The sequence below is a fragment of the Pempheris klunzingeri genome, chromosome 12 (assembly GCF_042242105.1).
Source record: "Pempheris klunzingeri isolate RE-2024b chromosome 12, fPemKlu1.hap1, whole genome shotgun sequence".
Taxonomy (NCBI): domain Eukaryota; kingdom Metazoa; phylum Chordata; class Actinopteri; order Acropomatiformes; family Pempheridae; genus Pempheris; species Pempheris klunzingeri.
Window position 1 is genome coordinate 19,340,046 of NC_092023.1, and position 239,908 is coordinate 19,579,953.

The 239,908-nt window shown below is 42.6% G+C and overlaps 6 protein-coding genes across 6 annotated transcripts; 3 read left to right on the forward strand and 3 right to left on the reverse strand.

Moving 5' to 3' along the window:
* The first annotated feature begins 21,202 nt into the window (after nucleotides 1–21,202).
* Nucleotides 21,203–167,211, forward strand: cdh23 (cadherin-related 23). The gene is made up of 68 exons (XM_070840982.1): nucleotides 21,203–21,287; nucleotides 25,684–25,758; nucleotides 49,650–49,792; nucleotides 50,116–50,163; nucleotides 50,560–50,652; nucleotides 77,319–77,513; nucleotides 77,613–77,741; nucleotides 80,921–80,999; nucleotides 95,172–95,284; nucleotides 97,082–97,270; nucleotides 101,322–101,471; nucleotides 102,355–102,513; nucleotides 113,712–113,776; nucleotides 114,700–114,937; nucleotides 116,881–116,986; nucleotides 117,142–117,269; nucleotides 120,943–121,015; nucleotides 121,946–122,062; nucleotides 122,532–122,644; nucleotides 122,866–122,973; nucleotides 124,838–125,027; nucleotides 125,322–125,467; nucleotides 125,824–126,043; nucleotides 126,525–126,677; nucleotides 126,917–127,030; nucleotides 127,566–127,714; nucleotides 131,854–131,914; nucleotides 132,474–132,622; nucleotides 132,829–132,964; nucleotides 133,596–133,984; nucleotides 134,287–134,388; nucleotides 134,537–134,539; nucleotides 134,694–134,843; nucleotides 135,818–135,946; nucleotides 136,296–136,424; nucleotides 136,687–136,914; nucleotides 151,349–151,570; nucleotides 151,688–151,807; nucleotides 152,144–152,324; nucleotides 152,414–152,547; nucleotides 152,886–153,095; nucleotides 153,765–153,872; nucleotides 154,604–154,706; nucleotides 155,214–155,339; nucleotides 155,426–155,629; nucleotides 155,804–156,262; nucleotides 156,406–156,522; nucleotides 156,634–156,858; nucleotides 157,109–157,278; nucleotides 157,546–157,683; nucleotides 157,946–158,065; nucleotides 158,655–158,832; nucleotides 158,976–159,187; nucleotides 159,446–159,640; nucleotides 159,753–159,866; nucleotides 159,962–160,091; nucleotides 160,408–160,671; nucleotides 160,753–160,914; nucleotides 161,586–161,842; nucleotides 161,931–162,028; nucleotides 162,385–162,505; nucleotides 162,601–162,680; nucleotides 162,860–162,900; nucleotides 163,044–163,104; nucleotides 163,558–163,687; nucleotides 164,526–164,645; nucleotides 164,980–165,090; nucleotides 165,453–167,211. Exons 1-68 carry the CDS (start codon nucleotides 21,203–21,205, stop codon nucleotides 165,792–165,794), a joined length of 10,107 nt encoding a protein of 3,368 aa, XP_070697083.1. The 3' UTR covers nucleotides 165,795–167,211.
* LOC139210478 (uncharacterized protein C10orf105-like) lies at nucleotides 128,423–128,917 on the reverse strand. Its single transcript, XM_070840462.1, has one exon. The coding sequence runs from the start codon at nucleotides 128,915–128,917 to the stop codon at nucleotides 128,423–128,425; it is 495 nt and encodes a 164-aa protein (XP_070696563.1).
* On the reverse strand, nucleotides 137,809–149,634 carry vsir (V-set immunoregulatory receptor). The gene is made up of 7 exons (XM_070841442.1): nucleotides 149,521–149,634; nucleotides 143,517–143,921; nucleotides 143,207–143,257; nucleotides 143,007–143,117; nucleotides 142,740–142,767; nucleotides 141,695–141,870; nucleotides 137,809–139,880 (listed from the first exon to the last, which is right to left on the reverse strand). The coding sequence occupies exons 1-7, from the start codon at nucleotides 149,606–149,608 to the stop codon at nucleotides 139,843–139,845; spliced, it is 897 nt and encodes a 298-aa protein (XP_070697543.1). The 5' UTR covers nucleotides 149,609–149,634; the 3' UTR covers nucleotides 137,809–139,842.
* Nucleotides 167,212–167,740: 529 nt separating the features above from the next.
* Nucleotides 167,741–172,979, reverse strand: eif3s6ip (eukaryotic translation initiation factor 3, subunit 6 interacting protein). Its single transcript, XM_070841391.1, has 15 exons — nucleotides 172,845–172,979; nucleotides 172,513–172,555; nucleotides 172,112–172,322; nucleotides 171,955–172,034; nucleotides 171,534–171,595; nucleotides 171,359–171,428; nucleotides 171,175–171,248; nucleotides 170,847–171,018; nucleotides 170,383–170,537; nucleotides 170,030–170,200; nucleotides 169,678–169,811; nucleotides 169,157–169,330; nucleotides 168,373–168,562; nucleotides 168,187–168,267; nucleotides 167,741–167,956 (listed from the first exon to the last, which is right to left on the reverse strand). The coding sequence occupies exons 1-15, from the start codon at nucleotides 172,875–172,877 to the stop codon at nucleotides 167,879–167,881; spliced, it is 1,728 nt and encodes a 575-aa protein (XP_070697492.1). The 5' UTR covers nucleotides 172,878–172,979; the 3' UTR covers nucleotides 167,741–167,878.
* Nucleotides 172,980–174,305: 1,326 nt separating this feature from the next.
* smoc2 (SPARC related modular calcium binding 2) lies at nucleotides 174,306–195,079 on the forward strand. Its single transcript, XM_070841165.1, has 13 exons — nucleotides 174,306–174,597; nucleotides 180,055–180,217; nucleotides 182,333–182,439; nucleotides 182,668–182,767; nucleotides 183,582–183,626; nucleotides 185,866–185,913; nucleotides 186,935–187,009; nucleotides 188,559–188,745; nucleotides 189,730–189,812; nucleotides 193,735–193,834; nucleotides 194,013–194,260; nucleotides 194,435–194,472; nucleotides 194,607–195,079. The coding sequence occupies exons 1-13, from the start codon at nucleotides 174,523–174,525 to the stop codon at nucleotides 194,628–194,630; spliced, it is 1,293 nt and encodes a 430-aa protein (XP_070697266.1). The 5' UTR covers nucleotides 174,306–174,522; the 3' UTR covers nucleotides 194,631–195,079.
* A 24,581-nt stretch (nucleotides 195,080–219,660) lies between these two features.
* On the forward strand, nucleotides 219,661–224,076 carry dact2 (dishevelled-binding antagonist of beta-catenin 2). The gene is made up of 4 exons (XM_070841339.1): nucleotides 219,661–219,933; nucleotides 221,291–221,423; nucleotides 221,566–221,859; nucleotides 222,000–224,076. The coding sequence occupies exons 1-4, from the start codon at nucleotides 219,661–219,663 to the stop codon at nucleotides 223,883–223,885; spliced, it is 2,586 nt and encodes an 861-aa protein (XP_070697440.1). The 3' UTR covers nucleotides 223,886–224,076.
* The last annotated feature ends 15,832 nt before the right edge of the window (nucleotides 224,077–239,908 follow it).

Genomic DNA, 239,908 nt, shown 5'->3' on the forward strand with positions numbered 1-239,908 from the left:
CCAAAAATCTATTAAAATTGATCAACAAATGAACACATATGGACGGAGAAGAAAAATCAAATAGTAAGCAAAAAGCAAGTAAAAACAGCACCATGTTTGTAGCTGTCCAATGAAAGTTGTTACAAAAGCGTGTGTATATAATATAAAATGTGTGTGTGATATGAACGTCATGGTGAAGGTGAGACGTGCCTAAGCGTGTGTAATTAACTAAAAGAGGAAGAGAAAGAGGATGAGTATCAAACACTCACGACTATCCTGCAGGTGCATCTTCTCTCCTCTGAGCAAATGAGGCTTTCTCCTTTCATGCCAAACTCTTCCCTTTAATTTCAATTTAATATGAGTCTAAGAGAAACAGGGCAGGATCTACTGTGCTCCTTGTTATTCATGAGAGCTCCACCTGCCATCTGTTATCGCAGCTAAGTCTGTCAAAAACCAACCTAGATGTATTACTCTCCCCGCTGCATGGTGACAGGCACCTCTGTTTCAAAGACGCACTCAATGCAAACAGTATCATCTTGCTGCCCTTTAAGCTTTATAAAGTGATTTATATTCTGCTTACTCACACGCTTCATCAGTATATAAATATATATATATATATATATATATATATATATATATATATATATACACACACACACACACACACACACACACACAATAGATACCTAAAAATCTGAATTGCTTTACAAGAGGCGTAACATCAGACAGTACTAGTACAACTAACACTGATATCCAAGAGGTCTTTTGATCATTATAAGCCCTTTGATGCCAGAAATGAGTTGTCCATACTCTGATGTAGATTACATATAAACCAGTTTACATATAAAAGTTTAATGGACACATTTGCACATTCATGCCATACCATTCTGCAAGTTCTACAGGAAGAATCAAAATCAGATGTAAGAGTGTTTGAGGTAGCATCATTAAAGTAGCTCTGTTGACGTGAGAACATGAGAGGTTGTCACAGCAACAAAGGCTGATGAATTTTGCACATTAAAGAGTGCTTTGGTTTTGCCTTTGGATAAATCCTTGTCCACTATGTAAATGCTGCACACACGTGGAAGGAGAAGTATAAATATAGGTGCAGCTCATTATTACATGAGGTCTTTACCATCCATGATGGTGTTGTGCTTCACTATACCGTGAATAGCACATGGTGAAGACCGCATGTTTCTTTGTCTGTGGAACTACGGACTCCATTCCCCAGTGTTCCCCAGTTTCACAAATAGGTGTGAAATCACCCCCGCACCCAGCTCCACATTCACCATTGGCCGCAATGGTGCAGAGGAGAGACCAGCTCTCTTTCCCCTTGTCTTCTCCTGGAGTAGAGACAACTCTCTCCTGAAGAGGAGAGAAGCTCAACTCAGCTAAGCTCTGCCTCAGTGTGGCCTGTACCAGAGCAGCCACCTCCTTCATGGTAGCGACACAAGGTCCTGCCTGAAGTAAGCAGATCAGCGCCAGCAGGCACGACCCAGAGTCTGCCAGCTGATAACCAGAACCAACAACAGGAGCACACCAGCAAGTTAGCACAGAGCTGCTAACTAACAGGAACAAAGGAGCGACCGGATTCCTCCAGCCTGCAACCACACAGCAACAGACAAGAACCACACCTTTCCTCCAGCAACAGGCTGAGAAAGCAGCATCCTCAGGGACACTTCTTCTCCCCTTTAAGGACTGGTAACAAACTCTAACTGGGCATAATTAGCATAGCATTACTGCATACATGGTTTACCCCTGTTAATGTATTGATTTGCTTTAATGTTCATTGAGTTTGATTATTGTGATGTGTTGTAGTTACTGTGCAGCCATTAAGTTTAGTTGATGTTAGTTTGTTCACACAGACACAGGGTCTACATGCAACTAACCATCCTGTCTTAACCTGGCACCTTTATCTCACACAGTTTTCAACAGGCCACTGAGGGACTAAGCTAAGCTAACAGCACTTAGCTTCCTGTGTCTCCTTTGCCCCACACCCCAGGGGGTCTGGCCATCACCATTTGGCCTCTCTCCCCCACCTTTGTGGGCCCATCTCACATTCCTCAGCCTTATCACACACACACACACACACACACACTCACACACTCTTCCTATTATTTGTTACTTTAGTCATAGAGACTTAGTTAGATTGTTTGATTGATTTTGTTTCTGTAACAGCAGATGTCTTTAATACCTTCTCTGCTTCAGCTGTACTTGCAACCAAAGTACAAGTCCTTCACCTTAATGCATAACAAATGATGTCCCTGTGCTTTGTTCTGTTTTAATAAACGTTTTAATACCTGCTGTCTCCTTTAATGTTGTACAGGGGTGAACACTGCCAACCTCTACACTGTCAAGAACTCCAAAATCCTTCAGCTGGCTATCAATGTGATAATTTTGGTAGTAATTATTAAATTAATTATAAAACATAATTCCAAATTGATAGTTTAGTACTTTTACGAGACTAAATCAATTAAAACGGCTATCTTTTCCTCATTTTTCGAGGTGGTGCCCCAATCGAGGTGGACTTTATTCAAAGTTCCATTCATTTTAATAATTATTAATTATCTTTGATAATTATTAATTATTTCTGATAGCCAAATTGAACATTACCACTTGTTAAAGCACAACAATGATGTCTCTCTCTCTCTCTCACTTCTGGCTTTCTGAAAAAGTGTAAAGTTCAGTATAACTTTGTGAAATCCCAGTCTCCCCAGCCTCAGCCACGCTACATGGAACACATCCATCGTGACACTGTGTATCGGGGATGTTTGCACGGGTCACTCTCATGGTTCATTGCCAAAGCTGTCTTTGAGACAATGTGTTTTCCAGCTCCATCTGACTGCCCAGCCCGGTCTGCCCGGCCACTCATTGTGAGACTCAGACGCAGCCACTTCTCTGTCTTCTTCCCACAATCACTTATTCCATCGGCTAGTTAATAGCTAGCTAGTTAAGCCATTTAGTCTCATTTTACAACCACTTTAACATTGGGAGAGAAAACATAGTAATACAATAGTGGTGGGTTGCTTTTCTGGTGAAAATTTTACAAACCTAATTTAATATTTTTATTCCACTTTATGCTATTCTGTGATGTTCTTTCTCTGAAAATAAATGGCCATGATCCACATCTCACTATGCCTACCTACTCGACAAGGTAGGGCTCTTATAAAAGGTCTTTTTAATGACAATTTGACCCATCACAGGAAAAGCACAGGCATTACTAATAACATTAATAATGGTTCTGTTCTAATTGAGTGTCCCAGTGAGTAACAACAAGCCCAGCATGAAATACACCAGGACCCTGAGAGTGGAGCAGCTAAATGGATTTCAGCCATTATTATTTTTATTGGTTACTCCTGTGCGTTTCTTACTATGGCATCAAAAAGTCTTCAATGAAAAAGAAATGAAATCATCATTTCATCCATATTATTTTATCCATACTCACTGAGCACAGAGTCCGTCTTTCTTCCCTTTTTCATCATCATTCTGGATAACACAGCGGAGTTCACTCTTCGTCAACACAGAAGTCACCCCACTATTCTTTCCTGCTGTTTTTTTTCATGCCTTGTATCATCTCTTGCCTTCAGGAAATACTTTCACTGTCTCTCACCGATAACCCTTCATCCTATCCATAGCAGTGGCCTGAAAAGAGCACGGCAGCACCTCTGATGTGCATGAGCAGCTCTGCAGAGCAGACAGAAGACGTGCCCTCAGCAGAGAAGAATAATGGGACTGTGGGAGCATAGTGGAACCCCAGTGCCGCTTGGCACGGTCCTGCGGTGAGTCCTTCCAAAGGTGTTAGGTAAGTGTCACTAATAGGGGGTGCACATTAACCTAGGCCAGCAATTGTCTAGGTATTCATGACTGCCAGGGGAAGCAGCCGTGGCAGTGCCAGTGTAATAGGCTAAGCTTTCTTCATCCGCCTGCCCATTTTGGCACCACCTTCTTCCAGATGACAGCTGGGAAGTCATTAGCAAACTACCACATTGCTCAAAACACAGAAGGACCTCTCTCACTCGGTGTGTAGAGATGCAACAGCTCGATGTCGAAGCGGTTTCAGGGGACAAATACTTGCCTCTAAACAATATGGAAAATTAAGAGGTATTTCTATTTGTCCAGTCTAATCCAAAGAGGAATGCTAATCAATTTAAAGGCTAATGCAGCAGCTGCGGCACATGTTGAATCATAATATTTGTGGCCTAAAGCTGTTTCACAAAGCCAAAAATGTAAAAAAAAAACAAAACAACTCACACGCTAAAGTATAGTGAAGCCAGAGAGTCTTCTTAACAGTCATAACACCTAATCACCGTCCCCCAGATATACACTGGTATTTAGTACAAATCTTCCATTGTGGCTTGTGTGGGTCCTGCCAAGCAGCATCACACAAAGGTTTCTGGCAATGCCATTCACTTTCATAAAACAGTACTGCAGACATGGGAGCCAGAGGCCTTAAAGCAGATGAGCGCTGCTTATCCACAATGCAAGTGCACTAATATGATGCGGACACAGGGCTACTTTCACACTCATATTAAAATGTTGCGCTTTCACATTAGACATTTGTGCTTTTTCAGATGAGTCAGACTTTTAAAGGTATTCAGATGCTGCAGGACTGCCTATAAGTCAGAAGTGTAACTTACACCTCTTGGACATTTCATCAGTGCTCCAGGCTTTTTCCCAGCAGACTTGTTGACATGTCAGGGCAGTGGAATAAACAAGGTGCAGCTGATTAGTAACATTTACAAAGGCTGTGTTACCTTCAGGGCCTTGGCACTGAGAGCACATTAATCACATCTGTGCTGTTCCTGCTATGACTGGTCAAAATGGCTGCCAAGGAAAAGGTGAGTTGTCCGGGACTGTTAAACTTACACTGCAGGCTTAGAAACCAACTGTAGAAAATGTTACGTACCTTATGATGCTGGTGAGGATGAATGAAAGCAAAGCTGCAAGCTAACAGGCTCGGTTAGCTTACATGACGTGGCTAGCTTGCCACGTTACATTAATGCTAGCTATGCTAGCTAAACTTAATGTTACCATAAAAAGTCAGTACTGTTCACAAGACTCCAGTGTTTATTCCTTCGGTTTACACTTTAAACTGGATACGTGCTATATTATGTGATAACTGTGCTTTAGCTTAATAAACATTTAGTTACAAACTAAGTTAGCTAACTGTAGTTACATTGAAGTTTGGGTGAAATTAGCCACCACACAGTGGACTAACACTTAAATTTACATATATTAAAAGTAGCTACTTCATGAGGTCGTTGTGATTTTACAGTGCCATCAAATGCTACTCGATCGATTTATCGATCTATCGATCTATCCGGCCTGGGGTTTTCTGTCTTTTAAAATTTCCAGACTTTGAACAAGTGCTGTTGACTTCTACTAGAAATTTGTGTAGGAGGAAAAAAAAGATCACTACTGGCCGCCAAGCAAAAGAAAGATCAGCAAGGCCAAAGATTGATTAAAATACATCATTTAGGTTCGAAAGTAAAAAAAATATAAATATACACTACTCACAAAAAGTTAGGGATATTCGACTTTCAGGTGAAATATATGGAAAATGTAAAAAGTGAATGCTACAGTGATATTATATCATGAAAGTAGGGCATTTAAGTAGAAGCATGCAATGGTAATTTTATTCATCTTAAACAATTTATTGAAAGAAAATCTAACAACAGTGGTGGGTATACCACAACAAAACATTTTCAGTGTCTCAATAAATTGGGATGTGGCCAAAGGACGTCCACTCCTCTCCTTTCTGTGACTCTTCCAGTCTCTGTATCACTGTTACAACCTCCTGATGACACTCTGTGACCCTCTAAGCTCAGTGAACACCTCCGTCTGAGGACTTCCTGTTTGAAGCCTCACAATGGCGAGGTGCTGCTGATCAATAGTTAGGTGTCGTCTTGGTCTCATGATGAGTAGTGTGTATATATACACTACTCACTACTGTATATATACACTACTCACAAAAAGTTAGGGATATTCGGCTTTCAGGTGAAATTTCAGGATGAGCCTAAAATGCATTCTAACCTTTCCAGGTGAACTTAATGTGACCTTCTCTAAACTTTTGAATGCACATGTCCAACTGTTCAGTGTTTCAGTACTTTTTGCACCAGTTGCTGTTCTCTAACAAGAAGCTTAACAGCAAAATTCACAACAGGTTTGATCCATGAATCGACCAATACATTTCCTGGTTCAGTTAGAATTGGTATTTAAACAGTCCTCCTCATCATGCTGTTCACATTCTGACATCATGAGACCAAGACAACACCTAACAATTGATCAGCAGCACCTCGCCATTGTGAGGCTTCAAACAGGAAGTCCTCAGACGGAGGTGTTCACTGAGCTTAGAGGGTCACAGAGTGTCATCAGGAGGTTGTAACAGTGATACAGAGAGACTGGAAGAGTCACAGAAAGGAGAGGAGTGGACGTCCTTTGGCCACATCCCAATTTATTGAGACACTGAAAATGTTTTGTTGTGGTATACCCACCACTGTTGTTAGATTTTCTTTCAATAAATTGTTTAGATGAATAAAATTACCATTGCATGCTTCTACTTAAATGCCCTACTTTCATGATATAATATCACTGTAGCATTCGCTTTTTACATTTTCCATATATTTCACCTGAAAGTCGAATATCCCTAACTTTTTGTGAGTATTGTATGTATAAAGAAATACCAGCTCTTGTTAACAATGTAAAATACACAAGGAACTAATCTATGAGTTTTCCAAGTGTTGGTGCAAAGCAGTGGGGCAAAAGTCATGTAATTGAAATGGTGTGTCTCTGTGAATCTTTTCCTTTTCAACAAAACACTTTCAAACCTTTATGTCATTTGAGAAGCTCCTCAATGCAGAACACTTCTAAAGTGCAGTTGAGTGAAATATCCACCAGAGAGCAGCAAAATATCACTTTGGATCATCACCATCAGATGATGATAGAGTGGTGGTCACAGGGAGGAACTTGGCTTTACGTTGGTTTTAATGCCAGTCAACTTAAGTGACTGAAAGTAACCAGATTTGAATGAGCTTTCTATAACTTATATACTAAAATATATAACATTCTGCAGTATATTGCTGTTCCTCAAATTTCAGTATGTTGGTCTCAGTAAACCTTAGTAATACTCCTTAGTAAATACCTTAAGTAAAAGAAAGAAAAAAGCCTATGCCCTCTATGAGGGCATGACTGCCGAAGTTTTTGTAACAAAGTGGTCAGAAGTTTTCTGAAAGCTGCTTCTGTAGCCATGACACATCGCTGTTTGTGCTTTTAGCTGCACCCCGCTTACATCCTGGAAGAGAGAAATCAGCAGAAGAGCAGCGTTGTGAGTCTGATATTTTTTCTCTGTTTACCCGTAAACAAAAGAAAATCCAAGGCAGTCATACTTCAAATTGGTTTTCATTTGACAGCACGTCTGCTAGCACGATCCACCACAGGGCTGCAGTTGGTTCCATATGTCTCCCTTCAGTAAGTGTCTCTCTCAGTGAGGGAATTTGTAACACGCCAGAAGTGAAGGGATCAGTGGCGCGGGATCGATTAAGTGAACGTCCTGCACCACCAATAAAAGAACGTGTTGCCGGAACAATCTTTCCCTAATGAAATGAATAAGCTGCTTAAGGTTGTTTGACATGAACCTGGCGACTGTGGAGCATTGCAAGTGAAACAAACAGCAGAATCAGATTCACTAACTTTTTATTCCAAATTTAAATGTCAGCTTACATATTTATGTAGGGGCTGCTTGCCGTAGAACTTAGGCAATGTTGTGTTGCAGTGAATTGGATACAGCATCATGCTTGAAAGAATATGGAAAGGAAGGGCAAAAAGGCAGGATATTACTTCCCTTGGCTTGTGCATATTAGAACTAACTTCACTTTGTTTGGCTGCCATCTGTCACCCTGGCATAACTGAACCAGATGAAGTTGATAGATATTGTCCATCTGTCACAATTTGAGTTGGTGGCTGGGCCAAGAAAGGGGCTGTGTGAGTTTTAAGGAGCAGGCAGAATGTTCCTCAGAAACGGGTTGCGTTTTCAAAACTCACCAAAGGTGGATGTTGCGTTTCAGACCATCGGCAAAGGAAGGAGGATCCTTTATACGGAATGAAAACCGAGGGCGAGTGTTATCAAGGCTTGGAAGCGAATGTGGATGCAAGGCCATGAAGGTGTGATTTGTGTGGAAAGAAGCAGCTTTGCTGCACTGCAGAAACTGATTTCACAGAATAAGATACAGTTTGGAGCTCTTGGTCGTGTCAAAAAGAGGGTCCAAAACATGTTGAGCTTACATATAGATGAGTGCTCTTACTCACATCCATACGTGCATAGCTTTCTGGGTCACAGATTTACAAAATTCATTCCTCACTCAGCTGAAAAATGTACACATTTATGACATTTATTGTGAAACAGTGACGTGACACCACTTGCAGATATTGAATATGAATATCTGCATGTACAAAAGCAATGAATTTGCTGTCACAAAAACCTCAGAAAGAAACTAAAGTTCTCACAAGCAACCATGTTAAAAGAGGCAAAGACTGATTATTAACTGACTGAGAGGGAAATCCACATGTTTTTATATCTGGAGAAAAATGTTAACACTGTTATCCAACCCGGTCAAGATTCTGAAGTAGTTTAGAGTTTAAAGTTGTGTAAATTAGAGCTGAAATAAGGGCATTCATTTCTCCATGTCTTTAAAAAGTTGTCTCCTTTGGGAGCCGTTGCGTTTATGCGTAATTCTGACTTTGTGCACTAGGTGGGGCTGTCACACTGACCATTGCGCTTCAGATCTATGACCTCTGTGGTTTAGTAATGGGTTTCAAATTTAATCTGAGTCGTATATTAGCTCATAAGCTTATTTAGTTGGTTCATAAATAGATCTGTTTAATCTCAGCGAATTCGGGCCAGTGATTTGTGAACACATCTAAGCGTAATTACTGTACATGTTTCTCTGCCTTAACGCAGCAGGGCCGTGCCTTACGTTTGCCACCCCCAAGAACAGCTATAACAACTTCAGCCTACATCGCATGAAAACTAACGAAATAATTTAGATTACAGTAACGGGCACTGTGTGAGATTTTTAACCGAGAAGAATAGCATCTTGACGCCTGGGGCCAACATTTAGCACCTGTACGTGGAAGTGCTGTAATTGCTGGAGTGAAACCCTGGTTCAGGATGAGTGGGTATAATATGGGACATTAAGTAGGAGCTCCACACACGTGAAGGTTTATTTTGCTTCTTGGGGTTGGTGGTGATAGAGTAAAGCGAGCAGGAGGAATAGAGAGGGAGAGAGAGAGAGAGAGAGAGAGAGAGGAGGAGGAGGCAGGGAGAGAGAGAGAGAGAGGGAGGGAGGGAGAGAGGGGGTAGCAGGTACTTGGTAACGCATCACAGCAGGACAGGCAATCGAATCTAAAGGCGCTCAGCCAGCGACGGATCCGGACGAGGAAGGTAGGACAATATGATAATGACATGGTCATCCTGCTGGAGTTAGAAGCGTGACTGCGGCAGAGAGGTTTTCACTTAAAGGATAATGTGTTCCATTATTAGTGGAACAGTTCCTTCACGCTGTAGTTGTGCGTAATGGAAATTCCCGACTTTTACGCTCACTAATAGTTCCCTTACTCCGACTAGGCTCTGACTATTTAATCTGCATACAGGAGAAGAGTTTTAGAAGTAAGTTGGTTAATAGTGGAAATGCTGTTTAGATGAGGTATCAGTCCAGTGGGAGGATGGGTGGATCACCGGCGGTATAATTACGCATCTGCGGCCACTTCATTCAAGTTATGTTATCTTCTGAAGTGGTCCAACTGTTGCTGTCGTTTCATCACGTGTTGTTTTACGGGAACAGGCTAATCCAGGAGTCCGTAAACGTGAGGTGATGTGCATGCTTATGCAGCGGTGTCAGGTGCTCGGTGTTATCTCAGGTAGCCCTGGCGACTCCGGAGGTGCCTGCTGGGAAGCGCTTTGGTACCCACTTATTTATTCATGTGTCACCTGAACGCAGCAGCGACGCAACGCCAGGTTAAAGGGGAACACCACTCAGTTTGACAGTAGCTATTAATCCTGCCCTTGGGTCAGTAACTTTTATAAATCTGCAATTCTGCCTATATCATTTATTGTAACTGTAGATGGAGATATAGCAGTGAATGCTTTATTTGATTTTAATTTATGGTGCTTTAATTGCTTCATAGACAGCTGATGCAACAGGGAGTTTGCAGACTAATGCAATGTAGATTTTTGTCCTTTTGCACCCGTACTTCCTTTTTAAGCCATTTACAGATTTTGCTTAAGCAAATTTCACAATTTAATGCAAAGTAGGTTTATTATCTAAAGTGCTGTATCAATAAGTCTGTGTGATATTATGTGGCTCGTGATGTCTGTGGCATTTTTCTCCGCAGAGCAGGTTTACTGCAGTACGACCACTGCTGATTTACTCAGCAAAAAGCTTCTACATCACAACTTTAACATGCAAGTGAACATTATATCATCATAGCCATTCTGTAATTTAAAGTCATAAACCCCCCCCCTTTATACACTTCTAGTTTCAGCTTTACTCTTCAGTAATGCAATGCTGTATATGAAACTCCTTATGAGGAAGCAACTCAGCATTCATTAAATTTGAACAGAATTATTATCCCTGAATTGATTTTTTTTACCCTCATTTTCACTGTGGTCCACCAGTGTCTAAGTGCTAAGGCAAAGTCAAAATGTGCACCATGAAAATGTGCATATCTTGCACAAGTATTTTACATGATTGTTACTATATCCTGTATGTGATAAGACGTAGAGAAACTGCTGCTGCTCTCCATGCATTATGTGATGAAAGCTTGCCACCGACAGCTCCCTTTTCCGAGTATGTGTCACTCCCCCTGAATTCATTCAGAATACGAGAAGGAAGAGGAAAAAAAGCTAACTGGAGAATCCATATCTGACAGACACCTTGACTGACAGGCTCAAATGAAACCCAATATGAGGGACAGAGGAATGAATTGCAGATACAGTGACTGTACCGAACTATCCTATGAGGTCTCAGACAGGGAGCAGAGCAAGGCATGAGGACAAGAACGGATGGTTTATTCTAAAGATGAAGAATGGTAAACTTGTGGAAAAGGGAGAAAAGGCAATGATGAGTATGGAAAAGTGGTTGGTATTGAAATGAACCATCACATTTCCCCCATGGTGTCGATATATTCATGTAGCTTAGCCAATCTGCGGAAATTGGGAGGGAAACTATTGGGAAAGGTCTGGCAATGATTACCAGGTGTGAAAGCACCTGACTAGTCGATTCTATTAGGCGACAACTCATGAGTGTCATTTTTCAGGTTATTTATTCTTGTTTTGTTATCCATTTATATGCTTTCTTGCATACCTTCAAGATGTCAGTTTGCTTTGGCACAATAAGCTCATAGGTTTGCAGTTGGCAGAAACAGTTTTTTTTATTGCCAGCCTTTTTATACAGTGGTGCATTTCTGCTGACAGAATAGTGCAGTGTTGTAGTTTGAACTCAGTGGTCTCTATATGACAGCTTTTGACACAGCTCACAGACCTTTGAAATGTCAGTTTTCTGTCTTTAACCAGCTGTTTTCAGTGTCTACACAACATTCCTGGTTCTTGCGATTATAATTATTGTACCCTTCCCAATTTTCCCATTTCTACATCCTCCTCTCCCTTGGTCCAGCTGTGTGTGGTCATTAAATCAGCCAAGGCAGTCGGGCAGAACTGAAGAAAACAGGTTGGAGGAGGCTGAGAAGATGGTTTTTCTCAGCCAGTTGCATTACGGGTGAACCGTCAGTTTCTGCATGATGCCATCCTTATGGATGTGAGGCTGTGCTTTTCTAAAATTGTAGTAGTGGGGGAAAAAGACTCATGGTAGATCCAACCATTGACAGTGCCTTTCCATAGAGAATGATTGCTTAAATAGTTGGTTGTAAACCCAGCCATCCACTATAATCTTGCAGTCTATTGGGACTAATCCCTGTATTGATTCATTATTGTGTAAGTGCGAAACCATTATGAAAGAATTTGGAAATTGAAATTTTCTGAAGGAAGAGACGGAGGCTTTTCATTTCACACAGTTAAAACATTAGGGATTTATATCCAAGCCAGTAGCATTTACCACATCAAGTCATATTCTCCCCTGAAAATAAACCATGCCATGTAAAACAAACAAAACAGCAATTTAATGGCAGCTTTGTTGTGTGACAAATCCTTGTTGTTAGTATTTACACATGGAATACTGCCCTGAAGTGAGGCTGAAATGGCACAGAGAGAGGCAGGATGGGAGGAGAGACAATGAGGGTGAAGTGAGATGGAAGTCAGGGCTGAATGAGGAGAGAGGTGAAGTGTTGAGATGCAAAGGTCATCTGTGCTGGAGAGGAGCTACTAAATGGTGTGTTTTGATCTTTCAACCGGGATAGAAACAGTCAGTTGTTGGCAGGGTGGAATGACTGTGCTCTAACAAAGAGAGAGACAAAAGGAGATGAATGAGTCTCTACAGGCTATCGGCTGCCCTCTGACACAGCTGTCTGTGTTTATGTTGTCTGATATACACACAGGCCTCTGCTGGGACAGCTCTGCCAAGCTCATTGCAGCGGATAATAGCCAAGTGAAAAGAGAGCCCGGCTAAGAAACAGGCATTTTAAGACTGACATCAAAATTTTGGGATGAGGCAATCCATTCACATTATGGAGGCTTTGAACTTGTTTATGTATGGAAGAAAGAACAATCACAGGGGCAAATATACATTGAGATTATTAGTGTGCTAATGGCGTGATGACAGAATAAAACGAGGGAAACTCAATAACAGTACATCTCATTGTCTCATAGCAACTGTTGTAGTCCGTCTACTTGGTGAAAACATTATGTGTAAGTTGAATCAAAGTAGAGCGGAGGATAAGAGGGCCATGACAGCATAGTGAACGGTGCTTTTTTTTTTTTTTGTTGGTAGATGGATGAGAGGAAAAAGTGTATCATTAACTTCTCACTACAATTTGTCCACAAACACTAAAAGCCTAAAATCAGAGAGCTAAGATTATTATGTCAGTCTGTACTCAGGCAAACAGGAGCTGGCAGCAGCAGACATGGTTGCTTGCCTCCTGCAAACCTTTTTGTAGCACGTGTCTTTGGATTGTGAATGTCATATCTTCTGAGACAGGTGGCTGTACCTTTTTCACAGAAGTCCATTTATGAGTTGTTACTGTACACCATTCTACATATAGTATTTATTTGATGAATGAACAAACATAGCTGTATTAATCTGTTCTCTCGGCAAATGTATATAAAACACTTGGTCAGAGGCATTCTCATCACAGTTTACTATCATAGCAAGTTCTGGTTTCATTAACATCGCACCTGCTCTGTCAAAATCTCGAATTGAACAGGTCAAAAAGCAGAATGCAGGAACACTGCATGGAGACAAACAGGAGGTGAGCAGTTCTAGTAACATCAGAAATGAAGCCATTGTTTCTCCGTATAGTTCACAACCCTGAAATTTAGATATCATGGTCCTCAATTCTCACCTCTAAACGAATACCAGCACCTGTCACATAATTAGGAATAAATGATTGAGAATTAGATTTTTGTTGATACACAAGTATCATTTGAACCAGTGCGATGAAAGCAGGTGTTTCTTATGTGATTGTGCACTTAAGTGAATTCTGCAACACACTACTGCTATTACTCTTAGACTACTGCTATTAAGAGCAAATCTGTAATGAGCACCACATTCATCTTGTTCGTATTGCAGAATGAAGGGACATATATACCTGAATATCCCCCCTGAGGATCAAAAAAGGCTCATCTTACCTTATCTTATAGTTGCTCTTTGTAGTGTAGAGGGACATCAAGTGAACATCATCTATGGATAGAGCAAACTATGTTAAGGCTTAGACTGAACCTACATTATCACATTGTTTTAAAAACGTATTCTGCACGTAGTCGAAGTATTGAGTGTCTGAATAGGGTTTGTCACCGGAGCAGTAAGCACAGACACTGCCATAGAACACAGTAGCAGGACTTGGCAACAAGATAGCGTGTCACCAACATGTAACCTCCATCACTGCACACTGCATCAGTGTAGCTGCCATCAGAGGCAGGTATGCAATTTAAGTTCATGACTTAAACATAAGAATAATTTACATTTTCAAGAGAATATTTTTGATCAATTAACATAAATACAATTAAGAAATGCATGTATGAATACATGTTGAAAAGGCACCTGTTGTTCCGTGCTAAACCAGTGTATTGTTGCACTGAGTTCAGGCCATTAAGAGATGCACTTCACACCTGCCAGGCTAAATGGAGTATTAATCTAGTTCTCAGGGCGTGTTGATAGCAAGGATGTATGAATAAATGCCCGTAATGAAGAGTGTTTGTGTCTTTTAACTGGAGGGAGCAATAATCAGTCTTTAATCAGTTGTCATTGTTCCTATTGCAGACACAATTCCTCAGCATTCAATTGACAAATGCAGTACACTCTCTCACCCAGCTGTGTCTCAGTGTGCAGCACAGGAGGAGGCTTCGCCCCCATTATTTACTCCAAGTGAACACTAATCTACCCCTTCCTCAGGCCCTATGTCACTCAGTCACACACACACACACACACACACACACACATCATGGTGTTGGTCAACACAGCACAGGGTTTGTCTGAGTTGTGCCTGTTCAAGCGTTTTGTGACAGGGCGTTGTAATGCGGCGCCTTGCAGCGCTCCCATCCTGTTCCTGATAATTACCATCTCCCAAGGTCCTGTGTAAGCTTCCTCTGTCTCTCCCGCAGTCTTTAGCTTTACTGTCAGTCCATACAGAATCAAAGAAGTTGCAGGCAGCCTCTCTAGTGGAAGAACAGACTTCGGCTTGGCATGTGTCCTGCAGCCCCCTATCTTATGGTTTGCCTGGCATGGAGTCACTGATCTTTTATTGACAGGAGGCTCCAGTCAAGTCAAGCCAATTTTATTTATATAGCCCAGAATCACAAGGGGGTTTACAATCTGCACAGCATACAACACCCTTCATCCTTGATTCCAATAAAGCAAAACTCACCCCAAAATTCTCTGAATTCTCCCTTTTCCTGGATAAACAGACACGCAGGACATGTTGTGCGTACAGAATAGTTCAGCAGAGCCAATGAGCAGAGAGCCGCTTCAATTTTGCTGCCATGGAAGTTGTTCATGGCATGTTTTAAACTTCATTAACATCTGACTTGTATTGTGAGTTTTGGTAGGTTTCCAAAACATGTCAAAAGGTGGAGGACGACTGAAATGGTTATTGGAAAGTTGAGGTTTGATCTCTGAAGATAAAGCTCCAGTAGTGGTTATACTCATACAATATACAGTGTTATGTGCCATGTAGTCCTCTGTCTGGAAAAGGTTGGTCTGAAATAAAGTGTTAACCACAATGGTTGTTGTCCAGATATCACTGTTTACATGTTGTCCTGAACTTATTTTCCAAAGACCTTGGCCACTAATTTGTTAAGGAAATGGAACAGTAACTTAATTTCATATGACCTGACCAAAGTGAGCAGTTTACTCAGCATCAGTGTGCCGTGTCAGTTCGATTATCATTTCTACTCAAGAAGCACTGCATGCTCTGCAGTCCAAATGTCTTCCTGTTTACATTGCACTCTTGTCATGTGAGTGAGATTTGCTGAGTAAGGCTTTCAGAAAGTCACTTCATGTTGAAGATGAAGAGATCAGGGGGGCGGGAAGGAAGACATTACTCAGCTCATCAGAGCACTGCCGTCCCTCCCTCCTCCCTGACAAGGCCAAATGTCTGCTAATCTGTCTATGATCACTGTGCTAATGAGTAATGGCTTTTTCATGAGGACCGAGGGCGGGCAGAAATCTGCTATTGATTTGCTGTGATAATCCAGATTTGGCTGCCAGCTGAGGCCCACCTCTCCCTCTGAGCAGAGTGCCTTTGAGGTTAAGGCAAGTCAGACACAATTGCCATGTAATCAATAATATCGAGTGCTGTAAGCTAGGAGATACAGCCATGTGTGCAAGCAGGCCTCTCTGGAGAGAGCATAGCTGGTTCAGATATGACTCTTCACTTTACACTGCCTTAATCACACATTACTGTCAGATAAGCTATAGGACCACAATGTATTAAATAGACCTGGATCTCAGCCACCATAAGCTTTGCCAAGTGAGAGTTGTCTGTGTTTCTAATAGTCGTTCTAGGCTTTAAAATAGTCTGCCTTGGAAAGTATTACAGGTGTAAACATTGGACCTACTGTAACTTAATGGACTCAAAATAGTTTCTGCTTTCAAATGCCCGCAGCATAACTGAGAAATTGATGATTCATTTATCACAGATGAACAATAACTCTTGTAACCAAAACAAAAAAATCTCCAGAGGAGGTAAAAGGTTATCGCACCCTTTTTAAAAAAAATAGTTTAGATGGTAAGATATGCTTTTTATTACTCTGAGTAAAGAGAAACTTGCTTGGGACCCACACTTAACATGACAACACAAAAAATACATGGCCCACAGAAGATGTGAATTTATTGTGTTGACATTTTACATCACGGCACAGCGCACATAATTATCAGCCAAAGACAAACTTGAAATGACCACAGACTACATATATAATTGGACAAGAGCTGTGTGGTAAATCATAAAAGGAAGAGACACAAGTCCATGTAGAGTAGACCAAAAAGAGAAAATAGAAAGAGAGTGAGAGAGATGACGAGAGGCTGAAAAACAAAGTGAGAGACTTCTAGGATATGTTGTTATGGGGGGGGCAGAAGTTGAGCAGTGACTCTGACAGGAAAGGAGGGAGTGATGAAAGTGAGGGATTGATAGATGGCGACAGTATGGCCAATGGAGTGGGACAGTGCCGCAGCAAGGCCCAGCTTGCATCAAGGACCTCCTCCCTGCTCAGCCCCGTCCTCTGCAGTTAAATTGGTTCATGCATAACTGACTAATTGGAACGTCTCATTCTCTCCAACTGGTACTCGGCTCAATGTAAAGCTAGATCATACCTTTTGAAATAATTACTAACGTACCTCCACCTGAAGTCTCAGAGCTTTCATTCAATCATTCATATGCTCTGTGCTCGATGGATTTAAAAAAGGGTCAGTCTATGACCTAAATGTCTGACTTAGAATGCTAACACTCTAAAATTGGTCTTTTTATTTATGGACTAACACTAGATGAAATTTAAATGGTAATTGATTTTTATTGATGGCTAAAAAAGGTTTCTGAAGTTGGTAAAACAGTTTGTATTTTCAATTATGATCATTTGAACAACAAATAAAATGCTTATATTTAATCATTGGGTCGTCAGTTATATGTTGGGTCTTACCTTGAATGTATGTGATCAAAAATGACTTGAATATTCAGAGAAATTTTAGTTTAAGTATGTTTCAATTTGTTTTGCTGCGATTCTGACATAGAATATGTGAAGTAGTGACTTCTGCCACCATACACTAAGACCAGTGAGTTAAATGGAATTTGGTTTGTGGTGCTGCAAATATTGAGAAATTACATTTAGACTCTTATCAGTAACGTAATATGTAAAAGCGTAATAATGTTCACTATTTTGTAAGCTGCAGACAAAATAGTTATGTGCAGTCTTTCTTGAACGATATGTTGCTGTTTCAGTTTCTGTTGTTGATGTTGGCAGAAAACTCAGCAGCAGATATCTCAAAACCTGAGCCAAACTTAATTTATCTCCATGGTGAAATACCCAGATGTAAGTTGGAAAATTACTGTTTGTGTGATTTGTGTATGCTGACCCTTAAAGGTAGGTACACTTTAGTGTTTCTCTCCAACAACAAAAACAACTGGTCAGCAGTTTCAAGTCCCCAGAATAGCAAAGAAAGATCCAAAGGAAGACAACAAAGACAATGACTTAAACTGGTACAAATGAAGTTACATAGTACAGTCTCTTGGCACTGAGTAGAAATAATAAAACGATACAAAAATGCATTACATTTTAATGACATTAATACTGAAGTTATTGTCAATAACCTTGACGTGTAGTTTACTCTGAGCAGTCTTCTTTGCAGCTTCTATGCAAAGGTGATGTCAGAAACAGAGTAATACACACAATCCAGTTACACATACTGACAAGACAAAAGATACTGTGGGTACGTCGGTATGAACAGGTAGCGGTGCAGTTATAGTACAGTACAGTTATAGCACAGTGTAGTTATTGTACAGTGTAGTTATTGTACAGTGCAGTTATTGTACAGTGCAGTTATAGTACAGTGCAGTTATTGTACAGTGCAGTTATTGTACAGTGTAGTTATTGTACAGTGCAGTTGTAGTACAGTGTAGTTATTGTACAGTGCAGTTATAGTACAGTGTAGTTATTGTACAGTGCAGTTGTAGTACAGTGTAGTTATTGTACAGTGTAGTTATTGTACAGTGCAGTTATAGTACAGTGTAGTTATTGTACAGTGTAGTTATTGTACAGTGCAGTTATAGTACAGTACAGTTATAGTACAGTACAGTTATTGTACAGTACAGTTATAGTACAGTGCAGTTATAGTACAGTGTACTTATTGTACAGTGCAGTTATAGTACAGTGTAGTTATTGTACAGTGCAGTTATAGTACAGTGTAGTTATTTTACAGTTTAGTTATTGTACAGTACAGTTATAGTACAGTGTAGTTATAGTACAGTGTACTTATTGTACAGTGCAGTTATAGTACAGTGTAGTTATTTTACAGTGTAGTTATTGTACAGTATAGTTATAGTACAGTGCAGTTATTGTACAGTGCAGTTATAGTACAGTAGTTATTTTACAGTGTAGTTATAGTACAGTGTAGTTATTGTACAGTGTAGTTATAGTACAGTGTAGTTATTGTACAGTGCAGTTATAGTACAGTAGTTATTTTACAGTGTAGTTATTGTACAGTGCAGTTATAGTACAGTGTAGTTATTTTACAGTGCAGTTATAGTACAGTGTAGTTATTTTACAGTGTAGTTATTGTACAGTGCATCAGTAACTTTGTGGGGGTGCTCTCCTTGTGAGAATGATTAATATTGAATCCTCCTGCATCCTGGTGAGAGCAGAGAGCCCGATGCCGCTGCAGTAAGACTGCTCGTATTTTCCATGGCTGCCTCAGCTCTCAAACCCAACATGTCTGTCTCGACCAGTATCCATCACTCATATTCACCCATTCATCATCTCAGAAATGTCCTTTAGCATTTGAAGGAGGGATTAGAGAAGAGGCTGGATGAGGTGTGTGGGGGAGATGTAGTGGAGAGAAAGATCACTTGTGTGGCTGAAACAAAGTAAGGACCATGCATACATCAGCCTTTCCTGTATTAGATATTAGAGTAGGGAAATTAAAAATGATAGTATAGTATGCGACACAGTTTTGGTACAACTAGCAATTTAAAGACACCATAATGTACCAGATCATTCATATGGTGGATTTTTACAATAACATTTAAACCAGTTTGTGGGTTTCTGTTTCTACTAAGAAAACCAATAGATTATGGTCTGCTTCTATTTAAAAGCAGGTAACATGTAGAAATGCTGCAGAGAAAACGGCTAAAAGGCTTCTTCAGTGTGTTTAATTCAACAAATGGGGTTTTAAAAAAAAAAACAACAGGACAGTGCGACTCAGAGCTTGTTTGCTGCTCTGTGTTCATTTTTTTTTTCAGACTGGAGAACTGGGAATGGGCTTTATTGATTGTCCTCATCCAGGCTGATCAACCCTAACCAAGCATCAAAGAGGAAGACAGGAAACACTGAGATTTTTCCCTTAGGTCTTGTAACTTGCTGTGTTGTACTTACTGCGTTTGATAAACTGCGGATGTCAGTACAGCTAGCTACTTGGAGTGCTCCAGGGTGTCCAAATGATACTTCAGGTACGTTTAGAACACCAGACAATAATATTAGAGAACAGTGAATTTTTGTTCATGAAAGAACAAGTTGTGGAAACGTGTAAGCCGTTGTAGTAGGCTTTTTTATTGGGGAATCAGACTGAGTCGCGTTAAAGCCGTCTACTAGAGGACCACAATGGTATCAATGAGGACAAGGAGAGGATATGCGTGGGGAGAGGAGGTCTTCAGGGCCCAGCTAGAGAGACAAAATAATGTGTATAAGCAAAGAAGGTAGGCACAGTTAATACAAGCATGCACATAAACACATCTTATACTCTATACTATATATATCTTTGATAATATATACAATAAGCAGTAACAACCTTTTGTTTACCTTGTGTCTTGCCTTGTCTTTTTCACTCACCTGTAAATTTTAGCTGCTTTGTCTGAATTGAGTCCCACCACATGCTGTATATCTCTATCAACACCTCAACAAAATGTATTACCTCTCACGCTGATTTCCGTAGTTTATTTAACCTTATTTTGGCGTCAAATACCTGAAGGACGAGCGGCGCTGTGCCTGAAACATGAGCTCTGCCATGAGCCGAAACACAGTGGGCTTTAGGGAGAAGGAGAATTTAGAAAGATAACCCTTCAAAATGAAATTGTCACTGAATGAGTTTGCCAACCAGTGAGGCCTTGCTGGGACAAGTGACGACAGTATAAAGAGAAGGAGTAAATGAGAAGGAAGGCAAAGTGAGGCAGATGAGGAGGTGGAGGGAGAAGACACAAGGGCGTCTACATTGCCTAAGGCTGCTGCCCGACGGGAGGCCTTGCGCCAAAGAGGAACAATACACTATTTCCAGCATGTTGGCTCAGAGGAGGCTTATTCATCATAATGTCTGTATGTTAAGGTATAGACAGTCAACGATAAAGCTGTGCAGCAAGTTAGGCTGCAGTTAATTGGTGGCATGTCTTTGTTCCTTCAGGCAACAGTGAAACTTAAACAATCCTCCTGACCATGAATACATTATAAAAAGGTGTGCCCTCCACATTTTAAGTTTCATTATTTGTCATCCATTTTGACCTCACAGTCGGTCCAGTGAAGCTGCGCCACCTTGAAAAAGCAATTTACGCTATTCCCTGTCGCACAAGACCGCGTTTTGTTCTTTATCAGACAATTAATGGTGCAAGGTATTAATTATGGCTGTTAAACTGCGAGTACTGTAAATGAGCTGTTGCTGTGAATTTGCCTTCATCAACATGCAACCTCTCAAGCACGTACACTCTCTCGCTGTCTGTCTCTCTCGCATATGTGTACACGCACACACACACACACACACACACACCTGCTTGAATCGTGAATTTTGCTTTGAATTTGAACGATCAGCTAACCAAATAATTGTGACCCTCCAGTATTTTGTGTTTGTGTGTGCCTCATCAGGTGCAGGTGATGTCGTGGAGTGTGGGTTTAGGCGGCAGGATGACATTTGCCAAGCTCCTCCTTCCCTTCCTCATTCTCCACTCTTTCTGCGAAGGTGAGTACTTATCACAATGACAAATGGATATTTGTGTATTTCTGCAAAGACTACACTTTTTTTTTCATGTGGGGATTGTGAGTGAAAGGCATTTATGCTGCATCATTTATACAATGACCATACATCCTGGCGCAGTGCATACATTTCAGTTTAATCGACACAAGTTTAGCCTCTCCGTGACAAATAGTCGAGACACTGGTTTTTACTTGGCAGCTATTTTTGTGGATATGGGCAACAGCAATAATTTGAAGCTGAATAATTGAAAAGGCGTAAATGTTCCGTCAGGCAGTCTGCCTGTGAAAGGAATGAAAGTTCAGAAATCATTGTGCCATCAACATGTAACTATAAATCTACCTTTTGTTAGCCAAGTACAGGATTATGAATAAAAAGTGACTTTTTTAAATGTCTTGGTAGAATAATAAGTAAGAAAAGATTTTAAATCGAAATTTTACAGTACAGCTCAGTTCTAATTAACCTGCCTCAAAGGTTTGTCTGTCACTTACCTCCAGCATATTCCCTCACCTTTTCTGGACTTGTACACCCTTTCTTTTCAGCCCACTCCATGGTTTATTTATTCTTTTTTTTATTTATTTATTTTTTACATTTTATCCATGTCATTGCCCTCCTGTTTTGCCCCCACCTCCGCTTGTCTGACTTGCATAATGTCTGATATCATTGTTCAGCCTAAGAACTACTGCGTCCTCGCTGAGTGTGTGTCAGTGAGAACAGGAGAGTGAGACAGATGTAGAGAGAAAGAGCTTCGATGTTGTGGAATGTCACAGTAACTGTCTCACAGTGACAGACAGGAGACACCTCCAATCACACACAGTGCTGAGGCAGCGGGGAAAGTTATTAAGTCAATGCCACAATCTCTTTCCATCAAGCACAATGAGTTTATCAAGGCTTTTCAAGTTTTTTTTTTTTTTTTTTAATCTCTGCAGTCCTCCAGCTTCCTGCCTTTCACCCTCACCTCACACCCTGTGTTTCCCCCCAGTGTTACCTCTCTTTTCTCTCTCCTTTCTCCCTCCGTCTCCCTTGCTTCCTCTAACCAACCCATTAGCACACTGACCCTGTGCTCCTCTTGAGCATTACCTCCCTGATCCAACAAATTGGATTGATGATCATTGCTGTGATTATTTTGTAGCTGTAATTTATCTGCATTCCACTATCCAAGCCTAACGCAGTGCCTCGCAGTAATTAAGCCACAGGTGTGGACGGAGCTTGTTAACCCTCCTCCCCATCACCTCCCAACACTATGAAGCGCGCTCCATGTTCTTGGCACCCTATAAGAGCCATGCTTGCAAGCCAGGGAGGAGCATCTTCTTCCACTCAGGCGGGCACATGACTGAACGGAAAGCTCCCACTTTCAAAGCCCCGATTCAGTCTATCAAGCGCTCTCACTTCAAACAGGCTGGCCTCCCCTTCTTTCACTTCAGTGTCTCTGTGGTCTGCCGCCCAACTCGGCTGATCAAAGACCAACAGCTTTGTTCCCTGATCTTCCCAACAAAACAGCTTGTATCACACTGCCTTCTGACACCACAGAACTCTGCCCAAACACTGCAGACTGTTAACCCTTAAACAGGCCGCCAAATGTATAATGAAAGGATATTTCCTCCTGTGCACAGAAACCAATGTGAGGTGCACTTTGGCCTGAATACACTATGTACACAGTAACATGTGCATACATGTACATACACCCATGCTTTAAACATATGCAGGCAATGAGTAGCCAACGTTTTTTTAGAGTTGCTTTTATTACAGCATTCAAATATAAAGTGTTGATTTGTGAAAATGATCTTTTCACAAATAAAAATGAAAAACATGAACATTCATTTTTAGACTGATGGCCATGAACTGTTAAAAACTGACAATGGTGTTGAATGTTTTTCATTCATGCCTCCCGGGTCCATTTTCATTTTCATTCACTGAATGAAAGTAATGACCAAAACTGACAGCAGTATAATGCCCCATGTGTAATTGATGATTTCTGCTTACACTTTGACTGGCACATGCTTTTGAAAGTGATTATCTGTAGAAACCTTTTTTAATTTATGAATATGATGCACTGTGTAAGATTTTTACTGTACTGTAGCTGAATTCAACCAGAATATACCTGGTCACCTGAGGGCAGTTAGGGTTGTTGTTCAAGGCCAAGTTTATGTACTTGTCCCTCTCCTGAGTCACTGGTGTGCTGCAGTGTGTCATACACATTTAGTAGTGATCAGCCAAAAATCTAAATTGGATAGATGACATCTAGAGTAGGAACAAGAGAAACGGTTACAGAATAGAAGAACAGCAAAAGACACTAGCCTACAAAGTGTTAAATAAGGGCTAAAAGGCTAAATGTTTTCAGTAAATGGTAGAGAACTTCAAAAACCTGTAACAGAGGCAGTCATTTAACCTTGAGGGTACACAGGATGATCCCTATCGTCACCACCTGATGTGAATAGATGTATATTTGACAGGCTGCTCTGCTTGATCCTATAATCTTGCTTCTCATGTTGATGGTTTTTCCCATTTGATCCATTTTTATATTTGACACTAAGGCTTCCAAACCAAGAGATTAAAGGGAAAGTCAGGATGGATTTTATACAGTATAGGACTTATAGAAGAGAACAATCAGCAGCTTCTTAACCCAGGATTTAACCAGTATTTTAAGGCAAAGACAACCATTGACCCATTTTACATTACAATAGCAGCATTACATTCAGAGGTACACAGACTGTACAAGGCACTCACCAGCTTGAACAGCTGACAATAGTGGGTTGCCTCCACCTCCAAAAGGACAAGACCAGTGGTACAAAGCTGTAACATTTACAAAGCTAGGTATTAGATAAAGTTTGGCGACACGTCTTACATTAGCTGCTTTAGCCTGATTTTATCTCCTGATCAGACCAACCATACAGCTCTGACCAGTATGGTACACACTGCTCCATGATAGAAATATCTGGGAAGCTATGCAGCACTGAAAGTAAACAGGATTAACGCTCCACCATAAAAGGATAAACAAATAGTAGATTTTTTTGTAGCATAATGGGACTGTAACTTGCATTTTATTGTGCAATGCTGTGTTGTCAGTGTCTTTTTGTGAACCCCTGTCATTACTTAAGCTATTTCTGCCTTTGAAAACTTCCAAACATGCAGCTTACTTTTAACAGAAACAGCTATGGGCTCCTGAAAATGTCAGTGAAAGTCCCCAGGCGTCATACTCTGTCGTACACTGAATACATTTTCTCCAGCCACTTATACATTGTCATACATAGAGTATATTTGCTATGGCCCCCTTGTGGAGGCAGTGGTCATGCTTTGTTTGGGAAGCAGTGTGAAGACAGTCTGTATGAATTAAACAGTAGCACAAGGGTGTGTGCACTGGCATCAGTGGCACCAATTTGATGCCAAATTTGTCAGTTCAAGCAGAGTCGGATTACATGGATAGATTACATCGGGCAGACTGTGTTTCTCAGGGCCTCCCCGCACACACATTTTGATATTTGGTAAACAAACAAAATGACTTAGCTGCCTCATCACTTTATTGCTCTGTAATTTATGTGGGAATATATTTCATGTATTTGCTATTCAGACGCAATTTGCAAGTCATTTCCTTACAGTGGTAAGTATAGCACTATATCATACATTTGTCAGACTCGTATGAAGGCAAATGTTCATGTTAGGGAACACATTCCTCAGGCCCACTGCTGCTCTACTGCTAATGTAATGTTGGGACTAAAAACGCCTGCCTCTGCTGTCAAGGAGCCTCTGCCATTCTCCCCAGGGAGGGGCTTGCAGTTGCAACTGGGAATTTAGGCTGGTTTGTGGGCTTCGAAGGGTCCGAGAGAAACTTGTGTCAAGCCCCTCTCTGTCATTTAGTGATATTTCACTACTGCTAGCATATGAGCATGATCTCTACTGAGCAGGAAATACCGACATCCTACACAGTGGTGCTAATGTTGTGTATGTTTAGAAAAAAGGAATAAATAAAGAGAAGAAAAAGACATGTGCCTAGAATGTCTGAGTGTAGATCCAGTCCAGAGTTCAAGTACTCTTGCAGTGGTGTTTTTGCACCTGTATTTCATAAAGATCGATTGACAAATGCTTCCTAAGTACCACAGCTCTGTGTCTGTATTGTTTTTCAAATTATTGCTGCCGCTGCTCAGAATGTTAATTGCTTTACTTCCTGTGCACAAAAGGGGGTGAAAGGCCTGCCAGAAACCAAGAACAACATTTGTGAAAAAACTTAAGTAGTGAGTAAGCTGGTAGAAAGATATCTGGCCGTATTTTAAATAGCATAATGGAGATCATTTATTTGAAATTTTAACAGTTTATCACTTAAAAAACATACTCAAAGCACTAATCTCAATTATTTGAATTGCCATTCTTCCATCTCTCTTTGTCACAGGCTCTAACCAGCCACCACGGTTCCTGAACTACTTCTTCTCGACCTACCTTCTCATCTATGAAGATATGCCCGTTGGTGAGTCTCTGTGGAGTGCCAGCATGTTGTATTCGGTGTATCTATATTGTCTAAAGAAGTTACAGTGAAGCTGTCTCTGTGGATTGCTTTGTCAACTTGTTTACTGCACAGAAATGGTGTGTCCTCTGTACAGCTTAAATATAAACCGAGAAAGAGAAAACAAGTAAAGAGAGATGTCATAAAAGACATTGACAGTTATAGCAATAGATGTCCTCTATCAGGACGTGTGTGTGTGTGTGTGTGTGTTTCTATGCTGTGTGTTTGTGTGTGATGAGAAGGAAACTCCAGAGCCTGGTCGTTTGAGTGATTCTCCCCTATAATAATTTTTCGATATTTCATGTAGTGTTGATGTCTGGATGAATGAGTTTGTTCAGATTTGATATCTCCATGTTATTATAAGCTTGCTTATGAGTAGTGTCCCACTGCTTTCGGGGGCTGTATGGGGTTATGGTATGAACACCAGGCATGGTTATGTCTGGTTTCTCCTGGATCTATTATTCCCCCTCTTCTTTATTTTTTTGTCATTTTTTTGTTGGTTGCTATGATTGACAAGGCAATTTGGAGATGTCTGGCTTTTCATCATCTCTGAGGGTGTCAGTGGCTTGGAATTAAAATCCTTTATATTGGTTTGATTTTCTAGAAGTTTGATTTTTTTTTTTTTTATCACATGACCTTTACACTCTGCCAGTCTGTCAACACTCCTGGTCTGAGTCATGGAGTATTCGCTTATCCCTGTCTACAACCTGAGAGGTGGTGAGACGGTTACAGACAATCTATAATTGTTTTCCTTTCATGGAATTTCAGATACTATACTGAGCCGTCAATATCATCACTTTCCTGGTCACTATCGCTTTCAGCATCACATCCATCATCATCATCTTAGATGCGTGTTTTGCACTGCAGCCAGGAAAGGTTACAGTATCCTACTGAGCCTACAGTAAATCATCATCACCATGACCCCAAACACCATCGCCCTCATAGTTGCCTGGTTTGTCCAACAGCAATAAGCACTTTCTGGCAGAAAGCCATCTCTTCATTCAGCCACTTTGTGTTCTAACCAGTGAAGGGCATGGATGTGTTGGTGGGTGGCGTCGCTTATTTCCCTAACCACTATGTCCAGGTTGCCCTCTGGCCATGAATCATTGTGTCCTCTCCTCAGGCAGCCGGGCTTCAGTCCAGCAGCGCCTGCCACTGGTCCAGAGAGCTGTCAGTCATGTCCCTGGCTCGCCCTGTGATGGCTTCTTCAGTGGTGTGATTATGAGGGCGGGCTGAGTGATCAGACAGTGACAATTTGTCAAGATTATTGTTTATTAGCTCAGCAGATGTCCTCGCCTAGGAGGCCTTCCAATTCATAAACACATGAACACATGGACACACACGTACACACACACAGTGTGTGTGTGTGTGTGATGTATAAGATAGTAGAGCATAGCAGAAGATCCTTTTCAACACAAACACCCACATGTTTCTTCACACACAACTCAACATTACTTATCATCCAGTGCACTGGCTCAATAGAGTAGCCCTGCAGCAATTTCAATGCTGGCATCGCTTGATTTGAATAAAGGCTAGATTGAAAATACATATTTTCTCATCTCAAGGTTCAGTGCAAGGATTGTGCAAAGAATAAAGAATTGTTAAATTGGACTTTCAGGGCACAATGGAGGCAGTATTATGCTATTCAGAACTTCCTTCTTTCCTCCATACTTCATTAAGCCATTATTTTACCACATATTTTATGAGCATAAATTGAGCACCTGTCTGACAGAAGCCAAACTGCATGGCTGGAGCCCAGTGATCAGGTTTCCACAGCTCCTCTGATTAGTCGCATTCAGTTACCATGGAGGTTGTCAGGCTCAGTTTCTGTAATGATGTAGCAGCCTACAGCAAGGACCAGTCTGTTTAAGAACCAACTAACTGACACATGCACAATAGGACCATTGATACTGTATTGTAGAGATGAGCAAAGCACTACACCACACTACCTGGCCTTCAGTGGCTTTAGCTCACGGCCTCTGAGCCAGTAGCTTCAGCTCCATATGGCAGGCAGGAGATCATGATTATTTATCAGAGAGATGAGTGAACACATCCAAACACCATAGATATTTGATCTGAGACTCCATCCGCGCCTCTCCTCCTCTCACCAGCAAGGGGTTTGGTTCAGGAACCAGCTTAAGGTGTTTGAAAGATGCTGCACAGATATGTATAATAGAGGCACATGACAGTGGGTGAAGGCCTTCCCTCTGTGTGAACTCACAGCTCTGACATCTACACTGTCCCGTACGGCTGAGTCCAGTACAGCTTTCATTGCCTTTTCAATGGCCTCAGTTTGATAAATGGGGGAGACTGAACTCAAGAGAAGTTTTTAGTCCTCATGGGTATGAATGATGTCTGTGATGTGTGATTAGGCTGCAGTAGTGCTCTGCTTTACACCGCAGTGATATGATGCCTCAGATGATTTATTTAAATATTTACAAGCGGAATATTTCATGGTGTTCAGAACAAAATCCTCCCTCTCTTCATTTTCATTTTCTGCACGTCTGTGTGTTGTGTGCATGTGTGTATGACCATTAAGTGAGAGTGTGCATGCATGTGTTTACATTACATGCATTTTTGTCACATCCAGGCACTGGGATCATTCACTCTTGGGGGTGGGGGGGGCAGCTAAACAGTGGAGCTGATGTTTAAATGCAGTGGCAGATAACAGTGTGTGTTGTGTCAGGAAATGGGATGTGTAATTAGACTGAGAGAACACTTTGATTAAACGCTCTCATCTCCTAATCCACTTTGCCCTGATTCGGCAGATTAAGCTCTCTACTGAGTAATTAACTTGTGGAAAGAACACAACATTTGTTCAAAATAAGAAACTTCCACACTCTACTGGGATGGTTTGTGCATGTCTTGTAGTTTATCCAATTGAGCACAAGGCTTCAAATTTGGTTTAGACAGACATTAGTGAAATACGTGTTCATTTATACAGGAAGTTATTGTATACTCTCAAATTCAATTATTTTTACTGAGTGAGTAAGAAGCCTCAGGGCAGGGAGTACAACAGGAGAGAAGCTTCTTTATTGATAAGTGAATGAGTTGAATTGAAGGGCCAATAGAAAAGGACTGTAAAATGGTACTCCGTTTTCTGTTTTCCCTGTGTCACACAGTGGACAAGTTAGACATCCAAAGCAGGACACCTACCTGCTTCAGCATGAGGAGGATATTTTCTCTTATTTTAGCATGAATAGATCTTTTTTTTTTTCTTACAGTATATCTTCAGGGTTTTTTTTTTCTTCTTTTTTCTGGGTATACCAGCACAGCAATGCCCTTTAGCCAAGGTTTTTAGGTTTAGTCTTGTGCATCAAAAATGTATAATGTTATCTGTATGTACCACTTCTGGAACACAGTTAAAAGTAAACTTAATAACTAACTTAATAAAACTATTTGAACATTCACCCTCTGAACTTCTTCGATCTCCTTTTCTTTTCCACTTGCTCTCCTCTGCTCCCTTACATTCTTCTACCGCCACAGTAAATACCTTGCACTTTTAATTAGCTCCATGGCATTCCTAATTCAATAATAATTAAGGAGCAGGAAGTAGCCTCAAGGAATGACTTATTAAAGCCTTCCCCTAAACGTGTTGATAATGTCTGTGTACTCTCTCCCCAGCCAATTCCCCACTGTCAGCTGCCTAACGCACTCTACATTAACTATGGCTTGTCAACACCCCCCCCCTGCACACACTGTCTCTTTCGCAGGTTTCTGATTCAAAGCAGCATTCATATCTCTTACTGGCTGCTGTAGGTTAATGGTGCTCTGGTGTGGATGCGCCTTGGTCTTGTAAACCTTCCTGATATTGAAGCTTTATCTAACATGGGAAAGCAGGATTGTCAATTTACATCATAATATAGTTTGCACAATTAAACATTTATACTTCATCCATAACACACTCATATAGCAACACATAATATCTATAATCTGAAAGACTGCAGGAAGAACATAAATGTGGTTTTGAGGCTCATGCTTTTTTCCTTCTCAACAGGCTTTTGTGTTTGGTTGCGGGAAATCTATATTTGACTCCTTGTTAGTGAAATGAAAGGCACTTGGCTCTATTCTTTCTGCTGCTAATGAAATGATTGGCCAGACCATTACCTGGTCGGAGAAAGCTGCCTCCTTACTGTACCTGCATGTAAGCTTATACACACCCCTGCTCTGTCTTAAAGTCTGGGCTGCTACATCAAAGAGCCCTGTAACACATTTCAGATAAAAACCCATCTTTGTCTCTCTCAGCTAATATCAATAGATTTTGCCTCATTGCACCCCCTTACAAAATGAAGAACTGTAATTTTGTAATTTTTAACTGTGCACTGAGATCAAGTGTGTGAAATGAATGTGTAATAAATCTAGATTCGAAAACTATCACAACAGCGCTCAGACTAAACAACTGTCCCAATATCCACTTTGGATGTCTTGAATGCGTGTTCACATGCCATCAGGTAAGTGATGGTTGGACTTAAGCTCCATTTGCTGCAGTGGTGCTGCCCAGTGACCAACAGATCAGACTTGTATTGGGTTTCCAGGTGTGAACATGTGCAACTGTGTGAGTGTGAAGCCCTGAATAAATTAGGTTTTTGAAAAAGCATTCAGAATAGTATTCAGAGCCAAATGTATCCGGCAATTCACAGCTGTCCAGTCCATCACACCAGTGTTTGATAGAAACCATAAGATTACCAACCAACTTAATCAACCAACATGACGCCAATGTCCACAAGTTCTTGACGTGAAGAGTATGAATTAAAATGCTCAGTGCAAATTGTTCTTTTGTAGATACTAAAAATTTTTGTATCTTTTGCGAAGGCACTCATAGGCAGGGTTAGGAAATATCATGGTTGGTATTTTTGGAAAAGCAACAAATGTGATCAACAGTGTATGATGTAGTAAGAGAGAATAAAGTTAATCCAATTGAATATATGAACTTAAACAACATTCTGTCCAACTGCCCAATTGTTGTACTAGTCTTTATTTATTCTTATAAAAACAGATATCCAACATGTGTAATATAATTTGGTATTTCTCCATAAGAAATGAATAAACATAATTAAATAAGGCTGAACACAAGAATATGTCACTTTACAGGAGACAGTTTAGAGAAAAAAATCAGTTTCATTTGCATTTTCAAGGTTGTGCTCTGAATTATTTGGTCAACCAAAGCAAACAATGTCCATCAAAAAAGTAAGACAGCCTCCTCACCCATCTAATCTAACCTAAGAAAAACACACAAAACGGAGGAGGAGGAGGAGGAGGAGGCTTACTGTATGCTTCCACAGGCTTAAAACTGAAGCATCTCTGTGCTTTCCTTAAATGTTTTAGGTTTTCTTCATTAGGAAACGTAGTCTAAAGTATTCTGAGTACAGTATGTGGGAATTTAATTAATTTCTTTTTTTGACATATCTGCAACACTGGCAGTTTGTTTTGCAGAAGACTAAAAGAAGAATAAGAATATTTTGCCCATCCGTTGCCTCTACAGACCTGATGATCTAAAGCAGAAGCTCAAAAGAAGAAATAAAGAAAGACGTGCAGTGGTAAAATGAAAGGGTAATCAGGGGAAGAACAGAGGGGCAGTTCCTCTGAGAGTTGATTCTGTGGTTTTAGGATGTTGGCTGGTATCCTGGTCTGTGTGTACTTGCAGGATATGTGCTCTAGATATTTGTTACTGTCTAACTGCGAGCAGAGCAGCGTAGAGGTCTGTTTATGCTCCCACTTTCAGCCCTCATTTAGCCAAATTGGAATGCAATATGTGCATCCCTGGCAACTGCCGTTGTATCCGTCACTGTTTGAGTTGGTGGATACGCTCCTGTATGTGCTTGGGAGTGACTGTGTCTCTGTTTGTGCATGTGTGTCTTAGTTTTATAAATCCTATCTACCAGCTGCAGATGTGAAGTATTCCTCCCTGCAGAGGTTTGAACCACCTGGTCTCAGTGGGAGATGAGTCCCAACATGTCCAGGAGATATTCTTAATGAGTGGAAGTTTTTCCCTCTCCATGAAGAGCCCCCCCTCCCCACCGGATACAGTTGATCTTCTTACCCTCTGTGACAGCTCTCTGCTGTCAATGAGCTGTTGCATTGACTCCCACAATGGCTCCCTAATAATGCCAGCACACTGCCATCCGTGAGGGACCTCTGTTTTGGTTTAGTCAATCATCCCTTATCTCTCCCCTGTGGTGCATTGCGTCCCCCTTCCTCCCCCAGGAAATAATGGGGTCCACGGTTCAGTGGTGTCTGCAAACACACCATCCATCATGACGCTGTGCTGCGCTATATTGTCTGCACTTACCCAGCACGTGATGTGTTAGTGTTATTATGGCCCATGCAAACACTCGAAATTCTCTGGTCTCTCCTTGCAACATTGCTTCTGAGTTTCCATGAATCCTAAGCATCCCACTCATACTCATACATCATTTTAATTTCCTCACTTTTCCCTGATGTTGCTTTTTTTTCTGTCTTTTCAGTGTTGCTTCACTTTTATGTTAACAAATAATTCTGTTCCATTTGCTGTTCTAATTTATACACGATTTTGGCAGTCGTGTAAGATTTGGTGGAATTACACATAATTCCAGTGCAGCTTCACATGTTTCATGAACTCTCTAAACAGAAGAGAAGCCTCAAACATTACTGCTGTTACCAATGGCTCACACATACATTTTCAGGACAGGGTGAAAATAAGGAAGGGTTACCCATGTAGAAAGGTGCACTAGGGACAGAGAGACCCATGACTGGGACCATGGTACATGGGGAAGAGTAGGGCAAAATATTTTAAAACTAAGTGAATATGTCTATATATTTTTCTTTATCTGACAGAAGGGGGTTTAACCCTAGAACACTAACCTAACAGTTAGTAACACCATCACTAACGTTGGGTATGTTTTACCTGATATAATATACCCGATAAAGTACAACAATACATGGCAAATTGAAGTACTCTTCATTTATTTCCTCCCCTATACAACGTCTCATAAAACGAAAAAAAAAGGTATCATGGGGGGATCCTATAAAAAGGCTCTAAAATTAGTGAAAAATTAGGGAATCATTAACGAAAAATTCCTTAAAAAAAAAGACACAATGTAACAATGAAAATCACGTGACCACAATTGCATGGGTGAAAATCACCCGACGTTAGTGTTGTAGCGTTAACCATGAATCAACGTAAAGCAAAGTATTCATTCCAGCAGCAATTACCTCACATTTCATGACAAGAAGACAGCATGACAGCAAAAAATGTCCAAATATTCTTTCAGATCAAAATTCAACCTAAGCAAACTAAATTGTTTATGTATACTTTGCACACACCAGTAGTTTTGGTCTTTTCAGTTTGGCCAGCTGCTGCTGATGGGACATCTTTTTAGCACCTCAGGAGGTGAAAGGTGATGGCTGCGACAGAGATCTGGTCTGGCATGGGCTGCACAAATGGACACTTAAGTAGTGCTTACATGCCTCTGACTCTGACAGTCACCTGGTGTCAATTGCAGACAAAAGACAAAAAAGGGCAGGGCACATCCAACCCCGACCTTGCATCTTCACTTCTGACTGACTTATCAACTAACAGCATACAATTGTTATTTTGGAGTGCTAGTAGTTAACATGGGTCCACCTTTAAAACGGCTCCTAAATCCATCTCCTGTAAAAAGACATACTGCCGCTGCGCTGTGGCCTATTCTATTCAAGTTTCCCTGTGTTGTGAGCCGACAGAGTGAGAATACAGAGAGACAGACAAAGATGGGGGGGAAGTGTGTTGAATAGCTGCAGGCTGTGTGTGTGATATTTCTCTGGCTTGTAAAAGTTAATTGAAATTGTCTGTGGGAATGTGGCGCGACATCAGGTTGAGCAGTGCAGCCAGGGCGCACAGCACTGAGGTGACAGGCGTCACTGTGATGATGGCAGTGGTTAGATTACCTCACCAGCCAAGGCTGAGCTCTCACACACTATCTGTAGTGTGCAGCATTTAGACATACTATCCTGTGTCACTGGGCAGGACGCTTAACCATAATTGCGTGTGTGTGTGTGTTTGAGAGAGAGAGAGATCAGACAGGCAGAATCATCAAAGAGACCACAATATACGTGATGGCAATTCTAGCTATCCTTTTTTTTTATTTCCCCAAATTATTAGCATCGTCATAGAATTCAGTCTGTTTACATGTTTCTGTGTATTTGTGCGTTGGATTCCTATCTGGAACGCCTCAGGTTTAAAGCCAGTTTAATCCCAGCAGTCCCAGCAAGTCAAACGATCAAAGTATCAAGAGGGTGAACCCTTGTATATGTATGTGTTCATGCAGTGCAGTGTATAGTCCCCCCCCCTCGCTTGTATAAATCAGTGATTTTCAAACCCCACAGAATTTATTTTCTAGCAAAGTTATATGGACGTTTTTGTACTGCTGTTTTCTGTTTTCCCTCATATTTAATTCCCTGTTTCAGGTTTTGGTATTTGTTTGCTAATGTTTACGTGTGTGTGTGTGTGTGTGTGTGTGTGCATTATTGAGGCTCTATTCTCCAGTACTGAGAGGTGCATTGCTGGGTGGCAGATCAGCTTCTTGCAGCTGCTTATCTGGCCCAGGTGGGTCACGGCTGATACCTGCCTGAGCCACGCAGAGCAGCTAACCTGGAAATTGATGTTTCACATCAGCGACCACCTCTCCCTGCTCCATTGCAGGGAAGCTGTAGGAGTGAGGAGGGGAAATGTTTGCGTGTGTGTGTGTGTCTGTCTGTCTGCCTGTCTATGTTGCTTGCATGTGTGTTGGTGTGAATGTATCTGTTGTTTTGTTTATTCTTTCTATTTCTCTCTGCCCATTTGAAGATGCACACGCATGCAGCGGTTGGTGCCCTGAGTCAAGTGCAAGTGTATATATATATGTAGTTGCTGTTTGCATGTGCACAAGGTCTCGATTCCTCACTGCTCTTATGCTTCAGAAAACTCACTTTTCCAATTACAGAGAAGATGTCAGAAAAACAGAGAAGATGAAATGTCATGGAAAACTCATAATGTTCGAAAACTAGATGGTTACAGGTATCAGAGAGCACTAGAGAAGACTTTAAAGCTAATAAAAAAGAATCTCTTACTGGCGCGTGCATAATCCTCTGGATATTACTCAGAAAATAAGTTAAGTGGCTGAGAGAAAGAACCTGTATTTAGAGCCCTTTAATGACCATATTTCGCACAGCTTCATTGTAGTCAGCCATTACTGCTTCACATGCAACTCATTATCTGATTTTGTGTAAGACCATTGGCCAGACTAGCGGAATAACTTCCTCTTGTCAAAGCAAGTCCTGTGGTGTAACTTGTGGCAGTAATAGAACAGCGTTTCTAAACCTTCGTGTGTTTGTTACCACAAAGCCTGATCTGTTCCACAACAGCAAATCGGCTAAACCCTTTAAATTATTGTTCAGATGACATGCTGGATCGGCTTATATTAGACGCCTGCAGTGTAATATCAGCGTTGGTCGTCTGAGGCTGGTGTGCGTTCTATGAAGAAAGGTTATATCGTCCTTGTCTTGAAAGCTGACATTTGTTCTAATAAAGGCCAGCGTGCTGGTGCCAGATAGGATTAATTGACAAGTGGGGTGCCTGCACTCTATGTCCCCCCTTTATAGACCAGTTTCTGGCTCAAATCTTGCTTTTGTTTACTGATGTCCTGATCTCTTTGTCTTTTCTACGAGTGGAGAATGTTCTCCCTCACTTATTGCCTCTCTCTCACTGGTGTTACACACTCATTATTCCCTCAGTATGTTGCCATTCACTGCAAGGTGACGTACTTCCAGCCTTTTCGGTGCACATACAGATGTTGTCAAAATGGTGTGCGCACTTATCATCTTTTGATACCAAAGTATGTGTTAGTCTTCTAAATCTGTACATGTGAGCTGAAGGTGCAGGGTCAGGCCAAGAAGGCATGTGTGTCTGTGTGTACATTCATTTGTGTTTTGTTTGTGGCTTTGGACACTGGTAGGATGTAGAGAGTGCAATATAATTGAACTTCTGTCTCTTATCTCACAGCCGAGAAGGTGTTTGACATTTAACAGACCTCCTTAGAAGCACAGATCCTTCTTTTTTTAAAAGGAAAAAGGCAGGCTCATCTGTCGTCTCTGCTTCTCTCTCTCTCTCTCTCTCTCCCTCTGCTCAGCACACGCTCTCGTTCTTTGTCTTTCTCTCGTATTTGTTTGTCTGTGCTGTAGTTTGTCTCCAGTGAGAGGTTCCAGTCACTAACAAATCCAGCTTTTCTGCTGTCAGCCATTGTGAGATACTGTGACTTTTCTAGCTGTTCATTTTCCACTGAATCCTGCATTCTCACCCACACAATCGCACACACTTCACTTACAAAATACCTGCTTGCTCTTCTTGCACCGAGACTGTTTGTTCCTAAACCAAATCTATGATGGTTCCTTGGCAATGGTAATGCAGCATGTCTACTTAAGGAGCTGCTTTTTGGTGGGAGGAGAGAGTGAGCTTGTGCAGGACAGTGCAAAAGAGGGTAGGGGAGGGCGGGAGTCATGAGTCCAAAACTGATCAACTAGAGCAGCTGTCATTGCCCAGCTCTTCTACTCACTCCCCTGTTTTTTTATGCCTCCCCCATCACTCTGTCCCTCTCTCCACATTGACCAACGAGGTCAATTGCCAATTTGCCATCGCCAATGTCTTTGTCAGGAAACAATATTAATTTTGGCTAATTAGGACCTGAAGCTAATGAGCGCTACAGATAATGAGTTCATTTATAATCCATAAAACAAGTGTTGCGTATTATGGGATGAAAAAAGCTGTAATGGCGGTAGCCGGACATCAGATTTAGGCACAAGCGTAGCAAACAATCTGGACACACACATTTAGACAAGCACACACCATCCACTTTACCGCACTCACCCTCTGTCTCTCTCTCTCTCTCTCTCTCTTTCTCAGTCTCTCTGTCTCTGTCTCTCTCTCTCTCTCTGTCTCAGTCTCTCTGTCTGTCTCTCTCTCTGTCTGTCTCAGTCTCTCTCTCTCTCTCACACACACACACACAGACACACACACTTTAGACTCTGGCATGTCTGCATTGCAGTCCTCTGCTGGTCAGCTTGAGCACATGAGCAGAGTTTTTTCGGACAGTGACGATCCAACCCCCGCTTCTTAATGTAGCTGTCTGTCCTGTCTTTTTCTCTCCCTCTGTCTCTCTTTACCCATGTGTCTCGTTCTGTCTCTCTCTCTCTCTCTCTCTCCGTCGCGATCCATCTGTCTCATGGGAAACAGTGGATCACCTCTTATAACGGCAGAAGAAAGAGAGTAGTAGCAAGAATGCAAAAGAAAATGGGAGGGGATGGGACAAGGAATGAGAAGAGTGAGAAAGAGCAAGGGAAAGAGAGGGTAGAAAAGGGAGACAGGTGGATGCATGGAAAGAAGCGGGATAAACGGATGGAGAGCTGGCAGAAACTGTGGGTGTGTACGCAGAAGGGATACACACACGGAGAGATGGGAATAGATATTGGCAGAGGAGGAGATGAGGGTAAGAGGGGCTTCGCAGCAGATGGACATAAGAGAGCAAGAGAGAGATGAGGAAGATAGAGATGCACTAGTGACTCTGCCCATATAGATAAAGTCCAGCTGGCCTTGGCCTGGCCTGGCCAGTCAGTCAGTCAGCTACACTGAGCTGAGCTGGACCAGACCAGGATCAGACTGGCTAGTATGGCGTCTGGAGCACAGTGCAATTCTACAACTGTTACACCATATGGACTGGTTAGAAAACACTATTGCAGATACATTCCAGTGGTGATTACCAAGCCTGTATGCCACCACTAAGTTATTTATAAAAAGGGAACGGGAAATAGAGGAGCAGCGACTGCTTGATGCTTGTCCACATCCACCTGTCAGTGCTTGCTGCTGGACTCCTGAAATTGCCTCTCGCTCGGCCAGTGTGGCCAGTCAATTTTAATGCTCACTCCTATTTCACAAAACTTAACACCGTATAAAGATTTCAGATTTTGCCACAGAAATTCAGTGAGTATGAGCCATTCGTGTGCCGGGCTGAAGTTGCAGCATCGGCTACTTTTAACCTGGCTGCTGCAACAACTGGTTTTTCTCCTGTCAATTCAAATAAATCAGTTTTCTCGCTTTTCTGAAACGCAGAGTTTAAAAAACAAATCTGAGTATAAACATCACAAGAACAATGTTCTGCTGAAGAGTGAGAGTGAAAAAAAAAAACATGGTAATGCAAATTCAGTCCAGGCTGTAGCTGCTTGCCATTACTTTTTGAACCATTTCTGCTGCAGAAATGGTTCCAGAACAAGGGAACAAGGTAGACAAAATCAGTCCACTCATGCCTCATCTCAACAAGTATAGAAAGGAACACAAGTGTCCAAGTCTCCATCAAACAAGAAGAAAAAAAATCTGAAAAAAATGTAACTGAGAAGCCAAAGAACACTCAGTGAATTCTCGTAGTACTTCAGTATTTCAAGACATTTCAGATAAACTCATTATATGTTCTGAAATAATTTTTATAACTATAAATGTTAGATTGAAGATTTATGTTATGGTTAATTATTCCCCTTCCATCCTAATTATTAGTTGGCTTCACACTTCCTAGTGTGAGTTTTGACAGCTCCGCTACTACCATTAGGCATGTAGCGCTGAGAATCTGTGGTTGTAAATTATTATGACAGTGTGGTATGATTTCAGTAAAGGTTTAGGTGTGAAAAGGTCCCACAGAGCGTTGACCTTTTTGCCTTTTCAAACACACCTGGAACTGATAACATCAGTAATGGCTGCATTCAGTCTACCACTGTGCCAGTAGCAGGGCCGTGAGTTTGCACCTGCTGGCTTGCAGCTAAACAGACTGGAACACACCGTGAATGTTGGTAGGTCAGTAGGCTAGTAGCTACCTCATACATCATTTCATCTCTTGCTCTCATATTTTATTACTTTTGAAATGCAAAATATTATAAAATAGGTTTATTAAAATGTAGAAGCAATGGCCTTCTAGCTATAATCCTTGGCTGATAAACTGTATGTTTGTATCTTCTGTCAGATATTATCACTGAAAATGAAATTGTACTGTACATATAGCTTCATTCAGATTCATTGCTTGAGTGATGTGCTAAACATTTTCAGAATTTTCAAAGCGCATGTGTTATGAGCACTTTATGGGCTATTGAATTTGTGGATGTAATCAAACTGTCCCACTGGTAGCTGATAACAGGTTTGTCTGACACAAGACATGAGACGTGATGATGTGGTGAAAAACATAAATCATTGCCAGCCATTAAATAGAACCGAAATTGGTGCTTTTCATAACACACCCAACAAACAGTTAAATACAAGGTAAAGCGGAAGGTACAGTCATTTAAAGGCACAGGGGCATATTATATATCATATGCCTTGAAGATACATCCCTGCCCTTTTCTTCCTAATGGATTTCTCGTCCAAAATGGGGAAACTACATCTGATTCGCTGAGGTTTCAAGTATTTGTTACAGCAGAATTTGCCAAGAAAAGGAGCCTTTGTTTTTTGAGGCAATACCGAACACACTCCTTCCAGTGACAGCCAGGGCAACAGGTCAACTCTGAGTTGCCACAGCCTCATTCTTGACCCCGGGTCCTGCCTTTCCCCAAAATCCACATCTACATCCGCAGGGCTAACAGAACAACATCAGCCCTATATTTCAGTAACACACAGGCCAAATGATAAACATGTAAACAGGAGAGAAAAGGGGAAAGGCCAAAAGGGAGAGGCTTTTGTTTCAGTGTGAGTGTGTTTATTTGTGCGTGTGTGTGTGTGTGGCTTCTCAGTGAAAATGGCATGTTCCATTACCTGACCATGATTTAGCTCACTCTCCAGTAATAGTCAGCCCTGGTGAGGTCAGTAGAGGGCCAGTGTAGGAGAGAGGGAGTGTAGGGAAGGTGAAAAGAGAGGCAAATAACAGAATAAGAACAGAATCAAAATCTGAGGTGAGCAGCGAAACTGGATGAAAAGAGCAAGACAGAGAGGCGGTAAGAAAAGGAAAGAATTGGGCAGGCGTTACGAAGTGCCAGTGTTGATGGACATTTTGGCATGTTGGCAGGAGTGGTGCGGTTTTGGGTGGATGGGTGTGTGTTGGGGCCGGTGTTTGCTTTTGTGACAACGACAGGGCAGACTGGCTCAGCCGTCACTCCAGAAGCCTCAGTAGCACATAGCCACCTGTCCACTCCTATCAGCGCTGCCTGTGTCCCTCTGTCTGGCCTCCGCGAGCAGGACGGAGCGTGACGAGAGGATGACAAAAACAAAAGAGAGAGACAGAGAGGGGCAACTGCAAGACGACGGGATGGAAAAGAAAATAGCAAGAGCAAAGAGCGTTCCTGTGTGATCGGAAAGTGAATGGAGCTGCGTGTGAATTTGCAGTGACAGGTCTTCCTCTCCTCACCAATGCGTGGGATGACTGTCCACTAATGTCCTTCACTGTCCTCCGACGTTCGCAATTTGATTAGTTAGTCACAGCCTTGTCACTCAGTGTTTTCATCATTTCACCATTTGGCTGTAATAGAAAGCCAATCCTGAACATCCAATCGCTCTTCGCCTCATCCTGCTCAGTTTCACTTTCGACTAAACTCAATCATCCTCTTTGTATGCTGGTCAAACAAATGATATCTGGTGCCTTTAATTTCTTTAATTCCCCTTGTGTTTAACAATGTGTGTATTTTTATGTTTGCATGGTTTTTACTGCAAAACACGGTGCAACTGTGTTTTGAAAGGTGCTATATAAAGTGTATTATTGTTATTATTATTAATATTATTTGTTCAAATATCTCTGATAACCTTACTGATATTAGTTTTTGCACTGTATGAAATACATTTATTCTGCGATATTTGCTTTGGTGCGTAATAGTCTTACTCTTAATGTGAATTGTTTTACTTGCCTTTAAGATATACCTTTTAAGATATTCATAGAATAGTTTCTGATGACATACATCATTGTAGAAATCCCTTGATGTCTCCTTTCTGCAAGCTTAGGGGAACAAAACAAAACAGACTGCTATCTGCGCTTTGTTCTTTTTTTCCACAAGGTTAAACCACACTGAGGTTTCTGATTTTTGGCTACACATACAGTACTGTGCAAAAGTGTGAAGAAATGCTGTAAAGTAAGAATGCTTTTCAAAATAAAAAATGGAATTGTTTATTTTAATCTATTTACAAAATGCAAAGTGAGCAAACAGAAGAAAATTCTAAATCAAATCAGTATTTGGTGTGACCACCCTTTGCCTTCAAAACAGCATCACTTCTTCTTACTTACTGACTACTTGCACACAGTTTTTGAAGGAACTCGGCACGAAGGTTGTTCCAAACATTTTGGAGAACTAACCATAGATCTTCTGTGGATGTGGGCTGCCTCAGATCCCTTCATGTGATCCCAGACACACTGGATGATGTTGACATCAGGGCTCTGTGGGGGCCACACCATCACTTCCAGCACTACTTGTTCTTCTAAAGGCTGAAATTGGTTCCTAATGACATTGGCTGTGTGTTTGGGGTCGTTGTCCTGCTGCAGAATAAATTTGGGGCCAATCAGTCGCCTCCCTGATGGTGTTGCATGATGGATAAGTGCATTTCTCAGCACTGAGGACACCATTAATCCTGACCAAATCCCCAACTCCATTTGCAGAAATGCTGCCCCAAACTTTCAAGAACCTCTACCAGCTTCACTGTTGCCTAGAGATATTCATTACTCTCCTGCTCTCCAGCCCTTTGGCAAACAAGGAGGCTTGGCTTTTTAGCTGCAATCCTTCCATGAAGACCATTTCTGGCCAGACTTCTTCGGACAGTAGATGGGTGTACCTGGTCCCACTGGTTTCTGCTAGTTCTGCGTTGATGGCTCTGCTGGACATCTTCCGATTTCGAAGGGAAGTAAGAATAATGTGTCTTTCATTTGCGAGTTTCCTTGGCCAACCACTGCGTCTACGGTCCTCAGCATTGCCGATTTCTTCTGCTTCTTCAAAAGAGTTTGAACAGCACATCTCAAAACCACAGTCTGCTCTGAAATCTTTGCCTAGCAGAGACCTTGCTGATGCAGTATAACTATCTTGTGTCTTGTTGCTGTGCTCAGTCTTGCAGTGGTGTTTGACCTGTGACATGAAACTGTCTTCCACAGCCTCACTTTGGTAGGAGAGTTTGGCTGTTCCTCACCCAGTTTTAAGCCTCCTACACAGCTGTTTGTGTTTCAGTTACTGAAACACTAAAGTTTTTCAACCTTCATATGAAATTGATGATCATTAGCACCAGCTTGGTATAATTGGTTAATCATACGCCTGATTTTATGCAAGTGTATCTAAATTTAGAAGAATTGATGCTGTTTTGAAGGCAAAGGGTGGTCACACCAAGTATTCTTGCTTAAAAAAAAATAAAAATGACTTAATTACAATAATCTAACAAAGCTTCACTCTCCAGCAACAAAGTGAACACAGCCACAGCCAGTGTTTGCTGAAAGAGGAAGACACTGGACACAAAATATTGGTAACTTGCAGCATGCAATCCTTCAGTAACTGAACTTCGGTGGAGGGTTTCCCTGCATTTTGGCAATTCATTCACTCACCATGTCACTGAACTTCCAAGGCAGCGTCTGCATCCTCTTCGGCTCTGCAGAGACAGGAGTCCTCTCTGCAGAGACAGGAGTCCTCTCTGCAGCTGTGGCCTCTCCTCTCCCTGCTACTTCTCATGTTGATCTCCGTGTGTAGTCCAGTGATGCAGCTTAAGCTTATATTCCTTTAAAACTGCGACTTTTTCCTTGCATATCAGGCAGGCTGCATGTCCACTGAACTCCACAAACACTGAAATGTCTGTGTTCTTCAGCCACTTTTATTTTTGCCTTGGAAAGCGACACTTTTACCGCTCACAGCCAAACAGTGACGCATCGGCGCCACCTGCTCTCCGTCATGGAGAACCTGTGAGGTCCTGAGCACCACCTTTGCCCTTTGACTTTTGCTACCTCGTCAACATACGTTATTGTAGAATGATTTATTTTTTAAATTTGATATGAACGGGTAGTGAACAATGGATTAAGCATCATTAAAAAAAATAATTAAATTAAAAAATATTTCGTGGGCCGGATTGCATTGTGTTTTTGACATCTGGGGCGGGCCGGAGGGTGGGGGCCAGCGGGCCGCAAGTGGCCCGCGGGCCAGCAGTTTGAGACCTCTGCTTTACAGCATTTCTTCACACCTGCCTAAGACTTTTGCACAGTACTGTACATAAAATTTTTTTGGTTCTACCATGAGCCCCAGCTTAGTTTCAATTGAAGACAGCCACGCACACGTACAGTACACATACTATCCAATGCTCACGCCTACATTAACAAAAGCTGACTGAAGATGCTTGAACTTAACATTTATACCAGATTGCCTTCAGAATATCTTTAGTATTCTCATGTGGTTACATCTTAGTGTGTGTTTGTCTGCATGGATCATTTTTCACACCTTTTTATAAATGCGTATTATGAGTATATACAGTCTGTTCACTTAAAAGCTGTGTAAACACACACACACACATTTAGGATGTGTGGTCAGGGGGGTGTGTATTTCTCTCAGGAATGGCTAAAGGAATGGCAGAGGGTGTTCTCCTCCCATCCGTGACAGATTTAGTCATAAATCTACTGGATTAATACACAGCCTCCCAAGGACTCTCGCAGTGTGTTGTTGAAACATAGGAGTCACTTAAAGCCAGACTCCAGGCACTATTTGTCTTCAGCTCTCTTCCCCATCACGGTTATTGATGTCAGAAATACACACACACGTGTACACACACACACACACACAAAGGAGAGAAGGCCGGTGAAAAATAGAGAGCAAGTAAATGAGAGTAAAATGAGAGAGGATTTGGTAAATGTCTTGTTTCAAAGGAGCTATTCAAATGTAAAGATTTCTGTCCAGTGGACAAATATCAGCTTCTTTTGACAAACTCCAGGTGTAGTTCAGACCCATTATTTAATAGGTAAATTGTTCTCATCTTCAGCAGTTGTTTCAATTTGAGCATGTGTTGCATTTGTTTATTTGTGGCAGAAAAGGCTCGCAAACATAATCAGTAAGCCTTTTCTTTCTTTCAATCATTTTTTATTAGTAGCTCTCTAATTGACCTCCCCGGGGAAAAAGCTTTACTGTCCCTTTCCATGGCTGTCTTCATCCTACAGGGAAATTAACTATATGCATGCATCCTCTTTTCTGCTATTAAAGATGCCCCCTAAACACACACTGCAAAACCTGTATTTCTAAGTAAGTGAGATATTTAGATTTTAACTCCTCTTAGACTAGTTGTAAATATGGATTGGATCATGTAGTGCTACGACTACTCAAGGCTGACTATAAGTAAATGTCACTTGCTGTGTCTTTATTAGCAAATTTATCTTGTTTATTTGGTTACAAGGGGCACACGTGCTACAGATTGTCAGTATGTCTTGACAGTTATGAGAAAAACATCTTAGTTCAAGTTTTAGTATTTTTGCTAATGTGCTTATATTTTCAGCTTTGAATAAATATCTAATTTGAAGGTATTTTCAAGGGACACTTGTTTGCATGAGCTAATTTGTTTTCAACATGACATTCCATCTATAAAATCAGTGCCTCACATGTTTTACTTCCTATTCAATACAAGACAAACCTGCAGTCTCAGAATAACCATTGGACATAACATCCTACTCTGATGATGGAAATGATCTCTACTAGAATAGCACATATAATGCAACAGAGGTGGATGAATAACGGATCTAAATCTGTCTGATAGACACTTTATGAAAACGGACAAACTTTGAAGTAAATTTATCATTGTTGGTTAAGTGTCATTGAAGGTGACATTTTCACAATATATATATATATATATGAAGACTAATAGTTTACAACCATGCTAGCAGGCCCTTGAGGCTGTAGAAACAGCAGGTCCAGCCTGTTTAGTTAACCAAAATATTGGCCAGGTTGAAATTTTGACCTGATGATGCTGTTAGATGAGAAGTCACAGGATCACCAGAGTCAATGAGTCTCATCCTCTGGGGACCACGAATACCCAGCCAGATTTTGTCCTATTCCATCAAGTAGATGTTGAAATATTTCATTAGATAAATGAAAACTTTTACCATCTGGTGGTGCAAGGGGAAAAGTCAGAGGGTCACTAAAGCCATTTAGATTTGTCCTCTGGGAGCTATGAATTTGTGTACCATATTTTGTCCCTGTCCCTGAAAACTTTGACCTGCGTGTGGTGCTTAAAGAAGAGTCAGATGTTCATTTAAGTCTAATTGATCTTGTTTGAGGACTACTGGTAGTTGGGCATCCTGACTTATTTTTAGAAATTTTATCAAGTGAAATTTGGCAGCCACATTTGCTTGTTTTAAAAACAAGGGTAGTCATATCTAGAAAGTTTAGGTTTACATTTGACAGGGTATTTTTGCAGTGCCTACATCTCTGTTTGTATGGAAATAGAGGTCAAAGCACTCATCTTCTGGCCACCACTCTATTGTCATTCCAGGTAGATCTGCTTAGTTTATTTCCACATCCACATGGAGCTTGAATCTCCAGACATTAACGTAGCACGCAGCACCGTGGGCAGAGAAAGCGGTGATGAGTTGATTTCGACTCATTTCCATCTTATTTCTGAAGAAAAAGAAGCGACTTTAATTTATCGTGTGTTTGACTGAAGATGACCATGCAAGTTAATGCATGTGCCCCCAAGACGCCTCTTAAAAGTATGAGCCTGAAACAGCGACGTGAATACCCTCATGGAATCAGACTTATAAATTACCCTCAAGTTACTTCATATGAGCCAGATTGAGTGAAACAGTTGAGGTCATACACTGGTATGAGGTGTATTTTGCCTGATCAACACACACGTGCAGCATATAGTTCCACTCTTCAGTCATTAACAGCTGTGAGCTCCTTGTGTCCTAAGTGTGATCAGCACAAACACTGAATGAGCACTGCTTAAACTCATAACAGCTATATTCCTGTTTCTCATTATTTCTATTTTCTGCATGAGTGTGCCTCATTCTCTAGCACTTCATAGCTGCGTGGATCTGTCAGTGCAGGGATTCAAACAGATACCAACACACACTAACTTTCTGTTACAGTGGTGTGCAAGAAACAGAGCCATTTTGAAGTAATGGCCCCCGGTCAATTAGCACGACGTGGATTTGCTCCCTCTTTAGCGCTCATGCTGGTATCCCAGACCTGATGGATCTGAAGTTGAGTGTGTACAACATAGGCTTTTTTCACATCATGGGTGGATGGATGGACATTTTGTCTTGTTATTGTAGGATAAGCACAGGTGTTACTAACAACATTAATGATGGCTCCATTCTCACTAAGGCATGATAGTGTGACAGAGCCAGCATGCACAATAGCAGAACGCGAAACTAAAGTAGTGAAGCTAAATGGAATTTGAACATCATTATCCTTATGGTTTAGGCCCGTGTTTTTCCTACTGTGACATGTCAAATATGCAAAAAGCCTATTGTTGCTTAGCATCACAATCTCATAATCACAATTCATCTATGTGACAGATGTAAAGCCTTTCCATTACTGCGTCTCCACAGAGTATACTGTTCAATTTCACTTCATTCGATATTCCATAAAATGACAAATGCTGCCCTATAATGTAGGGAAGAAAATACCGACACTGTGCTCCATGAGCTCATGCTGCCAGTTAGCTGAAGACAGTATCTCCCTGTGCGAATTTTTGATGAGAGTGATTGATGTCAGGCAGCGTGGCTTCAACTTGGTGTTGCTGATGTGTTTGAAGGCTCTCTTTGTCAGTGGATAGACAGTGTGGTAACATGAGTGGCATCATACTGACTCATCATCCTACTGATTGTATGACTTCAACCCTGAGGCTCACTCGCCCTGCCTCAAGACAATTCATCAAGTATTTATACAAAGCGGGTAAAGATCAAGATTCTCTCTGCTCTGTCCTCCGCAGTCAGTCAGTCAGTCATCTTTCCACTTTGTCTTGAGTTGGTTTCATCTTCTTTTTTGTTTGCCGCTGCTTTGGTGGATAGCGTACTGAACATTTCCCATATACCCATTAAGCCTTTGTGCACCATAAAATTCAAAGCGATAATTCACAACATGCCTGAAATTGCAGTCCTGACAGTGCCTGTCCTACTGAATCAGCGCTCAGATGAACGAGAGGTCTAGAGATGTCACCAACATAATAAACAGGGCTTTGGCCTATAGCTCCTTTTCTTTCTCAAGCCTGAGGCCCCAGGGCAGGGCTGAGCCCAGTCCCAGTATAACACGTGCGACTCCTATTGATCCAGCAGGGATTGATGTCCTCCAGCAGCTGATTTAGTGTCCCCACTGGCCCCCTTGCCTTTCCTAAAATGTTGGGCTGAGTAAAACATGCGGCTGCTGCTGCGTACGGGTTAGTAAGTCTTCCTACTTTTCTTCTTCTCTTTCCCCTCTCCTGACTTTCAATCTTCTGCCTCTTCAAGCTTTGTCATTTTGTATGTTTTATGGCGGGGAGTTTTTCAGCCCCGCCACAGTGAAGCAACAATGCTTTGTCTTAATGGAGAAGTCCCACTCTAACTTTGGAGAAGTATGGTGTATTTGTACCTTCTTAATAAATAAGTCTCGCCTCCTCTGTACTTTCTTGTTTTCCTGTTTGTTTGTTTTTTTACTCTCATTCGGCTTTGCTTCCTTTATTGTGAACCTTTCACACTTCTGGCTCACCTCTTTCTACCCATAACCATTGAAAACTAAAAGCTTCTAACATTTTCTTAAAATGTCCTCTGAAGTAGCTTCAGAGCCATGCTATGTTGATAAATCCATATATGTTTATGATGTTTTTTATTATTAATAACCAACACAACTTGCGTCTGGTGTAAGTGGGTTTTCTCTCCCTTTTGCATTAACCCACATAATTCTTAATCTATCTGTCCAGTATGGTTGGCAAGTGTAACGGTTTGGACCCCAGATGTCTTGAGCATACCTTGGTTTGTTGCCTGTAGCTCTGCTGTGACCCTACTGTTATGAATAAAATTTGTTATTCACTATTTGAGTTTGCAGAGAGAGCAAGAGGTTCAGGGGACAATGGTACCGAGGAAGGTGAGTTAGAGAGATGATTCCTCCAGCCCATCGCTCTTGTCATGAGAGCAGTGTTGCAGAGTAGAGGAGAAGGGGAGGGGCAATGTTAATGTTCACTGTATCATTCATAACAGTAATACTGGCATCACTTGCTGCTAAATAGCATCATTTGTCAGGGAAAGGGCTCGGTGCCAGTGTTACAGATAAGCACTAAAAGGATACCTAAACTATAAACACACACACACAGAATACCTGTAAGGAATGTTTACTGCAACATTCTAACTAAACTTTGACCCTCAAGACTTTTGCCCTTACATTTATTCTAATCCTAAATTTTCCCTGAAACCTCAACCCAAATTGAGGGGTGCAATGTATGTTACTTGGGGCAAGCTTAAAAAGTACAACAAAACCCGATCTGAGAAAATAACACTGAATTCCGTACCAAACGTATTCATATTCATATATTCTAGGACATATTCTGGCTTCAGGTTCAGCATATGTGCCAGCTCACCAGTTCGCCTCTTTTTTACCAGAGCAGAAGTTAATCTTCCATAAGACCGTGGCTCTTGTACATAGTCTTAGACTCAAATGATTTGTTATCATTCATTTGTTATCCTTCACTTGAGTGTATGTCTACCCACATGGAGCAGACAATTCCTCCACAGTTGAGAGGGCTGGAAGGGTGAGGAAAAAAAAATCTGTTATTATTGATGACTATGAGGTAAAATGCTTAATTTGCACCGTCTTCAACCAAATTATAACTCATATTGAAAGCAGCTGAATTTGCATAAATCTCATTAGACGCAATGAGAGGGGTTCATAAATCGTTATATTAATTAGTCATTTTTGCCACCCTTTCATAGGAAAATGGGGTGTATTAATAAAACGAGAGGGGTGTGTGATTGTGAAGCCTAATTGGTCGTTGTGTTAAGCATTTTGGTGCGGAAGTGACAGCTTTGATTTAGTTTGGCTTCACCTCTATTGTGTTACTGAGATACTCTGTGTGTGTGTGTGTGTGTGTGTGTGTGTGCGTGTGCGTGCGTGCGTGTGCGGGTGTGTGTGTCTCCATGCACTCATTGCATGTGTGTATGATGTGTGTATTTGCTCTCCCATTCATGCTCTCATATTCAATACGCTCTTATTTTGTTTTGTCTTATTACGTTTAGGGTGAAAGGTGCACGTTAAGCTTATCCCAGCATGCATCGTGTGAACTACAGTTCATCTCTGCGTGAATGCACTTGCAAATACATTTCAGCCGTGTGTGTTGTTAGTGAATGTTTGTATTCTGTGAATGGAAAGAGAATACGATACATTTTCTTCACCACTGGGGTCCATTGAGTGTGACTGATACCAGCATACCCTCCCCCTCAGGTCATCACAGTACCCTGCTCATGCAGTTTTAACCTGGACTGTAATGAGCCTTTTCCATCTGGGTCGAGGGGTCTCGTTGCTGTCCTCCATGCCCTCCTAACTTCAGCCTTGCGCTTCTTTGCACTTCTGTCCAGCAAGGTGGATTAGCCAGCCTGATGATGAATGAAGCCTGTGAACCAGCACAGCTCCAATTAAAAACTCTTTGCCTTTCTACCCTAACACATGCGAGCGTGTTGCTATGCCCTCTTTTTCCTAACATGACAATGCAGCGTGCTGTACCCACACGACTTTAGCTCTATTTGGAGGAGCAAATTGTAAATCATCTACATCATCGATCTTTCTCCTGACGGTCAAGTTATTCCCCTCTTTTCTCGTGTGTATTTAGTGAGTAGTTTTCAGACAGAAAAGCTATTTGGTTGCACAAACAAGCTCACAGTGACATTCAGCCTCTATGGGACCTCTGACCTGTGACTCTCTCTCTCTGGCAGGTTCATCAGTGGCCCAGCTGAAGGCAAATGATCCTGAGGGGGAACCCCTCATCTATGGTGTTTCAGGAGAAGAGGCCATGAGGTATTTCTCTGTGAACAAAGACACTGGTGTGGTCTGGCTTCGACAGCAGCTCGATCGAGAGGTATGAATGGCAAACAAACACACATATTGGCTAACTGCTGCCCGCTGCTGTGCTGCTGCACATTACCAAAGCAAAGCAAATCCTCTTTGTACCAGAAAAGACACTCTGGAAAATTTGGAAAAATGAGATGGAATGTAAATAATCAAATGATGAAAGAGCAGTGAAAAGTGCAATAATCTTCAGCGGCGAAGGATATAAAAGAAAGACTTTGAGTTCAGAGTGGCATTTCTATGTTTTGTTATGCTTTTCTGCACTGTTATTTTGCACTACATGTCCATGCAAAGTGATGCCTGTCTCTCTCTCTCTCTCTCTTTCTCCACCAGACCAAGTCAGAGATGCAGGTCGAATTCTACGTGAGTGACATTCAAGAGGTAAGAGACGGACTTGGACTGTGATCACAGTTATGACACCTCCCGTCACACGCTGACACCTGGATATAGCCTGACCACATGTCACACAGAGACCCCCTCTCTCAATCCATCTCCCTTTCAGTCTCTCGCTTTCTTTCTCACCCTTATTTCTCCCCTTTCTCACATGTAATCATTCTGACACCTGTCTCACTCTATGCACTTTGGTTGCTGAAACATACTGACGTTCAACCTACTCTCCCCCGCGGGTAATCTATCACACACTTGTCCTATTTTCTTTCATTCTGAATCTTGGCTTGGTGTAGCTAATACACACTTTCAGAGACTACAGTTCTCTGACAAGCACCGTGTGGAGGTGGAGGCTTTGGAACAGTTTTACCAAGGTGTTTCCTCCCTCAGGTGGTCAAAGACACAGTAAACATCCAGATTGGAGACGTGAACGATAATTCACCGATCTTCCACGGGCAGCCTTACACCGTCCACATCCCAGAGGTAAGGCTGACAGAAAGATGTTTACATTGAATCCAAGGCAGTAGTAAAATAACACATGAATCAGAGATTGTGCTGCAGGAAAAGGTTGCGCCCATTTTCTAAAAGTGCATAAGAGTTAAATAAAATGAAAAGGATCACGTGCAGAACAATTGCCACGTAATTTGTTGTCTTATGAACATCAAAACAATGGTGCAAGCAGAAAACACTTGTGTCTATCACAAATATCTACTACAAAGTGCTTTGGCCAAGAATGGTTTCCTCTTGAATTTAAGAGAAGGTAAGTAATCATTCATGGAACCTCAGTACTACGACTATTGCAACTGCACGTTGTTCCATCTAGCTTGTAGTGATCATCAACTATTCATGGTGATTTTTGGTGTCTGCCACCCTGGAAATAGCTGTGTTTTGCTGCACCTGTGATCTTCCCACGATTTGAGGAGTTGTCCTCCAGCTCATGTTTAAAGAGTGCACACAGCCTCCTTTATAGGGAAGAAAAACACTCACTGCAGTGGAGACCTCAATCTCTTTTCTCCTCTCCGTTTCTCTCACTTCTCTGTCCTCTCCCCGAATCTGCTACCTCCCTCCTCAGCCCTCACTTCTTTCCATCTTTCTCTCTCCTCTTTGCCCTCTCCCTCATCTAATCCTTGATAGAAGTAATTGCCAGAGTGGAGTGGAGGACTTCAAACAGCGGCTGAAATCCACACACACAAACACACACATTCACATATCTTGTTGTGTTGATATTGAACACATACCCCTTTCTGAGTCTCCACCAAATCTTCAAAGCCACTGGCTTTTTCTCTCTCCAATCCATAAAGTCAGGCAAATAAATGGGAGAAAGGAGGACTGTTTAGACGAGGCTGCTTAGACCACCCACCAGGGAAGGTTCTCTCAGGCCAATGCAGCCGCTGCTCAGTTGTGTGGGACTCACTTATACTCCACATACAGACTTTCCAAGCTCTGCAAACAATAGGCTTCAGTTTAGCCTCTGGAAAGCCATTAAACAGAGCTGTATTTGACCATCAGTTGCTCACATATTGTTAGTTCCCTTGCATCACTCAATGAGTTACTGCTTATGTCACTCCTACCCTCCCAGTGCTTACAAAATTTAAGCTTTTTATTTGAGGCAGTGGGATGTGGTAATAGATCAGATTCCTTGAAACACTAGACACAGCAGTGAGTCTAATTCACTGGTATCTGAAAGTAGCTGAAGCCTGTAACAACATAATGTCGTCCAAATGAAATATGCCAACCTTGTGTGCGTGAACACAGTGTGAGGCTAATGCAGGTAGAATGTGTTTTGTCACAAATCTCAATGAACTTTGCTTGTGTTCCTAGCTTCACAAATGAGACACGGCAAATGTATTCACATTTTTATGACTGCGTGTGGCAATAACAATGCAGCACACAGTCCAATCTGTACAGAAAGAGCTCTTCATTAAAACCTTCCACCTCTTCCACCTGGAAGTGGGAGTTTTGGTGGCGGTGTTCATTCAGGAGTGAGTTTCCTCCTCATTGTACCCTGTTTCCTCTTCCTTTGCCCTGTCCTCCATCTTATCTTGTTTTCCCCCAACTTCCGTTACCTGCATTTTTATGGCCTCATTACCTCTGTGACCCCAAGTGGCCTCTAGTGGGTGAAGCAAACATGCTGCAACATCACTCCATCATGCTGTCATTCACTGGACATCCCAGAGTAACAGGGGATTAGAGTGCCATCAGGACTGCTAGGTAGTGCTGCACAACTGTAGAACACGTACAAAAGGATGGGAAAGGGTGATAGATGTGATGACTGAGTAGTAAAAGTAAAAGGAATGATGAGATTTAACATAAGCAAAGGGATATGAATATGAAACAGACTGACAGAAACCTGTTTTAGAAACAGAAGAATAGTTAAAGGAGGAGGCACATTGAGGTAGACCTTTTGCAGCTTATCTGCGAGCAGAGGAAGCAATGTGAATGGCAAGGTGAGCAGTGCAGTATGGAGAGCGGGGGAGAGTGTGTGTAAATGTCGTTTTAATTTGTAGAGCCATAAAGAGGGTGAAGGGGAGCAGGTGGGCTGCTAGCATTCCCTCTGTCAGTGCTAATGAGCTTGCCAGATTTATAGCATCCACACACTCAGGCAACCAGCAGCAGAGACTGGATACAAGGAGCGCCTATCACCAGAAATAATGTTTTGATAGAACAGCAGATGGGCCACAACCCAAATCCATTATTGGATGAGATGATAGAGTGAGCTCACAACAGACTGAGAAGTGCTTTTCACATTCCCTAAACGCGACAGGTAGCAAGCCCTCTATTGACAGACTCAAAATATTTTGCCAAGTTGTGCATCTGTGGAGTACAGAGCTGTGGGACCATCCATGACTTAAAGAACAGCCCTCCCCAAAAAACACTCACACACACCTTCCCCCCAGCTGCCTGACCCCCACTGGGAGTCGGTCTCTCTGTCACTGCCACAGTGATAATATCAAATGCCAACACTAACAACTTCTCTAGCTGTGCCCAGTGTGTGCCATCTCCCGCAGTTCCATAAGCGGCCCCTGACCACAAGCACAGTTTTCTGTTGTTCTTTTAGACTTTTGCATTCTTCTGCTTCTGCTCCTCTCCTGTTAATCAGACTCCCTTCTATCCTTTACACATAAATATGCACAGAACGCATTTTCTTTCTGCCATTATTGGATCACATACATTCACCTCACATGTATTTATTCATAGTTTATAGATATCACCCATACTTAGTTTCTCATGACCTTGTTTTTTTTTTTTTTCCACTGAGCCCCTCCACTTGTAGCATTTCAGCATTTAAATACCATCTCTTTTTCATCCTCTTGCCAATACTCACATTCAGTAGATACACAGTGCAGTGGAATCCTGCCTTCGATAACGCAGTAATGATGCACATGAGATTGTATAGCCGACTTCAGAGCAGCGCTGCGAGGTGGCACATAGATGGATTAAATGTATTGGCAGACAGGCAAGAAGCTCCAGGTGATAGATATCCAAACCTTATCTGTTTACTGTCTCTCAGGTATGTCAGGCAGGTGAGCAAATCCCTCCTCAGCCTCTATTTTCTATCAGCCATATCTCAGTGTCCCTCTCTAACCTACAGTAAGCTCTGATGAACTACGGGTGATGTTATAGAACGGGGCTGTTCAATGTGGAAACCCCTCAGGTGAAAGTCAGACATCTGGATTTGGTTTGTTTTTAAGAGAATTCCTCAATAGAGGCGTAGTAACACAATTCTTCATCAGACACCTGAGGTTATTTATTCCTGAAACAATTATATGTAAGTAAATACGTATTCAGCAACATTAGTTTTGTGTCATACTGCATTAGAATTTGGCTCTTAGCCTCTGTTCATTATATTTCTAATTAAACAATGGATAATTGTATGCTTGGGAGCAGGTCCACTGCTCAAAGGCACTATGATAACAGATGTGTAGAATTCAGACCAGCATAATTTTAGCCCCCAATTTTTGGCTAATACGTCCTCCAAACAATTTTGAGTTGAATAGCGTGACAACACTAAACACACAAACACACACAAATGCACTCATATTTTACATAATATTGGCGGAGTGTGTTTGAGAGCTCCTATTACGCCTGTGAATGAGCTGTTTAGTGCTTGATGTGGGCTTTGGCAGCGAAACAGAGGCACCTGCTATTTGATGTGCCCTCTGTCGCTGTCAGGTAGAACATAGATGAATCTGTTATATTCCTTTCTTCTTTGCCTTTGTTCACGTCTAAAAGCTGCAATTCAATCCCCATCTTTTATCGCCTTCTGCCCTGTATCTCAGCAGGTTACAGCATCCAAAGGTAATTTGTTTACCAGGTTACAAATGAATATTTCAGAAAGCAGTACCTACAATATATAGATGACTAATGTCTTTGCAGTTGCAAGGTTCTCTTGGAACTTAAGAAAAACATGTCTTATTTGTAGTGGGATACATTCATTTTGAAATTAATCATAACATTTTTTTTCCTACTTCTACACAGTGCTCCTGCACATACAATGCACACACAAGCCAACAAACACTCACCCTTTTTATGAATCACAACACACACAAACACACACACACTGCCTCCTAGAAGTTGGATTTAGCCCAAAATGATTTCAGTATCATCGCTCCTGGTCTCTCCTGTAGTGTAATTGAATCTAGTGGTTACTGAGCTGAGTGGTGGCTGGTTGACAGGCGCAGGCCTCAAAGAGAATTCTGCCTGACACTAAGACCCTGAGCCCCGTAGGGAGGGATGGAGGGATTTAGGGAAAAAGAGAGAAAAAATGGATAAAGTGAGAAGGTTAAATGGGAAGCAGTCAATATTTTACTCACCTCAGGCTCCATTTATAACTTTCTCTGACATGGATTTGGTGCGTAGGAGCCATTTCTAAGTGAAAGTTGTGGTTTCTTAAAAAAGTGTCCTAAGTTCAAGTTTTTGATGGCATACGAGAAGCTGTTCCTTGGCATCATATCTTGTATATTAAGTAATGAAATTATAAATACGGTTAAAAACAGTACTTTTGGAAAGTGTTGAAACAGTTAACTGTTGGTGGTTCTGTTAAATGTAGCATCTTTTTCTAGATCTTTCTCCATCTGTCCGCATGATTATGTCTGACAGCGCTGATAAGACCATAGCGCGTGATCATCCTCTACAAACTAATCTAAGTACTACTCCTCCATTTTTTATACTGCACAAATACAGAACATATGGCAAGTTTATTTACAAGCCCAGGATTTTTTTACCAACTGTTTGTTCACATATTTCAGTCTCCTAATTTCAGTTTCTGCTTTTCACTGATGGGGTTTGCTTTGGGGGGGAGGGGCACGATTTTCCATCTGCGGATATTCACCATATATATACGCATATTTGTAGACTTCAGTAAGCCTTTCAGGGCAAATGCTCGCTTAAGTGAGTTGTCAGACAGACTGTCGTGTAGAACAAATTTCCACGCATCCTTTCCAGTCCAGGGGTCAACACAACAAATACTGCCTGGGCATCACATACGCTGCCACTCGTGAAGGTAAATCACCTCCTCTTCCTCTCTTTATCTTTCTGTCATTTACTTTATCCCGCTGAGCATGAAGAGCACCTTGATTTGCGTGCTACGCAGAGATGCGAGCAGATTTGTCTGTCAAAAAAAGGGAAGGCTCGTGTTTGTGAGTGACCATCAAAAAGTGTATTTCTGAGAGACCGAGAGGGGGGGGGCAGGGTAGAGAGAGAAGTAAGGGAAGTAAGGTGGGTGCACACAAGAAAAGACTGAGTGAGAGGGGCAAGATTGAAGGGGGCGGGAGGAACGGCTTGCTCTCCCAAAAGCCATTAAAGTTTGATTCACTCACTCCTCATTCTTTGAATAAATCAACCTGTCGTCCTCTCTCTCCCTTTCTTTCAAGTGTGCTGGTCCCACCCCTCCATCCGCACTCCCACCCCGCCTTTGGCGCTCCCCTTCCCTCTAACACTCACTTGGCAGAAATGTGAATTCCAACAAGGTTTTGCTAACATGGAAGACAGTTGTGCATCTTGTCAGTCCTTCCATGTTTTGCAGCTGTGTGTCTGTGCTTATGTTTGCGTGTGTGAATGAGAGTGTGTGTGATACCATGGCTATGATGCAGTACGGCTATTAGGCATTCTGTATTGCTTTCAAATATTTATTCTCCTGCTGATCAGCTTTCCTCATTTAATGTTCTCCCTGCTGAGTTAACACACATGCAAGCATGATGTACTCTTCTGTCGTCTGTTGTCTCTTTTGTTTGGGGATTTAACCTTTTTAAATGTGTATATGGCACCTATTTACATCAAGGATGAATTCATTTTTTCAAAGTCATTTTGATTACTTTAAAGCCCCAGAAGACATATACTGTAAGGAAGCACTACCAGTGCAATAAAGATGTGACCCTATAAGCGCTATAGCACCTGTATGATGGCATTAACAGCCGTAGATTATGCATGATGTGAGAGAGACACAGAGCGTCCCTGTAACCATACTGACTCACACTCACATGTCTGCGTGAGCACAGTGCGAGACGAGAGGGAGGGGACACTGTGCTGCTGCTAACTGAGCTCATTCTGAGCACCATGCATTGGAATAAATTAACATAATAGGTTTGTGTATATTTTTCACTTTCTCCATGATGGTCTGAATAACTCACAAAATTTATTGCTAGTCACTTAATAGAAAAAAAAGTGGCTTAGAGGCTCTGAAAAGTCATGAAGTCTAGCAAGAAAGTCCTCAAGTTAGCTACATTGTGCGTGTATATGTGTATGTGTGTATGGCGGGGATGGCTACATTTGCCACAAAAGATTCAGTTGTTGTATGAGCTCAGAGTTCATATTGGTATTAAATACTTTGGCAGTGGGAACAACAATACTGAAAGAGCGAAGAAATTAATGTGTGGAAAAAAATTGTTCAGCTACAAGTCGTGGCTTCAACCTCACCAGGGCTCCAATTGGCATTATGCAAATTCCTCAGCGATTCTTTCCCTCCCTGTCTTCTTCGTCTGTGTCTCAAAATGCACCTCCCTCCCCATCCGTCTGTTTTTTCTCTTCACTGTTCCTCCGACCGTGACTAGATTTTCCTTAATAGAGCTTTATAGCCTTTTCAATTTGCTCAAATCTGTTTTGGCTGTCACTTCCACAATTGAGGTGGTAGGAAGAGGCATTAAAGAAAAATGATGCATTTTAGAGAAATATGACCGAAAGGTGAAGAGAAAAGAAACACTTGCTATCTACAGTTTTCCTCTTGGTTGCAGTTTTTTTTTCTTACCATGTAACATCAAAATGTTTGCTCTCTTGACCTGTACTCATCTACTGTGTTAGAACATGTGGAAGTCCATAATTTTATTTGGTGAGGGTAACATTAACGATTTTTTATATTATCCAAGGTAAAGAAAAAAAGTGGTCTATGGACTAAACATAGTATTAAACTGTACTAGAAAGAGATGTAGGAAATGTGTTACTTCTATGTTAATAGACATAGGAGTCAGCTATTTGATAGAAGATTTGAAAGTTTGTGATGAGTGATAGTAGCTGGATAACATAATTTCATCACAAAGTTGAGTCAAATGTGTCCAGGGTTAGTCATTTAGTAAAACATACGATAAGACGTGCATTTATAGCATGTGTGTAGTATGCATAGTGTGTTTTTTTGCACACTTATGGACCCTCTATTGTGACTAAGCCAAATGTCAACTAACACCATAAATTCCCTATATGGTCCTACACCAGTGGCTGAACGTGTACTTTCAACTTTCAGTACAGTTTTCTCTTTAGGACTTTCTGACTGAATATTTGAATAGATGGCGCAATGCACAGAAGCAATGTGTGTACAAGAATCTCGTTTCATTTCAAGGAGTTGGAGATTTGATTCTCTGCCTTCCTGGAAGAAGGAATACATGAAGTATTTATAAAATGTATTGATATTTTCTTATTTTTACAACACAATAACATTTAATTATTTATGTATCATTATGAAATATGGTACATTTAAGTTCAGTATAATCAAGTATCCAAAAAACTATGTGATCTTTTTTTTTTGTGTTAAAGAAAAAGTTCAATCCTTTGGCTTGGTCCATATTTCTCCTCAATTCTTTTTCTTAAGTGAGCAAGGTCTGCTTTCCCTGTAGTCACAGACTAACCAGTAACCGTCACCAAGGTCCCTCCTCGTTCAAGCGACACCATTTTTGTCCTCAGTCATCTTCCTTACCGCCTCCTTCTTGGCCCTCCTTTCGGTTGTGTCCCCAACATAAATGCTTTGATGTATAATTGAGTTGTGCACCCGACCGCTTGTCTCTCGCTTTCTTCCACTCTTTCCTCTGTGCCACCCACCCCCACCCCCCAGCTTATAGAAAAGGTAGGTTAAAAGGGGAGAGGAAAAAAAAATAAGAAAGCAAGTGAGGAAAAAAAAAACGTAGACAGTCCTTAATAAGAGAGATTTTTTGCAGGAGAGAGGCTATTGGATTGTAATACAACTACTTTATAAGAAAATTGTGAGGCAGCTAAGAGCCACTGCTATTACAAACCTTAGGCATTGCTACAAATGAATCAATACAATTGTATTGAGAAATGCAGCTGCATGGGCTAAGGGCAGTGAGACAGTCGAAGATACAGACAGTCCTCGACACTGTTGAGAGCTCCATAACTGGTGTCATGTCTCATCAACAAGATGTAATTTAATTTGACAACGTCACATTCTACTAATTGAGATAAAGAGAGAGGTGAAAGGGAAATGAAACGATGGAAACAGGTTGGGATATTTGCTTTGTTGTGGGAAGCACCAATTGCCATGTAATGATCACTTTATACAGCGGATGATTATACACATTGCCATTCAACATTAGAGTCATTAATGCTGCCTGTGTTTTTTTTTTCTGTCATCTTACAATATACAACAAGTTTAAACCTTGTAAAGCTTGGGTACATTTTACTCCAATAAAAGAATGGTGCAAGTGTTTTTGGCTTGTTCACGCCGATCTTCTTCCCAAATGCAGCACTTCTCTTTGCTTGCTTATCTCTCTGTCCCCAATCTTTGCTGCAGAGCTACATGAAGTGATTGCAAACGGACCCCACTAGTGCCATGCTTTCTCTGTACAGGCTCTCAGTCTGTTCGGATCTGTTTGTCTTTCTGTGTGTGTCTGTATTTAGTTCATTTCAGATCAGTTCATTTCCACTCCATTCAGTTTGGGGCTTTGTATATTTTGCGGCATACTACATGATATATGACAGTGCTTCTTTCTTTTTCTTCATATTCACCAGAACCACACTAGAAAACATACTGTAGCCAAGTGCTAAATATGCATACCATTTCTCAATTTAAGACAAAATGCATGCACAGAGAAACACAAACTTATAAATATGTCTTTTTACACCCTTTACACGGATAAAACGGTCAACAGTTTTTTTTTCTTAGGTTCACCATTTCCCAGATTGGCATCGCTACTTTTGACCTAGTTGTAAAGCTGAGACTAATGAGGAGATTTTCTTGCATTAGTGTTTGACAGTTATTTGCTTATGACATTGTGTCATGAAATGAAAAATATTCTTTTTTATTAAGTTCAGCATAGTGCAGAAAAGGCAAATTAGTTACAGAAATATGCTTTACTGGCCTGAGAAAATGTTTCTCAGACCAGAACAGGTGGCTTGTAAAGGCTTAAATGCTGTAATGCTTCCTGAAGAGTAGAGTCAAACATTTTTGGCAGATTGCTATGTGGATATTGAAATAAATTATTTTTGTTCTAATTGCTCATAATTTCTACCAGGCTGATCTGTCTGCATATCACCTCTCCATCTCTCTCTCACACACTTAGTTACAGTTATAAAAAAAACTTGCATACTAATGCATATCTCAGCGATGTTATTTTGCCCATCAAATATCCCAGTTCTATTACAGTCCCTTAGCTGGTGAGCAGACAGAGGCATTTTAAAGCTCTGGTTGTGTGGTCCCTAATAAAAGTGGGAGATAGGAGAGATGGGTTTACCACATACACACACAAGTACTGTCCTTTTTGGGAATAACCACTGGCATTCCACAAAGTGCTGGAATGATGCATGGGCAATTAAAGGCACCGAGGGTCATAGGGCAGGAGAAAGGTGGTGTGGATATATGTATCCAGATATCTGCAATTGCTTAAAGTCTGTGAATTACGCACTGGATGGGAAGCATGTTTCTTCTTGTGTCTGTGTGAATATGTGTGTGTGTCTCTGCGGAGGGACGTCTGAGACATTAAGACTCATGGTGTAGAGCCCCAGCTGCCCTCACAATACCTCACGCCTGAGGCTACAGATAGAAAGAGATGTTGGTGTAAGGTGCAGAGTACCTGTATAGGACCAGACTGCAGAATGGAGAGATTCTGGGGTACATAGTTCACAGTGAAGTGAAAACACACAAAAGGCCCTAAAGGGGGGAGAGGAGAGAAAGGCAGTGCAAGACCGAGCAGGGTATCTATTGAAAGACAGCAGAGTGCACTGAATCCCATGTGATGTTGCTGAGACGAGATGACCTCAACAACAACTTCGGCAGCTTAGTTTGTTTAAGAATGTGCCATGTAAAGTGCAGCTCTTGGTCATTGCCCCCAAACACTTTGTGCTGTTACTTAAGTGCCATTTAGCACAGTGAAATCAAGTCATGTTTGTTTAGATATTGCTTTAAAACCAACATGTTTCCTCTCAAGTGGAAGCAGAACGACTACACAGTGTCGACTGGAGAGTCTCTTAGGGTCATGGGTGTGGGTGGGGCTTGGCTCTTTCTATTCACAACCATTTCCACTGTCTTTACAGCATTGAGCTTCAAGTTGTTCTGACTGCGCCAGGTCACCAGATGGGTGACCATCGAGGATGGTGGTGTCATCCACAAACTTAAGCAACTTGACTAACTGGTGACTAGAGGTGCAACTGTTGGTGTACAAGGAGAAGAGGTAGAGGGCAACTAACACAACCTTAAGGGAGACCAGTGCTGATGGTGCCGGAGTCAGAGATATACTTTCCCAGCTTCACATGCTCCCTCCTGTCAGACAGGAAGTCTACCTGCACGTGGAGTCAGCACACTCAGCTTGGAGAGCTTGTCCTCTAGAAGAGCTGGGATGATCGTATTGAAGCCAGGGCCTATAGCGAGTTCCTGAGGAGTTCAGGTGCTGGAGAAGGAAGTGCAGGGCCATGTTGACAGAGTCATCTACATTCCTGTTGGTTCTATAGTCGAACTACAGGGTGTCTAGCAGAGGATCAGTGATGGTTTTCAGGTGGGACAGGACACAGCGATCAAATGACTTCTTCACCAGAGAGGTCAGGGCGATGAGTCTGTAGTCATTTAGTCCTGTGGTCCTGAGCGTTTTGGGGACTGGGATGATGGTGTTTGATTTGAAACAGGCTGGTACAAATTTATAGACAACCCAGCTGCAATAAATTGTTGGAGAAAATGTGGAATGGTTGGTGATCACTCGCACATATTTTGGGATTGCCCAATGATGCTTCCTTTTTGGAAGGGGGTAAAGAGAGAGATAGATAAAGTTATGGGAACTGATTTACTATTCACCCCAAGTCAATTTCTTTTAGATCCAACTCCTGAAGACATGTACACCAGAGAACAAAAGTGCCTATTACATATACTCTTGATGACTGCTAGGAAAATGGTGACAATAAATTGGATGAATCCACAGCCACCTACACTGGCACAGTGGAGACAGAAGTTGAGGGAGGTGTATGAAATGGAGGCCTTAACTGCTCAATTACAATTGAAGGCTGATGTCTTTGTGAGGAGGTGGCTACTTATAGCAAGATACCTCTATAACTGAGGGGAACCCCACACTATGTTGTAATGTCTTAACTGTCCATTAATTTATTTTTCACTTATTGATCTTAAGCTTTCTGGGCCCCAAAAGGGTTTTATTTTGGGCTCTGTTTATACATTGTCATATATAGTCTGTGATGTTGTCAAGGAGTGTTCTGTTCTGTATTATGTCTTTCTATGTTTAATAAAAATAAAGTTAAGGAAAAAAAGGCATGCACAAGGCATGTCTCCAGGGAGGTATTGAAAATCAAGTGAGACAGCTGATTAGCGCAGTACTTCAGGGTGGATGGTGAGAGACAGAGTCTGCCCCAGCTGTTTTGCGGAGGCTCTCTTGAACAGTCTGTTCGCTGGCCAGGATGGAGAGAGTCGTAGGGGAGGAGGGGGACCTTTGAGGTTGGCAAATGTGAAGAGACCCCAGCCCCAGCTTTGGTGGGGGAGATGGAGCTGGCGGGTGGAGCTCGTGGATTTCATGGGTGATGGTATCAGGACTATCCCATTGTCTTTCAAAGCATCAGTAAAAGCTCGTTGGCAGGTCTTTGGCAGAGTTGGGGGGCTCTGGGTTTGTAGTTTGTCCCTGCCAGACACAAGCAGGGTCAATGACTGAAAAAATTGGCAAGAGTAGATGAGATCAACAATTTTGATGCAGCAAACACGTGGATTCAGGCAGACAGTAGACAACAACACCTTCTGGATAGCAATACCATCTACCATTGCCAGTATTCTCTGCTGGCCTCACCTAATTTTACCGTCCTGCTCTCATCCACTAAAATGATATCTGGTTTGCCATCTAGTGTCTGACAGAATCCATGTAAATGCAGTATTAAACTTAAATTGAAAAAAAATTTACATTTACAAAAATAAACACGTTTCCAGCCTTCTTGCTATGAGGCCATTGTATGAGTTTAGACATCATGCGACCCCATACAATACTCATGAGTACCAAAAATGTAACTGAATATGATTGGATGGCTTTTTTGACTGTTTAAAAGGCACCAAAAAAGGAGCAATATGTTCTCCTTTTGGATCTGGGGAGTCTGGCCCCTGCATTAGGGGTGACCTGTTCTATGACATTGCAGATTTGAGTTGTTGAGTACATTGGTGAAAGAAAAGAGTATATCAATGACCATGTCAACGGACAGAAAAGCCCATCTGTCAAAACCTGTTTGTGTCAGGTCAACCTCAAAGTACTGCCAAAAGTCACATTTTGAGGAGTTTTTTGGCATAGACTAGCTACTTTGGCTACAGTGACTTTTTATCTATTAAATGTCCACCTTTCACAGGCAAACAACAAATAATCAAGCCTTCACTCAAATATTGGCATCAAACACAAACGGCCCTCTTGGAAGTAAATCTTCACTCCTGCTGTTGATTTTCTTGTATGCTCTATGATGCTTTGACTCTCTACCTTGTTTTTGTCCATCTGTCTCACCACCAAAGCACTTCATCTTTCACCTCCATGTTAGTTCCGGGTAATTTCCCAAACAATGTTTCCCTCACTCCCGATGAATTCAAATCAGACCACTTGTACTGGTGTAAAACATAATCCAGCTACTATAAAAACCCTCCCCACCGCAGCGTAAAGTTACCACTCAGTGTTGGATTATTGAGCTTTACAACGCTATTCCAGATGTGTACCTTTACAGGCAATTGACCTCAGTCTCAATAATAAAAGATTATGAACATGAAACAACAATAGCATGCGGCACCAGGCTTATTGAACCATGTACAGCTACATAGGTCCATGGATGCTGCAGGTTGATCTCTCTGCTTCTTGTCCTGCTCCTGGTCATGTAAATCTATTATGCACACACTCAAATACAAATACAAGCTGCCCACATACACAAACACAAGCATCGCTTCAACTGGTCCCTGATTCCCCTATGTCTTTAAAAGAAAGTGTGGACTGATTAAAGTCAGAGTTTTATGGTGAACTGTGAAAAATATGACTAAATAAATAAATAAAGCTGGAGTGTCTCGCACCTTTAGGCAACAGCCGTTTATATGATAATCAGCTCTCCTCTAATTTGCATTTAATTCTATTTTAAAAATGACTTTTTAAGAAATAGAAGTGGCGAAGAACAGGAAAAAAGATTATGTATGAGAACAAAATATTCTGTAGAAGAGAAAGCAAACAGGTTTTATTATCTTTTACCTTCCACTGTGTCTCATCAGGTAGTCAATTTTCTTTGGTTGATGACGGTTTGACTTTTCCTTGAGTGCCGCTCAGTTCGTAATAAGAACATACATGGACATTATATGTTTATGTATGTTTATGCGGATTTACAAATAAAAACTTAAATTCAACTTGGAGGTCTGGCATTTTATCAGTTCATTATTTAATCTGTTTATTTAATCAGAATAATTTGAAACCTCTTAGTGAACCTGTTGTTTTGTTTTTCCACTTTTGAAAGTTATTCAAATTACAAATAACTCAAACTTAAAACACAACCTGTTGCTAAAATCTAAAAAATTATATATTAAATATTGGCACCCCAAGGAAAAAGCAACTTTCTCCAAATACTGAAGGTTCTTATTCAAAACTAAAAGTTGGTCTGGTTAATTTATTGATATGAATTGATATGTATTCCTGAAACAATATGACCAGCTGAACTTACCTTACCCTAACCAGTATTCTCTATGACACCAAGCCTTAACCAACCATATCCAACCAATTGAATTTGCTACATCAGTTTCATGACATATGTACATACACGTGTGTGTGTGTGTGTGTGTGTGTGTGTGTGTGTGTGTGTGTGTGTGTGTGTATCTCCTCAGTATTAGCGATTGAGATGCATAACTTTCCACAACAGGTAGAAAACAGGTGGAGATGTGGCCCGTCCTTGTACCCTTCCACTGGGATCAACCCATCTGCCTCTCTCTGTCTCTCTCTGGCCCTGTGGATCCCTGCAGCTTGCCGGACCTGATTACCTTTACATTTAAACAAACAGTCTCAGCTCTTTGGAGGCACTCAACCATGAGCTGTGACAGGGAGGTTGGGGTTAGTCAGTCGTGGAAGGGGGGAACTGATCTGGAGATAAAGATGTTATTTGTTTCTTTTCTCTACTGATAAAATGCCCTGTCCATAAAAACACACATACACACACACACCCTTATACTTGCCCTCATGAGCACCCTCCATTGACTACACTGATCCCCTATCTCCTAACCCCTTACTTAAACCATCACTACTACCTCAAATTTTACCCTGACCTAAATTCTAATTGTAGCCTAAGTAATCCTAAAGGTTAAACCTTAAACCAAACTCCAAGCCTTCAGTGCAAAACACACTGCCACTAAGGCACCTTACTGTGTCCAACGTGCATCAAGTGCAGCACAAATAAGAAGCATCCTGTCAACAGGACAATGACGGGATTGTGGGTTGTATAGCTCAGAATATTTCTCGACTTGAACAAGTAGCTTCACCTCGTCTATTGTTCAACACATACAAGAGACAGCGACTGCAAATAAAGAAAGTCTCAAGTCTCAAGTCTGCAAGAGGTGAAGACGAGGTGTCACAGAAGCAGAGGAGAAACTGCTTAAGGTTGTAATATTATTGTGTTGTTAATAAAGTTAAAAAAAATTAGCCATGGGGATGTACAACCACAGAAGGAGAGAGAGTGACATAGTTAAAACTTGAAAAGTAAGCAACAAACTATTAAATAATGGGCCAACATTCTATTGAAATACTTAACCGATCTTTCTCTGGAGAATATGTTTTTTTTTAGGGATGGTAAGGCACAAGTGGCAAGTGGCACAAAGCTTGCTGCCAGCAGTGTGTGGATTGTACATGGAAAATAATAGGGGTGGCTGGTTTGATGCCTGCTGTTCAGCGGTGCTTTGGCGTTTAAGTGGTGTTTTAGCCTTTAAGGCCTTTAAAGAAGTTGATACCGGACAAAATGGCTGCTTTTAACAAAAAGTTCTAGATCTGAGGAGCTAAAACTAACATTATAGGAACACATTACATCATGAATACATGCCACCACCCCCCATACATGCACACACACACAAATTCATTCATTGAGGCTGTCCTTGGCTCTCAAAAGTGGCTCCTCTCGCTGGCTGTTGGTGTGGAATCATTTTGTTCGGCTGAGTGCTTCTCCAGAAAATTGCCCATCGCTCAGCCAGGCCACAGTGTGAACAGAGAGGAAAGCAATGCAAGAACAAGATGGAATGCAAGGAGGTTATAATGTGAGACATTTTTTGTCAGCAGTTTTTGTACAGTACACAAAGTACACAGTACACAAAGTACCAGATTATTTGTTGAATTATCCCCCCTGACTAGTTTAACAGAAATTCATTGGTTATGGGAGGTCACGTGAACTGGCAGGGAAAGACTAACCACTGATAGAAAAGGAAAAAGAAAATGAATGGCTTGTATGTCAGACGTGCATTCCAGCAATCCAGTCTGTGGAGCAATTGATTTTCTCACAAGACCAATCATAATCCAATAAAAAAAAGATTCTGAGGATAAAACACACAGACATACACACATCAGATTAGATATAATAATGGGTCTAACCTCTTACTTACTGTCATTTGTAAGCGCTTTTCTGTTAGTCTCTTTAAAGAACGGGTGTAACTCATGCACTTCATCTTCTCATTCCTCAAGATGGGGGAAGAAAGAAAAAAGCAAAATCTCAGTTTGGAGAACTGGGTGGCTTTTTGCGATTGATGCCCCTGCTGCATCACAGCTGAATCTGCTTTTACCAAGAATGTCTCAGACAGAGACTCAAGAATGTTACAAATCCCCTGGGGAAAAATCACACCGAAAGAAAATCCTTGTCGACTTGTGGAGATATGTCCTGTGCCCATATTGTATTTACCCGGTATTTGTGCTAAGTTAGTCAGAATCAGCAACAAAAGTTACTGCTCAGTGTAAATAAGAGGAGCTATGCATAAGCTCCACTGTTTGTCTTTGTATATGTATATGTCCAGCTATTAATGGTATACAATAATAAACAGAGGATAAATGGATAGATTATCAGTTGACTTGGTATACTTTTGTCAGCTGTCTATCATGTGCTGAATGTAAACCTATCAGTGGTATTAAAATGTGGTATCAGTGGCATTGTTGTCATCCATTTTAGGAGGAAACAGTTTACAAGTAGCCGTGTCTTTCATTGCAATGGTTTGCACAGGTTCAGTGACTGGATTCTTGCATAGTTTCATTGTCTTCATCTCAAATTATGCTCATTTTGTGGGTTGACTGATTGAATATGGGCACTTAGACCAGCAGGGACCAAAACAATAAGTGGTATCTTCACTTATGATATACTTAGTCCTTCACGTTTGCCAGCTCTATCTTCCTTTACTATCTAGCTTTAAGTTTGATTAATTGACCCCAGTTTACAAAAAGTATAAAGAAATGTTCTTACAGGACCATGTTTACTAGCTGTTTTACGGACACTTTTTTGTGCTTCAATTTCATCTTAACTGTACAACTCACACTTTCTCATACATAGAAACCTGGCTTAATGCAAATTCCGTGAGTTACGTACAAATAGCAGAGGGTGCCATGCCAGATTTTCAGAGCAAAGCTCCCTAATAGCAATCTCTCTGGCAAGAATGCACCTTGGAGTTGGAGTTGAACTATCGATAGGCCCACCTATAAGCAGATTGCATGTTGTCACTCAGGCAGTCTGTCTCTTAGCTCAAACTGAGCTCAAGATACCACTCAACGCTGCGATGATGACATCAGCCACCTAGGCTTTACCACTGGGGCTGCGAAGATTGAAAGGCTTTATGAGGTGGTTTTCATATCTCCACCTCAGCCCCAAGCACAGTGTCCATTGCAGTATCCCAGGTACCTACAAGAGGACTGCTGCTAGGTGCCACTGGGGAAGGTTGGGCTTTAAAGGAACCCCTGTCACAACTGTTGCCATGAGTGGAATTGTAATGACGGATACACTTTTATGAGTAAGGCTGTCTCGTTGGTTTATGGATGTTATTGCTATGACATATGATTTAATGTTGTTGCTACCTCTTGGGCATTAAGGCTCATTTTACCAGGGACAGGGCTGCATCAGGGAGCTGACTCCATGAGGTGCCTTTGCAAAAAATACTTTATGTTAAGCCACAAGCTGAACATTGAAGTAGTTTCCCTGTCTGGATGTTTCTGAGATAATGCTGCTACACACAGTCCTGGGGGTGAGGTCTATGTGAATTTAATTCTTTTTGGGGGTATTTCCTGGATCTTGCCTAATCTGTTTGGGTCGTTGGAAAGAGGAACCGAACACAAGCTATACATGTTCTTTTGGAGAACTCTATCTGCTGAAAAGCCACAGTGTGGTTCAGCTACCTTTTTGAAGTAGTAAATCATTTTTGTATAATTTTACCCATTTTCAGTTGGAGTCCTGCAGATGAAGGACACTTAGTCTTGTTTCAATATCGGTGAATTATTGATAAGCTAATTTCAAATGTGAAATATGGCTTTGCGTGTCACCTCCATGATTAATTTAAGTGTTCTCATGATTCACCTGCTTCAGGATCTCTGCCAATGCTGCACATTGTGAAATCATTACCAGCACCCTGACTTGACCTGTTTATATATAGAGTCTGTGTTATATATCCATCAAGTAGTTGTGTAGTTCATATTTTTCATACTCTGTGATGAAAGTCTTTCTTGCCTGTTTAGCAGTACATTCGTGATCAACATTTTTCTTTTCAAAGGATTAATGCAGGCCCTGCCTTAAAGCTGTAGACAGTCGTGTGCATCAACTGTCAAAGAATGGTATGAAACTAACTGCACTTCGGCTGTGCACAGGGTTGTGCCTGTGCTTTTTTGGTCTTGTTAGAATGCCAAGAAATACAATAGGGGCACTTTGGACAGCCCGAGGAACACGCAGATCAGAACATCATTTGGGGCAATGTGACTTTGAGCAAAAATTAAGCATGGAAAGTAACCCATTAGGGCACAGAACTGAGCAAATAAAGGTTTTTAGAAAGGAAGCATAGAGGATTTAAACTCTTTGGATTTTCTATTGGCTCATTTATATGGCATGCTGTTTTCCTCTCTTAAGATTCTTATAGTACAGTAAATGGCATACACTGAGGTGGTGATGCAGAACGGGGAGTTTTACCTGAAAGAAAGGGCTATGTGGAGTGAAGTGTGCTTTCAGAACTTTAATAGTCAGGAGTGGTGCGCTATACTGGGAAGGAATCATTTTTGTTCACTTTTGCACATATTGTAGTTCACAATGTGTGTAAATGCTTATCCCCAAATGGCTTTGAAGCAGCCTGCCTTTATTATGTCAGTCACTAGTGTGGATTGTTTTATTTGGCGTCTGAAAACCCTTTTATGCCAGCAGGCCTTTCATTCATAGCCTGTGTGTTTTTGACTTTTCTTTGATTCTTGTTTATGGGTCTCGCGCTCCTTCAGTAACTTGTGAATGTCACACTTACTTTCAGTACATACTGTACATAAGTGGTATTTATCTCATTTATGTTAATTGTGTGTTTACTTTGAATATCATAGTTGCATACAAAATCTTTTATAATGTTTCATTTGTTGAGCTGCTTTGAAGCACAAAACATTTTTTTTTACTTTTCAATAATGCCTTTTATTTACAGATCCCTCAGTTACAGTATATAGTTTTAACTTCATGATGGGAAGGTCTGGTCTAAACACATCTTTGCAATTAATAATAATTAGAATAATAATGTCAGCTCTTTGCTTTCTTTTTGTCCTTCACTGATGCAAGTAAGCAATGACACACAATAAGGTACCATATGAAGATTTGGTGGAGATAAAAAATGCTAAAGTGGAATGGACATCCCCTGTTGTTTCTTTCAGCTGTTTCTTTGTTGATTTTGCATATCAGGACGACATAGAGTACAATACCATTACAGTGCCGCTGCTTTAGGTCTCCAGTTACGGAGACACCAGCTACTCAAAAACCAAAAACATTCTACACTTGTAAAGTCTTCTTAGTTTTCATCTTTTGCTTGCCTTACATCTCACTTAATTATTTTACTTCTTTTTCTCCTCATTTGCAACACATTCTTTCACACAGATCAGAATAATGCCAGTGGCAGTGTGACAGGGTGCCACATGTGGGAGGCATTGATGGAGGGACAGAGGTAGTGAGAGGCAGGCAGTGAAATGGTGAGCGGAGCTGGTACAATCACATGCCTGCTGGGTTGGAAGTGGAGAGCAGACAGCCGGGGAGAAACTGAGAGCCTTGCGAGCAGTGTAGGTGTAATCATTGGCTCTATTGTGGTGAGCAGCTGGGTTTCTGGAACTGTGAGCAGCAGGGGGCCAAGACTCGGGCACTGCCCCTGCAAATCACCATGTCTTTAAGATTTCTGACAAAATAAGAGCAGAACATTGTACTCAAAAGTCTGTGGGTTTGCTATGGCCTTTACCAGGCAGAACAAAAAGTCATCTTGACTTGTATTACCAGAAATAGCATAGCAATGACTTTTGATGGCCATTTCTTACCGAGTCAGTAGGGGTCAGGGCAGAATGTACCTATATATATATGTACCTACTAGTTGCAGGTTCAGGTTTTTTTGTCAGGTGGTGTGTCATATCATCTAAAAATTACCACTTGTTGTGGCTTTTGTCTGTTAGGATCAGCCAGTTCTCTGGATATTTTTAATACCAAATTCAAGTGATGAAAATCTGTGATAATTAGAAAACTATGCAAGATCCCCTTTCATCAAAATCAGTAATGTGAAGTATGCTTGGACAGCCCTGAGACATTTAGAATCACTGTTAGAAATGCGGTGGCAGTGTGTAATTCAAATAGGCTACTTGGATACCACTCAAACGCACTGTCACAGTCACATAAACGCAAACATACACATTCAGATGTGGGCGCTAAAACAACTAAGAACCATACAGGGACTATTCTGTTAGGGACAAGTGTGGTTCATTCAGGTTCCATGTCCACACCAGCAAACCTTGACAAGTCTGTTGCACTTTATGCTTTTGCCAACCAAAAATGTTTAATTTGCTTTTACACTTAATCTGTCACAGGAACAGTCAATAGAAAACCAAGGCAGTGCAGCACCTTTTGCTTATCATCAGCGATCGGTAGAACATTTTGGTCAGAGAATCTCAGGTTGAATTCATGACATTTTCTGAGCACAAAATCAATGCAGCGTCTGTGTTGTTAAAAACATAGAGAAGCAAATTAAGTACCTAAGCATGAAGAGGGATGCTGGCATGGATCTGAAGTAGTACTTAGGCCTGTTTCAGGTCATTTTTTGGGTGATGAATTAACGTAGAGCTTGGCTGTCAAAAATGGTAATCGTTGCATCCAATATGCACTTTGCAAATGAAAAGAGGAATACTAACCAGCTGTGATGGAAACGTGTTTATTCTCCATACAGGCATCTACATATCCTTAGAGAGAAGGGAAAGTGTTGAGTAGAAGTTTCACTTTTGCAGTCATTTTTTTTAATGAGTAACAGTGACATGCTACCAATGCATGATACTTCCCTTTCACATTCAGGCTGATTATTACAGTTCTTTAGTTCTAAAGTATGTAGAATGCTGAAAATGTCTTTTTTTATATATCTTCCTGTCACCTCTCACTAGACTTATAATAGCACTGTACTTACTTCTCCATTGCAAGAGTCGATTTTCAGTGATTTCCATAATTTTTGGAACAAATCACACACTAATGTGGGTGTTTTAGCTTGTTCACCTCAAGAGCATAATTTGCATTCACGCTGCTGGCTTCAGTTGTTCGATCACTAGAGTGACATAAATGAATCAAACAAAGTTGTTGGATTCTATACTCCCACTCTGTGGTGACTGCGCCCTCAAGGACTTCCCAGAGGAGAGAGCTGAGGTTTAACCACTGGAATTCATTAGACTTAAGGCCCCAGGCCTCAGTGGACCCCCTGTCATCACTCCCAGACCCCCAGAGAGAGGCTGGGCCATGTTGTCCTGAAATCTGGCCAGCCTTGACTCTCCAGGGCCACAGTCAGGGAGACTGCCATGTTGAACCTGAAATTTGGCCCACGGGAGACAAGCACTCTGCAGCTGCCTTCAAACCAGGCAGTAGAGACAGCAGTACAAACACTACCATATTATACGGCAGAGGCACAGTTAAAAGCGAATAGGGACTCCCTTCTTTATTAGAGATGTCTCATGGATGTTAGTGACAAGCTTTCGCTTTCATATACTCATCTGTGCCCTGGCTTTTTTTCTCTTCTCTCACCGTCTGTCTTCCTCTCAGTTTTTGTCTGTCTCAAACGCCTTCAAATTTCCGTTTGCGTCTGCCATTTTCTCTCATTTCTGACATTCTTGTTCCTCCCTTTGTGTTCGCTGTTGATTGGACCAAAATCAGACTCCTTCCCTCTATTTCTATTTTAAATATTACTTCTTCTCTTCACAATCAAACTACACACAATACCCTATCATGGCAAAGTTCACCGTATCCATATGGTGTCCCCCATTCCCTGCAAATTAGGACTGAGTGCATCAGTGGTCGTCAGTTGTCCCTGTTTTCATTGGGGTTCACTGTTGGGGGCACTCAAGGATTTTTTCTGAGGTGATTTAAAACAAAAACTGTATTAACTTAGAAATAAACTGTACTGTGGTTTTAACCATGTATGATAATGGCATAGTGTGGAACGTGGCGCTCAGGCCCAAATTACATCTTTTGTCTCATCACAACACAGAATCTCTTCTCTCATGTTGTCAGTCTTTTAAGTGCTGTTTGGCAAACTTCTCTGGGGCTGCTATGTGTTACTTCAGCACTTTCATCTAACCATTGTGCTGCAAAGGTCTGATTGATGAAATGCTGCAGTGATGCAGTGATATGCCCTGCCATCTCTGCAGAAAAACTCGGAAGCCGCTTTAGATGCATTGGCTTCTTGGTCACTCTTGGTCACCAATGCCCTTGTTGCCCATTTACTGACTTGGCTTTAGGGCCAGCTCACAGAAGAATCATGGCGTTTCCAGACTCCTTCTGTTACACAGTGATATCCACCGTTCTCCTGGGAGCGTTCATTGATTTAGCAATTTCTTACTCTCTTCCATGGATCTGTGCCATAACACAATTCTATCTTGGACCTCTACTGAGGGCTCCTCGGACTTTAGGGCTTTCCAGGTTTTCTTGCTCTAGCACTGTATGTATTGTAATGCATGGGATCTTGTGTACAGTTGATATTCATGTCCTCACAGCTGTCATTGTGATTGCTAAGGCTTTATATGCTTAATAAATGACATAGAGGGTACTTTTGTAGGCTATTTCATAATTAATAAGTTTGCGAAAATACATATTGTATAATTGATATTGGTGCTTATTGTAAGTATCCGGAGTAAATTAATGGCAGAATTTTAATGAATTCTCAATTAGATTTTTAACACAACAAGGGGACAGAATAGTATTAGTAATAGTATCTCTCTCTGTGTACTCTACAGTATATCTCTCCTCCTCCTCTCCTTCCATAAGTAGTAGCTCTCAGAGGAAGTAGAGGGCGATTCCTGCAGTGCACTTCAGATAAGACACAGCAGGGAACGCTCTTCATCCCTCTCTAACTGTCTCACCACTTCTGCTTCCGATAGGAAATAGCCCTCATTTTATTCAAAAGCTACAAAGCACTGTCAAGACATTTATGCAGGAATATGAGCCATGACTAACCAATTGGCTTTTGCACTTGCAAAGGAATAGGTAGTGACGCATACAGTGCTTCTCAGCTAGCATGCAGTGGTCTCACCAGTCAGCAAGATCTCAGCTAGCGGCCACTGGTCTCACCAATCCATGCAAGGCATTATTTTTTGTGAGACTCGTTTAGGGGGAGGAGTAATTTGAGAGTCTTATTGGATAATAAAAACAGAGGGATTCACTGTCTCACATTTTGTGCCTGGTCACCCACATTGACTTGTAATTGGCATCACACAGTGACAGGTCTAATCAATGGCCTGATGGCGAGGCTATTGAGACCCAATGGAAGGCACAAAAGGCCAAGCAGAAGACTAAATGACTGAAGGCTCTTGGCTGTCTGATGAACTCCGTGGTGAACTGCAATGAGCAGATTACCAGATGGGCTGCAGTGTTCTCTATAGTGGTGGATTGTTGGAATGCAGAGAAATTCATCGTGGGAAGCTGATGATTCAAGGCAACAGTTTAAACAGGCTGCTATATTGTATGCTCTTGTGGTTTAAATGGGCCATTTATGCAAACGGAGCATTTTGACATAGAAAGTGTTCCAGGGGGAATAAAGGAAAACGAGAAGATGAGAGTGAATAAGGTGAATGGGTAATGGTTACATTGTGATTCTGTTAGCAGATATCAGAGCCTCCAGAGTCTAATTCCAGCTCAAAGATGATCTTCACCTGCACACAGTCAAGTCTGCTAACCTCTGAAGCCCCATACTGGCACACTGACACATACTGTTGAGAGTTGGTCACCTGTGCTTCTCAGCAAGGCTTTGAACTGCTTTTGCTTGAACTGCTTTGAACACCGCGGCACTGTCAAATCTGGGAGATCAAAACTGGTGTTTGTGCGTGTGTTTACTTATTCAAGTGCGTGACGTTATTTACTGAACCCTGTGGCATTTGAAACTGGGCGGTGTTAATGAGTCATTGTTTCAAAGGCTGCTGTGTCGAGAGAGATACAAACTGGCATGCTTTAGGGAAGGGAAAGGATACGTCATATCACACACTTTCTCCATGCACAACCAGATCTCATCCTCACACACGCTCACTCTTTCCAAAATAGGTAAACACACACACACACACACACACACATTTATACTCACCTAATGCTCAACTGTCAAACTGCCTCCTTGACATCAAAGCAAAGTTGATAAAGCAGACACCTATGCCAGACTCACATACAGCTACACAAGTGTGCACACACAAACAAGCAAAAGCAGGAATATTTAATTCTTTGACTGGAGTTTGATTTTGTGTATTTTTATCCATTTAATTTGTGCCTGCGCTCCAGTGTCATGCTGCAGGCTGTGGGGTACCTTTACAGGTGTTTCCAGTTCTCTCACAAACAGACAACTTGACAAGCATAATAAATATATCACAGGATTGCAGCTTAGATGTTTATTCAAATGTGGTTATTGTTGTGGGGGAGTGGATTAGTTACTCAGTTCCTTCACTCAGTAACTATCGATGAGATGTTTCTCTGCAACACTTTAAATGCTGCAGTGGAGCTTCCCTGAGACCAGGGACCAGAGAGAGTGTTAAGTCGAGCTGTTCTTTTGGTTTTTCCATTATTCCTGCAAGAGATGTTTTACTTAGACAATAAGAGTGGTTTCTTCTCTCACACCAATAACCACAATGCTTTTCCCTTAAAGTTTTCACTAAAAATCATCTCCTCACTTAAGAATGGGAGTTGGAGGTTTGAGGTTTACCTAAGAGCTAAATAAATGCATTGTAAATCAGCACATCAGTCTCAGTTCCATGCAACCCGCTCTGCATACATCAGACATACTGCTCTGTTGCTCTCCATGTCTACCCCTGTTGCTACACTTAGTGGATCTCCCTCCTCTTTTTGTCCCTCATTCCCCATGTGGCAAAATGTCTTAATCTGGTTAGACAGACCAGTTTCCAGCACTGCTCATGCATGTGTGGAGACCAGTGGGAGAAAGTAAAGGGCAATCGAGTGAGAGGGATGGCAGGAGCAGAAAGGCTTAGGAAGTGTAGACAAAGGGGGAAAACCATACCTTGCTGTTATGTTGTTGTTATCTGGGGGATGACCCCCCCTGTCCTTGAGAGCACGACAGCAGATCAACAGGTCTAAGTCACACACACACATTTTTCTACACAAATAACAAAAACATCCACATGACCACAAACACTGTCTTGTGTTGGTACTGTCCAAACAAACATACACATGTTCTAAACCAAGCATTCACACACAAACACACAGTTTTATAGACTCAAAGACAAAAGAACAAGTGAGCACACACACACACACACACATGCAAATTCACCTGCACACTCCTCTGACACCAGTGCAGACAGACTGTGGGGTCAACTGCTCTCTTACTGTGTCACTTTAGCTTTGGCTCAGGGCCCAGCTCGGTTCATCACCATGACCTCCCCATGTGGTCACACTCTCCCCCTGGAGTAAACAAGGCCACACTCTGCGCTGTGTTTGTGTACAGGTGAGTGTGTCAGAGACAAAGAGAGGGTGAGAATAGTGGCATTTGCAAGTGTTTCTTTCCAGTAATATAACCGGAATACCTCCCGTCCTCAGCAGAACATTATTTTTGTGTGTGTATCTGTGAGCATTCTCATTTTTCTTATTAGGTGTGTGTGTGTGCACGTGTGTGGCTGTTTTGAGATAAAATTCTAATTAGTGGGGGTGTTCCTCAAACTTACTGACAAGATCCTCCGCAATACCTGGGGACTCTGTTTCTTTATATGGCTTCCCCTTTTTGCCAGTTTTCGACACTGACCCATAACCAAGACAAACAATGCTCTCATATAGCAGTGTGCAGCCTTTCTGCCCAGTTGATGTTTCTTAACTCTTAGCCTTTAGATACCCAAGGCAATTTGGGGGAGGGGGTTGGGCACACAGAGGCCTTTATTTACAGACAAGGTGTGACAAATATTTTCTGACAATAGGCTATCCCTATGCCATTGAAGTTGCACTATTGGGAGAGAGATTAGACATTCTCCTGAAACCGTCTCAGTGCACAGGAAGTGATGAGAGAAGTTCAGCTGAAAATGAAAATGTACTCATTATCTTTTCTCCTGCTTATCAGGTGAGGTTCCACTGAACTTTGTGGGATCACCACGCAACGAGACCTTTGTTTCATCTCAGTCTTCTCTTGAACTTTTTAACGGAAATTTCAGTGATGCTTTTTTGGAGCTGAAATTTAAAACGTCTTCCACATTTCCAACAAATCATGTAGCATGATCCAAGGGGTTTTGGGGTAAAACAGCTGCTACCGTAGGTGGCTCCAACATTTGTCCAATCATCTCCGATGCTGCTGCTAGGACACACAGCCCAGCTCAACACTGTAGTCTTACAAACCTCAGTGGATGTGAGTGAATAATGACTTTATGAAGTGTAGAACTTGTTTTTATATAATGGTGAGCCAACATCCAGAGGCAGTTTTCCTGTTTTGACCATTTGGTATCCAGTGTGGTAAACACTGAGAACACTCTGTGTCTGCTCTACTTCTTACCATTTGGAGCCACTGAAGAATTGTTGAGTCAACCCTTTGGCCAGTAACCAATCATGAGTGATAGAAGCAGACATGGTAATCATTGCTTTATTTATGAGTTTAGTCTGTCTCTGTCAGCAGCAGTATATTACTATTCATTCTGAATATCTTTGACTGTACTAACGGAAACAGTGTTCTACTACCATGTAAATCCAGCCATGTACTTCAATCGTGTGTCAGTTTGCCTGTACTCAATTCTAACTTGTGTGTACATGTCTGTCTACTTGAATGTGTCTTTCAGAACACACCGGTGGGCAAATCAGTGTTCATGGTGAATGCCACAGATCCAGACCAGGGCACTGGAGGCAGCGTTCTCTTCTCCTTCCAGCCACCTTCTCCCTTCTTTGCCATCGACGGGGCCCGAGGCACCGTCACCGTCATCAGCCCCCTGGACTACGAGACAACCTCAGCATACCAGCTCACTGTCAATGCTACGGTCAGCCCGCACATGATAAAATCATTTCTATGTGCGTGCAGCCCTACAGTCAGTTTAATGCACATGCATGTACTGAACCTTTGCTTTTGTTTCTATTAGGATCAAGACAAAGTGAGACCTTTGTCCCGGCTTGCCAACTTAGCTATCAGCATCACTGATGTCCAGGACATGGACCCCATTTTCACCAATCTGCCCTACAGCACCAACATAGAGGAGGATGTTCCCCTGGTCAGTAATCCACCCCACCTGACATCACACTGCCACATCCTGTATCCATGCAGCTATGATGTGAACCCCTGTAATCTGTCCCATCCTTGTCTATTGCCAGCATGTTCCACTTATCTTTCATCTCATTGCTCATCCTCAGCTCCTCCTGTTCCGTGTTCATACACCTCTTTGATTATTCAGGAGGTGTTGGGAGCAGATACAAGAGAAATATGGCTAAAAAACGGAGGCCTGAATTATGATCGGGGCAGGATGTCTCCCCTCTCATCCTCCCTCCTGAGCCTCTCCCCCAGGAACCCTACCACACTCAAACCTAGCCTCTGGCCCCTACATACAGCACTGCAGGTGTCGGGGACTGTAATTACTGTGGGAGATTTACAGTTCTGCTTCAGGGATGTGAGGCCTCTAGCAAAGGTCACTGGGGCTATAGGATTTATCTCGCCATGCTATCTCATGTGCTGCATATGTGCGAGGTATGAAATCTGTGCATTGTAAGTTCTAAGTAGCGGAGTTTCACCATGACCTTACCTTTGTCTTTATTGCAAGTAGGATTGTAATGGGTATCTAATACACTGTGTGTCTGTTTCCCTGTACACCATTATGCTCACTCCCCTGACTCAGCCCTCTAAACTCGGTTCCCAGGTGGCTAATGGTCCAGCTATTGATGTTTCCACTCGTAGAGGTGGAATTACACACAGGGGCATAATACTGTCCGTCCTTATTTCTGTTCTCTCTCTCTCTATCAGTTTTCAGTCTGCCTCTCCCGAAGCCTCTCCCCTGTCTCACCCAACCAAGCCTTCCCTCGTTCAAACGCCCACCCGCACATCCCTCGTCCCCCGGCCTGCACACGCCATAGTAGAAATGTCAAGTGCTACATTTGCATGCATATTAACGGGGCGTGACGGAGTCGACGCCCGGTGTCTCTCCGACTCTCTGATTCATCAACTGTCACCAGGAAGGTCACAACCGGAGGAAGAGGAGGGGCGAGGTGTGAGGGGGTAGAAAGAGAAAGAGATGTCGGGGTGAAAGGAGAGGGGGAAAGTTAGATGGCGGGAAAAAGACGAGAGAGTTAAAACAGCAGCATTAAATGGTATCGCAAAGTTAACACTGGTTAGTGGATTCCAGATTTCTCACAGCTGCTGAGCAACATTAAGCCTCGGTAACACTGCCTTGGAGTGTTGCAGTTCTTACCTCTAACAGTAGGGGGTAGCGTATAATCCTATTACCGCAACACTCCAGGAGGAGGTCATGGCAGGCGTGCAACCAAAATCTGTTAGCGAGCCCTTTTGACCCCACAGCAGATACAGACATAATAACAACAGTGCTTAAAGTGAGACACCGAAGTACAGGCCAACAGTGCCACCGCGCCTGTACACACACACACACACGTCCGATGCCCTCATGTGCTATTCTAACAGGCATGTGTCATTTCCATTAGCCAGTGTTGGGCGGTGATAAGCCGAGGGCGTACAGTGACGGAACGAGTGTCAACTGTTCTCAAGGCCCATGACATTTACACGTAAAGGGAAATCAAACTTGGATCCCTGTCATAGGTCATTTCTCAAAGGTGTGAGTGCACACGCAGTCACACAGGAGGCAAAAAAATTATATTTCTGCCTCTGTCTCTTTCAGTTCCTGTTTGTTTCTCTGTGTCTGTCTTTCTCTTTTTCTCCATCCAATCAACCCGTCATCCGTAGAAAACTTTGACAAAAGAGTAGAAGAAAATATTTTTTTTCAGATGAAATCACAGGGCAGGGTATTCAGCTGTTATAGCTGTGAATCCTGCTGCTTGGACTGACGATTAAGCCCCTTCTAGGACAAACACAATTTGGCTGTCAAATCAATGAGGAGAAAGAGAGAAAAGGAGAATGGGTTGGGGGGGTAATGCACTGTATAGCTACAAATGAAAGGATGAAGAGGGGGAGAGGGGAGCTGGCTTCAGTTTGGGGAGATGTACAAGTGTGTGTGTGTGTGTGTGTGTCCGTGCGTGTGTGTGTCCGTGCGTGTGTGCGCATTTGCGGGGGGGGGGGGTGTATTTTTGACAGCAGATTGAACATATTCCACTTGTGTGGACAGCTCAAGAATATTGTTCACATTACTTCAGCATCACCTCTTCTCCTCACTCGCTTTCTCGGCCCCTTATTTCTCTCTTAGTATGTCGCTAAATCTTTCATGTGTGTGTGTGTTTCCCTCTCAGCAAGTGATTGGTGTGGCTCAGTCTCTCTAAAAGGCTTGTAATTGATTCTGCTGTAATTGGTCAATGACAGGAGATGCTTTGGCAGAAATGGAGCATAAACATGCCTTAGACACAATTTGCAGGATCAATGGGAGGCAGCTTGCTTGGGTGTGAGCGAGCGAGCCGAAGTGAGGGAATGAAGGAGGGTGGGAGGAGGAGAGAAGGAAGGAAATTGGGAAGTAGGGAGGGTCTCTCCATCTCTCACTGCAGCACAGGGGTTTTTAAGTAACAGTACCGTGTCTGATTGAGGCACGAAGGCTGAGAAAGCTCCGCGGATCAAAGACTTTTCAAACAGCTTTCTTTCTCTCTTTCTTTTTTCTTTTTTTTTTCCTACTGTGGTTTTGTTGAGTTACGGACCCATTGCAATGCTGGAGAGTTTTGACACAATGAAAAGAGAATTAAACCCCAAAAATTAATACACAAAACCCCAAATAGTCTGATTCTTCTGCTCTGGCTGTTTGCTGTTTTGTTACGCTTTTACTGTTTTTTTTTTTTTCTCCTTCAAATACACTAGGATATTGGAGATACAGTGCTGTTATGTTTGAGCACTGTATTTGGCAAGGGTGTGTATGTAGGAAAAAAGTGCTTACTCATGATGTTCACTGGATAATCGGTATCTGGGAAATATTGTGTCTCCAAGTTGCCGTTCCAGTTACAGATTTCATTGGTTCGTTGCCCTCTTAAAGGCCAAAAGCATTTTTTTTTTTTTACAAAATGATAAAAGCAACGTATATAATTTTCGTCACACAGCGAAGGAGAAAAACCATAAAATAGGAATTATTTCATTTGCTGATAGCTGCTAACTGTAATACTAGAATTTCCGTCATTGGTAACAGGTCAGATTAAAGTGGAAACTACTGTAAAAATGCTCCGAAATGCGGCGGTAAGGATTACATGCAGCTTATACAGTAAGTTTTTTTTTGTGTGTTTGTGTGTGTCTCTGCAGGGATATGAAGTGCGGAAGATAACAGCTATTGACCAGGATCTTGGCCGACCGAGAGGCATTGGCTACACCATCATCTCAGGTCTGAGTCACATAATCAATCTGACATCCACAGCACAGAGAGGGGAATCGATCACTTCTTATCATAATCCCACAGCAATAATAGACAAGTCTCATCAAGCACAGCAGTCAATAATAGCAAAGAGCAGCACCTCAGAATTGGAGAATAGGCTTGCCTGTAAGCAGTTAGTAATCACTGCTGGGTGCAGTTGTGCGGAAGTCAGCCTTAATTTAGTGTTATCATTCACAAGTTGGCTCATGCCATCAAAACAGAATTAGGGTTTGTCAGAGCAACAGATTTTACCTCCGGCAGAAGAGGATGAGCTCATGATTTTCTGCAGCAGGCTTCTGTTGTTTGGTTTAATTTATGAGGTACATCACACATGCACTTTGGGTCAAATCTGCTGAGATAAAGTGTTAGTGGTAATGACTGCCATATTTGGCCTCCTCCTAAATTCCATAGCTTGTGTTGGTGTAACTGTACCTGAGAGTTTCACTTTAAAGAAGATGAGAGGAAGCTACAGTTTGCACAGTGCTGATAAGGCTATAGCAGTGATCCTGCTTTAATACTCCTGAACTGAGTTTTCTTACCTCTGCCAAGGATGTGATGTTTGTGCCTGCAAGTTACTTTGTCTGTCTGTCTGCCAGGAGGATATCTCAAAAACTCACGAACAGATTTCCATGAAATTTGGTGGACAAATTTACGTTGGGGCAAGGAGAACCAAGTTAGATATTGGTGTTGGTCCATATCTAGGATTATAACTAATATACAGGTATCTTGTCATTTAGCCGAATCTATGTTATCACATGAAAAGGCAGAAATTATTCTAAATCCCTTTTGGTAAGTTTGTAGGATAAAAAAATCAATTTAAAGTGGAAATAGATAACTTTTTTAACTTTTTTAAATTTGCCTAGTCTAGTCTCACATAGTCACTAGTCTCACATTATCATTTTATACTATGCTCTATCGTTTATTTCATTGTGTCCCATATCACAGGGAGGGGGGAGTGGAAGAGGCACAGTCCGTCCCAAGAGTTTGCCAACCTCTGGTAACAAGCCAAAAAGTCTGTTTGTAGTTTTACCCTCCACCAACTTCATACTCCACTGTGTGACTGCAGCACACCAGTCAGATTACGGCGGTAACTCTGGTGTTCCAAGAGCTTTAACAATTTCAGATCCTATCTGTGTGTAGTAGGGCCTAGCTACTGATGATAGCTACCGCCAGCTACCGGTGAACATTATTCTATAGCCGTCACACTGCAATCAACACTGCCAATCTTTTTCACTTTAATATACACTTTTCATGACAGAAATGATGATTTGAGGAGCAACGGCAGGTGGGAAAAGCATCAAGGTGTTGGTGGAGGTATTTTTATTCATGCATAGTTGTCTGTCCGTTCAGTACCTAAATATCAATTACACACAACTGAAGCACACTTTTGTACTCAACCTCTGAGTAATGTTATTTAACCACTTAGTGTGTTTTCATAATGGCATGTCAGTGTTACCAGGAGAGCACTCCTCATTAACTTGTCAGATTGTTCCAGGTCTGGAAATGTGAAATGAAAACCCTCCAGTACACGACCATGGTCACTGTCTGTAACCTAATTTGCAGTCCTACGAAACCTCTGTGCAGCTTGTGTCGAACATGCATGAATATCAGTCAATGTGGCCACACTGAAGCGAGTGAAGCTACAATGGTTACAATAAGCAAAAAGGAGAAATGCACGATGATGAACTCTAGTGATTATAATTACATAAAGTCAATACTCAGATTAGTGCAGCTGTCATATAATATAACAATAACCATCTTCTACATTACACCTGCTGTCACATCTACTGTCTATAGCTGGCTTCGTTTGGTGTTATAATTGCAAGTGGTTCACCTTCTGACCTTTTGTGTGCGCAAAGTAAATCCTTCTGTTTTCCATCTTTTAAAGACGGCAGGAGGAAAAGAACCTGGCATTTACTTACCTGTTTACGTGTTTGTTCTTGTCAAAAGATGATCACAAGACGGCTGTTTTAGCAAGTTTCTGTAAGATGCAGCCGTCTTTCTGCTTCTTCTCCTTGGAAACTCCTTATTGCAATTAAGATAAAACACACAAACACTTTTGACTCAGCGTCCCCTCACTGATGTAATACCACTTTAATACCCCTGTCGGGTGTTTATTATCACCACAATCAACGCTTCGATCCTGAAGGACAAACCGTGCCTTGGAGATCCTACAGGTCCGAAACATTGATCTGTGTGGTGAAAATAAACACAAGTTGGGAGGATTACAATCGTGTGTGGACCGTATCCTTTAAACTCTGCATGCCCCCTGTCAAGCCCAGAATGGTCAAGATGGAGGGACATCAGTGCCTCCAGTGTTGCCAGCTGGCTGATAAGGGCTGGCCCTGCTTGATAAACCTGGCACACCATGGGAATTTTGGGTGATGATGATATTCATTGTTCTGCCATCTGCTGAGTCACTGCCTGACCTCACAGCTGAACGAAGGAATTTGACCCTGTATGTGTGTGTGTGTGTGTGTGTGTGTGTGTGTGTGTGTGTGTGTGTGTGTGTGTGAGTGAGTGAGTGTGTGTCAGTCATGTATTATTTGTGTGTCTGTGCTGTAATGCGTGCGTGCACAGTTCACATCCGAACCCAGTCCTCCATGGCGCTCACCACAAACACTCTGCTCCCATTGAATACACACACCTACTCAGTCTTACTTACCGTCTGCTGCCACATGTTGTATTGTTGTGTGTATTGTGTTTGTTGCAAAGTTGAAGGGCTGAGTTAAGCTCTAGAGGAGAAGAGCATTAAAAAGACATTAATTAGGTGGTGCGATGTATTCCCAGTCGTTGCAAAATCAAGAGTTATAGCACCGCACTAAGCCCTTATGGAGATGGAGCCTGTAGGCTTGATAAAATCATTATAACTTTGATAGATAATGGAAGTTGAAGGGTGATGCAGTGCCAGGAAATGAAGGTGGGAGGGTAAGGTTGTCAGATGATGCATTTTCTAGGCATTTACATGTTTTTGTGCGTGTCTGTGTGTGTGCGTGCACTGTACATGTGTACTTGTGCATATGTCTCTGTCTATCCAGAGTCATGTGCTCTGCAGCAGTCAGATTAGTGTGAGGGCGTGCTTGTTTGCAGACTTTGATTGTGACTCTGCACAACACCTCCCTTGCCTTTCTCGCTCCTCGCCCCGAGTGTCCTCAGAGAGTGTGGCTCACTCCTGCGGGACGCGTCTCATTAGTTCAGTAATTAAGATAAACGAGGTTTTAATTGCAGCTGTGATTTATGCTAATGATTGTGGGATTCAAGATGAGGATTTCCTCTCCCTCCTCCAATCAGAGGACGAATCTGGGATTTGATGTGTACAAGAGATAACATCACAGCAGCTTTCTGCTGCCAATGTTGCAGTTGTTATTGTTTGCTATGATGGTGGAGATTCACAGGGGCATTCACAGGTTCTGCTGCTAAATCCCCGGCCCACAGGGTATGCTGCATCCCTTATTGGACCTCTGACCTACTGGTCTCATTATTTATCAAGGCTCCAACCCACTGCTGATCAGATGTGTGTTTTCTGTATGCTTTTTGCTGCTGAGATTTTATGGACCCAAAGTGCTCCGACAGTAACGAATACTCCCACCATTGATAATGAAATTAAAGATTTTATTACATCATCCCCTTAGTGGTTGTTGCCCTTAGCAAGCATTGATAAACATACACTAGAAAGGTGACGTTTGTTTTAATGAACTAATGCTCATCATTGTAGAAGCTGCTGCTGCTATAATTGTGCAAAATGTGCATTTAATACTTAATGCTGTGGGACCACTGCATGTCTCAATTGTAATATATAGTATGATAATCAAAGACCAGCTTAAAAGTAGCATTAATCATGTGGTGTGTGTGTGTTTGCAAAACCACTTGAACAAATAAGGTAAAAAAAAACAATAGTTTCTTCAGTTCTAATCCACCAGTAGTAATGTTAGTTAGATTGGACTGTCAGACTGAAATTAAATCATGGGTTTGAGAGATTTTTGTGATTAATGAATTTGTAATTTCTTCAAGTCTTTATTTGAGAAAGCTGTGCAGAGTCCCTGACAAATCCTTATTGATCGGACAAAAGTTATGGAGGTTCTCTGGCAATGATCACTGTTCCCAAGCTCTCTCCTGGTACTACTAACGTTTGATACATGATCAATTCCAAGTGCACTTCCCCTGATCTGAAACTCTCACCTGAAAGGACTAAAAAGACATTTTCTTCTTCTCACTGCCATTACATTCTTTGAGTCAGTCTCATTTGGCCGCTGGCATTATTATAGCAAGTGCTGTTTTTTACTGTTGCTCTATGTGATCTAAATGTGCATTGAAGTTCTCTTTAAAAGACTAAAATTGTCCTAGGCTTGTACTGGTAATTGGCCTATTAGGAAATGCAGGGAGGACAGCAGAAGAATTAGCCAGGTGCTCAGGCATTTCTTTTGAGTACTAACCGTGTGTTCAGCAAATCAAATATCTGTTGCTCAGTCTTGTTTCCCTGGTTGCTGTGACTCCACTCACTGTCGGGAATATTAAATTACCTTCTCCCCTAACAGTGGAGCATGATCTCCATTTTGACCCCAGTTGCTACGTATTCAGAACAGAGTCTGAAATAAACTTAGTGGCTCACTTGAGGGTAAAAAAGAACTATTGTATGTATGTAGATAGTGAAACCTTTACTTCATCATTGTTTGGATGATGTCTCCCACACTATGGGACAGTCAAACAATCAACAGTTTGATACAGAACAGGCTTTGTTTCTCTTGATCTGACTGGCACAAAGGTTAGAGCAGGGGTGCAGTTGTTCACAGGGGTACATTTTTACAAAATGTAAAGACTAAATAGTTGTAGACCCTGAGGGGTTTTTCTGACAAAACCAATTTCAACAATGAGCCTTTGCAATGAGCTTTTATTCACATGTACAGTGTATTACACATTAGCTTTTGGCCAACAGTTTTAGCAACAAACAATCCCAAATTATTAGCTATTATCCACTCAAACCCATCTCTGGTGCCAACCAAGGCAGGAGCCCAGACAGCCTTGGTCAGTCTCACTGACACCAACAACCTGAGGGACTCCGAAGCCCAGACTGTTTCACTCTGGCACAATCTTCACACAATGCACACTTATGTGTGCACACGTACGTACGTACATACGTGGATGGATCACCCCCCCTAAAACACATGCACAGACACACACAGAGGGACAGAGGAAGAAGGAAATAATGGGGATCAAAACAAAGTACGATTCTTAAGTAATATGAAACTACCACATATTTGGCTCAATGGACAAAAATGGTACCTCTCTAAAAAGAGCTTGGCTGTCTGTGATTCCTATTACAGAGAGTTAGAAGCCAACAAGTCTTGTCCAAGAGTATTGCTGTCCGTTAGGATAAGAGTTAAGCCCTCATGCAAAGTTTGTGAAGCCTCTCCACTGTGCTGTATTGATAGTGTAGGAACAAGCAGAATAAAAGTCAGCCTAGCGCCTCACAGAATGAAAGGACATCCCCCAAGCCTTTCATATCAGCTTGTTGTTTATCTGTGTGTGCTTGTTTCTATCTCTTTTGTCACATGCAAGCACAACTAATCCCATCTTAAGCCCTTTTCCATCTCTACCCTTTTCTTTCCTTTTGGATGATTCCTCCTTTCTCATTGCATCGTCTCCGTGTTGGGAAACTGCAGCAAAGAAATTGTCACAATGCAAGCCAACTTGTAGTTGTCACATTGTCTTGCATGACCACATTGGATTTTGATTTGCACCAACTCAAGCAGAATAATTGTCTAAATTGATAAAAGATGATGACTGATTTTTCCTATTTACTATGAAATCCTACACTGTTTTGATGTTTGCCAGAGGCTGCAGAGTGAGACCACATATTGACACAGGCTAACAGTACAACCACAGGCATCCACTGACTTGGATGACCTTTGTCTGGAGCAGCATGTGAATACCCTGTCTGCCCCCGCCACAGGAGTGTCACAGATGACCCTGCCCAGGGTCTGAGGGAGCAGACTGGCCTCGTCTTCCAGCCTTCCTCTAGCATACAGGTCAGACAGATATGGCCACGTCATTTCCCGCCTGGACAGACTGATAAGTAGTAAAGGCGATTATTTCTCCTCGTCTGCCTTTCCACACATATCTCTATGCTTCAGTACTGCTACACTCCGATGCTCTGATTCCATACTACAGAAGTCATATCAGCAGGAATGCTGTAATATGGACAAGGCTAATACCTGTTATTCTACCTGGGGAGCTCTTATTGTGACTGCCGCATCACTGGGATTTCTCTGGGTTTTCAATTAGACGCTCTGAGGCTCTCCATTGCCCGTTGCTATGTAATCTCTTAGAGAAGGCAGATAGTCTGCGGGACACTGATCACAACACAATCCAAAGTGTAGTCGAGTCCAGTAGAGCCTAGCAATTGTGTTCACAATCAAGTCTAGACCTCACTAGGCTATGATATACAGTAGGTCTCATACCGTAGGTTTTCTCATCACATCTCCTCGTTCATTAAATTGAATTAAAAAAAAAAAAGGTTTCCCCTGTCAGCCCGTGTCCCATAGTTACATGCATTTTACAATTCATGTTAAGCAGAATTCAGATTAAATATTTTAAAATGACACAAAACCAGACATTAATGTATATGTCAAAAAGAATATGAGCAACAATGAGGAAAAAAGGAATAGATGAGATTACGTTTACTAAGGTTAAACCAAAACCCTCTGTTCTGCCTTTAATCTCATACATTGGTTGTTTTCCCCTCTTAGCAATATTATTTCCCAAACATATTTCAGCTTTATCTATTGGTGTTAGAGGTTTTCCTTTATTTTCATTTATCTACGGGATAAAGAGGATGCTGCTGGCTTTGAGAAATGTTATCCTATGCTATCTGCTCCTGAACAAGCACATTTCCAGATGTCAAACCCAATTTCCTCTGCTGCTGTCTCCCAGCCAGCTGTTGTTTTGTACTGAATGTGCAGAAGCAGGTTTTGTATCGTCTTGCAAACTGCAAAAAAATATCTGATAGGAGGGTAAATTTAAAGTACTGTGGTACTCTTGGCGACAGACAGAAATTCTCACTCGTATACTCAAAAATACATGCGCGCACACACACACACACACACAAGCACACAAAAATGAAGAGATAAGTACAATGCTCTGTTGAAAAGAGAAAATGTGACACCTTGAGCTGACAGATCAAAGCAAGCAATCAATAGCTCAGAGTTTGATTATTTTTCATGAGACCCGAAGATTGTGGATCAATACTTTTGTCTGTGACCAGGTTGAGAATTATTTGAGCTATTATTGTGGTATCTGGAACCAAAGTCAGCGGAATCTGTAGCACAACTTGTTCTAAGTAAACACGGTTTTAGGGTTGGACCTAAATATTCGACCACTCAGATATTCATTTGTTGGGTATGTACTCCGTTTTCAACCTTTGGGATTATGTCTTTTTCTCATTATTTTCTCTTTTTATTTTACATTTTGTAAGGACATTCTTGTGCTATGTTATGCTTATGTACTTTTTAATTTCACTCTTAAAATAAAATGAGGAAAAACGTGGAATCTCAGCTTGGATGCCTGACATCCCTCTCGCTCACAGCAGCGACTGTCAGCCTAGCTTAGTTTGCTAACATGTTTACAGTGTATTACTGTGTACAGCGCCTTGCTGTACTGCAGGGCATTGATGATTGTGTCAGCCAGTCAATCAATGGTGCCGCTGCTGAGCAGAAAATCTGCAGCAAAGATTTGTAGACTGGTGATGAACGTTTGATAGCTTGATAGCTGTTGTCAGCATACAAGAGTCCTTAAAAATTAATGCCTCTAATTAAATTGGAGGACACGTTTTGCAGTGCTATGCCGTCCATGTCAGTTGAGCACAGGGAACCCTCACTGGACACATGTTTCTTAAGGTCTTAAACATGGAAGGCTTAATAATGTGTGAAGATAGTTATCTGAACTTTATGTAAAGGCATGATTTATGCATATGTGCATATTTGGATGACTTCAGAGCGGATCCAAAGATAACTACCGTACATAAGGTCGGTTTGAAGCTTCGTATTATGGCTGAAATAAAAAGCTCGACTGATCAGAAATGTTCCGCACTGCAAGCCCCACCTGTACTTTAAAAAAGTACTACCCCTGGAGCAGAGTCTCACTGGGGGTTAAAATAATGTCTTTGGAACTAAATTGCTCCAAAGGTTCCTAGTACACGGGGAAACTTCTTGTGGTGGAAATGCGGCTTTTGCTTGTACTTAAAAAAGCAGAATTTTGTCATAAGGTGGAGAGGTAGCCATGAAAGTGACATTTCTCTCTTCCAAGATCAAGAGAAATGTAGCGGAGCTGATAAACAGGAACTCTTGAGATGCAGCAGGAGTAGCTACTAGTCAAAGGCATCAGACATCAGGACCCCCTCTCTGGCATTGGAAGTGCATCTAACCAGCTATGTCAACCATACAGAGTGTGATACCAGGGCAAAAAAAAGGAAGTTGCTTTTATCTACCATATATTGTCATTGAATATTTGTCCTTGAACCTATTTTGAAGAAAAACTTTTGATGAAACTAGTTCATTGAGTATTCATGAAATGCAGCTTGTCTGCCAATCGCAAGACACCCACAGGGCCATTATCAATCCGCATCACACAAACAAAGACACACACACACACATGTACTGGTAGCTGCACAGATGAGCATGTGCACAAGCAAGGCAGTGTATGTGAGAAGCTGTTCATTTAGATTTATAAGTGAGTGTAGTTTGAAGACAATAACTAAAACCTCATCATCAACATGATTTGCCTGTAGGCGTAATCCTTAAAAGTGACACTAATTTGTGTACATTTAGTACACAAAATCTTAGCCCCAAGACTCTGAGCACTGGCTGCATGCCATATCACATTACTAGAATGTTCCAGCGCCCCCATGGTGTTGTCACAAACTAGAGAAAACAGTTGTCACTGGCTTAGTCATGGCGATTACACTTGGAGAACTCCTGCTTTGGCTGTCCTCAAAAGCTCATTGCTCTGAGAAAGTCATTGTCATCCACCTGCCACACGTCCGATTGAACTCATCAGATCAAATGCCTTATTTCTTCTGTTCTCTCGGGTAACCCCCACATAATAACTGCACATGTATGTTTTTGGCTTGTGCATGTTAATACACTTGGTTTCTCTGCCACGTCTAGCCTGTCTATTTTTCCTTCTCTGTCTCTGTACTCGCTCTTTTGCTCTTTGTAAGTGGAGGGGAGAATTTCAATGAGGAATTTGTTCTCAGTAAATGAGCCTTCACTTCATTGTTCATGGCACAAGAATTTAAATGTGTTTGTCAATAGATAATATGAAATCCTCACCCATGTTTTCCTTTATGCTTTGGTAATGCTGAGATTATTCAAAGTGGGAAATTATTCGAATTACTTTTATCTTGTAATTGTAGCACTTGCTATTGAAGCTATTCCACACATACTGCACCATAAGGAAGGTAATGGCTGCTTGTGTGAGTTTGTGTGTGCGTGCATGCTTGTGGACATTTATGTAGGTGCGCATGTGCGTGTGCATTTGAGTGTGTACTCCACACTAGACAAAACCATGGCATGGTTTCTCATTTTCCAGTCCAGTACTGCTGGTAATGTGAGATCATGGTTAATCCCCTGGAGTCTCACATCATAGAAACAAACTCTGCCATTTAGCACCATATGCACTCCCCCACACATACATACATACATACACTCTGTCTACGTAACAATTCAGAACAGAAAAATGTATGCATTAACACACATATGAAACACATAAACACTACCACTAAAAATGAATATCAAATGTGAATAGGAAGTGTGTAGCGGGTGCATATCTGTGCACAGCAAGTTCCACCCCCTGGGGGTCTAATCAGATTGCCCTGGCAGATCACTGGAGAACACTTTCTATCAGCCATTAGAATATGATTATATGTTCCTCTCAGTGGGACCTGTGAGTCACTCTGTGTAACTTCAGTCTGTCTGTATGGTCAAGCTGGACACACAGCAGCGCTGAGGTGGAAGGCCGTTCTGTGGAACCTGACGCAGTGAGTCAAAGCAGGTCTTTTGCAGTCTTTTGCAGGTGTGCGTCTGTGTATAGACTCACCATTTGTTGCTTGACGAAATGAGTGCCCAGTCGTCCGGCTAAGGAGCGGCTGTTGGAGTTGATTGGCATGCTAGTCAGGCCACTGAAGCTGATAAACCAATTTAGAGGCATGATGCTCACACTGAGTGGGTCTATGTCCCTGATGTACGTTACCCCCCACCACTACTAATCGTTATCAACATCAACCCCATTCCTGCCCCTCCCATCCAGACGAAATATTGCAATGAATGTTTTTTTTATTATTTTCATTGGTGCATGATTCCCCAAGTTCAGTCTTACAATGACAAACTGATACTCCTATTAAGTCCTTGGTCCAAGCAGTTACTGTAGGATTATTACATGAATTACTTGCAGTATTCTTTTTGCATGGGAACATTCAATCTCATTGATCCTCTGTTTCATTATCTTCCTGGTTCTGCTTGTATTAATTTTCTGTTACCTCAATTGTCAGACTGCCCCTCTACTAAAAATGTGAGTATCTGTGGTTTCAGCAAATGGCCAAAACGACATACGTTCACGTAAAGTATGCTGTAAATCTAAATTCTTGTCTACGTTGTGTATATTAAGTTAGGTGTAGGTTACTTTCTTGATTTTAAGTAATTCAGAAGTCCCACTATATTCCTGTTTATACTTTTCTGCAGTCCCACAATTAAAGAGATTATGCAAAGTGGATATAGTCAGCAGTAATTTTTGTCCTTTCTTCCTCCCTTTTGCCACCTTTGGCCTCAATCCAGGCTAATTACCCAAGGGCTCTGCTCTCTGCTGGCCTGCCTCCTCTCCTCTACACCCTCTCTGTGCGATTTGTTCTGTAGCTTCCCTCCTCTCCATTCCAGGCTAGATACAGGGCAATAATAGAGCAGAGAGTAGAGAGTGGGGAACACAGACATGGGTTAATCTGTTGACCCCAGCCGTTGTGAACTGTAGACTTACCATCTGACCATGTTTCTCTAGAGTCTAGACCTCAGCTATTACTATAAACTATCTGAAAGAGAGTGACTCTTAATCCCTCATAGTGCAGTTCAAGCTCAAAGTAATGTGAAAACACACATGTGAATTCAGACAATTACAACATTGTTATGCACTAATAAGTAACTACATGCAGGAAAGAAAACTCTTCACATCCATCCATCCATTGTCTATACTGCTTATCCTTAAGGGTTGAGAGACAGAGGGAGAGAGAGAGAGGGAGAAAGGCCGGTATAACCCGGACTGGTTGCCTTTTCAATCGCAGGGCTGGCACATCCACAGCCATTCATGCTCACACTCACACCTATGTGCAATTAAACTAACCTGCATGTCTTTGGACTGTGGGAGGAAGCCAGAGTACCTGGAGAGAACGGATCTGCAGCCAGAGATTAAAACACTATAATCACAATTTTACAAAGAGAAAAACAGTCGAGGAAACCACGCAAAACTAATGAGCAAGTAATCTCAAAAACTAATTCTGACTTGCATATCTCCAAAGGTGCATGCACTTTATGTTTGCTGAAAAGGTGCTGTTGTTGTTGCCCGACTATTAAAGACAGAAACAGTTTTTTTCAGTAAGACAATGCAGATTGGTCAATTCTGTGAAAGCAGAGCCAGCGATTGAGATAAAAGAGAGGTTTCAGGAAGATGCTAGCTTTGCACAGGAAGATCGCTGTTCTGAATTTATTTCATTTCAGTCTAGGAAGTTCCCAGACTTCCTAGTTATGCTTTAACTGACATGAGTGAACCAAGGCCAAAATGGGGTGGTGTCATTTTTTCCCCCCAATTCTAAAATGATTGACATTCCCTTTTAAACCTAAATAAAGATATTAGTGTTATGATGATATTGATTGTGTTTCAGGTTGGCGACACTAAATAGCACTAGGCAAACAAAGCGTCATGGTCAATCTGACATCAGTGTTAAAAGAAAAACCCCAATAGCCACAAAGGGGAATTAAAAAACAGCTTTGTGTCAAACAGGACTAATACCATTAGAGTGCTGTTCTCCTAGTGTGGGGAAAAACATAAAAAGCATACAGTATCTGAGTGCAGTGTCTGTTTTTGGTGAGATGTTTTTATGATATTTTAGCAATTTTATTTAGGCATTTTATTCTCTATGTATATTACAGGAAAGTGTGAGCATGTTTGCTGTTTTTCATCGACAGATTGTCATGTTAATCATACAGTGTGTGGCAGCACAGATGAGTTGCCGTCAGCAGATGAGAGCAGTCTGTATTAACAAGGTGTAAGTGAATTAGTTCCAGGTGGACTTGTCTGAGCTCTGTCTGCCTCATTGTTTGCCTTCCATTGAGCAGATTGCTCTGATAACATTCACATGTATGACCTGCCACTATCTAAAGATTGCATAGGGGCTTCCTCGGGTCTTACACAACACATGGTAGGCACAAAGAATCACAATGAAGTTGTGGAGGCATTCAGCGTTTCTGAATGAGAGATAATTCATCTGACATGACCGAGGGAATGTGTTGAGTGGGTGGATAATCGGGGGGGTGGGGGTTATTTTCATGATTGGATGTATTTTCGTTTGTTGTCTCCGTCTGCTGGGTGTAATTAGCAAGCAACAGCCACAACCACAAGATGCCTGAGAGAGAGTGAGACCGAGTGTCAAAGAAAAGTGTTAGAGGTGAGAAAGTTAACGAGGAGGACGCTAATTTAAAAAGGAAGAAGAGGGAATAAGGAAATATGAGACGAGTACTCAAGTGGGTCTCAGCCTAATATTTTAACTTGTTTAATTGAAGTGGATAGAGAACATGAGGCACACTTGAACTTCTTAATGAGCACAGTGCAGCGTTCATAATTTGAAATGCCCCTCTTTGAAGGAGTGCATAGACTATAACAATGTTAATGCAATTCATTAGCCCATGTGAAGTGTGAAGTTCAGGAGAAATGTGCAGTGTGCTAACATAGTAGTCAGTCAGTCTCGTATGCAATCTTATTGTCTTGATCTTTATTGTCTTGATTATTATTAATAAGTGTCTTTTGTGGGTGTTTGGGTGGAGCTGTTTTCTCAGCAGAAGCTCAGCTTATTTTAAGCAGTCAAATAAGTATATTGTATGTCTTATATTGAGGGTGACCGTGAAATTAATTGGAATTAAGTCATCCTATCGGGTTTCACATACACACACCTTTGCACACATCCTCATATGCTGATAGAGCTAGGCAGGCTTTTCCTAACATCCATGGTGTGGATGGCACTGATGTTGCAAAGCACGCTTGGACAGTTGTCACATTTCATTAAATCTGGTTAATCAGGTCAGTCTTCTGTCTATTCTATCTATCTGTTGTATTTCATAATTTAAAGATGAATTCTTCTTTCTTAATGAAAGAATTCTTAATGAATTACAAGATTTGATTCATATCTGATGTGATTAAATGTCTTGTCAAAGATACTCTGTGGGCGTTTGCTTTTCTTGCTAAACATTTCACAGCTAAGTCTTATACATATTTTACATCTTACATTGTGTGCATGCATGATTACTTGCCGGCAGTCATCGTCTTCTTCCCTACACTTATTGGCACATTGGTGTGGTTCTTTGCACTTTACCACAACTGTAAATCAGAAGAAAAGCGACCATCAGCAGAAATGTCTGCCGATGATGCGCACACACTTTGCAAACAAAATGAGAATCCATTCATAAAAACATTGCCCCATAGCACTACTAGTAGTCAGAACTCCACAAGTTGACAGTAACCCAGGCGCACATCCAGTAAAGAAGTGAAAAGGATGGCGAACCTGACAAGGAATTGGAAGCAGCAGAGGGAGTGCGTGCGGACAGTGACAGATGACACGCAGGTATGCAGGGGTGGCAGGTTGTGGACAGGTTCGAGGTGGTGGGTCAGCCTGAAGCAGGTAGAGAGACAAAAGCCGTATGCATATTGCATGAACTGGAGACATGCACAGTGCTCAAGCACCACCCTCCCCTCCCGAGGCTCCTCGCTGCATCCCAGGTGTTATGTTGAATTATCCACAATGCCAGTTACGTTTTTCCCTCTGAGTTTCTTATCTCGGTCTCTTTTTCTCTTTCTTTCTCTCTCTCTCTCACTATCCATCCATCCATCTAGGGAACACCAACAGCGTTTTTGCCCTGGACTACATCAGTGGGTCCCTGACAGTGAATGGCCAGCTGGACAGAGAAAACCCACTCTACTCAGCAGGATTCACTCTCACTGTCAAGGTGAGCTGCTGAATGGAAAGCAGAGGGGGGGGGGGAATGTCGCAGTCTAGTGGAGAGATCATAGTCATTTTGCTGTTGGAACAAGAGCTTGTGTATTAAATCAGTGCATCATCTGAGCTTGATATAGCCTCAACCTTCTAAATGCAGTGCTTCACCCTGGCTTGGACTATACATAGTGTCATAGGACAGCAATAGGAAAGATTTCAAGGTCAATACTTCTACAGTTCCATAATGTGTTTATCGATACTGTGTTAATATGTCTCTGCCCAATGTGACCCCTACACATCCAAGTACTTGGTTTGGTCAGTTAAGGCATTAGTGTTTGTGATTCTGTGATAATGTCCCCTTCAGAGGCTCTTGTTTAGTGAACTGCCAGCAGCCATGGAGGAAAGGAGGAGCAGAGGAGGACAAGATAAGGGAACAGGATTTAGAGTCCTCAATTCTGAGGGCTCCTTTGTTCCTCCCTCTGTTTTTCCTTCTGTCTGAAGCAGGTGCAGTCTGTGAATCCCTCTGTCCCTCCACTGAGCCTAAAGTCTATCTCACTTGGCTTTTTAGAATGTCAGTCCTGCCCTCTCACCCCACCTCCTCCCCAGCCACTGCCTTCCCACCCTGTCCACTTCTCTACTTTCTTTTTTGTTGTCATTTCTTTTCTTTTAGTATTGTACACCAAGTGGTTCCCACAGGGTGTGAGAGAGTCCATGAAATGGATTTCTAAGTGCTACTGAAACTGGAAGGATTGGCAACTAACTACCTATTTTTTTGTGAAACTGCAATGTTACATTGTGGATTTTGATGACATGTCAAGTCAAATAATCGGCACCTGTACAACACAATAAATGGCATCTAATGACCTCACAAGCACACATGTATTTATTCGTTTAGCTGCCCATAAAAAACAGGTTGCATGCCGTTTTTTTTAGGAGCAACCATTGAGAGACAACTGGCTTAGGGTTTAATACAGAAAAGATTCTGGATTACATATTCCAGCCCCAGTCTATCTTTTTAATTGAAATCAATAATTACATAGAAGAAAAGTAGAATAAGTGAAACTGCTGAAAACGAAAAAATGTCGCCCCAAAACTGTATTTATAAGATATGGATTTTTTTCCCTCTAAATTTTCTCTCCCTCGCTCTGCTAGTGCTTTCTTAGGTGGTGCTACTATTGATTGCAGCGTGCCATAGTAATACAACTAATTTCTCAACTTCAGGCAGCTTAGATAGTGCTGAGCGTGTGGAGGTGGAGGTCAAATGATTCAGTGGCGTTGGGACGGGAGAGGCTAAACTACCTTGATTACCTAGAGACCAGCATGTTGTTCCTGCCTCTTCTCGTATTGCTTGTGACACACCTCCATCAATATAAGACCACGGCTGCCCATTCCTGTCTTTCTTTCCTATTTTTTTTTTTCAATTCAGAGGCCTCACATCTTCTATTCCCAGGCAGGCAGAAACAGAGAGAGTGTGTAATTGTGTCGTCTTAATGGGACTCCTTTCTCCTAAATCTCATTGAGTGCACCTGTGTATGTATGTGTGTGTGTGTGGATGTACTGGATGTGCTGGCCCTCTCTTGGCCTCACTTTTCTATGATTGCCTTGAGTCCGTCTGTCCACCTTTTGATCCAATAAATGAACCGCTGTAAATACCTGGCTGAGATTACGCTCTGACCGCTATCATCCAAAATGACATTTTCCGTGCAATCAAATGCATCTCATGTCTCTCTCTCTCTCTTTCACTCTCTCTTTTTCTCACTCTCTCTCTCTCTGTCTATGATTACCACTTCCCTCTGTTGCTCTCCATAAGGCCACAGAGTTGAAAGATGACCGCAGTCCATCAGATGCAACAGTGATGACCACTTTTACCATCCTACTAATTGACAAGAACGACAATGCCCCAAATTTCAACAGCTCTGAGTATCGGGTCCGCATCACTGAACTGGCCCAGGTGGGCTTTGCCCTTCCCCTCTTCATCCAGGCCGAAGACAAGGACGAGGTGAGTGGATCACATCCTAATTGCTGGCACAGTCACAACTTTCCTGACTGATACTCTTATCCCAATGAAGTTGGAATGACACCATGCTGCCACTGTATCTTACAAGTGGTATTAGAGAGGTTTCAAGCCCCATCCCAATCAGGGCATATTTTAATGGCTCATTAAAATCCAAAATCAATCATATTTTTCAGTTATTCTTTAATTCATATTATATCAATAATTTAAGCTAGTAAACTTAGTAGTTTTGAGCAAGAGCCTTTGTTGTTTGGATCTAGTACTTTAGTAGATGTTATTTCAGTGTGTCAGATACATATTTAACCAATATTTAAGTAAATACGATAAATACCAGGTCAGGCTCTGTATCGAATACCCAATATTAAAAGACTTGGAACATGATCGGGGAGCAAAAAACCTAATTGGGACATCCTTAAGTGTTCATACAAATAAAGTTTTTACTATTAATGAACAATCTGGCTGTTGTGGGATGGAGGTACTTTCGAGACTGGCTGTGACACAAGACATAAGTAAAGGATTAGTTAGTAGAAGCAGCCTCATTTGCAAGACATTTTCCACTCTTGGTTTGATCAGATAATTTGATCTTTACCACCAGGACAGCTGAGACAGCTACATGTGGGGGGTGTGTATTTTGTGTTTTCACTTCTAGGTCTAGATTTATCTTATTTATAAATGCAGCAGCCAAAAAGAACGTCAGGCACTCCATGAAACTGCGTGCATGGCAGCAGTGCGTGTGTCTATAAACTGTCAGCAGCAGTGTACAACAGCACATTTTAGTGTGCTTTACTGTGTCCGCCACTTCCCATTAGCTGTATCTATCAGCCTACTGTGGTGACACACAGTCGCACACACACACAGAACTCACACTTTTTCACTTTACGCTTGCTCTGCCACTCTGTCTCTCCCTCACTTTCTCTCTCCCTCTCTCATATGTGCAAATGCTAGCTCACACCAGCGCATTGGACTCGACTACAATTTAATTTGCTCTGGAAGAGATGGGATAGAGCATCAAATTATACCTAACGAGGAAAATCAATCACCTAGGGTGCAGATAAGCCGAAAGCTAGTCAACTCTGATTGATTCAGGCACAGCAGCCGCAAGGGTGGAATTTGACAGATAACTGCAAGTCAAGTGGGTAGAGAGAAAGGTGGAGAGTAAAGACAGACAGACGTACAGGAGAGGGGGGGGGGGGGGGGGTTAGGAGAGGAGAGGAGAGGAGAGGAGAGGAGAGGAAAAAACAGTTGAACAGAGAGTAGCCTGCAATGGAGCAAAACCAGACGTCTGAATGATTGGTGGAGCAGGAAGAAACATAGAGCAGCAGACAGGAGAGGAAAAAAGGCACATGAAGGAGAGATAGCAGGAGTATTTAGCAGCAAGTCTGTTTATTCATTCAAATGAAGGTGTGTTGCAGTGGGGAGGCAGAGAGGGGAGTACTGTGAGTGTGTTGCTGCACGCAGGTGGGGTGACGACCCAGACACCTGGCATATGATAAGAGGTCCCCCTGTAGGTTACCACCCAGCATTTCACCACCACCAAAAGCAGCACTCTGGGGAAGTACTCAGCCGCTTAACACTCAAGTGTCTCAAAGCTAAGATTGCTCACCGCAAATGGGGGAAAATGGTAATTCTGAAATGGTTTCAGCCACATTCCCCATAGATGCTGCGCTAGAAAGCACTCCCTCAGAACCAGTCCATTAGCAGCCACAGCTCACTGCTTATTTGTCGTCATAAGAAAACACAAACACAAAATGTAAAATGCAGTTTAAGTTCTCAAATCGTGACAAAGACATAGAAATTGCCCCCACTAGTCTTGCACTGTGACCCTGTTGCCACAGTTCCACACACACATCCACTGCAAGCAGTAAAACCTGTGACATTTTTTGTCCTGTAGTTTTGTATTGCTGTTCTGATCTTTTAAACCTGCATGTCAGTGCTGATACACACACTCATTCACACTCCACTACACCTGTGCTGTAATCTCAGTTTTTCCAAGTGTGAGGGATTATAGGCAGACGTTTCATTTCTTAGACTATGACACAAGTGGTAGTTACCCCTCTCTCTGTCTGTCACTGCCTTCATATCCTCTTCTGCTCGGTTAGCATCTATAAAACTTTTGCTGCTGGAACTTGTCACTAAACTTTTGGGTGCTTTTATTGAGGGCTTCTAAAGGCAGTAGCAAATGGACGGGCAATTACGTTTATGGGCAGTTTGAGGTGACATCCCTGCATATTGGATGGTCTTTTAAATAGGAGTCATCAGCCACAATGGTTCTCCTAGAGATGAAAACAAAAACAAGGGGGCTATTTCAACCGCCAGCATAATGCCAATCGACCACCGCACCCGTCTTCCTCTGTCTGCCACAATGGCTACATGATTGGCCGCCCTCCAGCTTTATATATCAAGACAGGAGGGATGTAGAGATGTTTTCTCAGCTCAAGACAGCCACGGGCTTCTTAGCATCGTGATGTCATTGTGACCCTGACTTAGTTTCTATTCTCCCACTAAGGCCTTTGTACTTTTGGATCTATCTGAAAAAGAGGAGGAAGAGAATGATGCTTATAGGTAAACTTTTTAAGAGGTTTTTTTTTTTGGAATTTCATGTAACCACCAATCAATGAAATAATACTAACCTCACCGTACAGACCCACCCAGAAATTCAGCGCATAGTATTTCTAAGTCAGACCCCGTGCTCGTATAAACATCGTCTTGGCAACAAAGACTGTAGTAAGCTAGAAACCAGACACGTGCATCTGTGTTGAGGTAGATAGTAATGGTTGTCATCAGGGATCACATCCACATCATCTCTTCTTTTCCTCTGGTAAAAAAAAAACACAATATGACGATGGTTTCCACCTTCGGCACTGCATGGGGATGCTCTCAAATGGCCATTTACATAATGTGAAACAGTACAATGCAAGCTTTATGTAGTGGGGATAAAGAAGAATTCAGATGTGACGAGATGATTGGGTGGTTATAAACTATAATCTGATTCGTATGTCAAATATTTTATTTATATGTTTTGCAATCTAACCTGGTCACATTTTATCACACGTTTGATGGTTTTGTCCACTGGCTTGTCTCTTCCTGCTTCTCATGAAAATCGCAGCTGTCCAGATCAAACATGCACTGGATCCTGGTTTAAGTGTTCAACACTGTTCAAAATGTATTCAACTTCAATTGATCAGCTGAGATTATGGTATACCGTCATCTAATGTTTGTGCATAGAGCTCAGAAAGTTGAGGTTTCACTCTGTAAAACGGCCTGACCTCTGAAAGACAGTTTTTAAAAGAGAGAACAGATAGATTACAGATAGAGTAGTAGGTCTGTGTATATATAAAGATATTGAAGGATGGGGGAAGTGTTGCGAAAAGATGCAGAGATAGAAAAACATCTTAGACACAAGTGATAAGAGAGAATGGAGCTGGCTTCCTTGCTGATGCTGCTTGTGAAGTTTATGACCAGCATCATTATGGAGAACATTGATCATCAACTGGGTTTTGTTGAAAAAATGCAGTGTGACATAGATACTGTTCTCTCATTGTCCTGACGCTACAATGGCCAAGACAAAGAAACATTTGCTAAAATACATACATCTCCCTAAAACTGTTGAGTTCTTCTCTATCATTTGAGTACTTTATACTGCCAGACTATGGTCACCTGACTTTTGACCTCTCGCTATTGGTTGCTTATGAAATTTATGATTATTATTCAACTGTCTCTGCTGGCACAGTAAATATAAATAATTCCGGGTGCAGCAATGATCTAAATGCCTGGAATGTAAAAAATAAGTGAATGTTATATTTTTGTGTGAATCAGGGTTTTGGTGAATCTTCAGTCATGTCTTCAGATGAATAGACAATATCTGTACCTCTGTTATAAATCGTATTTTTTGGTCCAAAATGTATTCATAAAAATTCAATGACAAAGATAAGCTGTAGATTTTATCATGTGCATTTGTCGCTGGTAGGTTAGATAGAGGATACATCTCTCTCATGAACCCCCTTTTCTCTGTTTTTTCCCTTTCCTTGTGTGGCAGGGGGTGAACAGCATGTTCCAGGTGTTTTTGACAGGTAACAATTCAGACTACTTTACCATCTCGCCTACGGCAGTGCAGGGGCGTGCCGACATCAGGATGAGGGTGGCTATGCCTCTGGACTACGAACACATTCGCAGCTACAGCTTCTCAGTGAGTTTTAACCATATTATGAGCCTTTTTACAGTGTGCCCCCCTGAGACGCTCAACAAAACCATACTCACTTAGAGTGAATTGAATTAATGTAATCGAAGACTTTTTCATTCGTTGTTTCATCTGTCGGACATTTACAAATCGGAATAAGTGAAGGCGATCTTCTTTTAATGATTTAGAAAAATTTGCCTCAGAGGGATTTACAATCTGCACACTGTACAACACCCTCTGTCCTTTGACCCTCGTATCCAATAAGGAATAGCTCCTCCCATAAAACCCTGTAATAAGGAAGAAATGGGAGAAACCTCAGGAAGAGCAACAGAGAGGGAATCTCTCTCCCAGGACAGACAGACATGCATCAGATGCCACAACTCATCCTCATACCGACACAATAGAATAGGTTGATTTACTATGACGCCCACATATTTCTGAAACGCCCTTGAATGAAATGAAGCAACAAGGCTGAATATAGCTTCATTATGTTTCATGCAACTTGTTTGTATTTGTTTATACACAAGGCTCAGTCCGACTGGGGCTATATCACTTTCTCAACGCTGCAGACTTGTTTGAACAGTGAAATTGGTATTTTGTCACCTCAATTTACCCCTGAGTCGTTTACAGAACCAGAGGGTGTCGTGCGCTGTGTATGATTCTCCAAATCTTAAACAGGCCAGTTGTTCAGGACATTAACTTCTTTTGGACAGTAGCAAATTAGATTATGAAAGATTAAAGATTCTGATTTTCAGAATGCCACCTAAAAGTGATTGAAATGTTTGGTGTGAATAATCCAATGTTAAACCAGTGAGGTTTCTGTAACTGAATTGTAATCTGAGGCTGTATTTAAATCTTTAGTGTAAATATACTCTTTGTTGTCTCTCCTCAGCTTTATGCCAACGAGTCCATGTCCGACCACGTGGGTTTTGCTCGCATCTTTATTGAGCTAATCAATGAGAATGATAATCGACCCATCTTCAGCAGGCCGCTGTACAACATCAGCCTTCCTGAAAACACACCTCCTGGGACCTCACTGCTACGTATCCTGGTGAGTATCATAGGAGCCCACTGTGTAATGTGTACTGTACACAGCTGAAAATGTGATAGATTACTCACAGCTAGCAGTCTTGTGATTTATTCCTGAGGAGACTTTTAACTGGAATCCAAATAGATTACAATAAAACCTGACTTGCACTAGTAATTTTTATGGGGCTCTTTTATTGGGAATGAAATCTTGGCTTGTTTGTGTACCCCATGTGACCCACATCTCTTTTTAGCCTTCACCATATGTGTTGTCATTTATGGTGACTTCAACTAGGCACACATGAAAAACTCTCTCACCCGTGTTGGGTCACTGTTAGCTAATGTTGAGATCCTGTGTATTTATGAGTCTAAATGCTCACGTTGGTAAATAAAGCAAACTGTGACTCAACAGTGGCTTGGTCTTAAATCCTGTTTAAATGTGGCTATGAAGAGGTGCTGAATTATATATTCACTGCCAACACAAAAGTGCATTCCACTTAGGTAATAAAGATGAATTAACTGCAACATAGTCAAAAAGTCCTCAATTCAAGCTACAGTACATAACTGATTTGAGGGAAGTCCAGTAGTGTAATTTTATGCCGCTTATGTAAGTCTAGAGAATTATATGGCTGTGATCACCCTCAAATTGCTGCTTAAAGCTCAGACATCAAGTTTCATACTGTATCTCTAAACTTGTTTTCTAGTAGCAAAAAAATAAACACGTTAAAACATTACAGAAATATCAGTTCAAGCTGGATTATTGTTATCAGAGGATCTTAGAATTTCTTTTCATATTGGATTAATAGTACAGATACATTATTAACACTAATCCAATTAGAACAGGGTTTAAGTATTATTTACAGAAATTGTCTCGTATTGTTCATTCCCCCCAGGTCTGTTCGCTTGTGTTCGGTTTCTCACAGTTGACACGTCCTTGAGGCCACTCCACCTCATCCTCTGAGTGCCACCATGCAGCAGAGCTCCCTCTCAGTTTGTGCAGCCACCACTTTAACCAAATCGCAAAAAAAAAAAATCCCAGAGCATCTCCCCAAAACACACTGCATTATCATTCAGCAGCAGCGATTCCTGTGACTGTATACCCACAATCCACTAGATACAAGCGCAAAAAGCACAGTGTGAAAATCAATAGTGTTTATAGACTGGGTGCTCATGAAATGGAGATTGCAGGGCAGTGTAATACCTGATAAGTCTGGCAGAAGTTGGCCTCATGTTGGAGTGCACAGAGAGTGAATGGGCTGTAAATAGAATGAGATGTGACAGCTTTCTGTGAGGACTGCACTGGCATGGATGGCAGCACTCGTATATATATACTCTGTTAGATGAAGTGTTCGATATTCTGACCTGCTCGCACGCCCTCAAACACACACACTAGTGGCACTCGAGCCCTCTGAGATGCCACAGGAGACAAAACACACATACAGATTAAACAGATGTTTCCAGCACTCTTTGCTCTGAGGCTGAGAAATGGAACACACACACACACACACACACACACACACACACACACACATACATATATATATATATATATATATATATATATATATATATATATATACACACACACACATGTCCCAATACCCATTTATATACACACCAATCTCCCTGAACTCCCACAAGGTCAACACTTGGCTAAAACCAGACAAAGTCATTTTTCACTGTAGGCCTTTCTCCATTTGTTATCCTATAACATTACCATTAACTGTGTGTGTGTCTGTGTGTGGGAGTGGTTGGTGGGTGGGTGGGTAGTGTGTGTCGGCGTATATGTGTGGGTGGGTGTGTATTTAGTAATGTGTGCACAGACTTGTTTACCTATGCGAGTCTGTCATAATTTAGTTCATTAGTAATTTAGACAGTATGTTACAATGGTTGTTATCCAATGAAAATAACTGAGAGACTGTTTATTTAAATGCGGCAGTCTGATCAAACAAAGCCGCTATTTATTCTCTGATGGAGATTGCATCCATGTATGTATAAAATTTCTCATAAAGTCTGAAGCGAAGCACAAAAAGAAGTCCATTGAGCTGCACTCCACTCAAAGTGGAGAAATAATAAAGGCATTCACATCCCTCTTATTAATGTAATGGGTCATAACCAGAACAAAATCACCTGTTCTGGTTATATATTTTAAGTATAGAGTACAGGAATGTAAAACCAGCCCTGTGCGAGAACACCTTTCAACCCACTCCTGTGAGTCAGCTGTAAAGTAATAACTCAACCTGTCTATCACACCACTTCTCAGTAGGAATTAATTTGCTTGCCAACTTCAGAAAACATCTTGAGTGATAATTATGACTAAATGAATTCACGAGGCCCCTAACAACTTGTGTTATATTTCTACTTCACTCAGACTAATTTCATTCTGGACTTCTATATCAGAGCTCTCTCTACCTGTGCTATTAAGTGTCATTTCATTTGCTCACATGGCTAGCACCTTTTCATTTCCCCAGTTCCCAGTCTCACTCAATCTCCTCCAGCAGTTCAAACTGTCTAAGTGCGGTGAACTACTCAAGGCATTACAACACAAGCAGACTGTTCAACAGATGGTGGCCGAATCATTTCTTAGCACTAAAAGGAACGACGGCTCTTTCAATCTTAATCCCTCAAGGTAGCCTATTCCTTCATCAAAGGGATAGTTCAACATTTTGGGAAATGGGAGTATTTGCTTTCTTGCTGAGAACTAGATTAGAGCAAGAAGCAGATTATCTGATTTTTTTTTTTTGTAAAGACTGGAAGCATGAGGAGCAGCTCGTCTAACTGACTTCAAAGATCCAAAATACACCCAAGAAATAGCACATAGCACATAACTCCCTGTAAAACCAGAGCTTGTAGTTTTCCCATTATTGTTTTGTGTTAATGAGAGAGCCCTAGAGATGCTCAGCTTGCAAAAGGATTTGTTTTACTTTTTACCTGGAAAGAGACACGCTAGCTGTTTCCCCCTGCTTCTAGGCTTCATGCTAAGCTAAGCTAAACACCTACTGGCTCAGTAGTAGTAGTAGTGTCCACTCATTTAACTATCAGAAGGAAAGAAATTAAGATTGTTTCCCAAACTGTTGAACTGTTCATTTAAATAGTGTTGGGACACTGTAATTCCTGCAAATATGAGTATGTCAGCATTTTCATTGATGAAAACTCATCAAACTCATCTACGTGTCTATAGATCAAGTAATCTAAGTGCCAACAAATTACATTTAACTACTATTTGTGAGGAAGTTTTGTCCCCCATGTTTTTAGTACCAGCAATAGCAGAGAGGAAGATTTAAGTCACACTGAGGTATTTGTGTTCAACAGCTTTGCACATTGCCGTTTGTCTGCAGTTGTGCGGTATATCAATAATATGATGAATTGTATGTAAAAAGGGTGGGGTCTGGATGATGTTTATATAATGCTTTATACCTATGCTAATTGAAATTATGCACATTGGTTCCCAGTTGTTTTTTTAAAAGTGCCAAACAAGCAATACTGATAATGTAATCGAAATGCTTTGTTTGGGTTAATCTTCATAGCTCATCTGATCAGAGCTTATGTACAATGTTAGTCAATGCATTACTCACTGCCCGCTCCTGCATCCCTGTGGACCCTTATGCTTAACACAGGACCACACACACACACACACACACAGAGGCAGTGGCTGTTTAATATTTATGGTCTGTAGCATTACTTATCATTATAAATATTTATTGTGATTTACTCTTTTGTCTGGGTCCTTTTCTCTCTCACTCTCTCTTTCTGTCTCGTCCTTACCCTGGAGACTTTAGACACCAGCAGCTGCTCGTATCAGTGGAATCACTCTGATTTTCTGTCCTTGGGATTCAGAGAATTTGCCTTATTTTATTTCTTATTTATTGTATGCCCTCGGTTATTGTTGTTTTCACCCTTTCTCTGCTTTACCATTAGATTGCTAATGGTTTTCAGGTGTTACATTGATTCACTCTGTGGTTTCCTGTGTGTTTCTGCTTGGTTTTCACTCTTTCTGCCCATGAGGCTCTACCTTAGAGGATATGTGTATTTTCAATGAGCATATATGCAGGTCTAATATGCATATTGGCGTACAGTTCCCCCGTACCCTCCTCTATTCTAATGGTTGGACATACTTTTTAAAGATATATCAGACTGAACATTTGTGCTGGGTTAGAGTCTTCTATGTCTTTTACCAATGCCATGGTTTTATGGGCTCTGTGCAGATGCTGTATGTACTAAGGCACAATGATAAATGCTTCTAGCAGAAGGTTATAAATTACAGAGTGGAGGATGTTTCACTACCGCCACTGTTTAGACAGGCCTTTATAGGGTAATAGTCACAACAGTAATTATAATTCATTATTGTAATAAAAGGGGTGAGGCCCGTGTCTCTCCTGCATGTGGTAGCTCACACAGAGTCACTGGTGATAATGGGACGCTTATCATGGATGTTTTGACATTGTGAGATGGGGAGTGAATGGGCGAGCAGGGCAGAGGACGAACAAGCAGAAGCGGAGAGTCTGAACTTTCCCAGAGTTGGTTCAGTTCTCTAGAGAGGTGCGATTGCCAAATTAGATGAAAAGGGAGTTTAGAGTGTAGTGGAACTAAAGGATTGGTTTCTATCGGATCTTTTGTTTGGTCATCTGTTAATCCATTCAGCCATTTGATTCACACCGATTTAAAAAAAAAAAAAAAAAAAAAGGAAATGTGCATTTAAAATGCACTGGATTGCCAAAAGTTGTGCTACAATCACAAATAAAGCAACTAGAGCTGCAACTGATAATTATTTTCCTCATCAATTATTTGTAAACAAAAGGGGAAGACAAATGACACCTTTTTCAGAATGCCTTTATGTTGTGTTATTGTAGTGTCTCTGTTATTGATTGCAGACTGAAATACAGTTCAAATTTAGATAATCTGCAGATTATTTTAGCAGTTCATCGATTAATCATTTATTCATTCATAAAATGTCTGAAAATGGTGAAAATACCCATCCCAGTTTCCTAAAGCCCAAGATGAGTTCTTCAAATAGCTTGTTTTGTCCGACCAGCAGTCCAGAACCCAAAGATATTCACTTTATATTTATGAAATACAGAAAAGCCCAATATCGTCAGAACTGAGAAACTAGTTGGTAATAGTGTCATTTTCGGCTTCAGCCCTGCTTCCTCAACACATAACCATAGATAGCATGTACATCCACACATGGTTCCTTCCCTTGTGTTCTCTGTAGTATATACACTCTTTGTTATTCTCTACATCCTCCCTTTGCTTGTGCTAATCTCATTCCTTCATCGCCGTGGACAGGGAAAGAGAGGGGGAGGACCAAGGCCTCTCGGCAAAGTGAGGCTGCCAGCCACAGAGAGCTCTGCATTAAGCCTGTTCACTGGCAGCTCAAACTGTCTCCAGCTTATGCCCACAATACAGCCCTCTCTCTCTCTTTGCCTCCCTCCCCCTCTTTCCTTATTCCAGAGGTAACAGCTGTTTGTCCAGTGGTTCACATGTGGCTGGAATCATTATATAGTGGCTGTGTATGCATGCAAACGGTAGAATTTATCTTGCAAGCTGTCACCGTATCCTGTGAAGACATCCGTTCCACTTTATCAGACTCTTTTACAAAAGCATGCATTGTTAAAAAAAAAGTGTTGAAGTTATATCTCTCTTTGTCTCTCGCTGTTATCTGTGTGGTCAGGAGATAATAGAAACAGGCTGTTCAGTCCTGTCGGCAGGCAGCAGTCGCTTTGAGCACCCCCACCTGCTCGTTAATGTTTTAGAGAAATAAAGCAGTCGTAAACGTACGCTCGCCATCGCCATTACACTAAAGTGTCCGCAGTAAAAACGCACACAGCTCCCATCAGCCCCCGCAGGTACACTAGGTCACAGCTGGGGGACTGGCGAGAGATGCGTTTGGTCCTCGTAAGATTCAAGCAGATGATAGATTTTGCATCTTCTCTCTGCTGAGTCTTGCGTCATTTCACACAACTTCAGCTGTATATTCATGTGTCTGATGTGAAAATTAAGAAGTTTATGTGTCACTACAGTACTGAGGTGCTCAGTTCGGGATATGTGATCTTTAATTGGACACATCTCTCTGTGGTGTCTCTGCGTGTTTTTTGTGATACATATCAGAGATACAGGCTCTGTACAGTCCCATGGCAGTTTCTGTACATCGAAACAGACACCAAGAAGGTTAACAAGAAGAGAAGGAAGAATTCATGCTTTCACTCAGTCATATCGTCAGCTGTATTTTGACCAGACATGTGGCCTGGCATGTTGACCAAATGCTCAACCATTTAAATCATCTTGTCTTTAAGGACAGATTCACATTTTTTTCAATACTCATACTTCCACATGTGCTGTGAAGAAGCTTTTGCATGCTGTAGTTGTTCCTTCTATGCATTCTGGCAATAAAGAGATTTCTTCCTAATATGCTTGCAATTGAGGAAAATAAATTTACAGCCATCATTCTGTATAAAAATGCTTTATAAATTCTAGCCAAGTGTTGTGAGGCTTCAGCAGTTTGAGTAAGCCAACACAAGTGGGTATATTTCAAAGTCAGTGTTTTTAGTCTCAGCAAGGAAACACTGTCTGGGAAAGCATGCGGAGGGCATTTTGTTCTATAAAAGACTTGATTTACTACTGAAGCCTCTATTAGCCTTAATGCATTTTGCGCAGAACAAGGACTGTGGATTTGGTTTCTCATCTCTTTCATTGAAATTGTATTAGGAGGTTATCTCTTTGCAGAATTTGAAGTATGGACGAGAGGAACAAGTTACCGAAAGCTGTATTAATGTGCATACAGGCATATGAGTATTATTTTAAGACAGACTTGAGAAATTGGAGCCATCTACAGCAGAGCTGTTTTCATTGCTATTTAGAATTTTTTTTGCTACTGAATCGAGACATGATTTGAAGAAAATTATTTAGTCAAGCACCGCAAACCGTGATATGCAGCCTGGTAGGACATGCATAACTCGCCCTATATTTGCATTTGATTCCCATGGTGCCTGTAAGTGGAGAGGAAGTCACAAACTTTCACACTGCTCATCCACACGCATTTAATTTTGCTGAGATGGTGCATTCTTAAATCTGCAGAAGTATACAAAGCACAGAATATGTCTTATAACCAGGATCTACACCCCACCTCTATAGCATTTGTGAAGAGCACTCTATGATCTTGTCATGGATTCAGAAAATGTGAGTTACCCACTGAGCCTTTAAAGGAGATTCAATGAGTGGAACTAACGGCAGGTGAGGAACCAGAGCTGAGGAACATAACCTCACAACCATGTCTTCATCATTGTGTTCCCAACAACGATCGTCAGAAACTGGACATCTTCACTGCGGTGGTTGTGGGTGGGGGGTGTGTGTGTGTGTGTGTGTGTGTGTGTGCGCGCACATGTCCGTGTATGTTTGCTGTCCATTCTTTGTGATTGTGTTTAGGTGTGCAACACTGAGACAGAAGAGGTTGTCTGTGTTTGGACTTGGGGTCATCTCTATTTTGACAGCAGGCTTTGACAGCCAGTAATTGGTTTCCCTTTCCATGCCTCTCAAAGCTTCTGCAGGAAAAGCAATTTTAGGAGCCAATCAATTCAAATTCCAGCTCACTCAAGATAGAAAAGCCTGTGCAGCTTTAACCTCCCTTTCTGCCCATGAGATAGCTAGGCTGATAATCTGCTCCTGTACTCCCTCCAACCCAACCCAACCCTGGCGTAGACACATATACACACAGACACAAACACCACCACTGTCTTTCTGTCGCCCATGAGTGGAAGCTCTCATTTCCACTTTCTCTTGAAAGCAATTGAGTGTGATAATAGGAGTTTATACTGTGAATGGTTTGGGGTGAATATTTAACCCAAAACTGAGTGAACCTAGAAACACTGTGCATCTCTGTCCACATGTAGCCTTTCACATGCACACAAACACAAATTATACTTTGCATTCAGAAACACTCAGTACGCACATCCAATCATCACACACATACTGTCACACTCGCATTAACAGGCATGCAGACACACAAACGAGTGCACTGGTACACAGATACACCCACATACATACCAAAGCACACACACACACACACGTCCAGAGTTGTGTTTGCCTGCTGGCTTCGCCTCTCTGAAGGGAAGAAACACATCATTTAACCAAACTGGTCAACTGAGAACTAATTTCTCTTTTGTAGTTACTGCCTGAGGACCCTAGGGTTTGCAGAGTTTATATTGGCAATCAGCAGCGCACTGACTTTTTGTGCAGAAACTCCTTAACAACTTAGTTTGGATTTTGATCAGAACGCTGACTCTTATACCTCAGTGCCCAGCTACTTAGCACAGGGGAGATTTTCATGACTGCAGTCTGGGCCAAGTATTCATCTACAACACACACTACTATTGCATCATCGCTGAGCATCTTGACAGTAAGAACATGTAATCAACCAGCAGGGTTTTTTGTAGCATCTTTGTCGATGGGAAGCTTTTATGCCAGCGTGTTTTTTCGGTTTTCATAAGTCATTTCAGTTATTTTGGAGGGTCCCTGTAAGGCTGACTGAGTGGCAGGAGCGGCAGCCTCCTCCTGTACATCAGCTGGGTCTTCACAGAACACGGGCGCTAACCCTGTCACAGTCCCTAAGAAGAGATGTTTCATGAACTCATCAACATTACTTATTTTGCATGAAAACTATCTATTCGTGTGAACCATCTTAGTACTGTAAATGCTTGTAGTAATTGTCAGTGAGGTTATTGGACACATTAGCTAGGCATATTGCCCAGCTTTATTTCCATGTCATTTCTCTCCTCATTAAATCATACGCTCACTCTCTCCCTGTGCATCCCACCTCGCCAACTTTTCCATCACCTCCAATTCCCGAACCGAAAAAAGTTTAAGCTACCATAGCAATGAGGGGCAAGTGCATAATACCCTGGTGTCAAGGACTCGGGCCCATGGTGTTAAGTTACAGCAAATCCCCGCACAAGCCTATCTCTACCCTCCATCTGCTGCGGGCCTTCTGCGTCTGAAGTTGAAAGTCTTTGGCAAGCAGTTGGCAAAGTGACTGGGCCTTACAGTCATGGTGATTGTTTGGCTGGAGAGAGGGAGCGGGCCGGTGAATGATGAGGGAGTGGGGGGGGGGTTGGGGTGATGGTTATCGTCTTTTTTTTTTTTTCTCTCTCTCTCTCTGTCTGTCTCCCTCTCTCTTCCTCTCGATCTGTCGTCATGGCGAGAGGGGCTCGGCCACAGAAGCAGAGGCAGTATTAGCTCCCAGGCTGAGCCCGGCTCCTGTCACCGCCTCGATAGCTGTCACGCTAACACCCCCACTGCTATCATTGGAGCACTTATGGGCCTGTCACTCACCTGGGAGAGAGGGAGCAAAGGAGGGATGGAGGCATCAAAGGGGAAGAGTGTGCTAAGGGAGATATGTAGAGGAGAGAGGAGACAGTGGAGATGTAGGTGGAGTCTGGGTGAAGGGAGGAAAGCGAGGTAAAGACAGAAAGACAAAGATAAAGGAGGAGAGTGGGTAGGAATGCAAAAAGAGAGAGGGGGGAAGCAGTTGAGTGGCATTAAATGATGAGGTCATCAAGATGAAACGACAGATGAAAACTCAAAGGTTAATACAAGAACCTGACTGGAGTCCCAAACGCGTCACATGCATTGTATGTGTACAGCGTCGCACTCTACACTTGTTCAGCAGGATGTGCTTCAGTGCACTTGACAACAAAGTGAGGGCCATTCAGACATTAAAAAGAAACATCGATTCGCCATCCAGGACGATGTGGAAGCTCTCTGTGAAATTACAGGCTTGAGCTCAACAGCATGGTGTAATTTTTAGAAGGAGAAAAAACACGTTGATAGCTGCAGCCGTTGTTCCATCTGTGAGAGGCATCATAGATGGGCACACGTACTCACACTCACAACCATAAATGCAATTAATTTAAAAAGCACAGATATTTCCTAACGTATCCAAATGTGCACACATGCATCCACATTCAGAGCCAAAAAAAAAAGAGTTCAGTATCACCCAACACACATTTTGGCCCATTTGCCTGTGTATACACATCAGACTCGCATCATTCAATAAACACACACACTCACACATTTTTAAGGATATAAGTCACAGTCACATGCAAAAAAGCAAATGACCTACACGCTCACACCCATACGCACAGTCCAACATAATAGGGTCTGAATCAGGGCATCACTGAATCAGCACAGTGACCAGCATTGTGGTTGACAGAGCAGTCACGTTCGAGTTTGGCCCTTCAACTGACTGCAGAGCCACTGAAGTGAAACTCTATTACAACAGACTCTCCAGCCGCGATCCATTAACGCCGACACAACACCCTGTGTGTACGCGTCACTGCATGTGTGCACATACGAATGCATGTGCTTTCAAAGACAGATTGTGTTAATGTTGCATCTCATAAAGTACAAGATTCCAGAAAGTGTTGCTCTTTATGTTGCTTTTCTCTGACACCCCTTTTATCTGCAAAACACGTGCCAGCAGTTGCTAGTTGTTTTAAGGCAGTGATAAGTCATCTGGATGAGGAAAATGCATCAGTTTTGTCAGATTTAATCCAATCAACACTTCCAAGTAGAGCGTGGCTTGCATGTTTTAACACAAAGTCACACAGTCATAGACAGGCAACTGACAGTGTTAGAAATTGACAGATGATTTTACACAGCTTGTTGGCTGTATCATGTCATTGAAAACACTGCTGTTAACGTCTTGCAACACATGCACACACAAGCACAAATGTATGCTAAGATATAGTATAATTAAAGCTACATCAATATGATACGGAAAGATTATTTCTATTACTTTGCTTTAATGAACATGGCACAGTCAGGAATTTCTGGCTGAAACAAAATCACAATTTAATTTCACTGATCAGGAACCACGTTGCAGCACTTTGTACCTGGCACATTGTGTTGGTGGTGCACCATTAACATCCCGGCCTTCAGTTTTTGCAATAGCTTTTTAAAAAGGCAGCCACACATAATCACACACTTAACATAAAACTTAATAGTTGAGAAGGTTTTACCCAAATGAAAATACATTTGCAAGTGAAAATTTAACAGATACATCTGAAACTAAACCCAAAGTAGATGACAATCACAAAAACAAAATCAGCATGAGAAACAAAACTCATAAACAGAATCTTAATGTACTATAAGACTTTACAAAGACATCAACATGATTATAACGGTGAAATCTTTTTTCCCCTTTTTCCTTGTTTTTCCTTTTCTGTCCAGGCTACAGACGGAGATGCAGGCACGTTTGGGACTGTGCGTTACTACTTCAGTGACGAGCCAGACCAGTAAGATATAGCCACACAAACACACACACACTCAAACAGTCCACCAATCACATACATTTTTCATTTATTTGGCCACTTGTGAACAATTGTACTGCTCTATTTCCGCCACACAGCCTTGCCAGAGACAGCTGATCTACAATGATGTCTGGCTCTTTTCTTTAAATCTGCTCCCTCCAGGCCACAAATGTACATATTAACACACACATTCACATAATCCACCCATTTATTCATTACCTTTATTATGAAAAGAACACAATTAGTGTGGCTTGCTTACCAATTTTTTTCTCCATTACCAGTACTGAGCATCTGTATTTTTGTTCCATTTATTTTGTTATGTGTGTAGAAAAGTTATTTTCTTTGCCAGTTTATTGCTGCAAATATGAGAAAAATCTTTAGATCAACATCAACATCTTCTTGTTAAAACAAGATTTTCTGTTTTAACAATACTTTCATGCTACATTTTTATCATCACATAAAAACGAGGAGCTTTTCTCATTACAAGTGTTAACTGTTTTTATCTTCACTTAACTAGGATGATGTAATTCTGAACAGTCATGTGATACATTGTAATGTGCCTTTTAAAAAGGCTCTAAGAAACCATTAACTCAGTATTCAGGTAAAAAGAACAAAAAACAGTAGTGCAAATACAGATAGTGAGCACCTCCCAACCACACACACACTTCTCCATCTGATGTCTATACAATGCTTACAATGTGTTTGATTTAATGTTTTTCTTGTTATAACATGAAACTTTAATATGTCATTATAAGTTATGAACATATAAACTTGTGAAATAAGTCTTGCAAAATTAAATTAGTATGGTATGATGAAAAAGACAGTTTTCCTTTTCGAAACATCTTGTCATGATAACTGTAATTTTTAGGAGTTGCCTCCCTCTAATTTCACTTGTTTGTTTCTTGCAGGTTTTCACTGGACGATGAGACGGGCTGGGTCATTCTGCGTGCCAGTCTGGACTATGAGTTGATGCGGCGCTTCACGCTGACCGTGCTGGCGAGGGACGGCGGCGGGGAGGAGACGACAGGGAGGATCCGTGTCAATGTGTTGGATGTCAACGACAATGCGCCGCTCTTCCAGAAGGAGGCGTACGTGGGCTCGCTGAGAGAGAACGAACAAGCTGTCCAGCCGGTGGCGCGAGTCAGGGTGAGACATGTTTAAAAAATGCACATATGGAGTTTTAAAACAGACATACAAGAGTATGAGTGTACTCTTGTTAAAAAATTGCAGAATTGTCCTGTTTATAGCTGCTGTAAAATACCCTATAAGCATATACTTGTGACCATCATTCATTTTAAATATCAATGCACAAAACCTGAATCTTCACTCGTTAAGGTTTTGTATCGTTGCATTGCAATAAATGAACGACGTTGGTAGACCAAAGAAGGTTTATTATTGATTTAAAATGCTACAACAATTAATGTCAGCGAATTGGGGTGTGGTTCATTTAAAACATACAGCACATGCACATGCAAGTAGGTGTACCAAACTGTGCACTCACACAAAGATGACCGCAATACAGTATGTACATATTTACACGTGTGGGACATTCACATAGAAACTGCAGCTGCAACAGAGGATCTCATCCTGACACATATACCACCATCACAGGGCTTTTGTTGTGCTGCCCTCCTCCACTTTCTTCCTTGTTTCCTCTGGGTTATTATAATCATGCAGTTATGTGTTTTTGTACACTTTATCCAAGAAGAACAGGTCAGCCCGATGTGTTGGCCATCAGTCACTGCCACACAAAAGGCAGAGGTACACAGGCACAATGGTAACTAATCGTTCAGCGTTTCCTTTGATTGCACCCTGGAAAGAAAGACTATTACGTCCCTTGTGGCAGTGGTGTACAGCAGTGGCGTACCCTGCCACAGTGCACCGTGCTGGCTTGCCTTTACAGTGTGGGAGTTTAGCTGATGACTGGGCTCAACGCTTGGCTCACTGTGTTTGATTAGTCTGAGCTAACCTTAAACGCTGTTGATATTAATACGCCGCCCGAGAGGAACAGGGAAGCCAGTCGCACTATTCTGTGTGTCAGCGATTTGCCCTGGAACCTACAATATACACAAACTCTCGCACACACAAGTGCACACACACACACAAATGCGCACGCACACACAGCACTCCGGAAAACAGGGAGAGAAGGAGGAAAGAGGAAAAAGACTGAAATAGACAGAAGGAGAGGATGTGTGGAGAGACAAAGCAAAGATGGGCTTTTCTGATGTTTACTTCCCTCTTTTTCCAAAATATGCCTGGAAGGTTTGTGCCTCCTACTACAGTACTTATACTCTCTAACAGCCAAACCTTTTTACATTTTCGCTACACTTCTTATTCCTGTACTTCCTTTGCCACTGCATTGTTTGATTTGCTATCCACAACTCCTCTTACCTTTTGAGTGGTAAACGATCTAATATGAAACTATTTGTTGAAATTTGATAGAGTAAGACAGTCTGGAAGAGAAAAGCCACAGCTTAGGAAGTTGTGGGGGAAGAAAGGTATTGCTTACTCAACAATTTGGCATTAAATCAAAGAGTAGAGATATGTTTGTCATGGAGGGATACAAGTGAGTGTTTTTGACAACCTGTCCAGCCTCTAACGATGCCAATAAGGCCGAGTAGACTCTCCTCACAGCCGGAGGACTCGTGTTTAAGTTCCTGCCAACTGGAGAATAATGAGGGGGTGTCATCATTGTTGTTGATGTTGTTGTGGATTAGCCCTGCAAAGTATAGTTTCATCTGTCCCCTGCCTGATTGGCTTGTCTTGGCTCGGTTGGTGTTCATCCAGTATTGACGCCTGCACCACTAATAGCCAGAATCAGCTTTAATCTGTCCCAAAACATGCCATCGCTGACTGACGGCTTCCTGGCTGCACACATATGCACAGACTCACACACACTCATGCTGTGCAAGCATACACATATAAATATTAGCACTGTCTACTGCAGCATCTGTCCTGTTACACTGTCTGTCTTCTTGTCTCACTCTCTCAAAAGTTCTTCTCTCTGTGGACTTTTGATTGTCACTGAGCCGTATGTTAAAGGAACTCCCATCCTCCACTCTCCCCCACCACTGTCTGCCCACCCACAGGCTACAGATGAGGATTCTCCCCCCAACAACTTCCTGACATACACCATTACTTCAGCCTCGGCCTTCCCCAGCTACTTCAGCATCATCATGGTGGAGGGCTACGCAGGTACGCTCACCCTTGAGCACGCTAAACACATTTTTGTTTTTGCCATTTGACCCACAACTTTACTAAGCTATGATGGTTGCTGCAGTTTATAACTAAAGCACATTTAGTACAAATCCTCACCTTTCTCTTTCTCTCCCCCCGTCTCCCTCCATCAGTGATCAGTGTGACCAGGCCTCTGGACTATGAGCAAGTTCCCAATGGGATGATCTACCTGACAGTGATGGCCAAAGATGGGGGAAACCCAGCCCTCAACAACACAGTCCCTGTCACAGTGGAGGTGATTGTAAGTATGACACTGCAAAGAACACAGACTCACCACACACACATCAGTACTTTAATGTATCCAATGCTCATATCTAAAACAGAGCATAAAAATCAAATGAGGTAAACTTACGCCCTATGACTTATGTCATTTCTCATTAAAACTTTGCATCTGGTGTGTCATTTGAAAGATTTAAAACACATACAAATTCCTATTTTGCAGTTTGAAGACAGCTCAGGAATGTTTATGTTTTCTCACAGATAAAAAGCTGTATGATCTTTAGTCTCCCCCGTCATGTTTTGCTATACGTAATGATATCTTCATACAGCAACTGTGTAAGTAAATAAAATGCATTGAAATGAACAAGCATCCAACAGAGCAGCTAAGTTGCTAGATCCATCCATTGCAACTTTCTTTTGTCCATCTACTTTGTATCTAGATTTTTTTGGAAACACTAAGCAAGTCAACTGCTTGATATAAGGATTTTATGTTCAATCATTACCACTACCTGTGCCCCTCTGCAAAGACTCTTTGTGTCTGCCTTCCCTACGATTTTGGTTCCAGAAAAGTTCTTTAATAGTTCAAATTTGTGTTTATTAATGGCTCTTTTCCTCTTACCGGAGGATTCACACTTTCTAATTCACACTGTTTTAATGCATCTTCGAACATGGTATTTCTTTTAGAAACTCTCTTGGTACCATGGCAGACACACCCTTGTGACAAAATCCTCACGTTCAAAGGCTCAAGCTCCAAAACTTTTACAGAGATCTTTCGTTTAAGTTCCCCTCAAAAGTGACTGTACGCCTGAGACTTGGGAAAGGATCTTATAGAGCTGTTATACTATGTGTACTGCATGAGGACTAAGCTGTCTTTTATTTATCTAAATGTAGATCCAGTGTGTGACAGTTGTCAGCTGGCTCATGGTGGATCATTTCTTATGTCTTCAGCTTCACTTACATATTGGATTTCGGTGTATCCTCACTGTCTGATTTATTCGGGGTACCTTTTCATCCATGTCTGACTACAGCTTTGTTTGCAGTTTTATCACAGTCTGTGCAGCTATCTGAGCTTCCAGTTCGGTTTCTTTTGTCAGTCTTATCGCTAAATGTCTTATTTTAAGGCAATGGAGAAAGTCACAGCTCTCCACTTGCACACATAATGGATCAAAGAGAGTCTTCACAAGTATCTGGGTCCAAATTCTAAAAGATTTTGCTGCCGTTTCTCCTGCATGTTTGCCAGCTACCTGATTGCATTCAATTTGACATTTTCTTTTCTAAATGTTTTATGCCATTCTCATGTATAACAGGAAGCGCTGTGATATCACACACTGGTAGTCTCCTGTTGCATGGATTCGTTCGATACGTGCATGATGCATTTCCACGTTTTCTACTGCATCTAATGCATTTCAAAAAACCCTTTGATCCATGTCTGATTACAGATCTGCATGGAGGTTTTCCGCGCTCACTGCAGCTTCCTAAACTTGAGTCTGACTAGGATGGTTTTGGCAGATGACTCAGTTAAAGTCAGCGAGGAGATTCTATGTGCCTTTTCAACTCGACTGACTAAAGATGTTTTATTGTAGTCACAAGCTGTGTCTAAATAGATCCAAGGCCTGACATATAGTTATATATGTTTCAGTTATGATTGTTTTTTTTCTGCTTTGCATACAATGAGGAATTGGAAATACTACAGCTGTGCTACAGCAGGAGCCTGCAGTTATCCATCTTATATCTATCACTATTAGCAATAACATATATCGCTATCATACATCACTGATTTTGCCACCTCTTTGCAGTTTTTAAGTGCTCAAATTAGAAGAGGTCTTGCACACACTATACTATACACGCTACACACTCAGTTGATCAGAAATAATCTGTTGTATGTACAGTAGAAGTTTGAAAAAAGACTAACATTAGGGGTTAGGTACTGGGTATGGTATTTCTCTGTTGCATAATAGGAATCTGAGTCAGTACTTTCGAGAGGGTCCTGATGGAACTCATCTGAACCATTTGTAATGTAAACGTGGTGTATACACTACACTGCTGTCTGACAGGTGCGTCAGGTGTTGTCTTTTGAGTCTTCTTGTCTGTGTCTTTATTTTTTCTGTCAACTTTCAAAGAGTGAGCATCAATGTTGATCTTTGCTAAGATACTATAAATATACAAAAAATATAATGAGCAACCAGAACTCGTTAACATTATCTCTACTGGCTTTTAACCGCATTTCCCCTGATAGCCATCCATTATACAAGTAACTTTTCATCATAGAAGAAGAAATGACAGAGTAGAATGGATGAATCCAGCTGGAATACTCTACACATCCTACACGAGGGAGAAATATTGTTTTAAAGAATGAAGGATTCTGTGCTGAAATGCAAAAACCAACAGGGACAATTGGTGTGCACACTTCTGTATTCCTTCTATGTCTCTCTGTCTCCCTCTCTCTGTCCTCCACAGTGTCGTGACTCACACCGCAGGGGTTTATCAGTAGCTGGCAGCATCACACACACACAATGCTTTGCACCAGTGTAACACAGAGCTCAGATAGATAATGGTGCCAGTGACTGTTGTTAAAGTGTTAACATTTCTCAGCAGCTCGCACAGTGGGGAGCCTCTCTGTGAATAGCCACACAACTGGATCTGTTGGTGTGAAATAGAGTCTAATTCAATGAGTGGGAGGTGGTGAGAACTATAAATGCTCTGGGAAAGTCCACGTGACAGTGTTTGCCGTTCCATGTTGTAGTCATTCATTCTCGTCCAATTACAGGTCCTGATTGCCCTTTGTTTTAGGTAATGCCTTTAATAACGATGATGGGAATGATTTTATCGCCTATGGCTGCAAATAGCTATTACTACCAAGAGCACACACAAGAAAGCGGATTCAAATGCTCGACGCAAGGCAGACAGATGGTAAAAAAGGTGCAGTTTATTGTTGGACGCGATCAACAAAGACATGGCACCAAAACAGACACAATCCAAAGGAAGGACTGGGATGCTGGAACGCTCTGCACAAGGCAAACTAGCACATGATAGGGGAAGACGCAGACAATATATACACCATGGAAAGAAGAACAAGCGGAAACAATCAGGGCGGGGCAGATAATCGCAGGAGCAGGAAACACACAAGGGCAGGAGGTCTGAAACGAGAGTGAGAAGTTGAACACACATTAAAACAGGAAATACATAACACATGAATTTAACAAACTTGATGAGACATAATAAATAACTATTTTTGGTATCAACCTCCGATTTTGCATTACTCCACCTCTTGTCCTTCTTGTCACTCCTGCAGTTCTAAAGCAATGAATGCAATTAACTGCAATGCACCACCTGGATGGTTTAGCTTATTGCATTTACATTACTGTATATATCAGGTGTAAAATAGTGCCTGAAACGGAAACAGAAATCAGCTCGACTAAAACATACCGTTTAACCTGCAAAATAAAGTGGTCCATGGAGATTATGGTTTAATCAGCTGACTAGCCTTCATCAAAGAGATACCACCACGACTGTTGTACTTTAAAAAAAGCATGCTGTGCTCCTCAGTGTCTTCGATCCAAAATATTTAATCTCAGTGCTGATGTGCGATGACAGCTTCAAATACCTTTTCGTTCTTCTTTTTTAAGCACCCTTTGCCTTCTCACATTGTTTAGTGCGTTCATTTGAGCTGTTGTTGCTGTTTATACCTCCTCCAGGATGAAAATGACAACCCACCCGAGTTCAGCAAGCCATCCTACATCGTCAAAATCCCAGAGAACATTATTGCCGGTGAGTCACTTCATACCTTTGGAGTTAGACTTAAGTTGCAAGACTGCATTTTCTGGTCTACACAACCAACACAGCACTTAAACACTCCAAACAGCTCAAACACTGTGTGTAGCACATACAGTCACCTCTTACTTGAATTGCCTTACTATTAGCCTATTCAACAAATAGCTCTGCTTTCTTGGGGGTATGTTTTATATTATTTGTTTCCTCTGGCCCTTACTGTCTTATTTGTTTTGATTTTGCATAATGTTTTTAAATGCTCAGCCAGAATGCAGGATATTGACTATTCAAGGCAAAATCACAGGCTGCTATATTCATCCTCATGCATGCATTCAGAAGACTCTTTTATCCCAGACAATAGATTAGTTTCCAGTCGCTAGAGGGAAATGAGATGTTTGACTGCCCCTTTCTCTCTCTGAGCTCCAGCAGACACTGGCCACTTTCTGTGTCTCAGGCCTGATTTGAAGGAGCACATAGCTGAGCGGCTTGGGCCAGGGCTGAGGTTTAGGGGACTATGGCTAAAGTGCTTGGCCCTGAGCTGGGGGCCTGAGGCTTGGGCTGCAAGGCTGAGCCCAGGGCCAGCCCGGCGGCTCAGACTAGACTCTCATCCCCCTGCCTGCCGGCGTATTGATCAGGCCTGTGCCAAATATGGGCTGCGCCAAACAAGCTGATAATCCACTAATCCATAAACCCACTCACTGCCATGCCATCAGTCGAGCTGTGGATGGAGGCGGTGAAGAAATTAGCTCTCTGAATGCCATTTCAGTCCGTCTCTGCAGCTTGTCTCTCTCTGTCTGCCTTTCCTCTTTACTAGACTTCACATATTTTCCCCATAACTCTGTCTCTCAGTTCATTTTTTCCATTCTGTCTCCCACTTCATGAGTTGTAACTTTCTTTCTTACTTCCTTCATCCCTCCCCCTCCTCCACAGGGGCGACTGTGCTGCTTGTGAATGCTACTGATTTGGACGCCTCGCGGGAGTTTGGCCAGGCCTCACTCATCTACTCCCTGGAGGGCTCCTCTCAGTTCCGCCTCAATTCGCGCTCAGGTGTGTGTGTGTGTGTGTGTGTGTGTGTGTGTGTGTGTGTGTGTGTGTGTGCGTGTGCGTGTGCAAGTGTCTGTATTTCCTGAAAATATACTTGTAATTGAGACTGATTTTTTGTGATCTGATTCAATTTTCATTTCAAATTTACATTTTTTGTGATCACTTTGCTGTCAGTGTACACCTGGTTACATATCTGCTCATTTAGACCTGTATCAGCGATACCTTTGTCTGTTTCCTTTTCAAGCTCTTCACTTTGCTTGTATGCACATTGAGGCTGGGCTGTGTGTGTGTGTGTGTGTGTGTGTGTGTGTGTTTTCTTGCATTTATGAGTTTTATTCTGACTTTTAACTCAATTCATCCTGACATGAGAAGCTGTTTTATAATGTGATACCTGCCTGTCACGTGGTCAACAACTTTCCTGGTTGTTGCATTTTTTTTAGATATTTTTGGTCTGATTCCATGTGTGTTGCAGGAGAGATCACCACCACAGCCCTGCTGGACCGAGAGCTGAAGTCAGAGTACATCCTGATCATCCGAGCTGTGGACGGAGGGGTGGGCCCTCAGCAGAAGACTGGCATCGCCACGGTAACCTTTTTGCAGCTATCATCCTTCTTTTCCTACATATCCTATAGCTCACAAATGTTTAATCAATCACTTTGTGTAAACTTAAATTCTATGGTATGTATTTTTTGTACTATGACTTTTTGGCTTGTAAACCATGATGGTCAAAGGTATATTATATTATTGACATCATAAACAGTTCATTTCCCATTGACGTTAAATTTTCTCACCCCCACTTTGTTTAGGTGAACATCACCATCCTGGACATCAATGACAACACCCCTGTGTGGAGAGACGAGCCATACCATGCCAATGTAGTGGAGATGAGTCCAATTAACACTGATGTTATCTCTGTGAGTGCATATAGCCCGACTTGGAAAACTTCACCTGGTTGACAAAAATGACAATGTGAACAGCACTGGAATGATAATTCTTAGCAATTGTTTTATTTCAAGGAGGATGGGTGGTGTGAAGCATTAGGTATTCATTTGTTGAAATGTTGGCCGCTACTTTCTCTATGCAAATGTATGAAGAGAGATCACTAGTGTCCTTGAGTGATGTTTTTTTGTTTTTAATTCATTATTTTAGTTTGTGGTTTGATTTGATTTTGAAAACTTGCATTAAGCAAAAGGTGTGTTTTAAAAAAAAAAAAACGTGGTTTTAAAGCAGAGTCAGAGTCCTCATTAGGAGATCATTAAAATCATACTGTGCATGAAAAACAACACATGTTGAAGGAAGCATGCGCATATGTGCTCTCCACTATTGATGAACAAATTTGGGACACTGCATAGGTCATCACAAAGTAAACATTCTAATATTACTCCAAACTCTCTCACTGTCCTGGTGGTGTCTTTGACAGTGTGTTGTTGTTAATTAAGCCCTGATTGTCCATTAATTAAAGAGGCGTCAGTGAGTGTAATTAAGGGAGTCCGATTGCTAATTAAAATGTAGCCTGCAGTCATACGCGTAGCAAATTATTCAGCTGCTAGGCAGAAAAGGAAACAAGGACCCATCTTGCAAAGCAAGAGAGTGGAATGAAGAAATGGTAAGGAAAGAGAAATGAGTGACACAGATATTAAAAATGTTGCTACATTTTCCTGCTCTCTTGTAGCTGTTCTTTCGTTGAGTTCATTCATGGTGCATCCAGCGATGCGATACGTACTGTATGTGACTCTCTGCTCAGTGGACAGACACTGTTGCCCCTCTGCCTATTTTTCAATAAATCGGACCACCCAGGCTTACAGCACTGTAATTGGCCCCAGTGTAGCCCTGGCCCAAGCAGTGTTTCCATGGTGACAAGAGGCCACCTGCTGAGTCCTCCTGGAGGTGTCCAGCGAGCCACTGAATTTGGCTGAAGTGCCCAGCACAAGGATCAGCCCACTCAAATCTCAGAGCACCACACCTTCACCACTGCAGGCTTTTACTTTCAGCACCTACACATACAGTGACCCTCCGCTATCTCGTTTCAAAACAATATTCTCTTCTCTGCCACTCTGCTGTCAAACCTGGGCTACAGTTCAATAGACAAGGCTAATATATTTGCTCACCATCTTTTAATATGCCCTGCTCAGGCCAGAATTGATTACTTTAACTGGCCCCGCTTAGACACTTCCTCACATTTTATATCACCTACCTTTGTCCGTGCAGTTGCTAATCAATGGGCCTCTGAGATGCCTGCCTACCATGTCCCCTTAATAATTAAATACCTGAAAAACCTTTGTTCCTCTAATGACCAATTAACCGGTTTCTAGCATTTTTAGTCAGCGCACTGAATAATTGATCAGCTCTTTAAAAATCAGCCAGTGTGTTAGCCGGGCTCCCGGCTTCGCGTATTCATCACCCATCGCCACTTTGTGTCAGAAAAGGGACATTACCATTTTTCCTGTGGCTGACTGATGTGTTTGAGCAGTTGGATTGGGTTGTGTGTGAAGATGCTCTGGGGGTGGGTTAGGGATGTTCTTATTACTATTACCATGACTATTACAATTACTGCTACTCTGTTTCCTTCCGTGATTCATTTACTCACTCCTCCCGTCTTTTCTCCTGACACTTTCTGTCTTAAATCTTTCCTGTCCCCAAATCTCTTAACAAAGTTGTCTTTGTTAAGAGACTTTTATTGAATCAGACAGCATAAATTGAGGACTCTTATACACAGGGTAATGTAAGCATACAACCGTTCTGCCCTGAGGATATTCAGAAAGTCTCTCCCCTGTCCAGGTGTTGGCAGTGGACCTTGACAATGGAGAAAATGGGACAGTGATGTACAGTATCAGCCCAGAAAACCCCTTCTACACCATCAACAGCAGTACAGGGAAGATCCGCACCAGTGGTGTAACCCTGGACAGGGAAAGCTCCAACTCTGGAGACGCAGCACTCATGAGAACCATTATCATCTCAGCTGTCGACCGTGAGTAGTGTCTATGTGTGTGTTGGGATGTCAGTTCGCACTTGCCTTTCACTGTGTAAATTTGTCTGACTCATGAAACACCCAAACCATCTGTAAGCAAGCTTAAATAGCTTTATATCATTCTCAGTGGAGAGCTTTCAATTCTGAGCAGTTAGCCTCCTTCTTCAAGCCTCATTCCTCAAGTTTTATGTTGACCATGAAACGTTTTACAGTGGCTAATAAACTCCTTTGACCATGAGATGTGGGGTGTGTGCATCTGTGTGTCTTTCTGTGTCCCTCTGGCGCCCTCTTAAGGTGGTACACGTCCACTGCGTGCATCAGCGAGCACCACAGTGTTTGTCAACCTGCTGGATCTCAATGACAACGACCCGACTTTTCTCAACCTGCCCTTTGTGGCTGAAGTGCCAGAGGGGCTGCCCATTGGATCCTCTGTTTTTAAGGTAAAATATGAAACTATATTCATGTGTGATGGCATTTTTAAAGGAGGCAGAATTTTTACAAAAATGTTATATTATTATATTATATTATTTCTATTTATACTATCTGTCACTAAACCCTCCTGGGTGATTTATATTATAACATTATAATATTGACTAAATATTTAGAGAAGAAGCTGAACAATAATTGATGACTTTATATGGTAATTTAGTCATTCATTCATGGCGAAAAACAATCACCAAGCAGTCATAGGGAAACACTGGCCATGAATGATTTTCTGATGTGATGTTTTGTTTATAATATGTAACATCTCGTGCTCTTTCCTTGACTTGCTCTCCTGTCTCTCTTGATGCTCTAGGTCCAAGTGGAGGACCCAGATGAGGATAAGAATGGCTTGATTACAATGGCGTTAGAGATGGGAATGCCTCTGCTGGACTTCTACCTGAACACCACCACCGGGGTTCTGACCTCCACGGCAGTCCTGGACCGCGAGCAGATTGGGCAGTACCATTTGAGAATCATTGCATACGATGCAGGGAAGTTCCCTCGCACCTCCACTTCAACTCTCACTGTCACAGGTGAGAGTCTGAGGATGATGTGAACTTGGTTTGATATCCCATTGCTCTCCCAGAAGTTGCCCTACATATTAAACTGCCAAGCCACAGGGCGATTGGATTCTGAGTGACATGAAGAGTTACTTCACTATGGCAGATACTGAATCTGCTGAGAAGGATGCTACCACCTGCTGGTGGGACGGGAAAAATCTTAAGGAGAGAAATGTTCTGACTGCTGTCAACATAATAAAAAAGGAATGGAAAAAACAGATTTTCTGACATTGCTCTGATGGATCAGATGAGTCAGAGGAAGAAGTTGTTTCTATGTCACATCCCTTAAGTTCACAGGGAAGGCCAGAACAGCACACCTGAGCTAGAAGTTTTACTAGACCAAAGCAATAGTCTTTCTACTCACTGCACCACCTTGTTGCCTTATTTGTCCTCATGTACATCTATCTGTGTGTCCTCACGTCTTTCTGTCTGTGTGTTTGTGTGCGCGGGTCAGTTCTGGATGTAAATGATGAGACGCCCACCTTCAACCCTCGCGTGTACAATGTTTCCCTGAAGGAGAGTGTCCCTAGAGAGCACATTGTAGCGCGCCTCAGCTGCTCTGACAACGACGCTGGTCTCAACGCCGAACTTAGCTACTTCATCACAGGTCAGAGGTCACAGTGGGAGTTGTTTTTGTACGTCTGTGGGCTGCAGTGTTGTACAGTTATGGGGACTACCTGCATGTAGAGTTCCTTTGTCCATCCATCCATCCCTGTGTGAGTTTGTATCAGGTGAGCTCCTCTTGCATGCTTCTTTAAGTGTTATTGTTGTACTGTATGTATGTAAATAGGTTTGTTTCACTAATATGATTAATTTTGAAAGGTGCTTTTGTTCTGTAATTTGTAGATGGAAATCAGGATGGTAAATTCAGCGTGGGCTTCAGAGACGGGGTTGTTCGGACGGTGGTTGGCCTAGACAGAGAGACCCAGGCAGCATACACTCTAGTTGTAGAAGCTATAGGTATGTCATGAATTCATACCTTTTTCATAGAAAGCCCTTATCATCTTTTATCATGCTCATTTTTATACCGTCTGTGTTTACATTTGTTGTAATAGGACCTGTTTTCTTACATGTTTTGTTTGTAATCATCAAAGCTGCTCCTTTGTACTTTTGTGCGACAATGAAAAAAGGTGATGCCTGCACATCTGCAGTGATTTCAGACTATTGCTCAACTGCCTTTGTTCCTGTTTGAAAAGGATGAACAAAAACTCTGAGGTTTTCCTGTTTTGGAAACCACTGAGTCAGGCTGGCTTATCTGGTGAGGGGGCTAGAGACACCAAAGAGGCGAGAAGAGACGGAGATAATGCAAAACTGTTCAAGAGAAAAGAATTACACATATTGTCCTAATTTACGAGCAGCTGAAAATGACCCAAGTTTTGATGAGCCAAACTACGTCTATTTCAGTTGTCTTGTCGTCAGCCCTAAAATTAAAATTAGCATTAACCTGAATGATTGCAACTGATGTGCTTGTGAATGTGTCTGTTTCTGCACGTAGACAACGGTCCAGCGGGCAGCCGGAGGACAGGCACAGCCACTGTATTCGTTGAGGTGCAGGACGTTAACGACAACAGACCCATCTTCTTACAAAACAGCTATGAGACCAGTATACTGGAGAGTGTGCCCCAAGGAACCAGCATCCTTCAGGTAGAAAATTACTAAACGCTTCTATTAACAAACTGCACCTCCAGCAGTCAAACTTAAAACGTCAATTTATTTCTTAACAGAACAATCATAGAATACAAAGAATCCATTACAGAGTGGTCTTTTTTGGCTCAGGCTGCATTTGTATTGTCAGTACTGGTGATCCCATTGTGTTCTGAGACCTGCATAAAATCATATTCATAATAAAAAATAAGTATCAGCAGTAATGCACGTGAATTAACGGTTGGATGGGGGTTTTTTTTGCCACAGAACAATTAGCGGTGTGTAGCAGAGGAATGATAGCAAAAATCAGAATATGAGTTTTTAAGAGCTAATTTTGGCCTTAGAATGAAAAGACATTGGTGCATCTGTTTGAAAAGCTTGAATGTAATTATATCAGACTGAATGTATTCCTGTGCACAATGTGAGATTTGTTGATACATCAAATCCTTACTGAGAGAATTGCAATCAGATTGAGCCCTTGCGGGATTAGATCATTTTATCTCCAGTGCATATAGTGCAGAGCTGTGCTGCAGGACATTGATGCACAACGTTATGTGCTGTAGAGGGTAAAATGATCAGTCACAGAAAATGTGTAAACACTGCTACAAAGGGACATCTGCTATTAGTGATGTTCGTAGCACCAGCCATAAAATATAGTGTATCGCTTGTTTTGGGGAGCAGTCACTCAGCCCTCAGTATGTCCTCAAGTTAGATTTCAGTGACGTAGTCAAATAGACAAGGCATTGTGAGGTGGGGCTCCACGCTGGCTTCTGGCTGTGGTGTCTGTCGGGCTGGAGACTGGGACGCACGTGTGCTCTCACGCTCATGCGGCCTGCGATGGGGCGGTCGTCTGAAGGAGAGGTTGTACGAACGCCGATATGAGCCCAGCCTCTTCCACACCTTGAGCTGGGGCTCACTGGACTGGCTTCTTCCACGGGCCAAGCTCTCCCCTGGGCCGCAGCTCGCCTCAGAGTCCCCATCCTGTTCCGAGGGACGGCACACTGCGAGGAAGGCTGCTAGCCCTGCCAGCAGCAGTGATAAGCCCAGCACCACCATGATGGTGAACTCTGGGTCGTAGATGTCTGAAGAATAGGATGGAGGCTGTGAGATGGTGGAAGAGTTGGTGCTTGTCAGGCTGGACAGACCGATGCTTTCCGTGTTGGAGGTAAAGGTGAAGTTGGAGCCTGGTTCAGTGGTGTTCATGTTGTCTTGGCCCTTGATGGAGAAAACAACATTAGATTAGTCTTCATCGGGGTGTCGTTTGTCTGTTGTAAGTGTGTGTGTGTGTGTGTGTGTATTTGTCTCCTTCTGTATGTTGCTGCGTTTGTGGTTGTGTGTGTGTGTAGGAGGGTGGGTGGGGGCTCTCTACCTCACTAGCCTTACCAAGCTGAGTAGGTTTATTTTCACTTTATTGGGATTATACACTAGAGGGCTAGAGATAAACATACACACACAGAGACACAGATATGCACAGAAACGCCTGCATGCACATGCAGATGCAGTGAGTGTTTGGCATTTGCGGCAATTATGTTGCTATTAAATCAAGGACTACAAAACAGTCAATGCTTGACAGGCTTTCTTCAGTGTGAAACAAATTGGGTTTATTAAAATGCCCCTTGTAAAATGCAAGGCACCCACCTCTTCTACCCCAGTCTCCAATTATCCCCCCTCTCATTCTGTGCGCCCCCATCTTCAGCATAGTAACATTTGTAAATGTCATCGTCCTTAATTCAGCGGAGACAAAGCATGGCTTATCGGTTTAAGGGAAACACATTGGGACGTGAAATTATTTTTAAGACCAAATGCCAGGAAAGCTGTGAAAAGGCCAGTGGAGCAGGATGGCTCGTTAGAGAGTCAGTTCATTAGTCAGCGCCTCCAAGCACATATGCCACATGCTTGCACTCACACACACACACACACGCACACGCGCACGCACACACACACACACACACACACAAACCATTCAAACACAACTTTCTTTCTCACCCACACATGCTGTAGATCGTACCACACATATTCATGATGAGGCACGCTGCTATTAAGCTTGGCAGCTTATCTGTAAGGTACTCTCCCTCTCTATCACACCACATTGTTGCTCCAGATCTGACTGCTCAGCTAGTTTTGAAACAGTCAAACTTATTTCTTAACTTTACAAGCACAGTTTGTCTAACCCATTCACATTTGTAAAGTTTGACCAGTTGTGTGCTCTGCTTGCATGATTCTTCAGTTTCTTAGTATCAAACTTGAAGATTCCTAACAGATTTCTCCTTGTATTATCTACATAGAGGAGGAGAAAAATGAATGGAGAATGTCATATCAGGTCATAGATGTCACATGTGCAGTCTGTGTTAATATTGCTAATGTTTAAATCTACCCCCCCAGATAAGTTTTAATAATACTAAACCAAATCCATACAATAATCTGGACATACTCACTTAGACAACGTGCAACGTTACTCAAGCACATGTCAAGCTGCTCACATGCCTTTGAGGAGTTTCATTCCAACATGAGGAGACTCCACAGCAGACAGAATATACATATCATAAGAAACATTAATGAGGTTGTTGGCTATCTTAGCAACCTAAGATTTGAAAGAACTGAATTATGGTTTACCTCTAAAATGCTAAGCAATTAACACGTCTTCTTAAGATTGAGCCTTTAGTAATGTGGAATAAAACCCTTCAAAAATGTATACTCACACCCTCACTTTAGAGACTCTTTAAAAATGCACCTTGCTTAGTTCCAGTAACTGAGGTCAGACCTGTTTCTTGGCTCCACACACTTGTTTTCCCCCCTTACACTGCTGCTTTCCCAGGGACAGAGGGGGAAAGGCTGGGGAGGAAGAGGGGTGGAAAAGGGGCTAAAAATGGGGGTAACAGCATTAAACTTTAAATATCCCACTGTTGTTTTAATCCCAAGGAGCCAAAGATAATAGTGTGTTTCCGTAACCACACAGAGGCTTAGTAAATAATCTCTTAGTGCTTACACTCCATATGCTTACACTTACAACATCTGGCTCTGCAATGTAGTCTTACACTTTATACACCCCCTTTTATGGCTTAAGTGGTGCAGTCCGCTGTGTAATACCCTATTCATCGCTCACCAATCTGACCCCCCAGTCTCTTTTCTCTCCAGTCTCCCCCTCCCGTCTCCTCCTCTTTCTCCTCTTCTCTCCACATCTCTTTATAAAGCTAATGAGACTGAAGTTGGGCCCCTCTTCACAGGGGGGGCGAAAGAGAGCAAAGGAGGACACACAGGGCAGGGGAGAGAGAGAGAGAGAGAGAATGAGTGTGTGTGTGTCTGTAGTTGTGTGTACCTGAGTGCACGTTCATGTGCTTGAGAGTCTTGTGTGTGTGTCTTGCTATGCAATTGAATATGCACTTTGTAGACCCCTCCATAGGTTTTGACAGATCCACAGAGGAACTGGGTGTGACATGAAGTCAGCCTCATCCAGTGCCAGCGGCTCTGTGCCTCTCTGGACTCAGAAGTCAGTCTTATGACATGGCCCATTCACCAGCAGCCCAGCATGCTCCACTATTTATCTATGTACGCTGTGGAGCCGTGCTGTCTGTGCCGGGTTTGGGTTTTTGGCTGCCTCTGGCTGTCTGCCTGTGACAGAGAGAGAGAGAGAGAAATTCTGCCATTACATACTTTCTGCCAAACCATGTTGGGGTTGTTGTGGCAACAAGGCACAGGGCACCAGTGGATGTGTGTTGAATGTGGAAAAATACAGATTTATCCATCTGTTTGTTGAAACTGCTCAATGACAGACAGTACATTTCATTAATATTTTTTGTTTATGAAATGTTCCATCCATCATGTGACTTCATGGGGATGAGCACGCCACTGAGGTAAACAATGATCCATCATCTGAACAACAGACTCATTGGTAACCAAATTCACCTGCTCAGTTCTCTCATGATGACATATTTAATGACATACAACATAATGACATCTCTCATTGTCAGAATGACAAAAACTTCTAACTCTCCAATGTCAACAGTTGTAAAATTAGGTGAAGGGCATTGATGTACCTTGCAAGTGACCAGATGGTTTTTCTTTGGTGTCCCTGTTAAATTATTTTAAGTTATGTTTAGTAATTATAAGTAAAGACTCTTTGCTCTTGTTTGTCTGTTCAGGTTCAAGCTACAGATGCAGACCAGGGGGAAAATGGCAGAGTTCTGTACAGGATCCTTACTGGTGAGTGCTGCTGTACTGTGGTTTTCCTCTCAGATGGCTCCTAGCCCACAAACAAATGGACTGAATGGAAAATGCTCCAAAGATACGCAATATTGAATCATTCGATTTATTTTAGTTGTTCAAAATGAGTGCGAGCAATGACACGGAAAACATAATTTTAATGATTCAAACTTTTGTGACACAATTCTGCTGATGGGTAATATAATAATTCCACTTGTCTCCCCTGCAAGTCCTCTTGTCTAAAGGCAGTCAGTGTGTGTGAGGCAGCTCCTGCCACAGAGAATACCAGTAAAATACCAGTAATGACAGGTTCTTTAAACAACTCAATTTGCATTGGAAGCAACTGAAATTATCTGGCAAATGTCTCCAGTGAAATTATATAAACCCAGAGACTAGACTGAATATTTTGCTATTTTCTAAGTCTCTTCCTCTCTCTCTCTCTCTCTCTCTCTCTCTCTCTCTCTCTCTTTCTCTTTCTCTTTCTCTTTCTCTTTCTCTTTCTCTCACTGTCTGTCTGTATGTGTGTGTGATGCTCGTGTTTGTGAACGCGTGCATGCAGGGAACAGCAACAATCTATTTAGCATAGACAGACAGACCGGGCTGCTGACAAGAGGCCTCAGGGCTCTGGACAGAGAGACCAGCAGCTCCCATGTGCTGGAAGTGGAGGCCTACAACAGTGACGAAGGCAGCATGAGGAGCTCTGTGAGGGTGAGGAAGAGGAGGGTAGCTGGGGAGGGATGAGGAAGATCCTTTAATGTGCAAGTGTCGCCCCAGTTCTTCATGCTAAATGTGCAGCACAATTTATGTAGAAGAACTTTTTTACATATTTGACTCAAATATGTAAGTGTTATGTCTTTGGTCTCATTGCCTAATGTGTGTAGTTAAGGCACAGCCAAAAATGTCCTCTCCTGCAGGTGATCATATATGTAGACGATGCCAATGACGAGCTGCCAGTGTTCACCCAGCAACAATACAACCGTCTGGGCCTTAGGGAGACCGCTGGCATTGGCACCTCTGTGATTGTGGTGCGTGCCACAGACCCTGACACGGGTGAGTCCAGTCTCACATCGATCAAGGGAAGGGAGCCGAGGGAATTGGAGTTCGATGTCAGCTCTTGCTGTCGACCCTTCACGTTTTATGCGCCTCGTCCAAAACAAAAAGAGACATTTAGCTGACTGTGGGTTTAAGCTTCCCACCTCTGCTCTGCTGGAGATGGCACAATTGTTTGCAGGTCATCAACCCTGACACTAGTGGGTGCCACTCCAAAGGGGAACGTTTGAAGCAGAACTATTTTTTACTATGTTTACTGTGTTCACTGTAGCTGGGAGTTCAATCTCCACTTCTGCTTTACAGTACAGACTTCTTCTATTTACTTCCCGTTAAGTGTTTCTTAGACACCTTATGACGCATCTGGTGTGTTTGACATACATTTTCCAAAGACTTAGACCAGGCCTGTAACTGAAATAAAGACAACATAGCCAACAGAACAGCGTGTTGGCAACAGCATTAAATACAAAAACAGAGTGGAGGATGCATGTTGTAACTATAGTTTCAATGTAACAATGGAACAGGGTTTCCTAGTGAATTATCCTAGTAACTACTTCAAACTCTCACAGGAGTCAAAAAATGCAAGTTTTAAAGTTGTAATTGTCAGCATTTCCCTACCAACCTTCCTGCTCAGGTGATGGTGGAGCTGTCGCTTACGCCCTTGTGTCCGGCTCAGACCGCAAGTTTGAGGTGGATGTGAGCACCGGCCTGGTAACCACTGTGGACTACCTGGACTATGAGACCAAGACCACCTATCTGATGAACGTCTCGGCCACTGACCAGGCTCCGCCTTTCCACCAAGGCTTCTGCACCGTCTATGTCACGTTACTCAATGAGCTGGATGAGGCCGTGGCCTTCTTCTCCGCCGGCTATGAGGCTTCGCTACGTGAGAACATCGCCACAGGGACAGAGGTGGTCCAGGTACAGGCCCAATCGGCCGACAACCTGAACCAGTTGACTTACCGCTTCGACCCTGACACGTCACCTGCAGCTCTAGCCCTCTTTAAGATAGACAGCGTCACGGTGAGTGGGTAGGCACTGGAGGAAAGGTCACAGATGATGTGAGCACAATGTAGATGCTTCTTTTGTTGTACACTTCAGCCACCTCTTCCTCTGTGATTTAAGATAGCAGAAGAAGCCATTTGATTCCTTTGATAGATGAGAAATTGGGATTTTTTTTTATGTTCCGCTGATTTTAAGGAATTTTTTTCCCTCTAGATCTGTCCTTGAAATGTCCATTACAATACATTACAATAGAAAGGTTTCCATCTTGGGTGGAATCTCTCTGAATGCGGGGATGTCTGCTGATTTGTGTGATGTTTCAGGGCCGTATCACAGTGACAGGCCTGCTGGACAGAGAGAAGGGGGACACGTACACCTTGACTGTTGTAGCCGATGATGGAGGACCGAAAAAGGACTCCACTGTGGTACGCCTCATTCTGAATTGTGTTATTTTATCTTTCTTTGCATTTCCTTGCAACATTCTGTTCATTACAGTGTGTGTATGTCTATTCTGTTGTAGAAAACTTAATGGTATTCCTCTTTTATTCATTGCGTCTGTCATTGGAAGTGCAGAAGGTAAGACCTGCTGTTGTTTTTAAAAGCACCATTAAATGTAGTCATCTGAGCTATCTTCTGTTTTTAGGTTTTGGATATTTGCCTCATCTCAAAGGTATGTATTTCATTGATCTGGCAAATCATGGAGCCCACATTGGATCTTTTCTCTTGGCAGGTTTCAATCACCATTCTGGATGAGAATGACAACAGTCCCGAGTTTGACATCACATCTGATACTTCAGTGGACATCGCAGAAAACACACCCATGGGGAAAAAGGTTGCAGTAGTGCTAGGAAGGGACAGAGATGCTGGATTAAATGGACTGGTGAGAATAAAAGAAGAGATGAGAGAAAACATGGTATCAATCACACAGATAAGATCTCTACTCAAAGTTGGAATAATTTACGTGTGGCATTTAACATCGATCGATCAACACATTGTCTGTTTATTTTTAATCTGACAGGAAATCTTCAGCTCTTCTTAACAGCACATAAAAAATTACATCACAGAACAGAAGGATGTTCCTCCAGTGAAAATGGTGCTAAATTTCATAGTTTTTGTCAACATGAATGAAATAAGGTTTCCAGAATCTGAATTAGCTTTATTGGTCAAGTATGCTTATGTAGTTATAAGTAAACACATTTTACTCTGGGGACACACTTATGCACATAGTGTGTGGTTTATATACAGTATATGCATTTATGCACACCTCTGCGCAGTATGCATAGCCTTGTATTGTACAGTACACAGCCCTGTCAAGGTTCCTTACCAGGCATCTGAACCGTGAATATGACATTTACATGTTATGTTTCACTCATTTCAGTTTATGTACCCTTATATGACGAGAGTACAATTACTGTTCACTTCAGCAGATTACATTGCAATAAGTCAAACGAAGCATGCCTCAGTTTCACATCTGCTGACTCTGATTTTGACATCTCAGCATAGTGGTCCACTTATGATGCCAGCGCTACATTTTTCTCCTCACTACTACCTACTGTACATGCTGCAGACTGCATCAGCAGCCCTGTAATTTCCTGTTTTAATTATGAATTCTGTGGCTTTCTTTTACCATTTGCTGTTTATTCTGTTACTCCATGAGGATCTTTGTCATGCTCCCCATTGATTCTTTAGCATGTGCTGTTGTTTATTCAAGATTTAGAACCAGCATAGGCATTATGGGTAGCTTCACGAATAGAGTTTCTGACTGAACCTAAGCTGGTGTTATAATGCGACTTTTTCACTGCCCATCCCTCCCCTTTTCTCTTTGTCTCATTGTGACCCATTACTCTCGCTCAGGTCAATTTCACTCTGGTGGCAGGCAACATGGAGGATGTGTTTAAGATCAAGACAGTGAATAACACCTATGGGGAGGTTTACGTCAATGCTCCTCTGGACAGAGAGTCAGTAGACCGCTACCTGCTGAAGGTCAGACAACAATCCACATTACTTACGACTCTCACACACATTTTACACTAACACCACAATACTGGCTCAGTGTTTAACCTCAGCACAAGATTAACTGATTGCATGCCACATTCCACCACAGTCACATGAGGATCAACTCTGATTGATACAAATAAAATGTGACCATTTTAAGGTTTTCAACTGGTAAGATCAAAAATCTAAACATAAAGGAAGGCGCACTGTATTTGCACAAAACGTTGCCCAGAAGTACCTAGACAGAATACTGGATTTATTTTTAACCAAGAAATACAGAAGGTGTGCATGCACCCAGTCTCCTAATACACATCAGTGCGTGTATATGTCGTTACAGGTCCGTGCCATCGACAATGGCTCGCCTCCCCGGCACACAGACCACTCCCTCACCATCAATATCATGGACGTCAATGACAATGCACCTGTTATCGAAAGCCAGAGGGGCTACAATGTCAGCATAAGCGAGGTAGGAAAGCACTCTCACATTACATAGAGCATGATGTTCATTTTATCCACTTATGATTTGCCTTTGGATTTGAATGTTTCTGTAGTTTTGTGTATATCTAGTTCTTGAATCTGAACATCATCATAAGAATTTGGATAAGTGGTGATTTTCAGTTTGCACAATAATCAGTTTTTATCTATTTTAATCTGTTTGGTCAGAGATGTGTGTTTATTCTACCATAGGCAGTTTATAATGAGGCTTCTTTTTTTAATGTGAATCGCAGAATGTTGGAGGTGGTACGTCAGTTCTCCGTGTGATGGCTACCGACCGAGATATCGGTCCCAACGCTATGCTGTTTTACTACATCACCGCCGGAAACCAGGACCTGACCTTCCGCATGGACCGTGTGACCGGAGAAATGGTGACAAGGCCAGCCCCTCCTGACCGGGAGCGCCAGCAAGAGTACCGGCTCACTGTTACTGTGGAAGATGACGGCACACCACCTTTTTCGGTAGGATACGATGGACAGCATCTGCAACTTGGCAGAGAGGGATGCAGTATTACATTTTCTAAGAGAGTCGTCTTTTGGTCATTGAACTACAAACAATCATACCAGAAAGATGTACTTATTCTGGGGATTCTTGGCATCTGTATACTGCCTCTTTGTCTACCTGCCTTAAGCCAATACAGTACAAATCAGACATGATCACCCACACAGTGGATTGAATACAGTGCTTGGCTGATCTTCTGTATGATCAGCTCAGCTTTGAAGGCACAGGAAACACCTTCATTTGTAAACAGGAAAGCCACAAGTCAAAGTTTTAAAGAGGGTGATGTGTTGCTTTTCCTGTTAAGAAATGACTGTAACATTTAAAATGCTTTTTAAAATGTGTCTATGTGCACAGACAGAACATGTTATGTGCTATATGTGTCACATGTGGATGTACTGTCACATGACAGCTGTTGTCCTGTATGTGGCATGTACTTGCCACATTTGTACATGTACATGTACTAGTTTAACTTAGCTTATTTAGATCACGCACTAAGATGTGGGTGTTACAAACTTATACTAATGCAGGTTCTGCTAAAACAAGCTATAAATAGCTGATGTAAGACTGCAGAAAAGGCACTGGAGTGAGGAAATGGGCCGCAACAGGCATCCCCTCCTCCCATTTAGGGCTCTGTCTCTTTTCATAAAACAAGATACTAAGATTGTTTTATCATTTTTTCTCCTCAATGCCAGTCTCCCTCTGGTGTGCACCATCTTAGAGGCACACGAGTGGAACAACCTTGTTCCATCTGTAATGGCTCCCTAGGCAGCAAGTTCACCACGTCCTTGTCTAGCGGTAGTCTTGGAGACCTGCCAGCTCAAAGGAACAATGATTTCAAAGACTAGACACATGGCTTTAAGGTTTAAGAGCTCCACTTTATTATACAAGCTACAACCAGAGCAATTTAATGCAACAAATACACAGAACAAATATGCTTTCAAATATGCAGATTTGCTCTGCCTCTATGTCCAATACAAGCTTTTTACCGTATAAAACACATACACACATATTCAAACCAAAACACAAAGTTGTTCTTTAAACCGTAACCCAACATTTGTGCATGTACATACGCACATGCATACACACACACACACAGACACACACACACAGACATACAAGAAGTACAAATACTCAAACACAAGACTTTGGTTTGACTACCTCAAAGTAAGTAGCAAAAAGTATTTAAAAAAAACCAACTAAATAACATAATACCCTGTCCTGTTCACCTGCTACACGTCATTTAGAGATGATTTCCACTGAGCACCTGCTGTATACATTTTTCCCTTAATATGGCAAAACCACCAGTGGTTTCTCACAAACATACAATCACTCAATATTGCAATCAATCAATCTCAATCTATCGTGATGTGATTTGGCTAACATTTCAATGTCATTCCTCCACACATGCGCTAAATAATATTTACTTATTATTATCCCATTGCACACACAAAAATAGGAATAAGCACATATATACACGTCCCAAGAATTGAATCAAGACATATGAATACAAAACAAAAAATAATCCTTACATGAATAAAAAAACGGTGTTGCGACGGCAGTGATTAAACTGTTGGCGTTCTGTGATGGTGTTTTTCATTAAGAATCAGTTGCTACATTCAAGAGAAAGGAATTACATTACCATCAATTAACATTTTAGTCTTAATCATTAAACTGTACATGAACATGAATGACATTCAACAACTATTACCAAAAAGAAACCACAGGGTTTTTTTTTTCCTAAACGTTAACTGCATTTTTCAGCCCTTTAAGACAATATTCAAAGCCTCTGTGAAGTTCTACGTTTCAAGGGAGAATATTTCTCAAGTCTCTCTTGTAAAAGAGATCTTAATCTCAATGAGATTGCCTGACTAAATAAGGATTTAATAATTTAGAGCAATAGGGTTGACAGTAACTGAGGTAGCAAAGAGGGAAGAGAAAAGAAGCTGAGGCCAAGTGAAAATGATACAGAGGAACAGTGTAAAGCCATACAAAACACACTAACTTTCTCTCTGATGATGGAGCCTACTTTGGTATGAAGCTATTAAAGCGCATTATTACAATGACAGGAGAGAGAGAGGCTTAAGTTGCTTTCACACCTGTCGTTTGGTTAAAAGAGCGGATACATTGTTATATTTAGTTTGAGTCCATTTTGTGTTCCCACTTACTTATTACAACTAAAGTGAGGCCTGTTAAAATGACATAACATACTGGTGGATAACTGGGCAGTTTAGGTCTTTGCTATCCTTCATCATCACTGCTATAGGAAAAAGGAAGGGAAATCAAAACCAAGTTTACACCGGTAACAGACAGTAAGTGATATTTACCACTTCTGTCACAAATAATGATGGTATAGTGGAAACAGACTAGAAAAAACAGAATAGAAACAAGGCGCCTTGTACTGTAATATAATGTGGGAGCAGAGGCAAACCAAACAAGTAAATGCACCATCGTTGGTTTAAACTGCACCAAAAAAATGTTCGTGTGAAAACAGCCCTAAAGTCACATGCACCTGCACATTGCAGGACCCCCACTGTCAACAGTCTTTGCTTCTCAAGCAGCAGGCACCTGTTGGTCCATGAACCATTGTCAGAATCTAGATGGAACGTCACACTGAAACCCAGCCCCCCCACCCCACAACACGAGTGCTTACAATCAAAAGTTTGCTTGTGGCCTCCAGCTGTTGTTGCAGGTGGAAATAGTTTTTGAACAAAAAACACAGTCCATTCCCTCCAGTGGTCCAGACAATGTACAGACGACAATCCCAGCAGAGGTTATTGTGAGAAAGCTCATAAGGGCAACATTGCTCTGGAGGCAGAAACAGGAGGAAGAGAGTTGCAGGGCTGTTTCCAGATCAGCAGTTAGAGCAATTAATACGGTGTCAACCCCCTTTAAACCTGCAGGAAGTCTTGAGACTCAAGGATGGTGTCTGGAACAGAGAACATAGAAATGATAGAAAGTAATTCATGTGTCAACCTGCAAAAATGCATATTTCATGTCTGTGTGGTGACATGTGGAAATTTAAATAAGGGGGAGTTTGCACATTCAAAGTTTCATTTCCTGCCCTAAATGCAGATAGATCTTGTCAAAAGAAACATGACAGCATTTCTTTTTCCAAACCTCCCACTCCATAAAGTAGTATAAGTACACTGAGAGAGTTCTCATAAATAGATGTGTTTGACTGGAAACTTGTCAAAATGGGGAACAAAGAGGCCCCTAATTGTGAGTTGCGACACTTTGTAGATAAGAGGGAACTGCAGTTAGTTAAATTCCGCTCAACTGAAGGTCAATGGTTCCAAAAACATGAAGAAGAAAACTGAAGTGTTGCTTTTAACCACGCATTACAAAACCAAGCTGTGTATTTTACATAACTTTAGTACACCACTGATGGATATCGTTGTGTTTTTTTTTCGTCAAATTTTTGATGTTTCATTAGTATTTTGTAGCTCTCAAGATGGGAAAAACAGCTGTAATGTGAGATGCAATCACACAGTGGAAGTTTCCATCTGTCACTTATTGTAAGCAGAGGTTTTCCCTCTAGTGACATTGTGACATTACCCATTACCAGAAGGCTATTCGGCCACATAGGGCAAATCTGCAGCATCTCGATTGAGACTCAGGGCCCAGTTTTACTCATGTTCATGCCAGTTCTCACAGACAGTATATATCAATGGACGAATTCCAGTACCTGTTTCTGAGACTTGTCCATGTTTGCACACTAAAGCTTTCAAGGTCATAGAAATAACATATGTGATGGCTTGGATTTTCAGTCTGATTCTGTACCATCATAGGCTGTGCTGTCAGGAAACCAGGGGCAATCTGCCTCAGTATGCCTGGAATGTCTGCACAGGTGCCCCGGGAATCGGTAGAAAAACACTCAGGATTGAACCCCTTCACCGTAACTAATGTTTCAGTATTATTTCAAGTTGAGTCGGAGCGAACGGCTGAAGGGGCCATTAGTGTTAAATGAGAGTGCTGAGGGGTAGAAAATGACTTGCGAGGGAGGTGAGAAGAATTCAGATGATGACAACATAAGGAGGTGGTTTCAGTTGTGTGGGGGAGAGAAATTAAACGCCCTGCACAGAATATTTTTTCTTCGTCACCTCAGACTCAGCCCAGTGTGAGCGTGCAATTTTGCACAAGAATGTGAGCATCTTTCCGCCAACACTTCCCCCACAGGCAGGATGTTTCAGCAGGGGCACGCGAAAGCCATAGTTGTCCTTTGATTGCATCATAGTTTTATGACACTGATTGTACATCACGAAATATGTATTTCGAGATCATGGCTTTGTGCAATACAGTTATGTGCCACTACTTACGTACTTTAGTTCACCATTTTAGTATTAAATGATCATGTGAAGAGAGTCAGATGTGTGCATTCAGAAGGTAGTTACTAAGGATGTACCACTGGATAGAGTGCACACTCACTTCGAAACTCAAAGGCACCCACCCACTCCCCTCACAGTGAGATAACTCATATTCAGCTTTCTTTGTCTTATGTTGATGGTCAGAGACACGTTTGAGTCAGACTAAGGTGCAAGAGCTGAGCAAAATAGAGAATGGTTAGATTATGGTATGCCCTGCCTTCGCTGAGTGATTTAGTGTTTTTTATCCTGTTTAATCACGATAAAAATGTGTCTATTGTGTCCTATCCAACTATATCTCCCAGTATCATCTTCTCAGCCAGATATGTTGTGCCCTGTACTATGAGTGTTATCAGGATGTATATTTTGTGTCCCCTACCTTCTGATGGGAAAAATACGTCCCCATGTGCAGGAGGAGAAAATGGGGTCCCTGGCTCAGACAACAGGTGGCGTCCTGTCTCTGAGGATTGCCTGGTCATGATCTGAGACACAGTGCGGGTCTTGATCGGTGATGATCCCCCAACAAACACGGGGTTCTCGTGACCATGCGACTCACTGAACACAAACACACAGATACACACAAGAAAGAGAAGCAACACATTGAGTAAGACATTGCTGATATGACTCAACGGTTTCAACACTGATAAGTTACTCAGGTTACTTGTTTATGGCGCTTTTTCATTACACAGTTTTAGCACTGCTCGACTCGACTCAGTTTGGGTCGTTTTCCAGTACAATTGCGTACCACCTCAACATGGGTGGGGTCGTCATAGCAAGGTGGCCTGAAACTCCTGTGGCGTAATTTGTATGCGGCACAAACACAACATAACTAAGGACATAACCTCGTTCACAGAAATAATAAAAACGCACGGTCGCTGTTGCCAGGGATTTAAAAACGGCGGGTTTGATTCTTGTGAACGATTCGCTCTCATGACTCATCCAGTGATGTCACTCCCTGGCCAATCAGTGGCCTGCAGTCTGTTGACGTCACATTTTCGGCTCAACCCCCGGCTGAGTAGGTACTAAAAAAGTACCTGGGACCAGGTGTACTATCACCTAATGGAAAACCCTAAAGGTCGAGTTGAGCCGAGGCGAACTGAGTAGGTGCTAGTGGAAAAGCGCCATTAGAAGCTTTATCTCACTTTTGTATTCTAGCAATATTGGGACTAACAGGGTTTACAGTGTAAACCCTGGTGTACATGCACTTTAATGATGAATGATGAAATAAAACTGTCTTCTTTGGTACCTAAGAATTATCTACAGAGTTGAAACATGTTTTGGTCTAATTAGGTTTCTTTGGCTCAAGTGTTCTAGCCACGACATGTCAAAAAAAACATGTATACAATATTATTATTCCAAAGAGCAGCTGTGTTTTGAAGCTGGTCAATGAAAGCAGCTGCCTGACAGACTGTGGGAAAACTTACCTGTCCATCCTCACCAGCTCTTGTGCACCTGGGAGAGAGGAAACGGGAAATAGGCCATTGTGAATGAATTGAAATAGAGCGGAACACTACAGAGAGTGTGAATGTGCTTCCTACTGTGTGAAATACAGTTAATCCACCTCACTGGCAGGAAATATGTGTCAGACAAAATCCACTGGGAGCCCAGTGTGAGAAATGAATAATTGACCCATAGCATGGACATGGAACTGCACGTGTGACTGCTTGTTTGTGCATATCAGTAATACATACGTCTGCTCGACTGGGCGTTCTGCCTCTGTTTGTACACGAGCACCAGAATAAGAGGCAGAGAAAGCAGAGCCAAGATGCAGGCTGCTATGGCCAAGGCCACTGGCACAGAGCCTGGAGAAGCAACAGAAAAACTGAGTTAAATGAACAGAATAACTGGCCAGTCGTCTGATGGCTGTGAAGGCTTGAACAAGGTAACAAACCTCCAGGTGGTGTTGGATCCCAGACAGTGCAGTCTTGAGATCCATTTCTCCCTGGTAAAAAGAAAATAGATACATTATTTCTCACATATAGTATGTCACAACATAGCTTTGCTCTGAGTTTCTGAGTGTGCAATGTCATAGACCACAATGTGCACTCATAGATCACAGTATGTAAAATGTGGGAAGTTAACACAACAAGCTTGTTCTACTCAGCAGTTTTGCACAAGATACGATGATCTAAGTGAATCTCCTCTCCTGCCAGTTAGTTTGTACTAACTTACATACACACTCATACATTTCATGTCCTTACGTGGTGTAACTTGGAGAACAATGTGGCTGTGGGGTCTCTGCAAGAGGGAACCATGCTTATGTTCCACCTGGAAGTCTAGGACCATGCAGCAGTAGCGACCCTGGTCAGCGTGGGTCACATTCTGCAGAATCACCCAGAAATTGTGCTCTCCAGCTCCAAAATGCAACCCTGGTGGCAAGCTATGGGAATGACGAACTGTAGTATGCCGTGGGCCTTCCATTCCCGTACAGTGCTGGTCACTGTGGGGCGTGAAAAGCCAGCTGCGCTTCAAGACATCATTGTGGTGAAAGCCAGCTCCTTTCTGAGTACACACCAGTTGAACAGTTGCACCCTCTGGACAGGTGTAGTACAGGTGAGGGGCTGTAACACCCAGTGTGGAGTGGGCATGGGATACCTCGCCTTTAGCTAGAAAGAAAAGACAATATGAGTTTTTACCAACTGTAGAAAATCAGTAAACGTGACAGATCATTAGGTTCTGGGTTACGGCTGTGCTTAGACCCCATGGAACACAAATCACTTTATATACTTATATCACAGATGATGAAGAAAAACCAGAGGAAAGAAGGGGGTATATTTAGTAAAAAAAAAATACTAAGGCCAGGTGCTGGTCTTGACTTTATTTCGATGGCAATGGCAACCCGGGTACAAAATCCAGGAGATTAATATTCAGAAGCGAGACAAAATATTAGATCTAATCAGAACAGACCAAAATATATAAAGCCAACATCAACATTTTAAAAGTACTTCATGATGAAAATTCCCTCTTGCTTTCATTTGCTTAAATATATAATATATATATAGAGTTAAGTTAAAGGAATCCCCCTGATATCATAAGATGATACTGTTTCTAACAACAGGAAACTGCTTGGTAAATCACAGTTCTATACAAATTATCTGGTAACTTAAGTTGAGTGGTGTGACGTTCCTGCCCAGTAACCACCAGTAACAACACAAATAATCGCGGTGGAAAACAACTTATAGCAACAGACAATCTCAACTTGGATTTTAAGTTGAAGTCCAAAACGTTTCGGCCTCTCTCTGCCCACTATGTGCTTCCTGGAATTTGTGCATTTTGGGTTTGCACAGTTTGTTTCCTGTTCTGTACAGTTCCACTGTGGTTAGAGATAGAACTTGGTCTGCTGGCTGAAATAAATATACTAAGCTCCTGTGGGACTTAAATTGCCTGTTCCTCTCAGACAGCTACAGACAGAGATACTAGCCAATGTATACAAGGCCTCATGTGACATCTCTTTTGCCATCAAACCAGGAAAAGTGTAGAAATCTGATGGAGGCTCTGTTCTGGTCAATATCTGCATTACACACTTACCATTACCCAGAGATTGCAGGGAAATAGCCCTTTCTTTCTCAGAAGCGTGTGGAGTGGCACAGTTTCTCAGTACATACAGTACCTTTTATGTGCATTGAGGAAACCAAACAGACAGCTGGGAGATGTTTCTTTACATATTGCATAAACGACTCTCTCACCCTCACATACTGCCTTCGACCACATCCTGTTCTGACTTCTGTAGTGTAGCGGTGGAATACATGAATAGATCTTCTCTTTAATGTGTGCTCTAAATGACTATTTCATTGCAGTAACACAACAAAACAAACAGATCCTCAGGCTAAGCAGTCTGAGGCCACTCTTTAAACCTTACAACAACAAAAAAAACAATGCAGGTACATTATAATCTACACAATTCCCCCTCACTACACAGCCATAGTGCAGCATCAGCGTACACAATGAATGACTCCTATACGTATATAGCGTATGTAAAGTAACAAAAGAACTTGCTCTCTGGCTCCCTGCTCTTAAATAGATCATTACCATCCTTTGTCTGTAACTGATTGTGTTGTGGTTTAGCATTCAAGAATGCTCAGCGCTGCTACGAAGACAGGAAGACTGTGTGTGAGTGTGTGCATGTGACAGACACTTTCGTGTGGGTGGACTGCAGTGAAAGAGGAGCGTGTATGTGTATTATTGCAGTGGCATCATGGGTCGGAGAGTGTGTGTGTGTGTGTGTGTGTGTGTGTGTGTGTGTGTGTGTGTGTGTGTGTGTGTGTTTGTGTGTGTGTCAGTGCTGGGATTTGAGGAGTGGACTTCCTTCCTGAGCTGTCTAGGCACGCGAACACAGCACCCACTCCTCCTCCTGTCTGGCTCCATGCTACTTACAACTTAATTTTGAAGTGCTACAGCTGCTTCTGCGCCGCTCTTTATGGGCTGCAAATTTTAAGCAGGTGGAACCTCTACCCACACCTCAGTAATGGCGTCACTGCAGGTGTTTTCCATCTGCTGTCGATGGCAGAACACATGCTGTTACATCACAGGTTCGTCCTCAACAGGCTTGGAGGTTTAAACCAACAGAAAGCAGTGGAACTGCAGCTTTGATTCACTGTGGATTTTATCATGAATCAACCATTGGCTGTTTGATGCACTACCACTACTTTCCTGAGGGGGCAGCAGATGCCACCTGTGAGAACCTTTTTGGTCAGCCAGAACATTAATGAGGAAGCACATAAATTGTTTTAGTATAGATGTCAATACCAGTTTTAAGTGGATGGTGTACACTCTGCTGAAAAGGAAATACAGTAGCTGACCAGCCAGCGACCTTTGCTTTTTGATAAGCTTTGAATGTTTGTATATTCAGCATGTGTGCATCCTGTGTAAGTGTCACAGAATGCAGCGTACGTGCCATGTTCCTGTGTGAGCGACTGGACTCCGCACTAGCCATTGTGTGCTAGGAAAAGCAATAGGAAGACCAGGGAGGGTGATTAAAGTGAAACTGTTGCCCCCACGGCTGTTCCTGCCTGTGTGGTTTAACAAAAGGAGTGGAAGCCCTTCTCCTCTCCTGTTTCACACCCCTAGTGCCTTCCTTTCTGTCCTTCTTTTTCACAACTCCACCCTGGTTTCTCTCGCCCTGTTTACACCAGTGGAGACAGGACTGATGAGTTACAGTTTCTGTTGTCAAATGTTTTGACGTTGATTGGCCTGATTGAGAGCCAGAACATAATACTAGGTAGCCTGCTAGGAAACACTATAATCCTCAACAAATAAATGTCAGGTATGGCTTACTGACAAGACCAGACATTTCTACAATAGTCTTTGAAACAATGACTATGATTGAATTTATGCATGTTATGTGCCAACTGCATGGTGTTACCACACTGTTAGCACCATATGAGCTGTCTTGATGTGGTTGGAGCCAGGTAAAAACAGACAGCAAGCTTTGCCCCGTTTCTGGAATAGACAGGATTTCTTTCACTTGTACACACCAGACATCTGCGTTTTGGCTCCATTATGGATCTAAGTTCCTCTGTTCTCAGGATCCTGATAGCCCCTCAGGGCCCAGAAACAGGTCCTCCTTTGTTTTAAGCCTGAATGCCACCTGTTAAGAACATGTCGCCTGTGACAGCTTTCTTGCATTCAGACATGCAGCACAGCCCATGTGAATTAATTAAACATGTCTTCATATCTGCTTGAATTCCACCAAGTTGAACTATTTGAACTACTACACACACCTCAAACTCCACCTTCTTTCCACACCTACTGTAGGTGTGGAACCCATTACAGGGTGTTAATGAAACCAGCAGGAGGATCACAGATTAGCCCCTCTACACACACAGAGTTTCAGGTGAAGCTTCTAGCATAACAAACAGATGCATTAAGCATCTTTTCAGCAACAGGAAGCATTTAAATGTTTCACATGTTTAGCTAACTAAAGTGTGCAATGACTTTATAAACATACTTACAACATGATTACCACATCATCCTTAAACTGCTGCAACAATCCAGCTGAAATGTCATTTTCTAAGTGTCGATGGGCCTTTTTGTACTTTTGAAACAGTAAACGTACCATTATTACATCATTTTAAAAAAGTCACTTCGTTATCACCAACTAGTTTGCTTGCTTCCTCTCTCTTCATGGGGTCCTTCCTGCTTTCCACTTTAAGGTGCTTTTCACACTGTGGTTACATTGTCACATCATTTCTATTATACTTAAAACTCTTGCTAACAAAGCACATCAGGTTGCTGTTTTTGCAACTAAAACAGAGTCATGGCTCTGTCAGTGATGGCCAGTGCTGTATCCTTGAGCTGTTCATAGAATCTCCAGGGTGGGAGACACATCCCTGCTAGAAGGCCACTAATGTTTAGGGATTATTTGTCATGCTCATTGGCAGAAATGTTAGACACAAAGATTTCAGCTACAAAAGTTTGACATACATTTAAAAAAAAAAAAACACATAAGAACCTGTCAGGGAGCTCCCCAATCTCACATGTCTTCGTACGTGTCCACACAATTGCTTCTCAACAACACACTCATTGACTGTCTGGCTCTGCCTTTAGCGCTTCATGTTGATGTTATTGGCCCAGGAAACCATTTTTTATTCCTGCACCCTAATAATGATTTATTCATTAAGAGGAGAGGATCAATGAACAACACAAGCTCTGTCACAACAGGAGGAGAAAGTAGGGGAGGCAGAGAAGGAGATCCTGTGGAGTTCACCATTTTTTGACTGTGCCATTGTCCTCCATAGGGAGCCAAAAGCTTATCTAGACTAAGAGGAAATGAGGCACTGATTATTGCTGTTTATCTCAAGTCATGTTATGTGGAGGAGAAATCCATTATTGGCAGTGGCACAAACAGCTGTTTTCACCATTGGCTGGAAGGAAGGAAATTTCTAAACAAAGAAGGAATAACAGGGCGCAGGGAAGGGTCCTAAAGGTAGACACAAGCCTTTGAGGTCTTTTATTGGAGCTTGTAAGATTGATAGGCCTGCATGGAAAACTGGAAACCCAGTGTACACTAAAACTGGGCTACAAAATACAATTTAGATTTGTTTTTGATGGATATCTTATTCACAACAAACATTTGGAAAACAAACCGCGTGCTGAACAATATGTAAAGCTTCTGGTTCGGGTTGGATCAGCCTGAAAGTTCAGTAAACATCGCCTGTTGCCTTGGAAGGAATTATCGTGTGAGCTTATCTAAACAGACCAAATCCTAAAGCCGAAAACCGATAACCTCTGCAAGGTCTCAGTGGCGTTTGAAGTGAGGCACCGTGCGTCCCGGAGGCAACAGCTGCTGCTCTCCTCCAGCCTCAGATGCCTGAACTTCAAGCAAGTCCTTGGAGAGAGAAAAAAAAAAAACATCCTAGCATTTGATTTCAGAACCCACGAAGACACGAAGAAAATGGTAGCGGTAACTGATCTCAATCCGGAGATGAATTATTGGATGTTTGGGTCACCAAGCTCACACTGCACAGGCGCACTAAGCCCGGGTGTGTTCTCTGGAGCCGCTTTATTCACGTCTTACGCACGCTGGGTTCATTTCTGGACGTTTTAAGACTCGACAGTGTAAAAACGTCACCGGCCACTGTTCAATTTGCGGCTTAGTAGTAAAATGTGAGTGGCCTGTAAGGTGGATTTGTTCATCCGTGGGAGCGGCTTTAAAAACAGCTTCACACCAGATGTTCTGCCTCAAAGCGGCGGCGGCAGCAAACTCAGTCTAACAGGCTTTAAACCGACTTCAGCACACGCTATTTATAGAGATAACTTGTACAGTTATTTCTGAAAGGTTGTGGCTGTGTAGGCAAATATCAGGGGAATATCCCAGCAGAGATTATGTGGGGGGGTCGCGATCCGCTCAGACGCACGAATTGCGGGGTTCTTATTTGAAGAGAAACATCTCTACAGCTGGACAACACAAGCTTTAGCCTGCCCGGGTCTGGAACAGGTCTCCAGCAGGCCTGTCTGTTAGCGGTCCTCACACACATCCAGCTCCTACTGGAGGTCAGTTGATGCCTTTTACCGCCTGTTACATTTCCGGGGACTTCTATTAGTGCTGAAAACAAAACCTGCTGTTCTCCATCAGTGAATACAGTCAGTTGGTTTGACACTACATTTGCCAACAAGTCCCCACACGTCCGCACAGCTAGATGAGCCGCAGTAGCTCTGAAGAAGAGGATGGATGTCAACAGTGTGTGTGTGTTTTTTCATGCTTACCTCCAGCTATGTAAAACAGAGCAGAGCAAAACCAAAGCATGGACTTCTCTCCCCAAAGAGATGTCCGACAGGGTAATTCCCACTTCATGACTGTGTGGGTGTTGAGCAAAAACCAAAAAGCAGCAGAAAAGTGTTTGACTCAGACTCTCATCAACTAGCTCTGAAAGTAAGACTTGATCTCCCTTCACTCTCAAGCTAAGTAATTCCCTCTCAGCTAAGACACAGAGGTGGCTGACAGCCTCCTGTCACTTCTTCTCCAAGTTGGCTTGATCCTTCTGAACTTTATTGCGCAAAAGTAACGTGATACACGGAGGCGAAACGCTCCTCCCCTCCTCTCCCCCTCCCTCCCTCCCTCCCTCCCTGTCTGCCCCACCCCCATGAGTAGATCAGTGATGACACAGTTAGTGCACACACCAGAACTTCCCCCCCCACATTTGTAACCTTTAGTCTGTATATGAACTTATAGACTTGACACAAAAGACTACTGAGGAGATTTTAACATTTCAAAAGGATGGTTAAAATGAATTATGAATACTCATAGTGGGGGCTTTTACACATTGACTCCTACATTAAACACAATGCAACTCAATAATATCTTTCACTATTAAAAATGCCCATAATGCCAGTTTGTAACAAGTGTTTTCTGCGTGTGATTTTCATTTTTCAAACACAAGCTTGAGCCACAGAAGTCTTTGTAAAGGTGGTTTCAGAGGCTGAGGAGTGTTCCCCATGACTGGTTCACTGATTAACAAGTGCAAAATAAGTGTGTCTTGGCTAGTATAGCCAAATGATTATGGTAATCTATTAACATAGCAGTGAGTATAGCTTTGTTGATGTTGCTGTGATGTTTAGATAAGCTGTCTGTATGTATGTGTGTGATTTAGCCTTTCACTTCCGGCTCATGCAGTAATAACAATATCATAACGGCCCCCTTAACCACCACAGCCTGAGGGTGTCAGTCTTTCTTAAAAGTGCTGGGAGGGGAACTAGGAGGTCAGACTGGTGGAGCAGGAACTGACGTGACACTCACTCAACCTTTATTCCACATAATCATGCCTCTACTTTCGCTCATGTATCAGAATCTGTCAGTGGTTTGATGAAAAGGTTTCTTTTGGGATGTGCTGCTGTCGTCGTTCCACTTCAGTTACATTTCAGATTTCAGTGAGAAGATGGATCAGTTGGGGAATCCGAACTTTTGACTACCTTGTAGTGTCTCCCCTCTGCCTCGCTTACTCTTAAAGTTCTTGAGATTCATTTCTGTTCAAGATATTTTTTTTCCTTCTGTCTGTAACAAAAGATGCTCTGTCACAACATGGCTTCAGGGGATGTGACAAGAGGTTTTCCATAAAGCAAGAGTAATTTGTTAAAACTAGTCAAAACGAACCAAAAAGACAATGATGCGGGGTGGATGCCAGCTGTAGGAAGGTGATAACACAGACCAGCTTTTATATCTTAAAAGACCAGGTGAGCTAAATCAGACTTAATCAGCTGACAACCCTCCTACATCAGTCAGTTTGCCCGCTGAGGTCACCAGGACAGCCTCCAACACGATGGTAGGGGCGTCCCAGCTCCTACTGCCTGGTCCCATTCTCTCATATCAAATGAATCCTTAGTATCACATAAGTGGAGACAGCACTACCTGTACTTTTCCTCTCTAGCAGAAACCTTCTTAGTCACACTGGAAATGAACAATGGATTAAGGTGTAGGAGTGGCTGAAGTGCAGAAAAGGTGTTTACAGAAATGGCCACACTGATTGATAGATAGATGCTATTGTTTAGTCATTATGCTAGAATAAGTTGTAAAGGTTTTCCCATCTTCCTCATGCAGAGCTCAACCACCATCTATGTTCGCATTGTGGATGAGAACGATAACGCCCCAGAGTTTCCTGAAGAGGAGTATGTCACAGTGTTGAGCGAGGGACCAGACACAGTGGGTGCCACCATTGCCACAGTAACGGCCATCGACCCAGATGAGGGTCTGAATGGCACCTTGCGATATGCTATCACTCACGGCAACCTGATCCAGACCTTTCGTATAAACAGCATCACGGTAAGGCATGTTAGACTGTATTGTTATCAGCAACTGCAGAAGAAAACCCATGTATTAGCTTGTGTATGATCGTGTGTCTGTGTGTGTGTGTGTGTGTGTGTGTGTGTGTGCATTTAGGGGAGGATTACAGCCGTAAAGGAGCTGGACTTTGAGATCAGCAACGGACACTACACACTGGTTGTCACAGCTACAGACCAGTGTCCAAATGCTGCTCTTCGCTTGACATCTAGCACAACAGTAAATATGCAAATGAGACGCACCATTTTTTTCTATAATTAAGTATTTTACACTTTAGAGGTAGTTTCTTTCAATTGACGAATTTGTCAATTGAAAGAAAGTTAATTTTGGTAGTCGATCATATTGTTTTGGTAATTTATGGAGCAGAAATAGTGTGGAAACCCCTCTGTTATCTACAAAAATGCATTTATGTTATTATCTAGTGTTTGATGTTGTAAACCACATTACTGTGAACTTGGCTTATATTCTATGTTCATCTTACATAATGTACATGTTACAATCAGTCACCTCTCTCAGAATGGATCTATTAAAACCTCGCTCTCGCTCCTTCCTCAGGTGCTGGTAAATGTCCTAGATGTGAATGATGTGACGCCCACTTTCCCCAGAGCCTATGAGGGACCTTTTGAGGTGACCGAGGGACAGCCAGGACCCCGGGTCTGGACCCTCAGAGCCAGTGATGAAGACTCTGGGCTCAACGGCAAAGTGGAGTACAGCATCACTGCTGGAGATTACCAGAGTTAGTATGATATTGTTCTGTTGAGAAAGTGATATATTGTTAAAGCTGTACTACGAGTCTCTGAACCTCTCTATCTCTCTCTCCGTCAGATGAGTTCATGGTTTCTCCAGTGGAGGGCGAACTTAGGGTGAGGAAGGATGTAGAGCTGGACAGAGAGACAACGGCCTTCTATAACATCACTGTCACAGCCCGAGACCTGGGCACCCCGCCTCGTAACAGCTCGGTGGGCAAGCTCTCACTCTCTCACACTCTCACCATTTCCTCTTGAACAATCAGGGTCCTCCAAGCTTGACTTCTATGCTGTAATTCAGCTTGCATGTTAACATAATGGAGCTCTTACATTTACAAGAAATGAATAGTTTGTGAGGTTTGTATTTATAACCTTCATATAACATGTTGGACGTTTTCAAAACAGTTTTCACAACCTGTGTATTACATTTAATTTGATTATATATATTTATAAGGACTTGTGAGGCACAAATGCTATGTCTTCTACATACAAGTTATTGTAAACAGGCATGGGTTTGAAGTGCTGCTTTTGTTTTGGTGGGTTTTCTTCAGGTGGTGGTGGGGGTCCACGTTCGAGACATCAATGACAACGACCCAGTCCTCCTGAACCTGCCTCACAACACCAGCGTGAGTGAGGGCGCCTCCATACACACCTCTGTGGCCAGAGTCCGAGCGCAAGATGCGGACAGCGGACGGAACGCACTGCTCACTTACAACATTACTGCCGGCAACCAGGGTGGAGCCTTTTACGTCAATGACACGGTGAGATAAAGGGACAGTGTGGTTTGAAGAGTAACCTAACTCCCCCTGAAAATCTCACCTTTGCTGACCTCACAGAGAGATGTAGCTTTTCACCCTGCTGCAGTAATGTACAGGTGTGCTCCAGGACCTGCTGACATCACTGTTGGGTGAGGTTACAGGTTCAACAGAACACACTAATGACTGCAATTAACCGTGATGCTGGGTGTGGTCAGAGGTAAAACAGGCTTTAAGTTTTCCACCAGAGAGGGCAGCAAAACACTGCTTTCATCCTGGTGTTCAGTTACCCTTTAAGTAGAAGACACAGAATATCTGTCTTACTGACGTGGTGAAGGTGGAGCAGGTGCACATAGCATGGAAATTATCATCTTGTGACTGGCAGCTCCCAGATTTGATCCCACATTAGGCAGTTTAACCTGACCTGAAACAGGTGTTTCAGCTCCCCTTCATCTCCAGTCATTGCTAAATACTTGTACAGCATTGCAGCAGTTATATTTACACATCTGCAGATGTTGGTAGCACACGCTGCCAACATCTGCTGCATTTACTGCATAATTATATTACCAAGTTTAAATAACAAATACTGCATGTGCTTTAGAGAGGGGAAGATGAGAGTTTCATATCAAGAATGGATCTTTAAACACCTAATCTGTTCCTCTCTGTGTCTGTCAGACAGGTGTGGTGCAGGTGAACAGACCACTGGACAGAGAGCGAGTGGCAGAGTACAGACTCACCATCACTGTCAAAGACAACCCTGAGAACCCCCGCATCGCTCGCCGGGTAATCCACCCCTCCAGTGCAAATACACTGCAAGCATTCACAGATGTTTTAGTGCTGTCAGTTTCACTGAAACCCACTGAAACAGCCACTGTTACTGCCATAAACCTTGTGTCTTTTCAAGTTGGAGGGAATTCATAACAATGCTGAGCAATACTGAATTTTTTCACAACAACAGAACACATTTCATAACATAATGTGAAAGACCTGCACACATTTTTTATGTTGAGCGATGCACAGCACTCATTACGTGTGTTTGATTTTCTGCATCATAAGTTCATTATAGAAACTTACAAAGATGTACAAAACATTATGCAGGTCTTTTGTGATTTAGGCTGATAACCTGTCCTGCCTTTAAGTGCTATTATAGTGCTATTATAGTGCTAGTTTTTGGGCCTTTGTGTCCTGTATTTTTGCTAATAGTAAGAATCTAATGCACACTATTTACTTAGAATATGTGCATGAGAACAATCCAAACTGCAACTTCAGATTCAAAGGGTGCCGGATTGTTTGTCTGAATGTTGTGTCTGTGGGAAAGGTGATAGACTGTTCTAAACCAGAGCTGCAGTAAAGTCAGCCACCAGCACTATGATAGTAGGTTGTTGTCGTGTGCACAGCATAAAAACTGCAAAACATGTCTCCTCTGATATCTCCTTATCAGCTATTCTATAACACATCATTTTTTTCTCATATAATTGTTTCTTCATCATCCCTTCTCTATCTCACACCACCAGGATTCAGACCTCCTGGTGATCACCATTTTGGATGAGAATGACAACAGACCTATATTCACCAGGACCAGCTACCGGGCTGAGATCACAGAGAACTCTGCAGCAGGTAGCACTCAAGCTGGTGTGTCTATCTTTCTCTTTTCCTTTTAGTGGGAGCAATCTGTAACTGTAGTGCAGAGAGCACTGTGCCAAAACACTGTCTGTGACACCGTCTCCCCCACTTCCTGACTTTGTTTACATACCGTTTATAGTCAGTGAAGCTTTTTTTCTTCACTTCCATGGTTAGAGGTGACAGAAGAGCTGTCAGTTTTGCATTTTCAATCGATTCCCTCACCACGTGGGCCAATCTGTGACCAAGGACTGACAGGAGCAGTCAGTTAGATTACTTGAATGCAGAATATGAGTGTCTTTAATTATCAGAGTGGTGGCAGCAACAGTTTCTCTTGACCATTATTGGAGATAGAAAGCCAAAGACTACTTGCCAAGACTCTCAAAACAAACTGACTGAATTTATAGCAGCTACATCTAAAGAAGGATTGGTGACTGCTCTACTCTGGCTGTGATCACTTTACCTCTCCCCCTGCCCCTCTCTTTATCTCTGCCCGTCCTTCAGGCAATACTGTAACAGTGTTGAATGGCCCAGTTCTGGCTGAGGATAAAGACATTGGACCCAACGCTGTAGTGAAGTATCACCTGCTGGGAGCCAGGGTGGACCTCTTTACTGTGGATGCTGATACTGGTAACAGTATGACCCCCCCAGCTGGTAGACAGATTCAGTATCTGCAATGCAGTTGTTAATGTCTCTGTATCTACGCCCCCCTCCAGGTGTGATACATGTACGTCAGGGGGCGAGGTTGGACCGTGAAGCGTTTCAGGAGCCTCGGGTAGAGCTGATTCTGGTTGGGGAGGACATAGGAGGTTTAAACAGCAGCGTACCTCTCACAGTTACCATCCTGGACCAGAATGACAACCCTCCTGTCTTCAGCCCATCCAGTTTCAGTGTTCGCCTCCCTGAGAACAGCCCCACTGGTGTGTGCATTGGCTTTTGCCTCATGATATATAAGTGGGAGGAATATGACTAATAACTAGAATTACTAGAATACTATATTGAATTAACAACTGAAAGTTCATTATTGTGATTATCTGCACTTACTTTGAAGGTTAACGCAATGTGTGTGTGTGTGTGTGTGTGTGTCCTTCCAGGTGTCGTGGTGACTCAGCTGTCCGCTACTGATGCTGATTCGGGCTCTAATGGCTGGCTAATGTATCGGCTGGAAAGCGGCGCTCAGGACCGCTTTGTGGTCGACTCGCTCTCTGGCGCCGTCCTGGTGGGCAACACCACCCTTGATAGGGAAGATCGAGGTTCTTACCGCTTGGTCGTCATGGCGACTGATCGCGGCACACCCCCCCTGTCGGGCACAGCCACCCTGACGGTCATCCTGGATGACGTAAACGACTCACGGCCCCGTTTTATTAAGCCTTTCACCATGATAAATGTCAATGAGTCCACACCGCCTGGTGTGGTGGTGGCCACGCTGACCGCTGAGGATCTTGATCTGCATCCCCGGCTGGAGTATTATATCATCTCAGTTGAGGCAAAGGATGATGGGAACAACCCGGTGGATGGCCTGCAGGAGTCATTTGGCATTGATTTACACACTGGTGAGATATGGATCTCAGCCAAATTCAGTATTTTGCTCTACAAAAGTGTAACTTTGACTTTGATGATGTTAGATAGGAAATATATTGAATAAATTACATTCGTACATACTTACATTTGGCAAAATGTTTTTACTAATTTTCAGGTGCAGTGTTTGTACGGAACCCGCTCAACAGAGAGATGGTAGCTACATTTGAGATCATAGTGTCTGTCCATGACAATGCCAGTGATGTTATTGACAAGTCAGGCAGTGTTCCCAATGGTAAGTCAACTTTCTAAGAGGAAACTTATCTTCAGTTTCATACCCTCAGTATACTGTTAGATAGATACTCCCTCTGTATTTCTGCTGTCATTATGACCATCTCCTCTACAGCGAGGCTGACCATAAACGTGTTGGATGTGAATGACAATGCCCCTCGTTTCCGGCCCTTCGGAGTGTCCAACTTCACAGAGAAGATTTTAGAAGGAGCTCAGCCAGGCACAACGCTGCTATCAGTGTCGGCTGTAGACCCGGATAAAGGTCCCAACGGCCAGGTCATCTACCAGCTGCTCCACCTGCCCAGAGGGGGATATGTTAGACTGGAGGACCCTTCCACTGGTATGATCACCAGCACATGTCAACAAGCTGCTGTAGGCTGCAGATTAAAACATCAGCAAATGAGTTAGTTCGCAAATGTTGAAACTGACCTGCAGTGTACATATAAACCATATTTCTGTTTCATTTCCAAAGGTTCACAAGTAATGAATCTATCACTTACATCATTCCTGGCATGTTGTCGTGTACATTTACAATAGTCATATAAGTGAGATGAATCTTAACTGTAACTATCAATTTGTTGCACATTCAGGTAAGATTGTAGCCAACCAGACGGTGGATTTCGAACAGGTTCAGTGGCTGAATTTCACGATTCGGGCCCAGGACCATGGCACTCCTCCCAGGATAGCCGAGCTGCCAGTTTATCTGCGCATAGTGGATGTGAATGACAACAATCCTGTGTTCCTACAACCCTCTTATCAGGTATGGAACACAATATTAAGAAACTGAATGCCAGCGTCATTAATTAGTTACCTTTGTTTTAAAAATGTGAATGTATTTTTAAAAACCATTGTGTTTGTGTGATATTCACTTACAGTTGCTAGTTCATTTCTAGCCAAGTACTCGGCCTCAGATTCTTTTTTTTTTAAGTCAAATTATGTGGCATATAAATGTCTGATAAATCGAAACATACAGTAATTGTATCCTTGCATTTTCCCTGAGCCAAGATGTGTCTTTACATGTGTACAGGAGCCTGTGTTTGAGAACATGAACCTGGGTACCACCATAGTGCGTGTCAGCGCTACAGACGCTGACTCGGGCCTCTTTGCTGTCATTGAGTACAGCCTGGTAGATGGGGAAGGCAAGTTTGGCATCAAACCATCGACTGTGAGTTAACCTATACACGCAGCACATCAGCTCAATCATAACTGCGCATAACATCCGTACCAGAACTGGGTGTCAGCACTGAACGTCATCCTGTCTGGAAATGAAAGTTTAAACAAGGCGTTTGAGTGCACCAAGGACAGCCTACATATTTGACCTCCACGCTCCATTTCTGTCACACACTTGAATAAATGTCTTGATACAAACACCACTCCCAGGCAGTGCTTGTGCTTGCTTCCTAATCATCCCCTCTGCTCTGTGTCAGGGAGAGATCTACATCCTCTCTCCGCTGGACAGAGAGACAAAGGATCACTACACTTTAACCGCTGTTGCCCGTGACAACCCCGGCGGCAGCTCCAACAACAGACGAGAAAACTCTGTCCAGGTAGAGATCACTCACTGTAATGACACAGGACCTCTTGTGAATATGTATCTAAATGATCATCTATACTTATTGAGTTATCACATATAAACACCACATACCATCTACAGTAAAGCCTTTACGAAACCCTCATGTAGATGAGAAGCCTGAACATGATAAACAGAACATGACACTTTAGGCATATCAAGACCTTGATCTACATAGTTTATATATCAGTCATCTGTACATTCTGTATGTGCTACTGAAGTTCAGCCAAACATATTTTGCAGGAAACAGGTTGTGAAAATGCATTTATGGAGCTGATACTTACATATATATTTGAGTGTTAAAAAAGTATATTAGCTGCATTTTAACATAGCACAACATGACACATGACATAAACAAACATCCCTCAAATTTAAAGCACCCTTAAGTTTGGTTACTTGGTTGTATGGGGTTATTGTAACCAGGATATTTACTCACCAGTTGGCTAAAAAGCCCTGCCAACATATTGGTTGGACTTTATGTGATATTTTCCTAGAGTATAACCTTCTGTAAAGAGTAGCCTGTGCTTGAAAGCATCCCCATACTTCATCCTGTTGGTGCACCTCAGGTCCTGGTGACAGTGCTTGATATCAACGACTACCGGCCCCACTTCACGGAGCGGGTGTTCAACACCAGCGTATTTGAGAATGAGCCCAGTGGAACGTCTGTGATCACAGTGAGGGCTACTGACCTGGACGAAGGAGAAAATGGAGCAGTACTCTACAGCATGCTGGGTCCACATTCAGGTATAAATATACCACTAATACACCAATAAAAGCCACAGCTGTGAAACCTAATTGAATGTCCTGAATGAACTCGGCTTTTAGAGTCATTCAGTTTATTACCATAAAAATCCATTTTTCCTAAATTTCTTCTTCTGTCTTTGTAGATGCGTTCTCCTTGGATCCAAACACGGGGCTGGTGCGCTCTCGCCGTCTGCTTCAGTCTTCTGAGCGTTTCAATCTGACTGTGGTGGCCACAGACCAGGGGCGTCCTCCCCTGTGGGGCACTGCAGACTTGATCATTACGGTCATAGACGTCAATGACAACAGACCCGTGTTTGTCAGGCCCGCCAATGGAACCATCATTCATATTTCTGAGGTCTCTGCATTCATGTGTCTCTGTATGAGATCTATCCCATAAGCTTGTTTCCACAGCCCCCACATGACAAAACAATTCATTTATACAGGCTTAATGTTGCTAAATATGCCTATGCTTTTCCCGCTGGAAATGTCAAAATGTCTGCCAGATTTTGGCTACAAACCATCTGTGATTATGTAAATCTTTCTCTCACAGCCAACCTTTAAAATATAAGTTAAGTATCCAAGTGCATACTGACACTTTTTGACTACCATGTAGGAGCAGCCCCCAGGCCTGCCAGTGTATGAGGTACATGCAACAGACTCTGATGAGGGGGTGAATGGAGAGGTCCGCTATGCCTTCCTTCAGACTGGAGCAGGTAACAGAGACTGGGAAAACTTCCACATCGATGCCATGTCTGGTGTCATCACAACTACTGTGAAACTGGACCGAGAAAAACAGGCCCTCCACAGCGTGAGTCGACCGTGTGTGTGTGTGTGTGTGTGTGTGTGTGCAGAATCTGCAGTTGATGTACGTAAGTGGGTAGGTTTGTATGTCTCTAACTGAGTTTAAACGACTCTCTCAGCTTATCATTGTGGCCCATGACATGGGCCAGCCGGTGCCTTACGAGACCACGCAGCCTCTGCAGGTGGCACTGTTGGACATTGATGACAATGAACCCGTCTTTCTCAAACCACCAGTGAGTATGAAGCTATCTGAGCATGTCCTAATGTATATACTGCTGCTGCTGCTGCTACTAAACTCTATGTCTGCATGTGTGTGTGTGCACCTCAGCGGGGCGGCTTGCCTTACCAGAAGCTGACAGTGCCTGAGCACTCCCCTCCAGGTACGGTGGTGGGGAATGTAACCAGAGCTGTGGATGCAGACGAGGGCTCCAATGCTATCGTCTACTACTTCATTGCAGGTGACGTGGTGTCCTACAGACATGACAGCACGTTCTTTGATATTGCTGCTAATATCAAAGATACAATGCAAAGCTTTTCCTCACCAGTGAAATGACTTATGTTAAACCTACCCAAAGTGAAGTTTCTTCCCATTTAAATCCAGGCAGTTTGTCTGGAAGCTCTTAACTCTATTGTGTGGTCAGATAAACGTCCTCTTACTTCAAAAGCCCAGGAATAATGAGGACATTTGAATGGGCCCATTATTGTTCTCTTCAAAGCTGATTCCTTTAATGCTTTGGATCACTGAACATAAATCCTTTCCATCTCTTCCTGCAGGAGGAAACAGTGAGGGAAACTTTGGCTTGAGTCTAGATGGAGAGCTGAAGTTGCATAAGAATCTGGACCGTGAGGAGATCCCAGTGTACTCCATCATCATCAAGGCTTCCAGCAACAGGAGCTGGACTCCTCCCAGGGGTCAGAGGGCAGCACGGGCCAAAGCCCTGGACCCCGCTCGTGACCCCAGCCTGCTGGAAGTCCGCATTGAACTGGAGGACATCAATGACCAGAAACCACGCTTCACTAAGGCCGAGTACACTGCAGGTAATCTGCATCCTTGCATGCATGTGTATGCTGGTCTACGTTAAACCACCAGTAACCTCCCCTCTTCGCTTGCTTTTTAAGGAGTTGCAGCAAATGCCAAAGTGGGCTCAGAGCTGATCAAGGTCATGGCCACAGATAATGACATTGGCAACAACAGCTTGGTCCAGTACCACATCGTTACAATTCGCTACTTCCAGTCACAGAGCAATGGCAGTGAAGACGTTGGCAGCATTTTCATCATCGGTGAGCTTCCTTTTGTACAAATATACAGGCTGAAACATTAGAACCAGCATACTGCCCAGATCTGCCTGTTACATGTGTTGTGCTTAACGTTGCCTTTTACATCAGACCATAAAATGAGGTTGCACAAGTATAATTTGGGGAATATGAAATATTCACATGAGAAAATGTCGTTGTAGTTACTAAATCCCAAGAAAAACCCACCAACATTGCTTTAGAAGTTTGTAACTTGTTGGACAATAATGGAGCTATAATAGAGCTGAAATGATAGAATATATTTCTCAGCTTTGGACACAGAAGCAATACTAGTTAGTAGGAAAAGTAGTTGTTGGTTCTGTGTTTTTCTTACCATACCATAACCATAAGGAAACACCAGACTTTTTAAAATATGTTTCTGATTTAGAACATAATTCATCTTGTTAAATGCAAAAATGAAATGAAAAGGCTTCAACGAAACTGACGTAACAAAACTAACTCAGACTTGAATCTCTCACTTCCTGCTGATGTGTATTAGCGCCCCGGGCCCTTCTACCTACTGCCTACTCTCACATATCCCCTTTAGACTTCCATCTGGCCAGTGATGTGACAGTCCCATGCCGTCGCAGAGCTTGTTTTGCCAAAAGCCAAACTGATTTGTTATGTAGAAACAATATTCTATCCCATGACTCCCACAGGTCTGACAGATGGTGTCATCCGAACATATGACCTCTTCACGGCCTACAATCCAGGCTACTTTCAGCTCGAGATTTTGGCCTGCGATTTCGCTGGACACAGTACTACCGCTAACGTGAACATCTACATTCTCCGAGACGACCAGAGGGTCAAGATAGTCTTCAATGAGATCCCCGATTTGGTCCGCGAAAACCAGGAGGACTTTATCAACCTACTGTCCAACATTACAGGAGCCATTGTCAACTTAGATGACATCCAGGTTAGGTTCCATTTATTTTAAATGTAACTTTTGGATTGTTTTTTGTTTGGGTTGTATAAATATCCGACATCTTTGTCTCACTCTCTAGTTCCACGTGGACAAGAAGGGCAGAGTGAACTACGCTCAGACAGACATGCTCATCCACGTTGTGAACAATCAGACCAACACCATCCTAGATGTTGAGAGGTACACCTCCTTTAATGAAATAAATCTTTCGAGGCCTTTCACTCATTTCACACTGGCTCATAGAAATCTCCCATATGCAAATGGACTGTACGTGTATAGCACCTTTCTAGTCATTTCAACTACTCAGAGCGCTTCAACACTACATTCACACTCACATTCACTGATTCAAGGTTGCCAACAATGACTCAGGAGCAATTTGGGGTTCAGTGTCTCGCCCAGAGACTCTTTAACATACCGACTGGAGGAGCCGGGGATCAACCTATCGATCCTCTGGTGGGTGGACAACCCGCTCCACCTCTGAGCCACGGATTTTCTTACACAAGTTTACCAATGTCCTGGTGTTTCACATGTTGCAGGGTAATTCAGATGATCGATGAGAACAAGGAGCAGCTGAGAAACCTGTTCAGGAAATACAACGTAATGGAAGTTCAGCCCGCTATCAGTGAGAAACTGCCCGACGACATCACCACACTACAGGTCTGCGTGGCTGTGAACCTCCAGAAACCCCATCTGACTGTTTGACATTTTGTGTTTCGGTGCTTTTGAACTTTCTTTCTTTTTCTCCTTCACAGCTAGTCATCATTATCCTGGCTGTGCTGCTTTGCTTGGCAGGAATTTTGTTTGTCACAATGAACTGGCATTATCGCAGAGTGTAAGAGTCCTTCAGCATTGTATAAAATAGGCAATTCTGTGTTGACATAGATTTATTCTGAATGAGCATGAGTCATTAGAAATCTGCTCAGTCATGGACCATATTTTCATGCTGGCAGTATGTACAGAAACGTCAACATGTTTACCTCCTCAAGTCTCTTGTCTTTTGCTTTGTTGCAGACACCAGAGGAAGCTGAAAGCCATCGTTGCAGGATCAACAGGTGAGAAGCAGCTTCGTTGAAAGGGACAATCCCGCCAGCTGTTAACATCAGGATGTGGCTTTTACCCGCAGTTAAAGTACAGTACAGCATGTCGGTTTAGTGCAGGCTGTTTTTCATAGTGTCATCTGTCCTCTACCATCCAGGAAACCAAGGTCTAATGGATATCCTGGACATGCCCAACACTAACAAGTACTCGTTTGAGGGGTGAGATAATAGCTTCATTTGACCACTCCTTTGTCACCCGTTGTTTAAAGAGAGTATAGTCTTCTCAAACATTTCCCTCTGTATTTTTACAGTTATGTATCATTAGTTCTGAAGATAAAGGGAAAGTTTTCCTTTGATTTCAAGAACTCTAAGAAAATAGTCCACCATTTCAGGTTCCCCCTGCTTAGATTATGCTGAGCTAAGATAAATCTGCCCTATATTTAGCGCGCAGACACAAGAGTGGTATCGAACTTCTCTCAAAATGTCACGCTATTCTTCTATGTCATCTAACAACGAAAACTTAATTTAACTCAGATAATGTTGGTAATCTACTGTTTTAACTTTCAAGCCCATAACACTAAAAAGGTCAATGTCAAAATCAAATTTGATTTGTTTTTGTTGCTCATCATATTTCCTTTGCATTTTGTCGATGGTGTGTGTTTGCCTGTGCAGAGCTAATCCAGTGTGGCTGGACCCATTCTGTCGCAACCTGGAGCTGGCCAACCAGGCTGACCACGAGGACGACCTGCCTGAGAACCTGAGTGAGATAACTGACCTGTGGAACAGCCCCGCACGCACTCATGTCAGTACCAGCATTAATCTGAGTTCATTTGTATTTCACAACAATTCTCTGAGGAGTTTATTTTTGGTCCAGGATTTAATCCGGAGAGACTAAAGCAGACATGTCAAACTCAAGGCCCTCGAGGATACAATTGTTTACGCCCCGCAAGATAATTTCATGTGATTATTAACAAAGGCCCGCCGGTAAACAGCACTCCCACCTCTCATACTACAAATCCCACAATGTACTGAACAGCTGCCGCGCTAGTCAGGACCCGTGCAGCAGGTATAATGACACACCGATCAGCGGATAACTGCATCGGTCAGCGCCTTTATAGCGACACTTCAGCTAGCCCCCAAAATAAATGGCTAAAGGACAAGTGGACTTTGAACACAGAGACTTTTACAGCAGGTGGGAGGCAGACTTTTACCTGTTTGAGGTAAACCTGTGTGTCTTGCTTGTGGAGCTAATGTAGCCGTAATTAAAGAATGGAACATAAGACGACACTATGAGACAAAACATCAGGATAAGTACAAAAAAGAAAAAAAATCATTTAAAATGTTATTTATTTTATTGAGGAAAAGTTGTTGAAGTTAGGCTGTTTAAATTCAGATTTCTGAATAAAGCAGAGTCACTTTTAGACACTTCAATAAATGTTAAGCCCGTTTGGCCCACGACTTAGACTGTGTTTTAAATTTTGGCTCCTTCTCTGATTGAGTTTGACACCCTTGGCCTAAAGTCTCCATTCTCAGGATTAAGCGAGTTTGTATCTTTTATTAAGGAAGAGCCCTCTGGGTCAAATCAATTTCACAGCTGACTATTTTTAAAGTAAGCAAGCGCGCGTGTGTCATCCCCACAGGGCACATTTGGTCGAGAACCTCAAGCGAAGCCTGAGGACGATCGTTACTTGAGAGCTGCCATTCAGGAGTACGACAACATCGCTAAACTGGGCCAGATCATGAGGGAGGGGCCTATCAAGGTGAGACACCTGTGTGTTACACTATCCAGTGGGACACATCCACATCTAACCTCAAAAGCCTCTTTTTCATTGGTCATGTACTCTCTCCTTCCATCCTTCCCAAAACGCATTGGGGGACACGGTCAGAGGAGGAGACCTAAGACCTCCTCCAGTGTGTCCTGAGAAGAAAACAAAGAGAGAGACCCCAAGGACTCGGAGATGGGCTGTTGAGGCCCAGCAGTTTAGATGAGGGGCCAGACATTCCTGCTGTGGATTCTCATTCATGATTACAGTGATTGTGTGTAAGGTAGATGGTGTTCTACACGCTGTTTGATCTGAACTGCCATCCTGTCAGGGTTCCCTGCTCAAGGTGGTCCTGGACGACTACCTGAGACTGAAAAAGCTCTTTGCAGCTCGACTCGTCACCGTATCCACCAGCCAGGAAGATCACTCGTCAGTCACTGAGGTGGGCTCGGAGAAATTGGTGATCTGTCTGCACCTGGTGCTGCTGTGCTGCTCCTGTCTAACCCCACTGGAGAGTGATCTCGCATTCCTTTGATTTCCCATTGTGGCGCTCTGTCTGCTGCTCTGACGTGGCGCCTTCTCACGTCCTCTGCTATCTCTGCTACCTTGAATCAGAGTTTGGTTCAAATAGAGTTTCCTTCCAACTGGTTTATCTTTCCAGCTCTTCCTCCTCAAAACGATCTCTCATAAAGCTGCTGTGTTGTCAACCTGGTGCATTGTTTAAACATGTTATTAATCAGTAGGCTCATTCCTTCTCGTATTTCCATTCTCCTCTCTGTCTCCTCTCCTGTCCTCCTTCAACAGCTGATCCAGAGTGATCTGGACGATGATGAGGACGAGCGTCTGGGCATGGGCGGAGGCCGTGGCACTCTGCGCTTGAAGCACAAGCTTCCTGTGGAATTGAAGGGTCCCGAGGGTGTGCACGTGGTACACGGCAGCACAGGTACCCTCCTGACCTCTGACCTCAACAGCCTGCCAGAGGACGACCAGCGGGCCCTGGCGCGTTCTCTGGAGGCACTGAACGCAGATGGGGGGCTCTATTCTGAGCGTAACGCCCGCACAGAGTCGGCCAAGTCCACCCCGATGCACCGTCACAAGGACGGAGACACCCTGTCGGAGAGTCCCCTGGAGATCACAGAGTTATGACTAGCCGAGGCCTCGCTGGTCTGAACGCAGCCATGACTCGTGTGTGTCCTTGTGCCTCCATACCACCATCCTGACAAGGTTGGGGAGGACTGGGGGAGGAGTGTGTGTAGTCTAGGGTAACCCATCAGTCAGCCTCAGTGCATCAGTGAGACAGACTGCAAGAGGACTTACTCGCCATTGGGTTGGCTTGAGTGGATCCCGGATTGAAGATGATCCCACATTAGGTGCTTCAAGGGAAGGTTTATTTAAATGACCTGGAGGAAAAGGAAATTCATAAGCAGGGCACTCGTCTTCAGCGAGACAAAATCAACTGGAGTCATCGACTTTCATCCAAAGAGCTGAGTGTTAGAAAGACTAAGCCTCCCTGTGGGAGAAGCTTATTGAACCATGACCTTATAATCGTCAAAAGGTGCCTCTTTCTCACTAATCCTTCATAGTCTTACCTGGACTGCATACACTCACACAAACACAATCACACACACTCAAAAAAAAAGAAAAGAAGCTACACACACTCAGACCAGCAGATGGCCATCAATGGGACATTGAGAAAATGATACAATTTCTTATCACGATCTGATATTTTTTGCAATGCAATCAGTGTTGGAGGAGAGCGGATGGAGCATTAAGACTTTTGTCTTTCAGATATTAGATACATTTTGTTTGGGAAAAGAAATCTGGACTTTTGATGCAGACAAGCCAGTGATGCTTACAGAGTGGAGTTTTCACCTGACACCCAGAGCAAGGTGGGCCCTTGCCATTGTGCATTGTACTGTAGTAGTTTGATGAAAGAGCTTTGGTGGATCATTGGCAAAAGGTCAAAACACTCCCAGTCTGCAGGGCAGCAACATTCAGACCCTGGTCCAGCTCTTCATCTATAGTGTGGACAGTCAGTCATAACTGAATGGTAACTGAATGAACTGAATAACTTCAAATGTTGTCGGAGTCTGGAGCCACATGAAGAAAAAAAACTTTGCATCTTTTATGAGAAATTTAATACTAAAGGCAGTCAAAGAAAGTCATGGTATGGACTTATAGATGGAATTAAAAAAAAAGATGAAATATCCAATTTTTCTATATATAAAGATGGCATTGTGCCCACAGAGACTTTACACTGCCATGTGAGGGACTAAGAGAGTCATGCTCAAAATGAGCGCTGTTTGCTTTATTTTTTTATTTTATAGAAAATGTGATGGAATTAAAGATATTTTTGAAGAAAAATGCTGGCTTACCAAAATAGGTAGGGAATAATTTTGGATGTTTGGAGTACGTGTATACTGTGCTATGGTGACGTATGTCATATGTTTTCCTTTGTATGACAATGCTGTTTCTGATGAGTGGTGTGTTTTTAAAATTATTTTTTTATATTCCCATTTTGTAAGTTTTTATTTCATTGTCATTATTGTCACCAGTCCTGAGATCTGTGTTGGAAAATGTTGGATGATCTGTGAAAATAAAAGAAATATGCAATGGCCTCTGACTAGAAGTGTCAGTGGGATAATGGGAGAGCAGCAAAGAAACAAATTGGCAACCAATACAGCAGAATGAGTAACAGCAGGATATTACGAGGACCAGACGGGAACTAAAAGACAGGTCTGAGAAACCGTCCTGACTCACTGAAACAATAATGCTGATAGTGTCCCCTTGCACGTCAATAGGCCAGTTCAGTAAAACAAAAGGGATCGTGGTGCATGTCTGTAGGCATGTTCTGTGATGTCAGACAAACAGTCTGAGCCGGTCAGTGGCAAAACAAGCACTTGTGGACATACTTTGATGATTACATTTGCAGCACATTTGTGGTGATCTAATGTACCGATTCCAAAACTTTATATACCTGAACCCAAAATATGTCAAAGTTGTCCTATAATTCAGCCTCTGACAGCTGTTGGTAAATACTGTCATCTAGTGGTTGGCAGGTAATAAAAAAAAAAAAAACAAGAAATCAAGAGTTTTAGCACACCACTCCATCTGTTTATTATAACCTGGCTACATAGAAAAGTTTTCATCAATAATAGTTGTCAAAAGAAACTTGAAGCCTGAGGGGACAGAGGACGCTCAGTCCCTGAAGTCTTCCTCACTGCTGCTGGTCAGACGCCTCGGTTTGTGCTACTTCCAGACGATGCAGTGGTGCCACTGGCGGGCATCTTCTTCAGTGTCCTATTCAACTGTAGGGAGACACATTTTCTTTCAGACACACAAGACATAACTGGAAGCCCATTTTAAAATAAATCTGTTCAGAAGGCTAGCATTGGAATCAGTCACTGGAAGAGCTTAGTGAGTTGGGGAGACTTTTTTTATATTAGTTATAAGATGCTATAAGAAATGTCAGTGACAAAAAACTCTTCTGATGCCTTAAAATAAATAGTTTTCCAACGTGTGATGAATCATTACTCACTTCCTCAAACTTGTGGATCTGTCTGATGAAAAAGTCTCCGTACCGACGGGCAACTTTAGTGTCGGCGATGTGGATCATGTCCTGTGGGAGCGTTACAGAGAAAAAGCTCATCAAACATGAAAAGCTACTTGAACTTAAACATTACTTTCCCACTACTGTGACATCATTTAGCAGTCTTTAACACACCTTGTCAATGTAAAAGTCAACCTCAGAAGCAGACTGGAACTCTCCTTCCAGAGCGGAGATGCCGCTGGTCCACACCAGGTTCTTCATCTTGTGTTTGAAGACGAGCAGCTGAATACGGAACTCCTGCTCAGTCATGTCCAGGAATCCTGCCAGTTTGGCTACTGGCATGGTGGTGTACAGCTTCAGGAAGCTGCAAGGACACACTGTGACTTAGAGGACATGTACAGACACCCTGCAACTACACACTGGTCAACAGAGACAGTGTAAAGTGTTTCTGGAAGGCCAGATGAGTGCAAATATAAGATTTGGAGAAGAATTCAACACATATTTGACACCGGAGCAGGAATACAGGCATGCTGATGGTTCCCCAAAGAGTTTTAGACTCCAGGTGGTGTTATGGAGCTGTTTTTGGATGAGTGGTTTGTCTTATCTTGCGTCCTTGAAAATGTGGATGACCCAATTTGCTGTCCTAACAATGGTGTATTCTTTTTATCAACAGGTGGCAGTGATGCGCCAGGATACGCTGCAATGGGCCAGAAAAGGCTCAGAGGAAGACTGCAAGCTAATAAACATGGATGTAAACAATGCTGGATTTAAAATACTTTTCAAACAACCAGCAAAATGTCTGCATATGTTTCTTGAGGATGGAATTTCACGCTAATGTTTGTTGGACGTTCTGGTGAGTAATGCTGAATGTGTACCATAACTTTTGTTTGTTTACCAGAAAACTCCACAGGGCCCCTTTAAATACGACACACAAACTGAAAACGTATTCTTTTTCTACCTGCGAATGGTGGAGAGCTGGGCCTGCTGCTGCACCTCCTCAGCAAAGACCTTCAGCTGTTGCTGGAAAGGCTCTTTGTGATAGTTGGGGTGGACGTTGTCGTAGTTTGGCACCACAGGTGACAGGAATTTGGGGCAGGCGAAGCTGAACAGTTCCTCAAACACCTGCAGGTCTCTGAGAAGGAGAAGGGAACATTTGTGTAATTCAAGACATTCTTGCTGCTGGGCGGCACAGTTACCCATAGTGCACTATGGCAATCATAAATATAACCATGCTCAATTCCAAACAACATAAGGGAGCTATGGCTGACCTACAAGCAAAAGGTCCAAGTGTTTCATTGTATGTTACAGTAACATTACAACAGTGAAGTATCCAAAAAGGACGACCTGACCACCATAAAAAATGTGGTGATGCAATAACCACAAATAAAACAAAGGCAATAAAGAATAACAATGCAGTAAAACAAGCACAAAACCTCAAATCCAGTTGTTCCAACACAATGAGAATAGTTTCTTTCTTACCCTTTCTGCATTCGCAGCATTTTGTCTCCGTACTTCTCCCTCAGCTGGGTGTGGATGCTCTCATCAATCCGCATCGGGTACATGGTAAGAGCGATGGCCAGTAGGCCGTGCATCTGCTCATTTTGTTTGTTAATCTACAAAACAGAGTATACATGTATTATGACATCTGGCTGATAACTGCAAAGAAAGAATGAATGAAAATTCATTCTTTTCTTTTCCTCCAGGTCATTTAAAGTCCTTATTTTTCATGCATCACAGAATTTTGGAGAAAATCAGAAATCCATCAGCTGAATTTTTCAGAAAACTTCCAAAAGCAAAAAAACTGTTTGGTGAGCACGTTCTGTTTCTGTACCATCTCGTATTTATACGTTGACCTCTGGAACATGTTTCTCGTCCTCTGGATGTAAAGCAGGATGTTGGCAAAGACTCGAATGGCGTCCTGGTAGCGCCTCATCATCAGGTAGGCAAACCCCACATAGTAATAGGTGGTGATCTGGCACTCAGGCACACGAGAGTACATGCTCTGACAGACAGGAAACAGAGGTGTCAGTAGGCAGAAGAAAAGGCACAAGGGTGAGGCCTAAAACTATATAAAATATATATAAAGAAAGAAAATAAATTGGGGGCTGTGCATGCTCAGTAGTATCATCATTAGTTGTACTCAGACATGCCAGTCTCTACTTTAGGTGCCAAATACAGCCTCACCTTCTTGTTGAGCTCAATGTTCTCCAGCACTTTGATGGCCTGGTAATAATCACCAAGCAGAGAGTGAAGCCTCAGGAGCCCCACCAGGCTGAAGTAACCCAACATCTTGTAGAGGGAGTGGCGTCCATATTCTCCAGCCACACTCTCTGGGTCTCCTGCAACATGCCAACAAATACCACGTTAGCTGCCTCGTATAACACCTCAACTGAATACACCGACTCCTACACAGTGAGGATATTTTCTCACCAGGAAAACAACAAACTATTATAAATCTGCACAGAATTTAAACTGCACCTTATTTTGATAAGATAAGAAAAGATGCTTTATTTATCCCACATCAGAGAAATTCACTTGTTACAGCACCAGAGGAGACAGAAAGGGCACGGAAATAAAGTGTCAGTAACAGAATTAGTGCAAATTCAATTCCCCCCGTCAACAAACATCTGCAAAATAATGTTCTGTACCTCCGCTGGTGTAGACCTCAAGCTGGCGGTTAATGTTGCTCTTGTCCACCAGGGAGTGCAGAACGTTGAGGACGCTGTGGACGTTCCAGATCTTCGGATTGTTCCTCAGGAATTCGATCTCCTCCTCTGACTTTTTGGCCGTCTTGCAGCGGTACTGACTGAAGGACTGAAACTGTTGAGGAAAGAGTTCAATTCCAACATCTGTGTTAACAGCAATCAGACATACTTTCTACAGCCTGTTAAATAGGTGTTTGACCTGATACTCCTTGTAAGGTTGATACAACCCTTGTTAAGTAGGATTGTAAAAAAAGGATATAACACACTGTACCTGGTAGATGAACTCATCAATGATGTCCCAGAGCCACTGGTTTGGCAGCTCCAAGGGGGCGGGGCCATCAGCATCTGTTCACAATCACAAACCTTCTCATTCGACTCGTCTTTCACATTAGTTTTTTTTTCTAATTTACACTGATAACAGGAGTACGAGTATTCTGAGTATTCTGGTAGCTTACTGAGAATGTAGTTGAAGAGGTTGCAGTAATTGTAGTACGACTCAAACCTCTGGTCCAGAGTTGGTCCACCCTGATTATCAAGAAAACAATATTCACAATTAAATGCTGGAAAGGTTTTTCACACATTCTGCAGCTTCCTCAGTGGGAGATGTTCGTATACTGAGCAGTTACTCACGCTGACTTTAGCGTAGATGTGTCTGTAGTACAATTCCTTGTAGAGGATGAGGAACACAGCGTCTGTAGCAGATAACAGGCATGACATGAAATATTCCCACTGCTGAGCTACACAGCAATGAATTCATTTATCAGTAGACTGTAAAACCTCATTAGAAGAATAACAGAGGTCAGCTGAATAAACCAACACACCAACAAACACAACATAATTGATAATGTCATAGTTATATCGCTTTTTTAACTGCTTGTACAATGACATGTACAAGTAATAGTTTTTATCAGAAGAGACTAAATACGTCTTCTGAAAGCTTCTGAATGGTGCAAATGAGTATTTCGGTTGTTAAACTCTAAGAACAAATTCAAGAATATATGAATTTCTGCAAAAAACAGCAAAGAGGACAGACGCTGGATGATAAACTCACCGTTGCCGACAAGTGATGCGATGGCCTCAGCCTCCGGCCAGGGAGAGTTCTTGAAGAAACGGTCAGTCAGCTTATTCCAGCTGGGAGGGAACAAATTAGAAAAGGTAAGATACTCATTACACCCAAAGTTAGAATTAACACGTAGAACTGAGTTTACCTGTTCTCATAAACGTCCTGGATCTCATAGATCTTCTGCTCAATGCTCTCGCTGGACACACGGTTGGACTGCAGCTCATAAACCTTCTGGTCAATCAGGTCAGAGATGGTTTTGTGGAAATACTGCAGGAAGTTTTTGATCACCTCTGGGATGACGTGGTAGGTCTGCTGCTCATACTGCCTCTCATAGGCCAGGTCTGCTTTAGGGTCACCTGCACGCAGATGGAGAAGTGATGAGTGACAACACAATATGGGGCATTTCAAATGTGTCCAGCTTTCGGTTTATGTGCCAACTTCACACCTGATGGGCCACACACTGACTGCACACAAGAGGAGTTTATACATGGAGGGTGCGTCCATATATTTAGGGGAAATAGAGATCACGGGTGGGAGTGTACTCACCGGTGTGCAGGTCATAGTCGTTAGGGTAGCTGTAAGGATCGTACTGTAAGGAAACAGATACTGAAGTTAACGGCTGTCACACTAGCAGTCATCACTAACGTTAGCTTACTTTGCCCACAGCGTCCTCTACCTCACAGAATTACATCACAGATACGTTACATAGACGCTGGTATCATCATATTCAGAAACACAGGTCCAACAATAGTTAATGCTAGCTCATCACTAGCTACTGATATGCCTATGCAGCTAGTTAGCTAGCCGGCTACAGCTACCTAGCGTGTCATTGCTATTATCATGATGAAATAATGCAAAAGTGTGGATGAAAAACGTACAGAAGTTTCCTCTTCCTCGTTGTTGTACGACATGATGCTGGTTATCAGCCCAGGCTCGTCAGACACTGCAGGAAAACAGGAGAATCTAGGCTCGGCTAGCTGAAGCCGCTGGACCACGCAGCTGGCGCTGGAGACGACCGGAAGCGGAAGGGATTAGCAGTGACGTCCGAGTGAAACACTTCAGCATTGAAGCATTATGGGAAATTGAGTTTCTATGATATATATATCTTCAGAACCCAAAGTGTCGCAGTTCCGCCTCTTTATTTTGTATACTCTTTTGGACAGCAAGCATCTTGTCATTGTATCATCATAATAACATCGAAAGCTATTATTTATGATATATTTATGAAGCAACGTTCTTGTTTGGTTTAACCTCATATTATTAAGATATTTCCACAACTTACTTTGCAGCATTTTAACGACATAAAATAATGTAATAATTATCATAAAGCGTTACATATATTTCTAATATAAGTCGTAATAGACTGTAGCGCAGCTCGCTGAATGTAAATACACCAGTGAAAATAGGTGATGTGACGACATCAGGTCAATATGCTTGGTGAGAAAACGTAACTACTTCTAAACACCGCTAGGTGGCGGTATAATCGCAAGGTCCCGCTCCCTCCATTCATAAAGAGGGCTTAGATGGGCAGGGACTTGTCACAAGTTATGTCAAGAAGAGCATCGAGAATAAATGGCAAATTGATCATGTCCCTCCAGATCTGGCTTTAATATTGATCATGCACGTTTAACATTACTACTCTGGTCCGCTGCTCTGCGTGTAATATGTGATTTAAATGAGTCAAACTGATTTTGCTTTGAGAACATTACTATCATATTACAGATCGTCCGAGTTTGTGTGATGTTTCAACTTGAAGGGCTTTGTGTAACTTCCTTTATTTCCTTTAAATGTTTTTATAAGCCGAGAGAGAACCGAAAAAATCCAAATTGTATAATGCAGTGTGTGTGTGTGTGTGTGTGTGTGTGTGTGTGTGTGTGTAGGGTGGGGGTCCAGCAGTATGAGAGTCTGAGCGCAGCCTGCCTCTGTTTCTTCTTCTTGCTGACCCTCTCAGCAGATAGTAACCTGTCTGCCCCCCTCCTCTCTTTTACAATCGAACATCATCACAAGGTCCTCTGGACAAAAAAGGATTCCTTGTTGTGGTTTTGGGGGAGAAGGGGAAGAAAAAAAAGCTGTGCAAGAAAAGAATACCTGACGTGTTTGCCTCAGCTACCAGCAGCAGACGGAGTCCCTCCAAACCCACACCTACCTACCTACCGGCCAGGGAACTGCCTGCATCCGATAAGGGATCTAGTCGACAAAATCAAGTGTGGAGGGAGGGGGTGTGGAGAAAAGAAGTCGAACTGACTAGAGGGAGAAAGGGAGAAAGAGACACCGAGGGAGGGGAAAAGGTCAGGGACACGGGGGGGTTTATTGCACTGGCAGAAATAAGGAGAGTGTCTACACAAACGGGTTGGCAGACGAATCCAAGGAGGCGAAGTGAAATAAACCAACAACCCCCTCTACACCACTGCTACTTTTTCGCAAGGACTACTGTGGATTTTTAAACATTTCGACTCCTTTCAGAGACAGTTTTTGTGCTTTGGTGAATTCCAGGCAGTCTTTGCTGAATTTTGGACCGTGCGTAATTTGGAGAGTTTACTGCCACGCTGCGTCAGGATGCGCGTCCGTCCGCTGCTGCTCTTCCTCTGTCTGATGTGCGCTGGACGCGCTCAAAGGTTCTCTGCTCTCACGGTAGGAAGAGCCACACAACATCCAGAATACTCCTCATTCATAATCATGTCTGCAAAAGATGGTCTCAAAGTGAAGGACGCGCATTCCAGCTTTTAAACAGAGCAAAAGGGTCACAATCTGGTAAATGCATTATTTTACGACATAAAGTTAAGTCAGCAAGTTCATAAGACTGATGTTCGTTTCCCTTTTTGATTTCCCTCTAATAACCAAAAAATACTTGGATTACAAAAAGAATAATACAGATTTCATTTAAATTTATCTTAACCGCATTGTGGCGCATGTTGGCTCAATAATTTTTAGATAATCGCTCTCAAAAATAAATTCATTGTTTGGCAGAAATTCTGGCTGAATTTAAGATGGAAATTAAAACTCAATTAACCATTAAATTCACGTCGCATATGTAAAATGTTCTCCATGAGTTGCGTTTCTATGACTGAGGATTTCTGCTCAGTGTGTCTGGGATGGCACAGCTTCCCTGTGTGGAGTTGGCTTGTCTGTTTGCAGCAGGACCGTGGTTTGCTTTTAGCACCTTTACCTGCCTGCCAGCTTCTGTGCTTGTCTGCCTCTCCGTCCTGTTCACTCGCTGCGTGGAGGCCACTGCCAGTGTCAGCAGGTCTGCTGCGCCACAGCACATGGCATTGTTTACAGCAGCAGTGATGCAGTGCATCCCGTCCATTTTACCTCAAAGTGCATCTCAGATCAGAGAAATTTCATGGCCACAGTCAAGTGCAGCGCTAAAGGAGGAATAATAGAGAGCGGAATGTTCTCTGTTAGAGGCTCCAGCCCCTGATTTAGAGGTTGATGTGACAGCCGCCTCCCCCAGCACCGTTATTTATAGTCCGGGTGAAGATAATTTAATATCCAATTGGAAACAAATGGCCACAAGTCGTTAACCTGCAGGTGAAGGGTCTGAGATCTTTTCTCCCTGACGGCACTTTGGAGTTGTGGAATGTGGGAGGAAGTGTGGCACTCAGCAGATGCTCCCCTTGAATTTGCACAATGATACACACACAGAGTTCGAGCACAGATAATAAAAATCCTGAACTGTTACTGAGGAGTGGTAAAAATGTCCCTGCCAGTTGATGAAAAGGTTACACAGATTAATCTGTGGTTGGGTATGACACAGCATACACTGTGCTCTGGCTGTGAGTGTAAGAATGAGAAACTTCTCTATTTCATGGCATGTTGCAGTGGTAACTGTGTCTCTGTCATACCTTCCCATCAGACGGGCTTTATTGGAATAGCACATGCAGCTCTAGACTTTTACTGGACATTGTGAGTGATGGTGTATTGTTTGAATGACACAGGAGAGGTTACTGTGGGTTTCAAGAAAATGCCTCCATGTAATATTTTGTGCATATTTGAGGTCGAACAGGCAGTTAAATATATGGGATATTTGCCCAGGTTATTCACGAAGCAGACTTTTTCCATGGTTTATGAAAGTATGAAATAGTGTGTGAAAAGATGAGGGAGCACAGAATATTGGCCACCTCTTTTTCAATCCTGGAGAAGGCAGTTTTAACATATTACATGGGCTCCATGGCCTCTTATGCTGTCATAAAATTGTGCACCTGCCCACAGAAATTTTTTTTTTGTCACATGACAATCAGTTGCAATTAAATGCCTTTTCCTTGGATTGAGTTAGTAGTCTGGTTAAAGGCTGTCACTTTCTTCCCTTTCCACCATGCTGGAAACTAATGATCCCCTTTGCATCCTAGCATCCACGCAGGAAACTCCCGCCAAGGCCATTTAACACGTTTGCCACAGCTCTCAGCTGGGGCCCCCATTGACCCTGCGGGGCCGTGGTGTGAGGGGCCTCTTGGGGCGCTGGAAGCGGGGGCCTCCCAGCCCAGAAGGCCCTTATCAGCCTACAATGTGCTCTCTGCTGGAGGCTCGCCTCCTCCGTACTCCATTCAATCCCACAATGCTGCAGAGCCAGGGGGAGGTAATAGGATTTGATTTGTATGCTGGTTGGTCTTACAAAAAAAATTTCCCTTGCACTCTGCCCGTCTCGCCCTCTCTCGCCCTCTCTCGCCTGTCTCTTGTCCCTCTGCCAACCTCTTGTATTATTTGAGAAGATGCAAAAAGCATCTTCCAAGAGAGATCACGCAAAAAAAGAAAATAAATCATGAGAGGAAAGACCAAAATAAAGAGAAAGAACAACAGAGATAGTTAGAACTAGCTGTCTGGAAGTAGACAAGAGAAAGATTTGAGCAATAAATGGTTTCGAGTCACAATATGTGTCCTGCCTTGTATGATCTGTCCCCTCATATGATAAATCAGTGTGGAAGCTTGTGCTGCATGTAGCTGAGGCGGAGGCTATCCGTCACTCTTTACCGCGTGGTGATGGCGTCGGCTTGGAGAAGCTGAAATGAGACATCAGGGGAGTGTCTGGGCTCTGCCTCGGTCTCGCCCATCTATCACTACAGGCCAAACACACAGAGATCTGCAGCAGATAGCTAACTACCACTAGGAATACACACAAGGAAGAGGTCCTCAACGCACCATTAGTCTCGGAGGGCTTCTTCCTCACACTGGCTTTCACATTTTATTTGTTCTCCTACTTCAGTGTGGCCAACTGTGACTTTGAAATCAACACTTGGATGTCTGATAGTGAATCTGGGTGGCTGATTTCATGGGTGGCTGATTTCATGGCTCACTGTGTTTTTCCATGCTGCGTTCTTGGAGCTTTATCATGAACTCGCAGGCATCTGGCTCTCTGCTTGGTGCTGTACAGTGGACATCTAGCAGGATGCTGGGCTGTTGAATAACTCTGTTTGGGTTGTCAGTCTGCTGGCTTGCAGGGGCCGATGCTGATAATGCTGCCGTGGCGTGAGCACTGGGTGGCCAGCATGAGCTGTGGCGAGGCTGGCGGTCCACCACCAAGCATGGCTGGACGCACTCAGACACTATCAGTACAGTTGCTGGCTTTGGGAGGTTGTGGTCTTTGTAAAAACCATCCTCAGACCAGCATGTCACGCCTACTGGACTTTATGTGAAGGGGTGAGCTGTGAGAGACAGAGTGGAGGGTGAGAGGAGGTCACCACTGCAGAAGGATGTCCTAACTGGTGTGGGAGGACAGGGGGAGAGGAAGGGAGGGTACCGACGGGAGACTGTCAGTTAGATGCAGTGATGCAAACAATCTAAGAAACTCAGAGACACTCAGGAGGGGCATTAGGAGATGTTAGACCCCCAGTTTATAGAGAGAAATGGACAAAGAAAGGAAGAGAACTAGAGTATCCCACTGCAAATACTGTTCTGTGAAAAGTTAAATAATGTCTCCCTGTGACCCGTCACTACAGAGTCTGGCATTAATGTGGACGTTAAAGGGCCTTAATCAATTTGAAGCATTTTAGTGGCCCAGAGACCCAAAAATATTGGGTATCTGGGGCGCTCCGGTGGCCTTAGGGGTTAACATCCCATCTACCTCTCCCCCATTTTCTGTCATCTCACTGCTGTTACTATCAAATAAAGGCTTAAAATGCTCAGAAAAAAAGAATAAAATCCACTATTTCTCAAGGAAAAGCAAAAGTAAGAGAAAAGCCTAATGTCATTTTGTTAATCATCTTGAGATCCTTCAGATTTATCTTCAGACCCTTTGGGGGGCGTCCTATAAGCCCAAGATAACACCCCAAGAAAAACATGCAGTCCACTGCTGTAGACTACTCTATAAATCTCTCTTGCTCAAATTAAAGACAATACGTCCTTAGTTCTCTTTCACCACTGGAAATAGACATCAACATGCACTCAGTATTCTATCATTCCCAAAAGGGGAAGAGGTATCACTCTCCATATTTCTGTCTAGAAAGTTGAAGGATGAGTGATGAGACTTGAACACGGCTGTTCTTGTGAAGCAACAGCTCTCCATCTCTGTGGTGTCAGAATACACATCATTTTTAAAAGCCCGGTAAGAATGGGCTTGTAAAAAATTTTGAAAAATTCATCTAATCCGAAAACTCAAACTCAGCTTCCATCCCTTGCGGCTCCTCTTCCGATGTGTTTGAACGGGCCTCTCTTCTCTGATCCCCCCAGGGAAGATTTATGAGCAGGGTTGACAGAGTGGGCTGTATCCCCCCCCAGCCACCCACCCATGGCCCAGGGCGATGCTGCCTTCCCTGCCAGCCCTCTTCCAGGTGCATTCAGCCCTGCAGCCCTGCTCATCAGAATGCAGGGGGCTGCCACCAAACCTCATCTCTCACATCATTTGTAAGATGTCAGGCACAACAAATTTTTTTTATAGATGATCATCATGGATGTGCCTTTTCTTCTTCTCTGTATCGTATCATTCCCTTTCTTTTGATAACTACTAACAGATTTTTATGGCTTACGGTTACCTTCAAGTGAGGGCTTTGAATCTAAGCCTCGTGCCACAGATTGATAGCTGTGTGTGTGTGTGTGTGAGTGAGTGAGTGAAAGAGAAAGTTTCTGTCTGTCTGTGCGTATACTGTGAATGGAGGGCATTCAGACAGATTTTGGATATTCGTGCATCCACTGAAAACTGAACAAAAATGTCATGAAACAAAAGAGCAAAACTGAATGAAAAATTACAGCATTTCATTTGTGCAAATATTTTCATTTTAAGACAAGACAAAAAGAGTTCATACAGGTATTCATCTTTGGATACGACCAACTGAAAACAGCACCTGCATAGGCATGGGTACAGAGTTTGTTTTTTTCCACTCAACCCAGGTCATTATTCCACCGGACTGAATGTATCACGCGAACATTATGAAAACCCAGTCCTCACACTGTAGCAGCACAAAGCTTTCTGACATCTAGTTTATCCAGCCACTCTATCATTCACTGTCTTTTCATTCATTGTAGCAGTCACAGCTTGTTGCCATCCCCCTCACCACCGCCGCCGCCCCATTGTGTGGCCTGGCGAGGGGGTTTCATACCACGATACAATGGTGGCATTGACACAGGTGATCCGATGCGTTCAGCCAGGAGTCTCGGCCCTTGTTTCTGTTTTCATGGCTGAGTAAAACATCCTCAGGAGCGATTCCAGATGAATACCCGTGCAGGTGTTGGCACAGACAAAAAAAAAGACAAAGCGTCAGTCAAGTCTTCTCGAGCCCTTTGGACAAAGACGAAGCATGGCTGTACCCTGACAGGCTTGTAGTGACACTGCCTCTTCTTTGTCTCTGTGTTATACTGTTTATCCGCCTTACTAGTGTATTTATATAAGGATGTTGCTCTTTCATATGTTTCTGTTTTGAAATGGAAACAGAAACAATTTGTATGGCTTATGGGTCCGCACCTGTTCTGTGACTGTAGCCTGTTTTTCTTAAATGCATTTGCTCTCACACAAGCTCCATCCCCTAGTCAAAAAAATAAATCCCCAAAGAATCACACCTGTTGTGGTTGAGATGAAACTGTTTTGGTGAAGATTCCTACCGATTCCCAAAAAATGGCAAATGTTTTCTCTACTTATCTCCTGCTTTCTCACTTCTGCAGTTCCTGCGGGTGGATCAGGATAAGGAGTGCAACATGGAATGCAGTGGAACTCCTCGCAAGCCCCTGTGCGCCTCCGACGGCAGGACCTTCACATCTCGCTGCGAGTTCCTCCGAGCCAAGTGCCGCGACCCCCAGCTGGAGGTCATCCGAGGGCCATGCAAAGGTCAGGTCATGAGTCACGCTTCAGCGCCGCCTGACGCTCTCAAATGCGTAGAGGGGTCACAGTAGAAACTTGTGGGTTAAATTCATTTCAGGATAATTGATTCTTTGAGTGCTGGGAGAACGAGTGGGGTTGACACAGTGAAAGTTGGCGGGCGGGGGGGTTGTTGCTGCCTGGCTGGTTTCATAATTTCACACCATTTGCACTGATGAAGGAACCGTACGTTCTTTTGTCAAAACAGTAAATAATTTAGCTGTCAGTGGATATTTTTCTTTATTTAAGGATTTTATGCTTTGTTACAGCAGAAATGCCAAACAGAATCATGAGACCAGCAACTTCCTCATTGATTTAAAATTGCTTCGGCTCAAACAATCGTTCAGAGGCGAGGGCTTTTGAATGGAATATCCTGACAAGAATTAATGGTCTCATTTTCATCATACTAGATGTAAAGCTGTATGTATGTGACCAATGGAAGACTGGAGATGAAAAGCAAAGGAGAAGAGAGCCAGTGAGGTCAGGCAGCTCACAGACTCCCTCATTGTTAATCGTTGTTGGAAGGAAGCACCCATACACCCCAATGCTGCAGGCCCAAAACCTCTCACCCCTGCCCCGCTCACTAACTCTATACTGCTAGTTCATCGCTCTACAGCCTGGGGACAATGCCCCATTCTTACACATTACAATATTAGATCACTAATGCAGGGAGCGTGAGCGAAGGGGTTCGCTTAAAAAGAAGTCTCATATGATGGAAAAGCATTCCACGATTTTATGCCCGTGCTGGGTCTCTATGGCAACGTCTCTAAGCGGACATCTGGATGTGGCGGACAGGGCCGGGACACAGAATAGAGGATTCCAGCTAGGAAGCTGAAAGGGACGAGAGTCCATGAAAGTCGTATTGTATGCGTCAATAACATCGGGTCTATAAGAGTTCGGGCCCCCCTCTGCTTCTGGACGGCCGGGGTGAAAGACACAGCAGCAGCAGCAGCCGAGTCAGCAGCCGAAATAAACCAGTGCCGGTCTGGCCTAAAAGCACAGAGATGGGATTGTGTTTAAAGATGGTGAGACTGGCACCACATTTGTTTTCTATCACTGCACTCAGATGATTCAAATGTCCTGTCATTTTTTCCAGTCAGCTTTTTGGTTGGAGCCCCCTGGGGAAGGACGATGGTTTTGGGTTTTTCCACTGGAGCTAACTTTAGAGCTCCTCAACTTGCTGCTTTCCTCCATCCGGAACATCCAGCGTCTTGCCCCCTCTCCTCACCAGTGACAGTGACACACACATAGACAGACGCACACATTAGACTGAGAGAAACCAGTGCACATTCCCCTGCATGTGTCTAATGGACAATCTACTGTAAGCCCTGCCAGCGACACGCAGCCTCCTGACCAAACTGGTGAACGTTTTTAACCTAGCATGAGTCATAGGTTTAATGTGATTTGAACCTGCCAGCCAGACAGGCCCTGAATGGCAGCTAATGTGTCACCATAAGTTACCATCAAACCCATTGCTTCCCAACATTTCCTAAGAGTTTGCACAGCTGGTGCTGTTGGCCAGGTGAGATGAAGCAGCTGTCGAGTGACAGGATGAGCCATGCTTCTGACAGAGAGGTGTGAAAAGACTTGAGGTGCACATAGGTGAAAAGTTGCTGACCCGCATTTATATCGAGACATAGCCCGGGCTGAACTGGGGAGACGGTCGAGGTTTAGGAGAGTGAGACAGACTCAGAGACATTAAGGAAGGGTCAGGTTTTCCCTGTGCATCAGCCCTTTTCTTGGGTGACTGGAATGTTCTACAGGAGCAGCACGAGCTGCCTCGCTCAGTAATGGCTTTACCACCAGGCACTGAGCAGGCTTGCCTGACTTGCTCCTAATAAGATCGGGGGTGTTGGTTCTATTCCCAGCCACACAAGTATCTGCCGCTTCCGAAATGTCTTGAATTGTTTCCTCTCCGTCTCTCCTCTCTCCCTGCATTTTTTTCTTTCATTATTCATCATCTACGAGATTCAGCATCTTCTACTGTCTTTTTCAGTCTGTTGGTTTCATGCAGACATAAGAAAATGGTTGTGCTGTGGGTCTCTGTGATGTGTAGTCATTCTGGTGATTTGTGGTGTTCCTCAGATACATCCAGATGTGTAGCAGAGAAGAAGTACACAGAGCAACAGGCCAAGAAGCTCTTCCCGCAGGTCTTTGTGCCTGTATGCAACCCTGATGGCACATACAGCGAGGTAACAAAAAACACAACATAAATGATACTTTTTTTGAATATGAGACAAGGCACTACACTACCGCACAAAAGAGAAGGTCTTTTTCACCAAGAGTCCACTTTGTGCAAAAATCTTCTTTTCTCCTGCATGAATTGTTAAGGAGCTTTTACCACTGTCCCATCACATCTTATTCTTACAGATGCCATTCCTGTTCCTGTGCTTTGTGTTTACATGCTGTTTTGATTACAGGTTCAGTGCCACAGCTACACTGGATACTGTTGGTGTGTCACCCCCAATGGCCGACCCATCAGTGGCTCAGCAGTGGCCAATAAAAAACCTCGATGCCAAGGTGGGTAAAGACCGACCAACCTGTCTCAAAATGTATGCAGTTATGCATACTGTGGTGTTGTTCAGTACTAGTACAGGCATCTCATTTTGTAATCAGCCGATATATAACATTTAAAATGTCTGATTTGTACTGAAATGCGGGTTCTGTAATTTTGTGTAGCAATGATGATAAATTGAATACAACACAGCAAAGCATGGCATTCCATGTTTGTGGGGGGGTGTAATCTTATGTCCTATGGGAAAGTGGTCAGTGACTGGACTGACGACCACAAGGTTCGAGAGCCACCCGAGGACTGAGCGTTGCTCAAGGCATGGGGCTGCGGTGTAAATAAGCCTGGTAGAAAATCCCTGCTGCAGAGTTGAGCAACAAAGTTAAACTGTAAGGAATGTAAGTGTACTTGGAGGGTGGCTTCTGCCAAACAATCAAATAACCAATGCCACATGTCCTCCTTGTGTGTCTTCGTGGAAGTTGCTGCCGGCTGAAGAGTAAGAAAGCTCCAGAAGTAGCAGGAGTAGCAGCAATAGTTGTATAGTAACAGCCAGCTGTACGTTAGTCATTGGTCATTGCATTATGTAAGTGATTGGAGACACTTCAATGAATCAATAAAATTTGAATATAAAAAAGCAGAAAAGAGTTTTCCACTGTGGTTAACCCCTCACTTAAGGCTGTTGACTGTTTGTTCCTGTGCCACAAAATGAGACAAAATTTTTGAGGTATACCAAAGATTGGTAATTTGTTTTCATTAGTAAAGATAACGTGGAAAAGGTGCATGCGGTGGTGAATTTTTAACAAATTTGAACCTGTTGCTTCTCAGGTTCAAAGCAAGAGAGACCTACTACAAGAGAGCCAGGTAAAGCAGGTGAGACTTCAATTCAAGAAGATGTTTATTCTCAGAGGCACATTGACTCCTTTATGTATGGTGCAGATATGTGCATGCATTCTTACATTTGTCCATGCACATGTGTGTACTTATCTAAGCATGCATGTACATGTGCGTGTGCATTCATTTATATCTCTGTTTGCCTGCATCTGTGTTGGAGATGTGCAGGGTGGGTCGCCTGTTAAGGCTTGCCTTTCTAATATTTTGTCAATTTGAGAGAGTGTAAGCAGCCTGAAGGCTGATATAAAAGCAGCCTGTTACTGAGTAACAAGTCTAAGGAGAGAGGCTTTGATGCTCACCGCCAGCAGCTACAGCGCCTATAACGGCGTGCTGTCTTTATCAGGCATCCACACGACCAGGCAGAAGGAAAACTGACAATCTCTTCTCCTCTAACTTTATGCCACTTGGTCCTGTTTTTTTTTTCAGCTAAAGATACAAGGACATATTCACACTTTTTCCTCCACCCTACTTTCACTCTGTCTTTCATCAACATTTACCCTCTTCCAGATATAGAACCACTAAGTTTCCCTCCGGCTCCCCTCTAGATACTGTATATCTTGCTCTCATCTTGTTAAGAGACGATTTGTTTAACTCATGTGATTTGAAGGAAAATGTGTAATTTGGTTTGACTCCAATCGATTCCTTATGTGATTGTGTGTGTGTTTGCATGCATGAATGTGTGTATGAGTGTGTAAGAGAGAGAGTGTGTATGCGTCCACTTGTGTTTGTCACGTGGGTTATTCCTGTCAGTGTGACATTTATGTCTGCGCTTCTCTCTCTGTAAACAGTCCTGGGTATAGTGTCTGTCTGAGCCCGGCCAACTCATTACACATAGATCAAGTGGGAATGCAAAATTTGAGAGAGGAGGAGGGACGGTGGGAGAGGGAAAGAGGGTGGAAAGGAGGTGGGGGTGGGGGGGTGTTGTGGTTCAATCTGAACTGGTTGGATAAACAGGGTGGTGAAAAGCAGAATAAACTGTAGATTTGTGGTGTGCCAGCACCGAAAATAGCAGCGATTGCATCAATATTTTGATTCAGCAGAAGCCCATCAGTATCTAAGCATTCTACATCGGCCTTTGCTGCACTTTCTTAACAGAATATTGGTAATATTAAACACCAACTGCTTTACCATAGGCCCATTTCTGGTGTTTGACTTGACAAATTCATTCATATGCTGGAATCATATGCAGCTGACGACTGACAAACAGCAGTTAAACTAATGCCGTATGACCACAAATAGCGCGGGGGTTTCCTGGCAGATGCTAAAAGAGGTGTTACAGTCATGTAAAAGGCCGCAAAGTAAAGATATGTCATTAGTGGTTTATCGTAAATCCGAATCATAAATACACTTTTTGAAATGGCATTTCCATCCGTTAAGTGAGCAGAGTAATAACATGTCTGCCTCAGTCAGTCACACTGGCTGTATGTGTTTTTATCCACCAAGCATGCTCGAGGAGATGAATGGCTGGCACAACAAACTTCCATTAAATTGCATTGTTAAAGAAATGAAGTTTAAGCTTAATCCCTGTTTGTGGAACCACCCGTAAGAGATTCCCTGACTCATGCTCATAACAGAGCCTTACTTTGAGCAGAAAGAGTGACCCACACTGAGGTTAACCACACCTACGGCCGTGGTTTCACCCTAAGAGGCTCAAAACCTCCGTCCCCGTTTCCCTCCTACCGCAAATCAAACAAACAAACAAACAGAGACCAAATAAACACCGAGCTGGATTCTCTCACTGTTAATTGGTGTGTCTCAGACTTGGCTACTGCATTCTTCACCTCTGTGTCTCTCCCACCTTCACACAGCTCTCATAGCTCAAATGCAGGCAATGGGAGGATGGAGAAGGCCATCAGGGACGCCTGGTCCTTATCCTCTCCTTGTTCGTTTTAACTGACCTCAATCTGTCCTCCATAGCTTAATGATCTCCCTTGTTGCATGACGTGAAACCGTGGGAATATATGACCACTATACTTCATATTTTCCTACTCTCTTCTCTTACTGTAAGTCACTTCTTTCATCTTTTAACACACACACACACACACACACACACACACGCACACAAACACCACTCTTTTTCTCATTCTCCTCAACTGTACTTCTGCCTCCATCTTTCTTTGTCGGGCAACGTGCAAATCTCACATAGTTAAGTGTCCTCTAATCTACCTTACTCTTGTAATTGTAGTCTCCTTGCAAATATTCTCCATTCTAAATGCAGATGAGACTGGCCTAGTGGTGGATCCACAGCCTGCTGCCGATGAAGAAGGTGAGATATCCGTCAGACTGTGAGTAAACAGTATTTGACATTGCGCCTGTGTTTACTGAGACTCAAACGCTTCAAAACATCCTTAAAAGGGAAAAGGAGCCTGCACACGAGGCAGTTACAGCGTCATGCTTCAGAAAGGTAATTGGGGAAAAAGTGATGTACAAAATTTGATGCCAATGTAAAGGAAATCTAAATGCGAGACTGTGGGTTCACACCAAAAGTGAACCATTTTTTTGCGTCATGTTGCTCGTACAAACTTTACCACAGGTTTACTTGCGTTCCACATACGTAACGCAAATTTCTTGCTCAAGTTCAATCATTTAAACTGGCACAATGTGCAAATTTTGTGTTCACTCGGTTTGCCTTCGCTTTTGGTGTGAACACACAGTAACAGTAGCACAAGTAGGGAAGAGCCATGAAATCAGTAGATTTACTCAGTATGTTATATTTTAGAGGCAAATATTGGTCCCTTTATTCCACTAAATTACCTGACAGCTCTGCTCTATCGTGCCTTGACAAAAATACAAATACAGAACAGATACAAATATCCAGCACCACATTAAGTAGTTGATATCGTCTCTAGCTGCTACTTCTCATATTATTTTAATCAATAAAAACAATCCGGTACAATATATAGCAATATGAACTCCTGAAATATGCCGAATAAGTACTTTTACTTTTGATACTTTCATTATGTTTTGGGAAGTGGAAAGTCACAGTTTGCAAAGTTACATTGCATACTTTTCTATTTTGAAGTAGCGTTTTGTGTTAATGTGATCATTCAATAAGACAGGAAGAGACTCACAGTCACAGCTTACCTATCTCTCTTTTTGCTGCTATTTTTCTGACCGCAGCTGTCATATGCAATTTACTTCCTACATACACCCCGCAGTTTGAGATACGATAACCTTGATCTGCATTTTACAGTCTGTGAGCTTTGGAACCACCGGCTTTGGCTCAGATGATAAACGAGTGTGTTTTCAATTGAAGCTAATAAAGCTGTCTGGCTGATTTCTTTCAGACATCATTTCCCAGTACCCCACTCTGTGGACGGAGCAGGTTCGAAGCCGACAGAACAATAGAACCAGAGCACCATGTGAGTTTCAAAGACCACTTTTCCTTTAATGATGGTGATCGGGTGTTTGCAAACCTCAACTGAAAGCACGCTCTGTGTTTTTCCTACTTGTGTGAGCAATCATGGTTCGAGGCTGTTCCTGTCTTTTAAGGACAGATGGTGGATTGTGAAACCAATACATCTTGGTGTTGGAGTGCGTCAGGCTTTGAGGATCTGTTTCTCTGTGGTTCCTTGCGTCGCAGCGTATCTGTAATTATCAGCACATGGCACAAACACAGGATCTCCTATTCTTCTGGCTGGTCCATTCTGCTCTCCTCTTACCCACATGCACGTTTATCTTATTGCACAGATCAGTTGCATCTTTGCTCTTTGGGGAAATATGCTGCTTTCTGTATAAAACAATGCTATTTTGAGGCCAGCGTCGAGATGAGAACCCTGTGTGCATGTGTGCATTTGTGTGTGAATCCCATTATCATAATTTACAACCAATAAAAAAGCCAGAGAAATGCAGCATTGATGGTTTTGATTACCATTTGCTCTTTGGGGTATTGGGGTGAAAAAAAAACACCCACCCCAACAAAGAGAGCCCATACGGAGGAACTGGAGCGAAGAGAGTCGGTTGAGAAAGCGGGGACGCATTTCATTTGGTCTCTTTTGTGTGGGTAAAGATCTCTAATGAAAATAAACAAAGAAAAGGGATATCCATAATCCCGCGGTAGCTTCCGAGCCTTGAGGCGAGCAGCAAAGAGAGGGAGAGATTGGTGATGAAAGCCCTCATGGCCAGAAGAGCTCTACTTTCATCCTTGAGTTTAATGCTCGAATCTCTGTTGGAGAGCCGGTTGGACAGAAAAAAAAGTTTGATTAGATCCTGCTGAGGCTCTGCAACACGCCATCTTTCTCCCACCGAGGCTGCCGCATTCTCTGTACGTATGGATAAAGGAAAGGATCATGAAGCATTGCATTTTTCCCTGGAAATTCTGAACATGTAAACATATAGATCCCTGGTGCATTACAGCACCCTGCAGTGGTGTGTCAGTGTGTGTGGGTGTGAAGGCCGGACTGACCACTGTTCTGCTTTTGTCTTGTCTGTTTCTCTCTCTGTCACACACATCCACAGAGGGCAGTTGAGTGTCCAAATATTTACTTAACTCAGGGCATAGGGAGCTGTACTTAGTCATTAGCCCGTTAATGTCCGTAAACAGTGCCACGGGGGGCTGATATAGCAGTCTACACACACTGTCTCAGAGCACTCATCCTCCACTCCTTTGTCTTCTCCAGCACTCCAACGTCCTCCTCCTCCTCTTCAGGGATGCCTTAGCAATGCCTAGAGTGTCATGAGAGAGCAGTGCATGCATGTGGTTTTAAAATAGATTTTTTAAATTCAAACATACTGTAAGTTGTGTAAATCTAAAATGTGTTTGCCAGATCTGGTAAGAAGTGACTCTTATTCTTTACTTTAAACAAACCCTCTCGTCCATGTAGAGTGTGTGTATGTGTGTGGACAGTGTGTGTCTGTGCGTCTGTGTGTGCCTCCGCTGAGTCCCATATAACCTCTGACCCCTCTTTCCAGCCTCATCATGTGATCAGGAGCAGCAGTCTGCCCAGGAAGAGGCGAGGCAACACAAGAACGATGCTGTATTCGTACCAGACTGTGCCCAAGGAGGACTGTATAAGCCGGTCCAATGCCACCCCTCCACCGGCTACTGCTGGTGCGTGCTGGTGGACACCGGACGGCCCATACCTGGAACCTCCACCAGGTGGGAAAGACTTCACTCTTACAAAACTCATGTTATATAGTCATTTGGGGGCTTATCTGTGTTACTTTCATTCTAATTTTGAAAGATTATTGGAATTTATTGCTTAGATCTTTGGGGCAAACAACCCAACAGCTGTTATACAAAGCAGGTAAGTGATCATTGCTACCCTAATACAGAACAGTAGCCAGCTGATAGAGAGGCTGTCCAAGTGGATGACCAGCATTTACACCTTTTGTTTGCAAATATCTGTTGCACCAAAATGTCGAAGAACTTCTGCAGGTGTGCAACCATGCAAACATTATAGAGGATTCTCTGTTAGAAGTAAAGCAACAAAAAGGAGCTTCTGTATTTAAGACTGAGAAAAGTCTGACACAAGCAGGCAGACAGACATCTCCATTGCAGATGACACAGAGCGACTCAGTGGTCTGGTGAGCAGCAGGTCAGAGGTCAGTCAGGCTGGCAGAGCAGGGCACTAGTGCACTCTTATTGAGCAGCGAGGCTGGGTATCAGATTAACAAGGCTTCAGGCAGAGTGCCAGACAGCACATTAGCACACATATGGAAGCGTGGATTTTCCCCCTTCTCTCTCCTTGTCTCAGGCCAGCTCTTGGCCCAGTCGCACAGCAGCAATCGGGGCTCCGACGGCTCTCCAAGGGAGGCCGTGAAAGCTTCCTTGTGTCCCACGCTCCCTGTCTGCCTGACTGTCTCTCTCCCTCTATCTCTCTTTCTCACCCTCCCTCCCCTTTTCTGTCCTCATACCAGCCCCAAATCCTACCCCTCTTTTTGGAAGCATTTCACGGCCTCTGGTTTCCCCCAAAACAATTATTTGAATCCCTGAGATTTAACTGTGTGGGGGTTATTTTAAAACATGGGATTCCTCTCTGATTTTAAAAGGAGGATAGTTTAACTGTTATAAACAATCCGTTTAACCCATTTTACTTTGAACAAATTAGAATTTTCTCACACAGTGTATTCTTGGTCACAGGTATGAACAGCCAAAGTGTGATGGCAACGCCAGGGCCCACCCAACTAAGCCTAAGGACCATTATAGAAGCAGACATCTCCAAGGTAGGTCTTTAAAGGCTGGGCTCAGTCTCTGTTTTTCCTCTCTGCTCAGACCACATGGTGAAGTTCTTCAGCAGTCGGCCTCCAACTGTTGCCCGCCTCCAAGGTTGTGATAACAGAGTGAGTGTGTGTATGTGTGTGTCTGTTTGTTGACATCATTAGCACTGTTGGTCAAGGAAATGCTTGATAAAGAGTTGAGGATTGCCAGATACTGCCCCTCAACAGTCAATAAGCAAGGAGACAGAGACAGATTGGGGGGAGGATTAATCTTAAACTGACATGGGAGATGGAGGATAGTGGGATGATAGCACAGAGGAGAAACAGCAGGCGGGAGAGGTGGAGATAATAGATAATAGGATGCCAGAGATAAGTAGTTGAGATCAACAACAGTATAGATAACTAAATGAGGGCGGGAGAGGGGTTTAGTTGTGGTGGGGTGGGCTTAGTTACAGGTGTGAATTTTTGCTGTGTTAGGTGGATATTTACGTGATTTGACACTATTTGACACTAAAATTGCGGAATTCCAATCTATATTTATTTGAGTAGTATTTACAAATGGATAGAACAGCTGAAATGATCACATGTCACATTACTTTGAGGCAGATGTTGAAAAATAACAAGGCAAAAAAGTTGCACTTAACTTTACCCTTAACCATAACTCCAACCAAACCTTAACCATAGTGGTGTCAGATCAGAAAAAGGACTGAAATGGTATGCTGTCTAGTCAATATGGGGTGGAAGATAATAAAGTGCTTATATGTGTCATGTTTGGAAGGCAATTCCAATCTATTTATTCTGTGGTTTAGTTTGGAGAACTTGTTTAGTTTTCCTCAATTCCGCAAATCAGAGATGATCAATGAAAGAAATATGTTTATTTTACAACAACTGATATATAACTGATTGTGATGCTTCATGAGATTTTAAAAATAACTTAATGCAGTTATTCAAACAGACACCGTTTTACGATATAGTGGATGCAGCACATTCATCTTTGTTTTCATCACATTTCTAAATATTAGATGATGAATATCACCATATTTAGTTTTATCAGTAATTTCAAGATTTGTCCTTGTCATAAAACCAACGATAGGCAAAGTAGAGTTAGAGCTTTCAGGTGCTGCATACAACCAAATCACAGTTTAAAGCTGAGCGGGGCTTGGCAAATTAGCTGTTTTTTGGTGGTTTGGTAAACACGTTAATAATCCAGCACTATATGAACAGAGCTGCCTCTGTTCCCGTCCCATCCACAGCTGTTTATGTAACAGCGTGTTGGGCCAGAGCTGTGCTCTCTGCTCGCAGGTGCTGCATTTAGCAGCAGAGCAGCCCTCTGCTCCAGCATCTAGGACACTTGTACAGTGTGTATGAAACAGTGGGATAGACAGTCACAGATGAATGCTCCTTAGACCAACAAGTTACTCATCTTTGCCTTCCAGTGGCACTGGTGGCGTATATCATCGCTAAGACATTGAGCACGAATAATGACAGTGTATAGCTGTCAGCAGAAAGTGTGAGGTGGCGATGGGGTGGAAAACAGCCACAAGTATCCCAAGAGAAAGACCTCAAGCCCAACCAAACACCTCCTTAACACGTGGTGTAGTGGTAGGACAGAAAACAATATACTCATTCAGCCATGCAATCACCTAACACAGACGCTCACATGGGTACACAGACTTCATTCTAAACCTGTCGAAAAAAGCTGCACCATATCAGCCAGGTCTCCAATTATAAAATACACCGGGACACAGTGAAAAAACACAGCATCTTGTTTTCTTTATGAGCAATTGCGTCAATGGCTGTAAAACCTGTTACTGTATGAACCAGGGATAATTATAAATGTTGCCTTCACATCGCTGCAGTCCATTTGCTGTTGAAGCGCTGGTGTTGAGAGGTTTATGGGGCGAGATGCGAGAAAGGAGAACTTTGCCCTGAAAGGGGCAGGAGAGGAAAGCAGGAGTATTTGGCTAGCTCTCTCCCCAGAGTGGGATCATGGGATAGCATCGGCGCAGCCATTGGGAGCTGCGGCTGTGAGTGCTGACAGGGCTCTGCCCCATGTGGCTCCATAGAAAAACACTGCCTCTTATTGACAGTAACACACGGGCACACACATGCAAACATGCACTTACTGGCCAACCTTTCACAGGCAGCAGACATATGGAAGCATATGAATAGTGGTGCAGGATTTCAACAAGAAAAAAATATAATAATTTGAGGCTTCCTCTTGATTCCTTCCTGCATTTGTTAAACTTGGGTATTGCACAATTATAACCATTATGGAATAAGACAGCAGTCGTTTACTGCTGCAGCCTTGAACTGAACGGAAAATGGCCAGACTCAATTTCCTTTGAATGACAGCAGGAACATTTGTGTCCTGCCCCTCAGCTAAACGGTGTCCAGACAGACAGAAGCTGATCTGTCCCGCCCCCACAAGAAAAACCTTTCCTGTCAAGAGCAAGGGACTGCAGCCTTACCTGATGGCTTCCCATTTGAATGGACTGCAGACACGCTCAGATTCCTGCAGCATTACGGAGAGGACGTGTGCTCTCCATGAAAAACACTAAGCCTCAAACAAGTCCAACTGCATCCCACAAATCTCTCTTCAGTCAGAAGCCAGATAAAAACACTTTGCCTTCTGTGGGTGCAATTGTGTGACTGTCTAGACTCATTTACCACAAGAGGCTCCATAAGGCACCGTTTGGCCATTAACAGGTGGGGCAGTATTTTACTGGGCTAGAGCCAGGGAGGGCCTACTAAAACTTAAATGCAAGTCTGTTCAGCGTGTAAAAGAGACTGTGGAATAGTTTGGACATGTAAATGTTTCAACCCTTGGCTCAGCACAGGCTGCTAGATCCCTGCACTACATGGGAAAGGTGGAGTGGAGGCTGGGTGCTGGGTGTTTATGCCGATGCTGGCCGCCACCTGTTAGAGAGGAGCAAAGCATGCTATTATCTCCCACACTGGAGAATCTGGCCCCGCAGGCCTGGGCCATAAAAAGAGTAGCAAAGAGTGGAGAGTTTCTTCTTCTCCACAGGCAGAATTGCACAGGGAAGCCAGACTGTGAGAAAGCACAGGAGAGCCAGGAGAGGAATCCAGGAATCTCTCAGGCCTCTGTAGCCTTCAGCTCTTCCAGAACAACCTCGGCCTCCTCACTCTTAAAACTATATGGCCTAACGGACAATTACTATCATTAGGGTCATTCCACTCCAGTTGTCCCTCATATTAATTTTTTCCCGTCATTCTGTGTATAATAATGCTTCTCTGTTGATTTTAGTTAGGTAGTTAATGATAGATTTTACCTTATAGGTTTATGGACTAATTATATCAGTCTTTCTCTGGCTGACATTTTAAATAGTAATCCTACCACACACTGAAGATCAGGTGTTGAGTTGTGTCGGTCTCTGGGTGCATACCTTTAAGTCAGACGTTCCTCAGAGAAGATCCTAAGTAACAATGTGTCTGTCAGGACTGTATTTGGTCCTTGATGTCTCAGTTGGGTCTCAGGTGCTGTATGGAGCCTCTTGTCCATACATACAATATTCAGTGTCATCTCCCGTGCTCCAGCTGTCAAAACCACTCAGGGGCCTCCAGGATGATTGGCAGGTACCGTCTTCCTCCTCCAGATGAGGGGAGGTCTGACACTTTATGAGAGGGAGTAAAAGACAACTGTGAGAGTCTTTTTTGGGTTTATTTTCTCCTCTGCTGTCGTTATGTGCTGTTCACGTTAAAACTACACAGCCTGTTACATGACGTCCCTCCCCAAACATTTATTAGGCCACCTATGACGGCAGCATTCCACATTGCTGTAATGCTGTTGGCTGGGGGATAATTTTTCTGCATTGGCTGACATATATGTACACTTTCATGTGAGCTGCACAATGTACGCATGCTCGCACACACTCATTCAGGTATCTGTGGTTTATTTTCCAAGGTTGTCCTGGGGCAAAGAAAACAGAGTTCCTGACGAGTGTTCTTGACGCACTGTCGACAGACATGGTGCACGCTGTCACAGATCCAGCATCCGCCGGAAGGTATGACATTCGGAAGTGGATCTGTTCATCTTACGATTATTGATGAACATCAGTGGGTTCAGTCACAAACCAAAAAGTCCAAAAAGCAACCTGTGCTACAGCTGATTTTGGTTGGATCCAGTGACATGAGTTATTTTAAATGGCTGGATTAAGTGATGAATTGGTGTCTCTCATTTAGGATGGCCGAGCCCGACCCCAGCCACACCCTGGAGGAGAGGGTGGTGCACTGGTATTTCAGTCAGCTGGACAAAAACTCCAGTGGGGACATTGGAAAGAAGGAGATCAAGCCCTTCAAACGCTTCCTGCGCAAGAAATCCAAGCCAAAGAAATGCGTGAAGAAGTTTGTGGAGTACTGCGACATCAGCAACGACAAGGCGCTGTCTCTGCAGGAGCTGATGGGTTGCCTCGGGGTGACCAAAGAAGAAGGTGAGCTGAACAACACAATCTAAGTACACTCTCCTGCACCCCCTGCACCAGCCCTCAAACATGCATGTTAAATATAATGATCTTGGTCATTAGATAATGGACAGTAAATTAGAATTAGTGGTATAGTCCAGTAATGTACAGCCTGCAGAATTCATATCTCTTTTTGTCTCACAGGGGCCAAACCAGGAGAAGGCTTATCTTCCAGTAAACTAGTAAGTAATACTGTTTTGTCTCTCATAGCGTTAACGGAGGCAGGAAAATACAGTCATTAAAAAAGTTGTCAGACCAAGTGCAAAGAAACAAGGGTATGTGCCAAACTGATATCACTTTAATTTCCTCTCCTCAGAATCCCTCGAAGAAGCAAGGCTAAGCTGAGATTTCCTCTCTGGCACGGAGAATCTGCCCTTACCAATCGGCAATAACGGAAACCATAGTATTTGCACTTTGTACTTTAAAAAAATGTAAATTCACTTTGTAGAAATAAGGTATTTAAACAGACTGCTGAATCTGTGAATGATGTAGTTAGCTTTTTATGTCCTGACAAACAAAAATTATTTAACACATACAATGTATGTGTCCTTTGTGTGTCTAAAAAGTATACTTCTCAGAGTTGTACAAGTTTTCATGTTTGATGTTGCATTTTGTGCCCTTTTCCCCAGTGTACCTTTTCTCTCACGTGGATGATGTTTAAGCAGATATATGGATGGTTTTTCTACACGGCTACAATAACTTAGAACGTACCATCTCTCATGTACTGACCTACAGCATCTCTTCTTGTGCTTTGTACAGCAGTTTTCAAGAATGTTTCAAACATAGATCAAAAAAGCGTCTTACATGTTCACATGTATTCATGTTTATTAGAATAAAGAACTCTTTTATACATTTTGTTCTCAGTGGGTTTGACAATCTTAATGCGTCAAAGACAGTGAATTGGGTCAGCAAATTCCTTTGTTTCTCTTTAATCCAATTAGTCTTCTAAATTTTCCATCTTGTTATATAAATCTATTAATGTCCTCGCTGTTTTGTGTTTTCTTGCTGTGTCTTTAATAAAACACCTTGTTGACACAGTCTTTAGGAGCCAAGTATTAGTCATACATAGCAAAGGTCGTGTATCATCCCATTTTCAGACAGTTTGCCAATTCCCCCGAGGCAACATTTTAGAATTGGAAAAACGGATGGTACTTATTTCTGCTCTCATCACAGATTTCCCACATAGACTGAAGACAGATAAATAGACCAATCTCGGCTGGGTGTAGTACGAGTGCCCATTAAAAGGGCGTTATATGAGCAAGTGTGTGTGTGTGTGTGTGTGTGTGTGTGTGTGTGTGTGAGCATATATATTTGCATTAGGTATACTTACATGTATACAGTAAATGTACACGTGAACAGTCACTGAGGTTTGAATGGATTCTTTCTTAAAGAGCAGCATTCATCTCAGGGCAGCCTTGACACATTACACTACTGTACATTGTTCCTGCCTGATTATGTTGGGGCTACTAAGTGGTGAGCCGTGGCTTTTCACACAGAAAGTCCTCTATAGGACCAAGCTACTGACCTCAGACTGACCTGCTCACTCAGGCTTAGCCTCTAATTTATGATTAACACATAGGTCTCCTTTCTGTGATATAATCCAGCCCAATTGTCTGGCTTTAACACCCCAGGGAAACACAGAGGAGAGATTATGACTGTCTGCTCTAAGGTGGTGGATTAGGAATGGATAACCTATGGCCTTCTTAAGCACTTTCACCATCCACAGCAAAGGAAAAATCAAATCTGAAGCAACCTATGCACCAGGGACATGTACATTTTTATCTCTCAGAAAAAGCCAGATCATAAGTATACTGCTAACCAAGCCCGTCTATGCATCTAAAATCATTTAATGTTCGTGATTCGCTTGCTAAAACACAGTCCTCTAATTATAAACTCACAATGCAGCTCAAACTTTTTGCAACATCCTTAATATCCACCCATGTTACTTGACTATATCCCCCTGAAGGTGATGTTAGCAGCATGCCCAGAACAATATTTGCTTTTCCCAAACAGCCATGTAATCTGTTAATGTGGCCACGCTGGTTACAGGTGTAGCAGAGCAGAAGCTACATCTTACTCCTCATCCAATAAACTGATTAACAACTCCAGCCAAGCCCTGGACTGCTGCTGAAGCTCTAACTTTCACCCAACACAATGCTAAAGCCTTGTCATGAGTGATTTCTACTCCCCTGGGCTGAGATGCACGTAAACACTTTTTACGATTTGGCTGAATGTCAAGGCATGGTTTTCCGAATATGTTCCCCTGATGCCTTGGACTCTTGCCTGAACTGATGGAGTAGCTGCAGAAAAGTATCCAAACCTTTTGGCCCGGTTACCAGGACCATCTCACGATTGGCAAGGCCTCCCCCTCTCCTGCTCCTCAGTCCTGCTTCCTCACTTCTCTCACTCACACATGCTCAAACATACTCTCTGAGCACAGAGATACCATTGAGAGGGATTTGTGGGCAGAGTTTGTGTGCTTTAATGGGCAAGAAGAGGCACCCGATCTCACCACTGGCAGGCCCCGCGGGCTGTGGACTCATGAAGAAATTACTGTCAAAAGCCATCAGGGCTTTAATAGCCTCTGGCCCAGCTGTGGCTTCTCTCTAGCCCTCTGAGGAGCTCTGGTCTGTGCATAAACAGTGTGAGGAAGGCCTGCACCCTGGGACCCTCTCTTACTCTCTTACTGCTTCCCCTGGTGTGGCCCAAACAGCCCAGCAGTCCAGCCAGCGCCACAGGACAGAGCCAGTCATTACACCGCCAGTCATTTCACTCAAGAAAATTAATTGCTAGAGTAGGTGTGATGGAGGTGCAAAAGAAAAACAAGTGGTGTTAAGTGTTGTGTGGGACTAGGCGCACTCACACAAGGAGCCTTTTCACAAACTTTATCTCCCCTCAGAATGATTTTATTTATTTTTTAGTTATAGTTGAGCAAAAGTTACAGTTGGAAGTAGACATATTTGCATTCTTGTCAAGTAGTAGATTCGAAGATGGATACCACTCACACAGGTACAATAAATATAAGGCTACAGCCAGCCAGCTTAGTTTAACATAAAGAGTGGAAACAGGAGGAAAAAGCTAGTCTGGCTCTGTTCAAAGTTATTGTTTGATCCACTCAAAAACCAAATTGTAAAAATGACAGGTCGTGCTTTTAGAGGAGTTAATGTACATGACTACTTCTTGGCTAGACAACCAACAGATGGCAATTAGAAATATAACTGTTATTGTACAGATTAAAAAAACAGGATAACATTTGTTAAGTGAGGTGTATAGGAGCTGGTAAGCAGATTATGTTACCTTCACACAGTTTCCAGTCTTCGTGCTAAGCTACGCTAACAGACTGGTTTTATTTAACATAGAGATCAGAATGGTATGGATCTTCTCACTTAACCTTGGAAAGAAAGTGAAAGTGTGTTTTGAAGGAAACACAACTACACATTTTGCAAATCACATAATGTCTGATCACTGGCTTTGTCTGGAACGGGCAAAAATCTTGATCTTATACCAGCCGTCTGTATAAGCCCACGCAGCTGATATTTTCCTTCTCAGTGCATCAAATGCACTGAGAAGAATCCTCCTTGGTTGAGATGGACACAAACAGCATTCGTCGTCCCTGCCAAACAACCAACCAAGCAAGATAAAATGTTACACTGGAGATCGAGTGTCTGCACTGTCAAGGAGGAACTAAAGGGAACATCATCGTCTGCACTTGCAGGGTGAATTGTGCAGCTTTTCTCATTTATGTGTTCCAGCTGAATAGGGTGGCTGCCAAGTTCAGGATCTGGCCCCAGAATTTCCCGGGTGATAAAGAGACTCTTGTTTGAATCACACTTAATAGACAGTGGGAGAAAAAAACTGTAATACTGAGAGAGTGATATGGGCAATTAGAGGAGTGAAATTTCCAGTAGACAACAGACAGAATTGTGTATGTGTGCATGACCTTCACACCTACAAACATGCAGTAATTACAGACACACATTCACAGTATAAACAGAATAGAAAGGAAATTGTGTAGAACAACCTGTGACTTATACTAATTTTGAAATAATAATGTTACATTGATATAGAGTAAGACTGTCCAAGTAACCGTTTCCCTCCAAAACAAGCCGGCAGATCTGGACATAACAATATTTGCTTTCATTCTTGAATATTTGGGGGGATTAAAACCTCTGGGCCTGGGAGCTGGAGGGTGGGTGTGCATGTGGGGGGTACTCGTCCTTTAATCTCATTCTCACAGTGTCTACCTTTGACATAGCAGTATCCCATTTGAGCCTGACCAGGGCTGAGAGGGAGAGCCCTGAGGAAGGGGCAACGATGGGAGAGAGAGGGGGAGGCAATGAGGGGTACTGGAGGTAGTGAAGAAGGGAGGGAAGGAGGTGTGGGGGGCTGGAGGGGGGCCGTCGGGTCTAAACTCAGGGGATTAACGGGGTGACTTCTCCTCTGGAATGCTCCACTGACAGCCAAGACCCGCCCACCCACAGCTGCCTGCTACAGACAGGTGCACAGTCGAGGCGAGGCGGGTGGTGGGTGGGTGGGTGAGAGAGGCAGGGTGGCTGAGGTGGTGAGGAGGAAAACAGGCTACCATGCGCAGCCCCCGAACTAGCGAGTATATCAATAAACAATTTGGCCAAAGATCCTCTGCGGAGCGTTTCAAAGCAAACAGGTCTATCAGTCTCCATCAGTTCACCGCCTGAAAACATCTGTCCCAACGAACATCTGTCTCAACAGATAATTGTAGAAAGACTATTACACAATTCACATCACATGTTTTTACTGTGACGAGTTGAATCATCATCACACATGGCATCCTGATAATAATGCTTCCTTTTTTGTTTAAAGCAAAGAAACAAGCAAGGGGCGCCAAATCTTCTCAAATTGCCTGAGTTTGTTCTTAATAATAAATCAATTTCTCCCTAAATGCAGAATTTCGGTCAACTCAGTCAATCAGAGTTAATCAGACTAATAGTGGGCACTTCTTTCTTCTTCTAAAACAGAATTATTAGCTTCTTAGCGAGAAGTGAGAAGTCCATAAAGTAAGAGGCGCCGTTGAGCTACCTGCAGTCTGCTCAGGCTCTCCGAGATGCCTCGGGTGGTTAAAACTGTGTCAGGTTTCTAGCTCCACCCCCAGTATTTTCGAAAACAATCTAAATATCCCCATCCAGAAGTTCTGTCGAGTTGCATTTTATTACACAATTCAAAACATTTCTGGAGGTTTGCGCGCTTCACAAGCAGGCCGTAACTTAGAGTGAATGCTCACCAACACCTTCCTAAGCAGATCTAAGAGTCAGCAGAATCTGTGTTCTGGGAAATGTGGAAAAGCAACACTGAGCCTCCCTAAACAAGCGTGATGAATAAGTTACAGATCAACCTCACACGCATACCCCTCTGTTGATCTTCACACCAGAACAATGCCCGTGTATCTCAGTCCAGTCATTTAATCAGTGTGCTGTATACAAAGCAGACATGGCAGCATTTGGCAACACACAACAGTCGCTGAATTCATTTGTCCTGCCATAATTTATGTTTGGGAATGTACGAGAGCTTGCCCATGCTTGTTGTGTAGTGTTAAGTATTACTTTGCAGAAATGGGAGACAAAGGATTAATTTTCTGCACTATTATTTCCACGATGCATTAATTCCATCGGTACATGCACCAGAGTCTTAGTAACATCCTCAGGTTGTGTCAAGTAGCAGTAAAGGACAATAAACACTCCTGCTGATCTGCAACAATCCCATGTTCAGAAGCGAGGAAAATTCCCTCACACGTTTTCCTTTGAAGCTGCAGGTAGTGTGAGCATGATTGTTCTTCTAAGATGTTTGATTGATAGAGGGTCTGTGAAATCTGACTCTTTGTTTTGCTCTGTCTTTGGTGACCTGCCCTGCCATGTCTCCCCTGTTTTGAGAAACAGGTAGTCTATCCAAACATCAGGTGAATACCAGGGGACAAACCCACCGCTCAGGTGGTGGGATTCAAGTCTCGGAGAGGTCAGGGGTGATAAGCTGGGGTCATTCTGGCATCCAGGTGGAGGAACGTCACGCACTTCTGGTTTCTGAGCTACCAGTGGCAAAAAGAAAAAAAACACAAAACACAGGTGAGGTGTCAAATGTTTTTACTTGCACATAATTGAAGCAGTAACATTTAAAGTGATATGACTTTGTGCTAAAGTTACAAATTCATATTCACTTGCTGACTTGCTCACACAAAATTGCTGCTCAGTTGCTACAGTTGCTTCATTGGTCTGTCTGTCTGTCTGTCAGTCCACTACTGTGGTCCAGACTGAAAATCTCAGCAACTATTGGATGGATTAAATGAAATTTAATGCGAGAGGATTCTGTACACATATTCCTGGTTCCCAAGTGATGAATCCTATTGACCTTGGTGTTCCACATTCATGTTCCTCAGATGATACTTTCAAATGACCCTCTGTCTTTTCCTCTTTCACAACCACCATGAGGTTGATATTTGTGTCTCAGCTGTAGCTTGTTTTTATGCTACTTATCAAATGTTAGCATGTTGACATTATACTATGATATATATGAATTTAGCCTGACAGAGCCACTAGCGGGGCTTATATATGACATATACTACTGGTGACTACTTTATGTCTTTCATCTAGCTTAGTTTATTTTTCATATTTTATTTCTATCTTGTCTTATTTTCAAGGCTGATTACTTTTGCTGATCCAATAACCACATTTCATATATCAAATATTTCTATACCTAAACTGTCAAGTGTCAAAGAGGAAATGAAAAGATCTCCACACTCATGTCAGATTCAATGTTCTTTCCCTTAAGCAAGTGTTAAGTGTTCAGTATTCTGAATAAGGGGCTACTTCAAATCTATGGTGCCTTACAGTCTTTGCAGTTATACAGGATGGATTTTCAGTTGGCCACAGTAGTGAGGAAGATGGTGTTGACAAAGCAGGTGTGTCTCTGCCGCCCCACCATCCAGGCTGTTTTGGGCAGATCATCCAGGCATGTGTGCAGACCACCAGGCAAGGCTTTGTACTTTCCCTAGAACAGTCTGACTACTCAGCTCTGGCTTTAAACAAGTCCGGGACAAAGCAGCCACTCATCTCATAACTTTCCTCCAGTCACTCACTGCTCATAACCGCAGTAACACTGGCAGATTAATAGATCACTAAATCACACGGCTTCACAAACAAGCCAGACGCAACAGGAAACATCTCAACAGGCCAACGGTAAACAAGTCTCATGATTCTTTCCTTCATTAATCCTGCATACTTTGACTAACTCCACATCTGTATATTTAAAGTATGGTGCCCTCTATTGAAATAGTATCTCACACTGCTTTATAAATGTTGCTTTTAGTCACATTCTACTAGAGCACAATTTACCCAAATACTAGCTCGTCACATGAATCCTTAATGTAATATTTATGATTTAGACCTAGAACACATCTCCTCCTTCCTTTTGGTCTCTGCATATGGTTCTCATGCTGCTCTAATCTTTCTCCCTCATTTCTCAACGCTGAATAAGGTGATTTAATGATTTATTAGATCTGCCGAATCCAGCAAAGCTACAAATCACGGAGGCCTTGTGGTCACATTGTTCAAACGTGGGGAGCACCCAGCCGCTGTAATCCGCGGTGAAATGCCCCTGAAAGAGGCTCTTGTTGTCGCCCTCCCTCCCCCCTCCAGCGGCTGGAAAACGTTAGAAGTCAGGTTATGTGAATGTCCAGTGTCAGAGGGCTGCTTAAATGGCATTAGCTTTGAATGTCTGTATCAGAGCAGAGACCAGCCACTCTACTGAAGCCGCCTCCGATCTGAGTGCTGGAGGCCAGAGAGTGGGACTGGGGTTAAATGAAGAAACACTGTTGCTCCTAGCATGGCTGCTAGAGTTACCTTCAATTTAATGCAGCATATTACAGAAATTAAGGACTTGTTAAAAAACCTCACATTTCAAACAATGAACATCCTTTCTAAATCTGGTTCCTACCCACCATCCCCAGTCAGGCTCAAAGGCCTGCTGAGGTGTGGCCAACTGATGAAACCTCCCTTTAAAGGTGGACAGGGGATGTCAACAATTGGCAAAGCATGTTATGACAAATTAGACAAGGCGATTACGGCACTATCATGCCTTGATGATTGCACACAAAGCTCTTCTTTGAGAGCTATTTTTTCTTCACTTGGCCAGTCACATCCTTTCACAGTAGGTCCTGGGGAGCCGCTAACACCCCGACCCACAATTACACATCGCCCTCCTCTCCCATCGCTCCCATGCCTCGCCACAGCCATCCCTATCAAAGGCTTAGCGTGATCTGTGGACAGATGGAGGGGAAAATGTGATTTTGAAGAAAAAAATGAGGAAAAGAAAAAAATGTAAGAAGCCAATGAAGTGTAAGGGAACTGAGAATAGCAATGAGCGCAAGCGTTGATGGAATCCAGCCATTATAAATCAAACAAAAGCCTGTTTCACCCCATAATTCAACACATTGTACAGCACCGTAAGCTGAGAAAATAGAAAATCTGCTGCAAAGAGTAGTGTGCTGCACAGTTTAATTGAGGTTGCATAAGTTTCAGACCCTTCCCTGTACTTTTTTCTGCCAAAACTCAGAAAATGTAAAGCAAAAACAGTGGGTGGATTTTTAAAGTTGCTGGTGTCTGAGTTGACAAGACGAAACACACAAAAAAAAGTGTGGGTTGGGAGGTGGAGGGGGCGAGGGGCTGATGAGGTTGATGGCGAGGATGAAAGATGTGTTGTTGAAGGAGACAGCATCCGAGGTGTCAAAGCAAACAGGACTGAGCAGAGGGGCCACAGGTGTGCAGTCTGCTCGCCTGACTACAAACAGGCTGCGGCACAGACAGCCCTAAGCGCCCAGCATGCATACCATACAGCCGCGTGCCCTGCAGGACTCTCTCTGACTGGCCCCCTCCATCCACCTGGATCAGCTGCACGAGCCAGACAGCTAAAAAAAAAAAAATTGTTGTGAAGTTCAACACTCTAAAAATGACACATTACGACACAGAGAAAAAATGTGTGGGGCCTTTTTCCATTAACAATGAAATATGTTTGCACCTCGTAAATGCAAATTCAAGGTTTAAATGTAATGTTTTCTGTGCAGAAATCAACAACGCATCACATGATTATCCTTGACTCAGGACCTCCGTCCCTAAACCTACCCTTCCACCCCTACCTGAAGCTTTCGATGTCTCATTTTTGCGCTCCAGCTCTCTACAATGATTTCTCTCCCTCTCTCTCACACTCCCTCTTTTTCTCACAGCCACGCTGCGCCCCCCCACTACCCTCCCCAGCCCCACCGCCCACCTCCCCCTCCGAGGATAAGCTGTGGTTGGGCCCTGACATCCCAAGTAATTTACTAAGTCAACACAGAGTGAAGAGGGCCCGTGTGCTGCAGAGAAAGCCCCTCTGTGCAGCAGCCGCGGTCCCTGAGGAGACATGGCACACCACAGCACAAGGCTGCCATGCTGGGAATCATTTAAAAAAGAATATAAGTATTAACACAAAATATGTATGTAAATACAAAGTAAATAGATAATAAATGATTTATATGTTTGAAATATTTACTAATCCACATAAATGGACAGTTTATCAAGCATTTGATGCAATTCTCAACTCCTATCCATTCATTTGGGGTTTTTGTGTTTTCATCATTTCCATGGTAACATGTTAGTTGTTGTGATGCATCACTGTAGTGGCATGAAGCTACTAACATTATGGGTTGTTGCTCCCTATAAACTTAGTTAATGCTCTTCATCAGACCGTTTTCCTTCCTTTTTTGGTTTTGTTCTTGTTTGTTTCGTTGAGTTTTTTTTCCTATAAATTCCCCTCATTAATATGCTGTAAAGCTTAGAAAAGGTGTAGTTTATGTTGTTTTCTGTTTTCTGTAATCATACTGCATATGAGTCTGTACTCTGCACTGTGAACTGTTTAACTCTGGTGGGGATAATCTTTTTAAAGTATCCTTATGGCAGTTTTGCTTTTATTTGACAGTCACATTAGAGAAGGGGATAGAGAGGGGACATAGAGTAATGAATTCATGCATGTCCTGCACCTTTATGGCCAGCATCCTAAATCCCCAAACAGGCCACCAGAACAATGGTGATAATCTTAAAATCACAATCCCTCAATTCCCAGCATTCTAAATTTAGGAATCTAATACACGCAACATTAAAGTAACGCATTTTCTGTAAAATGTAAAAGGTTCAGTAGCAAATCTCGAAGGTAAATGTTTGTTATAGTTGCTGTGACTATATCCTGACAGTGGTACATGAGACGGGTAATCTGTGGAAAAATCCGATTCCTTTGCATCCTCCTATTGCTTGCTGAAAACAACCAATCAGAGCCAGGAGGAGTCTCTAAGACAACGTCAATCACTGCTACATGTGGCGCAGCCTGTGTCTTCATTAAGTTAGAAATGAAAAAAATGACCCTGGAGTATCAGAGATATTACACAGTTCTCCACTCTCACTGCAGACTGCTCCTTGTAAAAGGGCTTTGGTAATCACTGTGTTTGCTTTCCTATTAGGCCCCTTTTCAGATGTGAGGGCTACTTGGGCCTGTTCACTCCCCGAGGAGAGTTTTTCACTCCTCTCCAAAGTGCATTATGAAGAATTAGCCACATAAACACCTGCAAATTAACACTCAGACTCAGACACACACCAGCGTCAACCTCCAGAAGACGTTTATCTTTCATCTGAAAGCCCAGAACATTTCTAAATTTACTGTAGAGTTGAATGTCTCTCAATGACTTTCATCTTTCTTCTTTCAAGTGCCCTTTAGCAAGGCACTGAACACCAAACTGATCCCATGCAGCTGCTTAGCATCCAACAGTAGTGTTTGTAATGTGTGTAATTATACATAATATGAAGCAAGGAGCTGCTTAAAAGGAGCTTTTGGTTGATTTCGTCTCAGTTTGTCTTCAATTTCAGCAAAGCACAACAAGACTTGTTCTGACTCAATGACAAAACTCATGCAGGTGTTTACTTTTGATTCTTTTTTAAGATAAACCACTTGAGTTTGTCTTCACTGAAGTGAACAGACGCTCCAGCCACAGATGTGCGCCGTGCACCGTGGGCCATCGCTGCAGATGTTCACAAGAGGAGGGATTAGTGAGATAGAGGCATCTAGGGAGGTGATGGAGCTTTCAACAATGAGGGCCCTGAGAATTTACTGTGCAGCTCACCGTGGACAGAAGAATGGGCTGCTTCACTAGCAGAGAGCGAGCTTTATGCAATGACGGACGATGAGTCAAGAGAAACCCCGTCCTGAACCCAGCGCGGAATGTTTCATTTACAGTCACCCACATGGACACCCCAGCCTGTGCCTCGTCTGCCAAGACACAAGAAGGATGGGGATTTCAAACAATGCAGATAATTCAGAGCTCAAACTTCCCCCACTGCACAAATGGTCTACATGCATTCAGAAAGGACAGAAAGGCACTACCCACACTCTCTCTCTCACTTTGTCTTCCCTTTCCACACTCTCAGTACCTCTCTGTTATCTCCCTGTCTCTGTCTCTATCCTCTGCTGGTGATTTGTCATCTTAAAATGATTCTCCCTAAAGAATTCCAAGCAGAAAAATACTGCATGACCTTGGTTTTTGCCAGAATTATCAAAGCCAACATTTGCAGTGAAAGCAAACAGGATTTTCATCCACAAGCCCTTCCTTGTGTGTGTATTTTGTTTAGACCCTGCACATACAGTTTCTCAGCCTTTGAGACAATATTTTGACTGTAGTAATTGCAGTATATGAAATGTAATCATTACAGTTGTCAATTAAATCAGGTGTGATGCTCGCAGTTGGCACCTGAAGATGGAGCTGCCATGCTGCCATGCTGGGATTGAACCCAGCAGAATGATGGCTTATCTTTATGAAAACATCATAATGTAGGTTGTGTTGCAACTCCGATGAATGTCTGGCAAACACCAGCTGAAATCAAAACCATTAAAAAGGCATCGACTCAGGTATGTTTTTCCATGCTCAAGTTCAAGCTCTCCACTTAATCCATCCGGTTTAAGATGCAAGTTTTATGAGTCTTACAGACAGTATGCTGGGAGTAAGCCCATCATATCAAGGTGCGTACTTATTTTGCTCTCAAGAAAATATCAACATTCAAGAAATATGGGGCTACATTATGGCTCTTTTTACCATGATGTAAGCTGAGTAAAACCCTGTAGTGTTCAGCGATGGTCAGTGCTGGGAAGGCTCCTCACTGGGCTAGGTCATGTACAAGCCGTGGTCATCAATCACAAACAGCGGGGACTGCGTAGCGACGAGCTGGCGAAAGGAGTTGACGGCTTGACACGACTTGGCCTTCGGTGCCTCCTCGAATTCCAAGCCATCGCTGACTGAAAGGATTACTTGCATAATCTAATATTTGGTGGCACAAGAAAGCATTCATGCCTCATTTTGCTAAGTTTTTATTGGCTTTTTATATGTGATTTAGTTATGTGTGGCTCCCCATCCCACTTCCAATCCTGATATTTTTCTTTGCATATCATTAATATTTCCAAATACAAAGTTAACTCTTCATTTAGACCTTATGAAGTCTTACACAAGCCCTTATTCCCCTATGCAAGGGCCCTATTCCATGCTTTCGACTGTACATGTAAACTCACTTAAAAAAATGCCATAACGTCTGTCTTTTAGAGCAAAGTCAGTGCAGCTGAGTGACGTAACCATTCAGTGCTCGGAGTGTGTGGCAAGTTGGACCAGTGATACACAGTCAGCAAGCTCTCTCTGAGCAACTTAGCAAACCTTAAACACATAAAAACACATTAGAAAAGTTCAAACTGTGCAAATCACTTGATTTTTGAGAAATTGTAAAGTGCTCTTCGTTGGATATGTATCAGTTATTTAGGGCAGAAACAAGGAAACAGGTCATCTCTCTAGTTTGTGCTCACTTTAACTGATACAAAAGCAGACTAAATAACTTCTGACAAGTTCTAACAAGATCATGACTTTCTTGGCTCTGGCTGATATTGCCTTAAATGCCATCACTGACAGATGGTAACAATGTGATCAATACCCATATTCTTGATTACAATAAATGTTTGTCAACCTTCTTGCCACTGTGTGAGAGATGAGCAGTCGTGATAAAGACACGGCACCGTGGCACTATCATCTTTGTCTCATCACGGCGATGACACTATCAGTGACTCACCCTGCCGGCCGGAGCTGTGAGAGTAATCTGTTATTCTTTACCTGTGCCATCGTCTCTTGTGCCGAGCAGGGGGAAGGAGTTGTTGCGCCATGACCCACAGCGGTGAGTTTACATAGCTCAGATACCCAAAGAGATACCCAGGCCTCTCACTGTGCACATCCCCGTCACCCAGAGAACTGATAGGAACTAATCAGTGAATGGTGGTTGTAACTGGCAGGGGGATCTGACGTGATCTGGACCTCACAGGATCTCCACCATGTTGTTTAAACGAAGGACAGATTCTATCACAACGCTTTCTTTCACTGTTTGAAGGTAACTTTTAACAATAACTGTCTATGGTACAGAGTTACAACCATTAACATTCATCTAAGTTAAAAGTTTTACTCTCTCTAACTCAACATCAGTATGCTCACAATGACAATTCTAACATGCTGTAGTTTAGCAGGTATAATGTTTGATGTTAGCTTTTCCTCCAGGCCCAGTAAAATTTTTATTTGAACAAAGAAATTACATCTCCATCAGCCTCAGGTGTACTTTGTGTTCAGTGCTAATTAGCAAGTACTAACAAACTGAACAAGCAAAGTTGTTGAGACATGTCATTACAAATGAGAATCTCACAATGGTGCTAGTCAGTGAGTCACCAAAGTCATCAGGATTCATCTTCTGGGGACCATGAATGCCTGTACAAAATGTCATGGCAATCCAACCAGGACTCAAATCTAACAACATCCCTGGAACCAGGCCTCTAACTGTGGCTTGAACAAGGGAACACTGTTGAAGACTGTTGCAAAAGTAATTAAATAGCTGATGAAATGTGACTAAATGACTACCATCTGAAAACATTGTCCCACTGCCATTGTTTTGACTCTGACTCCATTCCATGTTGCATTTAGATGAATGTAGCTCATAAATTCATCCAAAAACGTGACGTGAAGCGTGAAGACAGTGTTGCAAAATCAGGACCAAACATAAAAGTGACAAATAAGCGGAGATGCACACTTTCCAACACAGATTTTGACACATGGATTTTTACAGCTGAAGATAGATGTCAGTTTTAATGAGTGTTATTAGTTGAGGAAATTAGCTAAACTATTTGATTTTAATACAAAGCGTGTGTTGCTCAAACAGCTGGTTACCAGATCCTGTACAATCCTTGAACTTCCCAATAGAGAAGAAAAAAAATCCAAAAATTTCCTTTCAGACATTTTCACTTTCTATGGTTCAATAAGCTTCTGGGAGTTTCTGACTGAAGTCCACAAAGTTGGTTGATTTTGTGATTGGTTCCTGTACTGTTCGGCCTTGAACATCATTAAAAGGATGGTTTGACGTTTTGGGAATAAGCTTCATGCCAAGAGTTAGTTAAGAAGATTGATATCATTTTCATGTTTGTATGGTAAATATGAATATTATCAGAAGAGAGAAGAAAACACTATTTCCTGTAATTCATTTACAGGAGCAACTGATGAATATTACCACCAATATTTGGACTTACTGTATATCATGGCTATGAAGCTGTGCAACCCAACGCTCTAACAAAGTTCAGTGCTTTGAAGCAGCTTGATGTTGTTTGAAGTTCAAAGTCTAGGACACTCTCCCTACTTCATGCAGAACCTTCCATATCTCCTCATCCGCTACATCTGCTGCAGTGGATCTGAAGCAAGCTGGCCTAAGATGTGGTTCACCAGGTTCTTGGCAAGGAAATGTGGGGCTGGTCCTTCGTGCGCTATACTCACTGCAATCTGCCCTGCCAAGAAATACACATCTTCCCTAACAGCTGGACACCTGACCATCACACCCATATGAGCTGGTTGGACTCCCCAATTATTATATATTATCCCCCTTTGCGCAAGAGTTTGGGGTGTGTCCACTGGAATTTGTGCTCATTCAGCTCATTTGTGAGGTCAGGCACTGACGTAGGACAAGAAGACCTCGCTCACAATCTGTGTTCTGATGCCTCCCAAAAGTCTAAGTGCTCTGTGGAGGCCAATCAAGTTGCCACAAAACTCATCTAACCATATCTTTTTGTGCACAGGGGCACCGTCATGTTGGAAAAGCAAAATATCTTCCCCAAACCGTTGCCACAAAGTTGTTTTAGTGCTCAATTAAGCATTAAGACCCTTCACTGTGACTAAGGGGCCTAGCCCAAAGCCTGAAAACAGCTCCAGACCATTATTTCTACTCCGCCAACCCTTAGAGAAGGCATCTACCAAAGGAAGATTTGTCCATCACACTGAAGAACCTCTCCCAAATGATAATCTAATATTGGCAAAGATGGCATTAGTTACCGGCAGTGTTTAATTAGCTTGATAAAAACAGAACTTATTGTTCATGGTATTTGTGCTCCTCTTCAACTATCTTCTCCTTAGAAAGTCCCAGCTAGACTACTTTTCCTGAGTGAAAACACAGCGAAAGCAGCTACTTCCGTTTGTCCTAGACTGCCACACAGTGCATCTAATCAGGATGGTGAATAATTGTCCAATATGTGCCTACCTATTCTGGTTTGAGTGATTGGTGTTGTGTTTTCTGTTTTGCCACTGTGTTTTGCACTTCAGGGTCTTAGTTCTGTGCGCAGTGACGTTTGCCATACAATTGTAACTGTGGTTTTTAAACAACTAAGATATTACTGTAACTTTGGGACAGAGTCAGGCAAGCTGTTTTCCCGTTTCCAGTCTTTAGACTTAGCTAAGCTAGCCAGCCCCTGGCTCCAGCTTCATATTTATCATACATCACATACATCATACATCATTCATCAGAGTGCTATTCATCTTCTCATTTAAATTTCAACAAGAGAGCAAAGAATTGTATTGTATTGTATTGTACACTCCTCATGACAATGTTCATAAACATGTGCTTCTGTTCAGAGTAACAGATAATTGCCTTATTTGATTGCATGTGATAAATAAACTTGATTGATTGATTGATTGATTGATTTGCAGGACAAATATGAAACCTGATTTACAGACCTGTTGATTAGATTAACTATGTAATAGATTAGCCATAACTAGGTGAGTTTCTCATGTCAAGAGCGGTTATAGTCTGCAAACATCTTTATGTGTGAAACAAAATACAGGCGATGCTTCACAAATTAACAGTGTCAACATGTGGCTGTTGTGGGGCGCTGTTAGCGACAGTGCACAGGGGTTTCCATGCGGCACAGAGAGGTGACAGAGTTTCTATGGTTGGCTCACCACACAGACCTGCTCTGTCCCAACCGGCGGAGCGTCGGGCTCCCTGCGTCAGACCTGGCCTTGGAGAGAAGGGCTATATTATGGGGCCTTGGCCCCTGCCTCTCCCCTGTAGTTCACAACTTTTTCACCGCAAGAAAATGTCAGGTATGGAGTTTTTTATTTCACCCCAAAATTTCCCTTTCTAATCATGCGTTTCAGCTCTTGGCTCGAGCAGCCGGGAAACTCACCACCCAGTCGTGTCCAGAAACACGTCTATGCTATCAGCCTCTCCATCAAAATCTATTTGCCCTCCAAACACAGCAATAAATTAATTCAGAGCTGGGACACTGATTTAAATAGTCGTCTGGCTGTATGTTTTCAAATACCTGCCCCGATATGGGATACTGGGAGGATTTACATAAGTGCTTTGTAGGCCCTGTCAGGAGGAATATAAAACCAATAAAGGTGGTAGAGACCTCTTACCACCCCTTAACATGACATCAACCAGCATCTCTTAAGTCACTAAAGAACTTGAAACACTGGAATGGGCTTGATTTTTTATTTTTTTTTAACTACCATAAAAACCAATGCAACTGAGCCTTTGGAGAAGAGAGGACAAGCAGGAATACAGGATTTAAGCTTTCCATAACTTTCCCACAGCCTCCGTCAACCACTCCCTCACATCTTATAAATGGCTCCATGTGCTCTGCAGCTTGACCTTTGGCTCCCTCTACATTGGGTGTCATGTCCTGGTCAAAGGAGAATATCATTCAGAATAAAATGAGGTTTTAACAGTCTGCAAGTACAGTTTAGAGCTCTCATTCTTCAAATATGTGAGGAGTGAAGTAGAGGAATTTGCAAACATTTGCTGCACATTATCTTGTTACAAACACTCCTAATCCTCACTCTCTCCCTGATAGGAGGGAAAGATAATTGCTCCTCCGCAGGGAGAGATTTATAGCAGTTGTTTCTCTTATTGTGCCGAGCCCTGTTTGCCAGATTCATTGTTCCTTTAACAACAGATAATCTTGTCAATTTGATGTTTGTGCGTTGGCTTCTGAGTTTAAAATACAATCAATGTAATAAATACAATAAAATATTTTCCTTTTTGGGAAAGATAATCGTCTAGAGTGGTCCTCCCAGTACGGGCCTCTGTATATGTCTGCTCATAATTTCAGTGACTCACAGGTTGCAAAGGTTGGTGGACATACCTAAAAAACAAAAGGTTTTTCAGTGAACTTTCGCTGTATGATGGCTCTGGGAAAGCGGCTCCAAGTCTTTGTTTGTGCAAAATCAAACTTTAATCTGGTGCTTTTGATAGATGTAGCCTTTTATTTCAAATGTTTATGGAAATACCCAACAACAGTCTTGTGTGGTCCTGTGTCTAATGAAACACTCACATACGCCTCACCGAGCCATCAGATCACTGGCCAGCACACAATGTTCACCAGGGAGTGTGGTTTCTGAAGGGGCAAGCACATGGCGGGCATGGGGCAGTGGGTTTTCCTCCTCATCAGGGACTAACACATCTGTTAATGTGGGTGCTGGGGAGGCTTCCATTCTCATCTCACGGCTCCACAATACAGCTGTGTTGGTGCTGTCAGCCTCATCCTCCTCCGGTCCATCTCCTCTGGGCCACATGAGCTCCCATGGGGGGGCTTCAGGAGGATTAGTACACCGGAGGAGGGGGTGAAGGGTTCAGGACCAAGTGTTAAGGGGTCAGCCGGGGGTTTTACATTTGATCTCCTCTCAAGGACAAATTAATGTGCTCTGATGTATTATTTTGATTGAACTGGCTTACACTGATATGAGCCTCAGTTTGTCAACCTATCAAGTGTAATTTATTCACACCCAAGCTCACACTGGGCATTCTGCTTGTCTCAGGGGCACGAGATCACCTGAGTCTGGTGTTTTCCCGTTGAGCTGCAGGCTGTTTTGGTTTGGGTTGAGGGATGGGGGTTTGGAGTGGTGGTCACAAACCACACAGCACATTGAGTTGTCACTAGTGTTCAGCAGCAATGTTCTTTTGTATTGCAAACAGGAAGCTAAAGCAAGACCTCACCTTTTTTATTCCTGAACAAGGGAAAAGGGAGTGGGGCATTTGTGTGCACATTTCATGAATAGCAATTCTGTGTGGACAGATGGATTGTAATAGCACCCTGAGGGCACGCGCCAAAACTTTAGGCGATTCTGCAAATAAAGAGGCCTCCTAAAACTGCACACCTGCATGGAGAGCACAACCTGTTTAGCCTGTAGTTATACTCATATGAACCCAAACCTCCAGCCTAAATATCTCAGCACAAACTCATCTCATGATGACTTGATGCCAGAATCAGATGCTGATCAGACATGGGAGAAGTTTAGACAAGAGAATTTGGTTCTCTCGAGTCTGACTTTGTGTTGCAACTGCATTGTGTTAGCTTAGTGGATGTCTAAAGCCACGTCTGCTGGTGTTCCTGTGTACAAGAAGAAACTTGCTCCGTCAAAATAGCTGCCCCTCTAAAGGAGGAGAGGAGATTTAGTTGCTGTAGCCAAACCAGGCTTTTATGTCTCTGCCACCATCTTGATAAACGTACATAAACAGTGCACACAGGACAAAGGGCACAACAACTGTCATTGTGTTGTAGTTCGCTATGACAGCAGCTTCCCTTCACTAGATGGTGTTCACAGATGCTGGGTTGGACAACAGACTTCCTCTCTACGTGTGCATCAGTTTGTGCGTGAGAGAGAAGCTGGATAAGGGACTGTTTAAATTCTTTCGTTTACAATTTTGCCTTTAAAAGGTTCCATTCACTTCTTGAGGTGTTGTCGTGGCAGACCATCAACTTTTGGTTTTCATTTAGGTTTTACGATGTGATGATACAAATATACAAATATAATACAAAATAAACTACAAATAACATGAAGTAAAACAAGAACATATGAGAACACTGTCTACACTTTGTCTAATAAAATTAGCAGATAAGTGTGTGTAAGTCAAACATTTATTGTTAAAGGTGCATAGAAGCATTGACATGAGGCTGGTGGAAGATGTGGTAAACAAGACATGCTAGCAGTGCTGTATTTAGGCACAAATGGTCTTTGAGCTAAATGCTAAGGTCTAATACTGACATGCTGACAACAGTGCTAGCATGTTGATGTTTAGCATGTATAATGTTTACCATGTCAACCATCTCATGATGTTAGCATGCTAACATTTCATAAGCACAAAGTACAGCTGAGGCTGATGGATCTGTCATTAGTTTTTGATGATGACACTGGAGGACAAGTCAATATATTAGTAATTATAAGTTCACCCTGAGGGGACCATGAAAATCTGTAACCAATTTCATATGAGTCTATTCAATGGTTAACAATATTTATTGTTCTAGAGGAAAGTCAAGGATTCATCCTCTGGGCATTGTGGATATCTGTGCCAAATTTAATGGTGACCCACCCAATAGTTGTTGAGACATTTCAGAGACTGCAATTCTGTATGCACAACTTCACAAAACATCATTTTGGGTGTTGAATCACACTTGTGTTGTCCAATAATTTGCTGAATCGACCAGTGTAGCACAATTTTTGAACAAAAGCAGAAATGTCAGCATACTTCAGTATGTTCCTTGTGCACAGGCGGAGACTGTTGCTCAACTCAACAAGAGTAAAGTGACACCTTTTGAGCTGCAATAATAAACTGTGTATAAAAGACATACCTGTCGGGTCTGTTTGGGCAGAAACAGAGCAGAGACGTCCAAAACAGACTGTGTGGTCAGTCCAAAACAATTTAATCAGTTCAGTCTGATTAGCACTGGAGTAATAGTGTTCCTTTTATTAACAGATGTGGAATTCAGTTTTGACCCTACTCAGCAGAGCCACGCTACGGCTCTGCAGACAGGGTCAGTTAAGTACGATGTCCAAGTCTTAACACAGCTCAGACGTGTGTCTCCCTGCCTATGCAATGATACAGGCCACTTGAGACTCACCTTGATAAGTCTCTCTTGTATGGACTTTGACACTTTTATATCCACCTGAAATGTAGCCCTCCCCAGGTAAATGATGTCTTTCAGACTTGTGTCTAGTTAATTCTGTTTTTCTCCTTCTGAAGCCCAAACAGACACATATACAGTACACACATAAGTTATCTCCAACCTCCATAAAATACTTGTGGGTGAAGCAGGTGTAAATATATAAATATGATTAAAACTTCACATCACATTCACGCCAATTGTGCATGGCACACTGTGCTCTTTTGACAAATCCCCTTGAGGTTACAAGGGGAAAAAAACATATTTTCCAAACAGCTCCCCCAGCTTGTCACACAAGAGGTATAGACCATCTACTGCTTTAAATTCTCCATTGGGAACCTGGCTAAAAGCAGCACGCTGCATTCATAGGTAAGGCAATGCTAAATCAGTTAATTTAGACTTATGTCTTTATGATTTGCTGGAGTACAGCATGGAAGCCAGTTTCCCTCACTTGCTGAATAAACAAAAATTTGTTCAGCTCAAATAAAATTTGATGAGGAGATAATTTTGCGAGCGTACAGCATAAAGGTCTCTCTCATGTGCAGGGGTGCTGCGCTCTGAGGGCAAATCAACTGAATGTCTGAAGAGGTAGTTCAGCACACGGTGGACAAGATGATAGAGGGAGATATGGCTGATCTGATCCACCATTGGGAGCTGGCCTCCACGTGCTCACAAAGCAGTCAAAAGTCCTTTTTGTACCTTTGAAAATGATCCAATGCACTCTTTTTAACTCAAAAATCCACATGAGTACATCATGAGGTTCTCACAATCTGACCAGTCAGCCTGAAAGAGCCAATTTTATGACTGGTTTAATGAATGTCCTACTGTATTATTTAATCAAATATCCCTGATGGATTAAGTAAAATAGCCTTGAAGGGAGTTCCAACAACATGAGACAGTTCATTCAGCATTTTTTTGGCATGAACACCTCAATCAAAGCTAAAACCCACAGAAACAAGTCTCTAATCTGGGATTTCATCAGGAGATAAATCCTGGAGCTGCTTCACTGACACTGAATTGGAACCTGACATGGTGGGTTGTGCAGTGATTGTCTGAGCTTTTTCTCACAAGTAGGTTTGACAGTAGGGTAACTGTAGGCGCTACTTATTCTAAATACCTTGTAAAACCCTGAGAACTGCTATGCGCACGTCACTATCAGTCAGTGTGTCAACAGCAGTGATGGGTTATGTTTCTTGGATGCAGCTTTGACCAAGGATTTCGTTGGAAGTGGCCAAAACATTCAGAACAACACATGTGATTTCTGCTTTCTATTTCTGGACTTATTGACCACGGACTTCCCAACCAACCTACTGCAATCGCTGACATATCTCATGGCTGAGATAGTGTTGGAGCTTTTTAGACCGGAAATCCCTTGGGGCATTAGAAATAAGTCTTAGGTTTCAAAACACCACAAAACCATGGAGACAAATTCACTGGACGTCATTCTCTAAAAAGGATAGATCTTCAGAAGCAGCAGATGTAGAACAGATGTATTTAATTGCCAGTAAAACTCTCTAGGAAATAAAATCTAATTCCATAATCTTCCTCACTGTAGCCACATGTTAACATCAAAAAGTTGGTTTCTGTGTTTGAGGTTCATTCATTCACTCATAGTGGCGTGTGATAATTGTGTTGTTGGTTGCAGCAGTGCAGTGGCCAGAGGTGGCAGAGTGAGGGAGCCTCTGTTGGCAGACACAAAAGGCCACTTTGATCTCAGAAATTCCCTATCTTTGCCTTTGTTGATGACAGAATACCTGGGAAAGGGATTTTCAATCAGAGAACCTGCATGGGAATCCCCTGACACACACACACACACACTGAAATATGTGAAAATACACAATCCCCCGGAAATCGCTCAAAATCACCCATCACAGGTATTCTGCTTCTTTTAAGCAAGAATCGGAGTGTCTTATGTATGATATCAGATATTCCTCCTTTGAAGTGGTAAGCTCATAATGCCTAAATGCAAAAAAGGTTGTTTTTTTTCCATGTGCACAGAGCTGACAACAGATTCACTCCGCGGCTCTTCTTCTCACACATGCACACAGACCTTCACTCAGTCCCACATATGACAACACCCCATGTTTACCCCTCTGACTTCCATCCAACGCATCCTGTTTGTGGCAGCATCCTCCATTGTTCCTGCCTGCAGCTACCTGAGCAGGTACAAACTCTTTATCACACTCTTTCCACTGCAGCTTTTTTTTAAAGAGGTATCATGGATACTGTAAAAGGGATCCCTGCCCATGCGCTTTTGTTTTGTTATCAACATTTGGCTGCTTTATCATTTCTTAAGTGGATAGAAAAAAAGGAGGGAGGATGGAAAATCTGCTGATAACTGCAGAACACAAAGAAGAAGCCACACAAAGAGAAACCTCCAGTGAGACAAAGCTATATGGATTTAGCCTCACAAAGAGGAAGGCAAAACTGTTTTTTTTCTGTTCAGAAGGCAGGGTGGATGAGGTTAAGAGGGCCTTGCTGACTCCAGTACAAAAAGCCCACACTTGGTTGCTAAAAAAGAGGGTAACTTTTGCAGCAGCACCCCTGCTGATGTCACCTTGAAGGAAGTGCTTTGAAGGGGATGGGGGCAGAGGGACATCCAGGCATCACAATGCAGTGTTGTATGCCAACAGCATTACAGGGACATGACGCTATCCCTGTGAGGAGTGGGCTTCACAATATAATGTGAGCATCTTGATGAGGGGCACCATCAAAGTGATGGGGATGTGTTTTTGCAATCAGGGATGGGTAAACAAGTGATTTAGCTCCATATCTTCAAAATAAATCTTTAAATTTCATGATCAGCTGCACGGAGAATGGATGAAACAGCTTCATTTTGCACACAGGGCCATTCAGTTTCATATTTACACTACTTAAATGTACAGACTACCCAGCAACAATATATAAAACTAATCCCCCAAGGCTGATGAGTTGTGTAACACTGCCCTCTAGTGCATGAAGGCCAATGGTTTTAAATTCATTGTATAATTGCATGTTCTCAGTGTGACTTTCGTGACCTCTCAAACAGCATGAAATCCACTTATAGAAGAGCAGAAAATTAGGTGATGTAGCTCACATTTAAAACACTGTAATCACTGTATCTTTGATCAGACACACTCACACAGGTGTACACCTGGCATTTCAGTATTTCCTTTGAACTCCGGCGTGGAGATAGCTGCAGATATCAGCATGAAACAATCTCCCCACCTGTGATACAGTGCGAACAGCAGCAGTGTAAGTGAATAGTCTGTAGCATACCTCATGTTGCCTACGCCTGTGATGGGGGCTCAATCATTCCCTTATTTATTTGTTATCAGATTATTGACAATGAGAACAATTGCTTCATTCCCCTCAGTCAGATGAACCGCAGCTCAGGCGGAAAGAAAGCAAGAGGAATACTGGTCCTATGAGTCATTTTGTTGTGAGGACAGCAGAGATAAAGTGTGTAGTTAATGACTAAATGAGAAAGCATAGACCCGCAACAAACTAGCCTCACTGATATGATGTTACTACAACATTTATGCCCTGTAGACAAATAAATAAAAGTAATCCTTTTTAACTCATTTTAAAGTTAAGAAACAGCTACTGATATTGACATCCTTGCAAAAAACTATACATGAATCAGTGTCCCTTTTGTTCAGGCACTCACAGTCTCATCAGGGGCCATGCAGGGAATCTCTGTTTTCATTTGTCACGTGTTCTGTTGTGTAGACTTGTTTCAGTCTTTTTGGAGAGAGTACTTTCATCATTTACTGTTTCCTAGCAACCATAAAATGCATGCATTAGATATACACATGGTGTTTGTCATTTATATCTACAACTTTAATTTCTTTCACCTCATCTTTGACTCCCCAAACATTCAGCAATCCCAGAAAACATGGGAATGATTCCTCCAACACAGAGCTGCTCATCAGTCTAACTTTCAACTTCCACTCAGATTTCTTTCCACATCTTGTCCACAATAATTATAATCAGCTCTAATTTCAAGGTTCTCACGTAGAGTATCTTCTAACGGTGTTCTATGAATATAGTATATGGGATTTTTAGTTGCTCCCTGTTGTAATAATGCCACAATGAAATACTGTTCTATTATCTCCGTTTGTGTTTTAGGTGTCACTCAGTTCAAGTTAGACTGGATACATTTTTCCACTCTTTCTTTGTGTAGACTTACATTTAAAGATGATTTATTTGTAGTTGACTTCTCAAGCCATGTTCAAGTCAACAAAATGTGGTGCTCTTTACTACCACAAGGGGACGTTATTCATCCATAACTGATCTGTACCGCCAGGATCATCTGACATATGTTTTCTCTGTGTCCAAGGCAAAACTGGAAAAATCCTTCTGTTTGTTTAGTAGTGGTTTTAAAATGAGGGTTTATGCTATATTAAAGAAGACAACATTTTTTTGATGTGCTATAGATTAATTCAATGTGATTGTGATTCTCAGCTTTCTCAATTTTCTGCACAAAATGCTTGGATTGCCTGCTTAAACACACGCTTCCATGTGATTAAATTGTTTGGTTTGGTGGGTGGGTGACTCATGATGATGAGAGCGAAATGCCATATTTTTTTTCTACCCATTAACTGCATCGTCCCTGAAATCACTTTCAGACTCTCACAAAGCTGATATCTGTGGACAGCCTATGACTTCTACTGGAGAGAGTAATAGCAACAAAAGAAGAGTGTAAATAGCATAATAATATGCTCATCGTGCCATGTGGTATTATGCAGATGAATTTAGTACATGCCTGGGCAGCCCCAGTGAGGGCTTGAATGGGGAGGATTAGAACCAGATGTTCATTGGGACCCGGTGGCCAGCCAATAGGGAGGAGGGCCATTTGGTCTGAGGGAGGAGCCCAGTCTTCTCCTCTGAGCCCAAGATTTATTCTAACAGGTAGTTTGGAAACCAAATAGGTTAACAGCAGCGGCGACAGCAGCAGCATCAGCAGAAAGACAATAACTAACAGAGCGGAGGAGCGCAGTCTGAGCGGGGACGCTTCTTTGGCAGCGTTGTTTTTCTCTGGATGCGCCCGGACGCCGCTCTCCAGCATGCTGAGCAGGAAGGGGTCTTGTGCGGGGATGATGAGCGCTGCAGCCGGAGTAGACCGCAGCAGGGTCGGGGAGAGGCTGCAGGCTGCTCTGGCCGGGCTGCAGGAGCTGCATCTGCTGAAGGACAGGCAGAGCGACATGGTGAGCTGGGCGCTGAGGTTGGACCGAGAGGAGCCGGTCACTTCTGTCCGCGCAGGCCCGGAGGACCCCAGGGCGATGGGGGCTGAGGAGCAGCGGCTGGACGCGACCCTGACAGCCCTGAAGCAACAGCTGGTAGGAAGTCATAAAAATCAAAAGCCATAAAACAGAATGAATAAGATATTACTTTGGGGAAATTGTGTGCAGGCCGTAGTTAATTGTCACCCTAATATTTGCACTTTTATTATAGTCCGTATTTCTAATGATGGGACAAACACTGGACTCAGATGTTCTTTGTTAATAGACAGTTTAATTGACCTTGGATTAAAGTGGTCAGCTGATGCTCATGTGCATTCCGTCTTCAATTATTGCCAGACACACTTTCATGCTCTCAGCTGGGGGTAGGAAGTGGGATAGGTGTCATAAATCAAGGTTCACTGCAGGACCAAGAGGAATTTGAGTTGTGTACGTGCGTGCACGCAGTGCGTGTGCACACCGCAGGGGGGCTAACCTCAATCATTAACCACTAATGCTAGGGAATTAAATCAAAATGGTGGTGTGTTTTTTAAAAGTGGATAGTTGGCTGTGAATGACACTCCGTGAGAGGCCCATGAGAGGCCCCTGAGTGCTGGAGACAACTGGCTGTTTGGAGTTTTTCCATGACAAGCTTTTTCCAGGCATGTTGCTGTTATAACCTTTAACAGGAAGTGCAGGGATTATGGTGCTATGCTTGACTTGTAGTAAAACTGAACAAATGCACAGAAGAATACATTGTAAAATGCTCAGACTACATAAGGTTTGAATCGAGTTAACATTCATGCCAAATAGAGCCAGTGCACACTCACTAGAACCCATCTTTAAAGAATAACACCACTAGACCTCATGGTCCAGGATCACTTTCCAAGAACTCTTCATTTGCTTTAGTTTAAAAAAAACTAACCTGATCTTACAAGAGAATTAAACACTAAATAAAAGGTGGATTTTGCAAGCAGTGACCCCCCAGCCCTCATTTTAAGAACAACTGTAACAGTAAATCCCCAGCCCTAACTGCAAAGCAAACAGTCCTTCACCCCAACCCCCAAGCTTTCCTCCTCTAGTAGTTTACACAATGGCCAAGCCCTCGCTGTGGGGGAGAAATGAGTTACCCACCACTGCTTCTTCCATGCCCCCCCATGTCCTGCTGGGGTTAATAATCAGCCACAGCTGAGTCGCTTTTGTTTTCCTGATGGCTGTACATTAGAGCATCATTGATCTGAACAACAGACCTCATCTAGAATTACAATTATAGCATTGCTAACCTTCATCCTGATTTTTCTGCTTAATTTTCTTGTTCATACATCTGAACAGAGAATTTCCGTGCAATTTTATGCACGTGTGTCCATGAGGAGCTTTATTGTCCCTCTCTTTTAATTCCCTCCTTTCCCTGAGAAAATCTAATAAGACTTAGCACATGTTTTGGTGGTTGGCTAAAATGTTGCTGTCTGTTTTACAGTCTCGTCTTCGGAAACAGGATGTTGGACTGAAGACTCACTTGCAGCAGTTGGACCAGCAGATCAGTGAGCTGAAGCTTGATGTGAGCAAAGCCTCCACAGACCAGCTGGAGAGTGACAGCAGGCCAAGTTCAGGTGTGTAGGCACACAATCACACAAAAAACATCACAATTGTATTGTTTGTAGTGATTGACAAAGAATCCATCCAAGCCACCATGACATGATGGTAAATACTCACAAAGACACTCATGTGTGTAATCGTTGCTGCTCTCTACAGGATTCTATGAGCTCAGCGATGGCGGCTCCTGCTCGTTGTCCAACTCCTGCACCTCTGTGTACAGCGAGTGTCTTTCGTCCTCCCAGACAAGCCTTCTTCCCCTTCCCATGAGTCCTGCTAATTCCTACATCAGCCATCCATCACAAGTTGATGTATGCCGCAGGCGTTCTGCTGATGAGAGCACCACTCAGCCCAACCCTCCACAGAGGGCCACAGGCCTCCATCTGGGCAGCAGCAGGATCCGAGCCAGCACTACTGGCACCGAACACACACGGCCCAGACCTGTGTCAACAGGTAGCCAAGTCTCTCTTGTACCAATGGGAACCATGTAACTGTTGTTACTAAGCAATTAAGTGTGAATTCTGCTACATAATAATATGTAATTTTTCAGTGTGATTTGAAAGGTTAATCAGTGTTTCTGTGTTGTTGATCAGGTGATCTTGAAAGGATGATGGCTCAAGGGCTGGACTACTATAAAACAGTGGATCCAAAGAAACCCTCTATGTGCACAACCCTGAAGACCTCCACAGCGGACCCCAAGTTCCAGAGCAACCTAGTGTCTCGCAGTGGGACAGAAGTGTACCACTACCCCAGCCCCCTGCATGCTGTGGCTCTCCAGAGCCCAATCTTTTCTCATGGAGGCCACCCAGCCATACCTGGACTTCTAGAGGGCCAAGAACCCCCAGTGAACGGTTCTGACACCCTCCAGAAGGCACAAACAGGCTATGAGACCAAGACAATGGGTTACATTGACAAGCTTCTCCTTCGAAGCTTGAGCAAAATCCAGAATGCAAAGGGCACAGAGACTCTGCAGACCCACAGAGACTATAAAAGGAGGCCCACTGAAGTTGTAACTGTGTATCCTGAAGTGTCACAGAAAGAGGTGTCTGTGATGCAGCCTGTTCAAGCCCAGACCACAAACATCATCCCACTAGATAGCGAGCAGAAGAGATACTGCATGACAAACTCCAGCCAAGAGATAGCTGATAATACTAACCACAAACAGTCAGAGAGAGCCCCGGAGGTTTCATACCGGTACTCCTATCCTGCTGCCATGAGGGAGTACAGCTCTGATGAGGTCACCACTTCATCTCTGAGGAAGAATGATAAACCCCGAGGAGAATATGGTAGTGTAGCAAGAAGCAATTCAGAGAAAAGATGTGAGGATAATCCAGAGTTAAGGCCACAAGAGAGGAAGGGTCATAAGCAAAGATTGGTTGTAGCTCACAGCTCAAGCACAGAGGAGAGTCAAAGCTTTGAGGTTCATTCTGGGCAAACAGCTTCGCCTGAGTTTGTCCATGCCAAATTTGTCCCTGCTGGATCACAGAGGGTCAAGGTGAGACAAGCAGACCGTAAAACCAAATCTGTGAAACTGAGAAGAAAAAGCAGTGAGAAACCTCGAGCAGTGAGGCAGCAACATGGCTACTCCTCCGGTGAAAGGACCAGAGAGGTCAGTGGTGGAACCAAGGGGGGAAGATCAGGGAAAGGAAAAGTGACCCAGAAATTCACCACCTGTCACACAGAGGAGCACAGACAGGGCTCAGGCTCAGACTCCAGCCACTGTAGTCCAGGATTCATATACACCCACAAGGTCCACCCTAAGCCTCATCCCATTCCTGCTGTTACGAAGTCCAGCAAAAGCCGAAGGCTGCAGAGCCTGGAGTACGAGCAGCCTGTAGAGCAGAGGAAGAGGAGGCAGGGGGCTGCCAAATGGCCGGCTGATGTAGAGATGATCCAGGCCTCATGTGCTCAGCGTCAGAGGTCGAAAGAGCCCCATTATCAGGCACCACGGAGCATGCAGATGGTGCGCAGTGCGAGTGCCAAGTCAGGCCAGTGGATAGGACCTCCTCGCTCCTTCCAATCCTCTGTGTCCTCCAACTCCTTTCTCCACAATCTTAATGTGAGATACCCACCAGCACCCTTCCACATGTCCACCCACTACCCACCCAGATGTGAGTCAGAGTACTCGGCCGAATGCGCCTCTCTGTTTCACTCCACCATCGCTGAAAGCAGCGAGGGGGAGATGAGCGATAACACTACCAACCGCTTCGGAGATAGTGAGTCGAGCCAGAGCTTCCTGTCCTTCTCGGACTCTGACAGCAGCCTGTCCCTGGATGAGGAAGACCAGGTGGACAGCCACGAGGATGACAGAGGTCTGGTGTGGGCTGAGGCTGCTCTGGGGCCCACCGCTGCTGGACAGCCCCTCCAGCAGCTCCCACGCCCGGAGCCATCAGCCTGTCGCATCAAAGCTTCCCGGGCCTTGAAGAAGAAGATTCGTCGGTTCCAGCCTGCTTCCCTGAAGGTCATGACCCTGGTGTAGCAAAGGTCCCCCAGGGCAGGACGAGAACTGTTGGTAAACCTGTGGGAAATGCTTTCAAAACAGTTTTGAAAGGTCTCACCCTTAATCATCACTGGCAAGCAGCAATTAAACTGGACAGCATGTATGCACTGATTGCTGTAAAAATCAGAATTTACGATGGTGAACCTGAAACTGCATTGTATAAAAGCTTATATAATACAATTATTACACGTACACTTAATTTGTAAATACTTACATTGTTGTAATTAAAGTTTCTCATAGCATGTGGCTGCATTTGACTATTTCGTGGAAATTTCTGTCATATAACTGTATGTACCAGAGAAATAAAACCAATCTTTTTACATTTCTCATTGCAAATGTTCAGTTATATTCTTAAGTCTGCTCATTGATTAGAACTATCCATATTATTCGTATTAGAGTAACCTTATTTATCATGTACTGTTTTTTTTTATATATCCTTAACTTTTCCATTTATCTTTACACAGCTAATATCACTGTCCTTTACCTGACTCAGCTACGTTCTGAATTTGGTTCAGTTCAGTTTTGCAACGTCTCCTCTGCCAACTTCTTCTGGTGACCCTATCAGACACGTTGAAAAAAATCTCCACTTAATCCTCACAAACGTCCCGCTGAGGCTGACCAGTTTAGCACAGACAGCACTAACGACCCCTTATCTGGTTTCCTGACTCTTCCCAGCTGTTGGCTTAATAAGTTGCAGCTTCAACAATCAAACCCAGACAGTCATGTGTAATTAGAGGGTGAAACTTATCAGCCTTAAGTCATTTAAATGTAGGTAAACACACTTGCACTGAAGAACTAAAACACTCAGTCACACTCCTACAGTTTCACAGACATCAGACATTAAGATGATGGTAGTAGAAGCTCAGGTTTCTGAGGACAGACTTGAGGTTTTAAAACAGTTGGTGTGTATGGCGAGGGGCGCACGGGATTTAGAAGGAATGGCAGATGATAAGAGGCTCCTCATTTCTGAGCTGTCAAGAAGAGATTAGACAGTGGGCAGCTGCACAAAGTTGCCTAATAATCTCATTTCCAAAATCTGCCGTGGTATCTTTCCATTAAAATTCTTTCAAAGACGGGGTGAGCAAAGGGGCACTCGCAAAGGTAAGTAGACCAGCGACTGGCCTTCCTAACAACAGCACTCTCTCCCATGGTCATAAATAATAATGACCTCTCCCGTTAGGCCGCCACTGTGACCTTAAAGTTCCCATCTAAGAAGCTTATTTTCAACAGTTCATCATATTTTCCTTTGAAGTTGTGCTCCCTGCAGACTCGATCACTATGGAGACTCCTGGATCATTCATTTATTAATTTTCTCTCCTTTAGCTAGAAATGGTTGGTTTGTTTTCAAAGAAGAAAACACATAATTCTTTGAATAAAAGTGCTCACTAATGTTAATTCAGCAGCATTCTTTTCTCCATTCACCAAACACAAGACAGGTCGAAAGGCCAAAAACCCCAACACACATCAAAGATAGCATTTCAGGTTTAACAAGTTACTACAATTGAATTCACTCATTAGGATTTGTACATCCAGCTGACCTCTGTCCCCTCTGCAAGAGCGAGTGGTCTGTGGGATTAGTGCGGCTGTTTTCAACCCAGCTCAGAGGGAGCATGACAGGCGCTGGACTTGTCTTTGATGTTGACTATAGCAGGGCCGTGTCGGCTTGACCTTGTGCGCTTGCTGACCCTTCCAGCTGTAGGGCTGGTTCATCTCTAAGAGCACATCTCCCCACAATAGAGAGGTCAGGGGCCTTTTTGTACCCTTGCTGTCTCTGAGCTTGTCTGTTTTTGTGTTAGACATGTCCGTCATTTAATTCCTTTGGACTCATTGTTTGAGTCCGTTGTAAGAAAATAAGTCCACCTGTCCACTGCAAGCTCCCTTTCTGTCAAGGTTTGTCCTTCCAGAATAAATACATTGGATGCTTTTTGCAGAATCGGTGCCTTAACAACTGCATGATATTATTGAATGTTGGATGAAGATGATTCAGCTGGGGAATGAGACCTCTGGGGTGTTGAATTGGAAGCCAACCTTTGCAGCAGGTGCACACCTGCAAATATGATTTGGTCGTGATATTTTATAGGGTATAAAGTTGAGTGCAATGGGGGGGATCTAAAATACGAAAATACTCCCTATGGATGGCTGTCAAGTCAAACTGAGGAGCTACAGATGCCGTGTGGGATCTCATTACACAAAAGTGCTCTGACTTTGACATCATATACATGAGAACACATGGGCAAACGGTCGCATCTAATCAAGATCATACAGCTGACACCACACCTGCCGACAAAAAGTCTTAACTGAGGCCTTTTAACAGAGACAGACACTTGACGACTTTTTCACAGAAACCCATGATTGCAGTTAAAAACTTTGAACACTGGCAGAAAAAGTAATAATAATGTATCCAAGCAACAACGGTACTGGAAGTGCTTGGTTTGAATAACACTTTGTAGCTTTCCTCACACAAGCTTTCCATACCACACTGCAGTAGAACATTGTCAACGTCTAGTGCGGTATAAATAGGTGGAAGTGTCATGCCAAACTACCCTGAGTACTGGGACAGGTAAACACTGAGGTAATGCAGAGAACGCATGCCTCTGAGCTGCTTTGCACAGTGATCTTATTACACATCAGGTCACTGTGCTCCTCTTTTCTTCTGCTTGCACGCATCTTATTTAATTAACAAACATTTTATTCAAATCTCCATATCTACAGTTATCCAAAAAAGGATGATCTGATCAAAATGCGGAAACACATTGAATTGTTCAGTAGATTTAACAATTCCATGTCACATCTGTAAAACAAGAAAAAGATTGCAAACAGATGCAAGAGCAAGCAAAAATTGAGTAAAAATAATAAAGGGTGTGTCTGAGACAGGTGCTAATTAAACTTTGACTTGGTTCACATTAGGTCACAGTTGGAGGAGGGGCTGTCCTCTTAGGTGTGCATGAGGTAATCCCAAAACCCAACATGCACCAGCCCTTCCCAGTCTGTCTCCACGCTCAAAACACATAATACCCCATCAAGCTGTCTGTGTTTTCTTTCTCCATCATGGTTTTTTCTGAATTATTCCAGCAGTCTGTTGCAGCACGTAATACTCCGTTTCTTTCTATTTACATTGAGCATAACACAGCTTATCTTGTGGTTATCTTACAGTTTCTTGTCTGTGTATCTGTGTGTTACAGTCTCACATATTTTTCACTGGATGCTCTTGAGGCCATGTTGTTTCCTTGATGTGAAAACTGGAAAGAGGGTGCTGGGCCTCCGATATGAGCTTTGGATTCACTATGTTGACAAGTGGGAGCTCAGAAACTCATTACCACCCTGATGAGAGGAGCTTTCCACTGCTACCCACAATGCACCCCTAGAAACACAGAGGAGGTCATGCTTTTCCGGGGCCCCATGAAGCAAGAAGGATTATCTTTAGATTGACGTTTGCCACTGAATCAGATCATGAAAACATTTGAAGTTACAGACAGAGTCAGTAGTGTCTGGACAGAATCGTGTAAGCTGTATTGCAAGTTTTACTGTTTTCAGAATTTTGTTTCACCTGGAAAATATGCTGAGGATTAAGTTGAATTTCAGCACTGACGCAGTAAGCACATGAGAAAAAGGTCTGCAGGTACAGAGTAGCTTTTTTGGACTGCATTTTCTATGTGGCAAAGTGTACTAGCTAATAGTGTACTAGCTTCATCTATAGTGAAACAATCGAGATTCACCCAGGTCCACTCCAACCCTTTGCATGGGGGATGGGCTCTATACTTTGTGAGGTGGCTTTTGTCCCTTTGCTTACTGTACATGTGAATGGGGTTGGACCGGAATGTCCAACCTCATGAATGTCAATTGTCTGAGGCCTGAGTCGAGGAGCACGCTTCTCTGGTTGTGTAGAAGAGGACAATAGAGTTAGAGAACGGAGAGATGAGGAGATAGAAGGCGAGGGAAATGAGCAGGAAGAGATGTGCTACCGGAGGACAAGTGTGAAAGACAGAGAGCAATAGAGACAGAGCATGAAGATGAAGAAATCTTAGAAAAAGCCACAGGGAGATGCATGATGTTCCTCTCCTGCGAGGCTTAGCTGGCCCTTCCTAAACCACCACCTGCTCCTCTTTAAGCACATCCTGTCATTTAATACCTAATCCCTTCATTCACTCCAGTGTGTTTACTAACCATTGTCTCAACTCTCTTCAAGCTGTGGTCAAGAGATGGTTCAAAAGTTCGCTGTGTATGGGGAGCATGCACTCACAGTAACAGAGGGCATTGTGAGAGTGTTCGCCCCTGCCAAGCAATTGTCTGAGACAGAGAGAAAACCTTGTGCATGCAAGTGAAGGAGTCTTTGGGCTCTAGCTTTTGAGGCTACTTCAGTCAGTTATTTTCTTTGACGTGAACAAACCAATATTTGGGGACAGATAATTGGACTACAGTGCACTTTAACATGCCCTGTATTACCAGTCGATGTAATATAAAGATAGGGATGTTAATTTCAATCTGCTGGCATGTGCTACTACAGCATACTGTATGTTATATTACAAAGGTTCCAACATGTTTTTTTTAATAATAATTTGCCTATTCTGTATACCTTTTATAAGGCTAAGAGTCTACAGCCACACCAGCACCAATGCTAATAAACACAATTAACTTAAGGTACAACTGTGGCTGATGGTGGTCTTGCAGGTATTTGGTCGTCAAAGTATTGGACTAATTTAAATTTTGATTGGCTCAAGGCTGATGCTGCTAAACATAAACTATCAAGTTAGTAGCTAATACAATTCATCCTGGGGGGGAAATGAATGCCTTTAAATGTTTTGACAACACATCCAATAGTTGTTGAAATGTTCCACTCAAACCCTCAAATTTTGACATTATGGTAGCTCTAGGTCACCAAGGTGACAGGGTTCATCCTCTGGGGACCAGGAATGAATGTCATCAAAAATCCACCCAAAATGCTGAGATATTTCAGGATCAAATCCACCCACTGACAGATATTTCCATCCCTGAAGCATCACTCACATGTCTAAAAACCACTGTTGTGTTGTGTTCGCTGTCTCTAGGTAAACAGGAGGCACATGTGCTCTCTCAACTAAAAACAGTCTGGCCACAAGATTATACAAATGACTTGGATGTGAAAAGATAAGAGTGGTAATCCAGTAATCCTCAAAATGTGTAAATTTACTCTTATTTGGCTGAAACATGTTGGTGCTACTTGAGGCTCAAATTTGATAAAAACAGTCTAGCCTACACAAGAACAAGCTTTCATGCTTGGCTAGGCAAAAATAATTACTCGAAAGTCCCCTTGCAGCTAGCCAGGACTCTACCCAAAGTGTTCAACTTTCAAGACAAGACATGAGCTCGCGAGGAGCACTGGCAAGTGCACTCATGACGACGCTTCAGATGAATACATTGCATTTCCCCTTTTATCAGTCCCAGTGTCTCTGTGAGGATGTCCTGGCTGTTTTATGAGCAGGATGTCCTGTGTCAGCTCAGAGGACTGCTTCTCTTTTGTCAAGCCTCAGGCTCTAAACTACTAAATGGAACCGCCCCGGCCACACATAGCCTCAGAGAGCTGTAACTATCTTGCTTTATCTTGCTTTTTTTTCTACTGCAGGGTCTGTCAGCTGGCTCGCCAACAAAGCCACCTATCCTCATCATGAACAAAAACAAGCCTCGACTCTTCTGAAGTGGTGTGTGTGTGTGAGCTCTGAAGGGGGACATCAAAAGAGCGGCGAGAGTGACAGCTGGTCCTCCTCTTGGTCAGGCCCCCTGATAAGATCAGAGTGGCAGGAGAACATGGGACCCCACAGGTACCTCCCTCCCGCCCCAGCACCCTCCTTGCTGCTCCCATATGGCCTCTAACAAGTCCCTCACCTACCAACATGTCAATTCCCTTGTGACTCTTCTTTTTTGCCTCCCAAAACTTGAACATCAGCATCTACAGCATGTATTTCTATTGAAAGCCTGGGCTATATCCTTAATCACACAGCTACATGAGCATTTCGTCTTTGTTTTCTAGCAATTTCTGCTCTTCACGCTATTTGTCTGCCCTTCATGTGTGACTGCTCCCCTTCAACAAGATGCCATAAACCTGTTGGGTGTGTGCTCACAATGACCACTTTAAAGCTGGGGCTTCCTACAGCTCCAGGCCCAATGAACTCTATTCTAACACCAATAAAAAATGTTTTAGACTTTGGGCAAAGACTCCCGCTTGTCTCTCTCCAGTGCATGTGCTGCGGTTATAGACGGGCTCAGCTGGTACGTCTTAAAGGGTCAATATTCTATTAATTTTATGAGCACAAGACAGTTTGGTAACCTCTCAGCTTTATGGCCCCTTGTCCTCCTCCTCCTTTCACTTCCATGATTCTTTTTAATTGCTTCTTCTCAATGCAGAGGAAAAAACATGATCAGTGTGAAAATAATGATCTAAATTAAAATGAAAAAAAATCACATGCAGACATTCTTTTCTCCAAAGCATAGACCATCCAATTAAATTTATTTCAGCTCGGGGGAAATTGCTTGTTATGGGGCAAACTGCAACATTTCCTTGGGGTCAGTAGTTTGCTGTTTGGCTTGTTTGCCATTGTCTCCCAGGTATAGTTAGTGGTTAGCTTGTGTTCCCCCATCTGAGACAGGTCCCAGCTCGCAGGTGCAGTGGAAAGTGGAAAATTGTGGAACATAATAAGGCTCTTTCCTCAACACACTATGACACAGAATCATAGCGCAGTATATCTCCTTTCTATCTCATAGTTTTGCATCATTTTCTATTTAACTGTTTTTTGTCTCAAGGCAAAAAGCTGACATGAAACCGCAGAGCAAACAAACATAATTTCAGCTGACTCCACACCAACACATTGCAGGACACCCTGAGGTCTTGTCTCTGGACTGATTTGGACAGGCTGGCCCCTGTCTCAGTGCAGGGGTCAGGGGTCATACAGGGAACAGACTGATCCACCATGGGGTATTAAGCCTCTGCACCTATAAGAAACACAATGAGGACAGACAGGTCCAAACAGCTGTCACTGCCAGACTAACCACTACCAGTTTAGTTTATCATAATTATAATAAAAGCATGCATGGCTTATAAGGTATGTGTGATTCTACGCCTAAAAATGAAAACTGGCATGCATGCAAACAGTGAATATCTGGGAGGGACAGCTTACACCAAAATATTTGGAGTTATAGGTCATGTGAAACTTGATAATTTCAAGCTGAAGAGGGCAAAAGTTTGAAATGATGCATGGTATTGTCATTTGTGTATGTTATACTGATGAATGGGTCTTTGAAACATGACACAAAAGCAACTGATGGGGGAGGGCCGGCCTTAACCTTTGTAGGGGGGTATTAGGGAAAGTTAAAGGGGAAGGCTTACAGACAAGAAATGGATCTTGTCGGGAGCAGGGGTAAGAGGTATTGAGGAAGGATTTATCAAAAGAAGGCAATGCAAAATACAATTATTTCGTTAATTATGTTGATTTTTACTAGATGGAAAGTGGTTTTTCACAGGCATACCTAAAGGCAACATATGGCAAGCCTTCCTTTATCTTGGCTGTTAGCACCACAGCTTCCTGGCATAAATATGTTAAAAGGGTGGCAACTGAACTTCCCTTTATGGCTCTTAAGATAAACATTAACACCTGACAGTGAATGTGCTTCAAGATAAACTGAGATGAGTATTTTGATCTGCGTCCTGGTGGCAAAGATGAAGTGACTTTTGAAGAAATCCTATCACGAGCAGGCCACGGCTAATGTTTCATCATGTTAACAGCAGAGAAGTGGATAAATCTTTAAAATCTGGACCACAGCTCTACAAGAAGTGCCCCCAGAGGCCTGGATGATGACATGTGGATGATATGTTTATATGGGGTGTGTACCAAAGCAGTAAATCACCACAGAGCTGCAGTGTAAGGAAGGATGACAGTCTACCAGGGGCCCCACGTGTTTTTAGAGAGAAGGGGGCTAGTTTGGGGGTAAACTCTGTCACTTTGAGAGAGTTTGACCTGGCAGGTTTGACCCCACAGTTCCTTTGAACAGGACAACCCAGGGTGACACTCTAGGCCAGTTTATTGAGGAATTTGCACATGAAGGACTGAGGATTTAGAGAATCTCGAAGAAGGATTGCAATTGAGATCCATCATCTTCCTTTGTCATGTGTCTTACATTAAAATAAAAACAGATGAGGTTCGCATGTCTCACTACATGATTTCCTTGGAGAGTGGAGGATATGAGTGTTTGAGTGTTTTTTACACACATCCTCATGAGGTGAAGTTTCAACATCAAAGCACCCTTGAAACTCTATCCAACTTCATTTAACCATATGCTCAGTTGGTGGTGATAGGCCTTGACTCTCTACGCAGTTTGCAGAAACGAAGTTACTCCATAAAATCAGCGGCTACATAACAGGTTTATTCATAGAAAATGTATATTATATGGTATTGATAAAAGCAGTGTGAAGGGGTGTAAAAGAGCCATAAAACACATGCCAACACTTTGTTAGTACAAAGTATTGTAGGTGAGTGGGTGTCAGAGCATTTACAGCATAAGCAAACTGAGACTAAAAGCAGCTTTCCTGCTAATTACAAACAATATATGTTTGTGGTTCTGCTATGTGAAGGTAATGAAGTGCTCCTGTTCAAAACAACAATTATAGTATTTTCCGTGGGGAACTCTGCGCAATATGGCCTCAGTTAGGATTATGCAGTCACGCTACCTCATGGCGCCACTTAACAAATGCCATAATCATTAGATAAATAAGACAAAAGATGACAGATAGGGCGACACAGGCTTCAGAGGCTCCTGTCAGGCTGCTCTCATTTAGTGCAGTTTGACACTCCCACACTCATGGCTTCCTAGCAGATCTATTCTATTGATCAGTGCTGGTATGCTTCTGTCGGATCAATGCCCATTCCCTTTCCCTGCTCTTTACAACCTGCACCAGAAGCACATCCTCCCTCTGTGAGATCGATGACAGCGAAGACATCCTCTGCAGGATGGTTGTATGGCTGTGGATTTCCTTCTCTCCGGTCAGTGAAGCAATTAAAGACAAACGGGGGAAAAAGGGACAGAAGGAAGGAGAAAGATGAGGTAGAGAGAGTCCAGCTTTGATGCCGGCTCTGTGTGGATCTGGCGTCCAGATGACTTGTGCTTACAGAGCAGATTAGCCTTGACAGTTGTTTCTGGAGAGAGGGGCTAATCTAAAACTGTCTGGCCTTAGTCATGCAATCTAAAGGCCAGAGCAAGTACGCTGTGTCAAAAACCCACAGAGCCTTATCCTCCAAGCCTTATCTCTAGACTCCGGTGTAAAGATCCACGGAGCAGATTAGAGTGTTTACATTTAGTTGAGATTTTTATCCCAACATTCCTTCAGAATTAAGCATGCTGTGAGAGCCATGAGTGGATTCCTGTCTCAAACCAATTCTGTGTCCCTGCAGTGAGAGGCTTCTTTTTTTGGTGGTGTGACAGACAGTGCATAAGCTAAAGCTGCATGCCCCAGCACAGAAGGGCACTGCTTGGGCATATCTCAGTGTGTATCCACCTAACAAACACCCCGGCTCTCCAGGAGATCCACTATGTGTTGTCATGGCAGTCCTCCAAACACAGTAGGGATGTATTTAGGGGCTTTGTATTTCCTGTGTTTACCAAGCGTCTTGGGCAATCCTGCAGTGAGGCACAGGATGCTGGTCTCCACAATGGCAGCAGTGAAGTCTTTGGATCCTCTATGGAGGAACAACACACACAGGCAGAGAAGGGAAGCTAATCTTAGATGACAATAGTGTGCAAGGACTGAGCTGTTATGTCACTTTTCCATCGCACTGGCTAGAATGTTAATACCAGACATCCTTGCCACCCTTCCTGATGGCTTCTTACCTCACTCCTCACATCAGTAGGCAGGACTCAACATTTGGCACATTCTTACGCAGAGGTTAGGACATCTCTCTGTGCCATAAGTGGATTTGTAAACCAGGAAACCAGGCTATATTTATAGAAGGATCTAAGTAAGGGTTAGAGGACAGTGAATTGTCCTGACAGCTAATATAGCCAACTGCAATCTGGGTTGGAAGTGTAAGTGGCTTTTCCAGGTGTGAAATCAGTTTCAAACATTGTTTCCCCTCAACAAGCACTCATATCCACCAGTAATGGACCACTGTAAATACTTAACGTATGCTGGAGTGGTGGCAGGGGAATAGTTGGTGTCAATCACCTATTGTTAACATCAGCTCAGTTAAGAAGCAATGTGTGCTGGTGTTTAGCATAATGAAAGCACAAACCTGCTCCCCTGTCAATGAAAAGGTCTTTACTATCAGGCTGTCTCTCTCTGTTTTTTTAAAACATCTTTATTTATATCTTGTCCATCACAAGAATACATAAATCTGAATGTCTGATTAATCATGACGACAGTGTAACCTCCCCTCCACCCCACCCTCTACCCACCTTCAAGGTCATCTACCTGAGGTGTCAGTTAGATTACAAAAGTGGAATTACAAAGATATATATGTAACTAAATATTTCTAAAATAAAGAAATTTTAAAAAATCTATGGACTCAAATACATGCTGAAAACAGAAAACACAAACCTAAATAAATATGCTACGCTAATATATTCTTATGATATTAATAAAATTTCACAGCCAATTTAAGAACCAATTTTTGTGAGGCTGTTACTTGGCACATGCATCAGGATGGTGGGTTGTTAGCTCTTGCTAGAGAAGAAAATGTGCTTATTTCTCTTATTGTTTAAACAAAACAACAATAAATTGCTGATTGCAAAGAATTATAGTGTTTTTACCATTTTTTAAAATGTGTGTAAGAGATAAATGCCCACGCTCGCCTTGCTTTTAGCATCGCACTATTGCAAAACTGTTTTTTTCCACCACCTTGTATCATCTTTAGCAATTTAAATCAACATTTTAACCCCTGATAAAGACAAAACAGGCTCAAGCTGGGAAAACCTGCGATTTTATCAATGTCTGTCTGTGTGTCTCTCTGTCTGTCTGTCAGACATTCATGTTCCCCAGAGGATAAATCCAATGGGCCTTGTTAAACTCCTGACTAATTCCTCTAGAAGGCCCAGCAGGTCAAAATGACTCTTATCTAGTAAACAAGTTCACCTTGTACCAGATGGACTGTAAATGTTAAATGTTGTAAATTCTGTGTCCTACAGATATTGCCAATTGAGTCGGCTTGTTTGAACACAACTGAAGGCCTTTTAATCACGACCACAGATAAAACTCGCCTAGGGCTTGTCTTGTGTGCTATTTGGATACAGCAGCTAAAAGTTGCATCAATTTCAATGAAACTCAGATAAAAATAGAAAACATTTATGAACCAATGGAGAGTGATAGATACTGCAGTCTATGAAATTAAGCTGAAAAGCAATGTCATTTAGATACTGTGTAGCAAAGCTGAGCCAGGGGAGGAAAATAAAGACAGTGTTCACTGAAAAGTAAGAGAAGGGAAGTCAGTTCAAAGAGCAGTCAGCTGACTTTTACTTCACTACACATTCCTAGTGCTCTACCATTTCCTCATAGCAAATCTGACATCGCAGCCCCCTGCTGAGTCCCATCCTCCATCCCTGGATGAGCCTGTTGTCTAATGAGGGGCTTAGATTCAGGCCCATTACTTCTCCACTGTCCAGCCTGTCTTTCCCATCACGCTGTTCATCCTTTCTGCTCTTTCCTCGCCTAAAATTGGAGTCATTTATTCTCAGAAGTGGCAAGTCATTATAAAGTGTACCAGCATTGTTGAGTCTTTACAGTGTGACAAAAGAGAGGATTGAGCTTTATTGGCCCCAGGCCACAGCAAAATACCACCGAAATTTAACTTGAATTGCTGTCAGTGTAAATGTGCAGGAATAGGAGGACCAGTAATTATACCTTGTTTCGTCAAGTTCGTCAAGTTAAAAAAAAAAGTCAACAGATTTTTTCCATCATAATGCAGATTTATCAGGCAGGTTTGTCACATCAGAAGTGGGAATTAAACCTTAGCTTAGTTGAAATCAAATCTTAGCTCAGAATGATGACACCTATTTATTCTATTATATTCATCTATTATATGCACTTTCAATGCTAAAGCTAACTGACCTGTACTCATTAATATTGTGCAATTGCACCCATCTTATTGTCCCATGAAGGTAATTATAGGGTGAGCAATGTAATCAGCCTGTGCCATTCTGATGATAATGCTGAGATAACAGGTCCCAAATACAGGTTATCCACATGTAATTACATCCATTATACTGTAGCAGCAATGAAAAGAAAGCAAATGTAGGCATGTCTATCCGAGGTGTATTTAATTACATAAAAATCATTTTAAACAAAGGTTTATGGGCACAGATCAACACATTTCACACAGCTCAGAGAGAGTGTGCTCTCCTCTCAGTGGAGAGCGGTAAAACGAGTTCCTCTTTACACTCAAACACAAGCTCCTCTTTACACACAAACACAACATGTCTGAAATGAGTTTTGGGTGTGAGGCTTCTACCTCATGGTGTGAGGTGCTTTTTTCATCTAACACCCTTTCACCAAATGTCAATTGGCAAATAAGCCCAGCCCACCCCCAAAGAAGACCCTGATTAGGCTAACCATTCTCTTTATAACGGGCTAGAAGCAAGAAGATGCTAAATGAAGGCAAATAAAGAATTATAGATCTTTAAATGGTTGCCATAATCATTTAAAATCCCGCAAACACACATATGCAGACAAAGATACACAAATACACAAGGCAAACCAGACAACCACTACCTGCATGACAGTTTTTCTTTAGTCTTTAGTCTTTAGTCTTTCAGTCTTCTTTATGGTTTGCTAGTTACACAAAAACACAGACTTTTAACGCTTGAAATGTTATCATCCAGCCTTCACAGTATGAATGGAGACAAACAAGTAGAGGAAATACACTAACATATCATCTGAAGTACAAAAGGTCCACATCTCTGACAAGATAAAGACACAATGCAACCAGTGAGCCTCTCTACAAGCCTGTGGTAAGTAGACAGCATTCCTTCATTGGCTTTTGAACTTTCTCTGCTGCAGGCCTTTTCTGCAACTCCAACAACACTATTGTTCCACCGTGGTCATCAACAATCACTTGGGTGTGAGTGTGTGTGGCTCGTCTGCAGCTCCACGCTACTCTGATTCTTGTTGTGCTATCTGAACAGGCCTGAACGACACACCCCATATCACTAATGCTCTTCCAGGGAAGGCAAGGAGACATCAGCCACGGACCTGTGAGAGAAAACCAAAGCATCCACTATGCCTGACTGCCAAATGTCAGTTCAAAACAAATAGAAACCATAGCTCATATCACTCATGACAGATAACTGGCAAGATATGGTTTCCTATATGTGAAACGACCTGTTCTGAGTTTTTCTTTTTTTTTTTAAGTAATCAGATAAGAATTACATAAATCTATATTCAAACTTATTTCCAGCATAATGCTATCAATGCACATTTTCACTGCCCTTAAGCTTCGCCTCAGGCTTTAATTCAGCTTCAAGTTGAGTTAAGTAATGACCCAATTACCTCTACTCAACATGTTCACATAGGACAGCCAGTCACTGGGTTCAGCCCCACAGGTGTCCAGAGCGCAAGCCCAGAAACATCAAAAGACGTCTTTTATGATCTTCTTTATGGTCTACTTGCTTTGACCGTTCTGTTTACCGATGATGTCTTTCTCAATGCTAAACGAAGCATCTTCTGAGAATCAATTGCAAGTCCAACTACGCAGATAAGATTTTACAGCGCAGGTTTTTGGGTCCACACAATTTGAGATCATTGTGTTGTTGTTGTTGTTGTCATGTAATATAACTCTTAATTCTACATTTTTCCATTAAAACGTGTGAAATATTCAGTCCTGTTTTCGGACTGAGTTCACTGTAGGAAAATGAGGAGAAGAGCAAAAGTACAGCTTATGTGACTAATTACAAGTTTCAGGAACAGGCAAAACATGTTCCCATGAGGAGCTATGAGAACTTATTTTGTGCACTATGGCCAGTTTTAAAGAGATTACTTAAAAAACTACCTTCTACATGTTTAGATAATATATGTGGTATTAAAGTGGTATATCCAAAATATAATGCAAGTATTTTTTCATTTAAGTATATCATGACGGCCATAATCATGTGTGAAAAAATACACAAACATTGTTTGTCCATGTAATACATGAATAAATTATGTATTTTAAACTACATATGAGTCTTATACTGTGGGTGTTGTTTATACTGGATAAGATATTGGTGCTTTTATTCAAATCCACCAGTGACCCAGATGTGTGCACTGATTAGGTCTTCCTCTCCTTGGCTGACAGTGTAGTAATCAGTGCACTAATGAGTTTGGTTGGAGTGAAAACCTGCAGATTCACGTCCTTCCTTGGCATATGGTCGCTCATCCTTGCTCCAGACAGTAATGAATAGGCACTTTAACCGACCAACTGAGCTAACCACCAGAAAAACAATGCACATCTGATTGTTTATAGCATCTAATTTGTGTCCAAGACCCAGGCCGCGCTGTCCATCCTGCATGTGCACCTCCGGTCTATCTGCACAGTCCGAGGGGGACTACCCTCCCCCTGCTGCGTCCACTCCTTGTGCAGTGTTCCTGGAAGACCGCAAAGGAGTAATCAATGAGTCATGTGTCCTGATTACAACCAACTCCCTCAGGGGCACCTTCAAAGGGCTCCAGAGGGGATGGAAAAAGGGAACAGCATTTCCCTCCATGGGGTAATTACAAGTTGGGGCTCCATGATTTCTTTTTCTGTGGAGAGTCAGGCTTAAAGACAAACCAGTTAACAATTCAGTCAGTCCTGTTAGCGCAGTGGGAGGCACTTCCAACCCCTGATCACGACTGGTGGTGCATGCGATCCAAAATTATACAAATCCACCCTCAAGCACACACACACAAAAAAAACATGCTGCAGCACAGTGAGAGTAACAGATGAGGAGAACAGTGACAAAGACAAAAGACAGCAAGACATTTTTAGGTTTGGTGCAGCTGAGAGACATGCCCGTCCATCCCAGGAAAACAAGCTCAGGGCTTGAGTGTTTATGAGTTCAAAGGGCCATAAAACTAGACAAACACACTTAAGCACTGTCTGGCTGCCCTCAGGCCTTCTGTTTTTCTCCACTACTTCCACCAATGGTTTGTCCTACAATATTCACACTTTTATGTATGCAGCTATCAAGTCCCAAATCATGTGTTGGTTTATTTTGTCTTGTTACAGTGAAACACACAGTTACAGGTCTGAACAGAGACAACAGACTTCATGATGTTATGTATGATAAGAGAATATTTTTTTCCATTTTCAGATGAAGAGTATCAGCCACATTTGTTAGTATCAGCACTGCACCTGAAAAGGCTGTAGAGTTGTAATTACAGCCTGATCAGCAGCTGCACAACTGAATCCAACGTTCAAATCTGTCGTCTGTTCAGATGTGATCCTTTGTCATTATGACTATGAAAGATGGTTAATTAGTGCTTAAAATGATGACTGCGGGGAAAGTTTACCAGAAGTGGTAGCATGGCGACAGTATGGCTGATGGTGTCTTTGGGTTAAGACTCCAGTAAACCCTGTCTGCACGGTGGCAAACAGAGAGGGGTGATCAGAGACAAAACAGTCATTAGCTTCCTGGAATGAGACAGAATAATGCAGCAGCAGCAGTGTGTGTGTGTGTGTGTTTTCTTGCATGTAACCTGTATTATATATCTCAATCAGGGGATTCCCATGCAGGCCCTGAAGGTCTTCTGAACTATACCCTAATTTCATTGTACCTCAATGACAATAAAAGGCTATTCTATCCTATCTGAATGATATTTCTTGATTTGCCACAACACTCTACATAACAGATTACTCAAAATGGTTCAACTGCAATAAATTGAAGAATAAAATCTTTGCAGCCACAGCATCAGGGAACCAGCAGTACATACTGAATTACTAGCTTTATTTTGATCGTGCAACACAGTTATATGTTTGAGCACATCTATTTCCATGTGATGTAAGCACTTATAGTATGCCATTTCACAGAGGA

What these genes read in the sequence shown, in the direction of transcription:
- cdh23 (XM_070840982.1), top strand. Translation starts at nt 21,203, where the DNA reads ATGTCGTGGAGTGTGGGTTTAGGCGGCAGGATGACATTTGCCAAGCTC. An exon ending in TTCGCAGCTACAGCTTCTCA is followed by an intron (nt 101,472 to 102,354) that starts GTGAGTTTTAAC and finishes GTCTCTCCTCAG; the next exon opens with CTTTATGCCAACGAGTCCAT. An exon ending in TTAAGATAGACAGCGTCACG is followed by an intron (nt 133,985 to 134,286) that starts GTGAGTGGGTAG and finishes GTGATGTTTCAG; the next exon opens with GGCCGTATCACAGTGACAGG.
- LOC139210478 (XM_070840462.1), bottom strand. Translation starts at nt 128,917, where the DNA reads ATGAACACCACTGAACCAGGCTCCAACTTCACCTTTACCTCCAACACG.
- vsir (XM_070841442.1), bottom strand. Translation starts at nt 149,608, where the DNA reads ATGAAGTGGGAATTACCCTGTCGGACATCTCTTTGGGGAGAGAAGTCC. An exon ending in GGATCCAACACCACCTGGAG is followed by an intron (nt 143,118 to 143,206) that starts GTTTGTTACCTT and finishes TTGCTTCTCCAG; the next exon opens with GCTCTGTGCCAGTGGCCTTG. An exon ending in CGTATTTTTCCCATCAGAAG is followed by an intron (nt 139,881 to 141,694) that starts GTAGGGGACACA and finishes TCTCTGTTCCAG; the next exon opens with ACACCATCCTTGAGTCTCAA.
- eif3s6ip (XM_070841391.1), bottom strand. Translation starts at nt 172,877, where the DNA reads ATGTCGTACAACAACGAGGAAGAGGAAACTTCT. An exon ending in TGAGGTCTACACCAGCGGAG is followed by an intron (nt 170,538 to 170,846) that starts GTACAGAACATT and finishes GGCATGTTGCAG; the next exon opens with GAGACCCAGAGAGTGTGGCT. An exon ending in ACATTGAGCTCAACAAGAAG is followed by an intron (nt 170,201 to 170,382) that starts GTGAGGCTGTAT and finishes CCTGTCTGTCAG; the next exon opens with AGCATGTACTCTCGTGTGCC.
- smoc2 (XM_070841165.1), top strand. Translation starts at nt 174,523, where the DNA reads ATGCGCGTCCGTCCGCTGCTGCTCTTCCTCTGTCTGATGTGCGCTGGA. An exon ending in AAAGGTTCTCTGCTCTCACG is followed by an intron (nt 174,598 to 180,054) that starts GTAGGAAGAGCC and finishes TCACTTCTGCAG; the next exon opens with TTCCTGCGGGTGGATCAGGA. An exon ending in GATCCAGCATCCGCCGGAAG is followed by an intron (nt 193,835 to 194,012) that starts GTATGACATTCG and finishes TCTCTCATTTAG; the next exon opens with GATGGCCGAGCCCGACCCCA.
- dact2 (XM_070841339.1), top strand. Translation starts at nt 219,661, where the DNA reads ATGCTGAGCAGGAAGGGGTCTTGTGCGGGGATGATGAGCGCTGCAGCC. An exon ending in CAGCCCTGAAGCAACAGCTG is followed by an intron (nt 219,934 to 221,290) that starts GTAGGAAGTCAT and finishes TCTGTTTTACAG; the next exon opens with TCTCGTCTTCGGAAACAGGA. An exon ending in TGACAGCAGGCCAAGTTCAG is followed by an intron (nt 221,424 to 221,565) that starts GTGTGTAGGCAC and finishes TGCTCTCTACAG; the next exon opens with GATTCTATGAGCTCAGCGAT.